At 45.0% G+C, this 233,637-nt stretch overlaps 4 protein-coding genes and 1 long non-coding RNA gene across 13 annotated transcripts; 2 read left to right on the top strand and 3 right to left on the bottom strand.

Moving 5' to 3' along the window:
• Window positions 1–49: 49 nt before the first annotated feature.
• On the bottom strand, window positions 50–14,489 carry LOC145361710 (uncharacterized). 5 transcript variants are annotated; one of them, XR_013889853.1, is made up of 4 exons: window positions 14,325–14,489; window positions 12,302–12,457; window positions 2,087–2,324; window positions 50–203 (listed from the first exon to the last, which is right to left on the bottom strand). It is a non-coding gene; the product is annotated as an uncharacterized LOC145361710 (long non-coding RNA). The 5 variants fall into 5 exon arrangements; XR_013889856.1 differs by lacking the exons at window positions 12,302–12,457; window positions 14,325–14,489 and adding exons at window positions 9,904–10,019; window positions 10,116–10,255; XR_013889855.1 differs by lacking the exon at window positions 12,302–12,457 and having other exon boundaries at window positions 14,325–14,449.
• Window positions 14,490–22,202: 7,713 nt separating this feature from the next.
• On the bottom strand, window positions 22,203–23,129 carry LOC145361504 (uncharacterized). The gene has a single exon (XM_080217315.1). It carries the CDS (start codon window positions 23,127–23,129, stop codon window positions 22,203–22,205), a length of 927 nt encoding a protein of 308 aa, XP_080073441.1.
• A 17,408-nt stretch (window positions 23,130–40,537) lies between these two features.
• On the top strand, window positions 40,538–88,241 carry LOC145361722 (leukocyte antigen CD37-like). The gene is made up of 9 exons (XM_080217647.1): window positions 40,538–40,590; window positions 52,191–52,271; window positions 58,908–58,980; window positions 63,902–64,026; window positions 69,120–69,194; window positions 73,966–74,073; window positions 79,148–79,342; window positions 80,679–80,762; window positions 86,899–88,241. The coding sequence occupies exons 2-9, from the start codon at window positions 52,206–52,208 to the stop codon at window positions 86,974–86,976; spliced, it is 804 nt and encodes a 267-aa protein (XP_080073773.1). The 5' UTR covers window positions 40,538–40,590; window positions 52,191–52,205; the 3' UTR covers window positions 86,977–88,241.
• A 25,504-nt stretch (window positions 88,242–113,745) lies between these two features.
• On the bottom strand, window positions 113,746–171,319 carry LOC145361755 (transcriptional enhancer factor TEF-1-like). Of its 5 annotated transcripts, none has more exons than XM_080217697.1 (13): window positions 171,192–171,319; window positions 170,853–170,976; window positions 153,322–153,574; window positions 145,627–145,691; window positions 143,420–143,482; window positions 130,548–130,679; window positions 127,048–127,112; window positions 120,646–120,710; window positions 119,953–120,086; window positions 117,970–118,131; window positions 115,690–115,830; window positions 115,072–115,224; window positions 113,746–114,410 (listed from the first exon to the last, which is right to left on the bottom strand). In XM_080217697.1, the coding sequence occupies exons 3-13, from the start codon at window positions 153,572–153,574 to the stop codon at window positions 114,297–114,299; spliced, it is 1,347 nt and encodes a 448-aa protein (XP_080073823.1). In that variant the 5' UTR covers window positions 170,853–170,976; window positions 171,192–171,319; the 3' UTR covers window positions 113,746–114,296. The 5 variants fall into 5 exon arrangements, with proteins under 5 accessions (XP_080073823.1, XP_080073822.1, XP_080073820.1 ...); XM_080217696.1 differs by having other exon boundaries at window positions 117,958–118,131; window positions 170,857–170,976; window positions 171,192–171,314; XM_080217694.1 differs by having other exon boundaries at window positions 117,958–118,131; window positions 171,192–171,313.
• LOC145361757 (uncharacterized) lies at window positions 169,784–210,329 on the top strand. Its single transcript, XM_080217699.1, has 5 exons — window positions 169,784–169,815; window positions 178,350–178,619; window positions 181,423–181,557; window positions 201,235–201,318; window positions 209,441–210,329. Exons 2-5 carry the CDS (start codon window positions 178,557–178,559, stop codon window positions 209,717–209,719), a joined length of 561 nt encoding a protein of 186 aa, XP_080073825.1. The 5' UTR covers window positions 169,784–169,815; window positions 178,350–178,556; the 3' UTR covers window positions 209,720–210,329.
• The last annotated feature ends 23,308 nt before the right edge of the window (window positions 210,330–233,637 follow it).

Genomic DNA, 233,637 nt, shown 5'->3' with positions numbered 1-233,637 from the left:
CCCCACACCCTCATCCACAATCCCCCTCTGAAACTCGCCACCTACCACACAGCTGGCAAACCCTATTCCCGAAAGGCGTGGATTGATATGTTTCCAGACTCCGATGCTGCCCTGTCGGATACTTTGTCCAGCTGCCAACTCCAGGAAGAAGAGCGGGATTCCCATCGACACCAACAGGACTAGGTAAAGGAAAAGGAAAGCTCCTGGAACAGTAACAGAACGGGAAAGTTACTGTGGGGTTTGAGAGTTATCGATTGAGGGGGGAAGTGGGGGGGAGGAATTCAGAACGAGGGGACAGAGCCAGGCAAGGCAGGGGTGTGGTCGGGAAGCACATCCTCACAAAGAGAGAATGGAAATCTGGAACTCTCCTCCAGCTCCTCACACGGAGATGGAATGAGATTACGGCGTTCAGACACATACACACAGTCAATAAAGATCCAAGAACCGTCTAACCGAATGATGGGACAGACCAAAAGGCTGAATGGTGTCCTGATGTTCCAAAAGCTCAAACCCTGATGGATCACTGACAATTCAAATTCCATACAATTGTTACTGTGCAGCTAATAACCCAAGAATTACCCACAGCTCTGTTATTAGCTTGGTAAGAACATTAAAATATAATGGGGTACAGTCTCCAGTGTTCAGAGCTCCTCTTAACCAAAAGGTGAACAGAACGAGAGGAAGGAAAATCAGTGAGAGTCAGCACCTTCAGGAACTGTATCCCAGTGAGAGTCAGCGCCTTCAGGAACTGTATCCCAGTGAGAGTCAGCACCTTCAGGAACTGGATCCCAGTGAGAGTCAGCACCTTCAGGAACTGTATCCCAGTGAGAGTCAGCACCTTCAGGAACTGTATCCCAGTGAGAGTCAGCACCTTCAGGAACTGGATCCCACTGAGAGTCAGCACCTTCAGGAACTGGATCCCACTGAGAGTCAGCACCTTCAGGAACTGTATCCCAGTGAGAGTCAGCACCTTCAGGAACTGTATCCCAGTGAGAGTCAGCACCTTCAGGAACTGTATCCCAGTGAGAGTCAGCACCTTCGGGAACTGTATCCCAGTGAGAGTCAGCACCTTCAGGAACTGTATCCCAGTGAGAGTCAGCACCTTCAGGAACTGTATCCCAGTGAGAGTCAGCACCTTCAGGAACTGTATCCCAGTGAGAGTCAGCACCTTCAGGAACTGTATCCCAGTGAGAGTCAGCACCTTCAGGAACTGTATCCCAGTGAGAGTCAGCACCTTCAGGAACTGTATCCCAGTGAGAGTCAGCACCTTCAGGAACTGTATCCCAGTGAGAGTCAGCGCCTTCAGTGGAGGACATGCTGTAGGTTTGATTAGTTCCTGAGGTTGCGTTCTGATAAGAGTATTGATGGTATCAATGTTGCATTTTCTCTTTCTGGAAAAGCAAATTACTGTGGCTGCTGGAATCCAAAACTCTTTATCAGCCTCTTTAGACTTGAAACATTGGCTCTATTTTCCATGCTTGAGATTTTCCAGCATTTTGTGTTTTTTGTCTGATCTTTCCTCTTCTGGTGTGTTGTACTTTAGCTGCCAGTGCACACGAGCGGTATTATTTCTTACGCAGCACGATGAATACAGTAGGTTTTAACCTCTGGAACGTTTTAGAAGAGTCAGAAAGTCTTGCTTAATTCTGCACCAACACCAATAAAAAGCTGATCTGATTTGTTTCCCACTGGAGTTTCTGGGTACCAGCTGGACATAACTTAGCTGCCAGATTTCCTTCATTACAACAGTGACTGCATCTCAAGCGTACTTCCTGAGCATAATAAATTTTTGTGAAGCCTGAGGTTATGAAGGGCATTACAAAGCTGCATGTCTTTTTAACTGGAGTGTCTGACTTTGGGTTTTGCCTGACTCCCTCTGGTGATCCATCAGTGGAAGTTTGGTTTCTGATTTGAGCTTAACAGTTTATCACTGGTTTCTGAGCCCAGTGTGTGTGTACATTCTGGCTGAGCACAGGTGAACAGCCCACACACACGCTCATTATCGTAAGGTCACCCAGCAAATCAACATTTTCAGGGGAAGAAAGTGGAATGAAGCAAGTACGAGTAATAAAATGTTGAAGCTTACCGCCCCCATTCTGGTGGCAGAGATAGGGGAATCTCCAGACATTCCCTAGTCCCACAGAGAACCCCACCTGGGCGAGGATATACTGCAGCTTGCTTCCCCATGCCGGCCTGGAAGGTTCATCCAGCACAAGTTCTGTGCTGGACTCGTTCACATCAACACTCTGTGAATCCGTTTGGTTCTTTTCCATCAGAGCACCGTGTGGACGAGGTGTAGCTGATCGGAGCCCTTACAGTACAGGCTGAGGAAGTAAAAATACAACACGTGATTAGGAAAATCCAACATTTAAACTGCCTCATTACAAGAATGGAAAATTCCACAAGTACCTGCCCGTCTTTTCATCAGGACACTGCTTCTCTGGCAGTCAGTCAGAGAGGAACACACAGGAATAGGTCAGGTTGTTCAGAACAAGGCAACTGATTCAAAACGATATTAGGAGATTAAAATGTACTGCATTATAATTTAAACTGTGATGTGTAGTCAAGGACATCAAAATCACCCTGGAGCTGCAGAAGAACCCCCATAAAGAACCTTCTCTCCCCAGCAGATATCCAAACAGCAAGATAGAATGATCAGATAAACACTTAGACACTGACCCGAGACCAGTGGGCTAGCAGGAACAGAGTGTTGCAGGGAATGATGGAACTCTGTAACACTTTCAGCAGAGTTGGACCAACTGAAAGAAACCCATCAGAAAAGAGAATCAGAGATGTTGAGAATGAGAATTTCCTCACGGCTCACAGCAGCTCGAGTGGTTCTCTCTGGGAAAATGGAAGCAGTCTTTCACATATCAATCCAGGTGACAGGTATGAACATACCTCTGGACCAGTCTGGCACTGAGGTGTGCGATAGTTATTGCTATTTGACAGTTTCACTCTGCATTCGTGGAACAGCAAATGGAACAACCAAAACCCTCGCCCAAACGAGGTTGATTGGCCATTCTAAATTGCCCCCTAGTGTCAGGGATGCACAGATTAGAGGGATTAGTGGGTAAATATACAGGGATATTGGGATAGAGCCTGGGTGGGATCATGGTTGGTGCAGACTCGATGGGCCAAATGGCCTCTTTCTGCACTGGAGGGTTCTTTGATTCTACAAAACAAAACATCAATGTAGCAAACTCAACTCTGAAAATCTCCCAACAAAGCCAGCAGGGCAGGGTCAACCTGAGGGTGCAGCAGGATCTGTAACCCCCAAAAGATCACTGACAGCCAACTGCACACATTTCTCCAAAAGCTGCTCCATTTTTACCGAATCACATTCCCAGAGAACGGTGTCTGTGACCACTGGCACAAAGTTACCTCTGGTCTAGCCACTCTGCCCCCCACCCCCCACCGTCTTCTCCTCCTTCTCATCCACATGGTACAACATGATCCAAAAACACAACTGTTTCACTGAGAACACCCAGTTCTATCCCACCACCACCTGTCCCAATCCCCCCAACATCTCAGACTCATCACACTGCCCGACCAACATCCAATCCTGGAAAAGCACCAAATTCCCCAACTCAATCCTGGGAAGACCACAGCCATGGACTTCACCACAAGCTCTGCTTCCTCAGCAGCCTCACCCACCCTCTGGCCACTGACACTGACCGGCCTCCTGGCAGCCTTGTTATCACACCTGACTGCAAGGTGAACTTTGGAGTCCTATTTGCAAATTCACGAAGACAAGTCATTCCCATCCCTGTAAGTTTCACAACACCAGGTTCATACAGAACATTACAGCGCAGTACAGGCCCTTCGGCCCTCAATGTTGCGCTGACCAGTGGAACCAATCTAATGACCCTCTAACCTAAACTATTCCAATATTATCCATATGCCTATCCACTGACCATTTGAACGCCCTTAAATTGGCGAGTCCACAACTGCTGCAGGCAGGGCATTCCACACCCTTACTACCCTCTGAGTAAAGAACCTACCTCTGACATCCGTCCTATAATTACCACCCCTTAATTTAAAGCTATGTCCCCTCGTGTTAGCCATCACCATCCGAGGTAAAAGCTCTCACTGTCCACCCTATCCAATCCTCTGATCATCTTGTATGCCTCAATTAGGTCACCTCGTAACCTTCTCTCTAATGAAAACAGCCTCAAGTCCCTCAGACTTTTCTCATAAGACCATGTGGCATCAGGTGAGTCACCTGATGAAGGGACAGCACTCCGAAAGCTCATGATGCCAAATAAACCTGTTGGACTTTAACCCGGTGTTGTGAGACTTATTCCTGTGTTTACCCCAGTCCAACGCCGGCATCTCCTGTCTCATTCTCAGACAGCCAGAGTCTCCATGAAACACGCTCACTCCGACACTGTCCCGCACAATTTCACACTCTTCCTCATCCTCCTGTACTCACACTCGCAGTCTCCCCGACACACCTCTACTCACACTCGCAATCTCCCCGACACACCTCTACTCACACTCGCAATCTCCCCGACACACCTCTACTCACACTCGCAGTCTCCCCGACACACCTCTACTCACACTCGCAGTCTCCCCGACACACCTCTACTCACACTCGCAATCTCCCCGACACACCTCTACTCACACTCGCAGTCTCCCCGACACACCTCTACTCACACTCGCAATCTCCCCGTCACACCTCTACTCACACTCGCAATCTCCCCGACACACCTCTACTCACACTCGCAATCTCCCCGACACACCTCTACTCACACTCGCAATCTCCCCGACACACCTCTACTCACACTCGCAATCTCCCCGACACACCTCTACTCACACTCTCAATCTCCCCGACACACCTCTACTCACACTCGCAATCTCCCCGACACACCTCTACTCACACTCGCAATCTCCCCGACACACCTCTACTCACACTCACAATCTCCCCGTCACACCTCTACTCACACTCGCAATCTCCCCGTCACACCTCTACTCACACTCGCAATCTCCCCGACACACCTCTACTCACACTCGCAATCTCCCCGTCACACCTCTACTCACACTCGCAATCTCCCCGTCACACCTCTACTCACACTCGCAATCTCCCCGTCACACCTCTACTCACACTCACAATCTCCCCGTCACACCTCTACTCACACTCGCAATCTCCCCGTCACACCTCTACTCACACTCACAATCTCCCCGTCACACCACTACTCACACTCGCAATCTCCCCGACACACCTCTACTCACACTCGCAATCTCCCCGTCACACCTCTACTCACACTCGCAATCTCCCCGTCACACCTCTACTCACACTCGCAATCTCCCCGTCACACCTCTACTCACACTCGCAATCTCCCCGACACACCTCTACTCACACTCGCAATCTCCCCGACACACCTCTACTCACACTCGCAATCTCCCCGACACACCTCTACTCACACTCGCAATCTCCCCGTCACACCTCTACTCACACTCACAATCTCCCCGTCACACCACCACTCACACTCGCAATCTCCCCGTCACACCTCTACTCACACTCGCAATCTCCCCGACACACCTCTACTCACACTCGCAATCTCCCCGACACACCTCTACTCACACTCGCAATCTCCCCGTCACACCTCTACTCACACTCGCAATCTCCCCGACACACCTCTACTCACACTCGCAATCTCCCCGACACACCTCTACTCACACTCGCAATCTCCCCGACACACCTCTACTCACACTCGCAATCTCCCCGTCACACCTCTACTCACACTCGCAATCTCCCCGTCACACCTCTACTCACACTCGCAATCTCCCCGACACACCTCTACTCACACTCACAATCTCCCCGTCACACCTCTACTCACACTCGCAATCTCCCCGTCACACCTCTACTCACACTCGCAATCTCCCCGACACACCTCTACTCACACTCGCAATCTCCCCGACACACCTCTACTCACACTCGCAATCTCCCCGTCACACCTCTACTCACACTCACAATCTCCCCGTCACACCTCTACTCACACTCGCAATCTCCCCGTCACACCTCTACTCACACTCGCAATCTCCCCGTCACACCTCTACTCACACTCGCAATCTCCCCAACACACCTCTACTCACACTCGCAATCTCCCCGACACACCTCTACTCACGCTCGCAATCTCCCCGACACACCTCTACTCACACTCGCAATCTCCCCGACACACCTCTACTCACACTCGCAATCTCCCCGACACACCTCTACTCACGCTCGCAATCTCCCCGACACACCTCTACTCACGCTCGCAATCTCCCCGACACACCTCTACTCACGCTCGCAATCTCCCCGACACACCTCTACTCACGCTCGCAATCTCCCCGACACACCTCTACTCACGCTCGCAATCTCCCCGACACACCTCTACTCACGCTCGCAATCTCCCCGACACACCTCTACTCACACTCGCAATCTCCCCGACACACCTCTACTCACACTCGCAATCTCCCCGACACACCTCTACTCACGCTCGCAATCTCCCCGACACACCACTATTCACAATTGCAGACACCTCACCACACCTGTACACACACCCACAGTCTCCCTGACCCACCTGTACTCACACTCAGTCTCCCTGACCCACCTGTACTCACACCCGCCGTCTCCCTGACCCACCTGTACTCACACCCGCAGTCTCCCTGACCCCCTGTACTCACACCCACAGTCTCCCTGACGCACCTGTACTCACACCCGCAGTCTCCCTGACCCACCTGTACTCACACTCGCAGTCTCCCTGACGCACCTGTACTCACACTCGCAGTCTCCCTGACGCACCTGTACTCACACTCGCAGTCTCCCTGACCCACCTGTACTCACACCCGCAGTCTCCCTGACCCACCTGTACTCACACCCGCAGTCTCCCTGACCCACCTGTACTCACACTCAGTCTCCCTGACGCACCTGTACTCACACTCGCAGTCTCCCTGACCCACCTGTACTCACACTCGCAGTCTCCCTGACCCACCTGTACTCACACCCACAGTCTCCCTGACGCACCTGTACTCACACTCACAGTCTCCCTGACCCACCTGTACTCACACTCAGTCTCCCTGACGCACCTGTACTCACACCCGCAGTCTCCCTGACCCACCTGTACTCACACCCGCAGTCTCCCTGACGCACCTGTACTCACACCCACAGTCTCCCTGACGCACCTGTACTCACACCCGCAGTCTCCCTGACCCACCTGTACTCACACCCGCAGTCTCCCTGACCCATCTGTACTCACACTCAGTCTCCCTGACGCACCTGTACTCACACCCACAGTCTCCCTGACGCACCTGTACTCACACCCGCAGTCTCCCTGACCCACCTGTACTCACACCCGCAGTCTTCCTCACCCACCTGTACTCACACCCGCAGTCTCCCTGACCCACCTGTACTCACACCCGCAGTCTCCCTGACGCACCTGTACTCACACCCGCAGTCTCCCTGACCCACCTGTACTCACACCCGCAGTCTCCCTGACCCACCTGTACTCACACCCGCAGTCTCCCTGACCCACCTGTACTCACACCCGCAGTCTCCCTGACGCACCTGTACTCACACCCGCAGTCTCCCTGACCCATCTGTACTCACACCCGCAGTCTCCCTGACCCACCTGTACTCACACCCGCAGTCTCCCTGACCCACCTGTACTCACACCCGCAGTCTCCCTCACCCACCTGTACTCACACTCGCAGTCTCCCTGACCCACCTGTACTCACACTCGCAGTCTCCCTGACCCACCTGTACTCACACTCGCAGTCTCCCTGACCCACCTGTACTCACACTCGCAGTCTCCCTGACCCACCTGTACTCACGCTCGCAGTCTCCCTGACGCACCTGTACTCACACTCGCAGTCTCCCTCACCCACCTGTACTCACACTCGCAGTCTCCCTCACCCACCTGTACTCACACCCGCAGTCTCCCTGACCCACCTGTACTCACACTCGCAGTCTCCCTCACCCACCTGTACTCACACCCGCAGTCTCCCTGACCCACCTGTACTCACACTCGCAGTCTCCCTGACCCACCTGTACTCACACCCACAGTCTCCCTGACGCACCTGTACTCACACTCGCAGTCTCCCTGACCCACCTGTACTCACACTCAGTCTCCCTGACGCACCTGTACTCACACTCACAGTCTCCCTGACCCACCTGTACTCACACCCGCAGTCTCCCTGACCCACCTGTACTCACACTCGCAGTCTCCCTGACCCACCTGTACTCACACCCGCAGTCTCCCTGACCCACCCGTACTCACACTCAGTCTCCCTGACCCACCTGTACTCACACTCGCAGTCTCCCTCACCCATCTGTACTCACACCCGCAGTCTCCCCGACCCACCTGTACTCACACTCGCAGTCTCCCCGACCCACCTGTACTCACACTCGCAGTCTCCCTGACCCACCTGTACTCACACTCGCAGTCTCCCTGACCACCTGTACTCACACTCGCAGTCTCCGTGACCCACCTGTACTCACACCCGCAGTCTCCCTGACCCACCTGTACTCACACTCGCTGTCTCCCTGACCCACCTGTACTCACACCCGCAGTCTCCCTGACCCACCTGTACTCACACTCGCAGTCTCCCTGACCCACCTGTACTCACACTCGCAGTCTCCCTGACCCACCTGTACTCACACTCGCAGTCTCCTTGACCCACCTGTACTCACACTCGCAGTCTCCCTGACCCACCTGTACTCACACTCGCAGTCTCCCTGACCCACCTGTACTCACACTCGCAGTCTCCCTCACCCACCTGTACTCACACTCGCAGTCTCCCTCACCCACCTGTACTCACACTCGCAGTCTCTCTGACGCACCTGTACTCACTGTTCTGTGACCTTGGTTCAGAAGTGATATTTGAAATTTTTGTTTGTTCTTACTGGAGGATTTGTGTTCCAGGTTTCTGGAAAACCTTGTGCCAAGCACCCAGGAACAGCTGTTGACACGTTCTCAGAAGCTAATCTCTAGAAAGTCACATTCAATCACCTCCCCTACCATCTCCTCCAATCATCTGCTTGTGTTCAGCCCACAAGGGCTCTGAGCCAAGTGCCTGAGAGCTTGGAAAGGCTGCTGGGCACTCAGTGTTCGAGAATAGAATCAGATTTAACATCAGCTGCCCCGTGACAGACACTTGCACCTAGCCAATGGGTTAAACAGACCATTAAATCACCTTCTCATGGACTAGCTCAATGTCAACAGAGCAAACAGAAAGTTTAGGAAACAAAGCAAGTTTGCAAGTAGAATGGAGCCACTAGAAAGAGAGAAACTCCCTCTACACTGTCCCCCATCAAACACTCCCAGGACAGGTACAGCACGGGGTTAGATACAGAGTAAAGCTCCCTCTACACTGTCCCCATCAAACACTCCCAGGACAGGTACAGCACGGGGTTAGATACAGAGTAAAGCTCCCTCTACACTGTCCCCATCAAACACTCCCAGGACAGGTACAGCACGGGGTTAGATACAGAGTAAAGCCCCCTCTACAATGTCCCCCCATCAAACACTCCCAGGACAGGCACAGCACGGGGTTAGATACAGAGTAAAGCTCCCTCTACACTGTCCCCATCAAATACTCCCAGGACAGGTACAGCATGGGGTTAGATACAGAGTAAAGCTCCCTCTACACTGTCCCCATCAAACACTCCCAGGACAGGTACAGCACGGGGTTAGATACAGAGTAAAGCTCCCTCTACACTGTCCCCCATCAAACACTCCCAGGACAGGCACAGCACGGGGTTAGATACAGAGTAAAGCTCCCTCTACACTGTCCCCCCATCAAACACTCCCAGGACAGGTACAGCACGGGGTTAGATACAGAGTAAAGCTCCCTCTACACTGTCCCCATCAAACAATCCCAGGACAGGAACTGAATGGGGTTAGAAACAGTCCCTACCATCTCTGGATGTTCAGTCGCTGGAGCCTCACCCCACACAGTGAGTACAGAGTATCAGCAGATTAATCAGCTCATGTTCCAGGACTTACAAACCAATATATTCTCTGAATGTTGTGCTGAGAAGTTGAAGGTTAAAGAATCCATTTCAATAAATGTAACAATATTTACAAGATAAAAGGAAAAAATGTAGACGGAAAGACACACAGCCTTACCAGCTGTCTCCCCTGTCTCAGACAGTGCACAAGTTCGGAGCCCAATGCGGTTACATCCATATTGCAACAAATCCCCAGTTTGCTGTTCCTTTCATTGGCCTGCCAGATGGGTCTGGACTGTGGATGTTCTATTTCAGATTAATGTTATCATCCAACAAGTGCCTCAAGTTGTGCCAGCACTGGACACTTATTCGTACTCACTGACAGGGTGAATCCAAGGTCAACGAGACAGAGACTCTCGTCTCGTTGACGAGAATGGAGTGGGACAGGACTACTGAAGACCAGAAATCCCTTAGCCAAGCTGTTCCAGTATAGCAACACTGGCATCTACCTGGTAATGGGGAGAACTGCCCAGGTGTGCCCTGTATACAAGAAACAGGACAAATCCAACCCGGCCAATTACTGCCCATCAGTCAACTCTCGATCATCAGTAAAGTGATGGAAGGGATCACCAAACTTGGCACTTACTCAACAATAACCTACTCAGTGACGCCCAGAGTGGGTTCTGCCAGGCCAGATAGCTCCTGACTTCATTACAGCCTTGGTACAAACATGGGCAAAGAGCTGAACTCCAGAGGTGAGGTGACAGTGACTGCCCTTGGCATCAAGGCACCATTTGACCGAGTGTGGAATCAAGGAGCCCTCGCGAAACTGGAATCAATGGGAATTAAGGGAATAACTCTCTGCTGGATAGAGTCATACCCAGCAGGAAGGAAGGTGGCTGTGGTGTTTGGAGGTCAATCATCTCAGCTCCAGGATATCTCTGCAGGAGTTCGTCAGGGGAATTCTGAGGATCAACCATTTTGTTTTTTAAAAAGCATTTAGACAGTTACATGGGTGTGATGTAGAATCATAGAACCCTACAGTGCAGAAAGAGACCCTTCAGCCCATCGAGTCTGCACTGAACACAATCCCACCCAGGCCCTACCCCCATATCCCTACAGATTATACCCACTAATCCCTCTAGCCTACGCATCCCTGGACACTAAGGGACAATTTAGCATGGCCAATCAACCTAACCCGCACATCTTTGGACTGTGGGAGGAAACCGGAGCACCCGGAGGAAACCCACACAGACATGGGGAGAATGTGCAAACCCCACACAGACAGTGACCCAAGCCAGGAATCAAACCCGGGACCCAGGAGCTGTGAAGCAGCAGTGTTAACCCACTGTGCTACCGTGCCACCCTAGAGGGTATAGAGGGATATGGGCCAAATGCAGGCAATTGGGACTAGCTTCAGGGTTTAAAGGGCGGCATGGACAAGTTGGGCCAAAGGGCCTATTTCCATGCTGTAAACCTCTATGATTCTAAGAAGTGTCACACCACCCAGGACAAAATAGTCCCCTTCATTACCCATCCATCACCACCAATGCACAGTGGCAGCCATGTTTACCATCTACAAGGTGCAGTGCAGAAACTCACCAAGGCTCCGTCTACAGAACCTTCTAAACCCACTATCTCTCCCGGCCAGATGAACAAGGGCAGCAGATGCATTGGGAACAGCAGCAGTTGCAAGTGTCCCTTCAAGTCACACACCACCCTAACTAGGAAGAAAACCATCTTCTCGAGATAAATTTGGGACGAGTAACAACCACAGGCTTTCTCAGCCCACAAATAATAAAGAAAAAGATGTTGAAAGTTTCTCCAGTTTCTCAGCTGTTGCTGTTTAAATTGGTTAATTATTACTCAGTCCAGCTCTTATCAGTGCTCAAGTTTCCGAGTGCTTCTGGTATTTGTTTAGTTGAGTGGAATTTATCTCAGAGAATTGCAATTCAGAGTCATTCAAACCATCAACTGGCAACCAACCAGGGTGACCCTGGGCTATAAGGTAGAGCAACTGAACAGCAACTGGGGCAAGGATAGGAGGGAACATGCAAGGACAGGGAGAGGTGAACCCAGCATTGTAGACAGGATACCGGGGGGGGGAGAGGATTTCCACAGATTGAGGTCCTAAGTAGGATCTGGGTATGAAGGGCACAGCTAGCCAGTGATGCTGTTTTTTCAATAACTGAAATGTAGCCAGCGTGAAGGTACTGCAAAATACTGCAGTCGACTTTAATTCGTTTCCAAGCACACGCAGCAGCAAAGGTTCCAACTCAGCAGCTGTCGTCTGAGTCAATGCCCTGAACTTTGTCGAATTTATAATTAAACTTTGAGTGTCGGGACATCAGGCTCGATGCTTACCTTCCAGCTCGTGCCCCAGTCCAGGCAGCTGAGATGAAGTCTCATTTGCAACCTGCAAGCAGTAGATCTGCAGTGACTTTGAGTTGCTATAAGCTGACTGCTCTTAGGAGGAATCCTCAGAACCAGCAGAAGGTTGGCAGCGATTAGCAACTGTGGCTAAAGAGAGGGAAACACTCTGATTGCTGACACTCTATTCAGACTAGACAAACCTCAGTGTGCACAGAAACATCACAGATCAGGAATGATATGGGAGACATGGAGCAGCTATTAATGATTCCAGTTTTATAGTGTTTACGGTGCCAGCTGTGCTCACTTGGTCACTGCTCCCTCCTCAAAATGACTTCCCCTTAAATGCATCTTTTCTGCTCTGCTCATCCGCTCCCTGTGGCAGCAAGTTCCATATTCACACTACCCTGGCAACAGGTTTATTTGGTAGCACGAGCTTTCGGACCAGGTGACGCTTCGAAGCTCGTGCTACCAAATAAACCTGTTGGACTTTAACCTGGTGTTGTGAGACTTCTTACTGTGCCCACCCCAGTCCAATGCTGGCATCTCCACACCATGGCTATCTGGGCAGAGAAGCTTCTTCTGAATTCCTTATTGGATTTATTGGAGACTATCCAATATTTATCATCCCTTGTTCTGATCTTGCTTCCACGTGGAAACATCTTCCCTATGCCTACCCAATCAAACCTTCTTTATTATCCTGAAAATCTTTATCAGATTACACCTTAGCCTTCTCTTTTCTAGAGAAGAGTCTTGGTCTATTCAGTGTCTCCTGTTAGTTATAATCTCTCAGTTCTAGTATCACTCTACTCATTTATTGTCTCCAGTGTCTCCGAATTCCTTTTTATAATATGGATGTGATCTGACCAAGCTTCTAAATAAGTTTAACGTGACTCCACTGCCTTTCAATTCTGCCTTTTACGCAATAACTTGGTTTTCTAATTAACCTGTCTTACTATTTACACTGACGCGTGTGCCTGCATTCTCAGTCCCGCTAGTCATATATTTTACACCGTCTGAAACTCATTGAGATTGAAGTTTAATTTGCCAATTTGATGAGGGGGCTACTGGAATAATCTTTGTGCACACTTGATCAGAACTGAAGCCTGAGAATGAACTGCTGTTTGAGAGCAGAGTTGGGGACAGAAAATTCACCCAGTGATCCCGAGGATTGGTTAAAGAACTTCCAAACTCTTCATCAGGGATGTGTACACGGTGGGGGGTGGGGGGTCCGGGTTTAGAGGTCAGGGTTTGGGGAGAGGGGCTGAGTTTTGGGGGTCCGGGTTTAGAGGTCGAGGTTTGGGGAGAGGGGCTGAGTTTTGGGGGTCCGGGTTTAGAGGTCAGGGTTTGGGGAGAGGAGCTGAGTTTTGGGGGTCCGGGTTTAGAGGTCAGGGTTTGGGGAGAGGGGCTGAGTTTTGGGGGTCCGGGTTTAGAGGTCAGGGGTTAGATTTGGGGAGGGGGTCAGGATTTAAGGGGTCAGAGTTTGGGGGTTAGGTCAGGGTTCAGAGTCCAGAGGTTGGGTTTGGGGAGAGGGTCAGGGTTTAGGGTTCAGAGTTTGGGGTTCGGGTTTAAGGGGTCAGTTCTGGGGGCGAGCCGGGGATGGGGTGAGGGCTGCGCGGGGGGAGGGGGGTTCCGGTTGGGGGGTGGGGTGAAGGCTCCCCGGGGGGGGGGGGGGTGAGGGTTCCGGTGGGGGTGAAGGGTCCCCGGGGGGGGGTGAAGGCTCCGGGGGGGGGGGGGGGGTGAAGGCTCCGGGGGGGGGGGGTTCCGGGGGGGGTGAAGGGTCCCCGGGGGGGGGGGGGGGGGTGAAGGCTCCGGGGGGGGGTGAAGGGTCCCCGGGGGGGGGGGGGGGTGAGGGTTCCGGGGGGGGTGAAGGGTCCCCAGGGGGGGGGGGGGTGAGGGTTCCGGGGGGGGGGGGGGGGGGTGAAGGCTCCGGGGGGGGGGGGGGGGGTGAAGGGTCCCCGGGGGGGTGAAGGCTCCGGCCAGACGAACAGGCCCCGATCCCCGGCCCCGCGTTTACCTCAGGCCGCCGCCGCTTCCCGCCGCCGCTCTGGGTGCCCGGGCTCGAGTGCAGCCGCTGCCGGGGGCCGGAGCTCAGCCTCGGGCTCCACATGGCAGCAGCTTCCTGCCACGAAGCAGCATTGCATCAGCCCGGGGCGGGGAGAGAGGCTGGGCCAACCCCCCCTGGAACCAGCCCAGATTAACTAGCTAAACCCGCCCCCCAGAACCAGCCCAGATTAACCAGATTAACCAGCTAAAACCGCCCCCCCGGAACCAGCCCAGATTAACCAGAGTAACCAGCTAAACCAGATTAACCAGCTAAAACCGCCCCCCCTGGAACCAGCCCAGATTAACCAGAGTAACCAGCTAAACCAGATTAACCAGCTAAACCCGCCCCCCAGAACCAGCCCAGAGTAACCAGATTAACCAGCTAAACCAGATTAACCAGCTAAACCCGCCCCCCTGCAACCAGCCCAGATTAACCAGCTAAACCAGATTAACCAGCTAAACCCAGCCCCCCTGGAACCCACCCGGATGTGGGTTTGCCGGCGTTGGACTGGCGTAAACACAGTAAAAAGTCTGACAACACCAGGTTTTAGTCCAACCGATTTATTTGATAATAGACTCGCAAGCTTTCGGGTTAGCCCCTTCGTCAGGTGAATGGAGATACAGATTAATCAGCTATACCAGCCCCCTGGAACCCACTCATAACCAGACTAACCAGCCCCTGGGACCAACCCAGATAACCAGATTAACCAGCTCCCGAGAACCCACCAGCTAACCAGATTAACCAGCCCCCTGGAACCAACCCAGATAACCAGATTAAACAGCTAAACCAGCCCCCTGGAACCCACCAAGATACAGTAAAAAGTCTGACAACACCAGGTTTTAGTCCAACTGATTTATTTGATAATAGACTCACAAGCTTTCAGGGTTCCAAGATAACCAGATTAACCAGCTACACCAGATATACCAGGCCCCTGGAACCAACCCAGATTAACCCAGTTGTCAGATATTTTATATTTTCCTTTGGATTATAACCTCAGGTATCTCACACCTTACGGCATTCTGAAGGGGGAGGGTGAACAGCCAGTGATCGTCGTACACATTAGTAGAAGCAGCATAGGTTAAAACAAAAGGGACGAGGTTCTAAAAGCAGGATACAGGGAGCTAGGAAGAAAGTTAAGAAATCAGACCTCAAAAATAGTGATCTCAGGATTACTACCGGTGCCATGTGCTGGTCAGAGTAGAAATGAGAGGATATATCGGATAAATAGGTAGTTGAAGAGATGGTTTCAGATTCCTGGGGCATTGGGACTGGTTCTGGGGGAGGTGGGACCTGTACAGGTTATACTTGGGCAAGACTGGGACTGATGTCCTAGGGGGAGTATTTGCTAGAACGGTTGAGGAGGGTTTAAACTAATATGCCAGGGGGCTGGGAACCTCTGTAAGGAATCTGAGAAGGAAGGAGCAAGGACAAAATGTGGGGAGAATGGCCCGACTACATCAACAAAGTTAAAAGGAGAACTCAGGAGATGTTATTAATGGAAGTGTTAAAATTCAAAAAGAAGATATAAAAACTAGCATAAGGGCACTTCATCTGAATGCTTTATGTAGTATTCAAAATAAGATAAATGAGTTAACGGCACAAATCATTGCAAACGAGTATGATTTGGTGGCCATTACAGAGAGATGGTTGCAGGATGGCCTCGACTGGGAGTTGAATATCCAGGGATATCAATCTGTTCGGAGGGTTCGCCAGGAAGGTAAGGGAGGTGGTGTGGTCTGATATTTAAGGATGATATCAGGGTGGTAGTGAGAGATGACATAGGTTCAATGGAAAAAAAGATTGAATCCATTTGGGTGGAAATTAGGAATAGTAAAGAGAAAAAGTCAATGATAGACATAGTCTATAGGCCACCAAATAATGACATCACGGTGGGGTGAGAAATAAACTAAGAAATAACTGATGTGTATAAAACTGGATCAGCAATTATCATGGGGGATTTTAATCTACATATCAGTTGGTTAAACCAGGCCTGTCAAGGCAACCTTGAGGAGGAGTTCATAGAATGTATCCACAATAGCTTCCTTGAACAGTATGTAATGGAATCAACAAGGGAGCAAGCTATCCTAGATCTGGTCCTGTGTAATGAGATGAGAATAATTAATGATCTTATAGTTAGGGATCCTTTCGGAAGAAAGTTGAATTTAAAATACTGATGGAGCGTGAGAAAGTGAAATCCAATCCCAGTGTCTTGTGCTAAAACAAAGGAGACTATAAAGGGATGAGGGAGGCATTGGCTAAGGTAGACTGGGAACAAAAACTTTATGGTGGGACAATTAAGGAACAGTGGAGGACTTTCAAAGCGATTTTTCACAGCACTCAGCAAAAGTATATCCCAGTGATAAGGAAGGACTGTAGAAAAACAGATAAACAGCCATGGATATCGAAGGAAATAAAGGAGGGTATCAAACTGAAAGAAAATGCATACAAAGTGGTAAAGATTAATGGGAACTTAGAGGACTGGGAAATCTTTAAAGTACAGTAAAAAGTCTGACAACACCAGGTTTTAGTCCAACTGATTTATTTGATAGTAAACTCACAAGCTTTCGAGGGGTTTCCCTCTTCTTCAGGTGAATGGAGAGTTCTGGCCTCAGACAGAGCATATAAAGCACAGACAGTTTACAGATTACTGATTAGAATGCAAATCTTTACACCTAACCTGCTGTTCAAGTCTTAAAGTGACCAACAATGTGTGTGGAAGGAGCACTGATCACAGGTTAAAGAGATGTGTATTGTCTCCAGACAGTACAGTAAGTGAGGTTTTGCAAACCCAGGCAAGTCACGGGGGTTACAGATAGTGCGACATGAACCCAAGATCCCTGTTGAGACCGTCCTCGTGTGCGGAACTTGGCTATCAGTCTCTGCTCAGCGACTCTGCACTGTCGTGTGTCGTGAAGGCCGCCTTGGAGAACGTTTACCTGAAGATCAGAGACTGAATGCCCGTGACCACTGAAGTGTTCGCCAACAGGAAGGGAACAGTCTTAACTGTTCCCTCATTTCGGCCACTTTAAGACTTGAACAGCAGGTTAGGTGTAAAGATTTGCATTCTAATCAGTAATCTGTAAACTGTCTGTGCTTTATATGCTCTGTCTGAGGCCAGAACTCTCCATTCACCTGAAGAAGAGGGAAACCCCTCGAAAGCTTGTGAGCTCAAAAAAGACAGTAGGACTAGGGGGCACAGCCTCAAGATAAAGGGGAGGCGGTTTAGAACGGAGTTGAGGAGGAACTTCTTCACTCAAAGGGTGGTGAATCTCTGGAATTCTCTGCCCGTTGAAGTGGTGGAGGCTGCCTCGCTAAATATTTTTAAGAAGCGGGTTGATGGGTTCTTGATAAGAGAGGGGATTAAGGGTTATGGGGAGAGGGCGGGAAAGTGGAACTGAGCCACGACAGATCAGCCATGATCTTATTGAATGGCGGGGCAGGCTCGAAGGGCTAGATGGCCTACTCCTGCTCCTATTTCTTATGTTCTTATGTTTACTATTATGTTTACTATTAAACTGATTCAGAGGGGGGGTGGGATCCTGGGTAGAGGGGGTGAAAGTGAGGGGGGCATAGAAGGGGATGGCATTGCACGGCATTGTGAGGGTGGGGCGGAGCGAGGTTTGAAATGTATATACTTTAACGCGAGGAGTATTCGCAATAAAGTGGATGAACTTGCAGCGTGGACCAGTACCTGGGACTTTGATGTTGTGGCCATTTCAGAGACGTGGATAGAGCAGGGTCAGGAATGGATGTTGCAGGTGCCGGGGTACAAGTGCTTTAGTCAGAGTAGAGAAGGAGGTAGAAGGGGGGGTGGAGTAGCATTATTGGTCAAGGACTATATCACAGTGTCAGAGAGGAAGTTTAATGAGGATTTGTCTGTTGAGGTAGTATGGGCAGAAATTAGAAATAGGAGAGGAGAGGTCACCCTGTTGGGAGTCTTTTATAGACCTCCAAAAAGTTCTAGAGAGGTTGAGGAAAGGATTGCAGAGACGATCCTGGTTAGGAGTGAAAGTAATAGGGTAATTGTTATGGGGGATTTTAACTTTACTAACATTGATTGGAATAGCTATAGCTCTAGCTCGTTAGAGGGGTCAGTTTTTGTTCAAAGTGTGCAGGAAGGTTTTTTAACTCAATATGTAGATAGGCCAACTAGAGGTGAGGCTATATTGGACTTGGTGCTGGGAAATGAGCCAGACCAGGTGCTAGACTTGGAAGTTGGTGTGCTTTTTGGTGATAGTGACCACAATTCGGTTACGTTCACCTTAGTGATGGAAAGGGATAGGCATGAACCTCGGGTCAGTAGTTTTAGCTGGGGGAAGGGTAATTATGAGGCCATTAGGAGAGAATTAGGAAGCATTGGTTGGACTAGGAGGTTACAGGGACTAGGAACGTCTGAAATGTGGAGTTTTTTCAAGGAGCAGCTACTATGGGTCTGTGATAGGTATGTCCCTGTCAGGCAAGGAGGAATTGGTAGGGCTAGGGAACCGTGGTGCACAAAAAAAGTTGATTTGTTGGTTAGGAAGAAGAAGGAGGCTTATGTTCGGATGAGGCTTGAGGGCTCGGGTAGTGCAGTAGAAAGCTTTAGATTGGCTAGGAGGGAGTTGAAGAGGGAGTTAAGAAGGGCTAGAAGAGGGCATGAGATGACTTTGGCTGATAGGATTAAGGAGAATCCTAAGGCGTTCTATAGGTATGTTAAGAATAGAAGGTTGGTCAGGGCAAGATTAGGGCCAGTTACAGACAGTAGGGGGAAGTTGTGTGTGGAACCGGAAGAGATTGGAGAGGCATTGAACCATTATTTCTCTTCGGTGTTCACGCAGGACGATATGAATGTAGCTGAGGAGGTCACTGGGGTGAAGGGGTGTAAAATAGAAAGTATTGTAGTTGATACAGAGGATGTGTTGGATATTCTAGATGGGTTGAAAATAGATAAGTCCCCTGGTCCAGACGGGATTTACCCTAGGATTCTATGGGAGGCAAGAGAGGTGATTGCAGAGCCACTGGCTCTGATCTTCAGGTCGTCGTTGGTCTCTGGTATAGTACCGGAAGATTGGAGGACAGCGAATGTTGTCCCATTGTTTAAGAAGGGGAGCAGAGACTTCCCTGGGAATTATAGACCAGTGAGTCTTACTTCTGTAGTGGGCAAGGTTTTAGAAAGAATTATTAGGGATAGGATTTATAGTTATTTGGAGAGTAATGAATTGATTAGAGATAGTCAGCATGGTTTTGTAGCGGGAAGGTCGTGCCTTACTAACCTTATTGAGTTCTTTGAGAAGGTGACCAAAGAGGTGGATAGGGGTAAGGCAGTAGATGTGGTATATATGGATTTTAGTAAGGCGTTTGATAAGGTTCACCATGGTATGCTTCTGCAGAAAATGCAGATGTATGGGATTGGTGGTAATTTAGGTACTTGGATCAGGAATTGGTTAGCAGATAGGAGACAGAGGGTGGTGGTTGATGGTAATTATTCATCATGGAGTTCGGTTACGAGTGGTGTGCCTCAGGGATCTGTTTTGGGGCCACTGCTGTTCGTAATCTTTATTAATGATCTGGATGAGGGTATAGTTGGGTGGATTAGTAAGTTTGCTGATGACACCAAAGTCGGAGGTGTGGTAGATTGTGAGGAAGGGTGTCGAAGTTTGCAGGGTGACTTGGACAGGTTGCAGAGCTGGGCCGCGAGGTGGCGGATGGAGTTTAATGCGGAGAAGTGTGAGGTAATCCATTTCGGTAGGAATAACAGATGTGTTGAGTATAGGGCTAACGGGAGGACTTTGAATAGAGTGGAGGAGCAGAGGGATCTAGGTGTATGTGTACATAGATCCCTGAAAGTTGGGAATCAAGTAGATAAGGTTGTTAAGAAGGCGTACGGTGTCTTGGCGTTTATTGGTAGGGGGATTGAATTTAGGAGTCGCAGCGTCATGTTGCAACTGTACACAACTCTGGTGCGGCCGCACTTGGAGTACTGTGTGCAGTTCTGGTCCCCACATTACAGGAAAGATGTGGAGGCTTTGGAGAGGGTGCAGAGGAGGTTTACCAGGATGTTGCCTGGTATGCAGGGGAGGTCCTATGAGGAGAGACTGAGGGATTTGGGGTTGTTTTCACTGGAAAGAAGGCGGCTAAGAGGGGATCTTATAGAAACATATAAGATGATTAGAGGTTTAGATAGGGTGGATGGTGATAGCCTGTTTCCTCGGATGGAGAAATCTAGCACGAGGGGACATGGCTTTAAATTAAGGGGGGGTAGTTATAGGACGGATGTCAGGGGCAGGTTCTTTACCCAGAGGGTGGTGAGGGACTGGAATGCCCTGCCTGCTGCAGTTGTAAATGCGCCTAGTTTGGGGGCATTTAAGAGATTGGTGGATAGGTTTATGGACGAAAAGGGATTGGTTTAGATTAGTGGGTCAATGTTTTTTTTTAAAAATAAGACTGGTCGGCGCAACATTGTGGGCCGAAGGGCCTGTTCCGCGCTGTAATGTTCTATGTTCTATGTTCTATGTTCTATCAAATAAATTGGTTGGACTAAAAGCTGGTGTTGTCAGACTTTTTACTGTGTTTACCCCAGTCCAATGCCGGCATCTCCACATCAAATCTTTAAAGGCCAGCAGAAAGCCACCAGTGAGTAGTGGTGTGCCTCAGGGATCAGAATTGGGACTGCAATTGTTTACGATTTATATGGATGATTTGGAGTTGGGAACCAAGTGTACTGTATCAAAATTCGCAGATGAGCAGCAGAGCGAAGTGTGCAGAGGACGCTGAAAGTCTGCAAAGGGATATGGACAGTCTAAATGAGTAGGTGAGAGTCTGGCAGATGGAGTACAATGTTGGTAAATGTGAGGTCATCCATTTTGGTCAGAATAACAACAAAATGGACTATTATTTAAATGGTAAAAAATTGCAGCATGCTGCTGTGCAGAGGGACCTGGATGTCCTTGTGCAGAAATCTCAAGGAGTTGGTTTGCAGGTACAGCAGGTAATTAAGAAGGCAAATGGAATTTTGTCCTTCATTGCTAGAGGAATGGAGTTTAAAAACAGCGAGGTTATGATAACCAGATTAACCGGCTCCCTTGAACCAACCCAGATAACCAGATCAACCAGCCTCCTGGAACAAACCCAGATAATCAGCCCCCTTGGGACTAACCCAAATAACCAGATAAGCCAGCTAAACCAGCCTCCTGGAACTAACCTAGATAACCAGATTAAGCAGCTAACCCCAGCCCACTAGAACAAACCCAGATAACAAGATTAACCAGCTAAAGCAGCCCCCTGGAACTAACTCAGATTAACCAACTAAACTAGCTAAACCATATCCCTGAAACAAACCCAGATAAGCAGATTAACCAGATAAACCAGCTCCCTAGCACCAATCCAGATAACCAGCTAAACCAGCCCCTGGAACTAACCCAGATTAACCAGGTAACCAGCCCCCTGGAACCAATCCAGATAGCCAGCCTCCAGAAGTGATAAACCAGATTAACCAGCTCCCTGTGACCAACCCATATAACCAGCTAAACCAGCTCCTGGAACCAACCTAGATAACCAGATTAACCAGCTAAATCAATCTCTAGGAACTAACCCAGACAACCACATTAACCAGCTAAATTAGTCCCTGGGAATTAACCCAGATAACCAGCTAAGACAACTAAACCAGCCCCCTAGAATTAAACCAGATTAACCAGCTAAACCAGCCACCTGGTACCAACCCAAATAACCAGATTAACCAGTTTAACCAACCCACAGAAACTAACCCAGATTACCCAGCTAAACCAGGCCCCTGGAACTCACCCAGACTAACCAGCTAAACCAGGCACCTGGAACCAACCCAGGTAACTAGATTCTGCGTACTATAATGTACTACAGCACTGGATACTGGATTCTGTGTACTGTAACATACTGTAGCACTGGATACTGGATTCTGTGTACTGTAACGTACTGTAGCACTGGATACTGGATTCTGTGTACTGTAACATACTGTAGCACTGGATACTGGATTCTGTGTACTGTAACATACTGTAGCACTGGATACTGGATTCTGTGTACTGTAACATACTGTAGCACTGGATACTGGATTCTGTGTACTGTAACATACTGTAGCACTGGATACTGGATTCTGTGTACTGTAACATACTGTAGCACTGGATACTGGATTCTGTGTACTGTAACATACTGTAGCACTGGATACTGGATTCTGTGTACTGTAACGTACTGTAGCACTGGATACTGGATTCTGTGTACTGTAATGTACTGTAGCACTGGATACTGGATTCTGTGTACTGTAACGTACTGTAGCACTGCATACTGGATTCTGTGTACTGTAACACACTGTAGCACTGGATACTGGATTCTGTGTACTGTAACGTACTGTAGCACTGGATACTGGATTCTGTGTACTGTAACGTACTGTAGCACTGGATACTGGATTCTGTGTACTGTAACGTACTGTAGCACTGCATACTGGATTCTGTGTACTGTAACACACTGTAGCACTGGATACTGGATTCTGTGTACTGTAACGTACTGTAGCACTGGATACTGGATTCTGTGTACTGTAACGTACTGTAGCACTGGATACTGGATTCTGTGTACTGTAACGTACTGTAGCACTGCATACTGGATTCTGTGTACTGTAACACACTGTAGCACTGGATACTGGATTCTGTGTACTGTAACGTACTGTAGCACTGGATACTGGATTCTGTGTACTGTAACGTACTGTAGCACTGGATACTGGATTCTGTGTACTGTAACGTACTGTAGCACTGGATACTGTACTAATAACATCAAGGATATAGGGTTAGTGAGGAAAATGCAATCAACCATAATTTGTGTGAATGATGGAGCAGGCTGGACAAGTTGAAAGGCCAACTTCTCAGTGCAGCACAGTGGTTAGGGCTGCTGCCTCTCAGCGCCAGGGACCTGGCTTCAGTTTCGGCCTTGGGTCACTGTCTGTGTGGAGTTTGCACATTCTCTCCGTGCCTGTGTGGGTTTCCACCAGATGCTGTGGTTTCTTCTCACAGTCCAAGGATGTGCGGGTTAGGTTAGATTGGCCATGCTAAGTTGTCCCTTAGTGCCTCTAGTGTATAGATTAGGGGGATTTGTCGAGTAAATACATGGGGTTATGGGGATATGGTCTGAGTAAGATGCTCTGTTAAACAGCCAATGCAGATTTGATAGGCTGAATGGCCTGTCTCTATACTGTGGGGATTTGATTCTATGATTCTGTTCCTATTTCCTATGAAATGTTGTACTGCCTGAGAGTGTGGTACATTGTGCTTTTCAAAAGGTAATTGGGTTAGCAGATGAAAATCAAATTCAGGGGAAAAAAGGGAAAACGGACTAGTTGACTTGCCTTCCAGAGAGCTGGCATGGAGCCACTGGGCCAAATGGCCTCTTTTTGTGCTGAAACCATTCTATAAGGAAATACTGGATAGGCTGGGTTACTTTTCTTTGCAGCATAGAAGACTGAGGGAAGATTTCATTGAGGAATATAAAGTTCTGAAGAGATTAGATGGGGTGGATATGACTCTGCAGTTTCCCTTTGCAGCCAGGTCAATAACCAGGGGCATGGATTTAGAGGAATTGACAGCGGGATGAAGGGAGTTGAGGAGAACATTTTCAGCTGGAAACTTTTTGAGTATCGGATTCACCGCCTGAACAGGTGGCAGAGACTGAGATCCGTCCACATTGAAAAGGCACTCAGAGTGTAGGAACCTACTGCATTCAAGATCAGGATCTGGAACATGGGATTAAGCTGACTTGCTCTTCTTCAACTGGCAATGACCTGAAGGGTTAAATGGCCTCTTTCTGTGTGGTCTGGGAAGAGTAAATGGAGGAAAACTGTTCCCCCGTGGGAAGAGGATTGAGAATGAGAGGGCACAGAATTAATTGGCAAAAGAAGCAATGGAGAATTGAGGAGAATCTTTTTGATGCAGCAAATCAAAAGCACGGAAGTCATGATGGAATTGGATAGAACTTTGGTGAGGCCACAGCTGGAGAACTGTCTGCAGTTCTGGTCGCCTCATTATGGGAAGGATGCGATTGCGCTGGAGCGGGTGCAGAGGAGATTCACCAGGATGATGCCTGGGATGGAACATTTAAGTTATGAGGAGAGGTTGGATGGAGTCATAAATAAACATTTACAGCGTGGAAACAGGCCCTTTGGCCTAACTTGTCCTTGTTGCTTTTTTTTTAAATCCCTAAGCTAGTCCCTATTGCCCGCATTTGGCCCATATCCCTCTATACACACCTTACCCATGTAACTATCCCATGCTTTTTAAAAAACAAAATTGTACCCACCTCTAATCCTCCCTCTGGCAGCTTGTTCCAGACACTCACCACCCTCTGTGTGAAGAAATTGCCCCTCTGAACACCTTCGTATCTCTCCCCTCTCACCTTAAACCTATGTCCTCTAGTTTTAGACCCCTCTACCTTTGGGAAAAGATATTGACTATCTAGCTGATCTGTGACATCTATAAGATCACCCCTCAGCCTCCTACACTTCAGAGAAGAAGTCCCAGTCTATCCAGCTACAGCCTTGAGTTGTTTTTGTTGGAGCAGAGAAGACGGAGGGGTGACCTGATCAAAGTGTACAAGATTGTGAGGGGCATGGACAGAGTGGGTAGGGTCAGTCATGAGGGGGGCATAGGTTCAAGGTGAGGGGCAGGAGGTTTGGGGGGGATGTGAGGAAAACCTTTTTACCCAGACAATTTGGACTGCGCTGCCTGGGAGGGTGGTGGAGGCGGGATGCCTCACATCCTTTAAAAAGTACTTGGATGAGCACTTGGCACATCATAAGATTCAGGGCCAAGGGCTAAACGCTGGCAGATGGGATTTATTAGGTGGGAGTTCAGGTGTTTCTCATGTGTCAGTGCAGACTCGATGGTCCAAAGGGAAACTTCTGCATGTATGATTCTATGAGTGATAAAGAAATGGAATGCACTGCCTGAAAGTGTTTTGGAGGCAGGTTCAATCAAACTATTACAGAGGAAATTGGATTATTATGTGAAAAGGAAGAAGGTGCAGGATTATGGAGGACAGGCGGGTGAATGGCACCAGGTGCAGCATTCATTCACAGAACCAATGGGCCGAATGGCCTCCTTGTGTGTTCTCCTATTTCTGTGGACATTGTTGGCCCAGGAGGAATGGATCAGGACTGCAGGCAGAGGCTGACTGAATATGTCCTTACTGTGCTGGAACATAGCGATAATGATAAGGACTTGGCAACAAGCAGCTTGGCTTCAGATAAGAGAGAGGCACGAGTTGGGCAGAACAGTGAGTAAGAGAGTGAACAAGGGAAGACTCTTTATCTCCTACATTTGTTAAATATTGGCTAGAGTTACTGATGTCTATTTTAGATTGAGTATTAACGTAAACTCACATTTCATATCTCTACATATGGATAACCTTGAATCATAGTTCCCTCCATTTAACCTTCCTGCTTAATTTTCCATTGAGTCACACAGAACAGAAGTCCATTTGGTCCACTGTGTCTGTACTAGCTCTTTGTGCTATGCTCTTTCCCTGCAATATTCCTTCAGTATTTATCCAATTCTCTTTTGAAAGTTATTGTTGAACCTGCCCCCACTGCCAGTTCAGTCAGTGCGTTCCTCAACATCCCGATATTAAAAAACTCTCACCTTCCCTCTCGTTCCTTCGGAGGATTTGGGACTGTTATCCCTGGAAAGGAGACTTGACAGATTTTCAAAATAATGAGGGGTCTGGAGAAAGTAAAGAGAAAAAATCTGTTCCCCTGGTAAAAGGAGAGGGCGTAGATTTAAGATAATTGGCAAAAGAAGCAATGGAGAAATGAGGGAAATCTTTTTGACACAGTGAGTGGTAAAGCTATGGAATATATTGTCTGGAAGTGTATTTGAGGCAGGTTCAATTGAGATATTCAAGAGGAAATTAAATTATTATGTGAAAAGGAAGAATTTGCCAGATTGTGGGGAGCAGGCGATGAATGACACCAGGTGCATTGTTCATTCACAGAGTCTATGTAGACATGATGAGCTGAATGGCCTCCCTCTGCCACAACAATTCTGTGATTTACCTTCAGTTTGTGTCCTCTGGTTACCAGCTCTCTGACCACTGGAAATAATTTCTCCCTTTTCACATTCTGCATAATTTTGAATGCCTCGATTAAATCTCCTTTGAATCATTTGAAGGTCTTTAGAAATAACAAATTTTATGTTTTGGGATAGCAATGGAACATGGTCTTTATAAAATCATGAACTCCTGTCTTTGTTGGGACTATCCCTGCTATATACAAATATCAAACACTGATGCCACAAACATCCAAAACATTTCTGTCCAGCTTGTAGCCTGATCTAAATCACATCAAACAAACTACAGCTGAATTTGAGTTATTTCTTATGTTGAATAAACTGTCAAGATCAACTGTTTTCCATGATTGGAGTCAGCACAGTGGTACACTGGTTAGCATTGCTGCCTCACTGCACCAGGAGCGGATTTGATTCTGGCTTTGGGTGACTGTCTGTGTGCAGTCTGCATGTTCTACTTGTGTTTCCTCTGGGTACTCCAGTTTTCCCCCACAGCCTAAAGGTGTGCGGGTTAGGTGGATTGGTCATGCTAAACTGTCCCCATCAAACACTCCCAGGACAAATGAAAAGTGGAGCTTGTTCAAGGAACAAATATTGCGTGTCCTTGATGGGTATGTCCCTGTCAGGCAGGGAGGAAATGGCCGAGTGAGGGAACCATGGTTCACAAAGGAGATTGAATGTCTTACATAAGAACATAAGAAATAGGAGCAGGAGTCGGCCATCTAGCCCTTCGAGCCTGCCCCGCCATTCAATAAGATCATGGCTGATCTGAAGTGGATCAGTTCCACTTTCCTGCTTTCTCCCCATAACCCTTAATTCCCCTGTCTGTCAAAAACCTATCTACCCGTGACTTAAATATATTTAGCGAGGTAGCCTCCATCACTTCAACGGGCAGAGAATTCCAGAGATTCACCATCCTTTGAGTGAAGAAGTTCCTCCTCAACTCCGTTCTAAACTGCACCACCCGCCCCCTTATTTTGAGGCTTGCCCTCTAGTCCTGCTTGTCAAGAGGAAAAGGGAAGTGTATGTAAGGACGAGAAAACAAGATTCAGTTGGTTCGCTTGAGGGTTACAAGCTAGCAAGGAATGAGCTTAGAAAAAGGGCTTAGGAGATCCAGGAGGGGGCATCAGAAGTTCTCGGCAGGTTGATCAAGGAAAACCCCAAGGCTTTTTACTCTTATGTGAGAAATAAAAGAGTGACCAGGGTGAAGTTAGGGCCAGTCAAGGATAATAGTGGGAACTTGTGCATGGAGTCAGAAGAGATAGGTAAGGTGATGAATGAATACTTTTCTTCAGTGTTCACTAAGGAGAGGGGCCATGTTTTTGAGGATGAGAGTGTGATACAAGCTGATAGGATGGAGGAGGTAGGTGTTCTGAGTGAAGATGTATTAGCAATTTTGAAAAACCTGAGGGTCAGTAAGTCCCCTGGGCCAGATGGGATACATTCTAGGATACTTTGGGAGGCAAGGGATGAGATTGCGGAGCCTTTAGCTTTGATCTTTGGGTCCTCACTGTCCACGGTGATTGTACCAGAGGACTGAAGAGTGACGAATGTTGTTCCTCTCTTCAAGAAAGGAAATAGGAATGACCCTGGTAAATATAGGCCAGTTAGTCTTACTTCGGTGGTCGGTAAGTTAATGGAAAAGGTCCCGAGAGATAGGATTTATGACCATTTGGAAAGATGCAGTTTAATCCGGGGTAGTCAGCACGGTTTTGTGAGGCGTATGTCCTGCCTCACAAATTTGATTGAATTCTTTGAGGAGGTAACTAAGTGTGTAGATGGAGGTAGAGCAGGTGATGTCGTATACATGGATTTTAGTAAGGTATTTGATAAGGATCCCCATGGTAGGCTCATGAATAAAGTAAGGAGGTGTGGGATAGAGGGAAATTTGGCCAATTGGATAAGTAACTGGCTGTCTCATAGAAGGCAGAGGGTGGCGATGGATGGAAAACTTTCAGACTGGAGACCAGTTACCAGCAGTGTACCACAGGGATCAGTGCTGGGTCCTCTGCTATTTGTGATTTTTATCAATGACTTGGAAGAGGGGGCGAATAGTGGGTTAGTAAATTTGCTGATGACACCAAGATTGGTGGAGTAGTGGATGAGGTGGGGGGCTGTTATAGGCTGCAAAGAGACACTGATAGGATGCAGAGCTGGGCGGAAAAGTGGTAGATGGAGCTTAACCCTGATAAGTGCAAGGTGATTCATTCTGGGAGGACAAACTTGAATGCGGATTACAGGGTCAACAGCAGAGTTCTAAGGAATGTGGAGGAACAGAGAGATCTTGGGGTTCATATTCACAGATCTCTGAAGGTTGCCACTCAAGAGGATAGAGCCGTGAAGAAGGCTTATAGCGTGTTAGCGTTTATTAACGGGGGTTTGAGGTTAAGGGCCATGGGGTTATGCTGCAACTATACCGAACCTTGGTGAGACCACATTTAGAATATTGTGTGCAGTTCTGGTCACCTCACTATAAGAAGGATGTGGAAGCATTGGAGAGAGTGCAGAGGAGATTTACCAGGATGCTGCCTGGTTTGGAGGGTAGGTCTTATGAGGAAAGGTTGAGGGAGCTGGGGCTTTTCTCTTTAGAGTGGAGAAGGATGAGAGGCGACTTAATAGAGGTTTATAAGATGATGAGGGGGATAGATAGAGTGGACGTTCAGAGAGTTTTTCCTCAGGTGGACGTAGCTGTTACTAGGGGGCATAACTATAAGGTTGATGGTGGGACATATAGGAGGGATGTTCGAGGTGATTCTTTACTCAGAGAGCGGTTGGGGTGTGGAATGCATTGCCTGCTGAGATAGTGGAGTTGGACACTAGGAACTTTCAAGCGGTTATTGGATAGGCACATGGAGCACACCAGAATGATAGGGAGGGGATAGCTTGATCTTGGGTTCAGACATAGCTCAGTACAACATCGAGGGCCGAAGGGCCTGTACTGTGCTGTACTCTTCTATGATAGGTGCAGCATGGGGTTAGATACAGAGTAAAGCTCCCTCTACACTGTCCCCATCAAACACTCCCAGGACAGGTACAGCACAGGGTTAGATACAGAGTAAAGCTCCCTCTACACAGTCCCCCATCAAACACTCCCAGGACAGGTACAGCACGGGGTTAGATACAGAGTAAAGCTCCCTCTACACTGTCCCCCCATCAAACACTCCCAGGACAGGTACAGCACAGGGTTAGATACAGAGTAAAGCTCCCTCTACACTGTCCCCCATCAAACACTCCCAGGACAGGTACAGCACGGGGTTAGATACAGAGTAAAGCTCCCTCTACACTGTCCCCCCATCAAACACTCCCAGGACAGGTACAGCACGGGGTTAGATACAGAGTAAAGCTCCCTCTACACTGTCCCCCCCATCAAACACTCCCAGGACAGGTACAGCACGGGGTTAGATACAGAGTAAAGCTCCCTCTACACTGTCCCCCCATCAAACACTCCCAGGACAGGTACAGCACGGGGTTAGATACAGAGTAAAGCTCCCTCTACACTGTCCCCCCCATCAAACACTCCCAGGACAGGTACAGCACAGGGTTAGATACAGAGTAAAGCTCCCTCTACACTGTCCCCCATCAAACACTCCCAGGACAGGTACAGCACGGGGTTAGATACAGAGTAAAGCTCCCTCTACACTGTCCCCATCAAACACTCCCAGGACAGGTACAGCACGGGGTTAGATACAGAGTAAAGCTCCCTCTACACTGTCCCCCCATCAAACACTCCCAGGACAGGTACAGCACGGGGTTAGATACAGAGTAAAGCTCCCTCTACACTGTCCCCCCATCAAACACTCCCAGGACAGGGACAGCATGGGGTTAGATACAGAGTAAAGCTCCCTCTACACTGTCCCCATCAAACACTCCCAGGACAGGTACAGCACGGGGTTAGATACAGAGTAAAGCTCCCTCTACACTGTCCCCCCATCAAACACTCCCAGGACAGGGACAGCATGGGGTTAGATACAGAGTAAAGCTCCCTCTACACTGTCCCCATCAAACACTCCCAGGACAGGTACAGCATGGGGTTAGATACAGAGTAAAGCTCCCTCTACACTGTCCCCCCATCAAACACTCCCAGGACAGGGACAGCATGGGGTTAGATACAGAGTAAAGCTCCCTCTACACTGTCCCCCCATCAAACACTCCCAGGACAGGTACAGCACGGGGTTAGATACAGAGTAAAGCTCCCTCTACACTGTCCCCATCAAACACTCCCAGGACAGGTACAGCATGGGGTTAGATACAGAGTAAAGCTCCCTCTACACTGTCCCCCCATCAAACACTCCCAGGACAGGGACAGCATGGGGTTAGATATCTGATGTCCACCTGTGAGGGCTAATGGAATCTCAATTTAATATTGTGGGTGATGTGTTTAGTCTCTGGGTTGGGGCTGACAATATGGAGTCTGTGCTCAGTGATACAAAGCACAACATCACCCTCTGCTGGCAGGGATGGAATCATGATGTGGGTATGCCGGTGTTGGACTGGGGTAAACACAGTAAAAAGTCTGACAACACCAGGTTTAAGTCCAGCCGATTTATTTGATAGTAAACTCACAAGCTTTCGGGGTTAACCTCTTTGTCAGGTGAATGGAGAGTTCTGGCCTCAGACAGAGCATATGAAGCACAGACAGGAGTCAGACATATCGCTGAGAGTCAGAAGTCTCTCAGTCTCTCAGCCATATAGTCTGACTCCTGTCTGTGCTGTTATATGCTCTGTCTGAGGCCAGAACTCTCCATTCACCTGATAAAGGGACCAAGCCCGAAAGCTTGTGAGTTTACTATCAAATAAATCGGTTGGAGTTAAACCTGGTGTTGTCAGACTTTTTACAGGGATAAAATCTGCAGCATTAACTGTGGCTTAAGACAAGAGTTAACAGAAGAGTGTTTAACTGGAGCGAACAGGAGTTAAACTCAACGTGAAAGCTCCACACTCCTATATCGAAACTAAAATCCTTCTAGGTCCTGCCACAATTGGAGAATTTTTCCGTGAATCAAAGAACATGCTGAAAGCCCACCAATGCCTCTACTTTCTCAGACTAAGGAAATTTGACATGTCAGCTACAAGTCTCATCAACTTTTATAGATGCACCATAGAAGGCATTCTTTCTGGTTGTATCACAGCTTGGTCTGGGCTCCTGCTCTGCCCAAGACCACAAGGAACTATAAGGAGTTGTGAATGTAGTCCAACCCATCACACAAACCAGCCTCCCATCCATTGACTCTGTCTACACTTCATGCTGCCTCGGGAAAGCAGCCAGCATAATTAAGGACCCCACGCACCCCGGACATTCTCTATTCCACCTTTATCCATCGGGAAGAAGATACAAAAGTCACGGACCAACCAACTCAAGAACAGCGTCTTCCCTGCTGCTGTCAGACTTTTGAATGGACCTACTTCGCATTAAGTTGATCTTTTTCTGTACCTTCGCTAAAACAGTAACACTACATTCTTCACCCTCTCGTTTCCTTCTCTATGAATGGTATGCTTTGTTGAGCGCACAAGAAACAATACTTCTCACTGTATGTTAATGCATGTGATAAAAGTAAATCACTCAGTATTTCTCAGTTGATTGCGTGTGTCCACATCTGAGACTGACACCCTTCACTGCACTTTCCACATTGCATTCAGGAATAAAAACAGAAAATGTGGGAAATACTCAGCAGGTCAGGCAGCAGCTGCTGGGAGAGAAACAGTGTTAATGTTACCGATGTAATATCAGAATGGGATAAGTGTGGGACGCTGCTTTTTGCTGTTTAACTGTGGGCGAAAGCTGATAGCTCCTTTCATTATAACTCAATAAGGTCAAGTAAGTATGAGTATAGGGCTAACGGGAGGACTTTGAATAGAGTGGAGGAGCAGAGGGATCTAGGTGTATGTGTACATAGATCCCTGAAAGTTGGGAATCAAGTAGATAAGGTTGTTAAGAAGGCGTACGGTGTCTTGGCGTTTATTGGTAGGGGGATTGAATTTAGGAGTCGCAGCGTCATGTTGCAACTGTACACAACTCTGGTGCGGCTGCACTTGGAGTACTGTGTGCAGTTCTGGTCCCCACATTACAGGAAGGATGTGGAGGCTTTGGAGAGGGTGCAGAGGAGGTTTACCAGGATGTTGCCTGGTATGCAGGGGAGGTCCTATGAGGAGAGACTGAGGGATTTGGGGTTGTTTTCACTGGAAAGAAGGCGGCTAAGAGGGGATCTTATAGAAACATATAAGATGATTAGAGGTTTAGATAGGGTGGATGGTGATAGCCTGTTTCCTCAGATGGAGAAATCTAGCACGAGGGGGCATGGCTTTAAATTAAGGGGTGGTAGTTATAGGACGGATGTCAGGGGCAGGTTCTTTACCCAGAGGGTGGTGAGGGACTGGAATGCCCTGCCTGCTGCAGTTGTAAATGCGCCTAGTTTGGGGGCGTTTAAGAGATTGGTGGATAGGTTTATGGACGAAAAGGGATTGGTTTAGATTAGTGGGTCAATGTTTTTTTTAAAAATAAGACTGGTCGGCGCAACATTGTGGGCCGAAGGGCCTGTTCTGCGCTGTAATGTTCTATGTTCTATGTTCTAACTCAGCATCGAGCTGAGCTGTTGTTAGCATATCTGGCTCGCAGGGCAATGTTAAGTTTATAAATACACAGTAACAGTATTTGTAAAATAGAACGTAAACTTTAACAATGGTTTAAAAAATCCAGTTGAATTTAGCTGACTCAGCTGCTAAATATTTTAAATGAAACGTTTTAACTGTCAACCCCTCAAGTAGAAGGAAGGAAATCTCACTGCTGCTGCTTCAAGGAAGAAGTCTCACAACACCCAGGTTACTGTGTTTACCCCAGTCCAACGCCGGCATCTTCACATCACTGCTTCAGGGAAGACAGGGGATTTCTTCATGGCCAAAACTAACATCACTAAAACTTCTGATTATTGCAGTTTGTGGGATCTTGCTGTGTATCAGTTAGTTGCTCACATTACAGCGGTGACTACCTTTAAAACTACTGTATTGGTTGTGAAGTGTTTGGGATGCAAAATGGTGTCATATAAATGCAAGTCCTTTAAACCCTGACCTCCTGCTAACTCTGCTTTCACACTGTCACCCTGTACCCACCAGTGTCACAGAAAGCAACTAAATACATTCCACTGTTTAAGATCTATCCAAAGGCACAGTAGCACAGTGGTTAGTGCTGCTGCCTCACAGTTCCAGGGACCTGGGTTTGATTCCGATCTTGGATGACTGTGCTGAGTTAGCACATTCTCCCTGTGTCTGCATGGGTTTCCTCCGGGTTCTCCGGTTTCCTCCAATAGTCCAAAGATGTGCAGGCTAGGTGGATTGGCCATGCTAAATTGCCCAACGGTGTTCCAAGAGGGATATTAGTGGGGTAAATAATGGAGTTATGGATATAAAGCCTGGGTAGAATACAATGTGGAAGAGTCGGTGGAAACTCGATGGGCCGGAAGGTCTCTTCTGCACTGTAGGGTTTTTATGATTCTACGAATCTACAGGACAAATAGAAGATTCTTAAAATAAGTATCTACAGAGATGATTGGTGCGTTGGTTTTGATTTTACAAAATGCCCTAGATATGGGAAAGGTTCCATCAGATTGGAAAATAGCAAATGTTATTTATTCAAAAAGGGAGAAAGTGGGAAACTGCAGACCAGATGGTTTAACAAATATCATAGGGAAAATGTTAGAAGGTATTATTAAAGATTTCGTAGCAGGACGCTTTGATAAATGTAAGGTAATCAGATAGAGTCAACATGGTTTTGTGAAAGGGAAACTATGTTTAACAATTTATTGGAGTTCTCTGAAGAAGTAACATGTGCTATGGGTGAAGGGTTGATGCGCTGTACATCAATGGCCAGGAGGCATTTGATAAGTTGAAAGGTTTTGTGTTTGAATTTGGGATGTGCAGGGTCTGTAAAATGAATCCCACTACTGGGAAAAAAAACAATCCTGGACACATCTACATGTCACTGTCATCAAGGAACAGAGTCAGAATGAGCACGCTGCAAAGACAGTATCTTCACCCACCCTGCAACAATGACTTCATGTGGAATATTTGCAATTGGATCTGCAAATCGAGCTTTGGTTTAAAGTCATGTATGTAATAACCCCAACCAGACATTGGTCCCCATGATAAACACTCATTTGTAAATGTGATGGAGAAACACTGATCATCACCAACCCCTTGTTCACTGTTTCCATCCAGTTCAGTCTCTTAAACCACCCCTCCCCAGTTAACACTGTTTAAAATCCCTCCCCAGTTAACACTGTTTAAAATCCCTCCCCAGTTAACTTGCCTTTAACTTCCTCCACCCATTGAATCATAGAAACCCTACAGCACAGGAAGAGGCCATTCGGTCCATCGAGTCTGCACTGACCACATTGCTACCCAGGCCCTACCCCCATAACCCTACATGCTTACCTATTAATCCCTCTAACCTATGCATCTCAGGACACTAAGGGCAATTTTAGCATGGCCCATCAAACTAACCCACACATCTTTGGACTGTGGGAGGAAACCGGAGCACCCAGAGGAAACCCACACAGACACGAGGAGAATGTGCAAGCTCCACATAGACAGTGACCCGAGCCAGGAATCGAACCCAGGTCCCTGGAGCTGTGAGGCAGCAGTGCTAACCACTGTGTTACTGTGTCACCCCAAATGCTGCATTTTCAGCTCCTGATGTCGAAATGCCGCCATTGGACTGGGGTAAACACAGAAGTCTCACAACTCCAGGTTAAAATCCAGCAGGTTTATTTGGTACCTCAAGCCACTAGCTTTTGGACTGCTGTTCCTTCATCAGGTGAGTGGGAGTTGTGTTCACAAACAGGGTATATAAAGACACAAACTCAATTTACAAAATAATGGTTGGAATGTTAGCCTTTACAGATAATCAAGTCTTAAAGGTACAGACAATGTGAGTGGAGAGAGCATTAAGCACAGGTTAAAGAGATGTGTATTGTCTCCAGACAGGACAGTTAGTGAGATGTTGCAAGCCCAGGCAAGTTGTGGGGGTTACAGATAGTGCGACATGAACCCAAGATTCTGGTTGAGGCCGTTGTCATGCATGCGGAACTTGGATATCAGTCTCTGAGCAGACACCGATAGCCAAGTTCCGCACACATGAGGACACATTAACCCTCTCTCCACTCACATTGTATCTTTAAGACTTGATAACCTGTAAAGACTCACATTCTAACCATTATTTTGTAAATTGAGTTTCTTCTTTACATGCCCTGTTGTGAATAGAACTCCCACTCACCTGACGAAGGGGCAGTGCTCCGAAAGCTAGTGGCTTTTGCTATTGAATAAACCTGTTGGACTTTAACCTGGTGTTGTGAAACTTGATGTGGGGTTGCCAGCGTTGGACCGGGGTAAACACAGCAAGAAGTCTGACAACACCAGGTTTAAATCCTTCACCTGACGAAGAGTTTAACCTCGAAAGCTTGTGAGTTTACTATCAAATAAATCGGTTGGACTTAAACCTGGTGTTGTCAGACTTCTTACTGTTGTGAAACTTCTTACTGTCTTCAGCTCTTGCCAGTAGGGGGTAGTGCTGAGCCATGGAACACCATGTCTCCTGGCAGTAAGTGGAAGCACAGTAAGGAGTCTGACAACAGCAGGTTTAAGTCCAACTGATTTATTTGATAGTAAACGCACAAGCTTTCGAGGTTTGCCCCTTCGTCAGGTGAATGGAGAGTTCTGGCCTCAGACAGAGCATATAAAGCACAGACAGTTTATAGATTACTGATTAGAATGCGAGTCTTTACACTTAACCTGCCATTCAAGTCTTAAAGTGGCCGACAATGTGTGTGGAAAGAGTATTAGGCGCAGGTTAAAGAGATGGGTATTGTCTCCAGACAGTACAGTAAGTGAGGTTTTGCAAACCTAGGCACCCAGAATGCTTATGGTCACAGAGCGGTCACGGGCATTCGGCCTCTGACCTTCGGGTAAGCGTTAAGAACATAAGAAATAGGAGCAGGAGTCGGCCATCTAGCCCTTCGAGCCTGCCCCGCCATTCAATAAGATCATGGCTGATCTGAAGTGGATCAGTTCCACTTTCCCGCTTTCTCCGCATAACCCTTAATTCCCTTGTCTATCAGAAACCTATCTACCCGTGACTTAAATATATTTAGCGAGGTAGCCTCCACCACTTCAACGGGCAGAGAATTCCAGAGATTCACCACCCTTTGAGTGAAGAAGTTCCTCCTCAACTCTGATCTAAACTGTGCCCCCCCCTTATCTTGAGGCTGTGCCCTCTAGTCCTGCTATCCTTTCTAAGCAGGAAGAATCTCTCTACCTCTACCCTATCCATCCCCTTCATTATCTCATAAGTCTCTATAAGATCCCCCCTCAGCCTTCTAAACTCCAACGAGTACAGACCCAGTCTATTCAGTCTCTCTTCATAGACCAACCCCCTCATCTCCGGTATCAGCCTAGTGAACCTCCTCTGCACTCCCTCCAAGGCCAATATATCCTTGCGTAAGTGCGGCAACCAAAACTGCACACAGTACTCCAGCTGCGGCCTCACCAGTGCCCTGTACAGTTGCAGCAAGACCTCCCTGCTTTTATATTCTATCCCCCTCGCTATAAAGGCCAGCATCCCATTCGCCTTCTTGATCACCTGCTGCACCTGCAGACTGGGTTTTTGCAATTCGTGCACAAGGACCCCCAGGTCCCTCTGCACCGTAGCATGCTGCAGGTTTTCGCCCTTTAAATAGTAATCCCTCCTACTATTATTTCTGCCAAAGTGGATAACCTCACACTGGCTAACATTGTACTCCATCTGCCAGGTCCTCACCCACTCACTCAGCCTATCCAGATCCCTCTGCAGACTTTCCACACCCTCCATGCAACTTGCTTTTCCACTCACCTTCGTGTCATCAGCAAATTTCGTCACCCTACACTCAGCCCCCTCCTCCAGATCATCTATGTAAATAGTAAACAGTTGAGGCCCCAGCACCGATCCCTGCAGCACTCCACTAGTCACCAACCGCCAATCAGACTAGCACCCATTGATACCAACTCTCTGCCTCCTATTAGACACGCTAACACCTTACCCCCAACTCTGTGCACCCTAACCTTCTGTAGCAACCTTTTGTGAGGCACCTTATCAAACGCCTTTTGAAAATCTAAAAACACCACATCCACCGGTTCCCCTCTGTCTACCGCAGTAGTCACATCCTCATAGAAATCCAATAAATTTGTCAAACATGACTTCCCCTTAACAAATCCATGCTGCGTCTGCTCTATCAAACCATTCCTTTCTAGGTGCCTCGCTGTTTCTTGTTTGATGACGGATTCAAGCATTTTTCCAACTACAGACATTCTCCAAGGCAGCTTTCAGGACACACGACAGCGCAGAGTTGCTGAACAGAGACTGATAGCCAAGTTCCGCACACATGAGGATGGCCTCAACAGGGATCTTGGGTTCATGTCGCACTATCTGTAACCCCCGTGACTTGCCTGGGTTTGCAAAACCTCACTTACTGTACTGTCTGGAGACAATACACATCTCTTTAACCTGTGCTCAATGCTCCTTCCACTCAAATTGTCGGCCACTTTAAGACTTGAACAGCAGGTTAGGTGTAAAGATTCGCATTCTAATCAGTAATCTGTAAACTGTCTGTGCTGTTATATGCTCTGTCTGAGGCCAGTACTGTCCATTCACCTGACGAAGAGGCAAACCTCGAAAGCTTGTGAGTTTACTATCAAATAAATCGGTTGGACTTAAACCTGCTGTTGTCAGACTTCTTACTGTGTTTACCCCAGCCCAATGCCGGCATCTCCACAGTAAGTGGAAGCTGCAGTGAAAACTAGTCCACCTTTGGTAAAACATCTCCACTGGATTTGGAGAAGGATCCACAGATGAAACACTGACTCTGCTCTGTCCGTAGGTGCAGCTTTAGCTGAAACTGTCACTTCTCTGAGTCAGAACATTGTAGGTTCAAGACTCCACTACAGAAAGTGAACATATCCAAGACATTAATCCATCTAGGTGTCTACTTGAAGTTTCCTGGTTATTGATATTTGTTTCCACAGCCAACACCTAGAACCACATAAACTTTTAAAAATTTAAATCATAGAATCCGTACACTGCAGGCCATTCAGCCCACATCTTAACCAGGCCTGCCCCTCCACCCTATCCCTTTGCAATTTAGGATGGCCAATCCACCTGAGCAGCACATCTTTGGGAGAAAACTGGAGCACCTGGATGAAACCCGCACGGACATGGGGACAATGTGCAAACTCACACAGACAGAGACCCAAGCCAGGAATTGAACCCAGATCCCTAGAGCTGAACCCAAGTCCCTGGAGCTGTGAGGTAGCAATGCTAACCACTGTGCCACCCATGGTCATGGGGTGTGGGTTGTAGAGGTTTACAGCATGGAAACAGGCCCTTCAGCCCAACTTGTCCATGCCACCCTTTTTTTTAAATCCCTAAGCTAACCCCAATTGCCCGCATTTGGCCCATATCCCTCTATAGCCATCTTACCTGTGTAACTGTCTAAATGCTTTTTAAAGGACAAAATTGTATCAGCCTCTACTACTACCTGGGGCAGCTTGTTCTAGACACTCACCACCCTCTGTGTGAAAAAATTGGCCCTCTGGACACTTTTGTATCTCTCCCCTCCTTAAACCTATGCTTTCTAGTTTTAGACTGGCCTATCTTTGCAAAAAGATATTAGGCGGCACGGTAGCACAGTGGTTAGCACTGCTGCTTCTTCACTCTCCAGGGACCTGGGTTTGATTCCTGGCTTAGGTCACTATCTGTGTGGAGTTTGCACATTCTCCTTGTGTCTGCGTGGGTTTCCTCCAGGTGCTCTGGTTTCGTTCCAAAGATGTGTGGGTTAGGTTAATTGGCCATGCTAAAAATTGCCCCTTAGTGTCCTGAGGTGTGTAGGTTAGTGGGTAAATGTGTAGGGATCTGGGGGTAGGGCCTGGGTGGGATGGTGGTCAGTGCAGACTTGATGGGCAGATGACCTCTTTCTGCACTGTAGGGTTTCTATGATATTGACTATCTAGCTGATCTATGCCCCTCATTTTATATACCTCTATAAGATCACCCCTCAGCCTTCGATGCTCTGGAGAAAACGTCCCAGTCTATCCAGCATCTCCTTATAACTCAAACCATCAAGTCCTGCTAGCATCCTAGTAAATCTTTTCTTTCTTGTAGTTTAATAATATCCTTTCTATAATAGGGTGATCAGAACTGTACACAGTATTCTAAGCATGGCCTTACCAATGTCTTGTACAACTTCAACAAGATGTCCCAACTCCTGTATTCAATGTTCTGTCACTGGCTGGGCTAACATTCATTGTAAGAAGTCTCACAACATCAGATTAAAGTCCAACGGGTTTATTTGGTAGCAAAAGCCACTAACCTTCGAAGCGCTGCTCTTTCGTCAAGTAAGTGGGAATTCTGTTCACAAACAGGGCATATAAAGACACAAACTCAATCTCCCGGGCATCTCCCCAACATTCATTGTCCATTCCTCAGGGCGGTTGAGAGTCAACCACATTTTGTGGGTCTAGAGCCACATGTAGGCCAGACCGGATAATGCTGGCAGATTTCCTTCCCTAAAGGGAGATTAATGAACCAGATGGGTTATTATGACAATTCACAATCTGGTTTCAGAATCATAGTTAGACTTTTAACTTTAGATCTTTGTTGAATATCTGCTGTAGTGGGATTGGAACGCGGGTCCCCAGGACATCAGCCTGGATTACTAGCCCAGTGACAATGCTACTGCCTCTCCTACCCACAGCACACAAACGGGCCATTCAGTCCACAAATCCATGCTAGCTCTTGGAAAGAGTTATCCAATTCCTCTCCGTCCCTCTTTTTCCCAAAAAATTCTGCAATTTTCCCTTCTAATTTTCTTTTGGAAGTTGTTATTGAGTCAGCTTCCAGATCAGCATCAACCCCCGCCACAAACTGCTCTTCCTGGGATCTTGCTGTGCACACTTTGACCTGTGTTTCCGGGTGGACTGTCAGGCCCGCCTTCCCACGCTTGGGCGCTCTGATTGGTTGGTTAGCTGTCTGATCGACAGACAGAAGAACCAATCAGAAACCGGGATTTCACTTGTAATTGTGTGAAACGGACCAATCAGGGGCGGCGCTCGGCGGCTACATTGTTGCAGAAAGTTTCGTGAGGAGGAAAAAGTTCATCAAAAAGGTGAGAAAGAGAAAGGGAGGGATAGAGGGATAGGGATAGAGGGATAGAGAGAGGGAGAGGGAGAGAGATAGAGATAGAGAGGGAGAGGGATAGAGATAGAGAGAGGGAGAGGGATAGAGATAGAGAGAGAGAGAGGGATAGAGAGAGAGGGAGAGAGAGGGATAGAGAGAGAGGGAGAGAGAGAGGGATAGAGAGAGGGATAGAGAGAGAGGGAGAGAGAGGGATAGAGAGAGAGGGAGAGAGAGAGGGATAGAGAGAGAGGGAGAGAGAGAGGGATAGGGAGGGAGAGAGACAGAGAGATAGAGAGAGGGAGAGGGATAGAGATAGAGAGAGGGAGGGAGAGAGAGAGAGGGAGGGAGAGAGAGAGAGGGAGGGAGAGAGAGAGAGGGAGGGAGGGGGAGAGAGAGAGAGGGAGGGAGGGGGAGAGAGAGAGAGGGAGGGAGGGGGAGAGAGAGAGAGGGAGGGAGGGGGAGAGAGAGAGAGGGAGGGAGGGGGAGAGAGAGAGAGGGAGGGAGGGGGAGAGAGAGAGAGGGAGGGAGGGGGAGAGAGAGAGAGGGAGGGAGGGGGAGAGAGAGAGAGGGAGGGAGAGAGAGAGAGGGAGGGAGGGAGAGAGAGAGAGAGAGGGATAGAGAGGGAGAGAGAGGGATAGGGAGGGATAGGGATGGAGAGAGAGAGGGATTGAGATGGAGGGATAGAGAGAGAGGGAGAAAGGGAGGGAGAGAGAGGGGAGGGAGAGAGAGAAAGGTAGAGGGAGGGAGGGATAGAGAGAGAGGGAGATACAGAGAGGGGGGAGAGAGACAGACGGGGGAGAGACAAGTGGGGGGGGATAGAGAGAAACAGAGACAGACAGAAAGGGGGGGATAGAGGGGAGAGAGACAGGCGGGGGGGGAAGAGAGCAGGGGAGAGGAATAGTGAGGGATGGAGAGAAAAGGGAAAGACAGAGAGACACAGAGGGAGAGAAAGCGGGGGGGGGGTTTGGGGGGGGTGAGAAGGCGGGGGGTGGTTGGGGGGGGCGAGAAGGCGGGGGGTGGTTGGGGGGGGCGAGAAGGCGGGGGTGGTTGGGGGGAAGATGGGAGACGGGTTGGGGGAGACGGGGCAGGGGAGTTGGGGGGGAGACGGGGGGTAGGGGGGAGAGGGAGGGACGAGGACGGGGGTAGGGAAAGACAGGAGGGACAGAGGAGAATGAGAGAAAGAAGGGGGAATAGAGGAGAGAGAGAGGGGTGGGTGAGCGAGAATGGAGAGGGGGGCATGGAGTGGGGGGGAGAGAGCGATGGACAGCGGAATGATTGATGCTGCAGAGACAACAGGAGAGAGAGGAGAGAGGAAATGGGAAGTTGCAGTCAGGAGGATTTGTCGTGGAAGTGGGAGAGGTGTTTTGGGGGAGGGAGGTGGCGATGCGAGGACGAGACAGGCTGTTGGGGGGGTGGGTGCAGAGGTAAGAGAGTGGGGAGAGGAGAGGGAGGAGGGCTGAGAGTGGGGGTAAGAGCAAGAGTTGGGGTACGAGCGCAGGGGGCAGAAGAAGGAGGGGGAAATGGGGGAGTAGCAGAGTGAGGGGCAAGAGAGGGATGGAAAGGGAGAGGAGCAGCAGTGTGAGGAAAGGTGGGTGAACAAGGGTGGAGAGGGGGAGGTTGGGGAAGAGAGAGGGAGGGAGCTGATGAAGGGATAGGAACATGAGAGCATCGCACTGTCAGAGGGTCAGTGCTGAGGGAGTGTCGCACTGTCAGAGGGTCAGTGCTGAGGGGGTGCCGCACTGTCAGAGGGTCAGTGCTGAGGGAGCGCTGCACTGTCAGAGGGACGGCGCTGAGGGAGTGCCGCACTGTCAGAGGGACGGCGCTGAGGGAGTGCCGCACTGTCAGAGGGACGGCGCTGAGGGAGTGCCGCACTGTCAGAGGGACGGGGCTGAGGGAGTGCCGCACTGTCAGAGGGACGGGGCTGAGGGAGTGCCGCACTGTCAGAGGGACGGCGCTGAGGGAGTGCCGCACTGTCAGAGGGACGGGGCTGAGGGAGTGCCGCACTGTCAGAGGGACGGCGCTGAGGGAGTGCCGCACTGTCAGAGGGTTGGCGCTGAGGGAGTGCCGCACTGTCAGAGGGACGGGGCTGAGGGAGTGCCGCACTGTCAGAGGGTCAGTGCTGAGGGAGTGCCGCACTGTCAGAGGGACGGCGCTGAGGGAGTGCCGCACTGTCAGAGGGTTGGCGCTGAGGGAGTGCCGCACTGTCAGAGGGACGGGGCTGAGGGAGTGCCGCACTGTCAGAGGGACGGGGCTGAGGGAGTGCCGCACTGTCAGAGGGACGGCGCTGAGGGAGTGCCGCACTGTCAGAGGGACGGGGCTGAGGGAGTGCCGCACTGTCAGAGGGACGGGGCTGAGGGAGTGCCGCACTGTCAGAGGGACGGCGCTGAGGGAGTGCCGCACTGTCAGAGGGACGGGGCTGAGGGAGTGCCGCACTGTCAGAGGGACGGGGCTGAGGGAGTGCCGCACTGTCAGAGGGACGGGGCTGAGGGAGCACTATTGAAAATTGTTAATTTGAGGCTCCTATGGTGGTGTTGGAAGGAGAGCTGGGGGCATTTACCTGGTGCCCAAATCAACATCAGAGAAACACATTGTCCAGTCATTGTCCTGTTGCTCTTTGTGCGAGCTTGCTGAGTGTAAACTGAATCCTTCATTTCCACATTGCAGCCGAGTGCTGGCCCTGATCTGAACTGCTTTGGGGATGTTCAGTATTGTGAAAAATGTTTTTAGAAACGTAAGCCTATCATTGTGAAGGCATCATTAGCAGCATCTTGCGAGAGAGGCTGGGGCTATTCTCCTTCGAGAAGAGGAGGCTGAGGGTGGGACCTGATTGAGGTGAATAAAGAACGAGAAACATGGATAGGATCAATGGGAATAAACTTTACCGCTCAGTTGAAGGGTAAATAACCAGGGGCAGCAGATTGAGAGGGGATTTGAGGGAGAAAAGAGGTGGGAATCTGGGAATCGCTGCCTGAAAGGTGCTAAAGGTGGGAACCCTCACAGCATTGAAGAAGTATTTAGATGAGCTTTTGAAGCCCAGACAGCTATGGACCCAGTGCTGGAAAATGGGATTAGAATAGAAAGGTGCTTGATGGCTGGCATAGATATGAGAGGCCGAAGGGCCTCTTTCTGTGCTACAACACTAAATGAATGTATATAATTGTGAGGCTGGTGAGGAGTCACTGTTGGTGAATTATTAGGAGTTACTTGGTGCCAGAATTACTATCACAAGCTGTATCCCACGATGGAAAAATGACTCTGCTCAGAGTTCTCCAATCTGTTTTAATGTTCAAAGCTTCCCTTACTGAAGGGTTCTGGAACACTTTCCCCACTCCTACTGCCCTGCTCAGTCAACAGGTCAGAAATATTTTCCTCACCGGCAAACAGTTTCCATCTCCTGTGAATTTTACAGGTTTCAATCCTTTGTGTTTGGGATGGGAAATTAGTCCCACTTCCTGCTCCTGACCACGTGTCCACACTGAAACAATGATAGTGAGGTCAGGAGGCATCTAGTGCCAGTGTGGACTGCACTCACGCACGTTAAGGAATCCACAATTAGTATTGTCATCACAATCAATTCTCCAACCCTCTCTTTTGCCAGTATCGGTAATTATTTAGATCTTATTTCTCGATTTCAGAGCCAGTAATTTATACAGAAATGCCTTGTAAAATTATATTCAAAGTGGAGGTGGATAAATATTTGATAGATTGAGGAATGGAGTGTTGTGGGGAAATGACTGGGAGAAAGGCCTGAGGCCAGTGTAGATCAGCCATGGTGGGATTGAATAGTGGCACAGGCTGGAAGGCCTGGTGCTTGGCCCATTCCACTGCTACATATGAGGAGATTCAGACATCATCAACCCCTCATTAAAAATCACCCCGGCACTCAGAATGGAACGGAACTGGTATCAGCACAATAATGAAACATGCAAGCAGGAGGAGGTCATTCTGTCCTTTGGCCCTTCGTGCCGGCTCCATCATTCATTCTGATCATCAAACTCAATATCCTGGTTCCCCCCCCGCAACCCTTCCTTCCCCCCCCCACCCTTCCCCCCTATTCCTCAATCCCTTTAGGAGCGAAATCTAATTTCTTCCTGAAATCAGACAGTGTTTTGGTCTCCTCCTGCAGTGAAGTCTGGCTTGTGACTGGTCCAGGAGTTAGACTTGTTGTTTAGAAGTTGTCTCTTCTACCGGAGAGAACCCATCCCATCCTGGGGTGAGAAAATAATTTAGGGAAAATACAGGAAGAATGATTTCCCAAGGGTTGGTGCTGAGTTGAGGTTTGAAATGGTCAATGCCTGAGGAGCTTTCCAGTTGTTCCTGTTTGCAGGGTGAGTTCATTTGTACATGGAAAGGAGTCTGGGATAGTCCGTTGGAGATTGGGGGAATTGAGAGGCAGGTTCACAGAATCCTCGCCACAATTAGCAGAGAGACAGAATAGCTCAGTTAGTGATTGGTTACTCGTAGAATCCCTACAGTGCAGAAAGGGGCTGTTTGGCCCATTGAGTCTGCACCAACTCAGCATCTTAGCAAGGCCCTATCCCTGTAACCCTACAGATTTACTCCACTAATTACCCTAACTTTTACACTTTGAGATGCTAAGAAGCAATTTATCAATCCACGTAACCTACACGTATTTGGACTATGAGAGAAAACTGGAGCACCCAAAGGAAACCCACGCAGACATGGGGGGAACATGCAAACTCCACACAGTCACCCAAGGCTGGAATGGAACCCAGATCTGAGGCAGCAGTGCTAACCACTGTGCCACCTGTACGTTTATATTGCGAACAGTGGCTGTGTCCTTGTTCCTTGCTGATTTCGGATTTTGTCCTATTCCTGACTGTTGTCAGTTGACACATGAAGATTGTGCTAGAAATCTCATCCAGACATTTTGTGTTAGTCTCTTTAATCAACGTGACACCTCCGTGTGAAAGAAGAGCTGTTTCTCTCTTTCTGTTTTTGTCTGTATTGATTCCTGTAGTTAGAGCATTGCGACATTTGCCGGTGGTGCTGACTTCTGACTATTTGCATGGGTCAAACCTCTTCCTGTTTGAATAGAATATGCATCTTCTTCTGAATAAATTTCTGGCACAGAATCCCTGTGTAATAAACACCTTCTACCACAGTTAATTTTAGAAGAAGAAAGCAGCAGTTTTTAAGGTACTGACTGTAGTGTCTGGAGTTGGATTGTATATACACCATGGTTTCTATGGGTAGTCACGGGTAGATAGGTTTCTAATAGACAGGGGAATTAAGGGTTATGGGGAGAAAGCGGGAAAGTGGAACTGAGCCACGACAGATCAGCCATGATCTTATTGAATGGCGGGGCAGGCTCAAAGGGCTAGATGGCCGACTCCTGCTCCTATTTCTTATGTTCTTATCTAGAGTTTCTGGCCTGGGACAGGAGAGTTGCTCCAGGACACCTGAACTTCCAGTGAGAGCTTGTCTTGGCACAGTGACCCTGGATCCTTCAGGATTCAGTTTGTATTGGGGAGGAAGGGAGGGGGTTAGTAAGGGAGCACGTGGAGGGGGTGGGCAAGAGAGAGAGAGGGGGAGAAAGACTTGGGGTCAGTGATCTGAGAGATAAAACCAGAAGGAATAAGAAGCATTTGAGCAGAGCTAGCCTAGTCCCATCCAGCCACATCAGCACTTCATTTCTGTTTGGTTAACAGAGATTATCTCCCAAGTTCGTGCAATCTGTTTGTTGTGAACAGCACATAGCCCAGATTCAACCTCAAGGTTGAAAATATCTGAAGAGAATCAGGAACTTGCATTTAAAATACTGTGAAAGTTGAGTTTTAATTAGCGACTGGTTGTAAGAGGCTGGGGTTATTTTGTTATCTGCATATCCGCTGCTGGCTCTGTTAGCCCTCAGTATCATGTGTGGAATCTCTTAACCTTTGCAAATTGTGTAGGAGGTTCCTGCTTTTGTTGCGTTTTTCTAATAGCAACCGGCATGCAGTTTCTGTGTCAAACCACACAAAGCTGCAGCTGGGGAGTGTGTGTCCATGCCGCTAGCTGTGATGTCTGAGGGAGGAGGGGTGAGTGGGCTGGGGGGAACCACCAACAAGGCAGGAACAGCCTGTTAGATTAGTGACTGGACAGGAATTGTGAGCCTGTGCTGCTGTCCCATTGCCCTCTCCATGACCTTGGTCCAGATATATCCAGGGCATGGATTGGTTGGTTAATATTTTCCCAATATTTCACGGTGGAAATGATTTGATGGGCTGTAATTGACTTTGCAGCATTTGGATGGTGATTGGATATTGTGTCAATGTCAGACGTACAACAAACTGTCCAAACTGAATTTTTAACAGTTAGAGACAGAGTGGACAGGTCTTGGTGTGATTGTAATTCCCTGATTTCACTGGGCACCTGGAAAACCATCAGCAGTGACAGGAGGAGCGACTGAGGCCGTTTCACTGTCTGAATCTGACTGGGAGTGGATCTGTGGTCAGATCATTTGCATATTTCGGATAAAGTATAGACCAGAATCTTACTGGGACACACCTTGAATCACCAAGATAGTTTAGACTCTCACTGGGATACAGCTCCTGAAGGTGCTGACTCTCACTGGGATACAGTTCCTGAAGGTGCTGACTCTCACTGGGATACAGTTCCTGAAGGTGCTGACTCTCACTGGGATACAGTTCCCGAAGGCGCTGACTCTCACTGGGATACAGTTCCTGAAGGCGCTGACTCTCACTGGGATACAGTTCCTGAAGGTGCTGACTCTCACTGGGATACAGTTCCCGAAGGCGCTGACTCTCACTGGGATACAGTTCCTGAAGGTGCTGACTCTCACTGGGATACAGTTCCTGAAGGTGCTGACTCTCACTGGGATACAGTTCCTGAAGGTGCTGGCTCTCATTGGGATACAGTTCCTGAAGGTGCTGACTCTCACTGGGATACAGTTCCTGAAGGTGCTGACTCTCACTGGGATACAGTTCCTGAAGGCGCTGACTCTCACTGGGATCCAGTTCCTGAAGGTGCTGACTCTCACTGGGATACAGTTCCTGAAGGTGCTGACTCTCACTGGGATCCAGTTCCTGAAGGTGCTGACTCTCACTGGGATCCAGTTCCTGAAGGTGCTGACTCTCACTGGGATCCAGTTCCTGAAGGTGCTGACTCTCACTGGGATACAGTTCCTGAAGGTGCTGACTCTCACTGGGATACAGTTCCTGAAGGTGCTGACTCTCACTGGGATACAGTTCCTGAAGGTGCTGACTCTCACTGGGATACAGTTCCTGAAGGTGCTGACTCTCACTGGGATACAGTTCCTGAAGGTGCTGACTCCCACTGGGATCCAGTTCCTGAAGGTGCTGACTCTCACTGGGATCCAGTTCCTATTCAGGTCTGTTTTGGATGGAATTTGGAGTTGTGAATGTGTTGAGGATTGTTGGTGTGTGTGGGCAGGAAGGAAAATGGAGTTGAGGTCACAATCAGATCAGCCATGATCTTATTAACCAGTCGGGGTGTTTTAATGGGTCACATGGTCGTTCTTCTCTTCATATTTCTTTTGATCTTTGGAATCCCCCCCTTTCACCCTAACCTATCGGATGTGACTCATTGCTGAGTTGGATCTGATTCAGTATTGATGCATCTGCCCCATGATATTAGACTGAAACCCAGATATGAAACTCCCTTTCCTAGAGTGAGTGGCTGATCTTGGTGAGGAACTGTGTGTGGAATGGGGTTAATGGCCTGTTCCAGTATATTGTGATCACTCCACTGCCCTGTCAATGCTCTGGCTGTTGTATTGTGGGTCTGGTTTCATCTGTTCCCTCTGTCTTTGTTTTGTTTTGAGGTTGACTCAAGTCCAGGCAGGATTTTTCTTCCAAGAACAATGTATTCAGAGCGAGGCTCGCCACTGTGAGGAGAGAGCTGGCCAACCAGCTGTGAGCTTAGCATCTCAACTTGCCTAAGTGCCAGTAAACTGGAATTCATTAAGTCCTGGCCCAGACAAGGGAAGGAATAGAATTTCTGTGCTTTTGTACGAGTGCAGTGGAGTATGCTGGGTTGTGTTTCCATTTGTGGGAGGTCGATAGCTGGGTAATGTCCAACTCCTGATCAGACATTCTTACAGCTAGAGATACAGAATAAAAATCCTGGATTATTATTTATTTCAGTTTTAATCTATCTGAATGTCTGACCCTCCCCTCCCCCGTTCTTCATTGGACTCTGAAAACAAATATCGATTAGATCCTGCAAACTGAGCATTGGACAGTGCCCAGGGTTTAGCCCCTCTTGACCATCAGAACAACCGTGTGTTTCCAGACTGGAATTCCAGTAATCCTGATTCTCACTTTCACCTCCTGGGGCTGGAAACGCTTCACCAAAACCAGATTTCAGCTGCATCCTCACAACCTTGTGATGCTCCAAAGTGTGTTCCAGCCAATGGAGAGTGGGAATTACAGATGTGGTTATTGTTAAGATGTGGAAGCTGAGCAGCCAACCTGCGTCTGACAGCAACGAACACGACACCAGCAGGTCCATCTAGAACCGCTCCCAATTAGGCATCTATTAACCTACATGTGAAAGAGGACACCTCGCAGTGCGCTCCCCCCACCCCCCCCCCTCCCCGGCATGAGCAGTGCGGTGCCCCCCCCACTCAAGGCTGCACTAGAACGTCAGATCAGACAGTGCTGGGGTCTGTCTGTGAGCTTTGAGCCAGGTCCTTTGGAGCCGGGGGGGCGGTATTTGGGGGGATGTGTTTTGGGTGATGGGAGGGTGGGGGGCGATGTGTTTTGGGTGATTGGGGGGGTGGAGGGGGGGGATGTGTTTTGGGTGATTGGGGGGGGTGGGGGGGGATGTGTTTTGGGTGATTGGGGGGGTGGGGGGGATGTGTTTTGGGTGATTGGGGGGTGGAGGGGGGGATGTGTTTTGGGTGATGGGGGGGGTGGGGGGGGATGTGTTTTGGGTGATTGGGGGGGTGGAGGGGGGATGTGTTTTGGGTGATTGGGGGGGGTGGGGGGCGATGTGTTTTGGGTGATTGGGGGGGTGGAGGGGGGGGATGTGTTTTGGGTGATTGGGGGGGTGGAGGGGGGGGATGTGTTTTGGGTGATTGAGGGGGGGGTGGAGGGGGGGATGTGTTTTGGGTGATTGGGGGGGTGGAGGGGGGGGATGTGTTTTGGGTGATTGGGGGGGGTGGAGGGGGGGATGTGTTTTGGGTGATTGGGGGGGGTGGAGGGGGGGATGTGTTTTGGGTGATTGGGGGGGTGGAGGGGGGGGGATGTGTTTTGGGTGATTGGGGGGGGTGGAGGGGGGGATGTGTTTTGGGTGATTGGGGGGGGTGGAGGGGGGGATGTGTTTTGGGTGATTGGGGGGGGTGGAGGGGGGGATGTGTTTTGGGTGATTGGGGGGGGTGGAGGGGGGGATGTGTTTTGGGTGATTGGGGGGGGTGGAGGGGGGGATGTGTTTTGGGTGATTGGGGGGGGTGGAGGGGGGGGATGTGTTTTGGGTGATTGGGGGGGGTGGAGGGGGGGATGTGTTTTGGGTGATTGGGGGGGGTGGAGGGGGGGATGTGTTTTGGGTGATTGGGGGGGGTGGGGGGGATGTGTTTTGGGTGATTGGGGGGGGTGGGGGGGATGTGTTTTGGGTGATTGGGGGGGGTGGGGGGGGATGTGTTTTGGGTGATTGGGGGGGGTGGGGGGGATGTGTTTTGGGTGATTGGGGGGGGTGGAGGGGGGGGGATGTGTTTGGGTGATTGGGGGGTGGGGGGGTATGTGTTTTGGGTGATTGGGGGGGGATGTGTTTTGGGTGATGGGGGGGTGGGGGGGGATGTGTTTTGGGTGATTGGGGGGGTGGGGGGGATGTGTTTTGGGTGATTGGGGGGTGGAGGGGGGATGTGTTTTGGGTGATTGGGGGGGTGGGGGGGGATGTGTTTTGGGTGATTGGGGGGGTGGAGGGGGGATGTGTTTTGGGTGATTGGGGGGGTGGAGGGGGGATGTGTTTTGGGTGATTGGGGGGGGTGGGGGGGGATGTGTTTTGGGTGATTGGGGGGGGTGGAGGGGGGGATGTGTTTTGGGTGATTGGGGGGGTGGAGGGGGGGGATGTGTTTTGGGTGATTGGGGGGGGTGGAGGGGGGGATGTGTTTTGGGTGATTGGGGGGGTGGAGGGGGGGATGTGTTTTGGGTGATTGGGGGGTGGAGGGGGGGATGTGTTTTGGGGTGATTGGGGGGGGTGGAGGGGGGATGTGTTTGGGTGATTGGGGGGGGTGGAGGGGGGGATGTGTTTTGGGTGATTGGGGGGGGTGGAGGGGGGGATGTGTTTTGGGTGATTGGGGGGGGTGGAGGGGGGATGTGTTTTGGGTGATTGGGGGGGTGGAGGGGGGGATGTGTTTTGGGTGATTGGGGGGGTGGAGGGGGGGGATGTGTTTTGGGTGATTGGGGGGGTGGAGGGGGGGATGTGTTTTGGGTGATTGGGGGGGGTGGAGGGGGGATGTGTTTTGGGTGATTGGGGGGGGTGGAGGGGGGGATGTGTTTTGGGTGATTGGGGGGGTGGAGGGGGGGGATGTGTTTTGGGTGATTGGGGGGGTGGAGGGGGGGATGTGTTTTGGGTGATTGGGGGGGTGGAGGGGGGGATGTGTTTTGGGTGATTGGGGGGGGGTGGAGGGGGGGGATGTGTTTTGGGTGATTGGGGGGGATGTGTTTTGGGTGATTGGGGGGTGGGGGGGATGTGTTTTGGGTGATTGGGGGGGGGTGGGGGGATGTGTTTTGGGTGATTGGGGGGTGGGGGGATGTGTTTTGGGTGATTGGGGGGGGTGGATGTGTTTTGGGTGATTGGGGGGGGTGGGATGTGGGTGTGTTTGGGTGATGTTTGGGTGATTGGGGGGGTGGAGGGGGGGGGATGTGTTTTGGGTGATTGGGGGGGTGGGGGGGTATGTGTTTTGGGTGATTGGGGGGGGATGTGTTTTGGGTGATGGGGGGGGTGGGGGGGGATGTGTTTTGGGTGATTGGGGGGGTTGGGGGGGGATGTGTTTTGGGTGATTGGGGGGGTGGGGGGGATGTGTTTTGGGTGATGGGGGTGGGGGGGGGGCATGTTCTGGGTGATGGGGGGGGTGGGGGGGATGTGTTTTGGGTGATTGGGTTGGTTGATTGACCTGTTCCGGTGGTTGTGGTTTGGGTAACGCTATTTACTGAGTCTCACTTTGAAGCTTCACCTTTAACCAATCAGCATTGACTCCTCAGCACCACCCGAAATAAAATATTTGAGCTTCTGGATGTCAAACTGTTGATTTTAATTTTTTTTTAACCAGGTTCATGTGCAATGTGCCTTTGTGTTTGACACATGTCACTTTCTTCACTCCCCCCAGTACCTACCTACCTTACCCCCCCCGTGGGAATATTTTCCACAGCCTTTCAGATCAGCACAAGTTCCTCCCGATCACTGCCTGGTTATTGCAGCTGGACAATGCGTGTCACACTCTGGCAACTCCATCCTCCCCACACTTTCCCTCTAACCATGCTCTGATCTCCCTACCCTCTCATATCACCCTCTCCTCAGCCTGCACCCTCTCTCCCTCCTGCTCTGCCTCTCTGTTGGATTATCTCCCCTCTTGTGAAATGTTTTAACTCTCTTTGTTTTCAGGTACCAAAATCAAAGATGGCGTCCAAGGGTTGTATCGTTGTCACGAAATACTTTCTTTTTGTTTTCAACCTCATTTTCTTTGTAAGTATAATTTTAATTTAACCCTATGCTGTACCTGTCCTGGGAGTGTTTGATGGGGGACAGTGTAGAGGGAGCTTTACTCTGTATCTAACCCCATGCTGTACCTGTCCTGGGAGTGTTTGATGGGGGGGACAGTGTAGAGGGAGCTTTACTCTGTATCTAACCCCGTGCTGTACCTGTCCTGGGAATGTTTGATGGGGGGACAGTGTAGAGGGAGCTTTACTCTGTATCTAACCCCGTGCTGTACCTGTCCTGGGAGTGTTTGATGGGGACAGTGTAGAGGGAGCTTTACTCTGCATCTAACCCCGTGCTGTACCTGTCCTGGGAATGTTTGATGGGGGGACAGTGTAGAGGGAGCTTTACTCTGTATCTAACCCCGTGCTGTATCTGTCCTGGGAGTGTTTGATGGGGGGACAGTGTAGAGGGAGCTTTACTCTGTATCTAACCCCGTGCTGTAACTGTCCTGGGAGTGTTTGATGGGGGGACAGTGTAGAGGGAGCTTTACTCTGTATCTAACCCCATGCTGTCCCTGTCCTGGGAGTGTTTGATGGGGGGACAGTGTAGAGGGAGCTTTACTCTGTATCTAACCCCGTGCTGTACCTGTCCTGGGAGTGTTTGATGGGGGGGACAGTGTAGAGGGAGCTTTACTCTGTATCTAACCCCGTGCTGTATCTGTCCTGGGAGTGTTTGATGGGGACAGTGTAGAGGGAGCTTTACTCTGTATCTAACCCCATGCTGTACCTGTCCTGGGAGTGTTTGATGGGGACAGTGTAGAGGGAGCTTTACTCTGCATCTAACTCCGTGCTGTACCTGTCCTGGGAATGTTTGATGGGGGGACAGTGTAGAGGGAGCTTTACTCTGTATCTAACCCCGTGCTGTACCTGTCCTGGGAGTGTTTGATGGGGGGGACAGTGTAGAGGGAGCTTTACTCTGTATCTAACCCCGTGCTGTATCTGTCCTGGGAGTGTTTGATGGGGGGGACAGTGTAGAGGGAGCTTTACTCTGTATCTAACCCCGTGCTGTACCTGTCCTGGGACTGTTTGTTGGGGACAGTGTGGAGGGAGGTTTACTCTGTATCTAACCCCGTGCTGTACCTGTCCTGGGAGTGTTTGATGGGGGACAGTGTAGAGGGAGCTTTACTCTGTATCTAACCCCGTGCTGTACCTGTCCTGGGAGTGTTTGATGGGGGACAGTGTAGAGGGAGCTTTACTCTGTATCTAACCCTGTGCTGTACCTGTCCTGGGAGTGTTTGATGGGGGACAGTGTAGAGGGAGCTTTACTCTGTATCTAACCCCGTGCTGTACCTGTCCTGGGAGTGTTTGATGGGGACATGTTTTATTTTATTGGGTGACACTGACTTGGCCAGTGTTTATTATCTGTCATGAATTGCCCTTGAATTAGTGTCTCATTAGTTAGCTATTTGGGAATGTAGTTAAGGGTCAGCACATTGCTGTGAGTTTGGAGTTGCATGTGGGCCAGACAGGATAAGAATGGCAGATTTCCTTCCCTAAAGGACATTAGTGAACCAGATGGATTTTTACTACAATCGTCATTGTTAGATTTTTGATTCCAGATTTTAATTGAATTCAAATGCTACTATTGCTGTGGTGAGATACAAAGTCTGAGTCCATAGACCATTCCCCTGGATTACTACTCCAGTGACAATACCCCTCCACCGTTACCTATCTGTATACAGAGTGGACTCACTGATTTGGAGGGTACAGTTCCGCTGTCAGTCATTACAATTCGGTGACATCATCTCTTGTTCAATCCCATTTTTAAACCTTCAAACTGATAGCTGGCCCTGAGTTTGCCTGAGATTGATTTTAAGAAATGGAAATAACTTGCCCTACCTTTCAGTAAGGTCATGATTGATCTGATTATGCCTTAACACCATTTCTGTGTCTGCCCCCTAATTCTTGACTCCACCCCCTCCTTCTCAATCAAAATCTTTCACAGTTTGAAATCTATTCTGGTAGAATAGATAACGGTGAGCCAGTCGATGTGATAAAGAACAGTACAGCACAGGAACAGGCCCTTTGGCCCTCCAACTCTGCACCCATCATGTGTTCCTAACTAGACTATCCGTTTGTATCCCTCTATTCCCAGTCTGTTTGTGTGGCTATCTGGATAAGTCTTAAATGATCCCAACGTGTCTGCCTCTACCACCTTGCTTGGCAGTACATTCCAGGCCCCCACCACCCTCTGTGTAAAATACATACTTCACGTATCAGTATTGAACCTTGCCCCCCCCCCCCCCTCCTTACCTTGAACATGTGACCCCTTGTGTTTGTCATTTCCAACCTGGGAAAAAGCTTCCAACTGTTCACCCTCTCTGCGCCCTTCATAATTTTATAAACTTCTATTAGGTCGCCCCTCAACCTCTGTCTTTCCAGGAAGAACAGCCCTAGTTTACTCAATCTCTCCTCATAGCTAATACCCTCCATACCAGCAACATCCTGGTAAACCTTCTCTGCACTCTCTCCAAAGTCTCCACGTTTTCTGGTAGTGTGGCGACCAGAACTGGACGCAGTACTCCAAATGTGGCCGAACCAACGTTCTATACAGCTGTAACATCATATGCCAACTCTTATACTCTATGCCCTGTCCAATAAAGGCAAGCATGCCATATGCCTTCTTCACCACCTTTTCCACCTGTGTTGCCACCTTTAAGGATCTGTGGACTTGCACCCCCAGGTCCCTCTGTGTGTCTATACTCCTGATGGTTCTGCCATTTATTGTATATCTCCCCCCTGCATTAGATCCACCAAAATGCATCACTTTGCATTTATCTGGATTAAATTCCATCTGCCATTTCTCCGCCCAATTTTCCAGCCTATCGATATCCTGCTGTATTCTCTGACAATGTTCATCGCTATCTGCAAATCCAACGATCTTTGTGTCGTTGTGATGTATTTAGATCTTCAGAAAGTTTTTGATAAAATCTCACAAAAGAGGTTGCTGTACAGAATTAAAGCACACAGGATTGTGTGTAACATATTGAAATGGATTCAGAATTGGTTAACAGACAGGAAACAGGAGGGAAAAATGGCTCTTTTCTGAAGTGACAGTCAGTGGTTATCAGGGTTCTGCAGGGATCAGTGTTCAACGCCCAGCTAGTCACAATGTATTTCGGTGATTTAGGTGAGGAAAGCAAAAGTAATATTTCCAAATTTACTGAAAACGCAAAACTTGAAAAGTAAAAAAGTTTATTTATTAGTCATAAGTAAGGCTTACATTAACACTGCAATGAAGTTTCTATGAAACTCCCTTAGTTGCCACACTCTGGCGCCTCTTTGGGTCAATGCACCTAACCTGCACGTCTTTCAGACTGTGGGAAGAAACCAGAGCACCCGGAGGAAACCCACGCAGACACGGGGAGAACATGCAAACTCCACACAGATAGTGACCCAAGCCAGGAATGGAACTCTGGTCCCTGGTGCTGTGAGTGCTAACCACTGTGCCACCGTGCTGAATGTGAATGCTGAGGAGGATGTTAAGAGGTTTAGACAGATTGAGTGAATGAGCAAGTGCAGGGCAGATGTGGTGTAATGTGGATACGTGTAAAGTTATCCATTTCAGACAAAAAACAGAATGGCAGAATATTACTAAAATGATAGATTAGTTGACATCCAAAGGAACCTGAGTGTCCAAGTACAGTACTCACTGAAAGCAAGCATGCAGCTACAGAAAACAGCTGGGAAAGCGAATGGTAATTTGACCTTCAGTACAAAAGGACTCAGTACAAAAGCATGGTTGTCTTGTACAGAGTTTTGGTGAGATCACACGTGGGAGAATTGAGTGCCTTTTGGCCTCCATTGCTAAGAAAAGATATACTTACCACTGAAGATAATTCCCGGGATGACAGGATTGTCGTATGAGAAGGGATTGGGTTGACTGGGCCTGAATTCACTGGGGTTTTGAAGAATGAGACAGGATCTAATTGAAACAAATAAGATTTTGCCAGGGCTGGACGCAGGGGTTCCTGTGGCTGAGAGACCGAGAACAAAGGCTGATAGTGTCAGGATATGGGGACTGAGGACTGAGATGTGGAGACATCTCTTCACTCAGAAGATGATGAACCTGTGGAGGCCAGGTCACTGAATATATTTAAGAAGAAAACAGATACATTTCGAAACCCTAAAGGTGCCATGAGGAATGGGGAGAGTGCTAGAATATGGCATTCAGGGAGTGGATCAGCTACTATCATGATGAGTGATGGAATAGGCTTGAAGGGCCAAATGCCCTACCCCTGTTCCCAATGAATCACTCTCCACTGCCCTCTCAGACTAACAACCCTCTGTGAGAAGAAATTCTTCCTCATCCTCAAACTAAAACCTCTTTTGATGTCAACTGTTCTTGTAGATTTTACTCTCTAGCAGATTCTGCCCAGCTGCTCTTGGGGTAGACTCCTTGAGGGTGTTAACTGGTCTGGCGTCACGCTCACTTCCTTGCTGAAGATCCAGAGCAGCCACCACACAATCTCCAGTCCCTCCTGACGTCTGCTTCTCCCTTTGACCTCACATATTATTGTTCTCTACAATCCTTTGGGGAGTTCCTTTTCCCAGAATTGATTAATTCTTTGTTTTTACTTTATGATTCCTTTTTTTAATAAGTAAATTTACACTATTTTGTTTCATCTATTTACAAATCCAATTGTACATGTTTCTTCTGAAATATAACAGCCTATTTTAAACCATTTATTTTATTTGCCTGATATAAATTCCTCTTCTGGACTCTCCATTATTATTTTAATCCACTCACTTGCCTTCAGATCCTCTTTACTGATACATTGACTTTTCCAGTATGCTATCTCTGATTCAGTTAAACCAGTTAAATCCGTACAGACTTGTTTTAATTTGAATGACAATATACTTAAAAAAAAAAATTTAAGCCTCATTTTTCCTCACAGCAGATTCTTTGTTTCCTCCTAAGAACTTTCCTATTAATTACAGTTTGCCAACTTGAAAATGACCTACTAATCCTTTCTCCTTAAGAACATAACATAAGAACATAAGAAATAGGAGCAGGAGTCGGCCATCTAGCCCTTCGAGCCTGCCCCGCCATTCAATAAGATCATGGCTGATCTGAAGTGGATCAGTTCCACTTTCCCGCTTTCTCCCCATAACCCTTAATTCCCCTGTCTATCAGAAACCTATCTACCCGTGACTTAAATATATTTAGCGAGGTAGCCTCCACCACTTCAATGGGCAGAGAATTCCAGAGACTCACCACCCTTTGAGTGAAGAAGTTCCTCCTCAACTCTGATCTAAACTGCCCCCCCCGCCCTCATCTTGAGGCTGTGCCCTCTAGTCCTGCTGTCCTTTCTAAGCAGGAACAATCTCTCTACCTCTACCCTATCCAGCCCCTTCATTATCTTATACGTCTCTATAAGATCCCCCCTCATCCTTCTAAACTCTAACGAGTACAAACCCAGTCTATTTAGTGTCTCTTCATAGTCCAACCCCCTCATCTCTGGTATCAGCCTAGTGAACCTCCTCTGCACTCCCTCCAAGGCCAAAATATCCTTGCGTAAGTGCGGCGACCAAAACTGCACACAGTACTCCAGCTGCGGCCTCACCAGTGCCCTGTACAGTTGCAGCAAGACCTCTCTGCTTTTATATTCTATCCCCCTCGCTATAAAGGCCAGCATCCCATTCACCTTCCTGATCACCTGCTGCACCTGCAGACTGGGTTTTTGCGACTCATGCACAAGGACCCCCAGGTCCCTCTGCACCGTAGCATGCTGCAGCTTTTCGCCCTTTAAATAATAATCCCTCCTACTATTATTTCTGCCAAAGTGGATAACCTCACACTTGCTAACATTGTACTCCATCTGCCAGATCCTCGCCCACTCGCTCAGCCTATCCAGATCCCTCTGCAGACTTTCCACACCCTCCGCACAATTTGCTTTTCCACTCATCTTCGTGTCATCAGCAAATTTCGTCACCCTACACTCAGCCCCCTCCTCCAGATCATCTATATAAATGGTAAATAGTTGAGGCCCCAGCACCGATCCCTGCGGCACTCCACTAGTCACCAACCGCCAATCAGAATAGCACCCATTGACACCCACTCTCTGCCTCCTATTTGACAACCAATCCTCTATCCACGCTAACACCTTACCCCCAACTCCATGCCCCCTAACCTTCTGTAGCAACCTTTTGTGAGGCACCTTATCAAACGCCTTTTGAAAATCGAGAATTACCACATCCACCGGTTCCCCTCTGTCTACCGCACTAGTCACATCCTCATAGAAATCCAATAACGCCAGTATTTAGTTATTGTCCTCTCTCTGGAGCCCAGGTTATACAGTTCATCCAGACACTGCTCCCAGCACAGTGCAGACAAAGGCCACTCCATGGTACAGCTCCGTCCTTCCCCAGTACTGGTGTCAATGCCCAAGGAATCGATCCCTCCCTGGGGCTTGATGTTATCTCTAGTTGATGAGATTCCCTTCAGCTGCAGTCCCTTGGGTGAAGCTCGGGTTTCTGGCGATGGAAATTCTGAATTGTAGATTGAGAGTATCAAAGCATTGTTAAATGTTGCTTTATTCTGTAATCGGGCCAGGCTGGGAGTAGTTTGCGAGACAGTGTAATGGTGATTACACTGAACTTTGTTTTTGATCTGTTACAGTTCCTGGGCGGAGTGATGTTGGGATTTGGCCTTTGGATCCTGTTTGACAAAAACAGCTTCATACTAGTTCTGGGTAAGTCCCCCCGCCGAAAAAATCCACTGTGAGTCACTCTTATCGTAGTTATAATTATTTAATGTCCTGTTCATTTCAGACTTTCAGGGTAATGAGGCAGCTCGTCTCTGATACAAACAAAAGAGGCTGTGTAGTCAATGCCTTTCTCGAATAAAATATTTGGATCCTAAAAGGAGGAATGAGAATGTGAGAGAGGAAGAGAGGCAGAGGAATACTGGGAGGGAGAGTACTTTTGTTACTATTGAGAATTGGTGAGAAATTCGGGTAAGCAGGAAACACTATGGCAGAGAGAGAGACACCCGTGAGGGGGATAGTGGAGACTTGCAGTTATATAGCGCCTTTCACAATATCCAAGTGTCACAAAATGCTTTACAACCAATTAAGTACGGAATAAGACAGAGATTGAGAAAGAGAGGGGATTGGGGTAAGCGAGTGAGAGAGTTGGAGGACAGGGAGAGACATGGAGAGAACAGAGTAGTGTAATGGAGAAGGGAGTGTAATGAGAGGTTCCTGTTTTTTTTTGAAAGCAGGGGGATGGGTTGTTGAAAGTGAAAGTTAGAATCCTGAGAGAAGATAAGAAGCTGTGAGAAATACTGTTGGGTTCTTCTGCAGTGTAAACACAACACTAGACAAAAGTTCACCAGTGCACTGGAGTTGAGCTCTCTGTCACAGCCAGACTTACTCACCCTCCTGCTCAGTGTTTTCTATTGTGGAAGTGAGTTTCCATTTAGAGTTTGGTTTGAACTTGGCCAGAGTGACGAGTATTTGTTCAGAGGAAGCCCTGTCCCATATCAGCAATGTGCAAAAGAGGCTTGACCCAATAGTCCTTCCTGTCAACTGATTGTCAACTCCTGATTTTGTACCAGTTAAAGTTCTTTTAAATTGACAGCTTTTCTGGGAAGGTGGGAGTGGGGTGGGAGGGGTGTTGTGTAACTGAGAAAAGGAAGAAGAGGGCAGAAATTTCAGGATATTGGAGGAACTGCCCTCTATCCCTCCCTCTCATTCCACATCCTAACTAGTGGATAGTCAAAGTCTTTTCCACTGGGGCCAAAGGGTCAATTACTCGGGGGCACAGGTTGGAAGTGAGAGGTTGGAAGTGAGAGGGAGGAAGTTTAAAAGGGATGTAAGGAGCAAGTTTTTCACACGGAGGGTGGTGAATGCCTGGAACGTGCTGCTGGAGGAGGCGGTGGAAACAGGTTCTATAATAACGTTCAAGACGCATCTGGATAGACACATGAATAGGCAGGAAATAGAGGGATAGGAACCACATACAGGCAGGAAAATATTAGAGCGGCATCTGTCAGCACAGACTTGGTGGGCCGAAGGGCCTGTTCCTGTGCTCTACTGTTTTTTCTAGGCAGATGAGCCTAGGCCGAAGCCTGGGGTTTGTGTGGAGTTTGTTCCCATGTCGGGCGATCACTGCTCTGAGCTTCAGTGTTCACACATTGTTCTCCTCTGAAGCTCTTTATGTTGTGGAATGGCCACAGGACCAGCTACCGATCACATTGTTTAAATGCCCATTATTGTGCTAAATTATTGTACATCCCTCCCACCCCACTCCCACCTTCTATTTCATAAACCCTCATATAATGATGTGTGCACGTGGATATCATAAAACACAGGAGCAGAATGAGGCCACTCAGCCCATCTGCTCCACCATTCAATCATGGCTGATATTTTTCCCCTCCTCATTCTCCTGCCTTTTCCCCATAACCCCTGATCCCCTTATTAATCAGGAACCTATCTATCTCTGTCTTAAAGACACTCGATGACCTGGCCCTCCGCAGCCTTCTGCGGCAAAGAGTTCCACAGATTCCCCACTCTCCGGCTGAAGAAATTCCTCATCTCTGTTTTAAAGGATCGTCCCTTTATCCCGAGGTTGTGCCCTCTCTGGTTCTAGTTTTTCCTACTAGTGGAAACACCCTCCCCACGTCCACTCTATCCAGGCCTCGCAGTATCCTGTAAGTTTCAATAAGAATCCCCCCCCATCCTTCTAAACTCCAACAGGTACAGACTAAGAGTCCTCAACCCGTTCCTCATATGACAAGCTCTTCATTCCAGGGATCATTCTTGTGAACCGCCCCTGGATTCTTTCCAAGAGGAAACGACCCAAAATTGAACAAAGAAAATTACAGCACAGGAACAGGCCCTTCGGTCCTCCAGGCCTGCACTGACCATGCTGCCTATCTTATCTAAAACCCCCTACCCTTCTGGGTACGATAACCCTCTATTCCCATCTCATTCATGTACTTGTCAAGATGCCCCTTAAAAGTCACTACCATATCCGCTTCCGTTACCTCCCCTGGCAACGAGTTCTAGCCACCCACCACTCTCTGCGTAAAAAATCTGTCTCGTACGTCTTTTTGAAAACTTGCCCCTCGCACCTTAAACCTGTGCCCTCTAGTAATTGACTCTTCCACCCTGGGAAAAAGCTTCTGACTATCCACTCTGTCCGTGCCTCTCATAATCTTATAGACTTTTATCAGGTCTCCCCCTCAACCTCCGTCACTCCAGTGAGGACAAGCCAAGTTTCTCCAACTTCTCCTCATAGCTAATGCCCTCCATACCAGGCAACATCCTGGTAAATCTTTTCTGTACCCTCTCCAAAGCTTCCACATCCTTCTGGTAGTGTGGTGACCAGAATTGAACACTATATTCCAAGTGCAGCCTAACTAAGGTTCTATAAAGCATCAACATGACTTGCCAATTTTTAAACTCAATATCCCGGTCGATGAAGGTAAGCATGCCTTGTGCCTTCTTGACTACCTTCTCCACTGCATTGCCACTTTGTGACCTGTGTACCTGTACACCCAGATCCCTCTGCCTATCAATACTCCTAAGAGTTCTACCATTTACTGTATATTTCCTATCTGTATTAGACCTTCCAAAATGCATTTCCTCACATTTGTCCAGATTAAACTCCATCTGCCATCTCTCCGCCAAAGTCTCCAACTGATCTATATCCTGCTGTATCCTCTGATGGTCCTCATCGCTATCCACAAATCCACCAATCTTTATGTCATCCGCAAACTTACTGATCAATCGAGTTGCATTTTCCTCCGAATCATTTATATATATTCCAAACAGCAAAGGTCCCAGCACTGATCCCTGCGGAATGCCACGTCACAGCCCTCCATTCAGAAACACATCCTTCCACTGCTCCCTCTGCCATCTATGACTGAGCCAGTTCTGTATCCACCTTGCCTGGTCACCTCTGATCCCATGTGATTTCACCTTCTGTATCAGTCTGCCATGAGGGACCTTGTCAAAGGCCTTACTGAAGTCCACGTAGACAACATCCACTGCCCTACCCTCATCAATCATCTTCATCACTTCCTCGAAAAACTGCTCACAATTCTCCAAATGGAGTCTGACCAGAGCCTTATACAGCCTCAGAAGTCCAACCCCGCTCTTGTATTCTAGCCCTCTCGATGTGAACACTAACATTGCATTTGCCGCCTTAACTGCCGACTGAACCTGCACGTTAACCTTAAGAGAATCTTGAACAATGATTCCCAAGTCCCTTTGTGTTTCTGATTTCCTAAGCATTTCCCCATTTAGGGAATAGTCTCTGCCTCCATTCCTCCTTCCAAAGTGCAGAACCTCACACTTTTCCACATTATAATCCATCTGTCACTTCTTTGCCCACTCTCCTAACTTGTCCAAGTCCTTCTGCAGCCTCCCGCTTCCTCAATATTACCTGTTCCTTTACATATCTTTGTATCATCTGCAAACTTAGCAACAGTGTCTTCAGTTCCTTCTTCCAAATCATTAATGTATATTGTGAAAAGTTGTGGTCCCGGCACTGACCCCTGAGGGACACCATTAGTCACTGGCTGCCATCCTGAAAAAGACCCCTTTATCCCCTCTCTCTGCCTTCTGCCAGTCAGCCAATCCTCTATCCATGCCGGGATCTTACCCTTAACACCATGGGCACTTAACTTATTTAACAGTCTCCTATGCGGCACCTTGTCAAAGGCCTTCTGGAAATCTAAATAAATCACATCCACTGGTTCTCCTTTATCTAACTTCCTTATTACTTCCTCAAAGAAGTGTAACAGATTTGTCAGACATGACCTCCCCTTGACGAAGCTGTGCTGACTCAGTTGTATTTTGTTGTGCACTTTCAAGTACTCTGCGATCTCATCTTTAACAATGGACTGTAAAATCTTGCCAGTGACCAAAGTCAGGCTAACCGGCCTATAATTTCCCGTCTGCTGCCTCCCTCCCTTCTTAAACAGCGGTGTTACATTAGCTACTTACCAGTCTTTTGGTGCCCTCCCTGCCTCCAGTGAATGTTGAAAGATCACCACCAACACCTCCACAATTTCCTCAGCTATCTCTTCTGGAACCTTGGGGTGTAGTCCATCCAGTCCCGGTGATTTATTCACCTTCAGGCCTTTCAGTTTCCCCAGAATCTTCTCCTTAGTGATGGCCACTCCACTCCCTGACTCCCACTGGTATCTTCCACCGTGAAGACTGATGCAAAGTAACTATTCAGTTCCTCTGCCATTTCTTTGTTTCCTATTATTACTTCTCCAGCCTCATTTTCCAGTGGTCCAATGTCTATTTTTGCCCCTCTTACTTTTTATATATTGGAAAAAAACTCTTCCTATCTTTTTATATTACTAGCTAGCTTACATTCGTATGTCATCTTCTGTCCCCTTATTGCTTTTTTAGTTTGACCTCTCGCTTTTTAAAGGCTTCCCAATCCTCTGGCTTCCCGCTAATCCTTGCCCACTTTGTCTGCTTTTCCTTTTGCTTTTATGCTGTCCTTGACTTTCCTTATCAGCCGTGGATGCCTCGTCCTCCCCTTCGCATGTTCCCTCCTCCTGGGATGGATATAGATGTTACAAATGTGAATCTTTGTGTCTGTTTTGGGTTTAGCTTTTATGTTTTTAATGGTTTCTTTTCTGAACAGGAACTGTCTCGGCCCCCTTCTATCTCTGGTCGTACCTGCTGTCCAGTTTGGGGACGTTCACCATGCTGATGGGATTTCTCGGCTGTATTGGAGCATTGAAGGAGGTGAAATGCATGTTGGGAATTGTGAGTACCATTTCAGCCAATCAGATAAATGGGGATCTGTGGAGATGATGATGTCATTCTCCGTCTCCCCGAGTGAGACAAACATCGCTCCGGCTGTGGGGAATGGTGACGTGAAACTGTGCACATTTCCCCTTCTCTCGTACCTGTCAGTACAAATACGTGATGTGGAGCTGTCGGTGTTAGACTGGGCTAGGCACAGATGCTCCAAAAGTTTCTGCTACCAATTAAAGCTGTTCTCGTGAGACTACTTACAGTCCAAATATGGATATTGAATGAAGAACTCAAAGGGTTAAAAGGCCTATATGAAACTAAAGATCTCTGATATCAGAGTTAAAAATAATTCTCTTTAGAAGTAAGCAGATCAGAGTACCAAGTTAGTGACAGTGTAGCAGTATTAAACGATAAAGCTTTGCTGACTGCCCACGTTCACAGTCACTGGTGGAGCTAAACACTTACCGTTCACAGATATGTACAAAAGATCCCACACTACTTGGAAGAACAGATAAATTCCCCCAATATTCTGGTCAGATTTTGTTCTTGATTTTGGATGGAAGCCTTGAGTTGGATTCAGGAAGGACCATATTGAGAGCAGTGTGTTTTGACAAGATTCCCTTCTCCAAAGGTTCGGCTGAATGTGTGGGAAGACCTGACCTGACCTGGGAGGGAGGGTGATGTGATAGGCTGCAAGGAATATGATGAAGACATGAGCTTGGAAAGAATTTGGAGATTAACCAGGTTTGGGAGAGAGGAATAAATTAATTTTTGGAACATGGCATCAATGGCAGGCCAGCATTCATTTTCCTTCTCTAATGGCCCCTGAGAAGGTGGTGGTGAGCTGCCTTCTTGAACCACAATCCCTGAGGTGTAGGTACATCCACAGTGCTGTTAGGGAAGGAGCTTCAGGGTTTTGACTCAGTGACAGTGAAGAAACAGTTGATATATATTTCCAAGTCAGGATGGCGAGTGACTTGGATTGGAACCTACAAATTGTAGTACTGTCGGAATATTTGATTTATTGTCACGTGTATTAACATGCAATAAAAAGTATTGTTTCTTGCGCACTGTACAGACAGAGTGTACTGTTTATAGAGAAGTGCAGAATGTACTGTTACAGTCATAGGTAGGATGTAGAGAAAGATCAACTTAATGTGAGGTAGGTCCATTCAAAAGTCTGACAGCAGCAGGGAAGAAGCTGTTCTTGAGTCGGTCAGTACGGGACCTCAGACTTTTGCATCATTTTTCCAATGAAAGAAGGTGGAAGAGAGAATGTCCGGGGTGTGTGGGGTCCTCAATTATGCTGGCTGTTTTCCTGAGGCAGCAGGAAGTGTAGACAGAGTCAATGGATGGGAGGCTGGTTTGTGTGATGGATTGGGCTACATTCACCACCCTTTTGTAGTTCCTTGTGGTCTTGGGCAGAGCAGGAGCCCATACCAAGCTGTGATACAACCAGAAAGAATGCTTTCTATGGGGCATCTGTAAAAGTTGGTGAGAGTCGTAACTGACATGCCAAATTTCCTTAGCCTTCTGAGAAAGTAGAGGCGTTGGTGGGCTTTCTTAACTATAGTGTCGGCATGGGGGTGACCAGGACAGGTTGTTGGTGATCTGGACACCTAAAAACTTGAAGTTGTCGACCATTTCTACTTTGTCCCCATGATTTGGACAAGGACATGTTCTCCACTGCATTTCCTGAAGTCGATGACAATCTCTTTCATTTTGTTGACATTGAGGGGAGACTATTGCTGCCACACCAGTTCACCAGATTCTCTATCTCATTCCTGTACTCTGTCTTGGTCATTGTCTGAGATCTGACCCACTACAGTGGTGTTGTCAGCAAACTTGAAAATCAATTTTCAAGTTTGCTGACGGATGGATAGGGTAGAGGTACGGTGAGGCGGTGCTCGACAGACTGGAGGGACTGATTGTGGACAAGTCCCCAGGACCGGATGGAATGCATCTGAGGGTCCTGAAAGAAATGGCGGAGGTGATAGTGGATGCCTTGGTGGTTATTTTCCAGACGTCGCTGGATTCCGGGGAAGTGCCGGAAGATTGGAAAACGGCTAATGTTACGCCGTTGTTTAAGAAGGGTGCCAGGCAAAAGGCAGGGAATTATAGGCCGGTTAGTTTAACGTCTGTTGTAGGTAAAATGTTAGAATCCGTCATCAAGGAGGAAATAGCGAGGCATCTTGAGGGGAACTGCTTGATAGGGCAGACGCAGCACGGTTTCATTAAAGGGAAGTCGTGTCTGACAAATTTACTGGAGTTCTATGAGGATGTGTCTAGGGCGGTGGATAGAGGAGAGCCGGTGGATGTGGTCTTTCTTGATTTTCAGAAGGCGTTTGACAAGGTACCTCACAAGAGGTTATTGCAGAAGGTCAGGGGGCATGGAGTTGGGGGTAGGGTGTTAGCGTGGATAGAGGATTGGTTGTCAAATAGGAGGCAGAGAGTGGGGGTCAATGGGTGCTATTCGGATTGGCGGCTGGTGACTAGTGGAGTGCCCCAGGGGTCGGTGCTGGGGCCTCAGCTATTTACCATTTATATAGATGATCTGGAGGAGGGAACCGAGTGTAGGGTGTCGAAATTTGCTGATGACACCAAGATTGGTGGAAAGGCAAATTGTGCGGAGGGTGTGGAGAGTCTACAGAAGGATCTAGATAGGCTGGGCGAATGGGCCAGGAAATGGCAAATGGAATTTAATGTTGGCAAGTGCAAGGTGGTCCACTTTGGTAGGAATAATGGTAGGAAGGATTATTACTTACGTGGCGAAAAACTGCAGCAGGCGACGGTGCAGAGGGACCTCGGGGTCCTTGTGCATGAGTCGCAAAAACCCAGCCTGCAGGTGCAGCAGGTGGTCAGGAAGGCGAATGGGATGCTGGCCTTCATAGCGAGGGGGATTGAATATAAAAGTAGGGAGGTCTTGCTGCGGCTGTATAGGGCATTGGTGAGGCCGCAGCTGGAGTACTGTGTGCAGTTTTGGGCGCCGCACCTGCGCAAAGATATTTTGGCCCTGGAGGGAGTGCAGAGGAGGTTTACTAGGCTGATGCCGGAGTTGAGGGGGTTGAACTATGAGGAGAGGCTGAATAAATTAGGCTTGTACTCGTTAGAGTTTAGAAGAATGAGGGGAGATCTCATTGAGACGTATAAGATGATGAATGGGATGGATAGGATAGAGGTGGAGAGACTCTTCCCGCTCAGAAAGGACAGTAGGACTAGGGGGCACAGCCTCAAGGTAAAGGGGGGGTGGTTTAGAACGGAGTTGAGGAGGAACTTCTTCACTCAAAGGGTGGTGAATCTCTGGAATTCTCTGCCCGTTGAAGTGGTGGAGGCTGCCTCGCTAAATATTTTTAAGAAGCGGGTAGATAGGTTTTTGACAGACAAGGGAATTAAGGGTTATGGGGAGAAAGCGGGAAAGTGGAACTGATCCACTTCAGATCAGCCATGATCTTATTGAATGGCGGGGCAGGTTCGAAGGGCTAGATGGCCTACTCCTGCTCCTATTTCTTATGTTCTTATGATTTGGAGGGGAATTTGGTCACACAGTCATAGGTGTATAAGGAGTATAGTAGGGGGCTGAGGACACAGCCTTGTGGGGTTGAGGATGATTGAAGAGGAGGTGTTGTTGCTGCCTATCCTTACTGACTACGGTCTGTGAATTAGGAAGTGGAGGAGCCGAGGCCCAGATGGAGTTTGGAGATGAGTTTTGTAGGAATAATATCAGGGGCCACAGCTTTTGTAGTATAATGATTGAGATAAACCTTGAACTAAAGGAGAAAATGAGAAAAGATTATTGAAAGTTTTTAAGTAATTGTCAGTTTTGCTGAATTTCTCAGCTATGGGCTGGTGATTTTTACTATTTGATTGTGAAGCTAACACTTAGCGATACGGGGAATACCCAACTAGCACTAAATACAGGAACAAAGTCTCATTATTGAAACATCTGCTGCTCACAACAGTCCCCAAAGCTGTCAGTCATCCCCAGACACACTATCAGCGTTGTCTTCTGGAAGAAATGGCATGTCTTTCATCAAACAGCAGTTTCTCAGAAGCCCATATGGCCCCGAGAGAAAGAGTTAGTTCCAGCCATTGCTTCTGTTCTCCATTCATTTTGACGTAGCAGTTAGTTCTGTTTGTTTGCTCCATGCAGCAGTTTGACTGAGGATGGTTTTAACACACTGAACATGAGAAGCTGGAATTTCACCAGAGTCTAAATCATGTGGAAGGGAGATATTTCACTTTTAAGGACTGGTGGTTTGGGTATTGAGATATATTCAGGGGACAGTGTAGAGGGAGCTTTACTCTGTATCTAACCCCGTGCTGTACCTGTCCTGGGAGTGTTTGATGGGGGGACATTGTAGAGGGAGCTTTACTCTGTATCTAACCCCGTGCTGTACCTGTCGTGGGAGTGTTTGATGGGGACAGTGTAGGGGGAGCTTTACTCTGTATCTAACCCCGTGCTGTCCCTGTCCTGGGAGTGTTTGATGGGGGGACAGTGTAGAGGGAGCTTTACTCTGTATCTAACCCCGTGCTGTACCTGTCCTGGGAGTGTTTGATGGGGGGACAGTGTAGAGGGAGCTTTACTCTGTATCTAACCCCGTGCTGATACAGTTGTAGCTGGGTTTCATTCAAGGTGCTTTAGTGACTTTTTAACAGGTTCAGAAATGCCGAGTGTTGGTGTGTGGAGTGCTGGATCTGGTGCTATTGCTGGATTGGTCTGAGTCATATCCTGAATGCGGTCTAATTAATTCCATGAGAGTGTGGAGGGGGTGTCCTGGAGGGGGGGAGTTTCTGGGAGGGGTTTCGGGGGGGATGATTGGGTCGGTGGTTTCTGGGGGGTTTCTGGGCTGGCAGATCAAAGCTGGCCATGTTAACCATTTCCTGTTTTTAACATACTTGTTGCAGTATCTATTTTAAATACTTTCATGTTGTTTACTCTGTCCTCTCTTCCTCTTTTTACTGAAAGTGAGACCAGAAGACAGCACCTCGGCTTCAAACTGAAACAGTGCGTGGCCAAGTTCAGAGGTCACAGGATTGGCCAAGAGGCCAAGGCTGAGGATCGTCCTAATTCTTCTCACAAATGCCTCTTGTCTCTTTTGCAGTATTTCACCTTGCTTGTGTTCCTCTTGGCGTCACAGATTACTGTTGGTGTTCTGATTTACACACAAAGGAAGATGGTGAGTGACCTCAGTTACCTGCTGTAATGATTACTGTTACCGAGAGAGTGACCCTACTGCCCCCATGGAAATGTGTCTGTAGCCTTCACCCCCAACTCCCCAGAGCTCTGACGAAGGGTCATCCATCCTTGAAACGTTGGCTCTGTTCTTTCTCCACAAACACTGTCAGACCCGCTGAGATTTTCCAGCATTTTCTGTTTTTGTGCCATTTGCCTTCTGACTTACCTGCATGCTAACTTTCTGCATCCAAATTGTTTTGAACGTTGACACAAATTTCTTACCTTAAATATTCAGCTTTTCTATTCTTATCGCCAAAGTGAGTAACTTCACTTTTACATAGAACATTACAGCACAGTACAGGCCCTTCGGCCCTCGATGTTGTGCCGACCTGTGAAACCAATCTAATGACCCTCTAACCTGCACTATTCCAATGTTATCCCTATGTTTATGAATGACCATTTAAATGTCCTTAACGGAAGGACTGTTAGTAGTGTGGATGAGCAGAGAGACCTCGGGGTACATGTGCATAGCTCCCTGAAAGTTGGCACCCAGGTTGATAAGGTTGTTAAGAAGGCGGACGGTGTGTTAGCTTTTATTGGTAGAGGGATTGAATTTCGGAGCCGTGAGGTCATGTTACAACTGTACAAAACTCTGGTGTGGCCGCACTTGGAGTATTGTGTACAGTTCTGGTCACCGCATTATAAGAAAGATGTGGAGGCATTGGAAAGGGTGCAGAGGAGGTTTACCAGGATGTTGCCTGGTATGGTGGGAAGGTCTTATGAGGAAAGGCTGAGGGACTTGAGGTTATTTTCATTAGAGAGAAGAAGGTTGAGAGGTGACCTAATTGAGGCATACAAGATGATCAGAGGGTTAGACAGGGTGGACAGTGAGAGCCTTTTCCCTCGGATGCTGATGGCTAACACGAGGGGACATAGCTTTAAACTAAGGGGTGGTAATTATAGGACGGATGTCAGAGGTAGGTTCTTTACTCAGAGGATAGTAAGGGTGTGGAATGCCCTGCCTGCAGCAGTTGTGGACTCACCAATTTAAGGGCGTTCAAATGGTCAGTGGATAGGCATATGGATAACATTGGAATAGTTTAGGTTAGAGGGTCATTAGATTGGTTCCACTGGTCGGTGCAACATCGAGGGCCGAAGGGCCTGTGCTGGGCTGTTATGTTAATATTGGCGAGTCCACAACTGCTGCAGGCAGGGCATTCCATGCCCTTACTACCCTCTGAGTAAAGAACCTACCTCTGACATCCGTCCTATATTTATCACCCCTCAATTTAAAGCTATGTCCCCTCGTGTTAGCCATCACCATCTGAGGAAAGAGGCTCTCACTGTCCACCCTATCTAGTCCTCTGATCATGTTATGTGCCTCTATTAAGTCACCTCTTAACCACCTTCTCTCTAACGAAAACAACCTCAAGTCCCTCAGCCTTTCCTCATAAGACCTTCCCACCATACCAGGCAACATCCTGGTAAACCTCCTCTGCACCCTTTCCAATGCCTCCACATCTTTCTTATAATGCGGTGACCAGAACTGTACGCAATACTCCAAGTGCGGCCGCACCAGAGTTTTGTACAGTTGTAACATGACCTCACGGCTCCAAAATTCAATCCCTCTACCAGTAAAAGCTAACACACCGTACACCTTCTTAACAACCTTATCAACCTAGATATCAATCTAGATAGGCTGGGCGAATGGGCCAGGAAATGGCAAATGGAATTTAATGTTGGCAAGTGTGAGGTGGTCCACTTTGGTAGGAAGAATGGTAGGAAGGACTATTACTTACGGGGCGAAAAACTGCAGCAGGCGACGGTGCAGAGGGACCTCGGGGTCCTTGTGCATGAGTTGCAAAAACCCAGCTTGCAGGTGCAGTAGGTGGTCAGGAAGGCGAATGGGATGCTGGCCTTCATAGCGAGGGGGATTGAATATAAAAGTAGGGAGGTCTTGCTGCAGCTGTATAGGGCATTGGTGAGGCCGCAGCTGGAGTACTGTGTGCAGTTTTGGGCGCCGCACCTGCGCAAGGATATTTTGGCCTTGGAGGGAGTGCAGAGGAGGTTTACTGGGCTGATTCCGGAGTTGAGGGGGTTGAGCTATGAGGAGAGGCTGAATAAACTAGGCTTGTACTCGTTAGAGTTTAGAAGAATGAGGGGAGATCTCATTGAGACGTATAAGATGATGAATGGGATGGATAGGATAGAGGTGGAGAGACTCTTCCCGCTCAGAAAAGACAGTAGGACTAGGGGCACAGCCTCAAGATAAAGGGGGGCGGTTTAGAACGGAGTTGAGGAGGAACTTCTTCACTCAAAGGGTGGTGAATTTCTGGAATTCTCTGCCTGTTGAAGTGGTGGAGGCTGCCTCGCTAAATATTTTTAAGACGCGGGTTGATGGGTTTTTGATAAGAGAGGGGATTAAGGGTTATGGGGAGAGGGCAGGAAAGTGGAACTGAGCAGTGACAGATCAGCCATGATCTTATTGAATGGCGGGGCAGGCTCGAAGGGCTAGATGGCCGACTCCTGCTCCTATTTCTTATGTTCTTAACCTGGCTGCCAACTTTCAGGGAGCTATGCACATGTACCCCGAGATCTCTCTGCTCGTCGACACTACCAAGTAACTTACCATTAGCCCAGTACTCTGTATTCCTGTTACTCCTTCCAAAGTGAATCACCTCACACTTTTCCACATTAAACTCCATTTGCCACCTCTCGGCCCAGCTCTGTAGCTTATCTATGTCCCTCTGTAACCCGCAATATCCTTCCACACTGTCCACAACTCCTCCGACTTTGGTGTCATCCGCAAATTTACTAACCCATCCTTCTACACCCTCATCCAGGTTAATTTATAAAAATGACAAACAGCAGTGGCCCCAAAACAGATCCCTGAGGTACACCACTTGTAACTGAACTCCAGGTTGAATATTTCCCATCAACCACCACCCTCTGTCTTCTATCAGCTAGCCAATTCCTGATCCAAACTGCTAAATCACCCTCAATCCCACACATCTGCATTTTCTGCAATAGCCTACCATGGGGAACCTTATCAAATGCTTTGCTAAAATCCATACACACCACATCAACTGCCTTACCCTTATCCACCTCTTTGGTCACCTTCTCAAAGAACTCGATAAGGTTTGTGAGGCATGACCTACCCTTCACAAAACCATGTTGACTATCCCTAATCAATTTATTTCCCTCTAGATGATTATAAATCCTATCTCTTATAATCCTTTCTAGAACTTTGCCCACAACAGAAGTAAGGCTCACTGGTCTATAATTCCCAGGATGGTCTCTACTCCCCTTCTTGAACAAGGGGGCACATTTGCTATCCTCCAGTCTTCCGGCACTATACCTGAAGCCAATGATGACGTGAAGATCAAAGCCAAAGGCTCTGCAATCTCCTCCCTAGCCTCCCAGAGAATCCTAGGATAAATCCCATCCGGCCCAGGGAACTTATCTATTTTCACACTTTCTAGAATTGCTAACACCTCCTCCTTATGAACCTCAATCCCGTCTAGTCTAATAGCCTGTATCTCAGTATTCTCCTCGTGTTCCTGTGTGAATACTGATGAAAAACATTCATTTAGCGCCTCTCCTATCTCTGTGGACTCTACGCACAACTTCCCACTGCTGTCCTTGATGGCCCTAATCTTACCCTAGTCATTCTTTTATTCTTTAGGGTTTTCCTTGATCCTACCTGCCAAAGACTTTTTGCCTACATTCTATTCCATCTGCCATCTCCCTCACCTACCCTGTCTGTATCTCAGCTGCCTCTCTGTGTCCTGCCCACACCTTGCCTTCCCACCAAGTTGGTATCATCTTGCAATCTCAGACTCATTACTCTGATCTCTCGTATGGTGACACAGTGGTTAGTACTGCTACCTAACAGCACCAGGAACCTGGGTTCACTGTCTGTGTGGAGTTTACACATTTTCCCCATGTCTGCGTGGGTTTCCTCTGGGCGCCCCAGTTTCCTCCCACAGTCTGAAAGACGTGCTGGTTAGGGTGCATTGACCCGAACAGGTGCCGGACTGTGACGACTAGGGCATTTTCACAGTAACTTAATTGGAGATTCATTGTAAGCCTACCTGTGACACTAATAAACTTTTACCTTTTTTAAGTCACAGTTTCTCTCTCTCTCCATGTGTGTGTCACTCTGTGTGTGTGTGTGTGTGTGTGTGTGTGTGTGTGTGTGTCTATGTGCGCCTGTGTGTGTGTGTGCTCGTGCCTCTGTGTGCTCTGTGTGTGTCTCTCTCTCTCTCTCTCTGTGTCTCTCTGCACATCTCTTGCGCTCTCTCTGCGTGTCTCTCTGCGTGTGTGTGTGTGTCTGTCACTCGCTCTCTCTGCGTGTCTCTTGCTGTGTGTGTGTGTGTGTGTGTGTCTGTCGCGCTCTCTCTCTGTGTCTCTCGCTCTGTGTGTGTGTCTGTCTGTCTGTCGCGCTCTCTCTGTGTGTCTCTCGCTCTGTGTGTGTGTGTGTGTGTGTGTGTCTGTCGCGCTCTCTCTCTGTGTCTCTCTGGCACACAGACTCTTTCACACTCTCATGCTCTCTCTGCTGTTTGTTTTCTCTAAGATGCTCCTTAAATCCACTTTTGAGTAAATTTCTGGTTGTCTGTCTAATATCTCCCTGTTTGGCTCAGAGTCACTCTCTGGGAAACACTTTGGGATGTTTTATTGGGTTAAAGGTGCTGTATGTACAAGTTGTTGTAGTAACTGTGGAACTCTTGGGGAGTTGATCAGTGAGTTTCAGCTCAGTTTACCTTTTGCAGATTGAGAAACAGCTGAGCAATGCTGTGAAGGATCTGATTAAAAACTACAATGTGGATGATGAGAAACACCAGAATCTGGAAGAGAGTTGGGATTTCATCCAGTCCCAAGTGAGTATGAAAATTCAAGGGCAGGTTGAAGGGACTGTGTCATCAACCTGGGAAGAGAAGGTGTGGGTCAGCAGCAAGTTTGTAGCAATGTCAATACTTGGAGTTCACGATTTTGTCAAAAGGATGAAGCAAACAGTTTAACAGTTTGAGATCAGTTCTTCAGTAACAATGAAATAAACAATTCCACAGCACACCAACTTTCACCAACTGAATCAATTGCTTCGAAACATTACGGTCAGTGTTCTGCTGTCTTATCGGAGAGATTTGCAGCAACTAAAATTCAATGGATCAGAGCAAAATACAAAGTTGAGTAAATGGTAGCCTCTTGGGTTAGTGGGAAGCTTGGGGCTGTTGGTATGTCGAGAGCCTTTTGATCCAGGGAGGATTTGATGAGAGATCACCTGCAAATAAGAACAAATAAAATTACAGCACAGGAACAGGCCCTTCGGCCCTCCAAGCCTGCACCGGCCATGCTGCCCGACTGAACTAAAACCCTCTACCCTTCCGGGAACCATATCCCTCTTCCCATCCTATTCATGAATTTGTCAAGACTCCCCCCACCTTAAAAGGCACCTATTGTATCTGCTTCCACTACCTTCCCCGGCAGTGAGTTCCAGGCACCACCCTCTGTGTAAAGAATCTGCCTCGTACATCTCCTTTAAAACTTGCCCCTCGCACCTTAAACCTGTGCCTCCTAGTAATTGACTCTTCCATCCTGGGAAAAAGCTTCTGACTATCCACTCTGTCCATGCCTTTCATAATCAGGACTCCCCTCAACGTCCGTCGCTCCAGTGAGAACAAATCAAGTTTCTCCAACCTCTCCTCATAGCTAATACCCTCCATACCAGGCAACATCCTGGTAAATCTTTTCTGTACCCTCTCCAAAGCCTCCACGTCCTTCTGGTAGTGAGGTGACCAGATCTGAACACTATATTCCAAGTGCGGCCTCACTAAGGTTCTATAAAGCTGCAAAATGACTTGCTAATTTATAAACTCAATGCCCTGGCTGATGAAGTCTTGCTGCTGGCCCATGGGGACTCCCCAATCTCTGACTGACCAAGGAGAACCATGTCCATCTGCCTTCCCTGGATGATCCAGGACTCTGCCATTCCATATTTGGTCACTCGCTTCCTCTTGTTGATTTTTCTCTTGCGATTCACAGGGTAACTGGAGAGATTTCCAAACTGCACAGAGAAGAAGCTTTGCTGTCAGAGCTTGCTGTTAGAAAGGGCTCTCAGTAATCTAGTTGTGATGCCACACAGTCGCACTCTGACAGCCTGACAGCTTTCTAAAGACAGGAGGCACCAGTTAGTTCCTGCAGCTCTGTGAGCAGGACCTGGGGATAGAGGGTGTTCCAGTGTTACCTATTGCCCTCTGATCTACTTCCAGAAGCTCTCAAAGTAAACAACACATCCCTGTTTTTTCTCAAGCTTGTGTTTGACTTATTAACAATTTATTTGGTCTGGAATGGCGATATTGAACTCTGCATGAATCTCCCAGAGACGCTGCTTTACAATTAGTGTTTAAAAGCTACAGATCAAGTGTTGAGGATGGTTAATGGAAATACTTTCAGAGGCACACATGTTGTGGCCAGTGAAATGTGTGCTGCAAAGTTTCTGGAACCCCGATCCTGCTTTTCAGTTAATTTCCATTTATGGGGTTATACTTTCTCAGATTTACAGAGGTGCTGCTGGGCTGCTAGACTGTCTGGGCCACTAAATACATGACCTACCCTGACAGCTAAATTACTAAAGTGTAGTCGGTGTTGAGCCTGTATTTCTGGTGAAGGTGGCCCACCCTGACTGCTGGTCTCTTTGTGAAAGGCATTCCCCATCAGCGCTTTTTAAACAGAACCCCAAGGTTAATATTACAGAGTACCAGAAACAGCAAGGACCACACAAATTAAGGGCTAGTGAATAGACGATAGCAAATTTTGATCTTAAAAGATGTTGGGGTTGTCGGAAGAAGGAAAAGGTGAGAAAGAAAGGAGACCCGGTTTTGAGGGTAAAAAAGAACTTAGACAAGAAACAAGTTAATTTGAACAATGGGTCGGTGGACAGCGTGGTGACAGTGTTTAGCACTGCTGTCTCACAGCACCAGAGACCTGGGTTCAATTCCTGATTTGGGTCATTGCCTGTGCAGAGTCTGCATGTTCTCCCCGTGTCTGTGTGGGTTTCTTCCAGATGCTCCGGTTTCCTCCCTCAGTCCGAAAGACATGCTGGTTAGGTGCATTGGCCGTGCTAAATTCTCCCTCAGTGTACCCGAACAGGTGGTGACTAGGGGATTTTCACAGTAACTTTGTTGCAGTGTTAATGTAAGCATACTTGTGATACTAATAAATAAACTTCTTAAAAACTGAAGATCTGGGGAAAAAGAAAAGTTTGAACATTTAGAACTCTGCTGTTTAGAAACAAGAAGCAAGAAAAGCTGCTATAAAAATGAAACTTTCCATTTACTGCATGGGCCAGTGCTCACATTGCAGTCAGTGACTAAACTCTTTCCCCTTCTGGCAACGTGCATTGACTCAAAGGCTGTCACGACCTGTGAGTGTCAGGTCCTCAGCACTCTGCTCCTTAGCCACTCCACTTGCTGCTGATGTACCTCCCAGTCAGCCTGAGACTCCCAGGTCAGATGGCTGTTCTCTGTCCCAGCCAGTCCGAGACTGGACTCCCAGGTCAGATGGCTGTTCTTCCAGTCCTGCTTGTCCATTCCTCAGCCTCCATTCAGTTTGTGTAGCTATACTAATGGAAGGAACCTGCAGAGGGTAATGGTATGAAGGGTCTCAGCTCACGTGTAAAGGTAGCAGGCCAGTCCCTGCTGCTTTTATAAACTGAGCAACACAGACATTCAATACTGCACTCAGTGACACAGTTTGACAGTGAGCCATACACACACAGCTGGCTGAAAGCCACTATTCCACACAAAGTATGATAGACTGAACATCAGATCAGAGAGAGTATCCTTTGGAAAAATATCACACTGGATAAATATATTGGATAGACCTTTGGCAGAGAGGGGGAAAGTGGAATACTGTATTTCTTAAATTTTAACCAAGCAGACAGCCATGATTCATTTAAACTCAGAACGATTTTATTCACTGAATCCAGATTAGGAATCAAACCAAGTTTCCGATCAGTGCTCTGCAGGCAATCATGTAAAAATGAACATGTTCGTTAATCTTAGTGAAAATACAAATTAAGCTCAGTAAAGCAAGTCTCAATGAGATGATTCTGATATTTGGGTATTTTACAGCATGACTGCTCCCAAAGATTGCCTGCTGTACTCTGTCCCAGAGAAACAAACATCCAGGATTCCTGCTCTTAACCACAAATCACAGATTTCAGTCTGCCTGTCGAGTGTGGGTAACATCAAACTTCTCCTGCTTGACCATTCCATCATTCTGAATCCCAGTGGTTATTGTCCGGCCCGGTCACTGGGAATCCCAGTGGTCATTGTCCGGCCTGGTCACTGGGAATCCCAGTGGGGGTCATTGTCCGGCCTGGTCACTGGGAATCCCAGTGGGGGTCATTGTCCGGCCTGGTCACTGGGAATCCCAGTGGTCATTGTCCGGCCTGGTCACTGGGAATCCCAGTGGTCATTGTCCGGCCTGGTCACTGGGAATCCCAGTGGTCATTGTCCAGCCTGGTCACTGGGAATCCCAGTGGTCATTGTCCGGCCTGGTCACTGGGAATCCCAGCGGGGGTCATTGTCCGGCCTGGTCACTGGGAATCCCAGTGGGGGTCATTGTCCGGCCTGGTCACTGGGAATCCCAGTGGTCATTGTCCGGCCTGGTCACTGGGAATCCCAGTGGTCATTGTCCGGCCTGGTCACTGGGAATCCCAGTGGGGGTCATTGTCCAGCCTGGTCACTGGGAATCCCAGTGGTCATTGTCCAGCCTGGTCACTGGGAATCCCAGTGGTTATTGTCCGGCCTGGTCACTGGGAATCCCAGTGGGGGTCATTGTCCGGCCTGGTCACTGGGAATCCCAGTGGGGGTCATTGTCCAGCCTGGTCACTGGGAATCCCAGTGGTCATTGTCCGGCCTGGTCACTGGGAATCCCAGTGGGGGTCATTGTCCAGCCTGGTCACTGGGAATCCCAGTGGTCATTGTCCGGCCTGGTCACTGGGAATCCCAGTGGGGGTCATTGTCCGGCCTGGTCACTGGGAATCCCAGTGGGGGTCATTGTCCGGCCTGGTCACTGGGAATCCCAGTGGGGGTCATTGTCCGGCCTGGTCACTGGGAATCCCAGTGGGGGTCATTGTCCGGCCTGGTCACTGGGAATCCCAGTGGGGGTCATTGTCCGGCCTGGTCACTGGGAATCCCAGTGGGGGTCATTGTCCGGCCTGGTCACTGGGAATCCCAGTGGGGGTCATTGTCCGGCCTGGTCACTGGGAATCCCAGTGGGGGTCATTGTCCGGCCTGGTCACTGGGAATCCCAGTGGGGGTCATTGTCCAGCCTGGTCACTGGGAATCCCAGTGGTCATTGTCCGGCCTGGTCACTGGGAATCCCAGTGGTCATTGTCCAGCCTGACTCCAGGTCAGTCTCTTGCTCCCCGGTGTCACCACCAAGCGTTAGGTTCTCACAGCAGGCACTGGGCTCGTGGTTTTACTGCAGCCGGAATTCCCAACGGTGAATGGGTCCATTTCTTAATCTTTACATTGGCGGCTTGGGTTTGGTTCATTCTAGGCAGGCGCAGTGAAATCATGGTTCCTTCACTCTTAATGCTCATTAGAATATTCCTAGTCCTCAAGAAACGTTTCTTTGATTCTAATTCAGTAATTATTAAATGTTAGAGCAGTGAAGTGGGTAAGTTAGTCTCTTGTGCCTCTGCCCATTCTTTTGCTAGACAGTCTGAGCCACTCCCCTCTCTCCCATTCCACCAAACCTTCCTTCAAATCCAGTTCACTCCAATGAATTCTAGTATTATCTAATTTGAACAGAGTGCTTTATTCAGTTTGATATATAAATATTTATTCTGTTGGTCCACTGTAATATTCAGCTGTCACAGGAATCTGCTGGCAGGCTTTGGAATATAATGTTGTGTACAAACTAAACTGTCCCCCTCATTTCCAGTTCTCTTGTTGTGGTTGGAATAGCTCTCAGGAGTGGATGCACAATTCCAAAATAAAAAGGAATAATTCAACGGGAGAATACATCTTTCCCTGCTCCTGTTATAATTCCTTCACCCTGAATAACACCAATTTCAACACCACCAAAGAAATTGGATTCTGTTCCGGCCCCACTAACCCACTGCTGGAAGATCTGAAGGTAACAGTTTGTGTCTCTGACCCTTGATTGTTGGCTGCTCTGTTCAGAATGGATTGGGGGGGGGGGGGGGGGTGCTGGGGGGGTGGAGGGAGGGTGCTGGGGGGTTGGGGGGTGGAGGGAGGGGGCTGGAGGGTGGAGGGAGGGGGCTGGGGGGTGGAGGGAGGGTGCTGGGGGGTTGGGGGGTGGAGGGAGGGTGCTGGGGGGTTGGGGGGTGGAGGGAGGGTGCTGGGGGGTTGGGGGGTGGAGGGAGGGTGCTGGGGGGTTGGGGGGTGGAGGGAGGGTGCTGGGGGGTTGGGGGGTGGAGGGAGGGTGCTGGGGGGTTGGGGGGTGGAGGGAGGGTGCTGGGGGGTTGGGGGGTGGAGGGAGGGTGCTGGGGGGTTGGGGGGTGGAGGGAGGGTGCTGGGGGGTTGGGGGGTGGAGGGAGGGTGCTGGGGGGTTGGGGGGTGGAGGGAGGGTGCTGGGGGGTTGGGGGGTGGAGTGGAGGGGGTTGGGGGGTGGAGGGAGGGTGCTGGGGGGTTGGGGGGTGGAGGGAGGGTGCTGGGGGGTGGAGGGGAGGGGGCTGGGGGGGAGGGAGGGTGGCTGGGGGGTGGAGGGAGGGGGCTGGGGGGTGGAGGGAGGGTGCTGGGGGGCTGGGGGTGGAGGGGAGGGGGTTGGGGGGTGGAGGGAGGGTGCTGGGGGGTTGGGGGGGGTGAGGGGGTGGGGGGTTGGGGGGGTGAGGGAGTGGGGGGACGGTGCTTGGGGGCGGGGGGAGGGGGGACTGTGCTTGGGGGCGGAGGGGAGGGTGCTAGGGGGTGGGGGGAGGGGACGGGGGGAGGGTGCTAGGGGGTGGGGGGAGGGTGCTAGGGGGCGGGGGGAGGGGACGGGGCGGGAGGGTGCTAGGGGGCGGGGGGAGGGGACGGGGGGGAGGGTGCTAGGGGGCGGGGGGAGGGGATGGGGGGGTGGGTGCTAGGGGGCGGGGGGAGGGGATGGGGGGGTGGGTGCTAGGGGGCGGGGGAGGGAGGGTGCTGGGGGGTTTCCCCATTAAAGTTGGGTTCAGCCAAACCCGTGTCAAGGTGGGTGACCTGAAAGGGTCAGGGATTAATGCCTGCCTGGGGATAATAGATAGTGATGGTGCTGAGGACAGAGTCTAGAATGGGGTTGGGGGGGGAGGAGGTGGAAATGGACAGTTTCCGGGGGGGGTGAGGGCAGTGGGAATGGACAGTGTCTGGGGCGGGGGCAGCGGACAGCGTCCGGGGATGGATTGTGGGGGAGGTATGGTCCAGGGGGTGGAAGGAAGTTCACGGGCCACTTATGGATCTGACTTGCTTCATCTTTCTTTCCTGGATTCTTTCTCCAGAGTTGTCGGGTGAACGTGTTTGAGTGGTTTCAGGAAAATATCTTGAGCATCACGATTGTCTCCATTATGATCAGTTTAGTGGAGGTGAGTGAATGGAGAGAGTGATCAGTCTGTGGGATCTGGCACAGCAGAGGCACCAAGACTGCCATCCACTCAGGTGTCAGATTCACAGCTACTCACTGAATCTGATCATTTACTTTCTTCAAATGATACCAGAGCATGATGTGAGGGTGGAGTGAATCTGGGTGGGGTTTGTTGGGATGGGGTTTGTGGGGGGGTGGGGTTTGGGGGGGTGATGGGGTTTGTGGGGGGGTGATGGGGTTTGTGGGGGGGTGGGGTTTGGGGGGGTGATGGGGTTTGTGGGGGCGTGGGGTTTGGGGGGGTGATGGGGTTTGTGGGGGGTGGGGTTTGGGGGGGTGATGGGGTTTGGGGGTGGGGTTTGGGGGGGTGATGGGGTTTGGGAGTGTGGGGCAGTTTGGGGGGGTGATGGGGTTCGGGGTGATGGTAGCTCTAAAGCACTACATTGTATAAATGCAGAAATTAAGCAAATGTGTTGCAAAGACAGTCCCGTTAATGGAGGGGTTTTAACCTGAAGCTCAGTCGGGAGAGTTCAGCCAGCACTTGTCACAAAGATTGTGAAATTCTGGAACACAAACAGGAAATGCTGGAAAATCTCAGTGGGTCTGACAGCATCTGTGGGGAAAGAATAAAGCCAATGTTTCCAGTCTGGGTGGCCCCTCATCAGAGCTGTTCCAGATGGATTTCAGCTGAAGCAGGTGTGATTCCTTTTGAATCAAAAAAGGGCAGATCAGAGTACTTTCTAAATGGCATGAAATTAAATACAGTCGATGCCCAAAGAGACTTGGGAATTGCGGTGCATAGATCGTCAAAATGCCATAAACAGGTGCAGAAAATGATCAAGAAGGCTAGTCAATGCTGGTCTTTAGATCTGGAGATTTGGAGTATAAAGATGCAGGTGTTATGTTGCGGCAAAATACAAAACCCTGGTTAGACCCCACTTGCAGTCACTGGGCAGATCTGGGCTCCACACCTTAGCAATATTGACCTTAGAGAGAGCACAGTGTAGGTTTACAGGAATGATATCTAGACTCGAGGGCATTATACAAAGCAGACATACTTTCTCTTGAATTTAGAAGCTTAAGAGGTGATCAGATCGAAATATTCAAGATGTTAACAGGAAAAGACAGGGTAGATAAAGATGAACAATTTCCACTGGTTGGAGATTCTAGAACTAGGGAGCACAGCCTAAGAATTAGGACCAGTCCATTCAGGAGGGATATTGGGAAGCATTTCTACACACCGGGTGCTAGAGGTTTGGAACTCTCTTCAACAAACAGTAGTTAATGCTGGATCAGTGGCTAATCTTACATCAGAGAGAGATTTTTGTTAAGTGAAGGTATTAACAGATATGGGCCAAAGGCAGGTATGGTGAACTGGAGAGTGGTTTTGGGGAAGTGAATGGGGGTGGTTTGTTGGGTGAATAGGGACAGTTTGAGTGTTGGGGGGAGTGAAATGTGGGGTGATAGTTTTAAAAATTAATTTATGGGATATGGGTGTTGCTGGCCAGAGCAGTATTTATTGCCCATCCCTAATTGTCCTCAAAGGGAGGGAGTTCCAGGATTTTGACCCAGTGATGGTGAAGGGATGGCCGATATATTTCCATTTCTGCAGAAAATGAAGATGTATGGGATTGAGGGTAATCTAGGAAATTGGATCAGGAATTGGCTAGCAGATAGGAGACAGAGGGTGGTGGTTGATGGTAAATATTCGTCATGGAGTTCGGTTACGAGTGGTGTGCCTCAGGGATCTGTTTTGGGGCCACTGCTGTTTGTAATTTTTATAAATGATCTGGATGAGGGTATAGCTGGGTGGATTAGTAAATTTGCTGATGACGCCAAAATCGGAGGTGTGGTAGATTGTGAGGAAGGGTGTCATAGTTTGCAGGGAGACTTAGACAGGTTGCAGAGCTGGGCCGAGAGGTGGCAGATGGAGTTTAATGCGGAGAAGTGTGAGGTAATTCACTTTGGTAGGAATAACAGATGTATCGAGTATAGGGCTAACGGGAGGACTTTGAATAGTGTGGATGAGCAGAGGGATCTAGGTGTATGTGTACATAGATCCCTGAAAGTTGGGAATCAAGTAGATAAGGTAGTTAAGAAGGCACACGGTGTCTTGGCGTTTATTGGTAGGGGGATTGAATTTAGGAGTCGCAGCGTCATGTTGCAACTGTACAAAACTCTGGTGCGGCCGCACTTGGAGTATTGTGTGCAGTTCTGGTCCCCACATTACAGGAAGGATGTGGAGGCTTTGGAGAGGGTGCAGGGGAGGTTTACCAGGATGTTGCCTGGTATGGAGGGGAGGTCCTATGAGGAGAGGCTGAGGGATTTGGGGTTGTTTTCGCTAGAAAGAAGGCGGCTAAGAGGGGACCTTATTGAAACATATAAGATGATTAGAGGTTTAGATAGGGTGGATAGTGACAGCCTTTTTCCTCTGATGGAGAAAGCTAGCACGAGGGGGCATAGCTTTAAATTAAGGGGGGGTAGTTATAGGACGGATGTCAGGGGTAGGTTCTTTACCCAGAGGGTGGTGAGGGATTGGAATGCCCTGCCTGCTGCAGTTGTAAATGCACCTAGTTTGGGGGCGTTTAAGAGATCCGTGGATAGGTTTATGGATGAAAAGGGATTGGTTTAGGTTAGTGGGTCATTGTTTTTTAACTGGTCGGTGCAACATCGTGGGCCGAAGGGCCTGTTCTGCGCTGTAGTGTTCTATGTTCTATGTAGTGTTCTGTGTTCTAAGTCAGGATGTGTGTGACTTGGGGGAGGGGGTTGGAGGGAAATCCAGGAAGTGGTGTCCCAGGCATCTGCTGCTGCTGCTGTTGATGGTGGTGGTTGTGGGTTTGGAAGGTGCTGTCTAAGGAACCTTGGTGAGCTGCTGCAGTGCATCTTGTAGGTGGTACACACGGGTGCCACTGTGCATCAGTGGTGGAGAGAGGAAATGTTTGTGGAGGGAGTAGCAATCAAATGGGGCTTCTTTGTCCTGGATGGTGTTGAGCTTCTTGAGTGTTGGAGTTGCTCCCATCCAGGCAAGTGGAGAGTATTACATCATACTCCTGACTTACACCTTGTAGATGGTGGACAGGCTTTGGGGAGTCAGGAGGTGAGTTCCTTTCACAGGATTCCCAGCCTTTGACCTGTTCTGGTAGCCACAGTATTTACATAGCTAGCCCAGTTCAGTTTCTGGTCAATGGTAGCCTTCAGGATGTTGGTAGTGAATGTGTGTGGATGGGGGAGGGGAGATGGGGGAGGGGAGAAGGGGGATGGCTGAGTGGGGGGGCAGTATGGGGTGGGGGAGTAGACAGCTTGAAGTGGTGAATGGAGGTGGTTTGAGGGACTGAGGGCAGAGGTTGGGAGGGTTTCTGATAAAACACCATTGTGTTCAGTTCTTCCAGCTGCTCAGTATCATTGTCCACTGTAACCAGACTCTGTCTCTGAGACAGACACCAAGCACGGCTTCCTCCACTCATCTCCTAACGCTCCCTGTCAGGTGCCTATGGTTCCCCGTTTGGCGTGGATTCCCCCTCTGCCCCCGGTTTGGCATGGATTACCCCCCCCCTCCCATTTGACGCATGGGTTTCTATTTGGTGTGGTTTGCATGTTCAGAAACTAGATTTACTTGAGTTGGTACATGTCACACGGATGACAAACTCTCTGAATAGAAACCTGCTCTCAGGTGACAGACCTATCTGGTACAAATTGCAATCACATGATGTCTTTAAAAAGAAGCAAATTTCCTGGAGGCAGGACTGGGAGGGAGATTGGGAAGCGATGATTAGGAGAGAAAGCTGAAATCTGGTTTAAATAAAAAGATGGATTTTGAGAAGTGGAGAATGGGATGTTTTGGGGAAGGAATGGAATTAAATTATGGAATCCACCTCTTTCTCTGAATTCTGAACACTGGAAATGAGCTGGCCGCTGCCTGCGGAATCCCTCTGCTACATGGGGAATGTGGTTACTGGATGAAATGCGAAGGTGTGTCTGACACCTGGGATTAGGCTGCCTCGTTGCACTTATTTCTTTTCACAATTTTATAGTTTTGGTTCAAATAGAGCGGAAAACATCACAGGGTAAGTTGTGAGTGAGCCAGACCGCACTGCAGGTTGGAAGGAGCATGCAGGGTATGTGGGCATGCATTGCAAGCTTTGTAACATTCCCCCCACCCCGTTGATAATTTCAGAGCTTTAATGGTGATATTTCAGTAAGGTGACAACGTCAAACTGAAATGTTCAACTAACTTTGATTTATCTTGCATTGTGCTCTCAGAGATTTCCACATTGAATATTGGCAAGGTAATTTTTGCCCAGGCGTTTGTGTGTGCCGTTAGCTTATACATTTGTATATCTTATAGAATCATGGAATCATACTGGCCCATCAAATCTGCACTGGCATTGAGAAACACCTGAACTCCCACCTAATCCCATTTATCAGCACTTGTCCCATAGCTTTGAATGTTATGACATGTTATTAACTTAATTGTTGTCCCGGATTGAATTTAGTCAAGTCGTTCATCAGATATGTTACTGCAGTGAGGGTTGGTTCCTGTGGAACCCGTACCCCAGTGAGAATCAGCACCTTCAGGAGAGGAACATATGTTAGGAAAATTTAAAACATATGAAATTGAAAGTAATCTATGGGTAGATATTTAGGTTTGTTCTCTTTGAATCAGTTTTCAATGCAGCCTCCTTTCCTACTTTCGTTCACTCGGCTGATACCGGAGATGAGGGGGTTGGACTATGAAGAGAGGCTGAATAGACTGGGCTTGTACTCATTGGAGTTTAGAAGGATGAGGGGGGATCTTATTGAGACGTATAAGATGATGAATGGGATGGATAGGATAGAGGTGGAGAGACTCTTCCCGCTCAGAAAGGACAGTAGGACTAGAGGGCACAGCCTCAAGATAAGGGGGGGTCGGTTTAGACCAGAGTTAAGGAGGAACTTCTTCACTCAAAGGGTGGTGAATCTCTGGAATTCTCTGCCTGTTGAAGTGGTGGAGGCTACCTCGCTAAATATATTTAAGTCACGGGTAGATAGATTTTTGGTAGGCAAGGGAATTAAGGGTTATGGGGAGAAAGCGGGAAAGTGGAACTGATCCACTTCAGATCAGCCATGATCTTATTGAATGGCGGGGCAGGCTCGAGGGGCTAGATGGCCGACTCCTGCTCCTATTTCTTATGTTCTTATGTTCTACCTCACTTTTAGTTTGGGCTCCTTATATTCTCCTTCATCTTGTGCTTGGAACAGTGTCAATCCAGGGCTGCAACCATGCAGTTTCTGAATTTGGAAGAGTCCACAAACCTCTCTAGCATTTCAGTGCATATTCAGCCAAAAGGAGAACTTGCAGAGACAGCAGTAATATTGTCTATGGAACCAGGAGAGAGCTCGGATAAAATATCCATTGTATCGGCACGGAGTCAACAAGAAGGAAAAATCTTAGACAAAGCAGATAAAATATCCATTGTATCAGCAGAGTCGGGAACAAGGAACAATGACTAACGTTAAGCAGACAGACCAATGAGTTCTCACAAAGTTAAGAAAATGTCTTTTGAAATTGTTGAACAATTATCCAACTGAATAAAATGGGGGAAAACAAAGGAACAGCTGTATTGTGTGATTGTGTTGTGAGAAGGGCTCTGAATTTAATCATAATGTTACTGTTAAGCAGCAACTTCTGATTTTGATCACTGTTACCCATTTTCTTTCTTTAACCAGTCACTGTTTGACTTATGCTGACTGGCAGTTGGCTACAATTGGTGATCCTATCCTGATTGGGAAGAGGTCAGATTAATTGCCTCCCACCTACCCCAAGGTACTGACATCAATAAATGTTGAGGGAACTGGAGTAACATCATTGAGATTTCAGTAAATGTAATCCCATAGCTGGAAGAACTGGCCTGAATGTTCCACCTGAACAAATAAGGCCGAATAGGCAGGAAGTTCTGTCCCAGCCGTGCCTCACCATCATTGTCGTTGGACATGAAGTGTGATCATCTATACGTTGCGTGCCCATTTTCACTGTGTGTCTGTATGCAAAGACTGGACTCCTTATCAGGTCAGCAGGGGTGTATATGGAATGGTTCTCGAGCTTCTGTGTTGGGTGGTGTCATGCTATGGTACTCACATTGACTCTCTCTCCTTTCCTACAGCTCTTTGCGATGATGTTATCGATGTTATTGTGTAGGAACATCGATCCAGATTACGACAAACTTGTTCGCTTTCACTAACGACAAGGGCTTGTGAAAGAACGGAAAACCAACGTGTTTTATTTTTGTTTATAACTTCCTGCAGTAACTTTGCTCCCAGTTTGTGCTTAAACCTTTTTGAGGATTGCAGTTGGGATTTGGGGTCATCACAACAGGTACTGAACCATCTCAGAGCAGACCTTATTCAGCATTCAGACTGGAGAATTCAACTGTTTAAATGCCAACTCTCATCACTCAACAGCAACCTCATTTTGCCCAACATCAATTCAGTCAACTCAATACACCCAGGGAGCCCAAAAAAATCTGTCACTTTAACCAGTCAATTATCTCATTAACGCACACTGTCCATTTGGAGACATAACAAAGATGCGGAAGATAAACAGGTCTTCCCTAAGGAATTGTGCTGTCTGCACGGGATATTAGCTGTTTCATGTACGACTGGTGATTGGAGGCTGGATGATGAAGGTACAGCTGGAAAACAACCTTGGAAAAGAAATTGAATGTGGATTACTTTGGAGGATTGTTTTGGTGCACACCTTGTTCAAGTGCTTATTTTTAGGGCAGCATGTGAGCCAGTAGGAAGGACAGATACTGTTCAATTATTTATTGAGGTTATTGGGTGGATAATGTGTCCAATGGCTGTGACTCACAATTAACCGCTCCAGAGCTGTCCCAAAGATAGAGGAGGCAAATACATTGTCCCATTATGTACAGACCAAGGGGATCTTGGGCTCAGTGCTTAATGTGTGTTGAGTTGACTGATCTGAGCATGTAAAGCGCTAGGAGCTTTACAACTTGTCTCAACTCGTGGAAAATCAGTACTCCTGACCACAGTCTAGGACACTGACCGGGCTCTGACCCCTAACCGGGCTCACTCAGTACTACCCCTGACCGGGCTCACTCAGTACTACCCCTGACCGGGCTCACTCAGTACTACCCCTGACCGGGCTCTGACCCCTGACCGGGCTCACTCAGTACTACCCCCGACCGGGCTCACTCAGTACTACCCCTGACCAGGCTCACTCAGTACTACCCCCGACCGGGCTCACTCAGTACTACCCCCGACCGGGCTCACTCTGTACTACCCCTGACCGGGCTCTGACCCCCGACCGGGCTCACTCTGTACTACCCCCGACCGGGCTCACTCAGTACTACCCCTGACCGGGCTCTGACCCCTGACCGGGCTCACTCTGTACTACCCCTGACCGGGCTCTGACCCCTAACCGGGCTCACTCAGTACTACCCCCGACCGGGCTCACTCAGTACTACCCCTGACCGGGCTCTGACCCCTAACCGGGCTCACTCAGTACTACCCCTGACCAGGCTCACTCAGTACTACCCCCGACCAGGCTCACTCTGTACTACCCCCAACCGGGCTCTGACCCCTAACCGGGCTCACTCTGTACTACCCCTGACTGGGCTCTGACCCCTGACCGGGCTCACTCTGTACTACCCCTGACCGGGCTCACTCTGTACTACCCCTGACCGGGCTCACTCTGTACTACCCCTGACCGGGCTCTGACCCCTGACCGGGCTCACTCTGTACTACCCCTGACCGGGCTCTGACCCCTGACCGGGCTCACTCTGTACTACCCCTGACCGGGCTCTGACCCCTGACCGGGCTCACTCTGTACTACCCCTGACCGGGCTCTGACCCCTGACCGGGCTCACTCTGTACTACCCCTGACCGGGCTCTGACCCCTGACCGGGCTCACTCTGTACTACCCCTGACCGGGCTCACTCTGTACTACCCCTGACCGGGCTCTGACCCCTGACCGGGCTCACTCTGTACTACCCCTGACCGGGCTCTGACCCCTGACCGGGCTCACTCTGTACTACCCCTGACCGGGCTCTGACCCCTGACCGGGCTCACTCTGTACTACCCCTGACGGTAAAAATATTAGTGTATTCCATCTAATTTACAGGGGTACAATGTTCAGTCTTGGGTACAGTGAGCACAAACTACCAAACATCAAAGCTTGAAGTGTCTATCAGTATTCTTGTATAAAAATCTCAAGACCCCTTCCCAATCTGATTTATATCTTTAATAAAACATTCAACAAAGATGTCAGACTGTTTGTTTGTTTTCTGATTCCATTTCAGATATGTCCATCTTTTTCTTTATTCTCTCATGAGTTGTGAGCAGCCATTTGTTGTCCATCTCCCTGATTGCTTTAGCAGGATCTCGCTTCAGAGGGAAGTTTAAAGTTTGCTGAAGTCACATGTAGGTAGATGAGGTAAGGACGACAGGTTTGCTTTCTGAAAAGGCATTATGATGCAGATGGATTTTATGACAATCACTGTGTTTCATGGTCACCATTTTGAAATGCTCCCCATTTTCATCCAAAGGTTCCATGATGCTGAAAACTCCTATCATTTTCTTAAGCAGGTTTCCTATATGCACACTTCACAATCGCATTTCCAGAGCTACCTCGATTTTCTTACAAGCTCCAGCCTCATCATGGCTTGTAGAGTATTGTTTAATCATGTCCACTCATAGCTTAGAAAGGACAGCAGGACTAGGGGGCACAGCCTCAAAATAAGGCGGGGGGGCTTCAGTTTAGATCGGAGTTAAGGAGGAACTTCTTCACTCAAAGGGTGGTGAATCTCTGGAATTCTCTGCCCATTGAAGTGGTGGAGGCTGCCTCGCTAAATATATTTAAGACACAGGTAGATAGGTTTCTGATAGACAAGGGAATTAAGGGTTATGGGGAGAAAGCAGGAAAGTGGAACTGATCCACTTCAGATCAGTCATGATCTTATTGAATGGCGGGGCAGGCTCAAAGGGGCTAGATGGCCTACTCCTGCTCCTATTTCTTATGTTCATATGTTCCAGTGCATGTGACAATAAATCAAATCCCCAATTACCTATTCTTAATATTTGAGCCCAGATGGGTTTGGCCGGAAGGTGCATCACAAGCCTGTTTCTGTCCTCATGAACATCTACATTTCTCAGCATCACATCAAGTCCTGACTTTCATCAACCTTTTAGAAGTTGTTTGGCAGCTGCTCCAACTTCAATTAAAAATTCAATGTAAAATTCCTGATGTTGGTTTTTTTCTGTTTCACCAAAGTCTAATTTATTTACCATCATCCCTGCTCATCTATCAAATCAAACAACGTCCTTCCAGATGTCCACAACAGGCACCGTTTAGTCATGCAGACCCAAAACTGTTGGATGTGATTCTGCATTTGGAGTGGTTTGTGGGGTCTGTCAAGGTTTACTTGTTACTTTTCTTAAGTCAGAAATGCTTAAAATATAAATTGATCCTTTTCTTCACCTAAGGGGCCCTGTGGAATAGTGGTAGTGTCACTGGCCTAGTAATCCAGAGATCAAACTTACATTCTGGGGACAGGGGTTCAAATCCCACTATGGAGCTGGTTGCATTAAATTTAATTAACAAATTTGGAATATAAAACTAATCTCATTAATGATGATATACTGAGTGTAAAGACACGGAATGTCAAAGCTGTGGAAGGAAAAGACATAGAGTGTGCCTGCAGGAAGAAAAGCAAGCTGCAAGTAAAAATAAGAAACGAGCATAAAACAAGACAGTGTTTAAACAAAATAAAAGGAGAAATGTCTGTGCTGTGCTAAAGGGTTGAGAAAAGTGAAGGGACTCAAATGTATTAGCCAATGCTGATATCACTGACAGACACTGGGTTACTCCACTGCTAGACAGACAGTCAGTAAGGATGCAAGTTGATACGGGGCTGCAGTGTCGGTGGCACCAGAGATTTATCTACAATGAGACACTCCAACACATTCCCTTAGAGTTATCCAGCATAGTGCTATAGATGCACACAGGAATGTATCCACTGAAGGGTCACATTGAAGTTGCAACTCAAAGGGCAAACAGCAGATTTGCCTCTGCGTTTAGTGAAGGGAAACTTCAGTGTTGGGATGTTCACGGCTGGAGAAGATTCAACTGACCTGAGCTGAAGTTAACATGATGATCAATGGAGAATCAGATTTTAAGACCCAAATCTTAAAAAGCACACATTCATTTTTGATGGAGAATTAGAGAACGTGAAAGACATAACAGTTAAACTGAAAATAAAAAAAACGGAAGCCAAGCAAAGTGCTTGCAGTCCAGAGCTTACCACGTTCCATTACGTCAAAGGTGGAAGCTGGAGTTCTGAAACCTGTCAGTTCCAGCTAGTGAGAAAAATGGATCTATTAGGATTTGTGGAGACTCCCAGGTCCCCAGAAATCCAGGTCACCATATATCCAGTGCAATGTGCTGACTAGGCTCCATTACCTCGTGCTGAAGACTTGATTCGCGGGATTGACGGGAGGCCAGATTTCAGCAAAATTGATCTGAGCTAGGCCTATTTGCAGCTGAATATGAACAAGACATCCCAGGAATTTCTGACACACACAGACTTGTTCCGATACCAAAGATTGCCATTTGAACAAAGAACAAGAACAAAGAACAACACAGTATAGGAAACAGGCCTTTTGGCCCAACGAGCCTGCGCCTCCATTTTAACAGTATGAGTGCCCTCCTCTACCCATGACCTTTGTCTACGCCTATTGGGGAAGATTGAGGGAAGACTAATTTAGGGATAATTTGTTACACCAATCAGGCTAAGAGCACGTTTTTTGGGATGTGGGAGGAAACCGGAACATCCCGAGAAAACCCACGCACTCACGGGGAGAATGTGCAAACTCCCACAGACACCGGCCCAAATCCATGTATCTGCACAGCAAACAGTGATAGTCACTGAGCTGTCATGTTGGCCGTCAGATGGTCCAGTTTAAGTGTACAGTAATGACGTGAAGCACTAGGCAACGCTCGAAGCAACATCCAAGAGCAGCCATCGCATGACTCACTGCATGTATGTCCCTTGTTGGTCAACAAGATGGACCGAATCACCTGTGAAGTAAAAGACATCAATAAACGTGCAAAACTTAGACATTTACGGAATCCTCAGAAGTAAGACAAGTGAGCCATGAAATATGTTGGAAGATCCGTACGAATCAATTGATTCCCAGGGATGTCCCAAGGCTCTTGCTCTTTATTTAGAACAGTTTCCTGTATCCCTCCATCTCTAGTCCGCTCATGTACCTGTCTAAATAAGCCTTAAACAACTCTAGCTTGCCTGCCTCCACCACCGTACTTGGCAGTGCATTCCAGGCTCCCACCACCCTCTGTGTGAAAAACCTCCCTCTAACATCTGAATTATACCTCGCACCTCCCCCCAGCCAACCACCCCCCCCGCCCCACCCCCAACCCCCCCCCCCCCCACCCTAAGCCCATGGCCCCTTGTAATTTTTGTATTTGATATTATCATGTTGGCTCCTGTATTGTTTCAAAAGGCAGTGGATCAGCTCCTGAGTGATTAGAGTCCAGTGCTAACTGGATGACATCCTAGTCACCAGAAGAGATGAACAGGAGCACCTTCAAAACTTGGATGTCACTCTCCAGCAATTGGAAGACTCTGGTCTGAGAGTCCTGAGGGACAAGTATGAGTTCCTCCAATCTCCTGTTGAGAATTTGGGACATGTGATTGATGCCATCAGCTTTCACAAATCTTCTTTTAAGATTAAGGCCATTACAGAGGTGCCTGCACATCAGAATACAAGTCAGTTGCAATCTTTCCTGGAATTGATGAATCATTATGGAGGATTTATCCCAAACTTGGCAACAATTTTGAAACCGTTACACATCTTGTTCTGACTTGAAGTTATGTAAGTGGTCATTAGATTAATGGAATAAACCTTCAAACAAGCCGAAGAGGTGTTACTAAAGCCTGAAGCTCTCACGCACCTTGATTCTAATTAGTTTGTGATGTACCCCTTTATAGTGTAGGAGCCATGGTCTCCCACCTCTGGCCATCGGGTGAAGAAAGACCCATATTTTTGCTTCTTGAACGTTGAACAAAGCTGAAAGTAATTATGCCCAAATTTAGTAGGAAGCATTAGCAAACAATTTTGGAATAAAGAAGTTCCATCAGTTCCTGTAATTGGAGAGAGTTTGCATTACTGAAGGCCCATTCAGTACCATCTTAGGACCACACATGGGAATTCTGTCACTTGTGGCAAGAAGAATGCAAAGATGGGCATTGCTTTTGTCTGCACATACTAACCATTAGGTTCCAACAGTCAAGCCTACATTATCATGTGGATGGATTTTCAAGATTGCCACTACCAGGCAGTTCGTCAGAGAGGAATATCTTTCATTTTGAACAAGTAGACAATACATTGTTTACTTCTAGGCAAATGAAAAAACACTCAGAATGATCCTGTACTCTCAGAAGTGATGGATAATTTTCTGAGAAAAGACTTTGAAACTAACACTTAACTTGAAACCCTACTACTCCGGGTGATAGAACATAGAACATAGAACACTACAGCACAAACAGGCCCTTCGGCCCATGAGTTGCGCTGATCACATCAACACCTACCAATCTATAGACCAATCCCATTAAATCCCATATACTCATCCAGAAGTCTTTTAAAAGACCCCAGCGAGTTTGCCTCCACCACCACTGACGGCAGCCGATTCCATTCACTCACCACCCTCTGAGTGAAAAACTTACCCCTAACATCACTTCTGTGCTTGCCTCCCCGCACCTTCAATCTGTGTCCTCTCGTAGCGACCATTTCAACCCGGGGAAATAGCCTCTGAGAATCCACCCTATCTATTCCTCTCAACATTTTATAAACTTCTATCAGGTCGCCTCTCAACTTTCATCTCTCCAGGGAAAAGAGACCCAGCTCCCTCAACCTAACTTCATAAGGCATGCCTCCCAGTCCAGGCAACATCCTTGTAAATCTCCTCTGTACCCTTTCAATAGCTTCTACGTCCTCCCTATAGTGAGGCGACCAGAACTGCGCACAGTACCCCAAATGAGGCCTGACAAGGGTCTTATAAAGTTGCAGCATTACCTCCCGATTCCTAAACTCAATCCCTCGATTAATGAAGGCCAGTACACCATACGCCTTCTTGACCACATCCTCCACCTGCGAGGCCAATTTAAGAGTCCTGTGGACCCGGACCCCAAGATCCTTCTGCTCTTCAACACTGCTAAGACTCCTGCCCTTGATAGTGTACTCGTTCATCCCATTGGTTCTGCCAAAATGGACGACTACACATTTATCCGCATTGAAGTCCATCTGCCACTTCTCCGCCCAGTCCTGCATCCTATTTATGTCCTGCTGCAACTTTTGACATCCTTCTAGACCATCCACAACACCACCGACCTTGGTGTCATCAGCGAACTTACTTACCCATCCCTCCACTTCCTCATCTAGGTCATTTATGAAAATGACAAACAGCAAGGGTCCTAGAACAGATCCCTGGGGCAGCAGCAAGGGTCCTAGAACAGATCCCTGGTGCAACAGCAAGGGTCCTAGAACAGATCCCTGGGGCAACAGCAAGGGTCCTAGAACAGATCCCTGGGGCCACCCAGCGATTGGAGCACCCATCTTCTATGGATGCTCAAAGTGATCATTCTGCTACCACTGAGGAAACAGGTTTTAGAGAAGCTACAAGAGGACCATTGCAGAGTCATACAGATGAAGAAACTAGCAAGAAATTATTTTTGCTGACCTGGACTGGATGTACAAATTGAGGTGAAAGCTAGAACATGTTCTTGTGTGAAGGTAAGAAATCTGCCACATGGGATTGGTCTGAAGTGGCTTGGCCATGAGTATGTGGATTTTGCAGGACCTTGGAAGCTCACCCCAAATGACCAGAAGTGGCTATGATGATATCTATCTATCTGAGTAGACTATTGAGAAGTTTGAAATATTTAGTCACTTTGAATTTCTTGAATAGTTGGTAAGTGACAACAGACCTCAATTTCTCTCACATTTTAGAAATTCAGAACTTCCTACAAGAAAATGGTATTCAATATTATTTCTGATATCACCCTGCTATGAATGGATTAGCAGAACATTGTCCACACTCTGAAACACACCTTAAAAGCAACCAAGGAACAAGGTTCAATTATCAAATACCTTAACAAATTCTTGCTAGTTTAGCAAAATACCCATATTCCACAACCAAGACCTGTCCTGCCTTACTCATGATACAAAGGCAATTGCATTCCACATTTAATGTTTTAACAACTCCAAAAGCTAAGGAGATTGTCTGACAGAAACAACAAGCATAATAGAATGGAGGGAAAGGCGAAACAGAGTTTTCCACCAAGGACAAGGAACTTTGACTCAGAACTACTCCATGAGAGAGAAATGTGTCCCTGCCACAATCCTTGCACAGTCTGGACCTGTCCCAGACCAGAGATGACATTATCTAGAGGCAACATGCAGACTTAAACAACAGATCCACCAAAGTTGGAACCTGTTGAAAATTCAGGGTCAGAGTTACAAAGTCCTGACTTGAATCTTCCTACAAAATCTACACTGCCAGATACCTTTGAGGAAAGCAACACCTCATCTTCTGTTCAGACGTAGAGACAATTTCTCGTTCCTATATCAGACCAATTAAACCAATTGCCAGTGATGGCAATGCCAAGACAAAGACACAGAGGTTCCCACCAGTGTGTTTTGACATCAGAATTTTGCCGTCAGTTGTTCTGAGAGAAATGACTTCCAGACTGTCTGACTTATTGATAGACTGATTTGTTGACTGTTGTTCATGTTGAACTTGTTTTGGGGATATTCAATTTAGGGGGAGAGACAATGTTATGTTTTTGTATTTATTCCTTTTGGTTCATTGGGGTTCTGTTGTATTAATGTTTGCACTAGAAGTTATATAGTAGAGTGGGACATGGAGAGAGAAGAAGCAGCCAGGGGAGAGATCACACATCATTAATAAAGCTCTGTTTAGTTTTAACCAAGTCTGTCTCTTGTATCACATCGCCAAACATAACAGCATGTAGTACAGGAAGACAGCCAGTTGCTGTTTGTCTGAACACAGTGAGAGCATCAGAGGAGAAACCAAAATGCCTTAGACTGTAACTTCAAGTCTGAAGTCTCATTCACAAAACTGCAGATTATTTCACAGCTGTTATATCAATGATTTGTCAAAGGCTTTTTCTGAAATCCATATACACAACATTGAATTGGTTAGACAAGATCTCCCTCCTACTCTCTCTGTATTCCTCCAACGCTCTCTCCGTTCCCAATTATATTCCATCTGCCATGTTCTTGCCCACTCACTAAGTCTGTCCAAATCTTTTTGCAGCTGTTCTGCCTCTTCCTCAAGACATACATTCTGGTCTTGATTTGTAACATCCACATCTTCCTCAACTCTGATCTAAACTGCGCCCCCCCTTATCTTGAACCTCCTTTCCTGCAGTGTATCAGGTAGACAACGTTGGCTGAGTCACAAGAGTATGTACCGTGTACCTGGTGGATGGTGTTCTCATGTGAGATGGCATCTGGGTCGATGATCTGGCATGTCTTGCAGAGGTTACTGGGGCAGGGTTGTGTGGTGTTGTGGTCACTGTTCTCCTGAAGGCTGGGTAGTTTGCTGTGAACAACTGCCTGTTTGAGGTTGCGCAATTGTTTGAAGGCAAGTAGTGGGTATGTGGGTATCGCATCAGATACCTACAGACGCTGAAAGACACCTCGTAAGAACAGGATATGGCACTCAACTCATCGATAAACAGTTCCGATGCGCCACAGTGAAAAACCGCTCCATTCTCCTTAGAAGACAAACACGAGACATGGCGGACAGAATACCCTTCGTCGTCCAGGACCTCCCCGGAGCGGAGAAGTTACGGAGCCTTCAACATGTCATCGGTGAAGGTGAATATCTCGCCAAGGCCATCCCCACACCCACTACTTGCTGTCAAACAATTGTGCAACCTCTAAGAGACCATTGTACGCAGCAAACTACCCAGCCTTCAGGAGAACAGTAACCACGACACCACACAACCCTATCACAGCAACCTCTGCAAGACATGCCAGATCATCGACCCAGATGCCATCTCACATGAGAACTCCATCCACCAGGTACACGGTACATACTCTTGTGACTCGGCCAACGTTGTCTACCTGATACGCTGCAGGAAAGGATGTCCCGAGGCATGGTACGTTGGGGAGACCATGAAGACGCTATGACAATGGATGAATGGACACTGCTTGACAATCACCAGGCAATCACCTTTCCTATAGGGAAACACTTCAGCAGTCACGGGCATTCAGCCTCTGATCTCCGGGTAGGTGTTCTTCAAGGTGGCCTTCATGACACACGACAATGCAGAACCACTGAGCAAAAATTGATAGCCAAGTTCTGCACACATGAGGACGACCTCAACCGGGATCTTGGGCTCGTATCACACTATCTGTAACCCCCACGACTTGCCTGGGCTTGCAAAATCTCACTAACTGTTCTGGCTGGAGACTATTCACACCTCTTTAAGCTGTGCTTAACCCTCTCTCCACTCACATTGTCTACACCTGTAAAGACTTGATTACCTGTTAAGACTCGCATTCCAACCATTATCCTGTCATTGAGTTTGTGTCTATATATGCCGTTTGTGAAACCATTCCTGCACTCACCTGATAAAGGAGCAGTGCTATGAAAGCTCGTGTTACCATATAAACCTGTTGGACTTTAACATGGTGTTGTGAGATTTCTTATTGTGCCTATCTATTTCTGGGAGGTTTTTTGTATCTTCCTCCATGAGGACAGACAAAGGTACTTGTTTAACTTTTTTGTCATTTCCTTATTCTCTTTTAGACAACTTAAAAATGGGGTAGGCCATTCAGCCTCTCAAGCCTGCTCCTATCTGCCTGTAATGGACCCACATTTGTTGTTGCTCATCTTATTTTTACAAACACTAGAAGCTTTTACAATCTGTTTTGATGTTATTTGCTAATTTACTCACATTCTATTATCTCTTTATTAGTTTCTTGGTCCTCTCAATTCTACGATTACTACTTTTGTGGAAACGTTCTAAGCCTCTTCCTTTGAGCCAATACAATCCTTAACTTCTCTCGTTAGCCAGGATTGGGTTACCTTTCCAGTTGCCTTTTTGCAACTTAAAGGAATGTGGATTTGTTGAAAGATTAGAGAATCGACTGATGATGATGTTGAATCAGAACTGGTGAGAAAAGCCATTTGTTTCATGAAGGGATCAGTTGCTCAACTTTCTCTCTGGGGAATCTAGGTGAATCTGGTTCAGCCTAATCAGTGTCAAGCAAGCACTTACTGGAACACAGGAGCAAGAGAGAACTTGCAAGTCTGTTCTACCATTCAATGAGATTGTTGCTGGGAATGTTTAACTTGTTCAGTTACCTGATCCTTAACGATAGACCTGAGTAATTTCCCGATACCAGACTAAATGACTTGGTTTATAATTCCCTGGGTTCATCACCATCACAGGCCACCCCACAAACTGGCTGATTGGAAAGGAGATTGAAGGATTCATGGCTGAAGTGACAAAACAACATTTCTAAAATTTGGACTTTGTGAGTCCGGTTCTATTAACTCTCAATGTCAGGAGTCATGAACTTTAGTGAGAGCACCAGTGAATGGGAGATTAGACTAGATGTTAATCTGGATCCTCCAGATTTGAGATATGCAAGTAGGTCCAAGATTTGAATGAATAATTTAGTATTTATCAGGAAATAATATTGTAAGTTAAAATTAACGAGCAGAATGTGTATTGTGACGTTAGCGTCCCTATGGGCCCAAATGTGCTCAACCTTTTTACACAAGACTAACCCCCTTCGTCACCTTCATTGAGAGGGTACGGAGAGAGATTTACCAGAACGGGTCGAGGGATGAGGGGATTTTAGCTCTGAGGTTAGGGTTGGAGAAGACGGGGTTAGTCCCATTGAGACGTAAGAGATTGAGGGGAGATTTGATCGAGGTGTACAGGACGGTGACAGGTTTAGGTAAGGCAGGCAATGAAAAGGTATTGCTGGTACCTGATGGTACAAGGACTGGGGGGGGGGGGGCACAGAATTAATGTTTTTATGTGTTGGGGGTGATGTGAGGAAGATCTGTTTAACCCAGTGAGTGGTAATGACCTGGAACCCGCTGCATACAAGGGGAGATGGAAGCGGAGACAATGAACAATTTCAAAAAGAAATGAAATGAGGAAAGGCTGAGGGACTTGAGGTTATTTTCATTAGAGAGAAGATTACGAGGTGACCTAATTGAGGCATACAAGATGATCAGAGGGTTAGATAAGGTGGATAGTGAGAGTCTTTTTCCTCGGATGGTGATGGATATCACGAGGGGCCATAGCTTTAAATTAAGGGGTGGTAATTATAGGACGGATGTCAGAGGTAGGTTCTTTACTCAGAGGGTAGTAAGGGCATGAAACGCCCTGCCTGCAACAGTTGTGGACTTGCCAACTTTAAGGGTGTTCAAATGGTCAGTGGATAGGCATATGGATAACATTGGAATAGTTTAGGTTAGAGGGTCATTAGATTGGTTCCACTGGTCGGCGCAACATCGAGGGCCGAAGGGCCTGTACTGCGATGTAATGTTCTATGTTCTCTCTGCAGCTCACAGCCCTCGGTGATGTCATTGTGGGAGGAGAAATTGAAAAAAAATTGTGTCAGTCAGGTGACAAGAATTATTTTTACTTTTGTTTTGGCTACAGTGTTAGAAGCATAGCTGAAAGAAGTCTATCTCTGTGTCTTTATTTTAAAAAGGTTACCAGTTAGCCAAAGGCACATCTTGTTTGCCTTCCTGTAGTAACAATGTGTGTTTTGGTGTTTCTGGGGGAGCTGAACACTACAAGCTGCTCTGAGTTTTCAAGATCATTTGAAATCAGCATTCAACCCGGGGAACTGGATTCCAGTATCACGTGAACTTTAGACTATGCAGTGATAAATCAGTTTGAAGGGTTTTAGTTATTGGATTTTGGTTTTAATTGAAACACATCAGAGATATTGGTTAAGAGTTATACATTATAGTGGCTATTTGATAAAAGTTCTTGCTAATTTTCTTACTATACATATTAATTGTATCCTTAAATAAACTTTATTTGATAAAAGCTCGCTACTGGATTATTTCAACCACACTTGAAATGAAACATCTCATGCTTATCCTAGCCAAATTCAAAATGCAAAACTCATGATTCAGGTAGGTTTCATAAAACACTTTTCAGTTTCTAAACTGAACCATACTAGCATGCACAGTAATGCCCATGAATGGGTTACATGTTGGTGAAGCAGCAACAACTGATATCTGGAATTATACTGAGTTTTGAGGGAAGCTCGATGAAGCTGCCACGCAATTTCAAAAAGGTTGAGCCACTTTGTTTTGCTCGATTCTTGCTGCTGATGTTTCGTGTCCACTTTGGTGAGATTAAGGACTTGATGTGAGATGATAGATTTCAATGAAGTGTATGGGTGTTGGAGGGAGCTTTGAAATGTATTAGCAAACATTGACAAGTGGCTGAGACCCAGCTGTGTGAAGTTGACATGAGAGCCCTCGTGAAATCTTGCTGGATAATGCAATTCAGTCGAAACATCTGTGGCTCTGTTGTGCAACAGGTCTCGTCACAAACGGCCTTACAGAAAGAAAGAAGCTTTGAAGTTGCAATGAGACATGGAGGTAAATTTTAACCTTGTACGTGCCTCCCCATCAGAGGCATTAACCCTTTCATTGCCTTCTTTAGCAGTGTCCTTTATATTATTTTACATATTGTAATATAATTGGCTCAAATAAATGTTCCACTGACAGGACAGGCACAACTATGTAAACTGTAATGAAATGCAGCAGCGTGACATGCCTGAGCTACCTGAAAAAGTGGAAGAAGATTCAGTAATAACTTACTACAAATTGTGAAGGTTTGTGTGGAAAGAAAAACTGAATGGAACTAACGCGTTTGGCGTTTGACAAGGTCCCTCATGGTAGGCTGATAGAAAAGGTGAAGGCTCATGGGATACAAGGCCAGGTATGTAGATGGGTGGAGAATTGGCTTGGGAGGAGGAGACAGCGGGTAGTAGTGGAAGGCTCCTTTTCCAATTGGAGGTCTGTCACCAGTGGTGTGCCGCAGGGCTCGGTACTAGGACCTCTTCTACTTGTAGTATATATTAATGACTTGGAAGAGGGGGTAGGTGGTGTGATCAGCAAATTTGCTGATGACACTAAGATGGTTGGATTGGCGGGTACTGAGGAGCAGTGCCTGGCAATGCAACATGACATAGACAGGCTGGTAGATTGGGCAGATAGATGGCAAATGGAATTTAATCCGGAGAAATGCGAGGTGACGCACTTTGGCCGGAATAATGTGGAGGGGAGTTATACGATAAAAGGTAGAACTATCTGGAGTATAGATACGCAGAGAGACCTGGGGGTGCAAGTGCACAAGTCCCTGAAGGTGTCGGTGCAGGTGCAGAATGTGATGAGGAAAGCATATGGTATGTTAGCCTTCATAGGAAGGGGTATAGAATATAAGAGTAGGAGTCTGATGTTGCAGTTGTATAGAACGTTGGTTAGGCCTCACTTGGAGTACTGCGTCCAGTTCTGGTCGCCGTACTACCGGAAGGATGTAGAGATCCTGGAGCGAGTGCAGAGGAGATTTACCAGGATGCTGCCTGGTATGGAAGGGCTGTCTTACGAGGAAAGATTGAACGAACTTGGGCTGTTTTCCCTTGAGAGACGTCGGCTGAGGGGGGATCTAATAGAGGTTTATAAGATTATGAAGGGGATAGATAGAGTAAATGGTGGTAAGCTTTTTCCGCTATTAGAAATGGATAGAACGAGGGGTCACGGGCTTAGGGTGAGGGGGGCTAGGTATAAGACAAATATTAGAGGGCAGTTTTTCACGCAAAGGGTAGTGGGGGTGTGGAATGCACTGCCGAGTAAGGTGGTGGAAGCAGGCACGCTAGGGTTGTTTAAGAGTCACTTAGACAGCCACATGAGCGGTCTACATATAGGGGGATATAGTAGGCCTTACTAAACATTGTAGGCTTGGGATTCCGTTTTTGCCTCAGGGATGTTACAGTCTTTGCCTGTTTAATAATGAATTTTTTGTCTCCACAGGCATTTAAGTCCACCTTGTTGACCAGCAAGGGGCATGCATGCGGCAGGTTGTAGTGGGCTGCTCTTGGATGTTGCTTCGGGAGTTGCCTATTGCTTCATGTCGTTAGTGTGCTTAAACTGGACCATCTCGAGGGCAACATGACAGCTCAGAGACTATCTCTGTTGCTGTGCGGACACATGGATTTGGGCCTGTGTCTGTGGGAGTTTGCACGTTCTCCCCGTGGTTGCGTGGGTTTCCTCCGGGTGCTCCGGTTTCCTCCCACATCCCCAAAGATGTGCTTTTAGGCTGATTGATTGGGTAACAAATTGTCCCTATATTGGACCTCCCTGATCCTCGCACATTAGGCGTAGACTAAAATCATGAATAGGTCACTGAGACAATGGGACGGCGGCGCGGGCTCGTTGGGCCGAAGGGCCTGTTTCCCGTGCTGTGTTGTTCTTTGTTCTAATTGGATTGCTCCACCAGAGATTCAGCATTGATGTGATGGACCGAAAGGCCTTCCCCTAGATTACTGGAACACAAGAAGAGGAGAAAACCATCAAGTCTGTTTGACCATTCCATGAGATTGTGGCTGAAAATGTTTGAAGTGTTCGGTCACCCTATCCTTAATGACAGATCCTAGTGATTTCCCGACCTCAGATTGTAAACTCCGTGAATTCTTATTCCCTGCTTTTCCTCTGTCACTTTTTTTAAAGTGACAAGCACCAACTTTCCAATCTAAAGGAACATTTCCCCAGTCAAGATGTTTATTGGGCACTTGTAATATTCTCACTCACTTTTTCAACTCAGAATGAAAACTATTTGGTCCTTGGAATTTGTTCTTCCTTGGAGCCATTCATTTCTCCATCATTATTATCCATTATTTTGCTTATGTTCACTTTGTTGAGATCCTGGCTTCTTTGGGATATCTAATGTGTAGACTCCTTCCTTTCCGATGCAATACATTATTCAGCATTTCCCTATTTTCACTGACAAAATCATTGTCACAGTTTTAAAGAGGCCAATGTTACTTCTGACATCAGTTTACTTGGAAAATCCTCCATTAGTATTTGGCTGAATATTTCCCCCACCATGTTACCAAAATGGCATCTTATTGTTTTCTCAGAGAATAGTGGAAGTTTTTGCAGGTGGATTATAGGTCTCCAATGTGAATGCTTCTTCTATGGCCATGGGTCTAGTCTTCTACTATGAGAGGGTTTCATGGACTCTTACTGGCCACAATTTGATGGGGGGCCTCACCATCAGGTTGAGAGATTTGATGGAGCTGTCCATAACCATGAGGGGTCTGGAAATAGAATGGGAGAACCTGTTCCCATTGGTGGAAAAGTTGTCAATTGGAAGATGTAGCTTTAGGGCAATTGGTGACACAAGGAAAAACTGTTTGAGCAACGAGTGGTTAGGATCCGGAATGTACTGTCTGAGAGTGTGGTGGAGACAGATTCACACAGTGAGTGGTTCAGATCCGGAATGTACTGTCTGAGAGTGTGGTAGAGACACATTCACACTGCGGGTGGTTAGGATCTGGAATGCATTGTCTGAGAGTGTGGTGGAGACAGATTCACACAGTGAGTGGTTAGGATCTGGAATGTACTGTCTGAGAGTGTGGTGGAGACAGATTCACACAGCGAGTGGTTAGGATCTGGAATGTACTGTCTGAGAGTGTGGTGGAGACAGATTCACACAGCGAGTGGTTAGGATCTGGAATGTACTGTCTGAGAGTGTGGTGGAGACAGATTCACACAGCGAGTGGTTAGGATCTGGAATGTACTGTCTGAGAGTGTGGTGGAGACAGATTCACACAGCGAGTGGTTAGGATCTGAATACACTGTCTGAGAGTGTGATGGAGACAGATTCAATCATATGCTATGAGGCTGAATAAACTAGGCTTGTACTCGTTAGAGTTTAGAAGAATGAGGGGAGATCTCATTGAGACGTATAAGATGATGAATGGGATGGATAGGATAGAGGTGGAGAGACTCTTCCCGCTCAAAAAAGACAGTAGGACTAGGGGGCACAGCCTCAAGATAAAGGGGGGGCGGTTTAGAACGGAGTTGAGGAGGAACTTCTTCACTCAAAGGGTGGTGAATCTCTGGAATTCTCTGCCTGTTGAAGTGGTGGAGGCTGCCTCGCTAAATATTTTTAAGAAGCGGGTTGATGGGTTTTTGATAAGAGAGGGGATTAAGGGTTATGGGGAGAGGGCGGGAAAGTGGAACTGAGCCACGACAGATCAGCCATGATCTTATTGAATGGCAGGGCAGGCTCGAAGGGCTGGATGGCCTACTCCTGCTCCTATTTCTTATGTTCTTATATCTTACAAAAGAGAACCTGAAGTGTAAAAGAAATTGTGAAAGGTTCTGGGGGAAAAGTAATTGTACAGAGCTAATTGAATTGCCATTGCAGAGAGCTGGTGGTCATGATGGGCCAAATGATCTCCTTCTGTACTGTAATGTTGTATAATTCCCAGAGTGTGAGACATACAGCACTCCCAGGGACCATGGCACTAGAGGAATTGATAAGAGTCTAATTGCAATGGAAATTGCTCAGTGTGTTTAAAGTGTTATATTTTTATTGGAATGAAAGGTGTGTGCAGTGGAGAAAGAAATATTATTTCTTCCCCCCCACCCCAACTGCATTATCACTGGGTGACAATTCCATGAAGTATTCCAAGTAGCCTCACAAGTTTTAACAGGATGCTTGCGTTTAACAGGTCCATCAGACCACAAGACATAGGAGCAGAATTCGAACACTCGGCCCAGCGAGTCCACTCCGCGTTTCAATCATGGCTGATATTTTTCTCATCCCCAGTCTCTTGTCTTTTCCCTGTAACCCCTGATCCCTTATTAATTAAGAACCTATCTATCTCTGTCTTAAAGACACTCAATGACCTGCCGACTGCTGTGCAAATCCCCTGGAACACAATGTGGTGACCAAGTTTGTCTAATTGTCCCAATTAGCCCAGTCTCAATGGCTGTAACTTTCACTTTCCAGCAGTGGTTCAGGGGAATCTCTGCCCATGTATCTGATAGAGAAGTGACCATAACCCGATAATGGGGAATTTAACAGGGCCACTAACCAGGCAGGGAACAGATCTCAGGATGCTGATGAGAAAGGGAGCAGGACTGAAAGGTGTAACAACAGAGAACATTGTCACAATCTGCAGCCTGATAGTAACAGCTGCTGACATGATGGGTGGAGCCAATCCCCTCACCACCTTTCCAAATAAATAGTGCAGCAAATGTGGGAGCCACACCAGATTGAGGGAAGACGCCGATGATAAGAACTCTTGGAAGAGAAATAGACAGATTCTCAAAGATCTGCTTCAAGGCAGAAAGGTAAAATCCATCCTTCCTTTCTGCTGACTGTTTTGAATGTATGTTGGAGTAAAACTGCCCATCAGTATCCCACCCGTGACCTTGTCTCATATGAGTTAGAACTGGAGGCTATTTGACCACGGAGGTTCCTACTGCTGATCCCTAGCATATTCCTGATGATCCACAATATATTGTACTTGTACATTGCAGCCAGATTCACTGCACAATGATTAGGGACTCAAGCTGATTTTCTCTCTATCCCAGAGTGTCTGGTTTCATTATTGTGTCCAGTGCTTTACTTATAATACTTTAAAAAATAACTGCCAAAGTAGTTAAACAGTAGAAATGCTGAAAATATTTAGAATTATTGTAAGTTATTAAACACTTTGGGGGAAAGTATGTGATGTGAGGGTCCAACAATGAGCTAGAATTGGCCAGGGAAGGAGCAAAGCTTAAGTGAAGTGTAAAGCATCTCAGTGCAGCATGAGGTTGTGAAAGGTGCTATATAAAGGCAAGTAAGTTCTTTCTTTAACTCCCATTGAGACTGAACATAAAAAGAATAGTATTTTGAATGTCTACAGAAGTTATACTATCTTTGGAACTGTGTTCAATGATAGCCACATACCGTAAAAGGTAGATGAAATAGAGAGAGTGTAGGCATGGAGAAAAGAAATAATCCGAAATGTAAAGGAGCTGAGTCCTGAGAGAAAGTTAGAGAAACACAAGCTCTACAACCCATTGCAAAAGGTTGGAAAGGGCTTCAAGCCATTTCAAATACTAAGTTCTATAATCGATGAGATAAAGCCAAAATACAACTTCAGAATAAGACATGCCAAATAGAAATTGTAAATGAGCCAAAAGTAAACTTCAAATAGATGTTAGAATTGCTGTTGAATAACAGGATTAGGAGATCTGATGGAAAAGTTTGTACGAGTGGGAAGGGCTGAGATGAAAAAGTTAGTCTTTACCAGAAGAAGGAACTTCAATTGAATGAGTTCACCTTTCTCCATTCTAACCTTATTCTTGAGTAATGTTGTACATTAATTCCAGCCAGACCAATCTTCACTGAATCAAACAGGATGATAAATGCTGACACTGGAAGCCTTTTAATTGTTCCAGCACATAATGCAATGGGATAAGATTCTGGGGCAGGTGGAGTATTAATTTGATTTGATTTGATTTATTATTGTCACATGTATTAACATACAGTAAAAAGTATTGTTTCTTATGCGCTATATAAAGCATACTGCTCATAGAGAAGGAAAGGAGATGGTGCAGAATGTAGTATTACAGTCATCGCTAGGGTATAGACAAAGATCAGCTTAATGTGAGGTAGGTCTATTCAAAACTCTGATGGCAGCAGGGAAGAAGCTGTTCTTGAGTCAGTTGATCCGTTAGTGTTGCAAATTAAAATGGATAGACTCTTAGGAGAAACCCTCACCATATTTAAAAGATATTTAGATAAAGCCCTTGATGTAACGACAAGGCTACAGACCGAGAGCTAAAAACCAGTATTCAGCTGGATAGCACTTTAGCCAATGATGGGGTGAATGGCCTCTCTGGATCTGTTTTGTTTCTGGGACTGCTGACAGCAAAATGCTCGAACCAGGGGCACTGAGATCAGGATTATTGAGATAGGCAGAGCTGAATTTTAACCCTTGGTTAATATTCCTCTCTGGGGTGACTGGTCCCATTTGGGACCAGATTCAGCAACACGTTTATATAGTTTACAATCACCTCAAACACCTGAAATAGTTTTGGTACCAGACCATGTTGTTAATGCCCTTCTCCTGGGGATAACTGGGGAAGATTTAACTTATAAAATATTATTTTTAAAAGCAGCAAGATCTGGCGAAAGGACAAAATTAATTAAGAATCTTTTTTTTTCTTATTTCTTAAGCTGTAGTTTTGTTTTGTACTTGCAGCTTTGACAGCAATGCTGCTCTATCCGTTGTGCGTGATTGGAATCCTGGTGGGAACGCTTGGAGTTTTCACAGGTGAGAGGCCACCTGATTCGATGGTTCAATGAGAACCTTGGTGCTGCAGTCAGGGCAAATCTGCACAGATTTATCGTTAGAAGCATGACAAAATCGGTTTTAAAAAGTGGGACGTTTTATTATTTATCTCAGCTGCTAGCACAATCACAATGGCTGGGGATGAACTTCAACATGATTTTCAGTTAGTAGCAGCAAAAAGCAGCTTTCTAAACGTCCTCTCTGCATCAGCAAGATCACACTATCATGGTTTGAGATTGGAATTGGGGAATGTGTATTGGGAGAGTAGTGAGTCAGTGTTGAAGCAGTGGGTAACAAGTATATCAAACTGACATGGTCACTGCCACATTTTTATATTAATTCATGGGATCTGGACATTGAGCTTGAGAAGATGGCAGTGAGCTGCCTCTTGAATCGCTGCAGTCCACATGGTGTAGGTACACCCACTGTGCTGTTAGGGAGTGAGTTCCAGGATTTGGACGCAGTGACAGTGAAGGAATGGTGATACATTTCCAACTCAGGATGATATATAATGTGCCAGCATTTAATGCCCATGAACAGAGGCCGTGTCAGAGGGACAGTTAAGAGCCAACAATGTTGCTTGGGCTGGAGTCATATGTAGACCAGGACAGCAGATATTCATTCCGAGAGGACATCAGTGAACTAGACAGGTTTTTGCAATAACTGACAAAGGTTCCATGGTTGTCATGGGACTTTTAATTCCATATTTTTATTGAATTCAAATTTCACCATCTGCCATGGTGGGATTTGAACCTGGGTCCCCTGAACATTACCCTGGGTCTCTGGATTACTGATCCAATAATACCCCAGCCTTCTGTGATTCTCGGTGTTGCTGGAGCTGCGCACTCCCAACTTGTACATTGTAGACAGACATTGGGAATCAGGAGGTGAGTTTCTCACCACAAGATTTCCAGTCACTGACTTACTCGTAACTACAGTATATTGCTGGACCAGTTTAGTTTCTGGTCAATGGTAACCCTCAAAGTGGGAGATTCAGCGATGGTAATGCCATTGAATGCCAAGGGGTGATGGTTAGATTCTTGCTTGTTGGTCGTTGCCTGGCACTTGCATAGTGTGAATGTTACTTAGCACTTGACTGTTAACCCTTTCACTGTCTCTGGCCCAATGGAGCTGACAACTGCCACACAGAATGATTCTGAAGTGAACTAACAAGCTTCCCGTTTGCTTTCCTTTAGAGGCAGAGTTGCCTTCCACGATGACACAAGCTGACTGTGCTCTTTTGCACAATTCACACGTAAGTGCTTATTAATTTAACATCTTCTTAGAGAAGGAATTGAGGCAAATCTAACTCTGGAATCAAACTGACTAAAATCTTTTTTCTCGCATATAAGACAACACCTGGATCCTCAGTATTCCTGGATCCCAGATCCTGAGATGAAAAGATCAAATACAACCCATGTGGGAAAATTAACTATTTTCCATCATTGAAAATCACTTGGGTTTAAAATCGTGTTCTGGTCACTGTCAACACCTTCCCCATCGAGACAGAGAGAGTGAGCGAGGGGGCGGGGGGAGAGACAGTGGGAGGGAGAGACAGTGGGAGGGGGGAGGAGACAGAGAGAGAGAGAGAGCAACTGAGTGAGTGAGTTTATCTTTCCTGCTGGCGGATACAGGATCCTGATCACTTTTCAATTAGGTGACTAGCAGTGACACTGATAGTCATGGCCAATCAATCCCAGGATTGTCAGTTACCTATTGAACTACAAGTGCCTTCCATCAGACTGATCTGGTCTTGTAGGATTCACTGCATAATAGGGCTTTGGGTTTAATTATATTATCTCCCTGTTGCTCCACTGAGGTCAGTTAACAATGTCCAGACCAGTGGTGATACTTGGGGCCTTCCATCACAATGCTCAGGAACCTGGGCAGCATATTTCTGAGTCTTTAAAATGTGAAAACCAATTGATAATTAGAGCTGCTTTTCAGTTGCTGAATTGGATTTAATAAGAGAATTACTGAATTAATGGAGAGTCCTTCAGTGGACCTAACTTTCTACTCTCTCATCAAGGCCCCAAATATTGAACAAATGTTGACACACAGAAAGTGTGCATTCAAGATGCTTTTTGGGTATGAGGGGATACAGAGGAGGTTAACAAGGAATTGTCCATACTGGGATGTTGCAGAATGAGGAAAGATGGGATCAGCTGAAGTTATTCTCCTTCATACAGAGCAGGCTGAAAGGAGATTTGACTGAGATGTACAAAATTGTGAGAATCTGAATACAGTGGATATGGGAAGAGCCTATTAACTTTAGCAGAGAGGTCACTGATGAGGGGGCAGAGATCTAAAGCGATTGGTAGAGGGAGGAGAAAGACTTTATTCACTCGGAGCTTTGTGAGGGGGGAGGCTGGAACTTACTAGTTGAAAGAGTCATAGAAGCAGAAAGCCTCAACTCATTTCAAAAGTGTCAGGATTTGCTGCTTAATTGCTGTAATGTGCAGAGCCATGGACCAAATACTGGAAAGGGAACTTGGCTGGTCCAGCACAGACATGATAGGCCAAATGGCCTCTTTCTGTGTTATAAACTTTTTATGATGCTATTTCAAGTGTTACTTTTCGCACAGACAGGAGGGAATTCTCACAGTGAATAGTCCCCAGGAGGTGAACAATCACAATACAGAGGGGCAGATTTTAGTTTGAAAGCAGATTCTTGAGGAGTGAATGAATCCTGGAATACAAACTGACAAACACCCTAACCCACACACTGGCTGAAGCCTACGTCATTGCAAGGAGGGCTTCTCATAGAATCTTAAAAACCCTACAGTGCAGAAAGAGGGTGTCTGGCCCATCGAATCTGCCCACCACAATCCCACACAGGCCCTACCCCAATATCCCTACACAATTACCCACTTATCTCTCCAACCTTCGCATCTCAGGACACTAAGGGTCAATTTGAGCATGGCCAATCAACCTAACCCACACATCTTTGGAAGGAAACCAGAGCACCCGGAGGAAACCCATGCAGACACAAGGAGAATGTGCAAACTCCACACAGACAGTGACCCAAACTGGGAATCCAGGTCCCTGGAGCTGTGAAGCAGCAGTGCTAATCACTGTGCTACCGTGCCGCCCCAGATAGGATAAAGAATATCCAGAAACAATGAGAACATTTTACCATGAAATTTATTCATTGTTTCCCTTCCCTCACCAGCCCCGGTTTCCCCTGGTGGGAATGGGCTTCACACTAGGCTATAGCTTCCATGGGCCACTAGCTCTTGCCTCCCATTAGCATGCCACAAGTGATATGTATGACTCCAGACACACGGTTCTGTCATACTATTCTAATCACCAGTATCTAGTCCAGTATTCACCCACAATGCACACTTTTTTCAGCAAGCATGAGTTTTTAAAAAGTATTTGATCTTGGGAAGTGAGAATCTCTGGCATGGCCAGCATTCATTGTCTAACCCCAACTGCCCTCAAAAAGATGGTACACACTGTTGCCACTGTGCATGAGTGGTGAAGAGAGTGAATGTTTAAGGTTGTGTTGGAATGCCAATGAAGGGACTGCTTTATCTCTGATGGAAAGCATGTGGTTGTTGGAGCTGCAGCCATCCAGGCAAGTGGAGAGCATTCCATCGTGCCTTATAGATGGTGGACAGACTTTGGGGAGTCAGGAGGTGAGTTACACTTTGCACAATTCCCAATCTCTGATCTGCTCTGGTAGCTACAGTATTTATATTGCTGGGTTCAGTTTCATTTCTGGTTAATGGTAACCCCCAGGGTGTTGATAGTGAGGGATTCAGCAATGATGATGTTAGTGAATCAAGGGGTTACAGTTCAGATTGTTGCTTGTTGGGAATGGTCATTGCCTGGCACCTGTGTGGCTTTGGCATTGAACAGGAGTAGGACTTCCAGTAGATTTTCCCCTTCCTTCACCAATGGCACCAACATTTGGCTACAACTGACCAATCAAACTGAAATCCTGCTTAATAGTCCAGGTGAGTGTGAAAGATCCCAGCGAGATCCTGACTAATGTTCCTCCCAAACAAAACCACAAAATAAATGATTAACTATTCATGTATATGATTGTTATTGGAGGGATATTGCTGTGACAAAGAGCCACTACATTTATTGCAATGAACCTGGTTGAACATGTTATGTGCGATGAGAAATCCTGGTTGTAACTCACTTTCCTGTCCTCTTCCTTGTCCCCAGCTCCTGCTGTGTGAGGCATGGAAACGCAGTCAGAAACGAGCGCTGAAGGAATATGGCAGACAGAAATCACCATACATTTTAAAACGACAGCTGCACTTCATCAACAAATGGCCATACCTCCTGTGGCACTTCCTTGGGCTCCCACTGCCACTCCGCTGACTCCCGCAGCCAGTCCCCTAACGGAGAATTTGCCCCCAGCTCTTGGCTTTGTAAAATCACTAGTAAAGCTGTAAATCACTTCAATAAAATCACGTTGTGGCTGTAAATGAGTCATGGTGGTGGAGGTGCAGCATTCTTCCTGGTGCAGGGAAGACAGTGTGTCAATTGCTGAGGAACTGGTGAATGGGTAAACCTGTTTGCAGCTGTATGGGTTTGGCTGTTCCATTAATAGCCACAGTCTGTGGGAAGTTAGACTAATTGTACAAGCTGTATGAAGCACGGTAAGGTCAGGTTCCCTCCAAGATTACACTGAACTCATTGACCTTCCCAAAGGGAGTAGTTTTGGTGATAATTACACCCAGGCCTGGAAACCAGCCAGAAGTCCTGTTCCTTGTTTATTATCCAATGATTCCTGCAGGAAGGTGTGTTAGTTGCTTTACTGCCATACACTGTTTAGGTTTACATCATTTTGGTGTATTTATCCCTTGGACATTGACTCTCAGCAACTCAGGAAAAAATGGGAATAGGATCAGCAAGCTACAAACTTGCATTGAACCAAAGTTATGGTTGCGGCTCCGTGAGTTATGGGTCAATGACCCCAGGATCATTGCTGCATTTACTAAAGGACAACACTTTCAGGATGGGTTGATGATATTCATTGTTCCAGAAACAGACAGCTAGCAGCAGGAGAAAAACACACAGGTATAAAGTCACTTCCCCATCTCAGTCTACAGTGTTTCACTTCGTGCCCCAACTATGCAGCAGTACTGGTGTGAATCTGGCGCAGCAAGTTGAAGGGAACTGAGGAAATCCCAGCCAGCAGCTGCTAACCTGGACGCAAATCACACTTTCCATTCAGATTCCTATTAGCCAATGCCATCAGGATTACAGAAAGCTGCTTGAACACTGAAAGATAGTGTAACAAATTGAAGGGAAAGACTCCCAGCTCAGGAGCGTGAGGCCCGGTCCAGGTAGGAATTGGGATGGTCGTGAAGCAGCGACTGATGCATATTACAAGCAGCAATTTTACGATGTAGTGGGTCTTGTTTCTTTAACAAATGGCAATTAAAAAATGAAGAAAGCTGAGTGTGTCTGGCAGAATTAACATACAAAAGCTCATTACTGAGCACCTCCCCCGACACCCACAAACCTCCTGTACCCCAGCCAAATCCCAGAGCTGAATATAGAGATGGAGAAAAGCCGAGAGAAGAGACGTATAAAGAATGGATAAACAGCGAATAAGCTGAAAAGAAATGGTTACAGAAGTGAAAGCAAGTTGGATAAAGAGTGAGAGAGAGGTCCGTCACTATGAACATGTGTGCACACACATCCCCCACCCCCAAAGTACTCAAAATTCTAAGGGCTGTCTGTGACCATTACAATAATCATCACTGTATCTTAATGATACAGAGGTCTAGGGATACAAGTTCATTGTTCATTGAAAGTGGAGTCACAGGTGGACAGAAGAAGGCATTCGGCATGCTTGGTTTCGTTGGTCAGAACACTGAATACAGGAGTTCAGATGTCTTGTTGAAGTTATAGAAGACATTAGTAAGGCCACATTTGGAATACTGTGCACAGTTCTGGTCACCCTATTATAGAAAGGATATTACTAAACTAGAAAGGGTGCAGAAAACATTTACTCAGATGCTATCGGGACTTGATGATTTTAGTTATGAGAGGCTGGATAGACTGGGACTTTTTCCCCTGGAGCGTAGGAGGCTGAGGGGTGATCTTATAAGTAAATAATGAGGGAAAAAGATCAGCTGGATCTCTCAAAAGTAGAGGAGTCTAAAACTAGAGGCACAGGTTTAAGGTGAGAGAGGAGAGATACAAAAGTGTCCAGAAGAGCAATTTTTTTCACAGAGGGCAGTGAGTGTCTGGAACGAGCTGCCAGAGGCAGTAGTAGAGGTGGGTACAATTTTGTCTTTCAAAGAGCATTTAGACAGTTATGTGCGTAAGATGGCTATAGAGGGATATGGGCCAAACATGGGCAATTGGGACTAGCTTAGGGGTTAATAAAAGGGCGACATGAATAGGTTAGGTCGAAGGGCTTATTTCCATGCTGTAACCTCTATGACTCTAGTAAGTTATATATTGACATTTATATTCAAGTGTTTGTCACCTGGGTGAACGTCAGGCAGGTAGGAAGGTATCTGGTTCCTAATGAATGAGGTTGATACAGGTTGGAAAAATCACTTTCAGATGATTTATTTACCGTTCCCAATCCACTTGTGAGTGCGGATAAGTCAGAACACACGCTTCAGCCATTACAGAAAGGTGAATGGCAAGTTAATCTTCTGCTTCTATAAGCTCAGGAATTTTCTCTCAAAGTTTCTTTTAAGTAGGTGATACCATTTCTAATCAGTAACCAAGATAAAAGGAACATTTAATATCAACAGATGCCAACTGACCTGACGGACCTTAAGATGTAACACAAATACCCAGCTGCTGGGCCCCTCCCTCAACCAAATTAAATTAAGGTTATAATTTGCTTAAAACAAACCTCTTGTCATTTTCACTGGAGCACTGGAGAACCTCCAAGAGACCCTCGATACAGTGGCTGCCACTGCAAACCCACACTAGATGTTTTTAGCATTGTGCAGAAATCGAGCCTCAATGAGACCTGATTGAGTTTCCAGTGGGTGACATTTCAGAATGGTGCATTGAGAAGAGGCAGCACCACAAACCGATCCAGACTCTCCGTCTAGATGCTTATGTTCAAATTTGAGAGCAAAGCTTTGACCTAGTCTTTCACGAGCCTGTATATGTGATGCTGAGCTCCATGTTCACTGGTCGAGACTTCAAAAACATACGCAACACACAAAAGCAGTTCCTGTGTTTCTCTGTTGGTTACCACCTGGAAAGAATCAAAGAATATCAGGATAAAAAAACAAGTAGAAAGTGAACAGTGAGTCCCAGCCAGAGAGAACCACAGAATACTGGGTTATAGAGTCAAACAGAGAGGGAAACAGACAATGAAAAAGCAATGGAGTGCACAGCACAGACCTATAAAAACAGAATCAGGGGTGGAAAGAAAGGTTCTGCTGGGTTCTACATTTTGAATGTAACGCGAGTTGATGGTGAACGTGTAGAAGGTATTGGTTAGTGAGAACACTGTGTGCAGCTTTGAACATTGCGTACAAGGCTCATGGAGAAAGTGGAGTGTAGATTCACTCCAGAATTACAGCAATATACAGCACAGAAAGTTATTGCAATACTGAAGCACTCAACATTTAGAAAGCAAACTGAAATATTATTTATCCAGGTTAATGAATTTGTATTAAGGACATAAACATTTAGGATTAATAACAAAAGACACAACATTCCAGATAAAGGATTATTAAAATGATGGAATATATGGCCACAAACAGCTACTGAAGCGGATTAGTGCACAATGATAATGATGAATAATCACTCAAAATAGAAAAAGAAAATCAAACACAGGAAAAAATCAGGGAACTGTGCAGATGTAATAAATAAATAACCTTCTTAATTTCAATAATTCTCAACAATCATACCTGCAGAATGGTGAAATTCTCCAAGACACTATTCATCATGTATTTTTCTGGGAGCTGCTTCAGTTTGTGGATGAAGTTGATCAGATATTCACACATTGGAGATCGGTGGATTCGATAGAGAAAGCGGCCATTCTCAAATCGAGCATATTCTGTCTGAGAAAGGAAAATAAAGACTTTTTTCACATAGACCCAGAGAATTGAGGCTGTAAAGATGGAAATAAAAACATCTGTAACAAAGAAGAGCAACGTTTGTACCTAACTTAAACAAATCAAGGGAAGAAAACAGAAATAATAAAACCACAATATACCCAACAGATAAACTCAGTTAAAAATATTGAGAGAATTTTGCTGCCATCCACATAATAGAGGAAGACACTCTGCAAGAGAGCACAGACCCAACAATTTTGATTATCAGGTCTAGAGCTGTGGTCTCCATGTTCCAACTGTGACACTGGTTACGGGCGGGATTAAGGTATGACCACAGAGTAGCTTACTGGTGTATTCCAAAGGTAGATTAGAGAGTGTTCACAGGGTTAGGAACTGTGCAGAAACCACACTAATATAGAACAGTAACATTTCTACCTGGATTCTGCCAAATCTATGTAAAAGTGGACTCACTTCAACCTTTTCTACGACTTGCTTCCCAAAAGAGCAGACTTTAGAGGAGCAGGTGATGGTCATGTGCTCTGTGCTTTCATACTGGCTGGTTACTCCATAGAACATGCCTGTTTCATCTTGGATATTGATACTAAGATCAGCCTACAAAAACAGAACAAAATAATAATGTTTCATCAGGTTCAAATGTAAACAAAACACATTTCCCCTTCCCTGCTTTGATTACGAAGTTTGTTGTTTCTTTCTTATTGCTCTGGCCACAGATCTTTGTAATCACTGACCTTGGAAAGATTTCTCTACTTTAAGACAGAGGCAGATAGGTTTTTGATTAATAAGGGAATCGGGGTTATGGGGAAAAGGCAGGAGAATGGGGATGAGAAAAATATCAGCCATGATTGAATGGGGGAGTAGATTCGATGGGCCGAGTGGCTTAATTCTGCTATGTCTTATGGTATTACAGTAGCAGTCTTCCACACTCGATTCAAGCTCAATAGCTCTGTAAATGGTCAGTTATTTGGAGTTAAGTAAACACACGACAGTCACATTGGGCGAAGACCTCAGCTCAAATTCTCCTGCTCATTTTCACTAAGCAAGAAGTCTTACAACACTAGGTTAAAGTTCAAAAAGTTTATTTGGTAGCAAACGCCGCGAGCTTTATGGTCTGCCCCTTTGGCAGGTGAGTGGGGAATTCTGATCACAAACAGGGCATATAAAGACACACACTCAGTTTACAGAATACTGATTACAATGCAAGTCTTTACCGCTAATCAAGTCTTAAAGGTGCAGACAATGTGAGTGGAGATAGCATTAAGCATAGGTTAAAGAGATGTGTATTGTCTCCAGACAGGACAGTAAGTGAGATTTTGCAAGCCCAGGCAAGTCATGGGGGTTACAGATAGTGTGACATGAACCCAAGATCCTGGTTGAGGCCATCCTCATGTGTGAGGAACTTGGCTATCAGTTTCTGCTCAGCGACTTTGCACTGGTGTGTGTTGTGAAGGCCGCCTTGGAGAACGCTTACCCGAAGATCAGAGGCCGAATGCCCGTGACCACTGAAGTGTTCGCCAGCAGGAAGGGAACAGTCTTGCCTGGTGATTGTCGAGCAGTGTTCATTCATCCATTGTCGTAGCACCTTAATGGTCTTCCCAATGCACCATGACTTGGGATATCCTTTCCTGCAGCGTATCAGGTAGACAACATTGGCCGAGCTGCAAGAGTATGTGCCGTGTCCCTGGTGGATGGAGTTCTCACATGAGATGACAGCATTCGTGTCGATGCTCCGACATGTCTTGCAGAGGTTGCTGTGGCAGGGTTGTGTGGTGTCATGGTCACTGTTCTCCTGAAGGCTGGGGAGTTTGCTGCAGACAATGGTCTCTTTGAGGTTGTGTGGTTGTTTGAAGGCAAGAAGTGGGGGTGTGGGGATGGCCTTGGCAAGATGTTCGTCTTCATCAATAACACGTTGAAGACTCAGGAGAAGATATCACCACGACACCACCAACCCTGCCACAGCAACCTCTGCAAGACATGCCGGATCATTGACACGGATGCCATCATCTCACGTGAGAATACCATCCACCAGGTACATGGTACATATTCTTGCAACTCAGCCAACGTTGTCTATCTGATACGCAGCAGGAAAGGACGTCCCTAGGCATGGTACATTGGGGAGACCATGCAGACGCTACGACAACGGATGAATGAACACTGCTTGACGGTCACCAGGCAAGACTGTTTCCTTCCTGTTGGCAAACACTTCAGTTGTCACAGGCATTTGGCCTCTGATCTTCAGGTAAGTGTTTTCCAAGGTGGCCTTCACGACACACGACAGCGCAGAGTCGCTGACCACAGACTGGTAGCCAAGTTCTGCACACATGAGGACAGCCTCAATCAGGATCTTGGGTTCATGTCATTCTATCTGTAACCCCCGTGACTTGCCTGGGCATGCAAAATCTCACTAACTGTCCTGTCTGGAGACAATACACATCTCTTTAACCCATGCTTAATGCTATTTCCACTCACATTGTCTGCACCTTTAAGACTTGATTAGCTGTAAAGACTCACATTCTAATCAGTTTTCTGTAAACTGAGTGTGTGTCTTTATATGCCCTGTTTGTGGTCAGAACTCCCCACTCACCTGATGAAGGGACAGAGCCCTGAAAGCTAGTGGTGTTTGCTATCAAATAGACCTGTTGGACTTCAACCTATGTCGTGAGACTTCTTACTGTGTTTACCCCAATCCAATGCCGGCATCTCTACATCATGTTTACTGACCCAGAATTTTACCAGGAAGAAGGTATTGGGTGGTCCTTTCTCAAACAGCTCCTTCAGCCCCCCTTTCTTCTCTGGAAATTTATCATAGATTTGGTGAATGTCGACTGATTCAAGTAGAGCTTCGTTGTAGGATGGACTGGACTGGCCGATGTGAACAAAGAGATGTTTATTGTACTGCGAAGAAAAATCAGAAAATGCAGGTGTTTGAACATCCCAAATTATACATTTTAGTGAGATACAACTAGGTAAATTTTGATACAACTAAGTAGTAAGCAGCTTGGGAGACTAGTCCTCCTCAGAAACAGGGCAGAATCTAGCAGGTTACATTAGGAAAATGCTGAGGTACTCAACCCAAGGCCAGAAATAAAAATGAAAACACTGGAAAGATTCAGCAGATCTGGAGAGAGAGAAAGAGTTAACGTTTTGAGTCCGTTTGACTTCTACAGAGCTTTGAAAAACTTGTAACCTGGCTTGAAATATCTGGACTGGTTACAATTCTGTTGAGATGTAAATGTCACATACACTACCTAGGTGAGAAATTTGGGTCCAAAACTAGTGTTAAAATTTAAATAAAGACAATTCCAAGGATATAAATATAGATTTCGCTAAGTGGACTGGGTAGAAGATAAAGATGCTACAAAAGCAATGGCAGATAGTTAAGGAAATATTTTATAACTATTGAATACAGGAGTTGGGACGTCTTGTTGAAGTTGTACCAGACACTGGTAAGGCCATGTTTGGAATACTGTGTACAGTTCTGGTCACCCTATTATAGAAAGGATATTATTAAACTAGAAAGGGTGCAGAAAAGATTTACTAGGATGCTATCCGGATTTATGGTTTGAGTTGTAAGGAAGGCTGGATAGACTGGGACTTTTATCTCTGGAACGTAGGAGGCTGAGGCTTGATCTTATGGAGGTCTGTTAAATAATGAGGGGCACACGTCAGCTAGATAGTCAACATCTTTTCCCAAAGGTAAGGGAGTCTAAAACTAGAGGTCATAGGTTTATGGTGAGAGAGGACAGATACAAAAGGGTCCACAGAGGCAATTTTTTCACACAGAGGGTGGTGTCTGGAGATAGTAATAGGGGCGGGTACAATTTTGTCTTTTAAAAAGCGTTTAGACAGTTACAAGGGTAAGATGGTTATAGAGGGATATGGGCCAAACTCAGGCAGCTGGGTTAGCTTAGTGTTAATAAAAGGGCGGCATGGAGCAGCTGGGTTGAAGGGCTTGTTTTCATGGTCTAAACCTCTATGACTCTATAACTTAGCAAAGATATATTCCACTGAGGAAGAAAGACTATACCAGAAAGATGCACCTTCTGTGGCTAATTAAGAATGGTATTAAATTAAAATGCTGAGAACACCAGTAACAGGCCAGAAGATAGAGAAAGTTTTTGAAATTGGCAAAGGAGAAGTTTAAAAAATAAAAATCAAGGGAAAAATTGGAGAGAAAACTAGCAAGAAATGTAGAAACAGTCATCAAGAGCTGCTACAAGTATATACAAAGAGAAAGAGTGGCTAAATGGAACATTGGTCCCTTAGAGGATGGGGCAGTGAAATTAATGAGAAACTAGGCTTTTAACAAATATTTTGTAAAGGTATTCCCAGAATAATAGAAAATCAGGATGCAAAAGAGAGGGAGGAATTTGTAACAATTATGATCATTGGACAAAAATTAGTGGAACATTAAATGGATCTTATGGCTGACAGATCCCTGGGCCTAATGAAGGCCTAATGCTCACATCTGAGGGTCTTAAAGTGGGCTCGACAGAGTAAATGCTGAGGAGATGTTTTCCCTTGTGGGGGAATCTAGAACTAGCACAGCTTCAGAATAAAGGAACGATGAGGAATTTCTTCTCTGAGGGGACTCCTGTGCATCTACCAAGCCTGGCTGTTGCCATGAGCTGTTTCAATACTAATTCCACCATATCATGAAACACAGTGACTCCAGTTTTCAATGTTGAAAGTCTACTTACAGCGACTCCTACTTACAGTTTCCAGATCCCTTTGCTGTTCCATAAAAGCTGAGAATTCCACAAGCCGGATTTTTGGAGTTCCGATGCAGCGACCCTGCCAGGCTGGATGAGAAGTGACTGGCGAGAGGCCAACATGAGCGCTGTCATACCCTGGATGGGAGAATCACAGCTTCAAATCTATTCATTCATGTGTCCAATGGCTCTATCATCAGAGCCCTCTTCCACTTATACACTCTTCCAGAAACTCCTGCATTACACTCGGGGAAGCAGCCAGAGCACAACTGGTAGTAAGGAACTGCCACCATGCTGTGATTTTTCTCAGAACAAAGGCAATTTGGATAATGTACCGAGTTAATTTATCTGAGCTAACTGCTGACAATTTGCCTCAATGAATCAGCCAAACATCTAGGAAACATTCATGACCAGCTGGGTCACCACACAGTGCCATCAACACAACATTGTACATCTAGAACGCCACACAGTGCCAACATCAACCCAACACTGTACATCTAGAACACCACACAGTGCCAACGTCAATACCAACATTGTACATCTAGAACACCACACAGTGCCAACATCAATACCAACATTGTACATCTAGAATACCACACAGCACCATCGACCCAACATTGTACATCTAGAACGCCACACACACTGCCAACCCCAAATCAAGACTACTCAACGCGCTAGAAAGGGAAAACGTTCTTACCCAGGATTGGAGCACGGCTGACACTTGGCTGAACAGTGAATGGTTGTTCAATGAAGGGTTTCACACTGCAAGATAAAGGCACATGTTCATTAAGAAAAACAATGACAGCAAACACTGTCCATCACTCAGCAGAGCTTCCTGTGAAAACTGTCACTCCTACCGCATGTGAACCTCTTTCCTTGGACAGCAGCTCATCATAAAAGAGGACTTTTACTCAGGCTCTTTGTTGAAACTTTTAGTTGGAACTTCAAACCCTTGAAGCTAACTTTTCTCCGACAAAGTCAGTCAGCAACAAACACAAACAGGAGAGGACTCTCCTTTGGACTGAGGTTCTGGTCAGTGGCCCCCACATAGCACTGATAAACCAGAAACTAAGTGAAAAGCAGAACAAACACAAGATCGTTCTTTGTGAACCTGCGCTCTGAGACCCAGCAGCTTGATCTAAAATCTGTGCAGTCGATTTATTTAAAGAGGAAGCACAAAGGAACAATGCACAAGAATCAGACACAGAAAAGGTATCAGGTGAGTTCAGAGTAAGATGCATTAAGTTTAGGATATAATATATATACGTAAAAAGCTATTCAATATATGCCTGGCAAACTACAGGTGCAAATAGCTGTTTGAGGACTTTATGAGTCAAGTCTCTTATTAGCAATAAAAGTTTTGACTCCTAAAAGGACAGAATGATTCTATATATTTCTGGATACATGGGGAAGGAAGAAAGGGGAGAGGTAGCAGTACTTATGACAGCAATTATTACGATGCTGGACAGGAAGTGAGTTCTGGAACGATCAAGGATAGAATCTATCCGGTTAGTGTTAAGGAACAAGAGAAGGCACCTTTACACTTCTGAGTGCGTGCTGTAGGTCACCAACCACCAGGAAAGATACACTGGAGAAAATGTTCAGGGAAATTACAGAGAAGAAATGCAAAAACTACTTGAGCAGCAACAGTGTAGACTGGGATAGCAATAATGTAAAGGCTGGAGAGCTGGGAGGGGTGGAAAGGGAGTTTCTAAAGTGTGTTCTGGAGAATTTTATTAAACAGTATGGACAGGATTTTCCAACCGCGCTGGCCCAAGGTCAACAGACCTTCTCATAGCCCTTGTCTCGTCCACTACAGTTCCCCGTGGCAGGCAGGACTGTAAAATTCCTGTTTCTGACCCAACAAAGGGGAGAGATTATCCTGGTTCTGGAGAATGTGGTGAATCAAGTATCAGTTGGAAATAATCTTCATAGTATTAAAAGTTTAGGTTAGCTGTAGAAAAGAATAAGGGGCATTCTAGAGTAAAAATATTTCATTCAGATGTTAGCCTTTATCACAAGAAGATTTGAGTACAGGAGTAATAAGAAATTGCATCAATTGTATAGAAGCTTGTTTAGACCACACCTGGAGTAGTATGGGCAGTTTTGGTCCCCTTGCCTCAGAAAGAATATTATTGCCGTAGAGGGAGTGCAACAAAGGCTCACCAGACTTGTTCTCGGTATGGCAGGACTGTCTTATGAAGTGAGGTTGGGCAAACTGGGCCTGTATTCCCTAGAGTTTTGCAGAATGAGGTGTGATCTCAATAAAACCTAAAAAATACTCGACGGGAATAGACAGGGTAGTAGTAGGTAAGATGTTTCTCCTGGTTGGGAGTCTAGAACCAGGGGATACAATTTCAAAATAAGGAAGAAATCACTTAGGACCGAGATGAGGGTGGTGAATCTTTGGAATTCTCTCCCCCTGAAGAGTGTGGAAGCTCAGTTATTAGCTGGTACGTTCTGGCTGTTCACACCAGCAGGATTCTCTGGTCCCACCGCAGTGAATGGGGATTTCATGCCAAATTCTCCATCCTTGCTTGCCGCAGCAGCAGGACATGGATGGCCAGAAAATTCTGGACATTGAGTATGTTTAAGGTGTAGGTTGATAGATTTCTGATTAACAATAAAGTAAAAGGTTCCTGTTCTGTGTAGTTTTAGTGGAGTGAGAATAGATCTGTCCGAGGTAAATCGGAATCAAAATCAGAGGCAAAGCTGTGACAGAATGAAGGGCAACCTTTAATGAGGAAATGATTCCGCTGCTGCTGACAAACATTCCAATGAGGGAAAAAGAGGAGGTTGGAAATCCCCAGTTCTCTGGATGATCAAGAGAGCGTATGACAGAGGCCAGGCGGATAGTACAGGAGAAAGTGAGCCTGAATGAAAAAGGTTCAGAAGGGAAGTGAAAAAGAAATACAAGAGGCAAAGAGGGATTATGAGAGTTAGTGGCTAATATAACATGGAATCCAAGAAGTATTCTGAAGGCACATAAATATTAAAAGAATCATAGAGCCTTACAATGCAGAAGGCAGCCATTCGGCCCATCAAGTCTGCACCAATGAAATTCTCACCCTGGCCTATCCCCATAACCTCATGCATTTACCCTAGCGAACCCCCGACACTAAGGGGAAACTTAGCATGGCCAATCCACCTAACCTACACATCTTTGGACTTTGGAGAAGAATTGGGAAAGGTGGGTTAGGGATGATTCATCACCAAGAAAAGAATGTGCCTGGAAGTAGGAAGCATTGCTGGTGTTCTGAATGAATACTAAATGTCACTGACTTGGAAAATTAATCTATTTCTCTCCGCAGACCTGCTGACTATTTGCACTTCTGTTTATATTTCAGATTTCCAGAATCCATGGTATTTTGCACTAATTGTTTACTTTGCATCTGCCTTTAGCAAGAAAGAAGATATGGAAAGAAGACAGTCATAATGAAGGAGGAAATGGTTGAGATACTGGATTGGATAAAAACTGATAAGATGGTAGTACCAAAAAGCTGTCCTTAAGTCGATAGGGACCAGTCCAAATGCACCTGAGATTACTGTAGGAAGTGGAAGTGGCAGAGGAACTAGTTATTATCTTCCTATCCTCAGATGCAGGGGAATTGCCAGAAGACTGGAGAATTGCAAATGTTACACTCCTGTTCAAACACACAGGGCCGGATTCTCCAACCTCGCCCGCAGCTGGGACTCTCCAGTCCCCCTGCAGTAGATGAAAATTTGGCTAAGTGCCAAATTCTCTGTTCTTGTTGGCACTGATTACAAGATGTGAACAGCCTGAGAACAGAATTTGGCCGGGGTGGGGTAAGGGGGTGTTAGGATAAAATCGAGCAACTACGTGTCAATCAGTGGTGGGGAAGCTTTTAGAAAAGATCATTTGGTTCAAAATTGTCACTTGGACAAGTGTAGGTTAATTAAGGAAAGACAGTTCAGATGTATTGAAGGCAAATCACCATTTCATGATTCTCGATCGTTCTTAGCTTACTTGAGGTTTTGACAAGGTAACAGAGGTTCCAAAAGTCATTTGGTAAAATGTCATCTGCCCAGTTTGCCAGTAAAAATCAAACTGTAGAATCGAAGAGGGAGCGGGAGCACAGATATGAAGTTGGCCAAAATGAATGGTAGGAAGGAGAGAGCAGTGGTTTGAATGGTTATTCATTGGATAGGAGGAAAGTACAGAGTGGGGTTTCCAGGAGCCAGAGCTAAAATCATTGCTTGTTTTGATCTATATGAATAACGTAGACGTGGGTTTGCAGGGCATAATTTCAAAATGTGCAGATGACAAAAATATTTGAGGGTGTATTGTGAACTGTGAGGAGGAAAGTGATAGATTGCAAGAGGACATTGATAGGCCAGTGGAATGGGGGGAATGTCAGTTTAAATCAAATGAACACTGGTATATTCTGGGAGGAAAAATAAGTGAAGGCAATAAAAACTAAAGGGTACAATTCTAAAGCGGACACAAGGACAAAGAGACATTGGATACATATGCCAAAATCATTGAGAATATTAGTTCAGAAAATGTTGAGAAAATGATTAAAAAGGTATATAGGATCCTGAGCTTTAGAAACAGGGTTGTAACAGCGAAGCAAATATAATAAAACTAGTAAAACATTGGCTTGGCTTTAACTGGAGCACTGCATCCATGTCTGGGTGCTGCATTTTAGGAAGGATCACAGAATACTACAGTGCAGAAGAGACCCTTCGGCCCATCGAGTCCACGCTGACGCATGAAAAGCTCTGACCTGCCCACCTAATCCCACTTGCCAACACTCGGCCCATAGCCTTGAATGTTACGACATGCCAAGTACTCAGCCAGATACTTTTAAAGGATGGGGGGCATCCTGCCTCTACCACCCTCCCAGGCAGTGCATTCCAGACCATCATTGTTCTTGGGGTAAAAAGGTTTTTCCTCAAATCCTCCCTAAACCTCCCTGAATGATGTTCCTTCGTAACTGACCCTTCAATTAAGGGGAACAGCTGCTCTCTATCCACCCTGTCCACGCCCCTCATAATCTAGAACACCTTTATCAGGTCACCCCTCAGTCTTCTCTGCTCCAATGAAAACAACCCAAGCCTATCCAACCTCTCTTCATAACTTAAATGTTCCATCCCAGGCAGTATCTGGTGGATCTCCTCTGCACCCACTCCAGTGTGTTCAGGTCATTCCTATGATGTGGTGACCAGAACTGCACACAGTGTTCCAGCTGTGCCCTCACCAAAGTTCTGTACAACTCCAACATGACCTCTCTGCTTTTGTAATCCATATCCCGATTAATAAAGGCAAGTGTGCCATGTGCCTTTTTCACCACCTTATTAACCTGCCTTTCCACCTTCAGAGATCGTGGACAAACATGCCAAGGTCCCTTTGTTCTTTGGAACTTCCCATTGTCAGACCTTTCATAGTACACTTCCTTGTCAAATTACTCCTTCCAAAGTGGCATCACTCACACTTTTCAGGGTTAAGTACCATTTGCCACTAATCTGCCCATTTGACCATCTCGTCTATACCATCCTGTAACCTAAAACACTCAATCCCACTGTTAACCACTCAGCCAATCTTTGTGTCATCGACAAACTTACTGATCCTACCCCCAACATAGTCATCTATGTCATTTATTTAAATGACGAACGATAGGGGGCCCAGCACAGATCCCTGTGGAACGCCACTAGTCACTGGACTCCAGTCACTAAAGCAGCTGTCTGTCACCACCCTCTGTCTCCTACCGCTAAGCCAGTTATGAATCCACCTTGTTAGATCACCCTGTATGCCCTCTTAATAAATCTCCCATGTGGGACTTTGTCAAAGGTTTTGCTGAAATCCATGTAAACTACATGAACCGCACTGCCCTCATCCACACACTTGGTCACATGCTCAAAATATTCAATCAAATTTGTTAGGCATGACTTCCCTCTGACGAAACCATGCTGACTATCCCTGATCAAACCTTGCCACTCCAAATGAAGATAGATTCTCTCCTTCACAATCTTTCTAGTAGTTTCCCAACCACAGACATGAGACTCACTGATCTGTCTCTATAACCTTTCTTAAATAATGGGACCACATTAGCTGTTCTCCAGTCCTCTAGTATTGGAGAAAAGATTCACAGGAATGGTTCCAGGGATGAGAAACTTCATTAAGTGGGTAGATTTATGGAGTTGGGCCTTGTTCTCCCAACAGAAGGTTGAGATAATATTTGACTGTTCAAAGTCATAAGATCTAGAGACAACTAGATAGGGGGATATTGATGGGAAACTAGTTCTACTGGCAGACGGGTCGAGAACCAGGGGACACAAATTAAAGTGACTGGCAAAAGAACCAACGGCAATGTGAGTTAGGATCTGGAATACACCATCTCAGAATACCACAGGTTCAATCGAGACAGGTTCAATCAGAAGGGAATTGGGTAACACCTGAAGACATAACATTTTCAGGGACATTGAGAAAGCTCAGGGTAATGAGACTGACTAAGTCACTCTTGTAGAGATAACCCCCTCTGTGCTGTAATAATACGATGATTCTACGAAATCAGCAGGTGGTAAAATTCACTACAATAAGTAACCTGATGAGAGACTGACCAATACAAGTTTTATCCTTGTTCTGGGATGAAGTCAGATGACACAGAATTGGTGTTACTCCTGATGGATTTTAGCGTTCCTGGATGAGAATAGGGAAAATTCTTCTAATTACCACTCAGTGACTCCTGCTAGAAAATACACAGGCAGATATTGGTGAGGAATGCAATACACTCCATGCTTGGATAACCTATCCAAGTTCACCATCGGAGGTCACAGAACATGTTTGACAACTGAAATGGACCCTAGTGGAAGTCAAGGAAGGTAAGTAGGAAGGGTAAAAGAAAAACAAAATCAACCTTTCAACAAGAGTCCCAAAGAGTAAACTGGGGGAAATCCTGCATTAAAGGGTTCAAATGCAGCGAGTGAATTTCAGCCTCTATCCAGTGTCAGGATTTACGTAACAAACCTAAACTTTCTGAACCTTGAACTACATTTGTAAAAATTTTGCATGTCCGGTTGTAATGGAATTGTGAGTGAAACCCTTCCACCACTCTCTGCTCTCTAGAACTGCACCTACTCTGGTGAGGAGCTTGCGTCTCCTGAAGTTACAGCACCTGGCCAAAACTGAAAGAACTCGGGAGTCTGTGGAAAGAGAACAAACAGATAAAGATATAAACAGAAGGAAATAGTCACTCAGTCTCCATATCAACTCTATCCCCAAAACAGGATCAATTCTGGGTTGAAATCAAATTGAGAGAGGACAGCTTCGAGTCTGGTGGTAAATGGAAGCACAATATAGGCCAATTTTGGCTTCCTGGGAGACAGTCAGGAAGCTCTGATGAGGAGATTGGACACATTTTCCGCATCTATCCTCTGTTACTCAGTACACATTGAACTCTCCATTTCCCTGTCCCCAGTAATTATTGGTCAATGGTCGGGCACTGAAGGTTTATCCAACTGTGTTCATTAGCGAAGGGAAAGGTCTGATAAAGGCTAATTGTGATAAAGTTGTTCAACACAATACAGAGGAAACAAAGTCTCAGCTCCCATTCAAAACTGATTTACGAAAGAAACTCAAGATAAGTCAGCATAGGCAATACATAAGCATTGAAAAAGAATCAGGTATTGGTTTAGGGAAATGTGTCCCTTATTAACCCCCGTCATGCCGAGAGCTCCAACCTAATTCTCAGGAACATTTGAAACTCAAAGTGAATAAAGTGTAGCTAACAAGTACATGCAGGTTAGTTTGTTGTGTATGAGAGTTGCTTGCAACTGGTAAATTTTATTACAGAGAAGCAGGAAATATATGAACAGGAAGATTGGAACAGAGCCAGATTTTTGAAGCGATGAATGAATAATTCACCCTATATTTGTACTTAATTTAACTTAAAGCAGGCTAGCCAAAATCAGCCTCACTCATCATCTACCTATTGACTGAAGAATTGAGACTCTAAGAGGTTGCGTACAGTCCGTCGTCACTAAACCAACCTTTGGCACCCCTCTGGCACCTGGATAGAAGCTTTATAAAACTGAAGGTAACCTCAGTATACACAGTATATAAAGCCAAGTGTCACAATCAGCCTAATCACCAACATATAAATGATAAAGTTTTGGAACCTCCAGAATCCAGCTGCCAGCTGTTTTATCGTTCCAATCCTATAGTCAAGTGGACATTGGGGTTAAAGAGTGAGCAGGGAAAGTAGGCATTAGGCTGTGCTTTCAGATCTGAGACAACTAGCAACTTTCATTTCCAGTTTAAGGCATAGGCCAGAATTTTACAATCTCACTCACCATGGGAACCAGAGCAGGCGAGGGGCGAACCATTTTGTAAAGTTTATTTATTTGTGTCAGAAGTATGCTTACATTAACACTGCAATGAAGTTACTGTGAAAATCCCCTAGTTGCCTTTTTGGATACACTGAGGGAGAATTTATGGTTTTGGGACAAGCAAGGCTGTAAAATCTGCCCATTGGGTATGAAGGAGATAGATGACGGGGCAGTATTGTTAATATTCACCATTCCTGGCAGCATCCTGTGTAAATCTCTTCTGTATCCATGCTAGTTTGATCACACCTTCCTGTAATGTGCTGACCAGAACTGTATATAGTACTCTAGCTGTGGACTAAATAGTGTTTTATACAATTCTTAGCATAACCCAGCTCATACAGTTCATAAAGGAAATTATCCCATATGTCATCTAAACCACTATATCTCCCTATCCAGAGAGGAACACAGGAACAGGAGCAGGCTATTTGGCCCATCGTGCCTGCTCCACAATTCAATTAGATCATGGCTATTCATCTACCTGGACTATCCCCATATCCCCTGATGACATTCATCTCCAGAAGTCTATCAATTTCTGTCTTGATCGTTCCAATGATTCCAAAGATTCACCATCCTCTGGGTGAAGAAATTCCTCCTCATCTCAGTCTCAAATAGCCTACCCTTTATGCTGACATCGTGTCTCCTAGTTCTAGACTCACCAGCCAGGGGAAACTTCCTATCCATATCTGCCCTGTCAAAGCCTGTAAGAATGCTGTAAGTTTCAATGAGGTCACTTCTCTTTCTTTGAAACTCTGGAGAGTAAAGCCCAGTTGTCCCAACCTGAAAAACAATTCTGCCATCCTAGGGATTAAGAGTAAAATACTGCAGATGCTGGAATGTGAAACCAAAACAGAAAATGCTGGAAAATCTCAGCAGATCTGACAGCATCTGCGGGGAGAGAATAGAGCCAACATTTTGAGTCTAGATGACCCTTCATCAGAGCTCTGACAAAGGGTCACTTAAACTCGAAACGTTGGCTCTATTCTCTCCCCACAGATGCTGTCAGACCTGCTGAGATTTTCCAGCATTTTCTGTTTTTAGTTCATCCTCGGGATTAGTCTGGTGAATCGCAGTTGCACTCTCAATGGCAAGCATGCTCCGCCTTGGATAAAGTGACAAAACTGTACACAATATTCCAAGTCTGGTCTGACCAAGGTCCTGTATAACTGCCGTAAGACATTCCTCCTCATGTATTCAAATTCTCTTGCAATGACGGCCAGCATAACATTTACCTTCTTCACCGCCTGCATGCTTACTTGCTCAAAAGGCCAGAATCTTGGGTCATGTGACATTCTTTTCCATCGTAATACCAATAAAGGATCTTTATCCAGCATCTGGAATTTGGCTTCACTTTCACGACTGATAATGTCTCAGCCATAATGGATTGATGGGGTGTTATTCATCTTGAGGCGTTTGCAAAGCAATTGTCTGTACAGACCTGCAGACTCCACTAGCAAGGTTGGCTTATCAAGTGCAAATGAAATTTGTTTATCTCCTTTTGATATTCACCTATACAATAGAGGTCTATAAGAAGCTCCTTTGTCAAACCTCACTAGACCTTTTCCGAAACTGAAGAGAGAATTCTTTTGTTGTGAAGATCACTGGGCATCATTTCCAGACAGAACATTAGCCATCTTAACCATCATTGCTCAGCGAAAGGTCCGATGTAAAAATTAGAAATAGCGGTAAGAGTAGGGCTGTTAAATATACACAAGGTTGGCTTTCTGTTTTTTGTTGGAGGAATCCAACATTATTCTCCACTATAAATTCTCCTGTCTCCACCAGTAATGAGCCTGTGTTTGTCCCAGCTAGTCTTTTCCTTCTCATATTCCTGAGGAACTTTACACAGCTTGCATTTATGTTTCCTGCTAGTTTATATTCATTTCCTCTTTTCCTTTTCTTTATCAGTTCTTAGATCTTTCTTTGCTGGGTTCTAAATTGCTCCCAACCCTCGGGCTTTACCACTTTTTCTTGTAACATAAACCTCGCCCCTTGATCTAATGCAATTTATAACTTCTTCTGTTAACCATGTCCGATTCACCTTCCCCATTGGGGAGTGTTGGAATAATTGTTGAAACATAGAAGGAGGTGAGAACTCCTGTAGCTTAATGAGGGAAAAAAGTACACTTTCAAAAATCTCATCATGAAATACTGCAGCTCTTTTATACTGAGGACAGCAAGCTGTATCCCAGCGACAACAGGTTGCACAGTGTCCTATCTCACACTGACAAAGCAAAAAAAATCATTACCTACCCCTGTTGTTACGGGAAAAGGGCGAGACATATTTGACATGCCCAGTTTGTTTTGAATAGCAGTGGCCGAGACGATCTGTGCTGATGACATGGCCGCCATACTGGCAAGGGCTTTGTCCTTTGCTGACTGATCCTTATAGATAAGAGAAAAGGGTGTCAGAACAACAAATTATTACCAGATTGTCTTATCGTTGCCAACTGCACATGAAACGCCAGCAACATTTGTTAGTGGCCCTGTAAGACTTTCTGGCACTTTGGAGGCCAGGTTCTTGGTAAGATCATGTTTAGTAGACCTAAATTTGGTTTCAAAGTGAGTATGTGGAGGAGGAATAACAGATGGGATGATGTTTTTGGAACCTGGAAGGAGGGTTCAGAGTAGCTCTGATCACAGAACTATTGATAGAAGAAGGAAACAACATTGAGAACAAAAACAGATACCAGATAATATTACAGAAAATAATACCAGGAGTGAGAGTGCACTGAGAGAGACAGAGAGAGAGAGTGCTAAAACTAAAAGGAAAGAGGAGAGAAAGGAAAAGGTGGGTAGAAAAAGGAGACAAGAAAGAAAGTGTGCACAGCAACAGTATAAACAACCAAAGGAGGAATAGGGAGTGGGAATGTGTGAGACTGAAACATATAAAGACAGAGGTCATTGCTAAAAACTTCCATCATCTTCTGTTCAGGAGCAATTGAGCTGTTAAAAGATGCTCTCCAACAATAATCAGTAAGCAAGCAAATAATGATAATACTAATTAGCTGACCAGTTTGTCCCAGGTTTGCCTCATTATATTAACCGTTTGTAATAAATTTAATCGGGATGGCATGGTGGCACATTGGTTTGCACTGCTGCCTCAGAGTGGCAAGGACCTGGGTTCAATTGCTGGCTTGGGTCTGTGCGGAGTCTGCATGTTCTCCCCGTTTCCTCCAGGTGCTCCAGTTTCCTCCCAAATTCTAAAAGACATGCTGGTTATGTGCGTTGACCTGAAAAGGCACCCAAGTGCGGCGGCTAGGGGAATTTCACAGTAACTGCATTGCAGTGTTAATATAAGCCTACTTGTGACTAATAAATAAACTTTACTTTAAATTTAGTCACTTGGATGAGAATTCTCTGCCCAATAATAGAGATTATTAAACGGTTGCCCATTCACAGTATGGCTCCATTCTAGCCCATTCTAAAGGAAATGTTCACTGCAGTATACCAGGTAACGGGAGGAATTTGTATCCAGCTATGGTAGCTACTCCTACTCTCAGGATCAGTAACGGCGGCACTGAGATACTGATATACAGACTTGGCTGCAACTGTGCTGTTTAATTGTGCAGGGATTCTAAAAAGGGGAAGAAAATATCCTGGAAATCCACAGCATCTGCACAAAACATCAAGTACAATACTGTGAAATAGCTAGGATCTGACTGTGAATTTATATATTAATTAAACTTGGTAACATAGTCCTCAAACACAGCTCGTAAACTCATAAATGTCCATGTGACCCTGTCGCAGGGTTACAGCATTCCATTTAAACAGCGTAGCTAGCGCACACATCTGGACATCTAACTATCAAAACAAAATCATACTCAAAACTCTCACCCTTTTTTAGTGTTGTCAGGCTGTTCGTTTAGTTTTACCTTCCTCATAAAAAGAGCACTTGTCAGAAATGGATGGATTAATTTGAAGGACAACAATCCCAAACAGAGGCCATTAGCTTCAACAGAATAAAACATGAAATATGGAGAAATATTTCATTCTAAAAACTGTCCACTGCACAGATTCTGCCAGACCTGTTGTGTTTTCAACATTTCCTGTTTTTATTTCAGGTTTCCAGCATCTGCAGTGTTTTATTTTTATTATGAAGAGATAATGTAATCGTACACAGTGGAGTATTGAGAATATAATGAAAGGAATGCAGAATGATTTCTTAAGGAAACATCAACAATCATCACCCAAATCTCTGAAACACCAAATATGGAACTTTCCAAATTGCTTTACACTGATACCATGGCTTCAGTACTTCAACCTTAAATAGAAAGGACCAATTAAGTCAGGAGGGAATGAATCATTCATTGTTCTTCTTTGCAATCTTGGCATTGAGGAGTATTTCAAATGACAAAGCATTCAGGAACAAGGTTCTGATGGTTTAAAGGATTCTAATGGTGGCCATCCTTTCCAGCTACACCCAAATCAAGAGCCCCTTGCAATTAATGCCATATATCCAACACAGTAGGATGGATCAGAGCATTCACACAGCCAGAAAGCACAGCTTGAAGGACTCTGTTGGGAATGAGAGCAGCAAGTAGGGCAACTTTACATCTTCTCTTCCTTATGGCTTTCCAAACCTCCAATACTGAGCCAATCGTCCATTCTTTACCAGTAAGTTTCAAAAGAACAAGTTAACTATGACATAATTGGTGTCATAGTTGAGCCTGATTTGTCCTTAAAATAATCTTAGTTTATCAAGATTAACTGCATCAACAGTCCTCCCATCTCTTGTGTATATTACAGCATTTCCAGGCTATGAAGGACCTTAATAGCCTGGAAATGCTGTAATACACACAAGAGATGGGAGGACTGTTGATGCATTCAGGATGATTGAGAGGTTCAGGTGATTCACCTTTATGATCATTACAGAATCATTGCTTCATCTGAGTCTGTTACAACTCGTGATATCTCCTAGCTATTTCCTAAATATTTCACAAAGGTACACAGAAGTGAAACTGGTTTAATAGCTATCACTAGATGGGGACAGACACCACTCCGACATTGATACTAATTCAGCAAATGAGAGCTGCATCGATCTGGAAATCTTAAGCAGTTGATATTTATATTGAATGTAGAATATAGAGAGATTCACTATTGCTCGTCTTAAACATGGAAGCAATAGCAGGAGGCAGAGTCAGCAATCAGGAACAGTTACTACATGTCACCCTGCACCAACGACTTTCTCCCCTAGCCACTGGCTCCTTCGCCCTGTGCCAGCGGCTCTTCCTCCTGTGCCAGTGACCCCTCCCCCTGCACCAGCGAGCCCATCCCTCCCGCGCCAGCAAGCCCTCCTCCCCCCGCCAGCGAGTCCTCCCCCCGTGCCAGCAATTACAGTGGGAATAATTCACCAAATCCAGGGAGGAAAGTGGGATCAAGGCTCAAATTGTTTGGCTGATAGAAACTCATTGAGAACCGGAGAAATGAAATGTCTCCCAATCAGCAGACTGAAAGAAATTAGGAAAATTTAAAGTCAGACCGTCTTTTAGTGATTTCCAGATCATTTTCTCAAAGTTCAGAAGGATGGCAATCAGACACTGGGGAAGCCTTGGCAGTGTGCTCGCAGGAAAGGTAGAAATATCAGCACAAGGCAACCAAACAAGCGCTTTGCCCCCAGGAGCTCACCACATTGAGAGCCTGGGATTGTCAGCTATTGCCACCACCAAATGGGCAGTCCATTCAAAACAAAATAAAATGATTATTCACGTTTTAAAAGCATTTACTAACGGAGGAAATATTTTCTCATACTTCACCTAAAAACTTGTAATCCAGTTTAAAGGAATGAAATCACCTTTAGTTACACCAGGTTGGTCCTGTTTAAAGGACTGTAAGGTAGGTGGCTGAAGAGACACCAGAAACCTCCAACCTCACCTGCAACTGGGATTCTCCAGTCTCACTGCAGTGAATGGAGTTTTGCCTTAGCACCAAATTCTCCATTCTCCACGCTGGCAGCAGGAGCAGAGCTAATAAGATTGGAGAATCCTACCCCCAGTTTGTCTAATTAATTACAGACACGCTCAAAACACAGGCGGTGGAGGAATGAGGAGCAGAAACTCAAGTTTCAGAGCAAGTTTTTTTTCAGTTTTCTTCCTCAGCACAAGAATGTCTCCTCCGTCAGCACGAGGACTGTACAATAAAGCCTTTTCTGTACATTAATCTCTTCAGGGATAATCTAGTAATCAGATTGAGGGATACCTTTAACAATGTTCCTTGCTCTGGATAAGGTGGCTAATGGAATGCTACCTTTATTAAAGCAAGTCACACTGGGAATTGGTGAAACCACATTTTGAACACTGTGTGCAGTTTTGGTCTCCTTATTTAAAGGAAGGATGTAATGGTGTTGGAGGTGTTTCAGCGATTTACTAGATTGATACCTGGAATGAGTCTTCATAGAATCCTTAGAGTGCAGAAAGAGGCCATTCGACCCACTGAACTGCACTGACAACAATCCCACAAAGGCCCTATCTCTGTAATCGCACATGTTTACCCTGCTAATCTCCCTGACACTAAGGGGCAATTTAGAACAGCCAGTCAACCTAATCTGCTTATCTTTGGAGTGTAGGAGGAAACTGGACCACCAGGAGGAAACCCACACAGACACGGGGGCATATGCAAATTCCAAACAGAGTCATCCAAGGCCAGAATTGAACCCGGTCCCTGGCGCTGTGAGGCAGCAGTGTTAACCACTGTGCCACCATGCCAACCACTGTGTGATCATGCCATCTTTCTTATGAGAAAAGGTTGGAAAGACCGGGCTTGTTTCCACCCGAGCGTTGAAGAGTTAGAGGTGACCTGATTGAAGTAATAAAGATGTTGAGCATACTTGACAAAGTAGGTGTGGAAAAGCTGTTTCCTCCAGTGGGTGAGAAGTAGGGGCAGCTGGTTTAAAATTTGGGCTTGCCTTTTCAGAACAAAGATGAGGAGAATTTTTTTCTCTCAGAGGGATTGTGCGACTTTGGAACTCTCTGCATCAGAAGGAATGGGGGCGGGGGAGCGGTCACTGAATGTTTTTAAGGCAGAGGTAGATTGGTTCTTGTTAGGCAGGTGAATCTAAGATTACTGGGGTAGATGGGAATGTGAATGTGGAACTCAAAACACAAAATGATCAGCCATGATCTTACTGAATAACAGAGCAGGCACAAGGGGCTGAATAAGAACATAAGAACATAAGAAATAGGAGCAGGAGTAGGCCATCTAGCCCTTCGAGCCTGCCCCGCCATTCAATAAGATCATGGCTGATCTGTCGTGGCTCAGTTCCACATTCCCGCCCTCTCCCCATAACCCTTAATCCCCTCTCTTATCAAAAACCCATCAACCCGCTTCCTCCATTTCGTATGTTCATATGAAGGCTGTGATATCACTTCATTGTCAGAGACTGAGGGTTTCCTTGCATTGGTGAGATTGAAAGTTACAGTCCAGCATTGAACGTTAGTATTTCCTTGCATACCCTGCTGAGTTGATGCCTTTCCCCTTACTCTGCTCAGTCCAGAGACTCCAATTCCCAGGATACAATGCTGCAAGCTGTTCATGACCTCACATATGGGGTCAGGGGTTGTGAATGATCTGCAAATAAGCCATCAGCTGCACTAGGAGCCTTGACATTGGCCAATAAACTCTGCCAATCACAGCTCATAGCTGCATACACTGAGCATTGCTACAAGCTTCACGCTCACATCTCACAACTGGCACACTCTGCAAGTGACTGGCTCAACCCCCCCCCCCCCCCCCCAAACAATTGCAGCATATAATTAATTCTCTTCCTGTAGGACAAGCTTCCTACAGAAAGTTACATACTTCCTGTGGGGCAACATTGTGGCACAAAGGTTAGCACTGCTGCCTCACAGCGCCAGGGATCTGGGCTCGATTGCCAGCTTGGGTCACTGTCTGTGGAGTTTGCACATTCTCCCCATGTCTGCATGGGTTTCCTCTGGGTCCTCCAGTTTCCTCCCACAGTTCAAATATGTGGGGGTTGGGTGGGTTGGCCATGCTAAATTACCCCTTAGTGTTGGGAGGACTAGCTAGGGTAAATGCAAGGGGTTATGGGGTAGGACCTGGGTGGAATTGTGTTTGGTGCAGACTCGATGGGCTGAATGGGCTCCTTCTGCACTGTAGGATTCTATGATTCTAGGACAAGGTGGCACTGGAACCAGCTGGGTCTAACTGGTGGGGGATGGGTCTGGCTTCACATCTTCATCGCAAATGGAGGAGATCGTGTTCACTCTCTTTGGAACAGTCATTGCCGACACCTGGCCAGTGGCTGAAGTGGATCCAGCAAAAGTTTTCCTCATGTCCCATTCTCTCTCACGTTGCTACAATCGCTAATATATAAACTGCAGGTAGAGTTTAATATTGAGAATATTCCTACATGGATAGGGAGGGAATAGATGGATATGGACCGAGTAAAGGTAGTAGGTTTTTTTCAACTAAGTTAAGGCATTATGATCAGCACGGGCTTGCCGAAGGGCCAGTTCCTGTGCTGTACTTTTCTTTGTTCTTTGAAAGCCAGTCTCGGTAATGGTGACCATGAAATTACCACATTTATAAAAAACCATCTGGTTCACTAACTTCTTTTAGGGAAGGAAATCTGCCGTCCTTACCTGGTCTGGCCTACGTGTAGCTCCAGAGCCACAGCAATGTGGCTGACTCTGAAATGGCCGAGTGAGACATTCAGTTCAAGGGAAATTAGGGATGGGAATAAAGTGCTATCCCAGCCAAAAATATCCCATAAATAATACATTTATAAAAATGGTGTGCGTCATTTGCTTTCACATAGCTCACTTCATTTAACCCCTACTCTTGAATATTTCTTTTTCAGATATCTGTAGTAGAACATTTTATCAGTGTGTCAGTGCAGGTTTGATGGGCTGAGTGGCTTCCTTCTGCAATGTAAGCATTCTGTGAAATTCTGCTGCTGCCATGTTACGAAGTCTCACAACACCAGGTTAAAGTCCAACAGGCTTATTTGGTAGTAAATGCCACAAGCTTTCGGGGTTTGCCCCTTCATCAGGTGAGTGGGAGTTCTGATCATAAACAGAGCATCCTGGGTTCACGTCACACTATATGTAACCCCCATGACTTGCCTGGGCTTGCAACGTCTCACTTACAGTCCTGTCTGGAGACCATACACATCTCTTTAACCTATGCTTAATCTCCACTCACATTATCTGCACCTTTAAGACTTGATTAGCTGTAAAGACTCGCATTCTAATCATTATTCTGTAAACTGTGTGTGCCTTTATATGTAATAATGATCTGGAGGTGGGGCGGGCTGTTAATGCGCAAATAAGTGCGGCGTGCAGGAATGGGACGACCGTAGTTATGGGGGATTTCAATCTACATATAGATTGGTCAACCCATGTTGGATGCGGTGGGCTCGAGGAGGAGTTCTTGGAATGCTGCCGGGATAGTTTCCTGGAACAGTGTGTGTTGGAGCTGACGAGGGAGCGAGCTATCTTGGATCTGGTGTTATGTAATGAGGCGGGTAGAATTAAGGACCTTGCGGTGAAGGATCCTCTTGGGGAGAGTGATCATTGTATGGTGGAGTTTCTGGTGCAGATGGAGGAGGAGAAAGTGGGCTCCTGGACGCATGTCCTTTGTTTGAACAGAGGGGAGTACGGTAGGATGAGAGAAGAATTGGCGAATGTGGACTGGGGGAGCACGTTGGAAGGTAGGTCTGCTGAGGAGCAGTGGAGGATCTTTAAGGAGATCTTTCTTGGTGCTCAGCAGAAATTTATTCCGATGGTCAAAAAGGACCGTAGGAGGAGAGGTAATAAGCCGTGGATAACGAGGGAGGTGAAGGAAAGTGTTAAATTAAAAGCGGAGGCGTTTAGAGTAGCTAAGAGTAGTGGGCGAGAAGAGGATTGGGAGAGGTTTAAATGTCAACAAAGATTGACAAAGAAGTTGATAAAGAAAGGTAGGAGAAACTATGAAGCTGGGCTAGCGCTTAATATAAAAAAGGATAGCAAGAGTTTTTATAAATATATAAAAAGGAAGAGGCTGGCTAGGGTGAACGTTGGTCCCTTAGAGGATGAGAAGGGGGACTTAGTGGTAGGGGGTGGGGATATGGCTGAGGTCTTGAATAACCTTTTTGTTTCTGTCTTCACGGAGGAGGACGTGAATAATTTGCTGGGTGTTAGAGATGGAAAGGTGGTAGGACTGGAGGGTCTCAATGACATTACTGTTACTAGAGAGGTGGTGCTCGACAGACTGGAGGGGCTGATTGTGGACAAGTCGCCAGGACCGGATGGAATGCATCCGAGGGTTCTGAAAGAAATGGCGGAGGTGATAGTAGACGCCTTGGTGGTTATTTTCCAGACGTCGCTGGATTCCGGGGAAGTGCCGGAAGATTGGAAAACGGCTAATGTTACGCCGTTGTTTAAGAAGGGCGCCAGGCAAAAGGCAGGGAATTATAGGCCGGCTAGTTTAATGTCTGTTGTAGGTAAAATGTTAGAATCCGTCATCAAGGAGGAAATAGCGAGGCATCTTGAGAGGAATTGCTTGATAGAGCAGACGCAGCACGGTTTCGTTAAAGGGAAGTCGTGTCTGACGAATTTACTGGAGTTCTATGAGGATGTGTCTAGGGCGGTGGATAGAGGAGAGCCGGTAGATGTGGTCTTTCTTGATTTTCAGAAGGCGTTTGACCAGGTACCTCACAAGAGGTTATTGCAGAAGGTCAGGGGGCATGGAGTTGGGGGTAGGGTGTTAGCGTGGATAGAGGATTGGTTGTCAAATAGGAGGCAGAGAGTGGGGGTCAATGGGTGCTATTCGGATTGGCGGATGGTGACTAGTGGAGTGCCCCAGGGGTCGGTGCTGGGGCCTCAGCTATTTACCATTTATATAGATGATCTGGAGGAGGGAACCGAGTGTAGGGTGTCGAAATTTGCTGATGACACCAAGATTGGTGGAACGGCAAATCGTACGGAGGGTGTGGAGAGTCTACAGAAGGATCTAGATAGGCTGGGCGAATGGGCCAGGAAATGGCAAATGGAATTTAATGTTGGCAAGTGCGAGGTGGTCCACTTTGGTAGGAATAATGGTAGGAAGGATTATTACTTACGTGGAGAAAAACTGCAGCAGGCGATGGTGCAGAGGGACCTCGGGGTCCTTGTGCATGAGTCGCAAAAACCCAGCTTGCAGGTGCAGCAGGTGGTCAGGAAGGCGAATGGGATGCTGGCCTTCATAGCGAGGGGGATTGAATATAAAAGTAGGGAGGTCTAGCTGCGGCTGTATAGGGCATTGGTGAGGCCGCAGCTGGAGTACTGTGTGCAGTTTTGGTCGCTGTACTTACGCAAGGATATTTTGGCCTTGGAGGGAGTGCAGAGGAGGTTTACTAGGCTGATGCCGGAGTTGAGGGGATTGAGCTATGAGGAGCGGCTGAATAAATTAGGCTTGTACTCGTTAGAGTTTAGAAGAATGAGGGGAGATCTCATTGAGATGTATAAGATGATGAATGGGATGGATAGGATAGAGGTGGAGAGACTCTTCCCGCTCAGAAAGGATAGTAGGACTAGGGGGCACAGCCTCAAGATAAAGGGGGGGGTGGTTTAGAACGGAGTTGAGGAGGAACTTCTTCACTGAAAGGGTGGTGAATCTCTGGAATTCTCTGCCCGTTGAAGTGGTGGAGGCTGCCTCGCTAAATATTTTTAAGATGCGGGTTGATGGGTTTTTGATAAGCGAGGGGATTAAGGGTTATGGGGAGAAAGCGGGAAGGTGGAACTGAGCCACGACAGATCAGCCATGACCTTATTGAATGGCGGGGCAGGCTCGAAGGGCTAGATGGCCTACTCCTGCTCCTATTTCTTATGTTCTTATGTTCTGTTTGTGATCAGAACTCCCACTCACCTGACGAAGGGGCAAACCCTGAAAGCTAGTGGCATTTACTACCAACTAAACCTGTTGGACTTTAACCTGGTGTTGTGAGAATTCTTACCATGTTTACTCCAGTCCAATGCCGGCATCTCCACATCATGGCTGCCATGTTAACCAGTGTCCAAAGGGGCTTGCAATGTGTCACAGAAATCCAACAACTATCCTCCACTATATTGCGAGTGCTTATTAGGCAGTACCCTGGGGAACAGTTCCGGGCAACAGGAACCTATTGCCCTGTCTCAGAATGAATGGGTAGCATGGTGGCACTGCTGCCTCACAGTGCCAATGGACCTGAGTTTGATTCCCAGCTGTGTCACTGTCTGTGCGGAGTCTGCACATTCTCCCCATGTCTGCATGAGTTCTTCCAGGTGCTCCGATTTCCTTTCACACTCCAAAGATGAGCGGGTTAGGTGCATTGACCATGCTAAATTGCTCCTTAGTCCTGGAATGTGTAGGTTAGAGGGATTAGCAGGGTAAATATGTGGGATTATGGGTAGAGGGCCTAGGTGGAATTGTTGTTGGTGCAGATTTGATGGGCTGAATGGCCTCCTTCTGCACTGTAGGGATTCTATGACCATATTGGGCCTCAGATCCTGATCACTCTGCCTTGTGGTCAGCCAGCTCAGGTTGCACAATACCCTGTCAACATGGTTGAGTCCAGAGTCACGGTTACACAGACTGAGCTGGGCTGTTCTGCAGTCTCCCCAGTGACTGTCCAAAGCCTTCCAGCAGGCACATTACAGACACTCGAGCTACACTGTGTAAGAGCACTAGAGAAGGCACACACAAGCAAAGACTGGCCACTAAAGGAATTGCTATGGACTGAACACAATTGGTTGGTAAATTGAATCTGGAATGCTCAGATTCTGCTGCCTTTGACATTTTGTGCTTTGACCAAACGGATGCCAGAATGAAAGAGAAGGTGTTAGTGAATGGGGAATGGGGAACGAGAGATTTGTGGTTGGATGAGCCAGTCGCATACGGCCTAGTCCAAAACGAGGCTGCTCGTCCTCTTTCACATGCTACTCAGCTAGTCATCATATTGCTGGGAACAAAGGCTGTGTCCTCATCATGGAGAGGATGCTCTCCACACAACCCTGACAAACTCTGCAAGGCTCCTTCAGACATGTTAGGACAGAGAAAGACATTGATGCAGCATGTCAATGGTGTGGTTTGACCACATTTCATTAGCAGCATTGGTTTTTGTTATAAATATCTGCTGGTCACAATATACAAGATGATTGAAGCTCAGTTTGCACTATATTAATAGATAACATAAGAACATAAGAAATAGGAGCAGGAGTAGGCCATCTAGCCCTTCGAGCCTGCCCCGCCATTCAATAAGATCATGGCTGATCTGTCGTGGCTCAGTTCCACATTCCCGCCCTCTCCCCATAACCCTTAATCCCCTCGCTTATCAAAAACCCATCAACCCGCATCTTAAAAATATTTAGCGAGGCAGCCTCCACCACTTCAACGGGCAGAGAATTCCAGAGATTCACCACCCTTTGAGTGAAGAAGTTCCTCCTCAACTCCGTTCTAAACCACCCCCCCTTTACCTTGAGGCTCTGCCCCCTAGTCCTACTGTCCTTTCTGAGCGGGAAGAGTCTCTCCACCTCTATCCTATCCATCCCATTCAACATCTTATACGTCTCAATGAGATCTCCCCTCATTCTTCTAAACTCTAACGAGTACAAGCCTAGTTTGTTCAGCCTCTCCTCATAGCTCAACCCCCTCAACTCCGGTATCAGCCTAGTAAACCTCCTCTGCACTCCCTCCAAGGCCAAAATATCCTTGCGTAAGTACGGCGACCAAAACTGCACACAGTACTCCAGCTGCGGCCTCACCAATGCCCTATACAGCCGCAGCAAGACCTCCCTACTTTTATATTCAATCCCCCTCGCTATGAAGGCCAGCATCCCATTAGCCTTCCTGACCACCTGCTGCACCTGCAGGCTGGGTTTTTGCGACTCATGCACAAGGACCCCGAGGTCCCTCTGCATCGTCGCCTGCTGCAGTTTTTCGCCACATAAGTAATAGACCTTCCTACCATTATTCCTACCAAAGTGGACCACCTTGCACTTGCCAACATTAAATTCCATTTGCCAGTTCCTGGCCCATTCGCCCAGCCTATCTAGATCCTTCTGCAGACTCTCCACACCCTCCGCACGATTTGCCGTTCCACCAATCTTGGTGTCATCAGCAAATTTCGACACCCTACACTCGGTTCCCTCCTCCAGATCATCTATATAAATGGTAAATAGCTGAGGCCCCAGCACCGACCCCTGGGGCACTCCACTAGTCACCATCCGCTAATCCGAATAGCACCCATTGACCCCCACTCTCTGCCTCCTATTTGACAACCAGTCCTCTATCCACGCTAACACTCTACCCCCAACTCCATGCCCCCTGACCTTCTGCAATAACCTCTTGTGAGGTACCTTGTCAAACGCCTTCTGAAAATCAAGAAAGACCACATCTACCGGCTCTCCTCTATCCACCGCCCTAGGCACATCCTCATAGAACTCCAATAAATTTGTCAGACACGACTTCCCCTTAACGAAACCGTGCTACGTCTGCTCTATCAAGCAACCCTTGTTGCACAGTAGCCACACACTGGTTTATCACAGCAAACTACCTCAGAATCTGAGCATCATGATTACTATCGGGATATTGGGCATTGACTTGCACAATTCACTATTTATAGTCACAATGAGCTGCACATTGAGAAAGCGTAATCTCTTTTGGCTCTGATAGGTCTTATAACTAACAGACAGCAGAGTCAATGCTATCCTGCACCATTGGGAAGTTTGCAATCTTCATTAATCTGGCTGCTTCCTCCACCTACTTCTCTCCTGCCAGAATGAAAGGTTTCTCTTTGCTGCAACACTGGACAGCAAACTGTGAGGTGTTGCAGAGAGCTTATGATCCAGGTTGGAGGGAAACCTAAGCTTAGAAATCCATTACTGTACTCACCTTCAATCAGCCATGCAATCCTGGCCCCGCTCAGAGACGCCAGCAGAGATGGCAGATTTGACTGAAGGCATCTGGACTCAGACTTGCAACGACACCTGGAATTTGAAATGGGAACCAGTCCCTGAACTGTCTGCATCAACCCAACTCTGCTTCCTACAAGCCACTGTGACTGTGCAATAAGTATTTACCAAGCCCTGGAAGTCAGGGTTAAAGGTTGCAACATATTACCAAGGTGGCCAGATAAAATTCTAAACTTTCAGAGTGATTGAGCCCTTTACCTTTAATTTGCTGTGAATCTCACGAGATTTTCTTCGAGCAAGAACCTGAATGTGACTCGATACCTAAAGGGGGAGAGGAAAGAGAATGACAATGGACGTAAAGGAAGGGTTTCACTTTGTCTTTTAAACTGTAACCTTCTGGGTGAATTGCTGCGATTAAATGAGATTGTGACATTCCTCCTGTAACCAGATGGAGGTGTTTCTCAAAATGTAATTTTCACTTACAGATAAACAGCTTAATAAAACCCAGGATCCGGGCAATCTTTCCATCATTCACTCATACCCAAAACTAACAAGATGCAGCAAATACAGGAAAAGTTCTAGAAATTTTTTGCCATATGTCAACAAAACTTCTTTCCATATTCTGAAACTGGCTCAATTTAGACAGAACCACATGAGGGCAGTGTACTCACTGCTAATACCCTCCGCACACACCACACACTTTCTCACTCTCTCCCACATCCCCTACCTCTCACACTCCCTCCCTCTGCACATTTGCACCCTTTCCATCCTGCATTCCCTCCCTCTTGATCTTCAAGTCCTGGAGATTCCAGGGCAACGAAGGACAGCTGGCAGCCACATCACCATCACCCCCCTCCCCCCAAATCATACTCTCAACCAAACTGTACCAGACACCACCAGACATCCCTTCCACCCACACACCCTCCCAGACATTCCCCCCCACCCACCGACACTCCCACCCACCCACCCACACCCCCACGACGCTCCCACACCCCCTGACACTCCCACCCACCCCATGGCACTCCCACTCACCCACATCCCCGACGCTCCCACCCACACACACACACACACACACACACACACACATACACCCGTCACTCCCACCCACCCACACACCCCCCACCCACATCCGACACTCATAAGAACATAAGAACATAAGAAATAGGAGCAGGAGTAGGCCATCCAGCCCTTCGAGCCTGCCCCGCCATTCAATAAGATCATGGCTGATCTGTCGTGGCTCAGTTCCACCTTCCCGCTTTCTCCCCATAACCCTTAATCCCCTCGCTTATCAAAAACCCATCAACCCGCATCTTAAAAATATTTAGCGAGGCAGCCTCCACCACTTCAACGGGCAGAGAATTCCAGAGATTCACCACCCTTTGAGTGAAGAACATAAGAACATAAGAAATAGGAGCAGGAGTAGGCCATCTAGCCCTTCGAGCCTGCCCCGCCATTCAATAAGATCATGGCTGATCTGTCGTGGCTCAGTTCCACTTTCCCGCCCTCTCCCCATAACCCTTAATGCCCTCTCTTATCAAGAACCCATCAACCCGCTTCTTAAAAATATTTAGCAAGGCAGCCTCCACCACTTCAACGGGCAGAGAATTCCAGAGATTCACCACCCTTTGAGTGAAGAAGTTCCTCCTCAACTCCGTTCTAAACCGCCTCCCCTTTATCTTGAGGCTGTGCCCCCTAGTCCTACTGTCTTTTTTGAGCGGGAAGAGTCTCTCCACCTCTATCCTATCCATCCCATTCATCATCTTATATGTCTCAATGAGATCTCCCCTCATTCTTCTAAACTCTAACGAGTACAAGCCTAGTTTATTCAGCCTCTCCTCATAGCTCAATCCCCTCAACTCCGGTATCAGCCTAGTAAACCTCCTCTGCACTCCCTCCAGGGCTAAAATATCCTTGCGCAGGTGCGGCGCCCAAAACTGCACACAGTACTCCAGCTGCGGCCTCACCAATGCCCTATACAGCTGCAGCAAGACCTCCCTACTTTTATATTCAATCCCCCTTGCTATGAAGGCCAGCATCCCATTCGCCTTAAGTTCCTCCTCAACTCCGTTCTAAACCGCCCCCCCCCCCCCCACTTTATCTTGAGGCTGTGCCCCCTAGTCCTAGCCACCCACTCCCACCCACATCCGACACTCCCACCCACCCCCAACATTCCCATCCCCAACCACACTCCCCGACACTTCCATTCCCCCACACTTCCACCCCTGACATTCTCATCCATCCACCCACAACCCAGACACGCCCACCCCCCCATGACCCCCCACTAGACACTCCCATCCACCTACACCTTCCCCAGACACCCCCACTCCCCCCAACATTCTCACTCACATTCCCAGCCCCCCTGATACTCGCAGCCACACACACTCACACAATTTCTGAAAATGGAGAACATGTTCAGGTAGCAATGTACTCAAATTGAATTAGAAATAAAATGTTCATTAACAAACCTGTTTCCGTGTCCTTGTCTTTCCTGTCCGCAGTTTGATATACCGAGCGATTAACTCATTGCGTCCTGAGAAAGGAGAGATAAATGATTAATCAGGCTACTAAAGGTAAACATTCTACTAACTCTGCAATAAATACTCCTTCGCTTCAAGAAAACAGAACAATAATAATTAACCATTTGGGTTTTCACACTTGGCAAACAGTCCCTCTCGGTTCACAGACACCCCCCCTCCAGAAAATGGAGACAGCATTGGCTTTGATTAAACAGAGCAAAATCCTAACACTTCTTCAGTGTGTGTAACACTCCACACCAAGAAATCAGATTCATTTTGAAATCCCATCAATTTATGTCCTTTTTAAAACCAAGTATTCAAGATTGACATTGGCAAATTGGAGATTCCAAGGGTTAAAAATTGGTTATAGTTCATTAGCGAGTGTAGGATTCATCAGTGTGTGTCCAGCACCCAAGCACCACACAAACCTAAGTTCAATTCACTTTTTTATGCAACATAAATACTTTCCAATAGCATAATGTGCCCAGAAAATTGTTTCTTTCTTTTTCTAGTCTTTGTCTGGTTTTTGTTTTCCATTTTGCGGAGTTTTGCAGATTGCTGCTGAGAATTCTAGACTTGGGTCAGGAGTTGATGGATTCACTGTCCTGAGGACTAGCAAAACCTCCGTCCTTCCAAACAGCTGCTGGCCGCCTCGCTCTCACATTCAAGCGCCATTTATACACACTTATCTTAGTGCACATAAAGACCTCGAAAGGATCAGATGAACTGATACAAAGATTTTATCAAACGGCAGTCTAACAAAAAGTCTGATCACTTTGGAACCTTCCTCGATGTGGCTCAGTGCCTTCAGCCAACAGTTAATATCACAATGGAGCCATAGATTTGTGTATCTGTTGCTGGTATGGGATAAGTTTTCTCTGCTCTCTGGATACTCTTTCCATACTGCTTAAATTAAAATTTATTAATATGTATTGTACACAAATTTTAAAATTTCCCATAACTTTCAAACCTCAACTCAAATTTTATAATCATTCATTGGCTTTGCAATAAACATGGCCTTTCCCATTACAAGCAGTCCCCGTGCTGTTACAGGCTTTGTTTATCCGGCAGTGAGGATACTTCAGTTGAAAGCAATAAAAGAACTAGCTTCAGAAAGTAAATCAAAGAAAAAGGTTTAATAAAGAAATTTAATTACTCCAACATGCAGGCCACCAAGCTCCCTATCTGCTTCTTATTTATATTGGGGCAGCTGACCACCATATCATTTGCCATTGGTTACATTGTCTACCAAGTCATGTTACCATTGGCCACATTACAACAGCACATGGGATACAGGGTGATCTGACAAGGTGGATTCATAATTGGCCCAGCAGCAGAAGATAGAGGGTTGTGACAGACAGCTGCTTTAGTGATTGAAGCCCAGTGACGTATCACAGGGATCCGTGCTGAGCCCTCTATCGTTCATCATCTATATAAATGACATAGATGACTATGTAGGGGTAGGATCAATAAGTTTGCCAATGACACAATGATTGGCCGGGTGGTTGACAGTGAAGTTGAGTGTCTTGGATTACAGGAAGATATAGACGAGATGGTCAAATGAGTGGACAAGTGGCAGATGGAATTTAACCCTGAGAAGTGTGAGGTGACGCACTTTGGAAGGAGTAATTTGACAAGGAACTATACTATGAAAGGTCTGACACTGGGAAGTTCTGAAGGACAAAGGGACTTTGGCATTTTTATCCATAGATCTCTGAGGGTGGAAAGGCAGGTAATAAGGAGGTGAAAAAGGCATGTGGCACACTCGCCTTTATCAATAAGGGTCTAGATTACAAAAGCAGAGATGTCATGATGGAGTTGTATAGAACTTTGCTGAGGCCACAGCTAGGGTAGTACCTGCAGTTTTGGTCACCACGTTATAGGAAGGATGTGAATGCACTGGAGGGGGTGCAGAGGAGATTCACCAGGATGCTGTCTGGGATAGAACATTGAAGTTATGAAGAAAGGTTGGATAGGTTTGGGTTGTTTTCACTGGAGCAGAGAAAACTGAGGGGCAACCTGATTGAGGTGTTCTAGATTATAAGGAGCATGGACAGCGTGGATAGGGAGCAATTGTTCCCCTTTGTTGAAGGGTCAGTTATGAAAGCACACAAGTTAAAAGTGAGGGGTGGGAAGTTTAGGGGGAATTTGAGGAAAAACCTTTTTTACCCAGAGGGTGATGACAGTCTGGAATGCACTGCCTGGGAGGGTGGTAGAGGCAGGATGCCTCACATCCTTTAAAAAGGTATCTCGTTGAGATCTTGGCATGCCATAACATTCAAGGCTATGGGCCAAGTGTTGGAAAGTGGGATTAGGTGGGCAGGTCAGGGCATTTAATGCATCGGTGCAGACTCAGTGGGCCAAAGGACCTCTTCTGCACTGTAGTATTCTGTGATTCTGAGATTCCAATGTTATCATTGATTACATTAGAACAAGCTTCTCCCCAAACTCAGCCAAAAATATATCCCTTTCCTGTTCTAAGGAAAAAAAACATTGGCTGGAATTCTTCAGCTGCTCACACCGGCAGTCCACCTCCGCCCACAGGTTTCCTGCCAGCATGGGGTGACGCCAATGGGAATTTCCATTGACAACGGCAGAACCAGAGAATCCTGCCACTAGCAAACAGTGCGCCACCTCTCGCCAGCGGGAAACATGCAGCTGGGAGGCAGACAATTCCTTTTGGGATAGAGTTGGGGAGGAATTGTTTCTCTCAAAGGATTAAAACTCTTGGCCTCAGACGGTGGAGGAGACAGAGTTGAATATTTTTAAGATAGCGACAGACAGATTCTTGTTGGGCCAGGGAATGAAGGGTTATCGGGGTAGATGGGAATGTGAAAGTCAACACAAACAAATCAGCCGTAATCTTATTGAATAGTGGAATCTTCCACACACCTGACAAAGGGACACCGTTTCCAAAAGCTTGTGGGATTACTATCAAATAAACTGGTTGGACTCTAACCTGGTGTTGTGAGACTTCTTAATGTGTTCACCCACACAGACAGAGACTGAGGCATGGCAGCCACTTCTCAACTGGAACCCAGCAAGAAACCTCAGAGGACTGAATCCCAGCAGTGCAGAAAGAAACCATTTCACCTGCACTGACAACAATCCCACCCAGGCCCTATCCCTGCAAACTCACATATTTATCCTGCTCATCTCCCTGATACCAAGGGGCAATTTATCATAGAATCATAGAAGCCTACAGTGTAGAAAGAGGCCCTTCGACCTATCGAGTCTGCACCGAACACAATCCCACCCAGGCCCTACCCCCCAATCCCTACATATTATACCCATTAATCCCTCTAACCTATGCATCCCTGGACACTAAGGGGCAATTTCTTAGCGTGGACAATCAACCTAACCCACACATCTTTGGACTGTGGGAGGAAAGTGGAGCACCCCGAGGAAACCCACGCAGGCACGAGGAGAATGTGCAAACTCACACCGACAGTGACCCGAGCCGGGAATCGAACCAAGGACCATGTGTAGATTAGAGGGAATAGAGGATAAATGTGTAGGGAAATGGGGGTACGGCCTGGGTGGGATTGTGGTCGGTGCAGACTCAATGGGCCAAAGGGCCTTTTTCTGCACTGTAGGGTTCTATGTTCTATGACTGGGTGAAATGGGGTAATAAAACTGTTAGATTGCTTTACTTTATAATCCTGATGGACAGGATTCCATGAGATGGAGAAAGGTGGAGTGGGGAGGGCACATGAAAAGGAATTAGCTTTGGGGGGAAGGGTTGGGAGCAGGCTATGAGATTTACAGGGAATGAGGGGCAGGATTCTTTGGGGGTAAAAAATGGCTGGCATCTAATTGACAGACGATCACCTGTTATGAGATGATGTAAGAATTGTAGCATGACCTTGCAAAGTAAGAGCTCAGATATCAAACGCACTCTGCTGTCCCAGCAGTGACCTTGACGCAGAATGATTTGGTGGGCCCCTCCAACAAGGTCTGCACAGTCCGCATATTTAAAATGACTGCACGGTTATGTTACTGGAGGACAAGATTCCAGGTCATGTGGCTGTCTGGCATTTGGATCTGGAAGTAGAAGCAGTGTTGGGTCAAGAAAGACAAATGGTTTATCATTTACCTGTTTTTAAAAAAGTCTGAGCTCTCACTGGGACAGCTATCAGAGCCCTCACCTTCTCCAGTCAATTATATCTCATATATCTTCTCAGCAAGGACAGCATGTTCACATTGCAGAATGATTCTATCTGTATCTAATGACTTCTCACATCTCTTCCAGAGAGAGTGTCTTCCTCCACCCAACCCTCCCCACCAAAGCCCAGGGTGCTGAAGCTAATTGCAGCATCTCACTGAGACCACAACAGACTGGTGGGGCCATCCTTATAAACCCACAAAACTCAGAAAAGCAGAAAATCTTCAAAAAGCAATGTACAGTAAATGTACAGTGCCTTTCACAATCTCAGCATATCCTGAGGCAATTAAAGCCAGCTCAGTACTTCCCAGCATAGTCACTATTGAGTCACCTTCCCTATTACAAATTGCGCACTGTACGATCCCAAAATCCAAAGTGGGTTGATTTGGTTTCGTAGTGTTGTTTGAGGGATAAACGTTAGGAAAAACTCTCTTTCACTTCATCAAATAGTGCCATGGGATCCTCTATGTCCTAATATCCCTCAGTACTGTCCAGTGATGTCAGCGTTGGATTATCTGCTCAATTCACGAGAGTGACGTTTGAATCCACTATTTTGTAACTCAGGAACACACTTTACCACGTGCCTTAACTAACCAGTGCCCAAGCACACCAACCCTGAGGCAAGTAACATATATCCTGTGAGGGAAAAGGAACATTTAAAATATGTTAAACTTAATTGTTGTTATTGTGCTCCAAATAGGACGAGCAAGAATTCTACTGGCAAATTTCTCAGTTGTTTGATTTTGAGAATGTAAGGTGGATTGGGCACTTGAGTCATTCAGAACTCAAGAAATCACTGCTCTAAATGTGAAAACAGCTGCTTGGAGGAGAATGTGGAGGTGTGAGAGTGTGGAGGATAGCTGTAGCTGTCTCCTGTACAACTAGACCCTAAGAAGAGTCAGAAACCCCAGGACATGGGTTTCCCTGGATCACTCCTAACACTCCACATTAAAATCTACACCACTGGTTGATATTTTGAATGTGCTAAATGATAATAAGCACAATTTGTCAGACAGGGAGGACTCCCTGAAAAGGAAGTCTGAATGAATCAGGGAAAATATCAGAGCCCTGGTAAACAACATGGAGAATACACAATTCAGTAGATGCCTAAGAATTTTCTAAGTTGTTAGCCACAAGCAAATCTGATACTTTCCAAGTCACAAGTAAACTGGCCTCAGTGCGGAACAGAATTGGTTTCAAAGGTTAGAAACAGCAGATCAAACTATGAATGATCCAAAGAGGACCTCATCACAGCTGACTGACCTGAAATGTCTTTCAAAAGGGACATCAAGACAGTTTATGAATTTAAAAATAGTGCCAGTTGCGCACACCATCTAACCAGCCGACTTACAGCACAGATCAAATTTCCTCTTCATGACCAAGGATGTCAATGACCTTGAGACTAAACCGTGTCGCAGCAAATCATCCTAACTGGGACTTTTTCAATCTGACACACTTTCTTTTCTCACTGTTCACTTTGACTTTCACACATTTATATTAAAGTTCATACATTCTTCTTTTCCAGTCCCAGCACCTCCTGTTGTAGGTTTAAAATCCATGTCAAGTAAAGCTGTGTTGGTGCGGCAGCCTCGAGACCAAACGTAAATGTTGAAGTTTCGTGTGATACACTGCACCGATTTATTTTTATTTTAAGAAAGAAAATTGCATGATAATCTAATTTATTTTCAAACCAAAGGCCCAAAGAGAAACTTTTGCTTGTGAAGTTTTCTTTGCACGGTTAGGGTGTGAGCCACATTTGGCATTGGAACCTCTCAGAACAGGTTAACAAGAACTCCTTATTGCCCTTGATTATGAAGCAATTGTTAAATCACAGCAAATCAGCAACGGCTCCATTTCATATCCCTATAGAATCCCTACAGTGCAGAAAGAGGCCATTCAGTTCTGCACTGTCAATAATCCCACCCTATCCCCATAACTCCGTGTATTTACCCTACTAATTTCACTGACACGAAGGGACACGCACACAATTTCAGTACACGCAATCCCCCAATCCAGAAACTCCAGCACTCTCTTTCAAGCCTGTTCCCTTCCAGTCTGTGGTCAGATTGACACGTCCGCTTTCACCCCTTTCCCGAAGTCACCATCACCCAGAAAGTCAGTCATTGGGTGAGGTGACCTTCCATTTTCACTTTACTCACACTACAGCCTTTGAGCTGTTATCAGCAACATTACAGGCTGGAGAGTGATGTAAGGGAGGTGATCCTACAGGTATCAGAACTGTTTTGGGGTCAGAGTGAGGTAGTTATAATACTGCATTGATTATTAAAGGCGAGAAATTAAGGTCAACGCAAGATGTTTTCAGTTAGTTCCAGTAGAACGAGTGACCAAATAGGCTGTTGTTCTAGTTTGATAAACTCAATTGGCTCACCAATGTAGTTTGAAAGGGTTTCTGTTACTCTACACTGTCTGGCCGGCTGTTGCAAATATCTAGTTCATAATTAATATGTTTTAGAATAAAATTTTTAACTTTAGGAATTAGTTTTAACTGCAGAAAAATAGGGACATCTGGTTAAGAAATCCCAAGTGAATGTAATTCAAACAGACCCCAGTTTAATTAACTTGTGTTTATCTTACAAGGTCAGAGTTCATAGCGGAAAATAAATCAATGGATGATCCATTCCTGGACCTTTGGATAGAGGCAAGGTGTCGATCATCTCAGTAAAAAATCCAAAAGCCAGCAACTCTGGTACAGTCTGCAATATATATTAATCTACCACTGAGAAGGACAAGGGCAGAGACACATGGGAACACCGCGACCCAAAAATACATCACCGTTCCTTCACTATCACCGAATTATAATCCTGGAACTCCCTCCCCGATGGGACTGTGGACCCAGACATGTTAACTCAATCCCTTGTGAGGGAACGGTGTCTTCATATCTTTGTAAAAGCACAGCAGTGACCCAGCCAGTGCAAAGAAGGGTTAGAGGGGACCCTGCTCAGTAGCCAATAAGATAACTAAGTCTGAAGTAACAGAATGAGCCTAAAATGTGTGTACTAATTTATAGATTGAGCTAGGCTCAGTAAAGTCTAACAGCCTGGACCATTCTCCATTTCAACGCAAACAAGACAAATGGAGGATCAGTGTGTGTGTTAACGCAGCACTGGTAGTTTGAAATCAAGGCTGGAATTTTCTAGCTCTTCACGCTGGCAGGATCTTCCTGTCCCATCAACGGTGCACTCCCACCTTGGAATTCCCAGCAGCACGGGGTGCAGTCAATGAGAAATCCCATTAACAGTGGTGGGACCAGAAGATTCTGTCACTGGCAAACTCCCGTCGCGAGGGCCATAGAACCATGCCATGGAGAGGCCAGAGAATCCACCCCCACCCTACACACACACACACACACACACACACACACACACACACACACACACACACACACACACACACACACACACACACACACACACACACACACACACCGGCTTTCCTCACTTAAAGTGTCTGTTACTCACCATACATTTTGCCTTCATCTGATAAGATAATTTTCCGCCTGCCACATGGTGGGTAGATAGCCAAAGCTTCTTGGAAGCTCTGCTCAATGTCAGGACTCCACACTCCCTCCGCATCATTGTCCAAATTCTTCTCCATTGAGTCACTCATTGTCTCAGAGTTGTGGTCAGGGCTTGTGCCCTCGCTCCAGCCGTTTGTCTCTATCTTAACTGTGTGGGGTCTCCAAGCTGCAGCTTGGAGGGCGGCACAGCACATCTGAGAGAATAGAGTAAAAACATTTCAACAAGCGGTAAATACATTCAGATAGATGCACCTCAATATGAAGGAACACAATATTTGCCTCAGGGCCCAGCTAATTCAGCTGCGACAACCACAACGGGGGGGAAGGTGATGGCCTAGTGGTATTATCGCTGGACTATTAATCCAGAAACTCAGCTAATGTTCTGGGGACCCAGGTTTGAATTCCACCACGGCAGCTGGTGGAACTTGAATACAAAATATTTGGAATTAAGAATCTACTGATGATCATGAAACAGTCGTTGATTATAGGAAAAACCCATCTGGTTCATTAATGTTCTTTAGGTAGGAAATCTGCTGTCCTCATCTGGTCTACATGTGATTCCAGAGCCACAGTAACTGCCCTCTGAACAAGGGCAACTAGGGATGGGCGATAAATTATGGCCAGCCAGCGACACCCATGTCCCATGAACGAAGAAAATGAATAAAAGACATTTTCCAGTTATTTCTATTCCTTCTCCTCTTCTACGCTCAACCTAAAGTGATCCTATCATTAACTTGTAGAAGGAGGAGTGGAATGGAGGAAAGAAGAGTTAGTGATTGGAAGAGGCAATGAAACAACAAGAGGTACAATTTGGAGAAATACCAAGATATTTCATAGGCAGGTGAGAAGTTACCAGCCAAATAATGGTGTGTGGAATAAATTCTTATTTTTACCCTCAACATTTAATTCCTTATCTTCATCACAGGCCAGTATTGATATAGTTAAGTTTACAGATTGCCCTGTACTCTGCAATTCCCCGGCTACATTTAAAACGCTTATGCCAGAATCTGAAGGATGCCAGGAGGAGACATGCATGCCAGGAAAATACAGAGAAAATTCCCATACAAATGGAAAGAAGCGTTCACTAAAGACACAAGGAGGATCAAGTAAAGGACAACTTTGACAAGTTTCTTGCAGTAATTTAACCAAGTATAGGGACAACTTTGCAACTAGTTAGGACGTTGTGATTTAGTCTATCAATTCCCATGTTCATTTTAACCAAATAAGCAAGCAGAGAAACTAATGCAAATTCTGCTGCCGAGGTTTGAATTTACTCCCAACAGTGACTGATTTGCAATAGCAGAATCCAAAATGGGATCTAATTAAACATTTTGTCATTTCACAATGAATTCTTCTGATCTCAAAGATTCATGATCTCTTCTGATGTTTTTCGGTTAGTTATCATCCAGAAATATTGCTCTTTCTATTCATTTGTCTACCCACTGTCACATTCTCCCATCAGCTCCAGTAGTCAGAAACAAAATTGGTCTCATTTGAGATTTTCTACAGTAAAATGGTCAGTGCTTACAAGGAGCTTTCCCGTCATAATCATGTCACTTTAATGATGAAAAATGGAATTTTCTTTAATGGTACTCACACTGTACACTAAAGCTAACGAAAATCATTCTGTTAACAAAGCGCTGTAACAGATAATCATATCCGCTGACTAAAACATAAAAGGCAGAATTGATGGAGAAATGTGCAACAGTTCCAGCGCAATCTGAAAAAATGATGCAATAATCTTGAGTTACAGATTGGACACATTAACTTGGCAAAAATAGATTGGCTGATAAATTCATGGAATGTAGTCAAGATAGTTTCCTAGAACAATGCATCATGGAACTAACTGGGTAAGAGTCTGCAAGGTGTAACACCTGTCCTTTATCTCCTCCCATCAAAGGAGGAGATAAAACCCCAGATATTTCTTCCAGTTGAAACACTGATCGATTTGGTCCTTTTTTAAGGACCAAATTATTTCTGATAGACAGGGGAATTAAGGGTTTATGGGGAGAAAGCGGGAAAGTGGAACTGATCCACTTCAGATCAGCCATGATCTTATTGAATGGCGGGGCAGGCTCGAAGGGCTAGATGGACTACTCCTGCTCCTATTTCTTATGTAATTTAGTGCACTGCATTCACTACTCAACATGTTCGCCTCTACAGTGGGGAGATCAAACATAGATTGTGCGATCACTGGAACACTTCAGTTCAGTTCACAAGCATGACCCTGTGCTTTTCAGTTGCCTATCACTTTAATTGTCTGATATACTCCATTCTGACTGTCCATTATTTACTAGACTGTTCCAATAAAGCGCAAGGAAGAGTTCTTCAATTCAGCTGTGCAGTCTTTAGAACTGAACACAGAGCTCAGCAATTTCAGATCATAACTTCTTCCCCCACCTTTTGTTGTTTCTAGACAGCAGCTTCCATTGGTTACTCTGGGCTTACTGCTGAGGGCTGTCCAATCAAGAGTAAAATGGGCCTAAATTCTCTAGATTTTAGAAGAATGAGAGTTGACCTCATTGAAACATAAAATATTCTGAAGGAGCTTGACAGGGTACACACAGAAGTTGTTTCCCCGGCAGAGGAATCTAGAACACAGGGGTGGGAGGGAAACAGTCTCAGGATAAGGGGCTATTCCGTTAGGACTGAGATGAGGAGCAATTTGTTCACTTGAAGAACTGTGAATCTTTGGAAGTCTCTACCCCAGAGACCTATAGATTCTCAATTGTTTTAATATATTCAAGGCTGAGATTAATACATTGTTGGATTCTGAGGGAACCAGGGGAAATAAAATTCAGGCGAGACAGTGGAATTGAGCCAAAGATAATCCATGATATTACTGAGTGGCAGAGGATGATCAAGGGGCCATATGGCATACCTCTGTTCTGTGTACTTAAGCCTGAGCTGCAATCAATGGACATGGGTCAATCGTGCATCATAGATCCCCACACTTATTTCCAGCTGCTATTGAATTTAGCTTTCTTTGATAGTTAGCCAAGGATATCAGATGTTTGTGTGCAATTCACCTCACTTTTCTCTATCTGTACAGAAACTAGCATTAGAGCAGGCCAGCCATTAATAGGACCCCAGTTACATTAACGTTCATAGAAACATAGAAACCCTACAGTGCGGAAAGAGGCCATCTAGCCCATCGAGTCTGTACTGACCACAATCCCACCCAGAACATACTCCATATCCCTACACATTTACCTGCTAATCCCTCTAACCTACGCCTCTTAGGACAATAAGGGGCAACTTTAGCATGGCCAATCAACCTAACTCACACACCTTTGAACTGTGGGAGGAAACTGGAGCACCCAGAGAAAACCCACACAGGCACGAGGAGAGTGTGCAACCTCCACACAGACAGTGACCCAAGCCAGGAATCGAATCCAGTTCCCTGGAGCTGTGAAGCAGCAGTGGTAACCACTGAGCTACTGTGCCGTCCATGAAACATAGGCTTCATTAAAGGAGTATAGTCTGACCCTTAAACTACTGCATCCTTTAGTGTTCCACCAAAGTTATCTGTGCTACTCTAATTCTGGTCATTTGAACATTCCTACTTTTAATCATTCCTCTATTGATGGCTGCCTACAGCTGCCAGAGCTCAAAAAGTTCCCTTGCCTCTCCACATTAAAACCTCTCTCTTAGAACATCGCCTTGTGCAGCTTGCTGTTAAATTTACTTTTTAATGTTCTTGTGAAGCAACCTAAGAAATAGGAGCTGGAGAAGACCACGGCCGGCCATCCCTTAAAGATCACAAACCTGCCATGGGACATTTTGTTGAGGTTAATGGTGCTATGAAGTGCATGCTGTTGTTGTAGAAATTCCTGACTGCTCAGAGAACTGATGACATTGCGGACCCCTGGTATTAAAGGCTATGTTTATTAATGAGATTAATTTGAGAAAATGTCTTGTTTATATAGTCTGATGTAATGTGGTATATCATGGCTAGAGAGTGTATTACAGAAAGTGTATTTTACACACAATGCTGAAATTGTTTAAGACAGTACTCTGAAGGAAGAAAATCATAGATAAAACTCTTCATAACATTCTGTAATGTATTGCTTCAAATGGCTCTTAACTCCAGTGTGAGACCTGCCCCCACCAGTGTACCCTATCATATCCAAATGCTCTCCAGGGACAGTAGAAGTTTGAAAACAGAATCTATAGTTACCACTGCTCTTCACAATGGGCAGATTATGAAGTTTTCAAACATCCACTTTACTGAAACTCCAGTTCTGGTGTTGGAACAGCCCTTAAACAATGTCCGCAGTTACTCTATGTCTGAATGTTCTGGTATGAAGCACATGCAGCTGGACCCTAACTGAATAGTTCTGAAGGGCATTGTGAAGAAATTCTTTTTACAGTCAGTCCTTCTTTAGCATCTCTCATTTAGAACAGCTGCCATCCAGACTAACACCACCTGCTGCAGATTGTAATGGATCGCAGTTAAAAACAAGGGACAAGCAGGCTGACAAACAGGCACACACTCCCACCCTCCATCATTGGGACCTCATGCTGACAGCTGCCACTGATATCATTTGCTTTCTATAAGTGACAAAAACCCAATGACTTGTTAAAAACCTCTCTAAAACATTCTCAATGAAAGATTAGTGGAAATGTAAGAACATCAATTATTAATGGATTGGTAGAAAAAGGGGCAGTATGTGTCTGTAATAGATAAACAACTGTAAACCATTCTAATTATATCACAATGCAATTCACAGTCATGTTGTCAGCTGTGGCTCAGTTGGTAGCATTCCAGTCTTTGGATCAAAGGTTGAGGGTTCAAGTCTCAATCTAGAACTTGAGCACAAAAATCAAGTGACACTCCAGTACAATACAGAGGGAGCACTGCCCTGTTGGAGCTGCTGCCTTTCAGATTAAATTTGAAAGCGAGGACCCAGCTTTCCTCCCAGGTGGATGTGAAAGATCCACCTCACTTTTTCAAAGAGCAAGGAATCTAGTGGCCTGGCTGATATTTGACTGTAATCAACGCATTAAAAAAAAATCAGATGCCCTGGTCACTATCACATTGCTGTTTGTGGGAATTTACTGCCTTTCCAACATCATGACATTGTCTAAGTTTCATTGAGATGTCTGCTAGCTCCAGAGAAATTAAGTTGTGCATTTTGTTTTTCTTTGGAAATGTTTTAATGTAATAACTGATTAGGCACAATCTAACAAATAAGGGGGAAATGATCTCACATAACATTTTTTCAGTTCAATGAAAAGATCTCAGTCATGAAATGTCCGTCCAAATATCTGCAGGTTAGATGGGTTGGGCATGCTAAATAGCCCATGCAAATTGCCCCTTAGTGTCCAAAGATGTGTAGGTTAGGGGGAATATTTGGGGTAAAGGTGTGGCATTATGGGAAAGGGCCTGGGTGGGATCCTCTGTCACAGAGTTAGTGCAGACTTGTGCCAAATGGCCTCCTTCTGCACTGTAGGGATTCTATGAAATCATTATCCCATGAAGCAGACTTATCAGCTTTGTAAAAAAAAAAGGTTGGCTAAAATACTACCTAAATTGAAACATCCAATTGATCAACTTTACCAGATTGCCAGTACTAACTTGAATAGAAATCAAGCCACCTAGCCTGGAACACCCAGTGAGTACAAAGCATCTTTTTATTTACTATTGTACAGAAGGAAAAATATTACTGCAGGGTCCCAAATACTCCTGCCGGCCAAAACAATGAATTACTCCATTCAATTTAGTAAAACGTATATGCTGCTCAAGATGTGATAAACAGCCCAACATTCTAGACTAGAAATTAGTTTGGATGACTGCTAGACATAATACCACCATTCAATTTGCAAGTATGGGCAGCATGGTGACACAGTGGTTAGCACTGCTGCCTTACAGCGCCAGGGACTTGTGTTCAATTCTCACTGTAGGTGTGTCTGTGTGGAGTTTGCACATTGTCCCCTATGCCTGTGTGGGTTTCCTCCGAGTGCTCTGGTTTCCTCCCACAGTCCAAAGATGTGCGGGTTAGGTTGACTGGCCATGCTAAATTGCCACTTAGTGTTGGAGGTTTAACAGGGTAAATATGTGGGATTATGGAGATAGGGCCTGGGTGGGATTGTTGTCTGTGCAGATTTGATGGGACAAAAAGCCTCCTTCTGCTCAGTAGGGATTCTGCTCTATGACCTGCACTTCCAAACATCTGTTATTTCAATTCTCCACTCCATTCCCACTCTGACCTTAGCTTCCAAAATTGTACCAATGAAGCTGAAACAGCAATGAAAACAAAAAAATGTTCTGGAAGTACTTAGCAGGTCTCTCTCTGTGGGGAGAGAGACGGAGTGAATGTTCCAGATTGATGACCTGGAAAGGTCATTGGCCTGAAAAGTTAACTACTTCTCTTCTCAGATGCTGCCTGACCTGCTGAGTATTTGTAGCAGTTTCGGTTATTGTTTCAGATGTCCAGAATCTATAGTAATTTGCCCTTGAACAACTGCACCTGACCTTTCACATTACATTCCTTTAGATCAGCAGTTCACAACCTTCTCAGTAATTCAGCACACTTTCTTTCAGCTAAGTCGATTGGTCATAAACTTCACATTTACTATATTATGGTCTGGCCAGAGAGGTTGTCAATATAGGTATATAACAAACTAAATAAGGATTAAAAGCATTAGGGGCTGATCTTACCAGCTTGTTCCAATGGTCAACCAGTGCGGCAAGCCAGTACGATCGGGTGAGAGAGTTTCTCATCCCTCACAATGTTAACTATTTTGCCAATGAAAGCGGTTTTGCAAAGTCGATTTCAATATTCATATCCTAATTACATGTAATTAGTGAGTCTGGGACGCTGTTGTCTGGCCTCACTTACCTGGTCACCAGTTGAGGTCCTCACCGGTGAGGATCATATATGGTCCCCACCAATGGGGGGCCAGATGTGAAGGCCTAGCTGGTGGAAATGGAGACCATTGAAGCTCTCTGGGTGGTCAGGAGCAGGATCTGATGGTACCCAATGGCAAGCACTGCTGCCTCATAGCGCCAGGGATCCAGGTTCAATTCTAGGTCTCAGGTCACTGTCTGTGTGGAGTTAGCACGTTCTCCCCATGTCTGTGTGGGTTTCCTCCCATAGCCCAATGATGTGCAGGTTAGGTGGATTAGCTTTGATAAATTACCTCTTAGTTCAGGAGGATTAGCAGGGTAAATACATAGGGTTATGAGGATAAAGTGTGGGTGGGACTGCTGCCGTGCAGGCTTTTTAAACCACTGCTACCTCAGCGGAATAATTAAATGGATTAGTACAAGGAACTTGAAATGCAAATAAATATGGGCAGGGATAGAAACTTGCAGCAGTCTGAGGCCCCATGATATGTACAAACGTGACTCATAACAAGGTAACCATAGACACTCCCATCCAAAAAAAGATCTTCATTTGTGGCATTTTGAGTGCCCTTGTCATTTTAATCCAGGAGCAGACAGGGATCGTCTGGACATATGCTGTCATAATGATTTTAAACAAATAGCATATTTCCCAAAGGTAGTTTTAGACAGGATAAGGGTATAGAGATACTGGACAAGGTGTAAACTATGTACCAGGATGATATTGGAAGAAAAGGCTACAACTATCTGGTCAGTCTCAATGGGTTGAGGCACCTTCCATGATCTGAAATAGGTTGATTGCCTCCATTTGGAGTTTGTAATCTATTAAACTGCTATTCATTATCCAAAATCAGAGGACAGCACTGGAAGGTAAGTGGCAAAAGAAGCAAAGTCTTTTTCTGCAGCGAATGGTTAAGATCTAGAAATGTGCTGTCTGAGAGTGTGCTGGACATGGATTCAACTGAGGCTTTCAAAAAAGAATTGAATAATTATCTGAAGAGTTACCATTGGAGAGTTACAGAGAAAAGTGAGAGAGAGTTGCTCTGGGCAAGTGGCTCTTGCAGAAAAGCTGCAGGGACAAATAGACTGAATATCCATTCAACGATTCTTCAGTTTTCCAGTTTGTTCCCTGTTGTAAGACTTCTTACTAAACATTGTGACTATGTGCTGCATTCACAAACAGATTATATAGACATAAAATCTTAAATATGGAAAGAAAGAAATTCCTGCATCTTCATTGCACTTTTCATAACCACTTGACATCTCAAAACACTTTCCAGCCAATTACTTTTGGCACTGTTGTAATGTAGGAAACACAGAACTAGTTGGTACACAGCAAGCTCCCACAAACAACAGTGTGTCAATGATCACCCCTTGTTTTGGTGGTGCTGATTGATGGAACTGCTGGTCAGGATAACTCCCCGCTTCTCTCCTACAAAATTGCCTCATGTCATCTTTTACATTCACCTGAGCAGATGGGGGCTCAGATTAAGGTCTCAGTCAAATGGCAGCATTTCAAACAGCACAGTACTCCCTCAGTACTGTACACATGATGTTATACATCAATATAACATACACATATGGACTCATATTTGGCTTAAATGTTGAATAAACAAATGTGTAACTGCCACTCCTTAAATTTCTAGAAACACATAAACTTCTCTGTTTCACTTAGGAATAAAACGAAAAAGTTAATGTTCGATTTCTGCAACTCTGCATAGCCACAGTTTTCCAGTTTGGGAAGATGTCAAAATCATGTCCAGAAGACAGGATGACACCAGGTTGAGAGACTTCACTTGTGAGAGGAGGTAAGAATAGATGGTTAAAATATCAATTCTTGCTGTGACTTTAACAGCAACAGCAATTAATAAAGCTGGCAGGATGTAGGTTTGCAGCAGGGACAGATCGAGGTAAGCCCAAATATTTTGTGGGTGGAGAAGGAGCAGAAGCTTATTTATTAGTCACAAGTAGGCTTACTTTAGCAGTGCAATCAAGTTATGTGAAAATTTCCTAGTTGCCACGCTCCGGCACCTGTTTGGGTACATTGAGGGCAAATTTAACATGGCCAACATCGCTAACATGCACATCTTTTGGACTGTGGGAAGAAACTGGAGTATCTGGAGGAGACCCACGCAGACACGGGGAGAATATGCAGACTCCACTGAGTTGGTAGGTTAATAACGTGAGCTTCTAACGTGACCCAGGTGGGTATTGAACCCAGGTCCCCAGCACTGTGAGGCAACAGTGCTAACCATTGTGCCACCGTGCTGCCCTGAGGACCCCTCAGGATTCCTCAACGAAACCCCCGGCCTCCCCCACCAAGGATTTCCGATTGTAGGTCAACCCACAATACATGGACTGCAGCAATTCAAGAAGGCAGCTCACCACCACCTTCTCAAGGGCAACTAGGGATGGGCGATAAATGCTGGCCAGCCAGCGATGCCCATGCCTCACAAATGAATTAAAAAAAAGTCATTCCAGCACTCCATAAAAAAAATTTCCCCATTGCCAATGATTTTTGAGTTAGAACCTTATGTTATTAACCTACCAACTCAGAGCCATAGAGTTCTACAGCACAGAAAGAAGCCCTTTGGCCCATCATGTCTATGCTAGCAACTATGCACCTGTCTATTGTAATCCCATTTTCCAGTATTTGGTTAAGAGCTGTGTTTCAATTGCTTATCTAAACACTCCTTAAATATTGAGGGTTCCCACCTCCACCACTCTTTCAGACAGCAAGTTCCAGATTCCCATCACCCTTTGAGTGAAAAAGTTTTTCCTCAAATCCCCTCTAAATCTCCTGCCTCTTCCCTTAAATCTATGCTCCTGGGTTATTTACCCCACTAAAAGGATATGTTTCTTCTTGTCTACCCTATCTACTCCCCTCAATTTTGTATACTTGATTAAAATTTTCCATCATCTTGTAAAGCCTCTAACAGGTCACTTCTCGATCTTCTCTGTCCAAGAACAGTCCTCACTTTTCCAATGTCTTCTATAACTATAATTCTTCATCCCTGATAACGTAATGCTGTACCCTTTTGAATGTCTTTCAATCTTTCCTGAGGTGTGGTGCCCAAAACCGTCCACAAAATTCCAGCTGATTTATAAAGTTTTACTATTGCCGCTTTGACTTCATTTGATAGACTTAAGCAACCTAAACACTTGTTAACTACGTTATCGACTTGCCCTGTTATTATTCTTGATTCCTGCTCCAAATTCCTTCCCCCTATTATCAATTAGTCACTGTCTCACCTTAAGTTAGCCTACTTGCAATCTCGGCATCAGATTTGATCCAAAGTTGAGCTTCCGGCCTCATTTCTCTCATCACTAAGCTCGTCTTTTCCCACCTCTAATTGAGCAACTTTGCCTCCCAGCTCATCTGCTGCTCAATCCCTCGGTCATATCTTTGGCACCTCTAAACTGGCTGCTCTCCTACTTTCCGCCCACTGGAAAACTGAAATAATCTAAAACTCTACTGTCTGTGTCTTAACTCAGCAAGTCCCAGGCCTCTATCTCTTCTTGAATCACTGACCTTCACTGGTTCTGTTCAGGCAATGTCTTAAGTTTAAAAATCTTACTCTTGTCCTCCTGAGCTCTTCTCCAACCCTACAAACTGGAGATATCTGGGCTCCTAATTATAACCCCTGCTCATTTTCAATTATAATTTGACAAAACCCTTCTGTCTGGGTATCATATTTTCTTTTATAATGCTCTCGTGAACCTTTCATTACATTAAAAGGTGCTATATAAGTTGTTATTGCATCTTTAAAGATCCAGGTATATAGACACAGTAAGAAGTCTCACAACACCAGGCTGAAGTCCAACAGGTTTATTTGGAATTGCGAGCTTTCGGAGCACTGCTCCTTCATTGGATCAATCACTCACATAATGGTTTCTAAACTAAACTCGAGGTCATTCATAAAAATTGAAGATTAAAAATGTATTAAAAACTAGACCTTAGAGAACACCATTACAAAATTCCTCCCAGCCTGACCAACTCACCATCATCCTTTGCTTCCTGTACTTGAGCCAATTTTGCATCCATATAGCTACCATCTCTAATTCCATGGGATTCCATCTTTCTCAGAAATATTTAGTACTATGGCATTACAATAATTAAAAGGTGCTATACAAGTTGTTATTGCCATCTTTAAAGATCCATGTATATGGACACAGTAAGAAGTCTCACAACACTCATGTCTTTGTGGGTTTCCTCCGGGTGCTCTGGTTTCCTCCCACAGTCTGAAAGATGTACTCGTTACGTGCACTGAACCGAACAGGCGCCGGACTGTAGTGACTAGGAGAATTTCACAGTAACTTCATTGCAATGTTAATGTAAGCCTTACTTGTGACTAATAAATAAACTTTAAATGCAGGCCTAATCTCCCAATTTTACTCAGATAGTGTATGATGTACATAGACTTTTGTTTAGCAGTTCAGTGATATGTATACACAGAATAGAGGTTATAGGGAAAATATGCACCTCTCTAAATTTCAGATTGTGGAGAGTGACCATAGTTGATGGGTCCCAGAATTTCTTATTCATCACCTGTCTCAGCCCAGAGTGCATTAGGGTGAGAAGAAAGAATGGGAGGAAGCTCAAGTGGAGTACAAATAGTGGCATGGACTGTTTATGGGTTGTATGTTCGATGTAATTCAGTTGAGAAATGATTATTGAATATAAATCATTGATGGTTATTAGTTCTTGCAGCTGGCCATTTTGTGAGAGGTGTAAAAATGAAAATCTGAGAGAGAGTGTGACACCTCAGTGAAGCTGCACATACTGGAAAATACTGCTGATCTTTTACAAATCACTGGATTGGTGTCAGTAAGAAGATTTTAAGGCATTATGCCATCATGGATTTACATATTGAAGCTTAAAATGATTGGAAGCATGCAGTGTGGCCTGGTTAGAACATATGAAATTGGAGCTGAAGAAGGTCATTTGACCCCCCTCGAACCTACTCCACTGGCAAACAGCTTCATTAAGGTTAGTGATATACTTGTATCTAAAGTATGTCCATATATAACAATAACTGTTACGTGCATTTATACAGTACACTTAGCATGGTAAAACATCACAAGATGCTTCAGAACACCATGTCACATAAGGAGACATTAAAACAGAAAGAGGTAGAGAACTGCACAGGTTATTGGATGATGGTTATAGGAGGAAATTCCAGGGTTTAGAGACTAGGCAGCTAAAAGTGCAGCTGCCAATGGTGGTAAAGATCAAGGATGCGCAGGAGGCTGGAACTGGAGGAACACAGATCTCAGAAGATTGTACGCCTTGAGGAGACGGAGATGAGTGAGGTCGTGGAGGTTCTTCAAAAGAAGGGTAAAAGTTTTGAGAAAAAAATCTTACAAAGAGTGTGGCTCTCCATTATCCTCAACCAAGCTGTTTGCTCTTTGCCAATTGAGCAGGCTTGAGGGGCCGAACAACCCGCTCCTATTTCATATATTCTAACCAACGTTATTCCCATTCTCAATCATTCAAATCTTCGGGCATTGCGTCAATGGATTTCACAGGAAAAACTTTTAAAATAAAGTTTATTTATTAGTCACAAGTAAGGCTTATATTAACACTGCAATGAAGTTACTATGGAATTCCCATAGTCGCCACATTCCTACGCCTGTTTGGGTCAATGCACCTAACCAGCATGTCTCTCAGACTGTGGGAGATAAGCAGAGCACCCGGAGGAAACTCACACAGACACAGGGAGGATGTGCAGACTCTGCACAGACAGTGACTCAAGCCCGGCTCCCTGGTGCTGTGAGGCGGCAGTGCTAACCACTGTGCCACCGGAATGAGAATATTTTAGAATTTTTTGACAAACTAAATAGCAGTCAATCCCCAGCTCCCAGATGGTCAATAAACCTTCAATACTCATTTTAAAATCTTCTCATTCTAGTCAAGATTGAAACTATTAGAATTCCTGACAAACCATACACATTATGGTGGACTATCTTCACAAAGAAACTGATTTCAGGCAGAGTATGATGGAGAATTCTTGAGGTCCCAACCACCAAGGACAAAGAAAAATAGAAAATAGGAGCAGGAGGTGGCCATACGGTCCTTTGAGCCTGCTCTGCCACTCATTATGATCATGGCTGATCATCCAACTCAATATCCCTCCCCCCGTTCCAGCACCTCTGCGCATCCCTTCCCCTTAATGCCCTAAACTGAACTAAGTAGTCAAATGCGTAAACTAATAAGACGATGGAATGACACACTACATTGCCCATTAAAAAAAGTCTTACATCTTTAAAGTCCTTTTTTCAATCTTGGAATACCCCAAAACACTTTACCGCCAATGCTATGCTTTAAGTGTAGTCACTGTTGTAATGTAGCAAGTCAAAGCAGTGATATTGCCAATCAAACCATGATATACCTATTTCCATTCAAGAAGCCTTGAGATTTCTTCCACATATTGGTCTCAGCTTGTAAAAAGCAGAGACTCATGACATTAGCCCTGAATCATGATTCAACGAGAAAAGTGGAGCATTGTTACAAATTTTGAAAAGGGAAGAAAACTGAATTTTAAACTTTAAGTGAATGTGATGAGCATAACATCTGTTGAAGTACAAATTGCACTTCTTCGAATCATATTTACTTTCCAATGGGGTCAGCAGACACAAAAATAAAATCAAGGTGTCTTGTACAGAAAATTCCCAAAAGAAGATTTCAACAACACATTAAAATGTAACTAAAGCACTGTATCCAATGTGCCCATCACCACATGCAGTAAAATCTTTAGTATAAATACACAGAAGATATGGAACAACTCACTGCAGACACTGCAAGGATCCAGTTGAGGATTTCAGACAACACAAACTGAGAGGGAAAATTGAATGGTTTGTTCATCAGTGGTATTTCAAAAGCTGACTTCTATTTGGTGTGAAATTTTCAATGATTAAGAGCAAACTGGGGTATTTTTGCACAACAACCAGCTCGTTAACAGCAGATTCTGAAGCAGATCCTGCCTGACTAATCTCTTTGATTTATTCTAAGAACAGACAACTCAAATGAGAAGCACTATGGAATGGGGTAACCAGCTTCCAAAAAGCATTTGACAAAGTTCTGGATGAAAGGTTAAACTCAAAGCATTAGGATTGAGCGTAAAACTGGAATAGAAATTGACTGATAGATATGGAACATCGAACACTGATTAGAGAGCCCGTATCTGGGGTGATTGAGCAAGTGAAAGTGTAACTCACCAACCCTTCTTTATTTAATGAGTCATATTCACTGCTCATAGTGTTGTCTCCACTACATTTAGGAATACTAAAAGCAGACTGAGTGATCACTTTACAGAATAACTCTGCAATCCTTACAGATGAGAAGCTTCCAGTCACTTGTCATTTTAATATTCAACTCCACTCCCATTTTGACCTCTGTTTACAGTTTCCTGCACTGTGCAATGAAGTTCAACAAAAGGTCAAGGAACAGAATCTTTTTTCAATTAGCTGGTTTACAGTCTTTTGGGCTCAACATTGAGTTGATTTTTTATAGATCAGAACCTCTGACCCCATTGTGTTTTGGTCTGTTTTTGGAAGGCAGCTGTCGATAATGTTGGTACTTTTCAATTTACACCTCCCTGATACACATCTCTTGCATTTCTTGTCCCATTATCACTCCCTTTGCCTTGCACTATCATTCTTTTTGTCATTCAATTTCTCGTATCATTCTAGCCTTATCAACCCCACCCAGCTTTCTCTGTGTCCATTCTTGCTTTAAGCTGTTTCCAGTAATTTAATGCTATGGTAGGCCATGGGTTCTCAGAAATCAGCTCCCAAATGATGTCATTGGAATATGCAAGCGGCTGAGGGAATTAAATGTCAAAGGAAAAACATTTATTTGCAGTTGCACTTTTCAGAACTTCCAAGGCACCTCAAGCTGAACATTTGAATTATTGCCTGCTCTACATGATAAAATAGCAATAGGGATAACATGTATATAGCAAGAACAATGAACCACAAAGAGCAATGAACAATGAATCTGTTTTAATGATGTCTGATCGTGTAATACTGACCTGCAAACAGTATTAATACTTAGCTAAATCTGACACCTGGATAGACACATGTAAAGAAATGGATATAAACAGGAAAACAAAAGTACATTTATATTATTTAAATGGCATTGAGAGGGTCAAGGCCAAGACAGAAGAGGGTCAAAGATCAATATGTCTGACAATGACTAGATGACCTAAGGTGGGCCAGATTAGTTTCTTGTTTGTAAGAACTTGTGAAGACTAGATTACAGCTGTAAACTGAACAGTACTCTGACTACTTGAGGCCTTTTATCTGGATAAAAATGTAGCACCTGGTGGATACTGTGCCTTTATCTGTTGTAGAGGTATGGCTACCACAATTAGGAGCAGCTCCCTAATAAGGACGGGCTTCCCATTATGGATTTTCCAACAACGCCTGATTGGACATTAGGTCAACACAATCAATTGGCTGTGATGATACCTATAGACAAATAGCCTGCCATGTTGCCACTATGTGATATACTGAGAGTGCAGCTGCCACCCATAGAACTGCAGCTTCAGATGACAAGTGCAGAAAATGGGAGCACATAAGAGATTGGCACTGAGTGACTCAGAAGATTCCATAATTTTAAACCGGGTAGATATCTAGATTACATTTTAGATAAAACACTCACACATCATAAAATACATGGACTAAGATAGAATAAATAAAAGTACTAGGATAGGATGTACAAAATGAGATGGTATATGGGATATAGTCATTTAAAATGTCCATCATTTGATGCTGAACTGTGACTGTTTCTGCCTCTGAAAAGCAAGATGAAGTGATGCAAACATCATAATTCAGCAGAAGAATCTGATCCATGATCGGGGTAAGGGTCAGGGGATTTTAACTCAGAACATGAGCAATTCATTTCCCAACCAAGAATGGTTATTTCACTTCTCCCTGAATTCTTTCTAGTTGTACCACAGCTTGGTATGGGTTCCTGCTCTGTCCAAAACCACAAGAAACTACGAAAGGTTGTGAATGTAGCCCAGTCCATCATGCAAACCAGCTCCCATCCATTGACTCTGTCTACACTTCACGCAGCCTCGGAAAAGCTAGCATAATTAAGGACCCCATGCACCCTGGACATTCTCTCTTCCACCTTCTTCCTTCGAGAAAAGGATACAAAAGTCTGAGGTCACGTACCAACCAGCTCAAGAACAATTTCTTCTCTGCTGCCAACAGACTTTTGAATAGACTTACCTTGCATTACGCTGATCTTTCTCTACACCCTAGCTATGACTGTAACACTACATTCTGCACTCTCTCCTTTCCTTCCCAATGAACGGTATGCTTTGTCTATATAGTGTGCAAGAAATAACACTTTTCGCTGTGTACTAATACATGTGACAATAATAAATCAAATAATACAAAATAAGTCGGTGGTGGGACAGGTTGAGAAAGTGGTTAATAAAGCATACATTATCCTATCCTTTATTAATAGGCATGAAGTGGAGATGCCAGCATTGGACTGGGGTGGGCACAACACCAACAGTTCAACAGGTTTATTTGGAGGCACAAGTCTTCAGGGCGCTGCTCCTTCAGCAGGTGAGTTTTTTTGCCTCTATTCTTTAACAGGGGCACAGAATACAAGTGCAAGGAGGTACAAGCCACTTGTTTGATCTCAGCTACAGTATTGTTTCTAGTTCTGGGTGCCATATGTTGGAAGGATGTGAATCCTGGCCTGGGGGAGGGGAGGGGGGTGAGGAGGATTGGGGGAGCAGCAGAAAAGATTCCCAAAAATCTTTCCAGGGTTTTTAAGACAGATTGGAGAAGTTGGGACTGCTTTCTTTAAAAAAAGGTTTGATCGAATTATTCAAAATTATGAGGGATCTGGATGGACTAGAAAGGGAGAAACTGTTTCCACTCATGGCCAAATCGAGCAGAAGGCACAGAAGGTGCCTTGACAGAAGGTCATTGGCAAAAGAAGCAAAAGTGATATGAGGAAAAAGTGCTGAGTGATTCAAGTCTGGTAGGTATGCACTGCCTCAGAGTGGCTGGTTCAATCCAAGCGTTCAAAAGGCAAGAATCTAGTAAGTAAGAAATTGCAGGGTTACGGGATGAAGGCGGGAGAATGACACCAGATCAGTTGTTCATTCAGAGAAACATGCAAACGTGATGGGCCAAATGGCCTACTCCTGCACTGTAACAAATGTGATGCGAAAATAATTAATGAAAGTAATGTTGGCGACATACATCAGAGATCTTGTGCCAAGTAAATACAAGTTCTCCCAAAAAAATTCACAAGGATGTTTTGTTTTTAAAACACAAGCTAATAGTTAATGAAACTACAGCAACTAGATCTGCCACCAGAAGGATTGGATAAAGCTATTTGTGTGGCCCGCGTGTCAGGGACGCAGCTGTCTGAAATACATTACACTGCATCTAGATGCACATTCTAGTATTTGGAAAAGTACCAGGAAAGTTTTCACAGTTTTTTCTGTTGTCTGCGCTCCAACAAGGAAAGATCCCATCACATCGGCGGCTCAGATTTCGCTTAGCCAGCTCTTCCTCCAGTCCCTCTCCCCCAGGCCAGGGTAAAATACTCTTTCAAAATGTCTTAATAATTAAAAAACAAACTTTACCTACAAGTCAGAAATCCTTGACCAGTTGCGAATCTCGGATCTGCTTTTCCCCAACCCCTTTGAGGTTTTTTAAATACAAACTCTTGTCGGCTGAACTGAACCAAACGCGATTCGCTTCCTCTTCCTAAGTAGATGAACAATACATTTATTATTTAATTAATCATTAATTCTCAGGAAATGAGTGGCACAGAGAGAAATCCTGAGATTTATTTCTTAAATGCGGAAGTTCGGGCAGAAAAATGTCAGCAATGAGAGCGATGCCCGAGCCTCCCACAACATTCTTTGTCTCAGCAAAGCGACAACTTGCAGTGGAAAAAGTTTAACTCAACACAAACTTACCTTCAATGAGGGAGACACAGCTTGGGAAGCCGGCTCAGACAGCCCGCTTTGGGGATGGCTGTTGCTTTCTTTCCAAACAGGATTTTTGGAGATGGGAGTATTTTGGAAACGGGATTTGGTGACAGGTTCAGGAAAAATGTCAGGAATGAGGAGCTGGAATGAAATTAACGCGATGAGTCAGTGGGGGCGGAGCTGGCGGCTTCCCCTCGCCTCTCGGGGAGAATTTCACTCTCCACTCCATGCAAACTGGCGAGCAAAAGAATCCCATAAAACACAAGTCGCTGAATCTGTGTGAGTTAATGTTAATTTCTGGGGCTTTTCTGAAGATTGAATGGGGATGATGACTGAAAACACACTGGGAATGTTGGATGGGGCTATTTTCTCCTCACCGTGGAAACTTGGCCGTTGGGCTGACAGATTGCTGTGAAAGAAAATACCTACATTTATATAGCGCCTTTCAAGACTACTGGGTCGCCCAAAGCGTTTTTTTCAGAAGATTGAGTACTTATCAAGTGTGTTCAATGTTACAACATATTAACAAAATATGTTGCATCAATTTTTAACCTACCAGTTGAAGTAATAGTTTGATTTGATTTATTATTGTCACATAAGAATTCAGACCAGGAGTCGGCCATCTGGCCCCTTGAGCCTGCTCAGTCATGGCTGATCTTGTGGACTCAGCTCCACCTACCCACCCACTCACCATAACCCTTAATTTCTTTACAGTTCAAAAATCTATCTATTTTTGCCTTAAAAACATTCAATGATGTAGCCTCAACTGCTTCACTGGTCAGGGAATTCCACAGATTCACAATCCTTTGTGTGAAGAAGTTCCTACTTAACTCAGATATAAATCTGCTCCTCTTATTTTGAGGCCATGTCCCCTCATTCTAGTTTCATCTGCCTTGCTTCTATCTATTCCCTTCATAATTTTATATGTTTCTATAAGATACTCTTATTTTTCTAATTTCCAATGAGTATAGTCCCAGTCTACTCAGTCTCTCCTCATAAGCCAACCCTCTTCACTGCGGAGTCAACTTAGTGAATCTCCTCTGCACCCTCTCCAGTGCCAGTATATCATTTCTCAATTAAGGAGACCAAAACTGTACACAGTACTCTAGGTGTGGCCTCACCAGCACCATCTCCAACTGCAACTTCACCTCCCTGTTTTTAAACTCCATCCTTCTAGCAATGAAGGGCAAAATTCCATTTGCTTTTTTATTCACCTGCTGCAACTGCAAACTAACATTTTGTGATTCATGATTAAGGATACTCAGGTGCCCTTGCACAGCAGCATGCTGCCATTTTTTACCATTTTAATAATAGTCCAATGTATACTAATTATTATGTATTAGTATACTAATACGCACATGTATTAGTACACAGTGAAAAGTAAACTTGATCTCAAAGGAAACTTATGACATCAAATGTGATTAAAGGGATCAATTTAATTTGATTTATTGTCACATGTATTGGTATACAGTGAAAACTATTGTTTCTTGCGCTATACAAAGCATACCATTCATAGAAAAAGAAAGGAGACAGAGCAGAATGTAATGTTACAGTCATTGCTAGCGTGTAGAGAAAGATCAACTTAACATGAGGCAGATCCATTCAAAAATCTGATGGCAGCAGGGAAAAAGCTGTTGGTTGGTACGTGTCCTCAGACTTTTGTATCATTGTCCTGACGGAAGAAGGTGGAAGAAAGAATGTCTGGGGTGCGTAGAGTCCTTAATTATGCTGGCTGCTTTGCTGAGGCACTTGGAAGTGTAGACAGTGTCAATGATGGGAGGCTGGTTTGTGTGATGGACTGGGCTTCGTTCATGACCCTTTGTGGTTTCTTGCAGTCTTGGGCAGAGCAGGAACCATATCATGCTGTGATACAACCAGAAAGAATGCTTTCTTTGGCTCATCTGTAAAAGTTGGAGAGAATCGTTGTGAACATGCCAAATTTCTTTAGTCTTCTGAGAAAGTAGAGGCGTTGGTGGGCTTTCTTAACTATAGTGTCGGCATGGGGGGGACCAGGACAGGGTTTTGGTAATCAGGACACTGAAAAACTTGAAGCTCTCGACCATTTCTACTTCATCCTCGACTTTGACCTTTGCAAATAAACACTCCCTAAATGGGGAAAAGATTTAGTGATGGGACACTAACACTGTATAAGCAACCTGTTATGATTCCTGGTTTTTACTGTCTTGGGCTCATGGCCACTAGGCCCTGGTGCTGAGTTTGTGTTTCGCACAGATGAAATCAAGGTCCCACGCTCCTCAGTGAATTTTAAACAATGAGGGTTAAAATTGTATAGGATTCTGGTCAGGTCAGATTTGGGCTATCATGCACAGTTCTGATCTCCTCACTGCTACAGGTATTTGGAAACACTAGAGAAAGTATAAAAAACATTTGCAAGGATGATACCAGAACAAAGACATTACAACCATTAGGCAAATATACAAGCTGGGCCAATTTTCTTTTGAAAAGAAAAGCTTTAGGAAGACTTGACAGTGGTCGTTAAAATTATGAATGGGTTGGATAGGGTAGATGTGGATTCACATCCAATAGGATAAGTGTCTTGGAATGTGCAATTTGTTACCACAAGGAATGGTTGAGGCCAATAGGTTCGATGCTTTCAAAACAAAGAGTATAAAAGAGAAATGGGAACAGAAAGATCTCCTAAAGGGCTGAGATGGAAGGGGAGGAAACACGTGGGCTATAAACCTGAGCACAGACTGGCTGGATTCAATAGCCTTTTGTTGCTGTTTATAACATGTAATGTTACATTAAAATGACACTATCCCTGACTATCCCAGAAAGTCAGACATAGTCATATCCTTGCAAGACAGCAAACTGATTAGGAATAAGTTTAAGTTTGTCGTGTAACACCTATAAACTTTTTATAGAAGATGTTGTAATGCTAAAATAAGTAAAATACTAACAGAATATAGTCTTTGTTATTTTTCAAGATTTTACAGTGCCATTAAAACAAAAATAATTCATGCAGAAAAACTACAAAATATGACACTGCCTTTCCCAACATGATCTCAGAATAAAACAGCATGTCAAATACATTTAGAAATTTTATTGTGAACATTGTGGAACACTTTAAATAACCTTTAACGAATGTGAGAAAAGAGCCATTTTCTTCAGCATCAGGCTCAACTGAGCAAAGTAATTTATTAAAGGGGAGAAAAGACACAGTTAAAATGGAGCTAAATGGAGAAAGTGAAATACCAATGGAGGGCGAATCGGAGGTAAGCGAGATAGACAGATAGAGATAACATTATCAAATAAGCTAAAGGGAATTAAAGTCCTATGGGGTCCAGGTCCATAGGACTCTTAAATCGGCCTCGCAGATGGAGGATGTGGTCAAGAAGGTGTATGGTGTACTGGCCTTCATTAATCGAGGGATTGAGTTTAGGAGTCAGGAGGTAATGCTGCAACTTTATAAGACCCTTGTCAGACCCCACTCGGAGTACTGTGCACAGTTCTGGTCGCCTCACCACAAGAAGGATGTGGAAGCTATTGAGAGGGTGCAGAGGAGATGTACAAGAATGTTGCCTGGGTTGGGTGGCATGCCTTATGAGGATATGTTGAGAGAGCTAGGTCTTTTCTCTCTGGAGAGACGAAGGTTGAGAGGCAACCTGATAGAGGTTTATAAGATGTTGAGAGTATAGATAGGGTGGATTCTCGGAGGCTATTTCCCAGGGCTGAAATGGTTGCTACGAGAGGACACAGGTTTAAGGTGCTGGGGAGTAGGTACAGAGGAGATGTCAGGGGTAAGTTTTTCACTCAGAGGGTGGTAAGTGAGTGGAATCGACTGCCGTCGGTGGTGGTAGAGGCAAACTTGTTGGGGTCTTAGAGACTTCTGGATGAGTACATGGGATTTAATGGGATTGGGAGTTATAGGTAGGCCCGGTAGGTATGGATATGATCGACGCAACTTGTGGGCCTAAGGGCCTATTTGTGCTTTAGTGTTCTAAGTTAAATGGACAGGCATTTTGAGTAGCTGAAATGAAAGGAAGGAGTAGGAATATGAAAGGATAAACAGCTACTTGATAACTGGAGCAGCTGCAATGTAGGCTGGCCATGAGTTTAAGTTTCATAGCTGCTGTTTCATGCCCCCTCCTCGGAACTGTCTCTAAGGCTGAAGCAAGCTATTCGTGACCTTGGTATCATATGAGCTCTGGCTACATATCTATTACTAGGACTGTTATTTCTACCTCTGTATTGTCCGATTCTGCCCTTCCCTACGACTGTAACCCTCACCCATGCTTTTGTAATCTCAGGATTGGACAATTTCAAAACACATGACTGATCTCCCAAATGTATCTTGTGTAAACTTCAGATCGTCCAAAACTCTCCACCCTGTGTCCTTACTCACAAGTCTTGTTCAACTGCCATCCCCATACTTACTTATCCAAAATATATCATGTTTTCACTGCTCCCTATCTCTCTAATCTCTTCTAGATCCTCAGCTGCCTGAGATATATATGTCTCTTCAACTTCAATGCTTGTTAAGCATTGCCAGTTTTAATTGTTCTGCCATTGGTGGCCTTGCCTTCAGCTGGCAAGACTCCAAGATTTGGACCCCCACATACCTCTTCCCCCTCTTTATCTCTCTTTCATCCTTTAAGACACTCCTTAAATTGCACAACACCAGGTTAAATTCCCACAGGTTTATTTGATAACAAGAGCTTTCAGAGTGCTGCCCTTTTGTCAGGTGAGTAGAGAGTTGGGTTCACAAACAGGGCATATGGAGAAACAGACTTAATTACAAGATAATGGTTGGAATGCGAGTCTTAACAGGTAATCAAGTCTTTACAGGTGCAGACAATGTGAGTGGAGAGAGGGTTAAATACAGGTTAAAGAGGTGTGAATTGTCTCAAGCCAGGGCAGTTAGTAAGATTTTGCAAACCAGGCAGGTTGTGGGTGTTACAAGTAGTGTGACATGAACCCGCAATCCCGATTGAGGCTGCCCTCCTGTGTGCAGAGCTTGGCTATCAGTTTCTGCTCAGCGTTTCTGCGTTGTTGTGTGTCAGGGCCACTTTAAGAGAACACTTATCCAAAAGTCAGAAGCTGAATGCCCTTGACTGCTGAAGTGTTCCCTGACAGGAAGGGAACACTTCTGCCTGGTGATTGATGAGCGATGTTCATTCATCTGTTGTTGTCGCGCCTGCGTGGTGTTGTGAGACCTCTTACTGTGCTTACGACAGTCGAACGCTGGCATCTCCACATCATAAAATCTACCTATTTGACCAAACTTTTGGGATCACCTGCCTTGATAGCTTCTTATATAGCTGAGTGTTAAAAATGCTATGTAGTCGCATTTCATCCAGATCACCAATGGAAACAGCTGGTGAAAAAATCAAATGAGTGGATTGGTTTAACTGAGAGGAGCCAGATAAACGTGTCCTATTGTACACATTTTGAACACCATTGTGTACAATTACAAACATGTTAGAAAATTAATAACTTTACTGAACGTGTAACTTTTATTTTACCTTCATCTTTCTCAGGCAATGCCAGCTCAAGTCTCCAATAATGCACTCTAACCTTGAGGCAACTTCCCACAGGCTAGTCCCTCCCACACATAAGAACATAAGAAATAGGAGCAGGAGTAGGCCATCTAGTCCTTCGAGCCTGCCCCGCCATTCAATAAGATCATGGCTGATCTGAAGTGGCTCAGTTCCACTTTCCCCCTTTCTCCCCATAACCCTTAATCCCCTTGCCTATCAAAAACCTATCTACCCACGTCTTAAATATATTTAGCGAGGTAGCCTCCACCACTTCAACGGACAGAGAATTCCAGAGATTCATCACCCTTTGAGTGAAGAAGTTCCTCCTCAACTCTGTTCTAACCTGCCCCCCCCTTATCTTGAGGCTGTGCCCTCTAGTCCTGCTGTCCTTTCTGAGCGGGAAGAATCTCTCCACCTCTACCCTATCCATCCCTTTCATCATCTTATACGTCTTATAAGATCCCCCCTCGTCCTTCTAAACTCTAATGAGTACAAGCCCAGTCTATTCAGCCTCTCTTCATAGGTCAACCCCCTCAACTCCGGTATCAGCCTAGTGAACCTCCTCTGCACTCCCTCCAAGGCCAAAATATCCTTGCGCAAGTGCGGCGACCAAAACTGCACACAGTACTCCAGCTGCGGCCTCACCAGTGCCCTGTACAGTCGCAGCAATACCTCCCTACTTTTATATTCAATCTCCCTCGCTATGAAGGCCAGCATCCCATTTGCCTTCCTGACCACCTGCTGCACCTGTAGGCTGGGTTTTTGCGACTCATGCACAAGGACCCCCAGGTCCCTCTGCACTGTAGCATGCTGCAGCTTTTCACCATGTAATTAGTAGTCCTTCCTACTATTATTCCTACCAAAGTGGATAACCTCGCACGTCATCCTATAGCCTCGTGGAGTAATCTGAGTCCGTTTCTGGGCAGACGTCTCTGTATTTTGCAGTCAGTATTTTACTCTAGAACTCTGTAGAAGCATTTAACACTGGTCACATTTCCATTTCCTTGATAGACTGTGATAGATTACTGAGAATGGGATCTGCTTATGCAGCCAAAAGAGAAAATGCTGGAAAAATCTCAGGAGGTTTGGCAGAACTCTCCATTCACCTGACGAAGAGTTTAACCTCGAAAGCTTGTGAGTTTACTATCAAATAAATCAGTTGGACTTAAACCTGGTGTTGTCAGACTTCTTATAGCATCTGTAAGGAGAGAAAAAAGCTGACGTTTCGAGTCCAGACGACCCTTTGTCAAAACTTATGCAAACTTGTCAAACTTTCTTCCACCAATGGCGGTGCCGCTTTGCCTCAGTTTACCTCCTCAGTCTTCCCGCCAACTTCACTTCCCAATTGCCAGTTGGGTCAAAGTTATAAAGACAAGACTTTAAATGAAAGACTGGATTACACCAAGTGAATGTTCCGGCACGATTATCCGCCTCTTTCACCTGGTCTCGATTCTGTAATGTGAACACCTCACTAGAGCGAATCATTTGTCCTGACAATAAATACCTAATATCCTCCACCCTGTGGTGGAGATCTCTGTAAACTAGAGTGGTTGGTAAGGGCTAAAGGTTACAGCGCATTGGCTTAAGGTCAGTTACTCTGATATGATTTGCTGTTTGATCCCTTTGTGTGTATGCTTGTTGCTAGGAGACTTGTCTGACCCTCCTCTGTCACGTCAAAGCTGCTCTGAGTGGAAGGGGAGATGCACAGAGAGAGGGGGACGGGCCGGAGCAGCAACTTGTGATTCTGGAACCCAGACCAAGGTGCATCATTCAAACCCGGAGAAAAGCTACGCCAAGTGTTGGAAGAAACAGACCCAGGTGTATCTCTGGTAACTCTGTTACTGGGCAAGAGATGATGCTGTATTTGGCTTTATTTCTCTGCCTGCCCTTCGCCACAGCCGCTCCTGCCGCCTTGGTAAGTGAGGCAATAAAGATTTTGTGATGGACACGCAGAAGACGGCGGGACAGAAATAGGTGAGCAGGAATATTTCTATAACCACCGTTTCTGTGAAATAGATATTTTAATAATAATGTAGAAAGAGCACAGCAAAGGCCAAAGCCTGTTGGATTGCTGTGGTGTAGGATGTAAGCAAGACAAATGAACAGAATTGTAATGTCTCCCCAGTGGAAGATTATTTCTTCAGTATATAATTCCACTGAAGGCAGTAATGTCTGTCTCTGGAGTGAGAGAAGAATGACAGTTAAAATACAAACTTTAACATACTGCAGAGTGAAAGGTGGGGGGGGGAGGTAGTGACTCTATCTATACCATAAATACAAGTTTCAGTGTTGGAAACAAACACCTTGAAATGAAGCAACCCTTTTGAAAGTAGCAGAATGAGTTTCTGGTTTTGGCAATCTTGGTTAATGTTTGCAAGGATTGACAGAATTGTAAGTCCTAAAATAGCACTATTTCTATGTTAAGTGTACTTTGCTTTAATTTGAATTTAAGTTAAATGCTCTTGACTTATCAATTTTTATTTTGTTTTACAGGTATAGGGAAGGAGGGCACCATATCCACTGAAAGGGCTCCTGGAGCTGCTTATCAGCCTGTTGGAATCGTTTATTACCACCCTGAATGCACCAAGTGGTCATTTTTCAGTTAAATCTAAACTGTTGACAACAAAATCCATTTCATGACCTCGCAGTAGCTGCCTCAGTGTCACAGCAGCTTCCTCGTGACATCATAAAGGACTGGGATGTCTTGCCACCATTATCACTGTTACTATTCAGTACAAAAAAAATTTGATTCAGAATGAGGGTGAACACAAATCACTATTCCCAGTTTACCATAATATAACCAAAATAACATATACCCCATTGATTTAAAACTCTACTTACTGTAATATGAGTGAGTTGCAAACAGTTGGAAGAAGAGAATAGTACTGCAAAGCTATTTATCAGATCAGAGGGAAGTATAGAGTGGTGTCCCCAGGATTTGGTATTAGGATCACACTAGTCCTAGAATATAGCTTCATGGTCTTGTGTATACAGGACATAATTTTAAAGTTTGCAGATGAAACTTGAGTGTAGAAAATAAGAGATTTACTGGAATTGTATTGGACGTAGAACTTCAGTTAAATTGAGGGACAACTCACCATTGTGTAGAGAAAATAGAGGAAGATTTAATAGAGAAGTTCAAACTTCTGAAAAATTTCGATAAGAATAAGGAAAAACTGTTTCAACTGGCAAAAAAGGTGCACACAGATTTTAATGTAAACATCAAAAGAACCAGAGGGGAGATGAGAGTTTCTTTTTACTCAGTGGGGTTTGATGTCCTGAAATATACTACCTCAAAGTCTGGTGGAAGCAAAATTAATCGTAATATTCAAGAGAATTGGATAAATATTTGATATGGAAAAAATTGAAGATTATAAGGAAAACATATAGGAGAGTGCGACTAATTGAATACTGTTTTCATAAATCTACTGGATGATTTTATGAAGTTTGAGTAGTTTATGTTGTGATCAGGAATCTGAGATGCAGTTACTGTATGGTTTAATTTTGGTCTCAATGAAGACACTGAAAAACACACTTGTAGCACATTTCAACAACGTCTATTTTTAAAATTAAGGTTGTAAAAACTCTATGTTGCTAAATTTAAAGAATAATTATAATCTACATTAACAAATATGGAGATTTCACCTTTGATATCAAAATCATAGTCCAATTCCTTACAAGTAGAACAAATCAATCCTCTCAAACAGAATCTGAAGTAGGGAAGAGAGATGGCCATTAGTTAACTGGAAATTTCGTCATTAAGCGATAGCAGGCCTGAGAGATCTGACTGGCTACATGTTCTTGTGTGCTACACTCTATATAGAATTCTTCTGGTTTTACTTCATCCATCATAACAGAACAGTAAAAAGCTCCATTTGAAGTTTTACAGCCTTGATGATGCAGAACTAAAAAAAAGTCAAAAATGAGTTTTTATTGATTTTAAATACCCCATGTAAGTGTAAAGGTAATTGTAACAGGTATTGCTGCATCTCTATGCCACTCAATCCCAATCTCAGTCATGTTGCTCAGGGAATATACTGAGTGGATACTTCCTCAAAGGGAAGGAACATCACTGGGATCCTTACCCCAGACGGAACAGCCTGTCTACAAACCAGTTTGTTTTGTAGCTCAGAAATATGACCCAAAACAAAGTGAGTTTATCCTATTATATGTTTAAGACATTTACTTAAGAAAACTTTGTTGCTTCCTACTCTCAAAAGATGGGTCCTTTTTGCATTTGACTTTAGATTTTAAGGACTCGCCACGTACTCTATCAATGGACAGCATGGTGGTATGGTGGTTAGCATGGTTACATCCCAGTGCCAGGGATCCAGGTTCGATTCTAGCATTGGGTGTCTGTGTGGAGTTTACACATTCTTCCTATGTCTACGTGGGTTTCTTCTGGGCCTTCCCACAGTTCTAAAATGTGCATATTAGATGGATTGGCAGTGTTAAATTGTCCTTTGTGTATCCAAACATATGTGGGTTGGATGAATTAGCCATAGTGAATGTCTGGGGACGGGGATTGCATGGGCCTGGGTAAGATGCTGTTTCAGTTTTTTGGTGCAGACTCAATGGGCTGAATAGCCTCCTTCTGCACTGTAGGGATTCTATGGTTCAATGAATCTTTAATTATTAATATAACACTTGCAGTGATATCACAAACCATAAATATGATTCCATTCTAACTTCTGTGTGAATATTGTGCAACATTTCAGGAGGCCAAAAGTGACTCTGATGGTTTTGTGAAAGTGGTTGACTTTGACAGCCTGCCCCTAAATTACCATGATGAGGAGAATGAAGAAGAACTGGTTGGAGACAAAATCTTCCACAAATATGAAAAAATTGACAAGGTAAGTAAAGATCATATTGATGCAATGGTGGCAGATTAACAGTAGGGCAGCTTATCAAATTGAAGACTTTTGTGCTAGGAAGTAGATATATTCCACTGTTTCATGAAAAGCCTCAACAGGAATATACAAATTGAATAGAGAAGTGGATGAGAAAATATTTATCAGTATTGACAGTGAGATTTCAAATTGTGAGTTGAATGCAAATACTGCCTGCTTTGAGTTTCCTCTGTTTACAAATATCACAAACTATCTGGAAGGAACTTTTAACAATATTTGCAAACTTGCTCAAATATGAAGCCAGATGCTGGTCACCACAAGAAAGTTGTGAGGATGCGGAGGAGGGATCCAGGGATAGTTCCAGGGATGAGGGATGAAAGCTAAAAGGTTAGATTGTCCATTTCTCTTGAGGCAAAGGAAATTGCGGGAGATATAATAGAGGAGTACAAAATCATGACAGATTTGGATAAGATTGATTTTTTAAAAAAGCTCTTATTAGCTGATGGTACAAGGACCAGGGGTAATGCGATTTAAGGTTTTAGACAAGAGTTGGGGGTGGGGGCAGGAGGAAAGTGTAGACAAATTCAGATTGTGCTAGACTAATAAATGGCAAATGGAATTACATGTGGAGAATGGACAATAATGTCCATGTGTGCAAGCAATATAAAATGTGTATGTGATTATTTCTCACTACTTTAAGATGTTACATCAGGAAGCCTTTCTCTTTATAGCCCAGAAAAATGATTTCCTGCAGGGGTATGACAGGGCCTGAATCTGCTGCAAGTCAGACCCAGTGTGGTTATGCAAAAGAAGTGAGAACTGTGTTACTGATTGTTCCACTTCATGTTTTGGTTTACAATGCTGTGCCCCTTGTTTCTGGTGTTCTGGGATGTTCTGGCTGATGCTGAATAACAATTAGAAATTCCAAATGCCTATAGATTCTTTTGTTAAAGACTGGAAAGAGTTCATCTTCAACAAATTGCAATTGAACACCTGCAAACCTTCCGGTTTGTACAGGGTTTTGACTCAAGAACCCTCACCAGGCCCTTTGTGAAGACAGGCAAATTGCAATACTCTGGAATACCAGATGACCTCCCATTGTTCACAAGTAGTCTGGCATTTGGAGCACGGTTGGGACTTTTAGCTACCAAACTGTATATGTTTGTGGCTTGTTTTTTAAAGTCTTAAAGTATATTCACTCAGAAGAACTGTCCAAATAATCAAATTGTGAATTTGATTAGATGTTAATTGCTGTTGCAGGGGAAGATTTGGTAGTTTGGTGGCTGCTTGACGATTTCCAATTTGGAGAGAGACCAAGTTATTAAGGTTATACAAACCATCAGGAAATGAAGGGTTTGCTTTCTCTTTTTAAAGATAATATAGCACAGAAGCTGGCCATTCTGTCTGCCATGCCTATGCTGGCTCTTTGCATGTCTCTATGTCTAATTTAGTTCCACACCCCAGCTTTTTCCAGGTAGTTCTGTAAATTAGACCTTTTTAAAAACATGTTCAATTGTCTTTTGTAAGTTCCTATGAAATCTGATTCCATCACCTTTTCATGTAGTGCATTCCAGATCTTAACAGCTGTGTGTGAAAATAATCTCCTCATTTTTCCCATGGTTCTTTTGCCAATTATGTTAAATCCATTAGTTATCCACTTGCTAAAGGAAATGAATTCTCTCTACCTCTACTTCAAATCTCCTCATCATTTTGAACACATGTATTAGATTTTCCATTAACCTTCTTTACTCTTGAGAACAATCCAATTTCTCCACATAATTGAAATCACTCATACAGTATCATTCTGGTAAATCACCTCCATATACTCTTCTTACAAATGTGTGGTGTCCAAAATTGTACACATTTCAGCTGAGGCTTTACCAGAGAATTGTAAAAGTTTAATGTGACTTCCTTGAGTTTGTATTCAACACCCTAATTTATAAAATAAGTATCCCAGCTGCTTTCTTAACTGCTTGTCAGTCTGCCCTGTTACCTTCAACAATTTGTGATGTGCTTACTCAGCTGAGTCCTCTGCTCTTGTTTCCCTCCCAGAGTATTACCATTTAGATTATACTGCCTCTTCCAAAGTGTATTCTTATCCGTGTTAAGTTGTATCTGACATGGATTTGGTCAATTACTGGCTTTTCTATATCCTCTAGTCTGCTAATACCTTGCTCACAATACATAACTGTTTCATAGTGTTTTGACCAATTAGACACAAATGTGAAACAGACTTTACATTGGCAATTTTCAGTGAGAACAGCTCTTGAAGCAAGATTTCTAAACACAAAAATGTCAAGTACAACGTCTCTATCAGACGTTTTGGGGAAGGATTGAAGAAGAATGCTAATTGAAAACAATGAAATACTTTTAATTTATAATATGGAATAAGAAAATACTTACCTCATCCCAGATCCCCTATACATAATCCAGAATATTAATTCATCTTAACAGACTTATTATTCAATATTGGCCAACTACTTTTAACAGGAGCAGGAGTTCCTCAGGGTAGTATCCTAGGCCCAACCATCTACAGCTGCTTCATCAATGACCTTCCAACAATCGTAAAGTCAGAAGTGGTGTTGTTTGCAGAAATGAGTATGATTCCACAATGTTCATCATTCCTGTCTGCTCAGATACTAAAGCAATCCATGTCTAAATGCATTAAGGCCCAGAAAATATTCAGGACTGGGCTGGCAAGTGGCGAATAACATTCATGCCACATGAATGCCAGGCAATGACCATCTTTAACCAGAGAGAATCTAACATCTCCATATAATATTCAATAACATTATCATTGTTGAATTCCTCACTATCAACATCCTGAGGTTACTGTTAATCAGAAACTGAACTGGATCAGCCATATAAATACGGTGGTTACAAGAGCAGATCACAGACTGGGAATCCTGAGGTAAGTAACTCATCTCCTGACTCCCCAAAGCCTGTCCACCATCTATAAGGCACAAGAATATTCTCCATTTGCCTGGATGAGTGAAACTCACAATATTCAAGGAACTCAACACCAAGCATGACACAGCAGCCCCGCCTGATTGCATCCTATTCACCAACTTAAAACTGCACTCCCTCCACGACTGGATGCACAGTGTGTATCATCTACAAGCTACACTGCACGAACTCACCAAAGCTCCTTAAGACAGCATCTTCAGACTCATGACCTCTTCCACTTAGAAGGACAAGGGCAGCAGATGGGAACACCATCACCTGCAAGTTCTTCTCCAAGCAACACACCACCCTGACTTGGAAATATATTGCCGTTCCTTCACTGTTGCTGGATCAGAATCCTGAAACTCCCTCCCTAAGAGCATTATATGTGTACCTACACTATAATGAGTGCAGTGGTTCAAGAAGGCAGCTCATCAGCACCATGTTAAAGATAGTTAGAGATGGGCAATGAATTCTGACTTAGCCAGCAATGCCCACATCCTGTGAATGAATTTAAAAAAGTGGGCATTCTGGTTGTAATTACTTGTATAACTGAGGAGCTTGTTAGATTAATTCAGAGGGCAATTTTATGCAGAGGTGACCTATGCTGAAAAAACGTTGTAAACAGTTGGATTTTTACAACTGAGCAATTCAAGGACATTATTTATTGAATGCACAGTATTACAGAATTGTTATAGTGGAGAAGGAAGCCATTTGGCCCACCATGTCTACACCGGTTCTTCAAATGAACATCATGACTTAGTGCCATTCCCCTGCCTTTTCCCCGTACAAATCTAAAATATTTATTTCTATTCAAATAATCATCTAATTTTCTCTTGGATGCCTTGATTGAACCTGCCTCCACCACACTTCCAGATAGTGCATTCCAGACCCCAACCACTCGTTGGGTGAAAAAGTTCTTTCTCACATCACACTTGCATCTTTTGCAAATCATTTTAAATTTGTGCTGTCTGGGTTGCGATCTTTTTATGAGTAGGAGCAGTTTATCCTGATCTACTCTGTCCAACCTCCTCATGATTTTTAACATCCCATCAAATCTTCTTTTAGCCACCTTCCCGCTAAGGTTAACAGCCCAACTTCTCCAATCTATCCTCATAACTTAAGTTTCTCATCCTGGAACTATTCTTGTAAACCTCTTCTTTACTCATTCCAATGCATTCACATTCTTCCAATAGCGTGGCAGCCAGAACTATACACAATTCTCCAGTTGAGGTCTAACTAGTGTCTCGTATAAGTTCAGCATAACCTCCTTGCAATTGTACTTGCAATTGAGCTATGAGGAGAGGCTGAATAAACTAGGCTTGTACTCGTTAGAGTTTAGAAGAATGAGGGGAGATCTCATTGAGACGTATAAGATGATGAATGGGATGGATAGGATAGAGGTGGAGAGACTCTTCCCGCTCAAAAAAGACAGTAGGACTAGGGGGCACAGCCTCAAGATAAAGGGGAGGCGGTTTAGAACGGAGTTGAGGAGGAACTTCTTCACTCAAAGGGTGGTGAATCTCTGGAATTCTCTGCCCGTTGAAGTGGTGGAGGCTGCCTCGCTAAATATTTTTAAGAAGCGGGTTGATGGGTTCTTGATAAGAGAGGGGATTAAGGGTTATGGGGAGAGGGCGGGAAAGTGGAACTGAGCCATGACAGATCAGCCATGATCTTATTGAATGGCGGGGCAGGCTCGAAGGGCTGGATGGCCTACTCCTGCTCCTATTTCTTATGTTCTTATGTTCTTATGTACTTACTCTATGCCCCTGCTATTAAAACCCAGAATGACCTATGCACAGATACACCGAGGTCCCTCTGATCCTGCACCTCCTTAAAAGTCTTACCCTTTTTTTATACTGTCTCTCCACATTCTTCCTACTAAAATGCATTACCTCACACTTCTCCACATTAAACCTATCTTCCACCTATCTGCCCACTTCACCAACTTGTCTATGTCCTTTCGAAGTTCCACACTGTCCTCTCCACAATTTATAATGCTTCAAGTTTTGGGTCATCCACAAACTTTGAAATTATCCCCTGCATACTAAGATCTAGATCTTTAATTTATATCAGGAAAAGCTAGTATCCTAATATTGACTCCTGAGGAGCACCACAACAAACCTGCCTCCTGCCTGAAAAATATCCATTGAACATTACTCTCTGCTTCCTATTATTCAGCCAATTTTGGGTTGTTTTGGTCCCTCTTATTCTATGAGCTATAACTTTTCTCACAAGTTGAATGCCTCTAGAAAATCCATGTATACCATGTCAACAGCATTACCTTCATTGACCTCAAACCAGTAAGTTAGTTAAACATGATTTCCCATTTAGAATTCCATGTTGGCTCTTCCTAATCAAGCCACACTTTTCCATGGAACTGCTAATTCTCTCTCAAATAATTGTTTCCAGAAGCTTGCCCATCACTGATATTAAATTGACTGGTCTGTAATTGCTGGAGCTAACTTTATGACTTACCATAGTTTGACTGAACTTATAGAGAGGATTTTGTGGAGTCCACAAAAGTGGGAAATGTGTGATGACTGAATAGGCAGCACGCAAAATTTCAATTTCCCATTAGCAGGTTGCGATGCAGAGATAAAGTCAGCGGGGCCTTTGTAATATATTTGCATGCAATGAATACTCATTAGCGTAATTTTTTTAAAGTCAGTTGTGTGTGAGAGTCTCTTCAAGTTGGTCTTGGTTTGTTTAAAGGTGGTGTGTACCACCAGTTGGCTTTGTGTCATTGTGACCGGAGGTCATTAGTAATTGAATGGTCTGGCATGTGGGAAGGGAGTAGCAGAATGGCAGCTGGCATGGAGGCTTGGGACCAGCAAGGGTGAATCAGTGGTGGCAGTGGTCGGGAGTGGGGGAAATGTGAAGTGGAGTCAAAGCATAATAAAGAGGCATCTAAAAGAAGGCAGAGAGGTAAGCAGGGGACATGGAGGAATGAAATGAGTAGGGCCTGATGTCCTGGGCATTGTGGGGGGTTAATGTGGACACCTCAGGATGTTGGCTGACAGAGACCTTACAGGGCTTTGAGTTCACCCACAGCATTTCAATTAACCGCACTGAGAATGTGGGAAATCCCTTTGTCTCCAGGTGAATGGGCAGCAGCATCATAAAATGCAGAAAGCTCTTCAAGCAGAAAAATGTAACCATTGATCAGAATTCCAGACTTCCAAATCAATTTGGATTTATCCAAGACCCAATTAAATTAGGGACTTAGAGGAAAAGATTCCCAAGATTCAGCTTAATGTTTACACTAAAAGTGAGAAGCTGACCAATAACGCTCCTTTGCTCAGTAGATGTGACTGTGGAAAACATTATTGCATGACAGGGAATCAATTAATTATCTGCTAAATTTGAAAAAGTACGAAAATTGTTTGGTATTTATTTTAATCTAAGAAGCAACAAAGCACTCAAAAGTGTTAAATTTAACAAAGGGGTGCAGTAGCCATGAGAACCTGTCAATGGAATAGATAGAGTTTTAGAAAATTAATTTTTGGGATGTGGGCATCGCAGGCTAGTTCAGAATTTGTTGCCCTTGAGAAGGTGGTGGTGAGCTGCTTTCTTGAACTGCTGCAGTCCCAGAGGTGTAGGTACATCCACAGTGCTGTTAGGAAGGAAATTCCTAGATTTTGATCCACTGACAGTGAAGGAATAGCTATATTTCCAAGTCAGGATGGTGAGAGACTTGGAGTGGAACATAACAATATAAGAAGTAGGAGCAGGAGTAGGCCATCTGGCCCCTCGAGCCTGCTCTGAATTTTATAAGATCATGACTTCTTGCAAGACTTCTTGAGAAGGTGAGAGGGCATGGGATCCAAGGGGCTTTGGCCTTGTGGATCCAGAACTGGCTTGCCTGCAGAAGGCAGAGAGTGGTTGTGGATGGGGCTTTTTCTGAATGGAGGTCAGTCACCAGCGGAGTGCCTCAAGGATCTGTTCTGGGACCCTTGTTGTTTGTCATTTTCATAAATGACCTGGATGAGGAAGTGGAGGGATGGGTAAGTAAGTTCGCTGATGACACGAAGGTCGGTGGTGTTGTGGATGATCTGGAAGGATGGCAAAAGTTGCAGCAGGACATAGATAGGATGCAGGACTGGGCGGAGAAGTGGCAGATGGACTTCAACGCGGATAAATGTGTAGTCGTCCATTTTGGCAGAACCAACGGGATGAATGAGTACACTATCAAGGGCAGAAGTCTGAGTAGTGTTGAGGAGCAGAAGGATCTTGGGGTCCGGGTCCACAGGACTCTTAAATCGGCCTCGCAGGTGGAGGAGGTGGTCAAGAAGGCGTATGGTGTACTGGCCTTCATTAATCGAGGGATTGAGTTTAGGAGTCGGGAGGTAATGCTGGAACTTTATAAGACCCTTGTCAGGCCTCATTTAGAGTATTGTGCGCAGTTCTGGTCGCCTCACTATAGGAAAGATGTAGAAGCTATTGAAAGGGTACAGAGGAGATTTACAAGGATGTTGCCTGGACTGGGAGGCATGCCTTATGAAGTTAGGTTGAGGGAGCTGGGTCTCTTTTCCCTGGAGAGACGAAGGTTGAGAGGCGACCTGATAGAAGTTTACAAAATGTTGAGAGGAATAGATAGGGTGGACTCTCAGAGGCTATTTCCCCGGGTTGAAATGGTCGCTACGAGAGGACACAGATTTAAGGTGTGGGGAGGGAGGTTCAGAAGTGATGTTAGGGGTAAGTTTTTCACTCAGAGGGTGGTGAGTGAATGGAATCGGCTGCCGTCAGTGGTGGTGGAGGCGAACTCGCTGGGGTCTTTTAAAAGACTTCTGGATGAGTATATGGGGTTTAATGAGATTGAGGGTTATAGATAGGTCTGTAGGTTGGTAGGTGATGATGTGATCGGCGCAACTTGTAGGCCGAAGGGCCTGTTTGTGCTGTAGTGTTCTATGTTCTATGTTCTATGACTGATCTTTCTGTGAACTCAGCTCCACTTACCCCACCCGCTCACCATAACCCTTAATTCCTTTACTGTTCAAAAATCTATCTATCCCTGCCTTAAAAACATTCAATGAGGGTAGCCTCAACTGCTTCACTGGGCAGGGAATTCCACAGATTCACAACCCTTTGTGTGAAGAAGTTTCTCCTCAACTCAGTTCTAAATCTGCTTCCTCTTATTAGACTATGCCCCCTAGTTCTAGTTTCACCCACCAGTGGAAACAACTTCCCTGCTTCTATCTTATCTATTCCCTTCGTAATCATATATGTTTCTATAAGATCTCCCTTCATTCTTCTGAATTCCAATGAGTATAGCCCCAGTCTACTCAGTCTCTCCTCATAAGCCAACCCTCTCAACTCCGGAATCAACCCAGTGAATCTCCTCTGCGCCCCCTCCAGTGCCAGTATATCCTTTCTCAAGTAAGGAGACCAGAACTGTATACAGTACTCCAGGTGTGGCCTCACCAGCACGTTATACAGCTGCAACATATTCTCGCTGTTTTTAAACTCCATCCCTCTAGCAATGAAGGACAAAATTCCATTTGCCTTCTTAATTACCTGCTGTACCTGCAAACCAACACCTTGAGATTCCTGCACAAGGACACCCAGATCCCTCTGCATAGCAGCATGCAACAATTTTTTACCAATTAAATAATAGCCCATTTCACTGATATTCCTACTAAAATGGATAACCTCACATTTACCAACATTGTACTCCATCTGCCAGATCCTAGCCCACTCACTTAGACTATCTATATCCCTTTGCAGACTTTCAGCGTCCTCTGCACACTTTGCTCTGCCACCCATCTTAATGTCACCTGCGAATTGTGACACACTTGATCGCCAACTCCAAATCATCTATTTAAATCATAAACAATTGTGGTCCCAACACCAATCCCTGAAGCACACCACTACTCACTGATCGCCAACCAGAAAAACACCCATTTACCCCCACTCTGCTTTCTGTTAGTTAATCATCCAGATGGTGGTATTCCCAGGTATCTGCTGCCATTGTCCGATCAAATGATAGTAGTTTATAGGTTTGGAAGGTGCTGCCTAAAGTACATTCATGAGTTCCTGCAGTGCATCTGGTAGCTGATACACACAATTGCCACTGTTTGTCGGTGGTGGAGAGATTGACTGTTTATGGACGGGGTAACAATCAAGCGGGCTGCTTTGTCCTGATGGCGTTGAGCTGCTTGAATGTCGTTGGAGCTGCATCCATCCAGGCAAGTAGAGAGTATTCTATTACACTCCTGACTTGTTCCGTGTAGATGGTGGACAGACTTTGGGGAGTCAGGAGGTGAGCTACTTGCTACAGGATTCTTAGCCTTTGACCTACTCTGGTAGCCACAGTATTTTTATGGATTTGTCCTGTTCCTTGTGTGCAGGACACACCTGGGCAATTTTCCACATTGTCAGGTAGATGTCAGGGTTGTAGCTGTATTGGAACAGCTTGGCTAGGGACGCAGCAAGTTCTGGAATACAAGTCTTCTGTATCATTGTTGGAATATTGTCACAACCCATTGCCCAGAGAATTCAGTGTCTTCAGCCTTTTCTTGATATCTTGTGGACAGAATCAAATTGACTGAAGACTGATATCTGTGATGCTGGGGACCTCCGGAAGAGGCCGAGATGGATCATTCACTCAGCACTTCTGGCTGAAGATTATTGCAAGTACTTCAGCCTCATCTTTTGCATTAATGTGCTGGGCTCCTCCATCATTTAGGATGGGGATATTTGTGGAGCTTCCTCCTCCAGTGTGTTGTTTAATGTCTAGCACCATTCAAGGCTGGATGTGGTAGGATTGCAGAGCTTAGATCTGATCTGTGAAATCGTTTAGCTCTGTCTATTACTCGCTGTTTGCCACACAAGTAATCCTGTTTTGCAGCTTCACCAAACTGACACCTCATTTTTAGGTATGCCTCATGTTGCTCCTGGCATGCTCTCCTGCACTCTACATTGAATCAGGGTTTATCCCCTGGCTTGGTGATCATGGTAGAGAGGGGGATATGCCTGGCCATGAGGTTACAGATTGGGGCTGAGTACAATTCTGCTGTTGCTGATGGCCCACAGCACTTCATGGATGCCCAGTCTTGAGCTGCTAAATCTGTTTAAAGTCAATCCCATTCAGCATGGTGGCGGTGCCACTCAACATGATGGAGAATACCCTCAAAGTGGACATAGAACACTACAGCACAAACAGGCCCTTCGGTCCACAAGTTGCGCCGATCATATCCATACCTACCAGGCTTATCTATAACTCCCAATCCCATTAAATCTCATGTACTTATCCAGAAGTCTCTTAAAAGGTCCCAACGAGTTTGCCTCCACCACCACCAACAGCAGCCGATTCCACTCACTCACCACCCTCTGAGTGAAAAACTTACCCCTGACATCTCCTCTGTACCTATTCCCCAGCACCTTAAACCTGTGTCCTCTCGTAGCAACCATTTCAGCCCTGGGAAATAGCCTCCGAGAATCCACCCTATCTATACCTCTCAACATCTTATAAACCTCTATCAGGTCACCTCTCAACCTTCGTGTCTCCAGGGAGAAAAGACCTAGCTCCTTCAACATATCCTCATAAGGCATGCCACCCAATCCAGGTAACATCCTTGTAAATCTCCTCTGCACCCTTTCAATAGCTTCCACATCCTTCTTGTAGTGAGACAACCAGAACTGCGCACATTACTCCAAGTGGGGTCTGACAAGGGTCTTATAATGTTGCAGCATTATCTCCTGACTCCTAAACTCAATCCCTCAATTAATGAAGGCTAGTACACCATACATCTTCTTGACCACATCCTCCACCTGCGAGGCCAATTTAAGAGTCCTATGGACCTGGATCCCAAGATCCTTTTGTTCCTCAACACTGCTAAGAGTCCTACCCTTGATATTGTACTCCTTCATCCCATTGGACCTGCCAAAATGGACCACTACACATTTATCCGTGTTGAAGTCCATCTGCCACTTCTCTGCCCAGTCTTGCATCCTATCTATGTCTCGCTGCAACTTCTGACATCCCTAGACAAGCCTTTGCTTCCACAGGACCATGCGGTGATCACTCCCACAGATAGCGTCATGGACAGATGCATCTGCGGCAGGTAGGTTGGCGAAGGTGAAGTCAGTTATGATTTTTCCTTTTGTTGTTCACTTACTACCTGCAGCAGTCCCAGTCTAGCAGCTATGTCCTTTAGGACCCAGCCAGCTTGGTCTGCGGTGACACTATTGAGCCACTCTTGATAGTGGACAGTGAGCACATTTTATGCCCTTGCCGCCCTCATTGCTTGCTTCCTCCAAGTGGTGGAGGAGTACTGATTCATCAGCTGAGGGGAGATGGTACTTGTTAATCATCAGCAGGAGGTTTCCTTGCCCACATTTAACCTGGCGCCATGAGACTTAATAGGGTCCAGAGTCAATGTTTAGGATTCTCAGGGCAACTCCCACCTGACTGTATAGCACCTTTGCTGGATCTATCCTGTTGATGGGACAGGATATATCCAGGGATGGTGTTGTCTGGCATATTATCTGTGAGATATGATACCATCAGTATGGCAATGTCAAGCTAGTTCCTGACTAGTCTGTGAGATAGCTCTCCCAATTTTGCCACAACCCCCAGATGTTAATAAGGACGACATTACAGGTTGACGGCACTAGGTTTGCCTTTGTTGTTTCTGGTGCCTGAGTTGATGCCGGTGGTCTGTCTGGTTTCATTCCTTTGTGTCCATTTGTAGTGGTGGCTTGCAGAGGGCATCTAAGAGTCAATCACATTGCAGTGGTTGAAGTCACATGTAGGTAGCAGACTACATAGGGATAGCAGGTTTCCTTCCTTTAAATGACATTAGAGAACTGGATGCATTTTTATAAGAACATAAGAAATAGGAGCAGGAGTAGGCCACTTAGCCCCTCGCAACTGCCCTGCCGTTCAATAAGATCATGGTTGATCTTACAGTGGTTCAGTTCCACTTACCCGCTTATGCTTGATCGACTAGCGGGACTGATGGTGGACAAGTCCCCAGGGCTGGATGGAATGCATCCCAGGGTTCTGAAGGAAATGGCAGAGGTGATAGTAGATGCCTTAGTGATTATTTACCAAACTTCGCTGGGTTCCGGGGAACTGCTGGAAGATTGGAAAACGGCTAATGTTACGCCGCTGTTTAAAAAAGGTAGTAGGCAAAAGGCAGGGAGTTATAGGCCGGTTAGTTTAACATCTGTTGTTGGAAAAATGCTTGAATCCATCATCAAAGAAGAAATAGCGAGGCACCTGGAAAGGAATGGTTCGATCGAGCAGACGCAGCATGGATTCGCTAAGGGGGAGTCGTGTTTGACAAATTTATTGGAATTCTATGAGGATGTGACCAGTGCAGTAGACAGAGGGGAACCGGTGAATGTGGTGTTTCTTGATTTTCAAAAGGTGTTTGATAAGGTGCCGCACAAAAGGTTGCTTCAGAAGGTTAGGGGGCATGGAGTTGGGGGTAAGGTGTTAGCGTGGACAGAGGATTGGTTGTCTAATAGGAGGCAGAGAGTTGGTATCAATGGGTGCTATTCTGATTGGCGGTTGGTGATTAGTGGGGTGCCGTAGGGATCGGTGCTGGGGCCTCAGCTATTTACCATTTATGTAGATGATCTGGAGGAGGGGGCTGAGTGTAGGGTGACAAAATTTGCTGATGACACAAAGATGAGTGGAAAAGCAAATTGTGCGGAGGGTGTGGAAAGTCTGCAGAGGGATCTGGATAGGCTGAGCGAATGGGCGAGGACCTGGCAGATGGAGTACAATGTTAGCAAGTGTGAGGTTATTCACTTTGGCAGGAATAATAGTAGGAGGGATTACTATTTAAAGGGCGAAAAGCTGCAGCATGCTACGGTGCAGAGGGACCTGGGGGTCCTTGTGCATGAGTCGCAAAAACCCAGTCTGTAGGTGCAGCAGATGATCAAGAAGGCGAATGGGATGCTGGCCTTTATAGCGAGGGGGATAGAATATAAAAGCAGGGAGGTCTTGCTGCAACTGTACAGGGCACTGGTGAGGCCGCAGCTGGAGTACTGAATGCAGTTTTGGTCGCCGCACTTGCGCAAGGATATTTTGGCCTTGGAGGGAGTGCAGGGGAGGTTCACTAGGCTGATACCGGAGATGAGGGGGTTAGACTGTGAAGAGAGACTAAATAGACTGGGTCTGTACTCATTGGAGTTTAGAAGGATGAGGGGGGATCTTATAGAGATGTATAAGATAATGAAAGGGATGGATAGGGTAGAGGTAGAGAGATTCTTCCAGCTCAGAAAGGACAGCAGGACTAGAGGGCACAGCCTCAAGATAAGGGGGGGGGGGCTGCAGTTTGGAATGGATTTGACGAGGAACTTCTTCACTCAAAGGGTGGTGAATCTCTGGAATTCTCTGCCCATTGAAGTGGTGGAGGCTACCTCACTAAATATATTTAAGACACGGGTAGATAGGTTTTTGACAGACAAGGGAATTAAGGGTTTTGGGGAGAAAGCGGGAAAGTGGAACTGAGCCACTTCAGATCAGCCATGATCTTATTGAATGGCGGGGTTGGCTCGAAGGGCTAGATGGCCTACTCCTGCTCCTACTTCTTATGTTCTTATGTACCCACCTGCTCCCCATAACCGTTAATTCCCTTATTGATCAGAACTCTATCTACCTGACTTAAACATTTTCAACGAAGTAGCCTCCACTGCTTCAACGGGCAGAGAATTCCAGAGGTTCACTACCCTCTGAGAGAAGAAGTTCCTCCTCAACTCTGTTCTAAACTGACTCCCCTGAATGCCCCTGGATATTCAGTTCCCAGTCCCGGTCACCTTGCAACCACGTTTCTGTAATGGCCACTAGATCATACCCTTTGTACTGATTTGTGCCATCAACTCATTCACTTTGTTTCGAATGCTACGTGCATTCACGTAAAGTGTCTTTATACTAGCCTTTATCTGGACCTGATTTGTTGAAACACTACTAACCCCTCCTGAGCCCTCGACTCCTTTAATTAGTTGAATGTCCTCATCATTAACCTGCACTCGTACCCTCTCGTTTATCTTTGATTTTATAATTCCCCATAATCCTGAACCCTCACCCCCACTATTTAGTTTAAAGCTCTATCTACAGCCCTAGTTATACAATTCGCCCGGACTCTGGTCCCAGCATGATTCAGACGGAAACCATCCCATCTGAACAGGTCCCACCTTCCCCAATACTGGTGCCAATGCCCCATGAATTCAAGCCCATTCCTCCCACACCAATCTTTGAGCCACGCATTCACCTCCTTAATCTTATTGACCTTGCGCCAATTCGCTCATGGCTTAGGTAGTAATCCAGAGATTACTACCTTGTTGGTTCTGCTTTTTAATTTGGCTCCTAGCTTTTCATACTCCCTCCGTAGAGCCTTTGTTCCTGTTCTATCTATGTCATTGGCACCTACGTGGACCACGACAACTGGATTCTTACCCTCCCACTCCAAGTTCCTCTGTAGCTCTGATGAGATATCCTGGACCCGAGCACCAGGTAGGCAATACAACATTTGGGATTTTCGTTCCTGGTCACAAAGAACACTGTGAATGCCCCTAACTAAACTATCCCCAATTACTACTACATTTCTTTTTACTTCCTCCACTTGAATGGCTCCCTGCATCACAGTGCCGTGGGCAGTTTGCTCATCCTCCCTGCAGTCCCTATTCCCGTCCACACTGGGAGCAAGAATCTCAAACCTGGTGTACAGATTCAGGGACTGAATCTGTACAACAGGGACAGTCAACGATGGTTTCATGGCCATCATTAAATTTTTAATCCCGGATATTTTATTGAGTTCCTAAACTTCATCATCTCCTGTGGTGGGAATTGAATCTGGGTCCTGGATTATTACCCTGGATCTCTGGATTATTAGTTAAGCGACAATACCACAGAGCCACCGACTCCCCGTGTGCTTATTCACCCCATTTAAGGTCACTCCTATTGGTACCAGCACAGACAATTGTGTCTGTGGCAGGCAGCTCAGTGTAGATGAAGTCACTTATATTTTTCCTTCTTGTTGTTCCCTCTTCACCTGCAGCAGTCCCAGTCTAGCCCACAGATAAGGTGTTTCTCCTGGAGTCTTGAATCAAAATAAGAGAGATGCCACTTGGGACCAAGATGAGAAGAAATTCTTTACTCGGAGGGTTGCGAATCTGTGGAATTCTCTACCCTAGAGGGCTGTAGAAGTTCAGTCATTGAGTATGTTTGAAGCAGATTTCTAAATTCCAATGATATAATGGGATGTGGGGATGGTGTGATGAAAAAGGCATTGAAATGGATGATTAGCCACGATCATATTGAAGGCAGAGCAGGCTCGAATTTCCTACACTCGTTCCTATGATTCATTCATTAATTTTCTGTACAGGATGGCAGAAGGTTCTGAATATGTAGACTTAAAATCTGAACTTATCAGAGACAGAATAGTGGTAAGAGAGCATATGATGCACTCTCTGATCTTATGCAATCAAAGGAAGATCTAATCCTGGGAAAGGCAGTCCAGATGGATAGGCAGTCAGAGCTCTGTGGGTAGCACAAAGCCACTTTAAGGGGAAAAAATAAACTGTGGTGCAGAAGTCAACTCACAGTGTGGCTCATCAAGCAGCAAATGCACAGGGATGCTCCAGACCAGGGAAATCAATACCCAAATCAGTAGAATGACCATACTTATACTGTGGAGCAAAACCCCACAGGCAAGATCAATGCTCTGAGAGTTCATCCTAATGCTTTCAGTGGCACAGGATTAGACATGACCACAAAATCTCTGAAATGCACAGAAAGGCCAAAGATTATCCACAAGGTTGAGACTGCAAGCTCAGAAACCAAACAAGACAGCCAAGCTTCTCTGGTGGGGATAAAGACTTTGGTTTCTCAGTTTGAAATGTGGACGTTCAGTCAATGGCCATTTAACACATTTTAAATTAGGCACAGGAGCCAATGGATGCAGCTTTCTCTATTTCTTCATAAATTCCTCCCCATTCTTTGCTATCTCATCTAGTCCTACAACCCCGCATGACCCTGTGTTTCCCCCAAATCTGGCTCTTTGCATAACCATTGTACCACGGGCAGCAGTGCCTAGGCTCTAAGCTCCAAAATTTCCATCCTAAACTACTCCTCATCTCTCCAACAAAGCTTTTGATTATTTGCCCTATCATCTCCAAAATTGGCACAATTTAAATTTTTGTTTGGTAATCCTACAAAAAAAGTACAATGGGACTGCTACTATGTTAAAGATACTGTCAGTGAAACTTGTTGAGTTTAGCAATTTTGAATGCAGTAGTGTTACGGTTCAGGTCAGAAACACTAAAGTTTTCTGTGGAGTCTGCTTGGATCATAAGTTTTGCATCTTGAATTTGGCCAGGATAAGCATGATATGTTTCACTTCAGGTATGATTCAAATAACCCACAAGGGAGCTTTAATCAAACAAAGTTTATTTAAGAATATATTTAACATGTATGAAAAAAAAGCAATAACTTTTATCATTTACCAACAAAGAAGATCCTTAGGGATAGGATCCATAGAAAATTTGGAACTGAATGGTCTTATTAGCGAGACAGCGTGGTTTTGTACAAGGGAGATTGTGTCTCAGTAATTTGATTGAGTTTTTTTGAGGAAGTGACAAAAATATACAATGGACTTTAGTAAAGCATTTGTGCATAAGAAACAATATTTTTCACTGTACACCAATACACGTGACAATACTAAATCAAAAAGATGGAACTTAATCTGGACAAATGTGAGGTGATGCACTTTGGCAGATCCAATTCAGGTGGGAGCTATAAGATAAATGGCAGAACCATCAGGAACATAGACACAGAGATCTGCAAGTACAGGTCCTTAAAAATCGCAGCACAAATGGAAAAGGTGGTGAAAAAAGCAATTGGCATGCTTGCCTTCATTGGCTGGGGCAGAGTATAAAAGTTGGCAAATTATGTTACAATTATATAAAATGTTGGTGAGATCATATTTGGAATACTGTGTTCAATTCTAGTTGCCACACTGCCATTGTCAGATGTATTAGTATACAGTGAAAAGTATTGTTGCTTGTGTACTATACAAAGCATACCGTTTATAGAGGAGGAAAGGAGACAGAGCAGAATATAGTATTACAGTCATAGCTAGCGTGTAGGTCCATTCAAAAGTCTGATGGCAGCAGGGAAGAAACTGTTCTTGAGTTGGTTGGTACATGACCTCAGACGTTTGTATCTTTTTCCCGATGGAAAAAGGTGGAAGAGAGAATGTCTGGGGTGTGTGGGGTCCTTAATAATGCTGGCTACTTTTCCGAGGCAGCGGGAAGTGTAGACAGTGTCGATGGGTGGGAGGCTAGTTTCAGTGATGGACTGGACTTCGTTCACGACCCTTTGAAGTTTCTTGCAGCCTTGGATAGAGTAGGAGCCATATCATGCTGTGATACACCCAGAAAGAATGCTTTCTATGGTATATCTGTGAAAGTTGGTGAGAGTTGTAACTGACATGCCAAATTTCCTTAGTCTTCTGAGAAAATGGGCTTTCTTAACTATAGTGTTGTCTCAGGAGAGGATGTTGCTGATCTGGACATCTAAAAACATGAAGCTCTTGACCATTTCTACTTCGTCTCCATTGATGTAGGCAATGGCATATCCTCCACTACACTTCCTGAAGTTAATGACTATCTCCTTCATTTTGTTGACATTCAAGTAGAGAATACTGTTGTCGCAGCAGTTCACCAGATTCTCTACCTCTTTCCTGTAGTCCATCTTGTCACATGGTCGTTATGGAGAGAGTACAGAAAAGGTTTCCCAGGATGTTGCCTGGTATGTGAGTGTATTAGCTATGAGGAGGGACTGACTAAACTGGGATTGTTCTCCCTGGAAAGATGGAGGCTGAGGGATGACCTGATAGAAGTTTATAAAATTATGAGGGGCGTGGATAAGGTAAACAATTGGAAGCTTTTTCCTAGGGCGGAACTGACAAACACAAGGGGGTACATGTTCAAGGTAAGGGGGGAAAGATTCAGTGGAGATGTGCGGGGAAGTCTTTTACACAGAGGGTGGTGGGGGCCTGGAATGCACTGTCCAGTGAGGTGATTGAGGCAGATATGTTAATGATGTTTAAGACTTATCTGGATATGCACATGAACAGGCAGGATACAGAGGGACACAGGTAGTTGGTCTAGGTAGGACAACGTGGTCAGCACAAACTTGGTGGCCAAAGGGCCTGTTCCTGTACTGTATTCTTTGTTCTAACCACAACAATATATAACTCTTAACAAACGTATCTAAGATGTTCCAATCAAAATCAAACTTCCTTTAACAAAACTCTTCTCACAGGTTTAACACAGCAAAGATTAATGTTCACGCGATACCCATGCTGAGTTCTTTGGACGAATGCTGCAGTCCTCTTGAAACATTCAGAACAGTTTGAAACTAGAACAGCTTCTCAAAACACCGGGGACTCTAGGCAAACCACCGATAGCAAGTGCTCCCCCCTTTTTTTGTTTTTATTCCAATTAAATCAAATCAAGTCCAATTCAGAATCTCAACAAGTTGAGACATTCCCAATCGAAGCTGACAAGACAGGACTCTTATCTCCTGTCTTGGGCTTGATCTGCATGATCCAAGCTGATTGGAATAGGCATAGGTTCTCCTCCAAGGCTTGATCTCATTTGTATCTTAGCCAAAAGGCCGAGATGCCACTTTTAAAAATTGCTTCAAATGAAACTGAAATGTAACCTAATGACTGCAACCAAGCGCATCATGTCAGTACTACACTTGATCTTAGCCAAAGGGCCGAGAAGGTGCTCCCCTTCTGTAAAGCAAAACCTTGCTTTCAGCTAACCAGAAGAATTTCCAAATAAAACAGAAAGAGACTTCTGATCAGCTTGTTATCCCTGTTAAAACTAAACTGCAGCTCAGAACTGAAAATGAAAAAAACTGTCACCTGACCTGCAAAGCCAGACTTTCTCTGAACAATGTAGAGTTACAAAAGAATCCAAAGTAAAACAAATAACTCCCATCCAAGCCACTTAAGGATCAATAAAAAAGACCTTTCCAGACAACCTGGTGCCATAATGTAAAAACAACTGAAGCCAAAAAAGCTTGCTTACAACTGCAGAGAACATTAAAAAAAACTTTCTTAAAGGTATATTAACATCACAGGAGTGCAAATCAGCATGTTAAGTGGTCATTGTTTGATCTATTCTTTTGAATTGTCATGTTTTGGAACTGTTTATGTTCAGTTTGAAACAAAGGAAAATAAATCTGCACTTTGCCATCAATAATGGTCATAAGGAATGTGTGTCTTTGTAACTCATCCAAATTTGCAGCATTAATGTGTCAATTTTGTTCATTAAAATTCAAGGAAAGCTAGTGTGGGAAGTGGAAATGACTGAGGCACAGGTTGAAGTAGGCAGTATAAAGGTAGCTGTATCAACTTGTATCTGATCATTTTCATGGAGAATAACTTGACAATCACCTTTAAAAATGGTATAGCAACACTATTACAAATCTGTGTTTGTGAACTCATTCGCTGCTTTTTCAAATTTTTAAAAAAGGCTAACAGAAACATATTTCTGTTTGTTTCGCTTCTCTACATTTATCTGGATTAAATGCAAATGCCAGTCTCCTCATACAACCTATTATATAAATCGGTAGCATTCAATCACTCCTCACTGGCAAGATTACAGGTATTTGGCGCTTGGGTTTGAACCTACTTTGTGGGTATTTAGCACAAACCATTTATGTTATTCTATCAGTAATATTGAGCTTTTTGTATTTTATTTTAGGAAACTGATGACATTACTGGAGATACAATCCTGTCAGAGAGGGAGGTTATTGAGGAGGATGATGACGATTTTCCTGAAAGACGGGTTTGTAATCAGTACAATTCACAATCTGCAGTGAATAACCTGCTTAATATAACTTAGCTGCTGGCCAATGAATAATTGCATTCAGCTCATCGTCAATAAGTAACCAGTTTGATATAATGCACTAAACTACAGACCAATTAATCATTTGTTTTATATATTCATTAATCTCCTGGACAATGAGTAAACAGATAATGTAGTGCACTTGAGTCTAACCAGTGAAAGCCTGTTTGATAATGATGCGTACAATGTATCTCAGACTAGTGAATGATCTATTTTTCTAATAGTTCGGGGTGATAGCAAATGGTCCAGAAATTCAATTTTTATTTAAAGAATTGTTAACAAGTAACTAATGTGCGATGCTGATGGCAGCCCGCTCAACACTCCATTAGCTCACTCCCTCCTGCCTCTGATTTGTCACACAGCTTGTATGATATCCAGCTTTGGATGAGCAAAAAATCCTGACAATTAAATAATTGGAAGACTGATGTCATTGCCTTTATCTGTCACAAAACCCGCTCCACCATCACCAATTCTACTCTCTCTCTGGCCATGTCTAATGCTAAACCCGATCGTTCACTTCTTCTGGCATAGCAGTTGACCCCAAGATGAGCTTGCAACAATGTCTCATTCACCCATCGTTCTGGTCATCATTGACTCTTGGTCCAGGAAGTCTTGATTTAAAATGTTTTTATTTTCTTTATTTTTCTATAGGATGCGGGTATTGCTGGAAAGGCCAATGCTTGTTGCCCTTGAACTATTCTTATTAATGTTCACATGTATTATTTTAGAACATAGAACATTACAGCGCGGAACAGGCCCTTCGGCCCACAATGTTGCGCCGACCAGTCTTATTTTTAAAAAAAACATTGACCCACTAATCTAAACCAATCCCTTTTCGTCCATAAACCTATCCACCAATCTCTTAAACGCCCCCAAACTCGGCGCATTTACAACTGCAGCAGGCAGGGCATTCCAGTCCCTCACCACCCTCTGGGTAAAGAACCTGCCCCTGACATCCGTCCTATAACTACCCCCCCTTAATTTAAAGCCATGCCCCCTCGTGCTAGCTTTCTCCATCCGAGGAAACAGGCTATCACCATCCACCCTATCTAAACCTCTAATCATCTTATATGTTTCTATAAGATCCCCTCTTAGCCGCCTTCTTTCCAGTGAAAACAACCCCAAATCCCTCAGTCTCTCCTCATAGGACCTCCCCTGCATACCAGGCAACATCCTGGTAAACCTCCTCTGCACCCTCTCCAAAGCCTCCACATCCTTCCTGTAATGTGGAGACCAGAACTGCACACAGTACTCCAAGTGCGGCCGCACCAGAGTTGTGTACAGTTGCAACATGACGCTGCGACTTCTAAATTCAATCCCCCTACCAATAAACGCCAAGACACCGTACGCCTTCTTAACAACCTTATCTACTTGATTCCCAACTTTCAGGGATCTATGTACACATACACCTAGATCCCTCTGCTCCTCCACTCTATTCAAAGTCCTCCCGTTAGCCCTATACTCAACACATCTGTTATTCCTACCGAAATGGATTACCTCACACTTCTCCGCATTAAACTCCATCCTCCACCTCGCAGCCCAGCTCTGCAACCTGTCCAAGTCACCCTGCAAACTTCGACACCCTTCCTCACAATCTACCACACCTCCGACTTTGGTGTCATCAGCAAACTTACTAATCCACCCAACTATACCCTCATCCAGATCATTAATAAAGATTACAAACAGCAGTGGCCCCAAAACAGATCCCTGAGGCACACCACTCGTAACCGAACTCCATGATGAATAATTACCATCAACCACCACCCTCTGTCTCCTATCTGCTAACCAATTCCTGATCCAAGTACCTAAATTACCACCAATCCCATACATCTGCATTTTCTGCAGAAGCATACCATGATGAACCTTATCAAACGCCTTACTAAAATCCATATATACCACGTCTACTGCCTTACCCCTATCCACCTCTTTGGTCACCTTCTCAAAGAACTCAATAAGGTTAGTAAGGCACGACCTTCCCACTACAAAACCATGCTGACTATCTCTAATCAATTCATTACTCTCCAAATAACTATAAATCCTATCCCTAATAATTCTTTCTAAAACCTTGCCCACTACAGAAGTAAGACTCACTGGTCTATAATTCCCAGGGAAGTCTCTGTTCCCCTTCTTAAACAATGGGACAACATTTGCTGTCCTCCAATCTTCCGGTACTATACCAGAGACCAACGACGACCTGAAGATCAGAGCCAGTGGCTCTGCAATATTTTCTGCCGGTTTAGTAAACAGTGACAGCATGCAATTTCAGAGGGCAGTTATATTGCTGTGAATCCAGAGTCACAAGTAGGCCCCAGGAAAAGATGGTAGATTTCCTGTTCTAAAGTTTTTATGACCATCGACTATAGTTTCATGGTGAACATACCTTCCAGATTCATTAACTAAATTCAAATTTCACCAGCTGCTATGATGGGATTTGAACCCTTGTCCTCAGATTATTGCTGGGTCTCTGGAATTTTAGTCCAATGACATCCCACTACATCACTGTCTCCCCTGGATTTTCATTTGTTCTCAGATCCTTCTAATATTTCCTTAAGTAGCTTATGTCAGCTTTTGTTAGATATTATTTCAGTGAAGCAGAAGTTTAACTTTGTTAATTATGTTAATACTCAGTCACATAGAGACCAGAAAAATCTTGGCTGTGTTGAGTTAGTTGATTACTGCCAGGGAGAGCTTTTTTTGAGTGGTTCAGTGGATTTAGCCTTCCTGGCTCAGAAGGAGAAAACCAGACCTGGTTCTTGTGCTATTTCACTACTTACTGAACCAATAGGAAATATGTACATGTGAACATTAGGTGAGAATGGGATTGCACTGGGCATTAATGGTCCTCACTTTTGAAAAGCTTGCCAACACTCCTCTATCTAAGGTTATAATATGAACATTTCTTTTTGGAATTAGGTGGTAGAAGGAACCAATGTCAACAGAATTGTTCACCCCTTTCTGTTTACTTCCGCTTCTTTCTGTGAAGTGACTTTGATGTTTTGTTAAGTTAAAAGTACCACAAAAAGTGTAGCTTTGTTGAGGAGAGGAAAAAATGATGATTAAAAAGCCAAGACAATGAAAAAGTGTAATCAGGGCTGCATAATATCAGTCCTGAAAATGAAAATCTGCCAATTAATTTAAATGGGAAATTATTAAATCTTCATTTGTATAAGATAAGTCATGGTATAGGAAACATAAACCCAGTAAACATTTAGATTAAATTGCAAGGGTAGGACAAAGGGCGTAATCTTAACCAGATAAAAAATATATATCAGGAAATTCTCTTTTGTGCAAAGAGTAATGAACACATGAAATGGACTTTGAGATTGATTCCAGAGTATTCAGCTCAGTTTTTCTATCAGGAATTAACTAGGCACCATACTGGAAGGGTGTACCAAGATTGTGGAATATGTGATCAGTGACACAATTATACAAATATTTTACCAAAACTGTCATTCCACACTTACATAGTAACTTAGTAAAAGAACCTGAAAGACTTTACAGGATAATCGTGTGTTCCTTTAACACCAAATTAAAAACAGAATGTGCTGGAAATCTCAGCAGGTTTGGCAGCATCTGTGGCGAGAGAAAGAGTTGATGTTTCAAGCCTAATACAATTCTTTAGTCGCTGCTTGACTTGCTGAGACTTGCCTGAACTTTCTTTTTTTATTTCAGATCTCCAACATCCGTAGTCTTTTGCTTTTACTTTAACACCGAATATTGCCAATAGCCAAAAGAAATGTAAGGATTTTATCCTTCATAAGCTTCATAGGCAGCGAAGCCTCAAATTTCCAGTTTTCCAAGTTAACATTGGAAGAAATAAATTTATAACTAAAGAGAATTTCAGACAAGAGAATTGACATTGGGAATGTTACTGATAAACATGAACAGTAGCAATGGTTTTATAATGTCACGGAATAGATGGAGCTTTGTTAGTAAAAATCAATATTGAATTCTGTCAAATTGTAACTACACATATCGCAGAATATGTGATAAGACTGAGTGGACTACAAATAAACTAAACACTGATTTTACTTTGTTATATTAACACTGATTCCATTCATACCACTAAAATGTTGGTAAAAACCCTTTGTTCCAGTATTTGTGTTTTATTTTCTCCGTGTACTGATCTTTTCATAAAGCAATCATTTCTGCCTCAGTACAGCTCTTTAACTAAGTAGCTATTCCTCATTTAGGAGCTTAAACAGTGAACTGTGGTGGGCCATTCAAAACAATCAATAGGATCAGGAATTTAAGTCCACAAAGCGAAAGGAGATGCACTATGTATAAGAAGACATATTCTACATTATATAATGACACACTCTCTCTCTCTCTATATATATATATATATGTAAGAAGACATGCTATGTATTGTGGAAGGAGACAAACTTTAAGGTTGGCACAGGAGTGGCTGAAGGTGAAGCAGAAAGGGATCTGAATGATTCGATTTACTATTGTTACATGTATTTACAGTGAAAAGTATTGTTCCTTGCACGTTATACAGACAAAGCATACTGTTCATAGAGAAAGAAACGAGAAAGTGCAAAATTTAGTGTTACAGTCATAGCTAGGGTGTAGAGAAAAATCAACTTAATGTGAGGTAGGTCCATTCAAAAATCTGACAGCAGCAGGGAAGAAGCTGTTCTTGAGTCAGTTGGTACGTGATCTCGGATTTTTGCATCTTTTCCCCGATGGAAGAAGGTGGAAGAGAGAATGTCTGGGGCGCGTGGGTCCTTAATTATGCTGGCTGTTTGCTGAGGGAGCAGGAAGTGTAGACAGAGTCAATGGATGGGAGACTGGTTTGTGTGATGGATCGGATTATATTCATGACTTTTTGTAGTTCCTTGCGGTCTTGGGCAGAGCAGGAGCCAAACCAAGCTGTGATACAGCCAGAAAGAATGCTTTCTGTGGTGCATCTGTAAAAGTTAGTGAGAGTCGTAGCTGACATGCCAAATTTCCTTAGTCCTCTGAGAAAGTAGAGACATTGGTGGGCTTTCTTAACTATAGTGTTGGTATGAGAGAACCAGAACAGATTGTTGGTGATCTGGACACCTAAAAACTTGAAGACCTCGACCCTTTCTACTTCGTCCCTGTTGATGTAGGCAGGGGCATGTTCTTCTTTACGCTTCCTGTAGTCGATGGCAGTCTCCTTCATTTTGTTGACATTGAGAGAAAGATTATTGTTGCCGCATCAGTTCACCAGATTCTCTATCTCATTCCTGTACTCTGTCTCATCATTGTTTGAGATCTGACCCACTATGGTGGTGTTGTGAGCAAACTTGAAAATCAAATCGGAGGGGAGTCAGCACTTAGCATATATGACTAGAACAGTTGGAAAAAGTAATGCCAAAACTGTACATTGCCTGGTTAGAATACACCTTGAATATTGTGTTCTGTTTGGACATCAAAATGTATGATAAACGTTCAAACTTTAGAGATGGTACAGAGAAGAGTCACCAGTTCAATCCCTAGAATTAAAGGATTGAGTTATGAGAGATGAGGTCTCATTAGCCTTAGAAAGAGATGATAGATAGGAAACCTTATGAAACTATACCACCTATTAAACAGTCCAGTCCAGGTAAAGTTAATTCAGAGCGCCGGGTAATTTTCGCAAAATTAAACTGGAACACTTGGTAATCTAGGTAAGGTTAATCTGGCACACTAGATAATCTAGGTAAAGTTAACCTGGAACACTAAGTAATCTTGGTAAAGTTAATCTGGAATACTAACCTTACCTAGATCATCTAATCTGGAACACTAAATATAGGTATTGCACCCTAGGGCATTAAAAGAGATGGCAGAAGAGATAACGGATGCATTGGTTGTGATATTTCAAAATTCCTCAAATTCTGGTACGGTCCTGATAGATTGAAAACACGCTAACGTGATGCCCCTATTCAAAAAGGGATAGAGGTAAAAAGTAGAAAACTATAGGGGCCAGTTAGCTTGAGCTCTGTGGTGGAGAAGTTGCTGGAATCGCTCGTAAAGGAGGAGATGAATGAGCATTTGGAAAGCTCAATTCACCATTCTCAGCATGGTTTTATGAAGGGAAAGTTATGCTTGACAAATTTGTTTCAGTTCTTTGAGGGCATAACTAACAAGGTGGATAGTGGGGAGCCTGTGGATATGGTATATTTAAACTTCCAGAAGGCATTTGACAAGGTGCTGCATAAAAGACTGATCCAGAAGTTGAGATCACAGGAGATTAGGGGTAGACTACTAGATTGGATTGAGGATTGGCTGACTGACAGAAAACAGAGGATTGGGATAAATGAGTCCTTCTTTGACTGGTGAAGTGTAACTAGCGGGGTACTGCAGGGGTCAGTTCACTGGCCTCAACTGTTTACAATCTATATAAATGATCTGCAAGCAGGGACAGAGTGTAACGTAGTAAAGTTTGCAGATGATGTTAAAAGATACTACAAATGGATATAAAACAGGCTAGGAGAATGGGCCAAAATTTGGCAGATGGAGTTTAATGTGGATAAGTGTGAGGATATCCAATTTGGCAGAAAAAATAGAAAGGCAAATTATTACCTAAATGGAAATCAGATTCAAAATGCATCCAGGCAGAGGGATCTGGGTCAGTATGCAGGTGCAGCATATAATAAAAAAGGCAAATGGGATGTTGGCATTTATTGCAAAAGGACAGAAGTGTGAAATGGTGGTGTTGTTGCAATTTTATAGGGTGTTAATGAGACCACATCTGGAATATTGTTTCCAGTTTTGGTCTCCTTATTGAGGAAGGATGTGGTGGCATTAGAGGCATTTCAGAGGAGGTTCACCAGATTTCGGGGATGAAGGGGTTGATGCATGAGGAGACATTAAACAGTTTGGAGTTTAGAAGGACAAGAGGGGATCTGATCAATGTATATAAAATTTTAAAAGGATTAATAAAGTAAATAGATACTGAATAGATGGGGCAATCTCGAACAAGTGGTCATTGGTATAGGAGAGAGGTGGTGGGTTACTGGAACTCGCTGCCGGGGGAGGTAATGGAAGCAGATATGATAGTGTCTTTTAAGGAGCATCTTGAAAAAGACCTGAATGGGATGGGAATAGAGGGATGTTATTGGTCCCTGGAAGGGTAGGGACTTTCTGTTCAGATGGGCAGCATGGTCAAAGCAGGCTTGGAGGGCCTGTTCTTGTGCTGTAATTTTCTTTGTTATTTGTTCTTGAATAGGTTGAGAGGCAATAGATTTAAAACTGAGATGAGGAGGAACTGCTTCCTGCAGAAGATGGCAAATTTGTGGAACTCGCTGTCCCATTGCGCAGTGGAGTCTGAATAGGTGAATGGTTTCAAGAAGGAGATAGATATATTTCTAATAAAAATAGGAAAAAGGGATATGGGGAACAGGTGGGGAGGTGGATTTGAAACCATGGAGACACCAGCCATGATTTGACTGGTGGAGCAGGCTTGATGCCTACTTATACTCCTAATTCCTATGTTCCTATATAAAGTTACCTAGGTTTAGGTAAGGTTAATCTGGAACAAAATTTGGGTAAAGTTAATCTGGAACACTAGGTTTGGGTAAGGTTAATCTGAAGTACTATTTCAAGGTTGGCAGAAGAAGTCAACAAAGTATAAAAGTGGACACAAATCAAGTTAAACCAGAGGACAAAGTTAATTTAACTAGCCATTGTTGGGAGTGGAAATTCAACTGACGGATGAATTTTTAAGTCTCCAGAAACCTCTTTGCAGCATCTATTATACATAAATGCTGTGCAAGAAACGCTCCAAAAGCTGGTGTATATTGCTATGGTAGTGATATGCAGCTTGGTGATTAGTGTGTGGATGATTGTAGAGAGGCAGTCAGCACCCACTGGAAGGAGCACTTTGAAGACCTCCTTAAGAGGCTCAGTCTTCAGTGCAAATGTCCTTGATTACATCCCACAGCATGCTACCCACTACCATCACAGCACAAGCTCAACCTGGAACGAAGTCAGAAAGGCTATCCGACAGCTAAACAAGGTATCCAGAGAGGCTGGAATGCCAGATGAAGCATCAAAACATGGCAGAGAAGCATTATTGGTGTGAATACATGATCTCGTTTCCCTTATCTAGAAGGAGCAGAACATGCCAGGTGATCTTAGAGATGCCATGATCTTGACCATCTTCAAAGAAAATGACAACAACAGAGGAATTTTCCTGCTGCTGGCCACAGGGAATGTAAATGCAAGAATCCTCCTTAATCGCCTTGTCCCTGTGGCTGAAGAGTTTCTCCCAGAGTCACAATGTGGATTCTGCCCATTAAGTGGCACAGCAGACACGATCTTCATTGTGCAGCAACTACATGAGAAAATTCAGGGAACAACACTGACCCTTGTACATGGCTGCCTTTGACCTCACAAAGCCCTTCGACATGGCCAACTGTGAGGGATTATGGGGCACCCTACTCTATTTCACATGATCCCAAAGGTTTGTCAGCATCTTCTGTCTGCTCCATGATGACATGCAAGATGTGATCCTGACCAATGGATCTTCCACACACCCAATTCAGATTCGGACTGGGTTCAAACAAGGCTGTGTCATCACACCGACAAACATCTCAATTTTCCTTGCTGCAATGCTCCATCTTACCCTCAGCAAGCTCCTCGCTAGAATGAAGCTAAAATACAAAACAAATGGGAATCTATTCAACCCTGGTCCAAGACCACGTAAAGTGGAGGAAAAGCATCTGAAAACCTCAGGTTTCACTGCTGAAAGCATGCTGAAGTCAAAGGAACACACTGCAACCCAGGCACCTCACCTGCTCCTCCAACGACTGTCTGCCCATCTGTTAGAGATTATTGGTCACAAACTGGCCACTTCAGTCACCTGAGAACTCATTTTTAGTGTTTAATGGTAAATTTGAGGAGAAAAATGAAGTCAGAATGGTCAATCTAATATATAAACAAATAAAAGCAGGAATGTTTAGTTATAGAAAAGAGAACAAAATTATTTGTGCGATTGAAGGTGGTAACATTGGATTTAAATTGGTCATAATTATCTTTTTCCAATATTAATAAAACCTTCTCATAGAATTTAATAAAATGGTCTTGAAAAATATTATTGTTGTGTCCTGTTTATTTAATATTTCCCTGTGAAATTGAACCATTATAAAATAATACTCCAAATGTTAGTATGAACACAGTTTAAAGGCTAAAGATGAAATTATAATGTACTTTTATCTATTTGATGTGAAGATATTTTTGTTAAAATTTTAGTTATCAGGTGCCATAAAGAAATAACTAAAGTCAGATTATTCTAACTGAAGATCTTTGTCTTTAAAAAAGTATTCACATTTAAATAATTTCAAGGAATATACAGTATATATATCCACCAATTTGAATGATCCCAATTCCTAACCAAGGAGCTTCTGATATTCAGCACTTTCCTTTTTTAAGAAATTCTTTACTGTGATGTGAACAGCATTTGTGGCCTGTCCCCAGTTACTCTTGAGATGGTGGTGGTGAGCTGTCTTGAACTGCAGCAGTTTTTGCACTGTAGGTACACCCACAGCACTGTTAGGAGGGAGTTCCAGGATTTTGACCCAGCGGCAGTGAAGAAATAGCCAATATATTTCCAAGTCAGGATGCTGAGTGATGTGGAGTGGACTTACAGGTAATGGTGTTCCCATGTGGCTGTTGTCCTTATCTGGTAGAAGTTGCAGTTTAGAAGGCACTGTCAAATGAATATGTGAGTTGGTGCTGTGCACCTTATAGATGGTAGACACTGCTGCCACTATGCTTTAATGGTGAAGAGAGAGAGAGAGAGTACTTACGCTGGTGGATGGAGTGACAACTAATCAAGTTATTCTGTCCTGAATGATGTCACTCTTTTTGAATATTATTGTCGCATTTAACTAGGCAAGTGCAGAAGATTTCAACACACATTAACTTAAGCATTATAGATGCTGGACAGGCTCTGGGGAGTCAGGAAATGAGTTACTCACCACAGGATTCTTAGCCTCTGGCTAGTCTAGTTCAGTTTCTGATCAGAGGTAATCCCCCAGGATGTTGATGGTGCGGATTCAGTAATGGTCGTGCCGTTGAATGTCAAGCGGACATGATTAGATTCTCTCCTGGTCATTGTGTGGTGTGACTGTCATTTGACCCCTTATCAAGCCAAGCCTAAATGCTGTCCAGGTGTTGCTGCATATGGACACAGATTATTTCACCATCTTTAGAGTCGTGAACACTATGCAATCATCAGCAAACATCCCTGTTTCTGATGTTATGATGAAGGGCAGGTTATTGGTGAAGTAGCTGAAGAAATTTCAGCTTAAGACACTGCCCTAAGGGACTCCTGCAGCAATGTCCTGGGACTGAGAAGATAACCTCCAACTAACACAACCATCTACTTTTTGCTAGATATGATTTTAATCAGTGGAATGTTTTCCTCCTAATTCTCATGGACTTCAATTTTGCCAAGGCTCTTTGATGTCATACTTGGTCAAATACTGACTGCCTTCATGTCAAGAGTGGTCATTCTTACCTCTCTCTTCTCCTGTGACATTTTGCATCTTTTAATTCAATTTTAATTAAATAATTATCTTATAAGCTTTATAGATATCCTATTTTGTGGGCAGCCCAGTGGCACAGTGGTTAACACTGCTGTCTCACAGCACCAGGGACCTGGGTTCAATTCATGCCTTGGGTGACTGTTAAGCGGAGTTTGCATGTTCTCCCCGTGGCTGTGTGGGTTTTCTCCAGGTGCTTCAGGTTCTTCCTACACTCCAAATATGTGCAGGTTAGGTTGACAGACCATGCTAAATTGCCCCTTAGTGTCAAAGGAATTAGCAGGGTAAATATGTGGGGTTATGGGGATAGGGCCTGGGTGGGATTGTTGTCAGTGCAGACTTGATGGACCGAACAACTCCTTCTGCACTGTAGGATTCTATGATATTTTCATTTTTATGATTCCCAGGGAAAAAGTGGCACTTAAAGACCTAAATATATCACATTGTCAGAATAACCATTATGCTTTAATAGCAGTATGATCATTTCACATCAATCATTTTCTATTATACAGACAACTGATAATGGATTCTTTTAATAGAAAGGAAGACATCCACTTATTCAAATCCATTAAAAAATGTTTCCTCTCAATATACATAGCAATTTTTCATCAGAAAATACAATTTCCCTTTTTATTGTCGTCATCAGAAGCAAATACAGGAGTAGTCAAACTGTTATCTGCAGCTTATTGAACAATGGGAAGAATAATAGCTTGGGGAAAGAATCAAAGTAAATTGGCCTATCCTCTTCAATTCTATTCATACTTTGAGATGTTTCTATTCATCCAGCATCTAGAATGCTCATAGCAATAAGGGTGGACTGCCTATTTTGGAAACTGAAATTTCCCAAATGCTCAGTAAATGGTTGGCCAAGTCTCTTGGCTGGGTTTTATACATACTTGTATTCTTTTTGTTCCTATTATATTTCTATCATTTGTTTTGAGACTATGTCAAGGTATAATACAACAATGCAGAATATAATTATAGATTTCAGGATATCAGTCAGGGTACAATAATGCAGATTTTAATCTCTCCTCATTCACCAACTTTTGATCTCCCAAATATGGTTCCAAATTCAGGAGTAGGAACAGCTGATTTGTCTTTGCTGAGCTAAATGTAACTAGTATCTAGAAACTGCATTGGATTAGTCCAAACAAATATTCTCCATGGTACAGCTCTATAGACTGCAGATCTACATTATTCCAAATATGTTTCAGGTCAATAATATGTTTGTTACATTTGTGGACACAGATTAAAAAAAAATCCACCAGACAATTAAGCCATAATTTCTGAAAGTTCAGTTCCTGACTAGTCAGTTGTTCATTCTAGATCAACTGTCACTCTTTGCTTGGGCACTGATGCATTGTAGAGAGCAATTGCCTTGTTATATTAAATCTCTAACAGATGGTCAAATTGAAAGACAAATTGTGTACCATTGCAATAAAAGACCACAGGCAGTGATTGTACTGGATAATGAAAAGACATTACCATAACTACAATATTGATGTTTTGTTCTTTGATAACTAATTCAACAATTACATTTAATTTGGGTGATTACAATCATATCGCCTGACAACGTTTGCCCAATTGGTTCTGACAGCTTTTACCAAAAACAGCAGCATGGTAGCTAAACAATGATTGTTACCAAGACCTGAGGAGTTTTTTTTTGCTGAAATAGCATAAACAATGAACGTTTGAGCATTTTGAGGTAATCTTTGTTTACTTAAGCTAATTTATATTTATTAAAGACAGTATTAGTTAGCAATCTACCGAATGTTCAAGTGAAGACTCTACTTCTGCTCTTATGCCACATGTCTTAGTTGGAAGCCTATACTTTTCCATTAACTTTAAGATACAGAAAATTTAGGCTGAAATGTTTTGATGCAGGCAAGATGTGATGATGGGGAAGATAGTAGTGGGAGTGCTTCAGAGCACTAAAGTGGTTGTTAACTGGTCATGGGAGCAACTTTATTGATAGGCAGGGCGTTGATATTTCGAAGGGGATCATGGCAGTTTGGGTTAATACTGCTAGATCTCAAAATTTCCCAGTACGGCCAGATTCTTCACTCCATCATCAAAGTTACAAAAACTCTCCCCAAATCTGATGGATGCACAGCCCTAAAACTCATTCCATTCTCAGATTCTGGAGCATCCTCACAGTCAATATTCTCCATGTTTTCTGATCCCAGAATTGCTTTGAACGTTCTTGAAGCTGACATCTCCCTCCTTGAATAGTTTTCTGCCCTGAGAACGACCTCTTGGATACTCTGTGACCCCGATATCTCTTTTCTGAGCACTGTCTGGACCTGAGATGCCTTCAACCATCCGACTGTATTCTCAAGTCCTGAGATCTTCCTCCCCAGTTCCTTAGGATCCAAGGGTCCCACTCCTAATGATCCCAAAGCTTGTGTTCCTTTGCTCTTCTCCAATGTTTTCAGAATATCGAAGTCTCTCTCATATTACTGCTAGACTCTAAGGTGCCCTTTGCAAAGTTGTCCCAATCCTGAAAAGTTGATGTCTCAGTAATACTACTTGACATTACACCCTTAGCCATATCATAATGGTAGAAAAATTCAAATCCGTTCAAAATTCTGAAAATTCATCTCTGTACACTGCTGGCTAATTTCTCTTGCTAAAAGTAGTTTGAGAAAAGAGATAATATGAGCAACTGTAATGGACAGTTTTGTGGGTGCCTGTTATAGTTGGTCATTGTTTGAAGGACATAATTGTCTGAAATAAAAACACAAATGCTGGAAATACTCAGCAGTTCTGGCAGCCACCTGTGGACAGAGAAATGGACTTCATATTTCCAGTTGTGACCTTTCATCAGAACTGGGAAAAGCTAGCTTAAGTGGGTTGGGTTGGATGAGGACTAAAGGAAGGTCTGTGAAAAGATGGAAGATAGGAGAGAAGGAGTGAAAGAAGAGTTAATCTTCCAAGGCCAAAAGGAATATAGAAGATGTGCCTGGAGGTGTGCTGCTGTTTGCATGTTTTGGCTTTTCTCTTATTTTTGCTTTTAGACAGATCACACTGAAGGTGTGGATATTTGTATGTTATATTGGATAAATTAGATGTCAGAATTTTTTTACATTACATATTTTAACAGTCTCTCTGTATGTGAGACAGATTAAACATTGGGTTATAGACATTAGCAACATTTAAGAGACATCTGGATGAGTACATGAATAGGAAGGCAATAGAGGGATACGGTCAGATAAGGGCAGAAGGTTTTTTTAGTTTAGCTAGGACATCATGATTAGTACGGCTTTGAGGGCTGAAGGACTTGTTACTGTGCCATACTTTCCTTTGTTCTTTTTGTTTTTAATACTGTTTGAACTAAGTATAATCTTGCACTAACAGGAATCATTTGTTTTTTTGTAAAGTCTTTAATATGTTTCCGCTAGGTAGGAATTAAGAAACTGGAAAAGAACCTGAGCTTTGCCTGAAATTCTTTCAGATCAAGTTATCCATCCCATATTTGTTTTGACAAATGTTATTTTCTTCAAAATTTCAAAATCTGTCAATTCAGCCATGAGGGGGTGGATTCATTTGAAACAGTGGTTGGTTGGATCACCCAGTAATTCTTCAGTCTTCTATCTTGTTTGGAATTTGGATTGATGGGATTAGGTTTTAATCTATATTGCATGCAAGGCAGTATAGGAAAAATAATTTGTTCCCACAATCTGACATTTATTATTTTCACTATAAATGCGTAGCAGAATCTAGGACCAAGTGTCACAATTTTATGTGTAAACCGTATCTTTATTATAATCACTTCCTAATGTACCAAAATAATTTATGGAAATGTATGAATATGAAAACATTTGACATTGATTAGAATGAGACCATACGTTAATAAAAACATAAAATGTAGGAAAGACTCAGCTGATCTGTCAGTAACCTTGGAGAGAGAAATCAAGTTAACATTTCAGGTCGATGGCCTTTCATCAGAACTCAGTATATTAATAGATTGTCTTGTCCACAGGTGATTGAACCTCTTCACTGGCAGCAGTGAGCAGCAAGATAAGTGACAGCAGCCTTAGAAGAACAGCCTAAGGATTAAGATTGGACTAGAGCGAGTGTTTTTTTTTACTTTTCATTTATATTCAGGATACCCAAGAAGAAAGATCCATCTATGTTATTTTATAATCAGTAACATTTGTTAAAAATAAAATATACTCTGGAAAAAGATATGGTATGTGAACACTTTTTATGCAAATGGTTTCAGAGAAGCAAACTCCCAGATATGAGAAGGATGGGAATGTCAAAGTGTGATGCAGATGTTAAGGATCAACATAAACAGCATTGGTGCCAATGGACTTTGAAACAATAACATTTGATTTGTCAAAAAATTATCTTAATGATGGAAATGTTAATGAGCACACTCCAAGGGACAGATATCTGTAATATTATGCTCAATAAAATATATCACACTGCAGCGTGTATTAGATGTGATATTTTTTATTAGATATTTTGACAGTTTAATACAGGTAAAGGAATCTCTCAAGAATACCAAATAAATCACACAATGTACTTAACTCAGAGTATGGAATAACTTTGATAGATGGAAATGTTTCAGGGATTGGTAAAATCTTGGTTGAGATGGGCATTAAGAAATAGATTCTTTTAAAAAACTGAAGTTAATCTGAATTTCCTTTCGGCAAATTGTACATTCTATGCTAGTTTGGCCAGACAATTTGCCCTGTGGCTTCAAATTTTACCGTTTTAGTCAGATATGAATGGTCACTCTCAAATTCAATGTAATTGGGTTTATTGTGACACAGGTATGCAGTGAGGCATTTTGATATGAAAAATGAGCAGAGACAATGTAAATGAAATAATACAATTTTAAAGGGGGTGCATAACATAGAAACTTGGAAGTATGCGTACACAAATCTATCACAAACTGATGGAAAAAAATGAAACAAACTTGCATTTATTTGGCAGCTTCTATTACTACAGGCCAGTTCCAAGTGTTTCACAATCAATGATGTACTTCTGAAGAGTTGTCACCACTGTCATATAGGACACCTAGTAGTCAATTTGTGTATAGTAAGCTCCCACAAACATTAATGTCATAATTGCCAGGTAATATGGGTAATATTTTTGTGATGTTGATTGAGAGGTAATTGAGAGGCTGTTTAAGGAGAAAAAAAAATGGGATCCTTGGCTGAATAATTAGAGGCATAGAGTACAAAATCTAGTACTTTAAACTTTATACCAGCTAGGCCTCATCATTACGTTATTTACCACTGAGGTCTTCACTGACTGGATTGTTAAAGAACAGAAAATTCTGATGGATACAGAGGCCAGAATTTTACCGACATACCCGCCCCGATTCCGGTAAAATTCCACCCAAAGTGTCAGAATGCATCTGACAGCTTGAAAACTGTACTAACTACTACATCTGTTCCAGCAACAGTTGATTATACAATTCGCTTTAGGTTGGCTACTGTGGCCAGTGATATGGATGTTGGTGCTCTGTTGCTACAAGATGCTGAACTGGAAATTGAAAACCCAGTAGAATACTTTTCATGAAAGTTGAAAGTACACCAGAAGAAATATTCAACTACAAAGAGACTTGGTGTTAGCCTTAAAGCATTTTGAAGTATATGTTACAATTATTCAGGCAGTTATGTATATTGATCACAAGCCTTTGAAATTTCTGGGGACAAAAATGGCAGACTGTTTCAATGAAGATTATTATTGCAGCTAACAATTGTTCAATTTATAAGTTACATATGAGGCTGGGTGAGAAAATTTATTACAGATGTGTTGTCAAAAGTTTAAATTTCAAAATAACTTGAATGTAAGTAAATGGAGAACGGACTCTATTTTTACAACAGACTTTTCATGGTTGATGCATGCATACTATAGTGTAATAATTTGTTCTTTTATAGATAATGTTGCAAGTAATACAAAATGAGTCGAGCAAATTAAACCATCTTTTTGAAATTATTTTTTTGTAGGAAAGAGTATGAGAATGGATGTTTCTTAAATATTTTGGTGAATGTTATGTTATTCTGTAAAGAGGCTGTCTGAGTGTGTAAATTATATAATTAAGTTGAGAAATGAATAATGGAAGAGTTAAAGGAAAATGAATAAAGGTGTTAGATACATGCACTTGGAATGAGACTTTCCTGGTCAAGTGATTTATAAGTAAATAGACTAGGTTTAAGAATTTGCATTAGGAGATACAGAGGGACTTGTTTTTTAGCTGTGAAATTTCAAAGGGAAGTAAAAGGCTTTTGTAGCTGGCAAAGGTTTCAAAAGTAAACAAATGGTGGTTATTAAATTTTATTTGATACAAAAATGGGAGCCATAGCAAAACATGAAATATTTTTATACTTGGAAAAATTGAGTTGAAAGAAGCACTGAAGACAATGGAATCATAGATGACAGGGAAAATGATTTTAAGGTATTGAGAGAATATGGTCGTTGGCACGTGAGGAAGACCAGTGAGCTGGAGGAAGACCTTTGGGCTGGGAGAAGATGTGTAGTATGAACCTGCCGTCTTGTCAAGCCAGAAAAATCTTGACACTGCAAGAAGCAGGGTTGTTCTGAAATCTAATTCTACAGCAGAGTGGAGGAGAGTTTCAGTGGTTATGCGGTATGCCTTATTAAAATGAGATCAGTTTTGCCTTGGGGAAACATTATTGGATTTTTTAAAATAGTTAAACATCCACAGGGAAGTGTTGCCTGTGAGGTGTTTAGTTGTGGGTCTGGCCAAGAAGGGAGTCTTTTTGAGGGAATATTTTGTAAGACTAATTGTAACTGTGTAACTGTAATGTTGTGTGCTTAAGTTTTCTTTTCTTGTTAATAAACCTTTTAATTGTAAAATCCTAAAAGTGTTACTAGACTTTTTGCCACTGAGATCAGTATGTTTTGTTAATGTATTCAGAATACAAAAAAAAGGGTACAACCCCGTAAATCACCTGCTAGCAGCCTCACAGGGTGAACATTGGATTTAGTTCCAGCACTGGCATGACATTTGTTAACTGTGTAGCATAGATCTGTATATGGTCTGAAATAACATAACTTAGACAGATTAGGAAAGCAATGACAATATTATTGTGTTTATCCTTCATCATTTATATTCTTGGTTATGAATGTTAAGTCCACACCCAGACTATGTTCTACACATTTGTCACCCACAGTACTTCCTCCAAATTATGTTCAACATGGAGGAATACTGATTCATCAGCTGACAAGGTACATGGTAATCAGCAGGAGGTTTCCTCCCCATGTTTGACGTGATGTCATGAGGTTCAGTGTTGATCTTGAGGACTCCCATGGCAAAACTCACTCAACTCTATACCAATGTGCTGTCCACCACTTCTGCTGGTCTGTCCTGCTGTTGGGAAAGGATGTAGCCGGTGATGATAATGGTAGTGTTTGGGGCAGTATCCATAAGGGATGATTCTGTGAGTATGATTATGCCAGGTTGTTGCTTGACTAGTTTGTGAGACAACGTTCCTAATTTTAGCACAAACCCCTAGATGTTAGTAAGGAGGACTCTGCAGGTTCGACAGAGTTCAGTTTGCTGTTACTGTTTACAGTGCCTAAGCCATAATGGGTGGTCTGATTTCATTCCTCAGAGAATTTTTAGTCATTTGATACAACTTGCTTGGCCATTTCAGAGGGTGTTTAGGAATCAACCACATTGTTGTGATCTGGAGTCACGTTAAGACAAGGTGGAGTCACCTGAGGACATTCGTAAACCAGACTGGTTTGTTTGACATGGCCATTATTAGACATTTAACTGCAGATTTTTATCGAATTCAAATTCTGCTCTGGTCAAATTCAAACCCGGGCCCCCAGAGCATTAGCTCCAGCTCTGATGAAGTTCTGACCCCAGATCTCAGCTCTGACAGACGGTCACCAGATTGGAAGATTACCTTTATTCTCTCTCCACAGATGCTGTCAGCTTGCTGACATTTTCCAGCATTTTCTGATTTTGCTCCAGAACATTACCCTGGTCTCTGGGTTACTAGTTCAGTGACAATATCACTATGCCACTATCTCCCCTAAATCATCTGCAAACATCCGTACTTCTGATCTTATGATGAAAGAAAGGGCATTAATGAAATAGCTGAAGAAGATTAGATCTAGGACATGACCCAGAGAAACTCCTGCAGTGATGACCTGAGAGTGAGATAATTGGAATCTAACAATCACAACTATCTTTGTGTGTGCTAAGTACAACTTCAGTGAGTTGTGAGTTTTTCCTCTAATTAACATCGACTGTAATTTTGCTAGTGTTCCTTGATGTCACAGTTAATCAAATGCTGCTTTAATGTCAAGGGCACTCACTCTCACCCAACCTGTTGAATTCAGGTCATTTGTCCATACTTGTCCCTGGCAGAACGTAAACTGAGCATTGGTGAGCAGGTTAGTGCTGTGCAACTGTCGCTTAATAGCATCATTGATACAAGTCCGTCACTTTGCTGATGATCGAGAGATGGCTGATGAACAAAGAGAACAAAGAACAGTACAGCACAGGAACAGGCCCTTTGGCTCACAACGCCTTTGTAAACTATAGACCTCTACGTAGTCCATATCCCTCTATTCCTTGCCTATTCATGTATCTGTCAAGATGCTTTTAAACGTTGCTTTGATCTGCTTCCAGCTCTCTCTGGCAGCGCATTCCAGGCACTTACCACCCTGTGTAAAAAAAACTTGCCTCTCACGTCTAACCCTGACCCTTTTACCTTAAATCTATGTCCCCTAGTAACTGACATTGATGGGATGATACTTGGCTCAATTGAATTTGTCTTGCTTTTTTGTGAGTAGGACATGTCTCGGCAATTTTCCATATTGTTGGATAAATTCCAGTGTTACAGCTGTCTGGAACAGTTTGGCTTGGAGCTGATGCTCCTCCAAATCATTTCCTCGTGATATTGCAGATTTTGATTTAATGTTTCCTTCTTTTGCTGTTTCCTCCAACTAAGTTTAATTTTGCAATAATATAACTTTTAATGGTTACCTACTGTCATGTACTGATCTAAAGCATTCCCATGCCAGGCATTTGATGCCAAATCTGTGTCACCATTCTCCAGTACCCCTTGAGACCACTTTCAACCAACAATAAATCTTTGGGTCTTCTTTGTGTCTGCAGATGCACTTCAATTTTTTTTCATTTTTTTTGTCCAACAAAAATCTGTCTACCTTCGCCTTAAAAATATTCAATGATCCTGCCTCCACCAACTTCTAATGCAAAGAGTTCCAAAGTGCACAACTCTCTCAGGGAAAGTTTTCATCTGTCTTGAAAGCGCAATCCCTAATCTTAAAACAGTACCGCCTAGTTTTGGAGTTAGCCACAAGAGAAAACGTCCTTTCTGTAGCCACCTTGCCAAGACCATTCAGGAACTTATGTATATCAATCAAGTCACCCCTCGCTTTTCTAAACTCCAATGGAAACAAGGCCAGTCTGTCTAATCTTTCTTTGTAAGACAACAAGCTCATTCCAGGTACTAGAACATCTCAGAATTCTGCGGCTGATCTCTTTTTATTCTTCCTGCTAAAGTGAACAACTTCACATTTTCCTACCTTATATTCTAACTGTCTGCCAGATTTTGCCTATTCACTCAAGCTATCTCTATCCATCTGCAACCTCATGGCCTCTTCACAACTTACTTTCTTACCTATCTTGTGTCATCTGCCAATTTAGCTACCATGCCTTCAATCTCTTCACCTGAGTCATTGATATAAATTGTGACAACACCTCAGCACAGGACCCCACCACCCAACCCTCCCACCCCCGTGGGTCTCCACTCATCAGATCCTGCCAATCAAAGACCCATTTATGCATACTCTTTGTTTCTGCCAGTCAGCCAATGTTACCATATTACCATGATTTCATAATGGAGAATAAAGAAACGGCCAAGGAATTAAAATTGTCCTTTGCTTCAGTCTTCACAAAGGAAGACATGAAATGATATACCAGAAGTTCTGAGAGAAATATGTTTCAGTAAGGAGAAGGAAACCAGTATTAGTAGAGAAATTGTTTGGTGAATTGAAGGTGGGTAAATCTGATAATCTTCATCTCAGAGTACATGAAGAAGTGGCCCTGGAAATAGCAATTCCATTGGTGGTTATTTTCCAAAATTCTTTGGACTCTGGATTTGTTCCTACAGATTGGAGGCTAGCTAAGGTCAGACCCCACTTGGAGTACTGTGCGCAGTTCTGGTCGCCTCACTACAAGAAGGATGTGGAAGCTATTGAGAGGGTGCAGAGGAGATTTACAAGGATGTTGCCTGGATTGGGAGGCATGCCTTATGAAGATAGGTTGAAGGAGCTAGGGCTGTTCTCCCTGGAGAGACGAAGGTTGAGAGGCGACCTGATAGAGGTTTATAAAATGTTTAGAGGAATAGATGGGGTGGATTCTCGGAGGCTATTTCCCAGGGCTGAAATGGTTGCTACGAGAGGACACAGGTTTAAGGTGCTGGGAAGCAAGTTCCAGAGGAGATGTTAGGGGTAAGTTTTTCACTCAGAGGATGGTGAGTGAGTGGAATCAGCTGCCGTCGGTGGTGGTAGAGGCAAACTCGCTGGGGTCTTTTAAAAGACTTCTGTATGAGTATATGGGATCTAATGGGATTGGGAGTTACGGATAGTTCTATGGCTTCGTAGGTATAGGTGTGATCAACGCAACTTGTGGGCTGAAGGGCCTGTTTGTGTTGTAGTGTTCTATGTTCTAATGTAAGCCTATTTTTCAAAAAGAGAGGTTGAGAGAAAACAGGGAACTATAGATCAGTGAGCCTAATGTCAGTACTGGGGAAGTTGTTAAAGTCCATTATCAAGGATTTCATAGCTCAGCTTATGGAAGGCAGTAGTATAATCAGGCAAAGTCAGCATGGATTTACAAAAGGAAATCATAATTGACAGATCTATTGGAATTCTTTGAGGATGTAACTAGTAGAGTTGACCAAAGAGAACAAGTGGATGCGGTTTATTTAGATTTTCAGAAGGCTTCAACAAGGTGTCATATAACAGACTACTATGTAATGTTAAAGCACATGGAACTGCAGGATATGTCTTGAGATAGATAGAAAACTGGTTAACAGATAGGAAGCAAAGTTGGCATAAGTGGATCTTTTTCTGATTGGATTGCAATGATTAGTGGAGTGCTACAGGGATCTATGCTTGGACCCCAACTGTTCACAATATATATTAATGATTTGGAAGAAGAAACTAAATGTATTATCTCCAAATTTGCATATAACACAAGGTTGGTAGGAGGATGAGCTGTGAGGGGGATGCAGAGATGCTTCAGCATGATTTGGACAGGTGTGTGGGCATCTGCATTGCAGATGCAGTATAATGTGAATAAATGTGAGATTATCCACTTTGGTTGCAATAATAGGAAGACATTATTTATTACTTGAACAGGTGTGAATTGAGAGAAGTGGAGACCTGGGTGTCCTCATGCATCAGTCACTGAAAGTAAGCATGCAGGTACAACAGATAGTAAAGATGGCAAATGGTATGTTGGCCTTCATAGTGAAAAACTTTGAGTATAGGAATGGGGATGTTTTACTGCAATTGTATAAGGCATTGGTGAGGCCACACCTGGAGTACTGTGTGCAGTTTTGGTATTCTTATCTGAGGAAGGATGTTGGTTAGGATTATATTCATTGGTGTTTAGAAGAGTGAGAGGGAATCTCATAGAAACTTATAATATTCTAAATGTGTTAAATGTTTCTTCAGAAGGAACTCTTCAAAATGCAGCTAATGGAAATACAACAAAACTTACTCCAACTTATAAATCAAAGAAAGAGTTTAGTAAAGAAATGTCATTACTCCAAACTTGGGGCCTTGCCCTGGTGTACTCCAAGTTCCCCACAATTCTACATAATTCCTTATTTATAGTGAATCAGCTGGTCAGCTATTACATCACTCTGTAATTGGTTCCACGGTTAACTGACCCTTACATCTTGTTCCCATAGGTCACATTACATCCAATACAAAGTTGTCACAGGTTACATTCTAACATTAGACAGGGTAGATTCAGAAAGAATGTTTCCAATGGTTGGGGGGGGTGGGGGGTTTGCTAGGGATCATAGTTTGAGGATAAGGGGTAAACCTTTTAGAACTGAAGTGAGGAGAACTTTTTTCACCCAGAGACTGGTGAATGTGTGGAATTCAGTACCACAGAAACTAGTTGAGGCCAAAACATTGACTAATTTCAAGAAGAAATTGGATATAGCTCTTGGGTCAAGGGATACTGGGGAGAAGGGGGGGGGATCAGGCTATTGAATTTGATGATCAGCCATGATCATAACGAATGGCAGAGCAGGCCCAAAAGGGCTGAATGGCCTACTTGTGCTCTACTTTCTATGTTTATACCATGACCTATTACTTTCTGCAATAACCTGATGTGGCACCTTGTTAAATGCCTTCTGGGCATTCGAGTTCCTGGTGTTTTGCAGTTTGCAGCTCAGCTTCCAGCTCAATGACTCTGACATGAAATTCCTTGAGTCGCAGGCACTTGATGTTAAGTTTCTCCTGATGCATTGTGGTCCACAAACGATTACACCCTGTTTTCTAAATTTGTTAGGAAGGTTATTTATGTATGTCAAGAGTAAAGTTTCCAGCCATATTACTGGGGCCCTCCTGAGAGAGCATCTCTAGGAGAGGATGATTCATCGCACACCACTCTGTCTTCTGTTGGTAAGAAAGTGCCAGATCGAATTTAGGTCATATCCCTTGAGCATATTCCACAGTAGTTGAGTTTGAACAAGAGTCATAGAGGTTTACAGTATGGAAACAGGCCCTTTGGCCCAATTTGTCCACGCTGCCCAGTTTTTACCCTAAGCCAGTCCCAATTGCCTGCATTTGGCCCATATCCCTTTATACCCATCTTACCCATGTAACTGCCTAAATGTTTTTTTAAAAATTGTACTTGACTCTATTACTGACTCTGGCAGTTTGTTCCAGATACTCACCACTCTGTGAAAAAGTTGCCCCGCTGGACCCTTCTGTATCTCTCCTCCCTCACCTTAAACCTATGCCCTCTAGTTTTAAACTCCCCTACCTTTGGGAAAAGATGTTGATCATTTACTTTATCTATGCCCTTTATTATTTTATAGACCGCTATAAGATCTTTCCTCAATCGCCTATGCCCCAGGGAAAAAAAATCCCAGTCTGTCCAGCCTCTCCTTATAACTCAAACCATTGAGTCCTGGTAGCATCTTACTAAATCTTTTCTACTGCCTTTTTAGTTTAATAATATCCTTTCTATAATAGGATGACCAGAACCGTACACAATATTCCGCACTAATGTCTTGTACAACTTCAACAAGGCATCCCAACTCGTGTTCAATGTTCTGACCAATGAAACCAAGCATGCCGAATGCCTTCTTCACCACTCTGTCCAGCTGTGACTCCACTTTCAAGGAGTTATGAACGTGTACTCCTAGATCTTTGTTCTATAACTCTCCCCAATGGCTAACCATTAACTGAGTAAGTAATGCCCAACTCAATCTACCAAATTACAACATCTCACATTTATCTAAATTAAATTCTATCCGCTATTCCTCAACCCACAGGCCCAATTGACCAAGATCCAGTTGCAATCCTAGATAATCTTTTTCATTGCCCACTATGCCACCAATCTTGGTGTCATCTGCAAACTTAGTAATATGTCTCCTAAATTCTCATCAAAATCATTAATATAAATAACAAATAACACAGCACTGAACCCGGAGGCACACTGCTGGTCACAGGCATCTAGTTTGAGAAACAACCCTCTACAACATCCTCTCTCTTCTGTCATCAAGTCAATTTTGTATCCAACTGGCTACCTCACCCTGGATCCTGAGATATTTAACCTTATGCAACAACCTACCATGCGGTACTTTATCAAAGGCCTTGCTAAAGTCCATGTGAAAAAATGTCAGCTGCACTGCCCTCATCTACCTTGGTTACCCCCTCAAAAAACTCAAACAAATTTGAGTGACATGATTTTCCACTCACAAAGCCATGCTGACTGTCCCTAATCAGTCCTTGCCTCTCTAGATCCAGTCTCTCAGAATACGTTCTAACAACTTAGCACTACAGATGTTAGGCTTACCAGTCTGTAGTTAACAGGCTTTTCCCTGTAGCCCTTTTTAAACAAAGGGATTTGTCACCCTGCAATCTTCAGGCACCTCAACTGTGGCTGTTGATGATTCAAATAGAAGAGTTTTTCACGTTGGTTCCACAGCGTCCATGCCTATCTGAAACTCCCTCAGAAAACAAAATAACGCTTACTTGCTGTCATCAATTAGACAGGAAGATGATGTGGCCAGAGATCACTATCTCAATTCCACATCTAATCCTCGGAGTAACTTTATTCCACAGGACACTGGTTGGAAACCAATGGTTACAGACATTTCCACCTCAGTTGTTGCTTCTGCTTGCTACAGCACCCAGTGCTGGAGTTCTAACTTCACCGTTACCGATCTGGAGGGCCAGTGAGCAATGAAATGAGGAAGTCTAACCTCACCCTCACTGACTGGAAAACTGGTGAGTGCTGAAGTGCCGAGTACCTACCAGTGTCATCTAGTGTCCTGGGCTAGCCGCACAAACATCCACCGATCACGACAAGGTCTACACGACGTAACAGGCTATAAGGTGAAGACCATAGAATTGCTAACAACAATGCACCCCTCCCCGATGACTTTGATGCGTTCTATGCTCACTTTGATTAAGAGGTCAGCAAGACGATGCCACTCACCTCAGAAGCCTCAGTCAAACCAATATCCAAGGTCAACATCATAGACGCCATATTAGCCTTCTTGAAAGTTAACCCACTTAAAGCGACTGGCCTAGATGGGGTACTCAGACAAGCATTCAAATCTTGCATGGATCAGCTTGCAGGAGTATTTGCAGACATCTTTAACCTCTCTTTACTCTGATCAGAGATCCCTTCCTGCTTCAAGAAGGTGACCATCATCCCTGTACCAAAGCAAAGCCAGGCTGCATGCCTTAATGACTATTGCCTGGTGGTTCTGAAATCCATCATTATGAAGTGCTTCGAAAGATTAGCTATGCCTCACAATCAACTCGGGTCTTCCAGATTGCCTGGATCCATGACAGTTCAGCTATTGCCACAACAGGTCCACAGCAGACGTCATCTCCCTGGCTCTACAATCACCTCTGGAACACATGGATAACAAGAATACTCATGTCAGAGTTCTATTTATTGACTACAGCTCAGCCTTCAACACCATTACCCCAATAAAACTCATCTCCAAACTCTGTGGCCCAGGGCCTGACTCCTCTCTGTGACCGGATCCTCAACTTCCTAACCTACAGACCGCAACCACTAAGGTAGATGTTGGCACCTCCTCCACAATTATCCTCAACAACCATGGCCCCGCAAGGCTCAGCCCCATACTATACTCCTTACACATTTATGACGGTGTGGCCAAATTCCATTCCAATTCCATCTTCAAATTTTACTGATGACAGCACCTTAGTGGGTCGTATCTCAAACAATGACGAGATGGAGTAAAAGAGGTAGAGAATCTGGTGAAGTGACGTGATGACAATAATCTCTCCGTTAATGTCAGCAAATGAAGGGGAGTCGTCAACTTCAGAAAATGTAGCAGAGATGACGAAGTAGAAATGGTCAAGAGCTTCAAGCTTCTAGGTGTCCAGATCACCAACAACCAGTCCTGATCCCACCATGCTGAAGCTATAATTACTAATGCCCACCAATGCCTCTACTTTCTCAGAAAACTAAGGAAGTTTGGCAAGTCCCTTACAATCACCATAGATAGCATCCTTTCTGGGTGTATCACAGCTTGGTATAGTTTCTGCTCTGTCTAAGACCACAAGAAACTACAAAGGGTTGTGAATGAAATCTATTTCATCACACAAACCCAGTCATTGACCCAAAACAGAAAATGCTGGAAAACCTCAGCTGGTCTGGCAGCATCTGTAAGGACAGAAAAGAGCTGACATTTAGAGTCCAGATGATCCTCTGTCAAAGTCCCCTGGTTTCAGATTCCAGCATCCGCGGTAATTTGCTTTTTTCCCCAGTCATTGACTTTGTTTACACTTCCTACTGCCTTGGAAAAGCAGCCAGCGTAATTAACGACCCCACACACTCTCTCTTCCACCTTCTTCTGTCGGGAAAAAGATGCAAAAGTCTGAATACATGTTGTTGTTGTTCATCCATTGTCATTGATGAGGACCTTGACACCATTAGTCATTTTGAGGCTGGGTGCGGTGTGTCCGAAGATGGCTGATTAGGCCAATTTGGGAACGGAATGTCCTGACACATATTGGACAGAGTTGTGTAGGTACTGTAGTTTTGCACTGGTGGCTCTGGACTTGTGCAGCTTGCGCTTAAGTTGTGCTTCAGCAATGCACCTTGCTTCATAAGCCTGACAGCCCTTGTGGATGAGGCAGCGCCAGGTAGGGCGGTTTTGTGCCAGTGTTTCCCAGGTGGTTATGTCTATGTCAAGCGACTTCAGGGAGGCCTTGAGTGTGTCTTTGTAACATTTCTTCTGCCCTCCATGTGAGTGTCTTCCAGCAGAGAGTTCCCCAAAAAGGAGCTGTTTGGGTATGCGCTCATTGGCATTACGGATGACATGACCTGCCCACCGGGTCTGCGCTCTCAACAGCAGTGTGTGGACTGATGGTAGACTTGCTCTAGAGAGAACTTCAGTGTCTGGTACTTTGTCTTGCCATCTGATCCATAATATTTTGCAAAGACAAGTCATGTGGGAATAATTGAGCTATCTTGATTGCCTTTGATACACAGTCCACGTTTTACAGGCATACAGGAGGGTAGTGAGTCCCACAGCGCTATAGATCTTCAGTTTTGCTGCTGGGCTGATTCCTCGATGTTCCCATACAGTGCAGTGTAGTCTACCGAAAGCAGAACTTGCCATTGCTATACTGTAGTTAACTTCTGTATCAATAGTCTTGGGAGAGGGTGCTGCCAAGATAAGTGAACTGGTCCACTGCCTGTAGTTTCTGCCCTTTGATTGTGATTATGGATTCTGTGTACAGTGCATGACGAGCAGGCTGGTGCACGACTTCGGTCTTTTTAATCTTGATGGTGAGTCCAAAGTTGTCACAAGCCATGGAAAATTTGTCCATACTAACTTGCATCTCCGGCTCTGAGCCAGTATACAAGGTGCAGTCATTGGCAAAGAGGAAGTCTCTCAGAACAGGCTCCTTCACTTTGGTAATAGCTTGAAGTCTCCTCAGGTTGAAGAGCTTCCCATCCACTCTGTACTTTGAGGCTGATTCCAAGAACACTGTCCTGGAAGGTATCATTCAGCATGGCAGTAAACATTATGCTGAAGTGTGGGTGCGAGCACACAGCCCTGTTTGACGCCATTGGTGACTGGGAATGCCTCAGAGGATTCTCCACCATCCGATACTCTGGCCATCATACCATCATGGAACTGGCGTGCCATCTGAATGAATTTTGGGGGGGGGGGGGGGTGGCGGCAGCAGCCAAACTTTGACATGATCTTCCACAAGCCTGCTCGGCTGACAGCATCGAAGGCTTTCGCGAGGTCAACAAAGGTTGTGTAGAGTTCGCAATTCTGCTCCTGACACTTCTCCTGAAGTTGGCGCAGCAAAAGTCATGTCAATAGGCCCGCCACCTTTGCGGAAGCCACACTGACTCTGGAAGCAGGCCCAACTCCAGATGAGTAACCAGATGATTTAGCACAACTCTTGTGAGGGTTTTTCCTGTGATGAAGAGCAGCGAGGTTCCTCGGTGGTTGTCGCATACTTGCCGATTGCCTTCCTCTTGTAGAGTGTATGATGGAAGCATCTTTAAGTTCTTGAGGAATGGATCCTTGCTTCTAAAAGGATTGGAACAACTTGGTGAGCTTCTCAATAAGTACAGGACCAGCAGCTTTATAGATCTCTGCGGGTATGGCATCTGGCCCTGGGGCTTTGCCACTGGATAGCTGGCTGACAGCTTTCGTGACTTTGGCTTCTACCGGTGGGTCATCCATGGCGCTGTTGATAAATCGACCTGGAGAATCCTGTCTATTGCCTCTTCGTTAATAGATGACGGTCGGTTTAGGACGGCTTCAAAGTGTTCAGTCCATCTCTGCAGGATCTGAGCCCTCTCTGTAATGAGACTTGTACCATCTGTACTCAGGAGGGGGGAGCTCCCGAGAGATTGAGGTCTGTAGAGACAGTTGAGGGTTTCATAGAACCGTTTCAAGTCGTTTCTGTCAGAATATCCTTGTATTTCATCTGCCTTGGCCTCAGCCAGGCATCCTGCATTTTATGCAGTTTATTCTGGGCTGTCCAGCAAATGCTGGTAAAAGCATTTTTCTTGGCAGCTGATGATGGGTTTTTCTGACAGGCCCAGTGAAGACGGTGCTTTTCCACGAGTAGAGCCTGTATCTCCTTAACATTCTCATCAAACCAGTCATGCTGCTTGCAGGTACAGGCCCCGAGCATCTTCAGAGCAGATGTATGTACAGCACCCCTGAAGTGTTCCCAGTCGTCCTCAGCGCTGCCTGCAAGGTGTAGGTGAGCAAGCTTGATTTCTAAGTCTTCAGCCAGTGGTGATGCTATGATAGGATTCTTTAGCTTGGCTGCACTGATTCTTCTTATAACCTTGCTTCCTTGTGTTCGCCTCTTGGGTCTGATGAGGAGCCTCATTTTGGAATCAATGAGCCTGTGATCAGTCCAGCAGTCAGCACCACACGTGGCCTTGGTCACTCTGACATCCTGCCTGTCTTTTCTCCTGACAATGACATAGTCGATAAGATGCCAATGCTTAGAGCAGAGGTGTTTCCAGGAGGTCTTGTAACGGGTAGGCATACGGAAGGTTGTGTTGGTGATGAGGAGGTCGTATGCTGCACAGGTCTTCATTAAGAGTAGGCCATTACTGTTACACTTGCCCACTCCATGCCTCCCAATGACTTCCTGCCACATTGCAGAGTCACACCCTATTCTTGCATGAAATTGCCAAGGAAGATCAGCTTGTTGGTACTGCTGATAGCACGGCGTCTAGTTCTTCGTAGAACTTCTCTTTCATCTCGTCCGGCTTGTTCATTGTGGGGGCATAGGCGCTGATCAGGATGGCTTGATTTCTGTACTGTAGCGGAAGCTATAATGTCATAAACCGGTTGTTCACACCCTTGGGTAGACTAGCAAGTTTCCGAAAAGGTGACTCCTGACGGCAAATCCAACTCCAGCATCACGATGCTCATCGCTGCTGCGACCGCTGCAGAAAAAACTGTATCCACCTCCAGTTTCAGTCAACTGACATACGTTGGCAAGACGAGTTTCACTTAGGGCTGCAATGTCAATGTTGTATCTTGCAAGCTCTCTGGCAACTAAAGCTCTTCCTGTCGCTGGTCTGCCTACTGTAGGGTTCTCCAAAAGCGAGCGCTCGTTCCAACTGCCAATGGTGAGCGGTGTCACCTTGTGTTTTATTTTGTTTGTTTGGCCGCAAGATGGGATCCCCACCAGCCGTGGTAAACTGGCCAGGGTGTAGTGAAGCAGGCAATGTTTAGGGAACCTTTTCTAGCCCCTTCCTCATTCTATGGAGGTGAGCAGTGTGTTCCTGAAGAGGGCTGCTCAGTCGCCCAGGTAGACGCCGAGTTTCACTGCTACTTCGGTCAGCAGAAAATGACCATTTGACCTGAGCCACCTGTGTGAGCGGTCTGTGACAATAGCTCCCAGTGTATCCGCACCTGCTGCTTCGTCACCTACCCATCGCCACAGGACTTCAAAGGTTGAACAGGACGATGATGATAATGATGGTGTCGAGACTAGTGCTTAATTTGGATTAAAGTGAGGGAGAGTGTCAGCCTCGCTCTCTCTTCCCAATTCCCACCTGGATCCAGCGGCAAGACAAGAGTCAAGACGACTGGAGATGGGACTAGGCGCAGTGGATGACCAAGACGTCTTCTGTATCTTGTCCTGCTCTTCATGTTCTACGACTGCCTTCTTGATCTTTTGGTCTTGTGCGCTCAATCCACTGGAGTCTGTCTTCACATGCTGGAATAGACATTTCCCTATCTCACCAAGGGTTGAGACCTGTCAGCTACGCTCACTTAGTTTAGCCGGCTTGTTGAAGCTGTTGCCCCTAGTGTGACCGCTGTCGCATGCAAACAACTATGGGGAGACACAGGTGAGAGTTGAATGCCAGGTGGGGACAAAGCGTGGACAAACTGCCCTAAAAAGGCTGCAACATGTTCCTCCACCAGAGGTATTACCCCTCCCTGACACCCCAGACACCCTTGAATACATGTACCAACCAACTCAAGAACAGCTTCTTCCCAGTTGTTGTCAGACTTCAGAATGATCCTATCACTTATTTTGGTGATTTTTCTCTTCATCCTATCTGTAACTGCAACACTCTATCCTGCATCCTTCCTTTCCTTCTCCCGTATATGAACTATATGTTTTGTCTATATAGCGTGCATGAAACTATATTTTTCACTGTATCCCAGTACGTGACAATAAAATTCAAATCGAATCAAGCAGGCAGGTCTAACTGACCGCCCTCACTGACCACACAGCTATTGAGTGGTCAGGCCTGGAGATCTAACCTTGCCCTCACTGACCAGTTGATGAGTGATCAAGTTGGGAGATCTAACATTACCCTCACTGACCAAATCTGATGCCGTTTACCAGAACAAACTCACCTTTCTCAAGAGCGTGAAGTGGAAGAAAAACAAAAGCTACTGCAAAATCTCGGCGACTCTGACAGCCTCTGTGGAGGAAGAATGGCGCCAAGCTTTCCGTCTGGACGCCTCCTCGTCAGGCGGATGTCGATTGGCTCAGCACACCCCCCTGTCTGCACTGATTGGCTGAACAGGTTGCCTGTCTCCGCGGATTGGCTGAACAGGCGACCTCTCTGCGCGGACTGGCGGAGCAGGTTACCTGTCTGCGCTGATTGGCTGAGCAGTCTACCTATCTGCGCTGATTGGCTGAGCCAGTTGTCTGTCTCCCGCTGATTGGCGGATCAGGTTGCCTGTCTGCGCGGATTGGCTGGGCAGGTGTCGCTGTTGATTGGTTGTTGGCGCTGTGGGCGGTTGGCGCCCTGTGGCTGTCTGCGTGCCGCTCGAAGCTTCTGGAACGGAGTGAGTCCGTTACTGGGTTTCCGGACAATAAACCTCTGTCAAATGGGATTAGCGGTTAATTCATAAATAATTTCAGGCCCATTCCAGTCATCAGGGGCACCGGATTTGAAGTAAGTGACTTGAAACCGAACGCGTTAGCATCACTGTCTCCTTTCTCTTCCTCGAAAACTCCTTTTTTAAACTCTCAGTTAAGACAAGGGCTGTGAAATGGCGAATAGTTTGGCTGAATTCAAATTCGCTTTTGTCAAGGTTTGTCCGGAGTGGACGCGGCCCTGTTGAGTGAGGGAGTGCACTGTGCGGGGTGAGTTACCCTGACAGGATAGTCATTTTACTGAACTTGCAATTCTGAGGACTTAGTGCACCAGAGAGTAGTTTTATTGGTGAGCTGAGAAACCTTTATTGCCCCATCCCTAGTTGCCCTTGAAGATGTGGTGGTGAGCTGCCTCCTGAACTCGCTGCAGTCTCTGAGGTGTAGGTACACTCAGGGTGCCGTTGGGGAGGGAGTTCCAGGATCCAAGCATCTGTCCATCCCAGTGATGGTGAAGGGATGGCCCATATATTTCCAAGTCAGGATGTGTGACTTGGTGGGGAGAGCCAGGAAGTGGTGTCCCAGGCATCTGCTGCTGTTGATGGTGGTGGTTGTGGGTTTGGAAGGTGCTGTCTAAGGAACCTTGGTGAGCTGCTGCAGTGCATCTTGT

This window comes from Carcharhinus amblyrhynchos, chromosome 35 (genome assembly GCF_965287045.1).
Source record: "Carcharhinus amblyrhynchos chromosome 35, sCarAmb.v2.hapA, whole genome shotgun sequence".
NCBI lineage: Eukaryota > Metazoa > Chordata > Chondrichthyes > Carcharhiniformes > Carcharhinidae > Carcharhinus > Carcharhinus amblyrhynchos.
Note: the sequence above shows the minus strand (reverse complement) of the source record. Positions and strands in the feature narration are given on the sequence as shown.

Coding starts and splice junctions, on each gene's coding strand:
- LOC145361504 (XM_080217315.1), bottom strand. CDS start 23,129: ATGTTATTAGTACAGTATCCAGTGCTACAGTACGTTACAGTACACAGA.
- LOC145361722 (XM_080217647.1), top strand. CDS start 52,206: ATGGCGTCCAAGGGTTGTATCGTTGTCACGAAATACTTTCTTTTTGTT. Junction 52,272..58,907: donor TTTTCAACCTCATTTTCTTT/GTAAGTATAATT, acceptor GATCTGTTACAG/TTCCTGGGCGGAGTGATGTT. Junction 58,981..63,901: donor CAGCTTCATACTAGTTCTGG/GTAAGTCCCCCC, acceptor TTTTCTGAACAG/GAACTGTCTCGGCCCCCTTC.
- LOC145361755 (XM_080217696.1), bottom strand. CDS start 153,574: ATGTGCTGTGCCGCCCTCCAAGCTGCAGCTTGGAGACCCCACACAGTT. Junction 127,113..130,547: donor CTTTTCCCGTAACAACAGGG/GTAGGTAATGAT, acceptor CTCTTTCCACAG/ACTCCCGAGTTCTTTCAGTT. Junction 115,225..115,689: donor AAGTCGTAGAAAAGGTTGAA/GTGAGTCCACTT, acceptor TTCCTTTCTCAG/ACAGAATATGCTCGATTTGA.
- LOC145361757 (XM_080217699.1), top strand. CDS start 178,557: ATGATGCTGTATTTGGCTTTATTTCTCTGCCTGCCCTTCGCCACAGCC. Junction 178,620..181,422: donor CAGCCGCTCCTGCCGCCTTG/GTAAGTGAGGCA, acceptor GCAACATTTCAG/GAGGCCAAAAGTGACTCTGA. Junction 201,319..209,440: donor ACGATTTTCCTGAAAGACGG/GTTTGTAATCAG, acceptor TCCCTTATCTAG/AAGGAGCAGAACATGCCAGG.